The sequence below is a fragment of the Schistocerca gregaria genome, chromosome 1 (assembly GCF_023897955.1).
Source record: "Schistocerca gregaria isolate iqSchGreg1 chromosome 1, iqSchGreg1.2, whole genome shotgun sequence".
Lineage (NCBI taxonomy): Eukaryota > Metazoa > Arthropoda > Insecta > Orthoptera > Acrididae > Schistocerca > Schistocerca gregaria.
This window is the reverse complement of record NC_064920.1, coordinates 134,221,587-134,509,944: the sequence shown is the minus strand read 5'-3', so window position 1 is coordinate 134,509,944 and position 288,358 is coordinate 134,221,587.

The window sequence follows — 288,358 nt, the reverse complement described above, 5'->3', positions numbered from 1 at the left end:
AACTAAAGACTCTACCTCGACAGCACAATGGCTAGATTAGAGACATTTGAGCTCGCGCAGCCGCTTACCGATAGTCGTTTACCCTGCCAACATTCTCGACTGCAATAGGAAAGGGGAGGAGGTGATGATCGTAGATGAAGTACGCTCCGGTACGTACCGTTAGGTAGCTTACACAGAACGTAGCACACCGACACTGAGTTCAGGTTTATGCAAAATACTCATATAACATTTATCTGAAGCTTCAACATAGGACGCTTCTTCCTGCCTAGTACTGTCATTTATACATATGCAGTAATCTTTCAGCATAATACAAAGCTGGACACTGTTAGATTACGTATTATTATAGCGATTAAGATAGCACTGTTCTGGCAAAATTATCTCTATTCTGGTGCTACCTCTTCCTCAGGGCTGCACCAGTCAGACGCTATTGTTATACGTAAATCTGAGTCACTATCACACCTAAGCCACACAAGTGTATTGATCACTTTCTCGTTAGCATAATCACGATATTTCAGTTTCAATCAACGAGCGAACCGTCTTAAATTGTACACTGAAAGTTATCTTTTTTACTACTGCGCAGTCCACGCATACACGCACAACTAAATAACTGCCTTCTATCACTTCGATAAACCGTTCTAACTACGCCCCAATCCACGCTCCGAGCAGCGATCCAGGCTCCTACTACTCGCTTTGTCTACGGGAATATCAAAACTCTTTTCTCGACAATCGCCACCGATCGCGCGCTAAAGAAACAAAAGCGACGCCAACGGCGCGGTATCGGTAAACACAAAGATGAACATCTTCCAAATGCTTCAATTGCCACTCTTAGAAGTGCTGGAATTCTTTTGCGACTGTTGATTACATGTTTCTCTAAATCATACGTTCCGGTTGCTAATTATTTTAAAGCTTAATTCGCCAATACGTCTTTGCTGGGTGGAGTAAACATTGGCCGCCAGCCTTTACTGTAATGACAGCATGTCGCCCCAATTCGAATAATGTATTATATAACACAGCTCTTCTCTAAATAACACCTTGAGTCACTTTAAAATGCTCCGTAATTGAGCTGAAATGAATTGCGTGCATAAAATTGAATGTAATTGGCAACTGGACCCTTTGATTTTAAGAAAACTCAAACATGTGTTACGTACTGCATCCGCTGTCAATTGGATAATGGAGCAAAATTTGAAGCAGGCAGACAGAAGTGCATGTTATACAAAGATTACACATGCTGCAAAGAAATAAAATTACGGCTTTAAGGTCCTGTCGGCATAGGGAGCGTAAGTATGGAATGATTCGAGGATGAAGAAGAAAATTTGCCGGGGCCTTTCAGAACAACCGTCCCGTCGTTTCCCTGGAGTGATTTAGGGAAATCGTGGGAAAGCGAAATCAGGATCGTTGGTCGAGGATCTGAACCGTCGTCCTCTCGAATGCGAATTCAGTGTGTTAACCGTGCACCATATCACTGACTCCGTGTGGTCTGGCTGTACATATAGACACATTCGGAATTCTTTAATTCTACATAAATTTCTATATTTCTCTGATTTGTAGTGTGTATAACTGTAAATAACATGATTCTTAATAAAGCAATAACAATTATATGGAATTATGTATCTATGTTTTATGCTGTATGCAAGACGATACACCAGTCAACTGCCACCTGCTGAACGTACGTGGTGGTCGTTGTATTTACACCACTTCTCTGTCCATCGCCAGCCAGTGGTGAACATGAACTCTCGTAATCGGCGCAATACAGCTGTACGCACTAATTTCACACCTTAAATGCCGATTTTAAGTGATCTTCATGGCAGTGGGAAGTGTACATGCAACGTGAAACGACCTGCCACACCAAAGGTTAATATGTTGTAATATTTTGAAGAATATTATAATGCTTTAGGCTGTGTTACCACTTATCGAGTTATGGTATGATTACAAAAATATGTATCCTATCATATTGTGTTTATCTCTTTGTAGATCCTTTGATGACAGTGTAGTTCTGTCGAATTCAGTAAAATGCCTTTTCACCGATGCTGCCTCGTTTAAGTTTCTTCACTTACCATACCTTACAGGTCGAGTCCATACGGACAGTTTGAAGAACCCAGAATGAGATTTTCACTCTGCAGCGCAGTGTGCGCTGATATGAAACTTCCTGGCAGATTAAAACAGTGTGCCCGACCGAGACTCGAACTCGGGACCTTTGCCTTTCGCGGGCAAGTGCTCTACCATCTGAGTTACCGAAGCACGATTCAGGCCCGGTACTCACAGCTTTACTTCTGCCAGTATCTCGTCGCCTACCTTCTAAACTTTACAGAAGCTCTTCTGCGAACTTGCAGAACTAGCACTCCTGAAAGAAAGGATACTGCAGAGACATGGCTTAGCCACAGAAAGGGGGATGCTTCCAGAATGAGATTTTCACTCTGCAGCGGAGTGTGCGCTGATATGAAACTTTCTGGCAGATTAAAACTGTGTGCCCAACCGAGACTCGAACTCGGGACCTTTGCCTTTCGCGGGCAAGGAGAGCTTCTGTAAAGTTTGGAAGGTAGGAGACGAGATACTGGCAGAAGTAAAGCTGCGAGTACGGGGTGTGAGTAGTGCTTCGGTAGCTCAGATGGTAGAGCACTTGCCCGCGAAAGGCAAAGGTCCCGAGTTCGAGGCTCGGTCCGGCACACAGTTTTAATCTGCCAGGTAGTTTCAGTTTGAAGAACGTATAAAAAATGGTTCAAACGTCTCTGAGCACTATGGGACTTAACATCTGAGGTCATCAGTCCCCTAGAACTTAGAACTACTAAAACCTAACTAACCTAAGGACATCACACACATCCATGCCCGAGGCAGGATTCGAACCTGCGACCGTAGCGGTCGCGCATTTCCAGACTGAAGCGGCTAGAATTGGTCAGCCACAGTGGCCGGCGAAGAGCGTATAATCTTTTTTCTACTAGCGTAAGAGTTGCCAATGTAGCTAAAGTTGAAATCTACTAGATTCGAAGCAATAGCTGATGGAAATAAATAACGAAATTAGTTTAAAGCTTTCTGTTCCGGTGTAATGTCAAGCGCCGATACGTCGGGCAAGAACCGAAGAGCAGAGGGGGCTGTGAGACAACGTCAGCCAGTGGTACGCTGACGGACCACTCCCTAGGACGACTCCGAGACAGGAGCGGCCTCTACACGAAGTGAATGTAAGCGCCGCGCCGCCTGGCCGTGGCCCGAGTGGAAGACTATATTAGATGAGTCGGTAGAACACACCACTTTGAATAAAGACCATTATTTTTCCTCCACTATTTCTAACTCCTTCTCCTATTACTATAAAGGCTAACCAAAATAGTGGTGTAGCGTATATGCGACGTAACGTGACTCCGATGCTGGTATATAAGCACCGACATGTAAGCAGGTGTTTATTGCTGCTTTCGGTCTTTCCGACTTGTAGGTAGCAAATGCGGAAACGTAAACTACGGCAACGTCATTACCAAATGCGTCAAAACACGGCGTATGTGCTGATATTCTTTTCTTGGCTACCGGAGAACAAACACCGGTGGATGTCCATCGGAGAATGAAGAATGTGTGGGGGACATAACGTCTGTCGAAAACCACAGTTTAGGAATGGTGGGCCAAGTTCAGAGCTGTTCGATACAAGATGCCGGTCGAAATGGAAGGTTATCAGAAGTTACGGCAGCTCAACTGCGAGACAGTCCAGCAGCTTCCCTATAGTCCCCATGTGATTATAACGCCTTAAAAAAGCACTTGAAATGTCGTTGATTCCTCTCAGACGACGATTTGCAGCATGCAATCAAGGACTTCTTCATATGGCAGGTCACAGTGTTTTACCAGATGGGTTTCGTGAAAGTTGTGCGTCGGTGGGATGATAGCCATAATGTTACCGGAGATTTTGCTTGAGGGCTATACCGATTCTGGACTGCACGGTCTTCGAACAAAACTTTTTGATCGCCCCCTTGATCTTGAGCTCAAGTGGGAGGTAGAATATTCGAAGTATTTGGCGGTTATAAAACTATACAACCAGGTAGTGTTATGTTACAAGGGCGGATGGCCACTGTAATAAGCGTCAACGATCACTGAAGAGATAAATACGAACCATGGATTGAAAGCGGGTAAGTATCGTAGCAGGAGCAGTATTATGCTATGGTAGTCATTCACTGGTCTTCCTTAGGAATGAAATTTGTTCACCATGAATACGTGTGACAAACAAACACCCGAGCAATTATTGGTCGGCAGCCGTTGAACACGTATACTGGTGTTGTTACGCTCTTGAAAGTAGGTCCTGCTTATGTACACACATCAAAAAAAAGATTTGCGTCACCCAGGTTGTATTATACCAAGAACGTGGTCTCACACCGGCCAAAATGATGAGCGTCGTAGAAATACAGAAAACAATAATTTTCACGGCGTCGAGCACACCGTACAAATGCTGCAGTTTTACAATTACCACCGTGCTACCAAAGCCTCAACCAAATAAAAATTCATCTGCAGCCAAATTAACGAATTTCTCGCGAGATATAATAAGACATTTAACACTAGAACAGCAAAGTTTGTGGCATTCCTAGAACGGCGGAAAGGGCTAATATTGACCGGAAATAAAATATTTTCATGTTTGACTTAAACACGCCTGATGACTGGGTGTTGTGTGATGTCCTTAGGTTAGTTAGGTTTAAGTAGTTCTAAGTTCTAGGGGACTCATGATCATAGATGTTAAGTCCCATAGTGCTCAGAGCCATTTGAACCATTTGAACTTAAACACGTACGCTTTAGTGTTGGTTAATCCATACCTTTTTTCTAGTAATTAGAGTAATTATTTAACACGATAATTAATAATTGATAATTTTTTCAGCAATAAACTATCTTATAGATTTATTGTTGCAAATGTTAAAAAGTTTCCTAAACTGTAGTTTTTCATTTATTAACTATTCGTACAGCCTTCTAGTCACTTTTAGTGTATTTGTTCCACATTACTCTCGCGTGTGCTCGACGCATAATTTTATATTGCCTTTGATTCAAGACACTAGAATCTGCTGCACTCGATTAGCACAGGTTATTTCTGTTTGACGCACGCGTTTTCCTCACATAGCTCTGTGGTATTTTCCACAGCTTCCGCTGGTCTTATTGCCTTGGCACTTTCTTCACTTGCCGGGTGATTTTAATCCCGTATCGTCTTCCTTTGCCTGATGTTTTTTCTCTTTCGTTCCCTTGAATTCATTCGCCAGTTAAAGTATGAACTTCCTTTCCATTTTTTTGTTCGTCACTATGTTGTATATGAGTCATTTTGACCACTTTTACGGTTCTAGTGTTAAGCTGCCAGACGCACTGGAACTAACGCACGCTCTGACGCACGTCATTGCTGAATGTCGGTGGGATGCTGAATTCCATGTCATGAAAGAAGAAGAGAAAATGTGGTGCTTAGATGCCTCCGTGGATTCTCTTGTTGATCGCTTCGTTATCAACAATGCAGTTGACAGTTCCAGTACTGAAATGTATTCCTCGGATACGGATATGTAAGGAGTTCAAAAAATACCAGATGTTGCCTGCGATGTATTCAGTGGCTTCGTCCGCATCTAGTGGTCGTGCGGTAGCGTTCTCGCTTCCCACGCCAGCGTCCTCGGGTTCGCTTCCCGGCGGGGTCAGGGATTTTCTGTGCTTCGTGATGACTGAGTGTTGTGTGATGTCCTTAGCTCAGTTAGCTTTAAGTAGTTCTAAGTCCTAGGGGACTGATGACCATAGATGTCAAGTCCCATAGTGCTCAGAGCCATTTGAGCAATTTTTTTCAGTGGCTTCAATATTCAACTATACAGTGAATCCCTGCAATACAGTTTTATTTCAAACATAGCTCACTCAGAAAAATCTCCCAGGTTTCAAGTTAGGAATTTTCAACACTCTTGTTTTTAATTCCAATACAACGTTAGCTAAGAACGAGACCATGTTATCTTTGCGGTGTGGTCCCCTAAGAAGCGTACTGATAGAGTTTTGCGTATAAGCCATTCATTTCATTCTGTTTAAAATTAAACGACATTCGAAGCTATATTCTTTCTCTGCTTTTTACTTTGCAAGTCTTAACAGCAGCTGTTCAGATACTTCAGGTTAGCTGGGCGAACTGGTTGGCCAGTGCCATCAAAGTTAAATGAGCCGGAAAAACTGTTGTCCCGTATTATCGCTGAGCCGGTCTGCGCGTAACGCACAGCATAAACCATACCCTTATTATCGTACATGACTGTAATCGAGACAGCTTATCTTCCGCTTCACACTAAACGAAATCCAAAGAGATTCCAGCAAACGAGGAAGAATACATAATGTAATGTTTACACCATGTTTATTCTTATGATGAACACAGTATAGTGGTACTAATTAATGGTACCACGACAGCTGTAGACATGAACAATATTGCGTTCATCCCCTCATTCAGGTAATAAAAGTGATGTGAAATTATAAAAATGTTTATTACTTATTCATTCAAGCAAATGTTCTTTAGCCGTCGGGTGGCATCAGTCAGCATGATTTCTTTCATTGTAGCTTTGTTTTTACAAAGATACGAACGTCAGAATAACTTTTTTTAAAGTGGAACACTGCATTTCTTATTCGGCAATTCATTTCCTCTCCTAAAGACCTATTCAAAAATGTATCACAGAGTACCATTCACTGAAACACAACGTTATTAATTACGTAACGCAACAATGACGTTGACGCTTCCAGCGCTTAGTGCAGATACACACACGCGCAACGATGACATAAGTAGAATGCACACCCGTCATTCCGTCAACCATCGTCAGTTGAAGAGTTGTGTGAGAGAATGTACACCAACGAAGAGAAGATACAAATGTTACTGATCTATGTGGAATGTAAGTTAGGAGAAGAGTAATTCCAATACTGTTTTCTTACATACAGGTACATTAGTACAATAGTTTAGTCCTTTTAAATACTGTTGTGTATTGTGCATCGACATAACGTTTCTTTTATTGCTGTTGTTGTTACTGTTGTTGTTGAAGGTAGGCGAAACACTACGCAGGCAGCGGAACTGTACAGAGAGCGATATCCTGACAAGAACCCACCTTCCCGACGGACGTTTTCTCGTCTTGTTGCGACTTTTCAGGAAACGGGAAGTTTCAACCCAAGAGAACACAATCGTCATAGCACTCGCACAGACGATTCTGCCGAAGTTACAGTTCTCGCTTCCGTTGCTATGAATCCACATGTGAGCACACGACAGCTTGATCAGGAGATTGGCATTCCTAAAACCCGTGTACATCGTATTCTTACACGTCACCGGTTCCATCCTTACTATGTGCACCTACAACACGAATTGCATGCGAATGATTCCCAGAATCGTGTACAATTCTGTCACTGGGCACAGCAGCAAATCCTCGCCAACCCGTACTTCTTCTCCAATGTTCTATTTACCTATGAATTTTCCTCAAACAAAGGACACGTAAATGCAAGGGACATGCATTATTGGTCCAGTGACAACCCATGATGGTTTGGACAGGTGGAACATCTGCGTCATTGGAGAGTAAACGTCTGGTGTGGGATGCTTGGTACTACAATTACTGGCCCTTATTTTATCAATGGTAGTCTAAACGGCACAGCGTATGCCAACTTCGTCAGACGAATTATTCCTCCTCCTCTGGATGACGTGCCGCTAAGAACCAGAATGCTTATGTGGTATCAACACGATGGATGTCCAGCACATAATGCATTGCGTGCACGTCTTGTTCTAAACCGAAGGTATCATGCCAGAGGGATTGGTCGAGGAGAAACAGTTAGTTGGCCTGCTAGGTCTCCTGATACAAATCCTCTGAACTTTTTTCATTTGGGATGCATTAAACACATTGTCTGTCGCGATATTCCAACAACCAGAGGACATGCAGGAACGTATCGTGCTTGCTTGTAATTCTCTTCAGCAGGCAACACTGGAAGCAGTAAATAATTCTGTCATTCGACGAGTGCACCAGTGAATCGGTGTCCAGGATCATCACTTTGAGCGCCTTTGAGTGTTGTACTCCTGGGCAATGGTACAGGGGACTCAAAGTTAATTCTGTGCAACGTTTTTACTTTTCATTTGTTTTCTGGCAACTTCATTAACTGGACGAGTTTGCGATCCCGGGCTCAAAGTCAGTGTTTTGTTATGTAATTAATAAGGTTGTGTCTCAGTGAATGGTACGCTATGATACATTTTTAAATAGATCTTTAGGAGAGGAAATTAATTACCGAATAAAAAATACAGGGTGACATTTAAAAAAGTCATACTGATATATATATATATATATATATATATATATATATATATATATATATATATATATATATATATATATATGGTGAGTCACCTAACGTTACCGCTGGATATATTTATATATTTCGTAAACCACATCAAATACTGACGAACCGATCCCACAGATCGAACGTGAGGAGAGGGGCTAGTGTAACTGTTTAATACAAACCATACAAAAATGCACGGAAGTATGTTTTTTAACACAAACCTACGTTTTTTTGAATGGAACCACGTTAGTTTTGTTACCACATCTGAACATATAAACAAATACGTAATCAGTGCCGTTTGTTGCATTGTAAAATGTTAATTACATCCGGAGATATTGTAACCTAAAGTTGACGTTTGAAACCTCCGACGTTCAGTTGCGTGTTGTAACAAACACGGGCCACAGAATGATCTGTCAACATTTCTCGAAAATGTCCCACTGGAAAAGCTTCGACGTATGTGGTATCAGCATGATGGTGCACCTGCACATTCCGCAATTAACACTAGGCTGACCCTTGACAGGATGTTCGACGGGTGTTTCATAGGACGTGGAGGACGCATAAATTGGCCAGCCCGTTCTCCTGATCTTACACCTCTGGAGTTCTTTCTGTCAGGTATGTTAAAGGAGAATGTGTACCGTGATGTGCCTACAACCCCAGAGGATATGAAACAACGTATTGCGGCAGCCTGCGGCGACATTAATCCAGATGTTCTGCGGCGTGCACAACATTCATTACGTCAGAGATTGCAATTGTGTGCAGCAAATGATGGCCACCGCATTGAACATCTATTATCCTGACATGTCGGGACACACTCTATTCCACTCCGTAATTGAAAACGGAAACCACGTGTGTACGTGTACCTCACCCCTCATGGTAATATACATGTGCGTCAGTGAAAAAGACCAATAAAAAGGTGTTAGCATGTGGACGTAATGTGCTGTTCCAGTCTCTTCTGTACCTAAGGTCCATCACCGTTCCCTTTGGATCCCTGCGTAATTCGGTGCTCTCCGATACACACGATCGAACAGCGGAGGAGTGGTACTCAAGCGTCAACTAAATAGGTTACAATATCTCCGGATGTAATTAACATTTACAATGCAACAAACGGCACTTATTACGTATTTTTTTATATGTTCAGATGTGCTAACAAAACTAACGGGGTTCCATTAAAAAAACGTAGGTTTGTGTTAAAAACCATACGTCCATGCATTTTTTTATGATTTGTATTAACCAGTTACACTAGCCCCTCTCCTCACGTTCGGTCTGTGGAATCGATTCGTCAGTGTTTGATGTGGTTTACGAAATATATCCAGCGGTAATGTTAGGTGACTCACCCTGCATATACACTCCTGGAAATTGAAATAAGAACACCGTGAATTCATTGTCCCAGAAAGAGGAAACTTTATTGACACATTCCTGGGGTCAGATACATCACATGATCACACTGACAGAACCACAGGCACATAGACACAGGCAACAGAGCATTCACAATGTCGGCACTAGTACAGTGTATATCCACCTTTCAGAGCAATGCAGGCTGCTATTCTCCCATGGAGACGATCGTAGAGATGCTGGATGTAGTCCTGTGGAACGGCTTGCAATGCCATTTCCACCTGACGCCTCTGTTGGACCAGCGTTCGTGCTGGACGTGCAGACCGCGTGAGACGACACTGCATCCAGTCCCAAACATGCTCAATGGGGGACAGATCCGGAGATCTTGCTGGCCAGGGTAGTTGACTTACATCTTATAGAGCACGTTGGGTGGCACGGGATACATGTGGACGTGCATTGTCCTGTTGGAACAGCAAGTTCCCTTGCCGGTCTAGGAATGGTAGAACGATGGGTTCGATGACGGTTTGGATGTACCGTGCACTATTGAGTGTCCCCTCGACGGTCACCAGAGGTGTACGGACAGTGTAGGAGATCGCTCCCCACACCATGATGGCGGGTGTTGGCCCTGTGTGCCTCGGTCGTATGCAGTCCTGATTGTGGCGCTCACCTGCACGGCGCCAAACACGCATACGACCATCATTGGCACCAAGGCAGAAGCGACTCTCATCGCTGAAGACGACACGTCTCCATTCGTCCCTCCATTCACGCCTGTCGCGACACCACTGGAGGCGGGCTGCACGATGTTGGGGCGTGAGCGGAAGACGGCCTAACGGTGTGCGGGACCGTAGCCCAGCTTCATGGAGACGGTTGCGAATCGTCCTCGCCGATATCCCAGCAGCAACAGTGTCCCTAATTTGCTGGGAAGTGGCGGTGCGGTCCCCTACGGCACTGCGTAGGATCCTACGGTCTTGGCGTGCATCCGTGCGTCGCTGCGGTCCGGTCCCAGGTCGACGGACACGTGCACCTTCCGCCGATCACTGGCGACAACATCGATGTACTGTGGAGACCTCACGCCCCACGTGTTGAGCAATTCGGCGGTACATCCACCCGGCCTCCCGCATGCCCACTATACTCCCTTGCTCAAAGTCCGTCAACTGCACATACGGTTCACGTCCACGCTGTCGCGGCATGCTACCAGTGTTAAAGACTGCGATGGAGCTCCGTATGCCACGGCAAACTGGCTGACACTGACGGCAGCGGTGCACAAATGCTGCGCAGCTAGCGTCATTCGACGGCCAACACCGCGGTTCCTGGTATGTCCGCTGTGCCGTGCGTGTGATCATTGCTTGTACAGCCCTCTCGCAGTGTCCGGAGCAAGTATGGTGGGTCTGACACACCGGTGTCAATGTGTTCTTTTTTCCATTTCCAGGAGTGTATAGTGGGCATGCGGGAGGCTGGGTGGACGTACCGCCGAATTGCTCAACACGTGGGGCGTGAGGTCTCCACAGTACATCGATGTTGTCGCCAGTGGTCGGCGGAGGAGCATTTAAAAATATCCCACACTATTCTGGAGCGATTACCAGTTTGCATAGCGCCTTGTCGAAACATGGGTCCATGGCTTCGTGAAAACTGCACCACTATCGATCCCTACCATCAGCTCCAACCGATACGGTCCCGAGCCCAGGAGCAGCGCTGCAGGCGATGTCGAGCTATTAGCAAAGGCACTCCCGTCGATTGTTTGCTGCCGCAGCTCGTCAACGCCAAATTTCACCGCACTTTCCTAATGGATTCGTTCGTCGTACGTCCCAGATTTCACCGCACTTACGTAATTGACACGTTCGTGACACGTCTTACATTGATTTCTGCGGCTATTTCACGCCTTGTTTCTTGTCTGTTAGCACCGACAAATTTACCCAAACGCCGCTGCTCTCGATCGTTAAGTGAAGACCGTCTACGACTGCGTTGTTCGCTGTAAGAGGTGCTGCCACAGATCCGGTATTCTCAGAACACACTTGACATTGTCTATCTTTGTATATTGAATTCCCTAAAGATTTCCAAAGTGGAATGTCCCATTGTCTAACTCCAACCACCATACCGCATTCAAAGACTGCATTTTCTTGTCTTGCGCCATAATCATGTCGGTAACCTTTTCACATGAATTACCTGAGTGCAAATGACAGCTCCGTCAATTTGTAGCTTGTGTATGCGATTTTGGCGCCATCTGTAGATGTGCATATCACTATCCCATGACTTTTGTCGCCTCAGTGAATATTTTACAATGTAAATTAAATTAAATTTCGTTTTTTACGTTTTAGAACGTTCTTAGCACTATTGTGCTCTGTGGTGAAAATGGCTGTTGGTTACACAAAAGCGGGTAACTGGAGGAACATCTCTACTGTATTTTTGGTATTGAAAGAACGTTCGTTCTACTTGTTGCAATAGGAGCTCTGACGTTGCTCAGTCACAGCTGGTAAGAGAAAGATGGGAAAACCTGAGTCCCTAGTTAGTATTCAGATTACAGTTCTAATAAATGTCGCGTCCTCACCCCTGCAGCAAAAAATAGCTCTTATATCAGTAATTGTTCTTGTGCCACTAGTGTTCAATACATGGGGCTTTGTTCGGAGTTACAAGTTAGAATCTAGCCATAAATTACGATTCGTACTGAAAAGAATCGTACGGCAGTACAAAATTGTGGAAAGACAAGTAGAGACGTTTTTAAGCGTGCTGTAGAGCAGTACTGCACGTCTTACTACGACGGAATTAGACAGTCTTGGAGAGTACCTGGTGAACATCACGTGCAGGTGGTTATATTGAATATATTATGGTGTTCACAGATAATGCAGTTAAACTATAACCCAACTTCAGGTAAGGTAAGAGAGTTGTTAATGATAAACTTTCTCTACTTGAAAGAACCCCCACGACAAATGACTGATTTTTCCATAGTGAAAACTTTGTGGAAACATTTGTAAAGATATGCAGAAGGAAAATAACGAAACAATTGTTGAAAGAAACCCATCTTAATTTCACATGAGAGGGGTACTATGTTTATGTTCCAAGATACAAATGTTTTCGGCGGGGCGGGTTGCTCTTCTCACTATTCTTTAAACAGTCCGTCCACCTACATGGATAGTCTCAAGGTTGTCTGCCCCTTCACTTTGCGATGGTACGTACTGGTTTAGACGACAAAACCAGCAAAAGCAGCCAGAGGATATTTAGTCCGACCCTATGTTATAAACTCCCTAAAGAGTCAATGACCCGCGACTATTTGAGAGTTAACACATTCAGTTATTCAGTAGTCTTCTTCTACACACGAGCTCGCCAAAATGTCTCATAATTTGCACGAAACAGGCCATGTGGAGTTTATGTACGACTTGAAATGTTCAGACGCGAAATATCCTAAAATAAATCACTCTCACAGCTCAACCTTACTCAAATCATTCAGCACTGTAGTCGTTGTTTATCACCTACACGAGAACCGATCCAATGCGTAGATTTCTTCATTTTGATACTAACTTGATCAGCGCGATTTAACACATTTGTTTTCCAGAAGACGGCTCCCGATCGACTATATCGACTCATATATCTGAGGCACAATGCCCTACTCAAACGCTAGTATGTTAAGCAGCCATGTCGAGCACTTCTACACTTGCGGTGTCTCTAATGTGGGCCAATCACATTACGCCAAGTAATTTAGAATTTCTAAACCAGATAAAATTTAAGGAAAACAAAATACGATTCTCTCCACAAAACAAATTACTAATAAATTAATACTCAATGACCCTTCTGGCTGCCCTTTACAAAATCAAGCTCAGTCGGACATACATACGTCACAAATTCCCCTATTACACAACTACTTTCTTACGCTTACAATTTCATATTCCTAATAAAATATCACATTCTCACTTTACGTAAGCTCTGCATTCACTCTCTCAGTGTAACCAAAACACTCACACGAGCCAAACACAATGATATAATCAGTTTTCAAAGTACTTTTAATTACGTCAGAAATCTGTGGCAATGAAACTGAAGAAAATTACAAGAATCCATCCTCTCGTTTGTACATTCAGTTGATACTATAGATGAAGACATTGCATTACCTAACTCGGTTTTTATATCTCCAAAAATATTGAGGTTATTAATATGAAATTTTAGTAGTATGGTTCTATTATTCATAGAATTTGGTACACTAAGTATAGAAAACATCGTTTAATATTTAACAGTACTTCTGATTCATAGAGAGTATGTGTGGTTTACTACAAGCAGCGTCAAGCAAAGACACCGCTCGTGCGGCGTCAGCTGTGCGAGTGTGAGAACCATCTCCTCGCCTCCCGGCTCCACGGCAAGCTACCTTTTCAATGCAAGTTTAAAGCTCGTAACGATCAGCTATTTTACATGTTGCTGTATTTGACAACCATCTACTTCCTCGACAGTCTGCGACCTTACAAAGATTGCTCTACTGCTTCCCAAAACAACAGAGGACCATGGAGAGCTCATGTGCTGTGACCGTGTGCACTGCTCAAAGATCGCAGCCACGGCAAGGGTAACTTTATAAACCATTTGTCGAGAAAATGGCCGTCCGCCTCTTCCAGGAGGGATTGTCAACTCGACAGTTGACTCTGTCTCTCCAACCCCGGAGCAGAAAGAGAATCTCCCATTTGCTTTAAGGCGTCGATGTCCGTAAAGAGCAGCAGCACTGTTGCTGTTGTCTGGGTGAAAAAGTTGTAAGAGTAGAGCCGTGCTCACCTAGTCCAGAGCCATGCTAACTATCTGCAACAGCAATGCACACTGATGCTATTGTTCCAGACCTATGTCGCCGTGACAGTGCTGGCACCTAACGGCAAGTCATGAGATCAAAACTATTAAGAACGTAGATCCACGAGCACGTAGTCGGAAAACCATTCTTATGAAGTTGGGTACCCGTGCAGTAACAACTTTTCCATATACACTGGCTGAAGTACCGAACGTTTAATTACAACTACACTGTACGTGTGGCTTTTACTGTTATCTGTATTTAAGGGGGGGGGGGGGGGGGGAGGACGTCAAACGGGCCCGCTTGGAGCAGGAGAGGCACCACAGGACATTATAATTTCCACTGTCTATACTTTTACAAATAAATTCATAAAACTTTAACAACATGACGAGGAAGGATTTAGGACTCATACTCATAGCAGTGGAAGCTCAAAAACGTAACAAAACACATTTTTTTACATGTGAAATTTTATCATTTTTTCACTCACTACTGGCTGCATTTGTTGCAATACGTACACTTTTCTTCCTAAGTGAGAGAGGTTCTTCGATGACTTTTGCACAGCATACAAACTCTAGAAGATATTTAATTTATGAAAAAATGAATGAACTGTTACATTTTAAACTTCATGTTTAGAAAAAATTCAAGTTTTATATTTATTTATTTATTTAACCTGATCAGATTATGGCCATCAGGCCCTCTCTTACATCAGAACAGTGTTCCACACTTGCAGCATTTCACACATCACAGTTACATCATGACAATAGTTTAAATGAGAATGTTAGCTTACTCTAGTGACAATATGAATAAAGAGTAGTGACTAAGACTTAATTAAGTAAATGCGGCAGTATTTTTACAACAGGTGCTATACATACAGATTATGATAAAAGCAATAATAATCAATAATAACAACAGTTAAAAAAATCAAATAATAATGACAAACATGAGAAGGATTGGCAATAGTAACGAAAGTTTTGTGCAGATGTACATAATATCTTGGTGTGTAAAGTAGATGATTACTAGTTTAGCGTGTTTTGGGGAATGGGGATTTAAGGAGGGGGAAAGAGGGAAGTAATGAGGTGAAGTGCGTTCATGTACAGAGGAAGGCATTACTGTTGCTTAAGTAGATACGTCATTAACAGTTTTTTGAAGCTGGACATGTTTTTAAGTTCTCTAACATAACGAGGGAGGTTATTCCAGAGTCGGGTTCCCGCTACTGTAAAGGACTTGGAGAAGGTGACTGAGCGATGCAGTGGAACGGAGAGGATTTTATTATAATGGGAACGTATGTTTCTGTCATGTTGTTCCGACATATGAGGGACAGTTTACATTTATAAGGCAGTAGATGAGACAGAGTGTATGGAAATCTCTGTGTTTGTCTGCACGCAGCCAGGACAATTTTGCATATGCTGGTGAAATGTGATCAAAAAGTCGAACGTCACAGATATATCGGACGCAGGCATTCATGACCAGTTCTAGACGTCGGGAATTTTCCTGAGAGAGGCCTTGTAGGATAATATCGCTGTAGTCAATGATTGGGAGTATAAGCGTTTGTACTAATTTCTTTTTCAGATCGAAAGGGAAGAGTTTTTTATATTTTTGTAGGACATGAAGGGATGCTGATGCTTTTTTGCACATTGCAGTTACGTGCTCTGTCCAATTTAGATTTTCATCTATTATTACTCCCAAACTCTTTGCTGAGGGAGAGAAGTTAATATATGTTCCATTTAGGATAAGAGGTGGTAAGGATTCCCGATGTTTTGGGCTAATGAGCTTTGAGTGACCAACAAGTACCGCTTGTGTTTTAGATGGGTTTAGTTTTAGACCTATGTCCTGTGCCCATTTTGACAGTGCATCGAGGTCAGTATTGAAATTTTCAATAGCTTTCTTGAGATTGCTTGGTTTCGCACTTAGATACAACTGAAGGTCATCAGCATACTTATGGTATTTGCAATAGGTCAGAACCGATGACACATCGTTGACATAAAGAGAGAAGAGTATAGGACCTAATACTGAGCCTTGGGGAACGCCTGACACTACCTGCCGCCATTGTGATTTTATATTCCCAGATAGGACGCGTAGCTGACGAGACGTCATGTATGAGCGAAACCATTGCACTGCACTTGGTGAGAAATTTAGACCGCTAAGTTTGGCTAGTAAGATGTCGAAGTCGACAGTATCAAATGCTTTGCTGAAATCTAAGAAGCAAATGATAGTCGCTTCTTGTCTGTCCATGGCAAGTTTCAAGTCATCAGAGCAGATGTTGTGCTTCGATGTTTACGGAAACCTGATTGGTATTCGTCTAGTAGGTTGTTAGTAGTGAGGTAGTTGGTGAGCTGGTCATGAACTATATATTCTAAGGCCTTTGATAGTGCAGGAAGAAGGCAGATGGGGCGGTAGTCAGAGGGTGCTGTGGCTATGTCCTTTTTAGGCAGTGGCTTAATTTGTCCCAGTTTCCAGGCCTCAGGGAAAACACTTGTGATTAATGAATCGTTGAAAATGTCTGTTATCGAGGGCAGTAGTTGGTCAATAATAATTTTTACCATCTGGATAGTGATACCATCATGTCCAGTAGATGCTGATCTAATCCGCATTATGGCTTTCTTGACAGTACTGCAAGTGACGTGCTGTAGATAGAATTTCTCATTGCTACAGTCGTTCAACCCCATGAAGTAATCAATGACTCTCTGCTTTTTTTGCGGTACAATTTTGGCTGTAGGTAACGTGAAGAATCGGTTTAGTTCTTCAGCTGGGACCATGTGATTTTCCGCAACTTTTATTTTGCCTAAACCGAGACTACGAAGATTTTTCCACAGGATAGCTGGTCTACATCTATTGTCAGCTAATGTACGGGCATGTCTGAGCTTAGCGTTTCTCACCGCTTGACTGACTTTGTTTCGTTTCTGCTTGTATACAGCATGATTTTCAGGTGTAGGGTGTATCTTGTATGCTCGATGTGCAGCATCTCTGAGATTCATGAGCTGTTTTAGTTCATCAGTCAGCCAGGGTGCAGGTTGCCTTTTTACTTTTCTGGTCTTTATTGGAGCATATTTGTCATAGAGTCGAGTAATTTTGTTAGTGAAATCCTGGAGTTTGTCGTTATTTATCTGAATTTTTTCCACAGTTTTTTAATAGATTTGAAAACCTACTGTTTGTATGCTACGAAAAATTCATCGAAGAATCTCTCTTACTTAGGAGGAAAAGTGACCTATAGCAACAAATGCAGCCAGTAATAAGTGAAAAATTTATGAAATTTCACATGTAAAAAAAAAAGGTATTTTGTTACGTTGAGTGTGCTGCGATGAGTGTGAGTCCTCAATCCTTCCTGGTCATCGTGACAAAGTTTTATGAATGTATTTGCAAAAGTAAAGACAGTAGACATTAAAATGTCATGTGGTGACTCTCCTGCACCAAGTCGGCCCGTTTGACGTCCTACCCCCTTAAGTCAAAGTGTGACGTAACGGAGTTATTTTGAGTGCTTGGTAAATAGTGGCTACGAAATAAATTACAATCGTAAAGGTGAATATTCGTTTTTAATGCAACAGGGCCCTTATTACACCTGACTGCTGAAGATGGGCTCACGAAAAATTTTCGCTTGCAATTTCGTATTAGCATCTGGATACCGTTGATCACTTCACGCAGCATCTTCCTGTGAGCAATTTCCAAGAAACAGCGGCGGTCTTAGTTCCCATCTGGCCCGGTGTTTGCTGACTGGCCGCAGGCAGGAATGCGTTCCAGGAAAACAGGTCCTGCACGAGAATCAATTGTGACCACCGGCGAGGCGGCGCGAAGCGCCGATGAAAAATGTGGCCATCCCGGCTCCGGCTGCGGAGCCCTGTGTGGGCTGCGACACGCCATCCATCAATCAAGCGGCCGTCTCGCGGCGAATAACAAATACTGCGGAGCCTACTAATGGCGCATCGTCTGGCCGTAATTAACTTCAACTCGAGATTAAAGCTGCCGTAATTAAACGCAGGAGGAAGAAAAAAGGGCGCTTAATTTGAATTAATCCGCTCAGCGCCGGACATTGGGGTCGCGTGTGTCAAGGGAGCTTAAGACGGCCGCGAACCCACCGCGGCCCGCCGTGGCGGCGTCTGCTCGCCTGCTGCAGGCAGAAGACGCAGAGATACCAGGCAGGGCGGCGGGGCGGCGCGCCGCCCTCGCGCCGCTGACGCTGACACATGGCTGCTGCGGCTGCCGGCTTTCCAAAGCGATGCGCCGGGCCATTAGTCACGGCTGCGTCCAGGCGTCCATCTCCACCCAGCCGTGGCTCACGAACGGCATTCCGAGTCTCTGAACGTTTCATTCCGCAGGGCGTCGTGAACATGAGCTACGAATGATTCTTAATGTAGCCCAACCTAGCTGCGGGTTTAGATATTTGGTGGAGTCCATTGGATTTAGATGAATCGATCTGGATTAAATGGTAGATGATCATCTAAATATACGTAGACAGAGCTAGTTTACGGTAATTTCTTTGTGACTGCTGCATTCGTGAAAATCAAGAGACACCGTTTCTCTCGTAAGATCGGTCAGGAGTATTTTCTCCGGTGTTTTAGCAGATATTTGAAACTGTAAGTAGCCTGTTTACATTTTTATGTTGGTAACGTCACGTAGCGCTGTGTATGAAAATCACTGGCTGTGCTGTGTGCATTCTGTGGCTGGTTGGAATTGTTGGAATATTCGGTATTGTAGTGTTGGGCAGTTGGATGTGAACAGCGCATAGCGTTGCGCAGTTCGAGGTGAACCGCCAGCAGTGGTGGATGTGGGGGGAGAGATGGCAGAATTTTGAGAGCGGACGATCTGGACGTGTGTCCATCAAAAAGAGTAAATTTGTAATCTTTCATTTGCTACCTATGCCTACCAGTAGTTAGTGTCTTCATTACTTAGAATCTTGCCGGCCGCGGTGGTCTCGCGGTTCTAGGCGCGCCGTCCGGAACCGTGCGACTGCTACGGTCGCAGGTTCGAATCCTGCCTCGGGCATGGATGTGTGTGATGTCCTTAGGTTAGTTAGGTTTAAGTAGTTCTAAGTTCTAGGGGACTAATGACCACAGCAGTTGAGTCCCATAGCGCTCAGAGCCATTTGAACCATTTTGAACTTAGAATCTTTTATTTACCTGGCAGTATTGGCGTTCGCCGTATTGCAGTAGTTCGAGTAACGAAGATTTTTGTAAGGTAAGTGGTTCATGAAAGGTATAGGTTATTGTTAGTCATGGCCATTCTTTTGTAGGGATTACTGAATGTCAGATTGCGTTGCCCTAAAAATATTGTGTGTCAGTTTAGTGTCTTCAGAATAAGTAAAGAGAGAAATATCTGAGTACGTTCAGTTCTGCTCAGCTGTTTCAAAATCAAATAACTTAAGGGGTTTACCAGCACAGTAGTTCAACAAATTTCTAAGAAGGAAGTTTCAGAATTTACACTGATGAGCCATATGCTATGACCAACTGCAGAACAGCTTGTTTGTCCTTCTTTGGAACGAAATACATTATTGATTCAGGAATGCAACATATTGTACAAATTTGTAGAATTTTTTTTTTTTGTTTATTTATAGACGCAATCATATTCCGAAGAAATGAGGTTAAAAATTCACTTAGGACTTCCGATCATTTAAAAAGATTAGTGCGTCATAATTTGCCACGGAAAAGTAGTAAATATAGTAAAGTGGGCTCTTCAAAATATCATGTGATGAATGCGAAAAAAGCTATATCGGACAGACAGGTAGGTCCTTTGATGAAAGGTTTGAAGAACATACGTACCCCAGTAATAAGGCGGCGCTAGGCTTACATATGCAAGAGGGGGGTCATAGCCGCGCGGGATTAGCCGAGCGGTCCAAGAAGCTGCAGTCATGGACTGTGCGGCTGGTCCCGGCGGAGGTTCGAGTCCTCCCTCGGGCATGGGTGTGTGTGTGTTACTCCTTAGGATAACTTAGGTTAAGTAGTGTATAAGCTTAGGGACTGATGGCCTTAGCTGTTAAGTCTCATAAGGTTTCACACACATTTGCACATTTTTCGAGGGTCATAATATTGGCAACATCGACGAACAGCTTCAAATTCTACATGAAGTTAAAAAAACTAAGTGATTAGACATTTTAGAACAACTGGAGATTTATGTTATGAAACGCAGAGAACCTGAAAAACTCCACAATGAACAGAATGATTTGCAACAGACGCATTCTTCAACATTTACGACGCTCTGTTCACCTGAGCGAATCGTTTTCGCTTCGTACGTGCTTCAGCTGAGGATGGATCCTTCCAGCGATCGAGTATTGCACTGTCTAGTGCGGGCCGCAGCAGATGTCAACAACCTTTAAGGCGGAGGAGCGTGCCACCCCATGTGCTGCAGAGCACCACACTCGTCATCCTGCCCTTGTCGTCTCTGCCGTACCAATGGACAACGGCATAAACAGGCAACAGCCGGAAATACGGGGCCGCCGGGCGTCAGAAATACACTGTACTACAAGTGATGCACTATTTTCATCTATAGCAATGTGTTCTCCTTGTTCTGAATTGTTATTTCACTGATCGAACGATCTGTTCTGTAATTTTAAATTTTATGTACATTTGACCGATATATTAACAGCAAATTTATCATATATTAGGCTTCTGGAAAAATGAAGACTATATTATAGAGGACGCGCGCATCTAGCACGAAGAGGGGGAACAAAATCTAACAACATTTTTAGGTCTTTATAAGACCGGTGTTTTACATTTTATAGCTAATTTGGCATCGCATGAACCTGTGTTCAGTGTATGCCGCCTTTAGGTGTGAACTACATGTATTTCGCATACATTCACTTAGATTACTAGTAAGTATGGTTAAATATTGCACTTATTTTTAGGTTTTAATATAAATTTTCTGTTGTATTGTTATAGAATCTGAAGATGGTCATTGTATGGGCGAAACCGTTTATGACTGTGTCATAAGAATGTGATTGCGTCTCTAAATAAACAAAAATTTGCACAAGATAATCAGTCACTCACTGCATTGACAATATGTTGTTTTTTTCCAAAATACGACAGTCTGTTGGTAATTTTGTGGGAGTATGTGGCATTAGATACCTACCCACATGTCATTTAATTCGCGTCAGTAACGGCCGAAATTACAGGCCCGTATCATTAAAGTCGATATGCAGCAAGATTTTGGAACATACCGGGTGATCAAAAAGTCAGTAGAAATTTGAAAACTGAATAAATCACGGAATAATGTAGATAGAGAGTTACAAATTGACACACATGCTTGGAATGACATGGGATTTTATTAGAACCAAAAAATACAAAAGTTCAAAAAATGTCCGACAGATAGCGCTTCATCTGATCAGAATAGTAATAATTAGCATAACAAAGTAAGACAAAGCAAAGATGTCCACCATCATTCCTCAACAATAGCTGTATTCGAGGAATAATGTTGTGAACATCACTGTAAAGCATCTCCGGAGTTTTGGTGAGGCATTGGCGTCAGATGACGTCTTTCAACATCCCTAGAGATGTCGGTCGATCACGATACACTTGCGACTTCAGGTAACCCCAAAGCCAATAATCGCACGGACTGAGGACTGGGGACCTGGGAGGCCAAGTATGACGAATGTGGCGGCTGAGCACACGATCATCACCAAACGATGAGCGCAAGAGGTCGTTCACGCTTCTTGCAATATGGGGTGGTTCTAATAAAACCCCATGTCATTCCAAGCATGTCTGTCAATTTTTACCTCTCTATCTACACTATTCCGTGGTTTAGTAAATTTTCAAATTTATACTGACTTTTTGATCACCCGGTATATTGTGATTGAACATTATGAATTACCTCGACGAGAACGGCCTGTTGACACACAATGAACACGGATTTAGAAAACACCGTTTTTTATGAAACACAACTACCTCTTTACACAAACGAAGTGTTGAATGCTGTTGACGAGGGATTTCAAACTGATTGTATTCTTAGATTTCCAAAAGGCTTTCCACACAGGACCAGCCAAGCGGGTTGTAGTGAAACTGCATGGTTATGGAATAGCGTTTAAGTTATGTGACTGGATTTCTTGATTTCCTGTCAGACAGGTCACAGTTCGTAGTACTTGGCGGAAAGTCATCGTGTAAAACAGCTGATTTCTGGCTTTACCCAAGGTATTGTTATAAGCCCTCTGTTGTCCCTTATCTATATAAGTGCTTTAGCAGGTAATCTGAGCAGCCGTCTTAGGTTGCCTGCAGGTGATGCTGTCGTTTATTGTCTAGTAATGTCATCCGAAGAACAAAACAAATTGCATAACGATTTAGAAAAGATAACTGTCTGGTGCGAAAATAGGCATTTGAACGTAAATAACGAAAAGTGTGAGTGCTAAAAGGAATCTATTAAACATTGGTTACACGATAGATCAGTCAAATCTATTGGTCATGAATTCAACTAAATACTTAGGTTGTATAATTACGAACAACTCTAATTGGATGGAACACATAGAAAATGTGGGGAAGGCTAACCAAAGACTGCGTTTTATTGGCATGGCACTTACAAAATGTAACAGATCTAATAAAGACACAGCCTACACTACGCTTGTCCGTCGTCTTTAAGAATACTGTTGAATGGTGGGGGATCCTTTCCTTACATGGCTGACAGAGTATGTCGAGAAAGTATAAAGAAGGGCAGCGCTTTTTGTATTATCGCGAAATAGGGGAGAGAGTGTTGGCGAATTGAAAAAGGATTCGGGGCCTACATGATTAAAAGTATGGCTATTTTCGGTGCGGAGGGATATTCTCAGGAAATTTCAATCACTAGCTTTCTCCTCCGAATGCGAAACTATTTTGTTTGTCGGTGACCTACATAGGGAGAAACGCTCCTCAAATAAAATGAGCGAAATCAGAGACTGCACGGAAAGACATAGGTGTTGGTTTTTTCGCGCGCTGTCTGAGATTAGAATAACAGAGAATTATTGTGAAGGTGGTTCGTTGAACCCTCTGTCAGGCACTTAGATGTGATCTGCAGAGCACCCATGTTGATGAGATGTAGATGTATATGTGTATGCGATGAGTGCTCCCGATAGTGACCCAGATGGGTTCCATAGGATTTACATCAGGCGAATTTGTTAGCCGAGAGATCAGCGTGAATTCACTATAGTCCTCAAACCACTGTAGCACGGTTCTGGCTCCAAAACAAGGACTATCAAGCTGCTGAAAGATGACACCGCCGCCGGGGAAGATATCAAGCATGAAGGGATGCAGGCGGTTCGCAGCTGTTAGTATGTCTTCGATTACTGCTACAGGAGAATGTTTCCCACACTATAGTACTGTTTCCATCAGCTTGTGCAAGTGGCACGTTGCATGTTTCGAGCCGCCGTTCACCTTGATGACAGCGTTTGTGGAGACTACCATCGACCTAGCATAGCAAAAATGTGATTAACCCGAAGCGACGGCACTTTTCCATTGATAGATGGTCGCATCCCGATGGTCCCGCGTCCACTGCGATCGTAATTGACGATGTCGTTGGGGCAACATGTAAACACGTGGTGGTGGCCTGCTGCGGATCTCCATGTTCAACAACTATGAACAGTGCACTCCGAAAGACATGTTTGCGCACCGGCATTGTGCTCTTTCGCCAGAGATGCCACAGATTACCCTCCATCCTACTTTACAGAGCAGATAAGCCACCAAACTCCACGTTCTCTCAAAAGTCGTGGACGTCCAATTACTTAACGCCTAGTGATCATTTCACTGTCGTTCTACCCCTTTCAGTAGGTACTCACGACAGCAGCACATGAACATCCGACCAGCTTCGCTGTTTTCGAGATTCTCTTCCACTGGCTTGCGTAATAAAAATTTTCCCTTTGTCAAAGTCTCTTATCTCAAGGATTACCCTATCTGCAACCCATACCTTAGCTAGTGTGAATCCCCGTCCATTTCTGCTCCACTTACATACTTTTGTTACCGCGTCACGTGCCCGCACAGCCACCAGGCGGCATCAAATGTCGCGGTGGGGAGTGGTCATAATGATTTTGCTCATCAATGTATTTTTTGCATTGAGCAGCTGGAGTCCACCCAAATAAGAGTCAACCCAAATAACTAGTATTCATCACGTATTGCTTGCGACGCCCATTCTTGACGGGATGCGTTGTTTTCTGTTCTGTTACAGGCAAAACGATTTTTAAAGTATAATTTTATGTGTCATTCGATAGAAAGATGCTGTTGAATCTTCCTGTTTTATACTGTTCCTTTTAATACATATCAACAAATATATAGGGATAGGTTAATTTGTTTGCGCTCTGTCCAATGGACACCTAAAATTCCGATTTAAAAATCATTTTGTTTGTAATGGGAAACAGGTATTTCTGTTAACAATGGAATCCGGATGAAAGATGTGGTGTCACCGCCAGACACCACACTTGCTAGGTGGTAGCCTTTAAATCGGCCGCGGTCCGGTAGTATACGTCAGACCCGGGTGTCGCCACTATCAGTGATTGGAGACCGAGCGCTGCCACACGGCAGGTCCAGAGAGACTTCCTAGCACTCGCCCCAGTTGTACAGCAGACTTTGCTAGCGATGGTTCACTGACTTCTACGCTCTCATTTGCCGAGACGATGGTTAGCATAGCCTTCAGCTATGTTATTTGCTACGACCTAGCAAGGCGCCAGTATCCGTACTATTGATGTTGTGAATTATGTACCATAATAAGCGATGTTCTCCGTTAATGGATTGAAGTTAAGTATTGCACCAGCTGCGTCCGTTTTTCTCAATTCTAATTCCCTTGTCATGTTCCAGACCTCACGCCAGCCTGCGTGAGCTGAAACGCGTGCATTTCGGCCTCCTTTACTAACACAGTTGGCTCTCCTGCCATCACAACAAAAGATGTGAGGTGTAGTAATTCTTTAGGCTGACTCCAGTTACACAAAGCACAAATGAAATGCAAATATCTGCAGAAACACCAGAGAAAAAGCGCCTCTCGACCCTTAGGTGGGACATGCTATATGCCCAGAGAATACCAGAAATGTCGTGACAGACTTCGAGGCGTTACAGAGGGTATCTTAAGGATCAAATCAAGGAAAGAAACCTGTGTCTGGAAACGTCATCCAATGACGCTAGAGAACATCGAAGTTGCCGTCGTGTGACCTAGCGGTTCAAGGTGCTTCAGTCCGGTACCGCGCAGCTGCTCCAGTCGCAGGTTCGAATCCTGCGTCGGGCATGAATGTGTGTGATGTCCTTAGGTTAGTTAGGCATAAGTACTCTAGGGGACTGATGACCACAGATGTAAAGTCCCACAGTGCTTAGAGCCATTTGAACCATTTTGAACATCGAAGTTACAGCCGCTGGCACATGCCACTAGACTGCCCCTTTTGCAGCAAATATGATTTCGTACGCTAGCGAACCGTAAGCAGAGAGTCTCGCTTTGTTTGTTAGTTATTCAGTTATCGGGACTGATTACCACGATCGTCAATGGAGAAGATGGAGTTAGTTGCTGCGTGGATGGGCCTTGGTGCATGATTTAGGACATGGGTTCTCAGCTACGGTTCTAATTATATCCTGTGTACCGAAATATTATTGAAGATTTTAGATGGTTCGAGGAAAAAAAATAAAACAATTGTCCGAAACCGTCATCCATTCAGGCAATAGATCATCACATTCGTAGGAGAAAAGGCTTTTCTGTGCAGCAGCTTCGCCAATGGTGACCGTGGCAGTCAGTCACGATCGTACAGTAACAATCAACATGACGAGCGTTTCGCCTGCCGTCCATCGGTGCCCAACGTCACGTCTGCTGCCAAAGGGGTTGCATAGCCGCAGGCGCCTACGCCTATAAGCTCTGTATGGACGACGTTTTCGGACAGTGGTTCCTATCCTTGACTTGTTTCTCTGTCAATCTCTACAACCCGTCGAAGTTTGTCGCAACATTTCTGGGACTCCCAAGCATTATAATGAGTGCACTATCCGAAAATTACCTCGAGCAATTAAACAGAGAACCGACTTGTGGAGATAACATCTTGGACCTACTGATAACAAACAGACCCGAACTTTTAGGCTCTGAATGTGCAGAACAGGGAATCAGTGATCATAAGGCCGTTGCAGCATCCCTGAATATGGAAATTAATAGGAATATAAAAAAGGGAGGAAGGTTTATCTGTTTAACAAGAGTAATAGAAGGCAGATGTCAGACTACCAAACAGATCAAAATGAAAATTTTTGTTCCGACACTGACAATGTTGAGTGTTTATGCAAAAAGTTCAAGGCAATCGTAAAATGCGTTTTAGACAGGTACGTGCCGAGTAAAACTGTGAGGGGCGGGAAAAACCCACCGTGGTACAACAACAAAGTTAGGAAACTACTGTGAAAGCAAAGAGAACTTCACTCCAAGTTTAAACGCAGCCAAAACCTCTCAGACAAACAGTAGCTAAACTATGTCAAAGTTAGCGTAAGGAGGGCTAAGCGTGAAGCGTTCAGTGAATTCGAAAGTAAAATTCTATGTACCGACTTGACATAAAATCCTAGGAAGTTCTGGTCTTACGTTAAATCAGTAAGTGGCTCGAAACAGCATATCCAGACACTCCGGGATGACGATGGCATTGAAACAGAGGATGACACACCGTAAAGCTGAAATACTAAACACCTTTTTCGAAAGTTGTTTCACAGAGGAAGACCGCACTGCAATTCCTTCTCTAAATCCTCGCGCAAACGAAAAAACGGCTGACATCGAAATAAGTGTCCAAGGAATAGAAAAGCAACTGGAATCACATAACAGAGGAAAGTCCACTGGACCTGACGGGATACCAATTCGATTCTACACAGAGTACGGGAAAGAACTTGCCCCCCTTCTAACAGCCGGGTGCCGCAAGTCTCTAGAGGAACGGAAGGTTCCAAATGATTGGAAAAGAGCACAGGTAGTCCCAGTCTTCAAGAAGCGTCGTCGAGCAGATGCGCAAAACTATAGACCTATACCTCTGACGTCGATCTGTAGTAGAATTTTAGAACATGTTTTTTGCTCGAGTATCATGTCGTTTTTGGAAACCCAGAATCCACTCTGTAGGAATGAACATGGATCCCGGAAACAGCGATCGTGTGAGACCCAACTCGCTTTATTTGTTCATGAGACCCAGAAAATATTAGATACAGGCTCCCAGGTAGATGCTATTTTTCTTGACTTCCGGAAGCCGTTCGATACAGTTCCGCACTGTCGCCTGATAAACAAAGTAAGAGCCTACGGAATATCAGACCAGCTGTGTGGCTGGATTGAAGAGTTTTTAGCAAACAGAACGCAGCATGTTGTTATCAATGGAGAGACGTCTACAGACGTTAAAGTAACACCTCGCGTGCCACAGGGGAGTGTTATGGGACCACTGCTTTTCACAATATATATAAATGACCTAGTAGATAGTGTCGGATGTTCCATGCGGCTTTTCGCGAATGATGCTGTAGTATACAGAGAAGTTGCAGCATTAGAAAATTGTAGCGAAATGCAGGAAGATCTGCAGCGGATAGGCACTTGGTGCAGGGAGTGGCAACTGACCCTTAAAATAGACAAATGTAACGTATTGCGAATACATAGAAAGAAGGATCGTTTATTGTATGATTATATGAAAGCGGAACAAACACTGGTAGCAGTTACTTCTGTAAAATATCTGGGAGTATGCGTGCGGAACGATTTGAAGTGGAATGAACATATAAAATTAATTGTGGGTAAGGTGGGTACCAGGTTGAGATTCATTGGGAGAGCCCTTATTAAATGTAGTCCATCAACAAAGGAGGTGGCTTACAACTCGTTCGACCTATACTTGAGTATTGCTCATCAGTGTGGGATCCGTACCAGATCGGGTTGACGGAGGAGATAGAGAAGATCCAAAGAAGAGCGGCGCGTTTCGTCACAGGGTTATTTGGTAACTGTGGTAGCGTTACGGAGATGTTTAACAAACTTAAGTGACAGACTCTGCAAGAGAGGCGCTCTGCATCGCGGTGTAGCTTGCTCGCCATGTTTCGAGAGAGTGCGTTTCTGGATGAGGTATCGAATATATTGCTTCCCCCTACTTATATCTCCCGAGGAGATCACGAGTGTAAAATTAGAGAGATTCGAGCGCGCACGGAGGCTTTCAGACAGTCATTCTTCCCGCGAACCATACGTGACTGGAACAGAAAAGGGAGGTAATGGTAGTGGCATGTAAAGTGCCCTCCGCCACACACCGATGGGTGGCCTGCGGAGTATAAATGTAGATGTAGATGTAGACTTGGACGAAACAAGAATATTCGGTAGTGTGGTGGGTTCTTAGCTTTGCTCCCCAAAGGGCTTACTAGATACTTCATCACGGAAAACATCTCTTGTAACTACACTAATATACAACATTGTAGATGTTCCGGCGTAACCCCAAGCGCCGACACGAAGATGAAGAACCCAAGAGAAGAGAAGGCTGTGAGGCAACATCGGCCAATGGCACGCTGATAAGATCCGCACAACGACAGGAGAGGCCTCCAGCAGAAGAGGATATAAGCGGCCCTCCTGAAATCCTAGACTGGACAGTAAAGTAACACTTGTAGAAACCATGCCTTAGAAGAGAGCAGTACAGTAGTCGTTACTAGTAATCCACAAGCTCTGTAACAAACTTGCATGAACATTGTATATAGTGAAGGATACTGAGTGTTGCATGTCGCCCATCGCTTACAACAAAGTTAAGTATTGTCAGTCTTCTTTACTGTAATAAAAATTATTAATGTGAAATGATTGAGTTGTATAGCTATCCGAGAAGGGAACATTTTTAGGCACCCTGTGAGAGATGAGTCGGCAAGATCCAACAATATACATTATGCTCCAGTGACATACTTTTAATTATGTATGCTACCGTTGACGTCTGTGACTGGGAACTCCATTATTCTTAGTGATTTTATATCCAGTGTAGTGATTCAAATACACTACTGGCCATGGAGATTGCTACACCAAGAAGAAATGCAGATGATAAACAATTATTCATTGGACAAATACATTATACTGGAACTGATATGTGATTACATTTTCACGCAATCTGGATGCATAGATCCTGAGAAATCTGTACCCAGAACAACCATCTCTGGCAGTAATAACGGCCTTGATAGGCCTGGGCATTGAGCGCTTGGATGGCGTGTACAGGTACAGCTGCCCATGCAGCTTCAACACGATACCACAGTTCATCAAGAGTAGTGACTGGCGTAACGTGACGAGTCAGTTGCTCGGCCACCATTAATCAGACGTTTTCAATCGGTGAGAGATCTGGAGAATGTGCTGGCCAGTGCAGCAGTCGAACATTTTCTGTATCCAGAAAGCCCGTACAGGACCTCCAACATGCGGTCGTGCATTATCCTGGTGGAATGTAGGGTTTCGCAGGGATGGAATGGAGGGTAGAGCCACGGGTCGTAACACATCTGAAATGTAACGTCCACTGTTCAAAGTGCCGTCAATACGAACAAGAGGTGACCGAGACGTGTAACCAATGGCACCCCATACCATCACCCCGGGTGATACGCCAGTATGGCGATGACGAATACACGGTTACAATGTGCGTTCATCGCGATGTCCCCAATCACGAATGCAACCATCATGATGCTAACAGAACCTGGATTCATCCGAAAAAATTACGTTTTGACATTCGTGCACCCAGGTTCGTCGTTGAGTACACCATCGCAGGTGCTCCTGACTGTGATGCAGCGTCAAGGGTAACCGCAGCCATGGTCTCGGAGCTTATAGTCCATGCTGCTGCAAACGTCGTCGAACTGTTCGTGCAGATGGTGGTTGTCGTGCAAACGTCCCCATCTGTTGACTCAGGGATCGAGACGTGACTGCACGATCCGTTACAGTCATGCAAATAAGATGCCTGTCATCTCGACTGCTGGAGATATGAGGCCGTTGGGATCCAGCACGGGGTTCCGTATTACCCTCCTGAACCCACCGATTCCATATTCTGCTAACAGTCATTGGATCTAGACCAACGCGAGCAGCAGTGTCGCGATACGATAAATCGCAATCGCGATAGGCTACAATCTGACCTCTATCAAAGTCAGAAACGTGAAGGTACGCATTTCTCTTCCTTACACGAGGCATCATAACAACGCTCCAACAGGCAACGCCGGTCAACTGCTGTTTGTGTATGAGAAATCGGTTGGAAACTTTCCTCATGTCAGCACGTTGTAGGTGTCGCCACCGGCACCAACCCTGTGTGAATGCTCTGAAAAGCTAATCATTTGCATTTCACAGCATCTTATTCCTGTCGGTTAAATTTCGTTTCTGTAGCACGTCATCTTCGTGGTGTAGCAATTTTAATGACCAGTAGTGTATGTTCGTTAAGCAGGTTCTTCAACCCAGGCGAATGATTGCCTTCCGTGGTTAACCAACCTCTTGATCACATACGCCTGCAAATGTTCACGCTACTCTTGCGCAGTCAGCAATGGTACTGTATTTTTCTTAAAGGGGGTAATTTCTGGTATTATGACCCGGGGGGGGGGGGGGGGGTTGTATGGTGTATGGTGTTTATCAAACATTGCACCTTACCACTCCTTGGGAGAAAGTGCAGACACCACTCCATTTTCTGGAACTTGGTTGACGTAACTATTAAGCTTGTATCACAAATAAATTTCATTAGCTTTTGAGTGTCGAAGCTAGTGAACAGTGTAATTCTTTGCATCGCTTTATACCCTTGAAGGTAGGAAGTAATATTATTATACTAGCATTAAAAATTTCACTAGTATATTGCATCGTAGTGACGAAATTCCGCTCACTCAAACCAGATTATGTTTCGGCTATGGTTTAATGTGCAGTTGCAACTGGTTAGTGTAGGCCACGCCAAACTCAAGTGATATGGGAGGAATGGGTATCTTTTGTTTGAAGGTAAGACATTTTTATACTAAAGCTCCTGTTTATTCACTGGCTGACTAGTCTCAGGCTTTGCCCAGTTGGACAAGCAACCTGTAATCGAGAACATTTCTAATGACTGAATGTGTAGACTGTGGATAATAAAGGTATCTCTGATAAGACCATTCACGTGGTAACTGTGTAATTCTATTTAAGATATGGTAGATGTGAACACTTCTGCTTATGTCACCGCACGAAATTGTAGCTGATATCAGCGTTAAAAGATGTCACACCATAGTTTGTTACGTTAATGATGTGCATATACAGTGTGACTCGCCTAAAACGTGCATCGGAAATACTGCAGAAATGGAAAGTGCTATTGATGTGCGATTTTCACAGAATGTATGAGCAGTCATGGGCTCGTAGTGTCAGACAATCAATAGATTGTAATATTACTTAGGAAGTGTATGTTACGTGCAGATATAAACTTTTTTATACGGAACAATGCCTATTAACATTAGCTAACTAAAGTATGGTAAATTGGAATGTAAGTGATGTTTGTTGCAAGATTCAAGTGGTAGTCGCTCGTATTTTGTAAAGTTCCCCCACAGACATTTGTACAATATCTGTTGCAGCTAACACTAATGAACAACACAAGTGCATACATTAGTTACGTGGATTCTGACCAGTAACGAGGCTCCTGACCATCACAGGTTGTGTTCAGAATTACCACCGGCAGTAGCAATATACAAATCCAGTCTGATATGGAAAGCGGGTTAACATTTCAGCGGAGATATCCGAGCAGACTGCAGTAATACGTTGTTGCAAATCATCTGGTGTAGTTGGATGTCCTTATAGACAGTGTCTCTCAGCAGCTCTCCCCACAGGAAAATGTCTAGAGGCATCAAATCCGTTCCTCTGCGTCCGATTCAACGATTTGGAAACGTTTTTAAATGGAGAAATAACGCAGCGGACCGGTAGCAAATAACTGTTTAATACACTCCTGGAAATGGAAAAAAGAACACATTGACACCGGTGTGTCAGACCCACCATACTTGCTCCGGACACTGCGAGAGGGCTGCACAAGCAATGATCACACGCACGGCACAGCGGACACACCAGGAACCGCGGTGTTGGCCGTCGAATGGCGCTAGCTGCGCAGCATTTGTGCACCGCCGCCGTCAGTGTCAGCCAGTTTGCCGTGGCATACGGAGCTCCATCGCTGTCTTTAACACTGGTAGCATGCCGCGACAGCGTGGACGTGAACCGTTTGTGCAGTTGACGGACTTTGAGCGAGGGTGTATAGTGGGCATGCGGGAGGCCGGGTGGACGTACCGCCGAATTGCTCAACACGTGGGGCGTGAGGTCTCCACAGTACATCGATGTTGTCGCCAGTGGTCGGAGGAAGGTGCACGTGCCCGTCGACCTGGGACCGGACCGCAGCGACACACGGATGCACGCCAAGACCGTAGGATCCTACGCAGTGCCGTAGGGGACCGCACCGCCACTTCCCAGCAAATTAGGGATACTGTTGCTCCTGGGGTATCGGCGAGGACCATTCGCAACCGTCTCCGAGAAGCTGGGCTACGGTCCCGCACACCGTTAGGCCGTCTTCCGCTCACGCCCCAACATCGTGCAGCCCGCCTCCAGTGGTGTCGCGACAGGCGTAAATGGAGGGACGAATGGAAACGTGTCGTCTTCAGTGATGAGAGTCGCTTCTGCCTTGGTGCCAATGATGGTCGTATGCGTGTTTGGCGCCGTGCAGGTGAGCGCCACAATCAGGACTGCATACGACCGAGGCACACAGGGCCAACACCCGGCATAATGGTGTGGGGAGCGATCTCCTACACTGGCCGTACACCTCTGGTGATCGTCGAGGGGACACTGAATAGTGCACGGTACATCCAAACCGTCATCGAACCCATCGTTCTACCATTCCTAGACCGGCATGGGAACTTGCTGTTCCAACAGGACAATGCACGTTTACACTGCATGCGCGCTGATTTTCCACTTGACGAAGCCAACGGCGATTGACAAAAGACTAATAGTGCATATTTCGGCGCTTTTCCGGGCCTTGACTGATAAATGTAGCTTCATCACTAAACACGTATTCTGTCTTAATGCCCTTGTACAGAAGTTAATACTATTCTCTTACCCGTTTACAAGCAGCTATGTATGGAGAAAGATGTGATAAGGATGGATCCTATATGGGTGGAGAATCATAGGACACGTGCCTAAGTGATGACACTTCCTCATGCGATTGAGCGGGAGTTAACGTGTGGATGAACAGTTTATTATGTCAAGAGGCATTGGTCTATTTAACAAAGTGTATGTTTGCACAAAAAATAAGCTTTATAGTTAATATTGCAGTCTGTTGATTGATTAATAATGCGAGTCCCTGAGTACAAATCCATTCTGTGAAAACCGAACTTCAATACTACCGTCCATGTTAACCGGAAGGACTCCTGCCGGTCGTTTTAATGTTCCTAGAACTACACTGCAAACGAGATTAAAATCACTATACGGACTCAGTAGCCATATAACACCTTACGTACAGTTTCCGAACTTACATTAGAAGAAAATTACCAAGAAATGATTGTAGTGCACATGAGAGATTCGGATTCCATGTTAATGCCGCTACCTGATAATGAATTTCAAGATTTGGCTTACGATTTGGCAGAAAAGTTAAACCTGTCTCATAGATCTGGCAGAGAAAGGAAACTGGCAGTTAACAGTTTCTATTAAGATATTATGAAGAAGCACTTAGAACAGCCTTACAGAAAACGAAACAAACTTGTTTTCTTTTTCTTTTTCCACTGCTATAGAAACCGATTGCTTTTGCTTGTTAAGCACGAAAACACTTTTTAAAAGAAAAATAGAAACTTGTATTATGTTTTTGGCATGTATGTTGTCATCGACGACGAATGCACATCAGAGACAAGAGCACCGTCAGGAGTGCCCCGGGAAATTACGATAGGACCGCTATAATTCTCTATATACATAAACGATTTGGCAGACAGAGTGGGCAGCAATCTGCAGTTGTCTGCTGATGATGTTGTGGTGTACTTTGGGTATCGAGGATGAGTGACTGTTGGAGGAGACAAGTAAGACGAGTTAGACAAAATTTAAAGTTTTGTGTGATGAACAGCAGTTAGCTCTAAATGTGGAGAAATGTAAGTTAATGCAGGTGAGTATGAGAACCAAACTTGTAGCGTTCGAATGCCCCATTAGTAGTGTCCTGTTCGACACAATCACGTCGTTTAACGTAACGTAACGTTGTAAAGCGATATGAAGTGGAGCGAGCATGTGAAGACCTTGGTAGAAAAGGCGAATAGTCGACTGCGGATTACGGGGAGAACTTTAGGAAAGTGTGGTTCATTCGTGAAGGAGACCGCATATAGGTCCCTAGTGCGACCTATTCTTGAGTACTGCTCGACACGGTCTGCTATATCTGTTACTGGTAGGTTCTAACAACACCCAAGTGTTACGGACATGCTTTAGAAACTCTAATGAGAATCCCTGGAGGGAAGGAGACTTATTTCAAATTATAACTTATTTCAAAAAGCAACAGAATGCTTATACAAATTTTTACTTACCGGGACTCATAGAAGGTGCAGTTCCCCTGTGAATTGTAAAGCGTCGAATGAACAAGTCCACGAGATGCAGGGCACGAGCTCAGGGAACATTCATTGCGCAATATGACATGCAAGTGGACACAGTTTTGGGTTATAACTCAGTCATTCAGATTTTGTTGCAGTTTATGAGTTTCAGTAGACAGCGTTCATATATGTCATGTTTCCTTGGACAGCAGCATACAAATACACACATGGACTGAATCATTAGACAGTAACTCACCGTCGTACGAAGACCGCAACACAGATCAGGACTAATGTTGCACCAAAAGTGCCGTCTGTCACGATCACGAACTGTTTGCTGGAATCTGGGAAGTGAGTAAAGGCCCCACTCACATGGTCGGCGATGGTTGGGAGAAAGATACATAAAAAAGGATGAAAAAGTTTGGGAAATAAGGACAAAAGAAACTACACCTAATTTGTGGTTTTACATATTCATTAACGGTAGATACGAAATAATAATGATGGGACGTTTTTTCTTGCTGCTCAGGTTCTTTTGTCCTCCTTTTATTGGGTTGTTTTTGGGGAGGAGACCAGACTGCGAGGTCGTCCGTCTCATCGGATTAGGGAAGGATTGAGAAGGAGGTCAGCCGTGCTCTTTGAAAGGGAACATCCCGGCATTTGCCTGTAGCGATGTAGGGAAATCACTGAAAACCTAAATCAGGATGGCCGAACGAGGGATTGAACCGTCATCCTCCCGAATGCGGGTTCAGTGAGCTAACCACTGCACCACCTCGCTCGGTTGTCCTTGACGCGTCCGTCATGCGTTAGGTTGCTGCGTAAGTGACACACTTCCTTAACTTCGGTTATTTCGCGATCCCCAATTCTGTTGTTAAGTTTCTTGCTGCTCTCATTTCTGCCACTTCTCATTACTTTCGTGTTTCTTCATTTTACTCCTAATCCACTTTCTGTACTGATTACGACGCCGATGTGGCCGAGCGGTTGTAGGCGCTTCAGTCCGGATCCGCGCTGCTACTACGGTCGCAGGTTCGAATCCTGCCTGGGCCACGGATGTGTGTGATGTCCTTAGGGTAGTTAGGTTTAAGTAGTTCTAAGTTCTCGGGGACTGATGACCTTAGAAGTCCCATAGTGCTCAAAGCCATTTCAAAGCAAATGTTAACAGGTGTGAAAATTACCGAAATATCGGTTTAATAAGTCACAGCTGCGAAATACTAACACGAATTCTTTACAGACGAATGGAAAAACTGGTAGAAGCCGTCCTCGGGAAAGATCAGTTTGGATTCCGTAGAAATGGTGGAACATCTGAGGCAAAAGCGAACCTACGTTTCTAGCATTTGTTGACTTGGAGAAAGTTGTTGACAATGTTGACTGGAGTACTCTCTTTCATATTCCGAAGGTGGCAGGTGTCAAATACAGGGAGTGAAAGGATATTTACTATTTGTACAGAAACCAGATGGCAGTTATAAGAGCCGAGAGCCACGAAAGGGAAGCTGTGGTTGAGAAGGGAGCGAGACAGGTTGTAGCCTATCTCTGATGATATTCAACATGTATATTGAGCAAGCAGGAAACAAAATAAAAATGTGGAGTACGAATTAAAATCCGTGGAGAAGAAATAAAAGCTTTGAGGTTTGCCGACGACATTATAATCCTGCCAGAGACAGCAAAGGACCTGGAAGGGGAGTTAAACGAAATGGACAGTTTCAATTTTGTCATATGATGACATGATGGAGACCGTGGTTGCTGTTTGAAGACAAATGTTGATGGTGTTAGGACAGCAAAAAAAATGGCTCCGAGCACTATGCGACTTAACTTCTGAGGTCATCAGTCGCCTAGAACTTAGAACTAATTAAACCTAACAAACCTAAGGACATCACACACATCCATGCCCGAGGCAGGATTCGAACCTGCGACCGTAGCAGTCGCTCGGTTCCAGACTGTAGCGCCTAGAACCGTGGGCCCACTCCGGCCGGCGTTAGGACAGCAAATAGCCACAAATTTACTTTCAGTTCCTTTATTCAAAGGATACCGTTACCGGTTTCGAATCGTTGTGATTCATCCTCAGACGGTTTACACGCTTTCTGGACAGTGTCTTGAAAGGAGGATACAGGATGAACATCAACAACAAAACGAGAATAATGGAATGTAGTCAAATTAAATCAGGTGATGCTGAGGGAATTAGATTAAGAAATCAGGCATTTAAAGTAGTAAATGAGTTTTGCTATTTGGGGAGCAAAATAAATGATGATGGTCGAAGTAGAAAGAATATAAAATGTAGACTGGCAATGGCAAGGAAAGCGTTTCTGAAGAAGAGAAATTCCTTAACATCGAGTATAGCTTTTAGTGTCAGGAAGTCTTTTCTGAAAGTATTTGTATGGAGTGAAACATCGACGATAAGTAGTTTAGACAAGAATAGAATAGAAGCTTTCTAAATGTGATTCTACAGAAGAATGCTGAAGATTAAATGGGTAGATCACGTAACTAATGAGGAGGTATTTAATAGAATTGAGGAGAAGAAAAATTTGTGGCACCACTTGACTAGTTGAAGGGATTGGTTGGTAGGACATATTCTGAGGCATCAAGGGCTCATCTATTTAGTATTGGAGGGCAGCGCGGAGGATAAAATCGTAGAGGGACACCAAGGTATTAATACACTAAACAGTTTCAGAAGTTACTCGGAGATGAAGAAGCTTGCCCAGGTAGAGTAGTATAGAGAGCTGCATCAAACCAGTTACTATTCAGAAGACCCAACAACAACAACAACAACAACAACAACAACAACGACAACCCATGGTTTCTCCGCAATTTCCTTCCTTTTATCTATGTTTTTCTTCCCAACTTCTGTGATTACCCTTTTTAGATATATCCATTCTACTTCAACTGAACTGCTTTCTACGCTACTCGTTATCGGCACAATCTGTAGCCCCAAGAACTTCAAGCTTATCTCTTCATTCCTTGTGCGTTCTTACTACGCATTGTTTCTTCTGACTAACCGCTCAAATTCAGTTGAGCCTACTCTTCATCGTTGTTGACCTGTAATCTGAGTCTGTATCTGCTTTTGGGTACACCTTAAAATTAGTGTCTGATTCATGAATCTCTGCCTCCCTCTGGCTTAATCTAACTGGAATCTTCTCTTACCTCCGGGCTTTTCCCAAATATATGTTTTCATCTTGTGATTCTTGAACTCGGTATTTGTTATTAGCAGATGAAATTGTGCAACTCAATTACACTTTCTGCTCCATCATTTGCACTACCAATCCCTTATTCTCCCATGACACTTTTTTCTACTCCTTTCCCTACAAGCTCTATAGTTTCATTTCCCTTTACGTAGTGAGTTACCCGTCCAGTATCATCATATACTCTCTCTATCTCTTCGTCGCCGTGAAATGGCCCGTAGTCGGTTCCAGGGAATCATGCTGGCGGCCCGAGATGTATCGCTCACCGCCCGTTGGCGAACGCGCTGCCCTGAAGCTTACAAGGAGAGGCCATGACGTTGGGATCACTGACCTACTTCAAACTTACGGCTGTAAGACGACATTGTGGTCAAGCGGTTAGCGTTTATGTTTTGTAAGCGAGTCGTGGACGGGGCGACGTTGCAAATCCTGCCTTCATTTACTTTTTTATATTCATTTTTTTATGTCACTGGTCACATTATTTAGTTTATATGACTTTTGACAGTTAACATAACAGTAAAAAAAATGTTCATTCTTAGGAAGTTATAGTGAATTTCATATGTTATTTGACTGGTTAGTATTTATAATTACATTTGCAAAGACGAGGTACCTTCTTGGAAAGAACATGTCAAATCTCGATAAATAATGATGCGAATGACGTTATTCGCAATCAGTAATTCAGTAATTCACAATGTACCAGACCGCAAGTGTAACGTATAATTACTCGTCGGATGTGCTCTCGACATCACCGGTTGCAGGATGGTATTCATTATACAGACAAGCAAGACATAAATTGTAACTTCATGCAAATATACGTGTTTTTTAAAATTTATATTAACTCTCAATTGCCGTGCAGATCAAATGACCAATGAGGAAAAAACATAGATTAATAATTAAGTTCAAGTGGGAGTCGAACCCTGGCTTCATTCAAGTTCGTTTCACGAAGCTCGAATGCTAATTAGTTGCCCACCATGATCTTGACCGTCCGGCACCTACGCACAGATATACAAGCCACATAACAGACGTGTAAAAGTTCCCTTAAGGTTTGCTTGGAATTGCCAAAGTGGTGCACTTTACTACGTGCACATTACGTTCTTTTAATGGTCTACTAGAGGGGTACAAAGTTTAAAGTAAATCTATGATCCCAACGTCGTGGCCTCCCCTTGTTAGAGGAGGAAAACACGGAACTGTGGAAACAGTTATGGACAAGTGAAGGTGGTGGACTGCAGGGCTTCGTCGAAGCTGGGTTTACAGCAGTCTCTAAGTGGTGTTGTGCTGAATTATGGCTCAAAAATTGTGGTGGACTGCAGTGGAAACCGAGCAATGTCGTTACGTGTCATTAAGTCGCTGTCTACGGGCTTACACGGAGAGGCGGCGCTAGGCGTGGAGGAAATTCCTCGTTGCAGAGGGTGAGTTGGTTTTTATAACCGTACTACGGGCGGCATGTTTCTGGCTCGCTAAGGTGGAATACGATCAATGCTTAGCGCCTTCAGTTGCTGTTACATTATGAATGCGTTGTGGGTTGTTGGAAAGTTGGAAAGTTATTCTATGTGGTCGAACAGAATAGTGCTTTGCATAGCCATGATATGGGTGAGCATTTGGCAGACTGTAGAACTTTGACCATTGGCTGTGCTTTAATTATTTAGTGTGTTTCTCGCTGCTCTTAAAAGCTCAGAGCTTTATTAGCCTTATGTGAATTGGGTGTGGCAATGTGATGGTTACTTTTCAAAAAAATTGGCGTTCTATTTTGATTTGTGTCCTGAAGTTCCTTTTAAATCTTTTGTATGATTTACATTTTACTGCGCTATCTTAAGCGGGTCAAGTTTAACGAAACACACTCTCGTTTGATAACCTTAAATTCGCAACCATTCGCTCATTAACTTCTCACAGCAACGGTTCACTGATTCCTGGTTACTGGGCGGCTGTTGATAGATCGTATTGCCCTTTTGAAGTAAAGAATCTGCTGCGTAATTTCTCGCCCCTATTAACTTTCGCTCTGTATACTTTACTGAAAATTGAAATTTGAATTTTCTAATTTATGAAATTATTTTCATAATTACAATTATTGTCACTGTGTTGTACAATTCGGAGCACGGGGTGAGTCGTGGACTTCTGAAATCATTACATTTGTTGTTACATGTAACCTCGTTTTCTTGTTTTCGAAGTTTCCTCTAGCAATCTGGAATCAGTGGTGTTCATTGTACGAGAGGCAACTGCGTTGGCAGGATGTGAGTCCTGGAGTGGTGTTGCGCCGGTTTGTAACAGCCTTTGTCATTAACAATGTATTTTGCTTACCGCTATTTCTTTCATATAAAAATTGTAATAAAGTGTTGAGAATTTAAAATTGTAGCCTCTGAGTAATGTTCCTACGCACTCTTGTGTCTGAACGTAATTTGCCCTTTCTCTTGTGTTCACGATTATTCTTGGGCTGATATAATATTTCTTTAAATTTAATCACAAATTAATGTATAAGTAGATAGATATACTGAGGTGACAAATTGATGAGATACCTCCTAATATCGAGACGGACCTCCTTTTCCCCGAGGTGGTGCAGCAATTCGACGTGACATGGACTCAACTAATCGTTCGATGTCCCCTGTAGAAATACTGAGCCATGCTGCCTCTATAGCCGACCATAACTGGAAAAATGTGGCCGGTGCAGAATTTTGTGCGCGAATTGACCTTTCGGTTGTGTCCCATAAATGGTAGATGGGATTCATGTTGGGCGATATGGGTGGCCAAATCGTCAGCCTGAATTGTCCAAAATGTTATTCAAACAAATCGCAAACAAATGCGGCACGGCTACATCGTGCATTATCATCCATAAAATATAATATCCATCAGTAGCTGCTAATTGGTTCCAAGTAGCTAAACCTAATCATTTCCAGTCAATGATAGATTCAGTAGAACAAGAGAACCCAGTTCGTTTCATGTGAACAAAGCTCTCACTATTATGGAGCCACCAACAGCTTCCACAGTACCTTGTTGATGACTTGGGCCCATGGCTCCATGAGGTATGTGCCACATTCGATTGCTATCATCAGCTCTTACCGAATGAAATCTGGACTCATCTGACCAGCACGTGGTTTTCCAGGTGCCTAGTGTCCAACCGACCTGGTCGCAAGCCCAGGAGAGGCGCTGCAGGCGATGTGCTATCAGTGAAGGCACTCTCTTCTGTCGTCTACTGTCATACCCTATTAATGGCATGTTCCACCCAGTGAAGGCACTCTCTTCTGTCGTCTACTGCCATACCCTATTAATGGCATGTTCCACCCGAGTGTCCTAACGGATAAGTTCGTCGTACGTCCCACGTCGATTTCTGCGGGTATTTCAAGCAGTGTTGCTTGTCTGTTAGCACTGGCAGCTCTAGGCAAAACGGTGCTGCTCTCGGTAGTTCGGTGAAGGCTGTCCGCCAGAGCTTTGTCTGTGGTAAAAAGTAATGCCTGAAATTTGGTATTTCCGGCACAGTCTTGACACTGCTGATCCTGGAACTGTGAATTCCCTACCGATATCCAGAGTAGGATTTCCTATGCGTCTAGCTCCAAATACCATCCAGCATTCAAGGCCTGGTACTTCCCGTCGTTCGGCCATAATCACGTCGGAAATATTTTCACACGAATCAATTCAGTAAAAAGGACAGCTCCGCCAATTCCTTGTCCTTTTACACCGTGTTCAAGCGATACTACCACCGTATGTATATGTGCACATCGCTACGCCACGCCTTTTGTTATCTCAGCGTAGATACAGCTTGGTCTCAATGGAAATTTCGCATTTTCATGTTGTGTCTTGTAATGAACGAGAAGAATGGTTCGCGTATCAGAGTGAAAGTCGATAGTGCCTTGTGAGATAAACCCCAGACTTCGTAAGCGCGTGTACTGTGTAAAGATCGTTTGTTACAGAGAATGCGAGATGGAGGCTGCATCGAGACCTGTCAAGGGAATCGATCACCTTAAGAAAGCAAGTCTGGCTTAGAAGCTACAGATCCGCGGGTCTGCGTTTGAATGAAGTGCTGTGGAGTTAGCGCAGAAGTTGAAGCGCCTGTTACATCGGCCATTAAAGGTATAGGTGGATACGCTGGGTGAGGTGAGTACTGTCTGTACCTCTTGCATTAAATTGTGATGTGATGCGTAAGAGAAAGTTGAAGTTTCTGAACCGTTAGGAACATCGCTCTCGCAAATGTTAAGATATATTAGCAAAGCCTGTTTGGGAGGATGATAGATCTACTATCTGTGTTGAAAGAGGTTTGCAGATGCCAGCAGATATACACACTTTTCAACAGCGGGTTGGCCTTCTAAGTTGGTTAGGAGATATGAGTTCTGAAACACCGCAGGACGATCAGTTTATTTGTATTCAGGCGGGTGGTGGTCAGACAGAGTTTGGTCTAGTGGGTATAACGTCGCCAAATACTTTATTATCTGTTTTGAGTGAATATAAATCTGTGTTGCTGATAGTGGTTAAGCTACAATTACATTTTAAGATTAACTGTTTCATTGGAGGAACAGGCCATAGTGCTAGACCTGTCAGTGTTGTTTACGTTGCAACTTATTTTTCCGCTCGCGAAGGTCTTTTGCATAACTTAGTAGAGAAAGCTACACGGGATAAAATGTCACTGCGTGCATTTCGCGGGTTAGATCTCAAAGGGAGAGTAGGGATAAGGTTGGCCAACAAGGATTGCTTTAGAGTACAAGGAATGCCTGATAATACGAACCTGTGTGATGAAAGTACTCACATTTGTGGGAGAAGTATGTGGTACCCGTTATTTTAGAAGGGATGTGACCACAGCGTCGCATTTGCTTAGTACTTCCTGATAAGCCGATTTCCTTTGCAGAGATGCTTGCAGTTATTTCCAAAGATGAGAATATTATATTTGCGGATAGTGAACAGGTCATTGTAGTGGGTAGACAACAGGTCACAAGTGAAGTTTGGGTGCCCTCTCAAATAAGTCAGGGGCTCTGGCAGAAAATGTTGTGCTTCCGGTGTCACCAGCCAGGTCATCTGGTTGGGGATTGCGAACAGCTTCGTGAGTTTGTGGCGCTAAGGCGCGGTGACGCGTATACGGAGGAGATTAATGAACGTCCTGTTGACAACGAGGTCATTAGAGACGGAGTACTAGGGCGGGCTACGGAAGGAAATCAGCCGAGCCCTTTCGAAGGAACCATCCCGGCATTTGCCTAAGTGTATTTGAACCGTCATCCTCTCGAACAGCAATTCTAGGAGGTTATTAGACCCTCAGTATCAACTTATGCCTCAGCCATTTTTCTGCTGGTTAAGGCTGGGTATCGTCCGAGTGTTGATTACAGGTCTCTTAATCAGGAAGTTGTACTTGAGTCGACCCCCACACCAGATTTACATCATAGCTTTTCTTGGTTCTTTGGCGCTAAGTTTTTTACAGTCATTGATTTAAACCAGGCCTATTACCAGATCCCGATATCGAGGGATTGGCCAGTGTCATCGTCTTTTGCTGTCGATTGTGACGAGAAGAAACCTATCGCTTAACTTTTCACAGTAAGTAAATCTCTGTTTTACCTTCTCAAAAGTAACGAATCATACTCCCGTTATAGCATTTTATGCTGCTGTTCATATTACCTATACGCCTCCGATGATAAGTACTTGTCTTTCCATTTCATTTTACTGACCCCCACTATACCTAGATAGCCTCAGCATTTCTCATTTCAGATTTTCTAGTGTTCTTACCACGTTCAAATTTCTGCACTACCCTGACTTGCAGAATGTTACACCTTCATTGGCTATTCATTATTTTTTCTCACGTTCACGTCTTGCTTGGCAGTCCCCTCCCAGATATCCGAATGGGGGAGTACTTCACAATCTTTTGTCAATGGAGAGATCATCATGACCGTGTTTCAGTTACAGGTCACATGACCTATGAATAAAAGTTATGTGTCTTTAACTCAGTGGCTTCCATTGCCTTCTGCATCCTCATGGTGTTGATCACAGCAGATTTTTCCGCCTTTTAGAAGCAGTTCCCCACCGCAACGGCAAGAGAGAACTCTGATTTTCTGTTCGCTGCTCTATCCTCTTTCTTAAGCCCGTTAGCACACCTAGGGTGACTTCTTATGCAGGAGGCCTTCGGGCGCGATTCCAGACGACTTTTTTTTCGAACCCGGGACCGGGGACGTTTTGATCCACAAAGGGATGAATAATTGTGCACTTTCTAGCTAACGGTGGACTTACGAGTGTGGCTTCAACCATTAGAGAACACTGAAGACTTCCAGAACCAGCTCGAGGCATCGACGTCCGCTAAGCATGGCAAACAATGACCATAAACCGTTGATGTTTGAAGGGGGAAGATCTAACTGTACAGGACACATGTTTACCATCATACACTCCATTCAGCTGCAGTTCCTACAACAAGAGAATGAATCGTAAACTACTCCACCTACAAGGTAATCAGAATTCTTCTTCATTGCTCACATATGGAACGTGACAAGAACGCTTCCGGACAGTCTGTGTTCGTCTCTGAGCGGTCGCGTGGTTGCAGACTGAAGTGCCTAGAACCTCTCGGATACGGTAGATACTAGAATTGTTTTCCTAGATAAGCTCGTGATGGTCGTAGGAACATGTAGCTTTATTTGCATTATGACGTATTTTAAACAGACCTGAAGATGGTTGCTGACCGAAATCAAAAGTACATGCAGATGAATCTACATCTACATCTACGTGATTACTCTGCTTTTCACAATAAAGTGTCTGGCAGAGGGTTCAGTGATCGCCTTCAAGCTGTCTCTCTACTGTTCCACTCTCGAACGGCACGCGGGAAAAACGAGCACTTTCTGTTCAAGCCCTGATTTCTCTTATTTTATCGTGATGATCATTTCTCTCTATGTAGGTGGGTGCTAACAGAATGTTTTCGCAATCGGAGAAGAAAACTGGTGATTGAAATTTCATGAGAAGATCCCGCCTTTGTTTTAATGATTCCCGCTCCAATTCACGTATCGTGTGTTTGACACTATCTCCCCTATTTAGCGATAATACAAAACGAGCTGCCCTTCTTTGTACTTTTTCGATGTCTTCCGTCAGTCTCATTTGATGCGAATCCCACACCGCACAGCAATACTCTAGAATAGGGCATACAAGCGTTGTGTAAGCTGTCTCTTTAGTAGGCCTGTTGCATCTTCTAAGTGTTCCGCCAATGAATCGCTGTCTTTGGTTTGCTCTATCCAGAATATTATCTATGTGATCGTTCCAATGTAGGTTATTTGTAACCTTAACTCTGTAAATCCGAGGCGCGGGACAGGAACTGGAATTAATGGTATTGCCTCCTTATGATGGTGATTGAGAATCGAGGTCACCAGGAGATATTTTGGCAGAGATGGATTCCGAGGATTCATGACAGGAACTACGTTGATCCTAACGCCATCGTAATACCAATGGTATCTCCTCCGATGAGGTTTAAAGAATGTTAGGAGTCATGAAAATAACTGTAAGCCTTTCTAATCGCCAACAAGGGCAGCTATGTCTTTTTCGATCTTGCTTTCCTCAACACGAAGTCACCCTGCGTGAATAAGTGAGTCTGCAATAGGAAGGAAGGAATATAGGTTGAGGTTCTACATCTACATCTACATCCGTACTCCGCAAGCCACCTGACGGTGTGTGGCGGAGGGTACCCTGAGTACCTCTATCGGTTCTCCCTTCTATTCCAGTCTCGTATTGTACGTGGAAAGAAGGATTGTCGGTATGCTTCTGTGTGGGCTCTAATCTCTCTGATTTTATCCTCATGGTCTCTTCGCGAGATATACGTAGGAGGGAGCAATATACTGCTTGACTCTTCGGTGAAGGTATGTTCTCGAAACTTCAACAAAAGCCCGTACCGAGCTACTGAGCGTCTCTCCTGCAGAGTCTTCCACTGGAGTTTATTTATCATCTCCGTAACGCTTTCGCAATTACTAAATGATCCTGTAACGAAGCGCGCTGCTCTCCGTTGGATCTTCTCTATCTCTTCTATCAACCCTACCTGGTGCGGATCCCACACTGCTGAGCAGTATTCAAGCATTGGGCGAACAAGCGTACTGTAACCTACTTCCTTTGTTGTCGGATTGCATTTCCTTAGGATTCTTCCAATGAATCTCAGTCTGGCATCTGCTTTACCGACGATCAACTTTATATGATCATTCCATTTTAAATCACTCCTAATGCGTACTCCCAGATAATTTATGGAATTAACTGCTTCCAGTTGCTGACCTGCTATTTTGTAGCTAAATGATAAGGGACCTATCTTTCTATGTATTCGCATCACATTACACTTCGCTACATTGAGATTCAATTGCCATTCCGTGCACCATGCGTCAATTCGCTGCAGATCCTCCTGCATTTCAGTACAATTTTCCATTGTTGCAACCTCTCGATACACCACAGCATCATCTGCAAAAAGCCTCAGTGAACTTCCGATGTCATCCACCAGGTCATTTATGTATATTGTGAATAGCAACGGTCCTATGACACTCCCCTGCGGCACACCTGAAATCACTCTTACTTCGGAAGACTTCTCTCCATTGAGAATGACGTGCTGCGTTCTGTTATCTAGGAACTCCTCAATCCAATCACACAATTGATCTGATAGTCCGTATGCTCTTACTTTGTTCATTAAACGACTATGGGGAACTGTGTCAAACGCCTTGCGGAAGTCAAGAAACACGGCATCTACCTGTGAACCCGTGTCTAAGGCCCTCTGAGTCTCGTGGACGAATAGCGCGAGCTGGGTTTCACACGATCGTCTTTTTCGAAACCCATGCTGATTCCTACAGAGTAGATTTCTAGTCTCCAGAAAAGACATTATACTCGAACATAATACGTGTTCCAAAATTCTACAACTGATCGACGTTAGAGATATAGGTCTATAGTTCTGCACATCTGTTCGACGTCCCTTCTTGAGAACGGGGATGACCTGTGCCCTTTTCCAATCCTTTGGAACGCTTCGCTCTTCTAGAGACCTACGGTACACCGCTGCAAGAAGGGGGGCAAGTTCCTTCGCGTACTCTGTGTAAAATCGAACTGGTATCCCATCAGGACCAGCGGCCTTTCCTCTTTTGAGCGATTTTAATTGTTTCTCTATCCCTCTGTCGTCTACTTCGATATCTACCATTTTGTCAACTGTGCGACAATCTAGAGAAGGAAGCACAGTGCAGTCTTCCTCTGTGAAACAGCTTTGGAAGAAGACATTTAGTAATTCGGCCTTTAGTCTGTCATCCTCTGTTTCAGTACCATTTTGGTCACAGAGTGTCTGGACATTTTGTTTTGATCCACCTACCGCTTTGACATAGGACCAAAATTTCTTAGGATTTTCTGCCAAGTCAGTACATAGAACGTTACTTTCGAATTCATTGAAAGCCTCTCGCATAGCCCTCCTCACACTACATTTCGCTTCGCGTAATTTTTGTTTGTCTGCAAGGCTTTGGCTATGTTTATGTTTGCTGTGAAGTTCCCTTTGCTTCCGCAGCAGTTTTCTAACTCGGTTGTTGTACCACGGTGGCTCTTTTCCATCTCTTACGATCTTGCTTGGCACATACTCATCTAACGCATATTGTACCATGGTTTTGAACTTTGTCCACTGATCCTCAACACTATCTGCACTTGAGACAAAACTTTTGTGTTGAGCCGTCAGGTACTCTGTAATCTGCTTTTTGTCACTTTTGCTAAACAGAAAAATCTTCCTACCTTTTTTAATATTTCTATTTACGGCTGAAATCATCGACGCAGTAACCGCTTTATGATCGCTGATTCCCTGTTCTGCATTAACTGATTCAAATAGTTCGGGTCTGTTTGTCACCAGAAGGTCTAATATATTATCGCCACGAGTCGGTTTTCTGTTTAACTGCTCAAGGTAGTTTTCAGATAAAGCACTTAAAAATATTTCACTGGATTCTTTGTCCCTGCCACCCGTTATGAACGTTTGAGTCTCCCAGTCTATATCCGGCAAATTAAAATCTCCACCCAGAACTATAACATGGTGGGGAAATCTACTCGAAATATTTTCCAAATTATTCTTCAGGTGCTGAGCCACAACAGCTGCTGAGCCCGGGGGCCTATAGAGACATCCAATTACCATGTCTGAGCCTGCTTTAACCGTGACCTTCACCCAAATCATTTCACAATTCGAATCTCCGTCAATTTCCTTCGATACTATTGCACTTCTTATCGCTATAAACACGCCTCCCCCTTCACTGTCCAGCCTATCTCTGCGGTATACATTCCAATCAGAGTTTAGGATTTCATTACTGTTTACGTCTGGTTTCAGCCAACTTTCTGTTCCTAGTACTATATGGGCGTTGTGACCGTTTATTAATGAGAGCAGTTCTGGGACCTTTCTATAGACGCTTCTGCAGTTTACTATTAGCACATTAATATTGTTATTCCTTGTTGCATTTCGACAATAGAGAGACAATTATAGACGGGGAATCAACAAAACGGGAGAAGGAGAAAGGACGTTACTGTAGCAATATCAGAAAAAATACTGCCTTATTCGCTTTTTGTCATTTATGGAAAAGACGGATAACCTCGATGGGGAGACACTAATTTTAACTAAGTGCGGCCTAGAATTTTGGTCCATTGCCTTATCCATTCCAACGTGCAGATTGGTGCTACGTTAGAATTGTGTAGTGACCATATGTTTGCTTAAAATCATAATCAACTGAAGAGTTTCTCTGTTTGAGAAGAACATATACAGGTCTTTGCCACAACTAAGGCAAAAGCGGTCAGAATTTCTTGGTTAACTGATATTTATTCTCTTATATTTGGGATCACGCTATGTTTATAAGGTTGCCGTTTTAAATGAACAACGTATCCCAAGAATTTCATTCATAGATGTCCGTAATGATCACACTTTAGTATAAAATTACCACACAGAATATTTTAAATGATTTGATGATGCACTAAACTGAACCTGGCGATTGTGAATTTGGGTTAGCGCGTAAGATCTCAGTGTTTTCCCGTAAGTTGAATAAAAACAACAGATACACGTAACAGAGACTTTAGGCATCAATAAGATACGCTTTTTTACAATTACACATACGAGTACATTATATCACTCCCCTCTACATGCTGCAAACTATTTTCACCACACTCGTTGTATTACTTTTTTGTTGGCGTTTGCATTATACAAATGATATTCTCATCAATTAGGCAGAAACAAATTATATGGAACCATTTTAACAATTGTTAAGCATTCAATTCGCTTTAACTACAGACATATCTATATATATTATGTTCTTTATATTATTTAAGAAAAAGCATTAAGAACTGTATACCATTAGATTGTAACAATGAAATATCTTTGTTGTTAGATTTAGGAGCATCCGAGCAATCTTACATTTCAAGATGGTGGGTTACTCTGTACTGTTAATAAAATCTCCACCATTTACGACAGTTTGCCAACTCAAGCGTAACTTTTCGATTCCGTGACTGTATAATACATGATTCTGACGGGAAGACCTCATTGTCCTACGCGCGGAGCGCGTTTTTATCATGAAAGGAAGTTTCTTGAAGGTTCTTCGGTAGATACTAGAAACTGTGAAATTCTGAATAAGGTGGGTGCTGAATTACCTCCCAACCCAACTCTTGTACAGTGATTTTTGTTAATCTAGCAGAATGGGGGCGGAGCAGTGTCACATCTGACACACTTCCTCGTCGTTGTTCTTGGTTGGCGTCAGGAAGATGTCTCAGTTATTGATAACAAATGTCAGCAGTGATGGTTAAACCTCGGAGAAGCAATTCGTAGTACACCACACCGTCACTGTTCCACCAGATGCCTAACATTATCTTTTGTGAATGTGCGCAGGTCTTTTTACAGAAGTTGCTGCTTGTTTGGGCTCAACCGTTCCTTTATTTCCCTTAAGGTATCATAAAGACAGCAGTTCTCGTCAGCAGTAACGATACGAGGTAGGAATGGTAAGTGTTGCTCACGAGTCAGTTGATGACGATCAAACACAGACTCACATTTCGCCACGCACAGATTTTTGTGAGTTTGGCTTAGAGCATGCGGTACCCACACACACGATTTTTTAACCTTCCCCACTGGATGAAAACATCGCACGATAGCGGAATGGTCACAGTTCATCACATCTGCCAGTCCTCGAGTAAAATGACGTTGTTTCTTTGCAAACGATGTTCATCAAACCCCGAAGGTCTTCCTGACCGTCCAGAGTCACTTACGTCAAAAGGTTCCTCCTTAAAATGAAAAAACCATTTTCTTGCAGCGCTCTGTCCAAAGGCGTTACCCCCCTACACGTCCAAACGCTTCCGTTTTCCTCCGCTTATGTCACCCATTTGTTGACCTCAAACACCAGAATATGTTGAAAATGTTCCGATTTCCTCCATTTCATACCTCATTTTCTTGCGTCCACAACTCCACTCACTATCTCCAGATGTCAAAATGACAATACGTACATTCAAATAGCAACAATGAACTACAAAGAAAAATGACAATCGGTAAATCAACCCATAGCAACCGTAATGCCGACATGTTATACAAAAACGCTAAGAACATGCGCACCAAGCTAAGAATAACGTGCGATCGAAACCGACATTCACTAATAAAGGGTCAAAAAGATCGTGGGCTCATATATAGACTTGACCAATCTGTTTATCTCACTACGGAAGTTTTTTAATCCAAGCTGCTCAACGACCTTGTACAAGTCCTTCAATTGGACGCCACTTTTACTACTTAAGTGTCCCTACCTGCCCCATTAACCCAACCGGGGCAAGAGAACCTGCAGGACATTACGGTACCTGAACATCGTGTCGTTCATCATCGTTGGAGGTCTGTACAGTAATCTTCTTACCTTCCATCCTTCTTCTGCAGTCATCTCCACACACTTTACATCACCGATTGCACACTATGATAAAAACGGTTTCTAGATATGTGCACCCTTAGTTGCAGACTTGGGAAGTCATAGTACGTATCGATTTCTACCCTGGCTCGACTTCACTCACGCAATCAGTTTGTGAGGATATTGCTAATTATGGGGGATAATTGATTTCTTGGTCTTCTTTCTTTTCTTCTGGTCCATTTTGCACTGTACCTCTATCATAGATGGTCTAGAATATATTTTTTTTCTTTGTTGTGAAATGTTAGTGTGTTTCACTTTATTGACATTGCTACAGGAGACTCTTGAGTATGCGGAAGTGTCACTACATGTTTCATTTCCTTTCCACTACTTATGGGTAACGGCGCTGTGTACAACAAAATACAATATGTAGTACTATTGAATGAACTGTGTTGCGGGACCGATATCGGTAGCAGGAAAATTCATGCCAGCTCTTGTGTCTAGGAATCCCGCATATTCGGTTCGCTAGGCAAACAATCAGTTTTTTATAACAAGACAAATACAAACACTTAACTTGGTAAACGTGTCGCAATCAAAGGCCGACATACAGAATAATCAGTCTTCTTCAGAATATACAAACACAAGTCTGTGGTACGTAGGGAAGTTCTGATGATAGAGGTTATGATGCATCAGCTAATGAACTGGTTAACGTTGAAGCTGCTATCGAAGTGGGCTGCCACCATTTTTTTTTTTTTTTTTGAGTAGGTAGAAATACAGCTTCACCAGTGGCGCACGGTCTTTCTGTCTTGGTGTATACTAAAACTGTTGCATTCGACAATGAAGTCACTCCAAAGACCTCACTCGAGTACACGGCGAAGGAATGGCGGTGGGACTTTAGGTCCCCTACCACCCTCCAACAGTGGAAGTACAGGTTTCAGGCAAAAGGTACCATAACTACTAACTGTATTACGTATCAACATTGGTGGTTTACGATGTTCGACAAGCATTAAGCGGTCAAGCCAACACAAACGATTTATGAATAGCCGTAACAGGACTGTCGTTACTCATTGTCAGAATCGGAGTCTTTAAGGATGGTGAGAGGAACCGTGTGTCAGTGCCCATGCCAGGGAGTTGTGGTGCCAATGTATTGTATGACAGAGACCATGTCAAGTAGGGCTCACACTTTGGTATAGCGACACCTTGCCTTCTCTCGCATTGACGTCTTGAGTGTGTCCATCTCCGTTTCCTCTTGGAGGGTAGCTACCCTCGTAAGGAGAGGGGCATGCAGGTTCCACCGACCCACCTTATTCTTCAGGCACTGGAGAGTCAGCATATGGAAGGCACTAATCGTAGCCCTCGCAGTGGAGCCATAGGTGAGGGAAGGGTGGACAACCATCTAGTACAGCTGGAGCTTGGTGTCGCGGTTTATTTCCCTGCTGGTGAATGTTCAATACAATGCTTTTATCAGCTGGAGTCCTTTCAGGTTACGTATTCTGCATGACGATGGAAGAACAGTTTTTTATCCATTCGCACAGTTAGATATTTGATAACATGGGATCTGGACTCCTGCGATAGTGATGTTATGATGGAGGATGGGGTGCCGTTTAGTGAAGTAGACTGCTGCAGCATTGAGGGCAATCTTGTTATGGCACCAGATCACTGTCGCGTCCACCTGGTTCTGGAGGTGAGCAATGAGCTGGTTTGTGTTTCGCCCGGTGGTATAAAGCGCCGTATCATCGGCGTATTGCACCAGATGGCAATATGGGAGGACTGGCATATCGTTAACATAAATGTTAGAAAGGATGGGAGACAATACAGAGCCTTGCGGGGTACCCATTGACATGTGACATAAGCTGGAGCGTTGACCTTGCTGAATAACCAAGAACGATCTATCGTGGAGGAAATTATCCACGATCATCACATAGATGTCTGGGATGGTCGTCTGTGTCAGCATTTTGTACACAACATCGCCCTGCCAAATCTTGTCATATGAGTTTTGCAGGTCCAGGAAAACCACTGCTATCGACACGGTGGAGTTAAAACCCTTGCTGACATGTTCCATGATCCTCAGGACTTGTAATTCAGCTGACAGGTGGGAAGCGAATCCAAACTGTTCTGGACAAATTGTCCCAGCCAACGCCAGAGGCTAGGAAATGCGGTGGAGGATCAACGATTCTAGAACTTTGGCCATCGTATTCAGAAGGTTAATGGGTCTGTCGTTAGTAGGGCACGTAGGATCCTTTGAAGGCTTGGGGATGGCGATCGTTTTGGTCTGCTTCCACTGTGAGAGACAAAGGCCAGTTGTGAGTCAGTGGTTCAGGATGGTGGTATATAAGGCCTGTGGCTTGCACAGGCGCAAGCAGAGGTGTCTGATTAAGATGCCTTTGTCTGAAAGAGGCAATGGCCACTACAATATCACCTTCAACTTTGAGTTCATCAAGCGTGATGTACTCTATGAGAAATTGGTTCTGGGCCTCAAGCGCATTGGTTAGAGTTTCTACCACATGAAGGGCATAGTAAGTTAAGGCATCGACTGTGCAGATGGGATGGTTGGTCTTCACTGCCGCTGCTGGGCTCGTGCAAATGCACATTCGAATTTATATTGGAGGGGGAAGGCAGTCATCTTGTCGTCCCATTGTTTCATTTTCCAATCAGAGAGATGGTGGCAGAATTCGCTTTTGAGATGCTTCAAGTGATGGTTATCCAGAGGATCACAAATTTGCTTCCACCGTCTGCAGTAGCAGTTCTTCTGGATTTTGAGTTCGTGCAAGAGGGGTTAAGGCCCTTGGGACAATGGAAGTAGAGGCCTTCATTGCCTTTTGGATTTTTGTGGTTAGGTAATCAATAACACTAACCAGATTTGCAAAGCGTTTTCACGTCGAGATGTTGCTGAGTGCTGTTACTAAGGATCCTGTGAAATTGGTCCCAATCCATCATGGTGAAGGTAAAATGAACGTCTACAGACAGAGAGACGTCGATAAGGTGCAGGAACTTGGGATCATGGTCAGAGCCCAGTTCATGGAATGTTTCCCACGCGAACAGCACTGCAATGTTCTTGAAAATGGCGACATTCAGAACGTCCAGTTGGCAGTCAGAGCAGGTTGGTATATGGATGGGAGTTTGGGGCCATAGACCGACAGCACCAGGCCAAGAAGCAATCTGCCCTTGGGATGAGCAACATGAGAATACCAAGCCAGATGTTTGGCGTTGAAATCTGCTCCAACAATGAGTTTGTCAAATGCTGTCAATGTAAGGAGTTCAGCTTTAAGAGGTTGTAGGTTAGGACTCAAATACGCTGCAGAAAAAGTTATAGCACCAAGGCAGGTAGAAAAAGTGACTGTCATAGCTTCTGAGTGGTTGGACAAACTCATGATTATGGATGAGTGAGTTATGCAGAAAGACTGCTGTGCCCCCACCTTGGTGATGTAGTTGGTCAGTGCAATAGCAAGCCATGTTACGTAGACGAAAATTGTTGGTGGGTTTCAGGTTGGTTTCTGAGACAAGTAAAATGTCTGTATGGTGGTTTTAGAGGAAAATGCTCAGGTCACTCTTCACACCATTAAGGTCACTGCATTTTCAATGCTAGATAACTAGATCCTGAGGGGGCTGATGGTTGTGTGGTGAGTGATTTGCCATTATAACAAAATACGGCTGAGCCCTTCAACAAGGAGGATGATCTTAGTTTGCCCATCCCCTGACTGATGGATCTTTTGAGCTGTTTCACGAATGACAGACCTCATGTGGGGCCACTTGAACAGAGAGGTGACATGGAGGATCTCTCACACATCATCCCAGAAAGATGCACCTAGCTCCACCAGTGGAGGGGTATCCTGAGTGGGTTGCTTGACCATGTGACTTGCAGGGTTGAGCATAGTGGCTGGTGGAGAAGGCGCTGCTATGCAGGGTTGTGACACTTCAGCAGGTGTGCAGGAGGAGGTTGCAGACAGTCCTTCAGTTTGGTTGGCAGTGGTATGTGTCACAGATGAGCAGGCAGAGACTGCACAGCAGAAGCAAATGTGGTCGTAGGGGATGGAGTCGTCTCTCCTGTCACAGATGTGTCAAGTTCCTGAGAATCAGTGGTGCATGGTCGTTGGACGCACCCCATAAGATGGAAACTGGTGCCGTGGTGGGGGTGGCTGATTCCTTCTTGGAGGGCGGGAAGACTTCATAGCTTTCTGCTGTGTAGGACAACCCTTCAAGGAAGGTGGAGATTGCGAGAAGTGCCCAAAGAGCAGTCACATGTGGGTTTTTCTGAGGCTTGTAGTTTGCAGTCCTCTGTCGCATGGGAGCCAGCATGCTTGTCACCCCAACAAGGCAGTGAACAGTAATTGACAGTGTATCCCAAACTTTGACACCAATGGTAGGTGAAGCAGACTTTGTGGCTTTCATATGGTTCAACACGCACCTTGGTGCACGGGAGATACCGGATTTGGTAAATGCGTTCAGCGTCCTCTCTCGTAATAAGGGAGACAACATGGGTGGGCATAGGGATTAATTTCCAGGTCTCAGGGTTCTTCTTGTTTTATTAGTGGATCAAAGGGTCCATGAACTTGAGACGGAGTAAGGAAGGTATCTGATTATTTTATTCTTCTGTTGGCAAAAGCCTGATGAGTGTAATGGTTCACAGCCCTGGATTTCACAAAGTTGAGGACTTGGAGATAATCATGCACGGTGTCAAGCACTCACTCGATGTATACTGCCAGCAGTTGGCCCACAGTAAGGCGTTGCAGTTAAGTGTTCAGTTCAATGTAGTTCGTCGGATTGTAAAACACGATAGGAGGAATCTTCTTCTTCTTGGGCAGTGGTGGCGGTGGATTCTGAGAAGTGGAGTCGGGAGGGACTCATGTCCTGGTCCATGGCAGCATCAGGTGACGCTGCTCCAGGTACGAAGGCGTCGGAGTCCGAATCATGGCCGCTGCGACGGGCGCGAGCGAAAGACCGTCTAGATTGTCAACCACAGGGGGGGGGGGGGGGGGGGGGGAATCGACAGGGTCGAAATCCCCAGGAGGCTCGTTGGGCCGAGGAGACGGTGGAGACAAAGCAGCATCCGACGAGGCATCCACGTAGCGGTCGGTTGTATTTAAGCTGGGGGCCGACATCGCTTGACTGTCACTAGGCGAGAGGTTTAATACCAGGTGGCCATGGGAATCGCCGGAGGACGTAGAGGAAGATTGGTCCATCAAGCGAGGCTGTGTACGTGAGTCTCAGTGATTATGGGTGACTCGTGGCGGGAGGCTCGATGCGCTCAGTCTTTAGCCCGTTGGGTGCTGTCAACATCAGCGCAGCCGGCAGCTTGCCGAGACTACCGTCTGTCGGCCGGTGTCACATTGCCGCACGAAGGGGCGGCAGAACAGTCACCTAACCGCTGATCCCTGTCCTTGGCCCTATTCCTGCTTTGGCAGGTTATACAGGGTGGTCCATTCATGGTGACCGGGCCAAATATCTCACGAATTAAGCATAAAACGAAAAAACTACAAAGGACTCGTCTAGCTTGAAGAGTGAAATCAGATGGTTGGCCCGCTAGATAGCGCTGCCATAGGTCAAAAGGATATCAACTGCGTTTTTTAAAATAGGAAGCATCATTTTTTATTACGTATTCGTGTAGTACGTAATGAAATATGAATGTTTAGTTGGACCACTTTTTTCGCTTTGTGATAGATGGCACTGTAATAGTCACAAACGTATAAGTACGTCGTATCACGTAACCATCCGTCAGTGCGAACGGTATTTGCTTCGTGATACATTACCCGTGTTAAAATGGACCGTTTAGCAATCGTGGAAAAGGTCGATATCGTGTTAATGTCTCATGGCTATTGTGGTCAAAATGCCCAACGGGCATGTGCTATGTATGCTGCTCGGTATCCTGGACGACATCATCCAAGTGCCAGTCCGTTCGCCTGGTAGTTACGTTATTTAAGGAAACAGGAAGCACGCAGCCACATGTGAAACGTCAACCACGACCTGCAACAAATGATGATGCTCAAGTAGGTGTTTTAGCTGCTGTCGCGGCTGATACCCACATCAGTAGCAGACAAATTGCGCAAGAATCAGGAATCTCAAAAACGTCGGTGTTGAAAATGTTACATCAACATCGATTACACCCGTATACTATATCTCTATGCACCAGGAATTGCATGGCGACGACTTTGAACGTCGTGTACAGTTCTGCCACTTGGCTCAAGAGAAATTACGGGATGATGACAGATTTCTTGCACGCGTTCTATTTAGCGACGAAGCGTCATTCACCAACAGTGGTAACGTAAACTGGCATAATATGCACTATTGGGCAACGTAAAATGCACGATGGCTACGACAACTGGATCATCGGCGATCTTGGCGGGTTAATGTATATTGCTGCATTATGGGACGAAGGATAACTGCCCCCATTTTATCGATGGCAATCTAATTGGTGAAATGTGTGCTGATTTCCTACGTAATGTTCTACCAATGTTACTACAAGATGTTCAATTGCATGTCAGAATGGCGATGTACTTCCAACATGATGGATGTCCGGCACATAGTTCGCGCGCGGTTGAAGCGGTATTGAATAGCATATTTCATGAGACGTGAATTGGTCGTCGAAGCACATACCATGGCCCGCACATTCTCCGGGTCTGACGTCCCCGATTCCTTTCTGTGGGGGAAGTTGAAGGATATTTGCTATCGTGATTTGCCGAAAACGCCTGACGACATGCGTCAGCAAATTGTCAACGCATGTGCGAACATTACGGAAGGCTGTTGAGAGGAATGTCGTTACACATATTGTCAAATGCATTGAGGTTGACGGAGATCATTTTGAGTATTTATTGGATTAATTTGTCATTTACAGTTAATCATCACGCTGTAACAGCATGCGTTTTGAGAAATGATAAGTTCACAAAGGTACATGTATCACATTGGAACAACCGAAATAAACTGTTCACGAATATATAATAAAAATGGGGGTTTCTATTTTAAAAAACGCAGTTGATATCCGTTTGACCTATGGCAGCGCCATCTAGTGGGACAACCATAGCGCTATCTGGTTTCCCTCTTCAAGCTATACAAGTTTCGTTCTTTGTAGTTTTTTCGTTTGACGCTTATTCCGTGAGATATTTGGCCCGGTCACGATCACTGTACCACCCTGTATACACTAACTCCTGATGCCTATATATACCCGGGATAACGGGACACGTACGGAATAACAACGGTGCCTTAAAAGGCGGGCAACAACGTCGACTCAGACACTACGACTACATAACGCTGAGCAACACACGTGACCATAACGAACAACGCGCACGTACTCACTAGTAAACACTGTCAGGGCTCCGACCTGACTGAGGGGCTGCTACCACTCGGGAGTGCCGCTTACTTCCTTTGCACCTAGAGGGCGCTGCTGCTGTAATGTCGTTCTGGAGGGAGGTCGGTCAAAGTGCGATTGGCTGACCTCTCCTCACAGCCGTCTCTTCTCTGTCGTTCCCGACTGGTGTTGCTGGCGCTGACTTTACGCCATAACACCCGCGTTCTAATTTTTTTCCGTCGCTTTATAAACTATATATCTAAGTTGACGTCACGAAACAAAACATTAGACTGAGTACCGAGTTTCATTGAGTACTATAAACAGCAGCTACAATGGTTCCGCGAATGGGCTGTGTCATTGTGAGAATAGAACTGTTTGCAAATAACCGAACTGCAGGAAATAATGTACTTTGAATTTACTGGTTCAAAAAATGGCTCTGCGCGCTATGGGACTTAACATCTCAGGTCATCAGTCCCCTAGAACATGTAACTACTTAAACCTAACCAAACTAAGAACATCACACACATCCATGCCTGAGGCATGATCCTAACCTGCGACCGTAGTGGTCGCACGGTTCCAGACTGAAGCGCCTAGAACTTCTCGGCCACAACGGCCGGCCTTTGAATTTATTATCTCGATTGAAACTTAATGAGTTATCACGCAAGGTAAAATATTAACTATCAACGGTGGAGACCTGCAACCTGATCGTGATGTGTTGCACTGTTTCCGCAAGAACTGTAAATTCGCGATAGTGATGGCTAAAAGCTTACGGACTGTAATATCGTGATAAGTGGTTGACATTGAGTACTATACTGTTTCTAAACTATTTACGGAATGTTAGAAACAGAAACTTGTGTGTATGGAACGTCGTAATCGCACAAATACGAATGTTAAGTTATGCGTAAAGAACTACGTCCTACCAGCCTGTGACATAACGAATGCAACAAAGACAGTAATAACGCCTGGGATAACACATTACAAGCAACAGGCTGTTTCCATGGCAGTTCCATGACTGATGAAGCAGCATTAATTACGCCGCCAGCACCAAAAAACTACAGCTGACGTCACGACGCATCACACCCAAACAGATAATGCAACGTCAAGCACTCTTCCCTTATATAGACTCTAAGCGTTTCAAACTGTTGCAGCCGCAATTTCTTTTTCTTTTGTAACAAACTTTTCTCAATATTAGTTTCCTTCTTTTGGATTGTGTATTTTCATGTACGTGTACATTGTTTTATCACACGAGTTTTGGTTGTGGTATGTGGCAATCCGCACAAGTTGGAGCTTCCAACATTAAAATCCGGACGCCAATTGATCATATCAAAGTTACTTGCTCGCTAATGGTGCAAGTCATTCTATCGGCGGAATGTTTGATTTTGACAGCTGTCAACTGCAGAAACTGGGTCTTCATTGAATACAACGTCTTATTACGGCATTCTTGTGATTAAATGCGAGCGTATTCACTTCTCTCAGTTATAACTGAGCAAAATAACAATCATTTCCTTAATCCAAAATTTGTTAACAAATTTTGGGAAGCAGCGATCTTGTAAGCTATATAAAATCAGTGGAAAAAAAAACAGTCTAAATCGCATTTTATTAAAATGATCCGTTTCGGATCAGCGCTTTCAACTAAAAGTGACGATGTCTAGAAAAGTAAGTATAAATGAGTAACTGAAATCGCTTATGGAGCAGTTTCAGTGACTGAGGGTTACTGACTGTTCTAGAAACCGTCAGCTTCAGCTGGTGCTGTTCTGAAGAGGGCCTAAGACTAGGCCGAAACCAGTCGTTTTAATAAAATAACAGTCGCGATTTAGACTGGTTGTTTTTTCGCTGAAGTTTGCTTAATTATTCTCGAATTAATTTGCGGGAGGCTTCGCATTATACATTCTTTTGATGTTTGTTGCCAAACTCTGGCGTGATTACTTTCATTAAGTCTGGGAAGTAAGACGGGTTTATTTTAAGTTTAAATAATCGAAATTCACGGTCAAAGTTACGCAAGTCGATCTCTGAGAACCGTTTTCTTCACGAGTTACACGTCCTGCTCGTAGCGAGACGGCACGCTCCGCGGTCTGGAGATTAAAAGGCACAGTGGCTTACTGCTAAAGGATACCATCATCCAAGGTCACCTGCTGCATCCCAGGAAGATCATCCCACAAGTCATAGTAAATAAAATTATTAACACGTTAGGGAGGTCATTAGTAGCTTATCACTGAATTTCCTGTATGGAGTGGGCGCTACTGATAAGGATTTCCAGTGTCAGGTGTGGTCAGGGTACACATACGACTGTTGCTGAAGGTCCCCCACCCCCCACCCCCCTCACTTCCCATCCTCTGAGGAACAAACCGAACCTGATTGCTCAGGGGAATACAAACCCCCTCCACTCCTCCCAGTCTCCTCCACCCCTTAAATCCTACTGGACCAATGACACTTAAGCTACACCTCTTGATCTTCATCGTTTATCTGGCTCTGAGCACTATGGGACTTAACATCTGAGGTCATCAGTCCCCTAGAACTTAGAACTACTTAAACCTAACTAACCTAAGGACATCACACACATCCATGCCCGTGGCAGGATTCGAACCTGCGACCGTAGCGGTCGCGCGGTTCCAGACTGAAGCGCCTAGAACCGCTCGGCCACTCGTGCCGACCTATCGTTTATCTGGGACACTTGACCGGCAACAAGTGACGTAGCATAACGTAATTTATTATTAACAAACAGGCACATCCTGATCATTTCACTATCCCTTCCATCTCCAGAGAGTACGCCACTCACTCAAGGTTCCAAGCTATAAAAGATGAATTTGAGGAGGGGGTGCGACAGTACAACTGATAAATAATTCAGGAGCATCCTAGACTGTATTTGGCTGAGAGCGTCATGAAGTCGACACGATGTCCAGAACAGCAGGATGGAGTTCTCATAATTTGATAAAGTATAAAAAAACATGTTGTAAATAAGTAAAATTTTGGAAAATACAGAAAGAAATCCTGAAATGCGTGAAAAACGCGTAATATTAGTGAAAATACGAAAAAATTGGAAAAAAAACAATACACACGAATGAGTGTACTTACATTTGTGGCACAGTGCGGTCCTTTTTCCTGGTTCCACCAATAATGAAAATCGCGTAATATTGTTAGTAACAAACACACCCTGAGTGATGCCATAATGTAATGTGTTGTTGACAAGTTGACGAAGTCTGATCATCAGCAACGCCCACTATTTAGAATATACACTTCTTGCCAATTGGATGTAAGGGTGCAGAGTCTTCTTAAAATTTCACCAAATATTCATGCAATCCCATTGTTGCTAAATCGCCCAAAACCACGAAGTTAAGGACGAACAAAGACACCAGTACACCGTTCTAACGGAACATGTACAACACTGTCGCTCTAAACAGCCTTAAAATTTATTTCGAGTATCAGCTTACTCGCTGTGCATAATTTGCCACACAAACAAGAGCAAAACAGCATGATATCAACGCAATATCTATGCTACGTATTGAACTTTTCATCTTAAGAATGAATGGTTAGAAACTGTAGTCGGAAAGGTACGAAAACATCGTATCCAACGCGGTAGCAGTCCGTCATCAAAGCGTCCAAAGACTGAGGCTGCTTGAGGGTAAGAAATTGAGAGACAGTGAACAAGATTTTGATGTGAATTATCGATGTAGCTATAGGATTATAAATTTTCCTCCCGAGTTCTGTTATTTTTCAACTCGTAAAATGTAAAACGTGAATTGTAGACATCAGATACGAAATCATCCGTCGAATCGTCGTAGCTGTCCGCCTGCTTGGAGTAGAGCTGAACGGATCTGTACAGTTTTTACGCTCATGGAATTGTCACAATCCATATTTTATTTGTTCTATGATAAACTAGTGGATACGATTTCGATCGCAATGGCAGCAGGACGATAGGCCAGTCCTGGGATAGCAGAGTAGTGGGACGTGTATTTAGAAAGAGAATTTTTATTTGTTAATGTCTGTAACTCGTTTCAAAACTTCAGATGAGTTTTGCTCGGGGTTTATAACTTTTCAAAACGGCATGCAACGTGACTCTAACATTTTTCAATCTTTTCACTTGAAAATTTAACTACTACTTCAAAATAACATTTCTAAGAGAACCATGCAAGGGATTTTCGATTAGTTTGTTTAAATAATGTTTATTATCGTCGACTTTACTTTTTCGGTGAAAAGTGAAATATATCCTCAGTAAGTGCCCCAAGTATTATTCTTCTAACACCTTTCCTTCAGATCAAAATAAAAATTTTAAAAAATGAAATAAAAAAATTAAGCCAATGAAACGCTGTTGGAGGCCGTTACAATGGAGTTACTCCTTAATAGATGAAGATATGCTTTTTTTGAGTAATTAATTACGGACAACATGGAATTGTCTCTTCGAACTGAGGTCCTCAGCCTGTACAAAATTGTTAAAGAGCGTAATTTTTCCATTATTTTACACTGTTTATTAGACCAAAGAGAATTCATGTCATACACACAGCTGATGTCGATCTCTATGGCCACATTCAAGTGCTTGATACGCACAGTTACCTCGAAAGAATGCACTTTAGGTACTAATTACATATTAGATCGCCTTGAAAATTTCCATATGCGCAGAGATCAACTAACTGTGTCAGATGAAAAAATAGATTTGAGTAATAACTGCAACAAAACAAGTTATGTAGGTGGTCACTTAACAGCCTAGTCACCACTTTCCCATTTCTAAGATAGTAATAAACTATAATGTGAGCCACGGAAACCTCTGTGAATCAAGAGACTAGCAAATTAATGCTCTAGGAAGGACTTGCACGTTTAGGCATGGCAACGATAACTTCAGTAGCGTTCCACTTTTCTTTCTTGAGTCGTGACTAGTGGACTTCTTTGAGGAGCCAACCTGGCATTCCGCTGAAATTTAGGACAACCACAGGAAACTTAAGAAAGGAATGACCGGACGGCGATCGGAACATCACAGTGGCACGTGCGAGTACTACGGCTTAATAACTGCGTTAACTCGCTCGATTGTTACACAAGTAGCCTTAAATACTCGTCTAGCTTTCCTGTTACGTATGAGCATTCATCTTAATAAAATGTCACGCTATTCTGCAGAACATAGTTGAGTGAACGAATTATTGTAGATAATCAGAAAACAATATCAAAATATTTTATTATGTAATGAGATGGGAATCCAAATGCGAAGCTACATGTTGTAGCAAGAGGATCCCAAGACCAGAAAAGACGTGAATACCAGTGCGCTGGTCGAGGCGAATGCTGGCCTGTCCCAGTCTCGGCTTCTCTCGGAAATAATTGCTCTAAAAAGACAAGAGCAACACGTCATACCCACCGCGGCCAATGGCCCATTGATTATTACCTACGTAATGATTTCTCGTAATGTATCACAGCACATGCCAGGAAACTACCCAAGAGTCGCCGTAATAAAGCAGGGGGATTGTACCTTCCAATAAATGAACGGCAGTGAAATTAATGACGGGTTGCAAAAGCGACCACGTACGAGGGTTAATTACTTGATTCATGAAATTCCAATTTTCCGCTTCACGCCAATTCTTGCTCTATATTTTGTAGTTGAAAGGAACGAATGACTTTCCGTTCTCATCTGCTATTACAGACTGGACTATTCGGCCTTTCGCCAATCTGGAGCGACTGAAATGATCGCGATAGTATTAGGAAATTAAAGAAAGACATAGTCAACTGTAATAGTGGAGGAATCTACTACCCCGCTATGACAACGTTTCATCAGTGTAATTCCATCAAGAAGTGCAGTTTCAGTGAAGCCAAACGTTGTTCATTATGTTTCGAAACAGGTCTATTAACAATTTACAGCTTCATAATGGGTGCCGGACCGGACTCTAACCCAGATCTCTGGTTTCCGCTGTTGTCATTACGGCAACCCATAGTCCAACACTGATAGTTCATTTTTTACTCCTTAGTCCAGGTACTTTTCAAGATCCAGATATGCTACGACGGCGCAAATCTTAGAGCACTGCCCACTCAAGCCATAAGTCCACTCCACTAACGAATAATAATCTTTTATCTCAGAATACCATTACTTATTAACATCTGGAGAATCAGAATTCACAAAAAAACTTAAAATTCCTTTCACCATAGCTTTCGACGTCTATCTTCCTCCTTAACGGGAAATAGTTTTGTCAAACCGAAATTGTGAGTGGGTGGCAAAGGCAAAAGGATTTCGGTTTTCATCACTGAAGACACAATGTCAACAGGGCACCATGACCACTTCCAATGTATGGAATAGCAAACAAATTCTGGGTGACTTCTGTTCGTCAAGAAAATATAGCAACGAGAAAAATATGTTACGAAAATGCTGGAGACCTAACAACTAACTGCGACCAGATGTTTATAACATTAAAACTGTTAGGTCTATTAGCCACGAAGAGCTGCAAGTAATAACACTATAGTGGAAACTCTAATCGTTGTTGAATATGTGGTGTCACCGCAAGGCATCACACTTGCTAGGGTGTGGGCTTCAAATCGGCCACGGCCCGTCAGTACACATCGGACCAGCAACTCGCCACTGTCGACGCTAGCAGACCGAGAGCCGCCACTAGGCTGGTCTTTCGAGGCAAGCTAGTGCAATGGCCACTTCTACAGCCGACTTTAATAGGAATGGTTCACTTGTTATAGTTTCAGAGATCTCATTTGCAGAGACGCTAGTTAGCATAGCCTTCAGCTAAGTCAGTAGCTACGACCTAGCCAGGCGCCACATACAGTTTATGCGTTGACAACTGATTTATATGTGTGAAGCAATCAGAACTGTAAAGAAGTATTCGCAATTCAGTCTATAGCTGCACTTCTGAATATTATTGTTCAAAGTCGAGATCGACGTTCATCTCTGAAGCTGAATTAAAGCTAAGTATTTAACATTATTCCTGTCTACAAACTTTCCAATCACCTAAGATCTTCCAGATACCTCCCGTCAAGTATAGTCATTGATAGTCACGTCAGCCTACGTGAACAACGACTGCAATTAATGGCCACACCTGGTGATCAGACTAAGAGTCAAACTGCGTGACTCAGCCGGGTCACACTCTTTCCATGAGGCCCATAGTTCCGCCTCAAACATAACAGAATATGCTACAACTGCCTAATGAGGAGGGCACCACGAGTGCCACAATCAGATTTCTCTGAAACTTCGCTCAGTGGAAGAGGAGTCACGTTAAGCGTACACTTACTTGTCTCGGCTTATCCGTAGGTACTCGACCGTTTCTGGGAAAACGACCGTGAAAGAGACGTAACTTAGATGCCTTCTAGCGAGCGATAAGTTCAGCCTAATTGGTCTCACAGTTGCCAGTGTCGCACTTTCTCACTTTTGCGTCCCCGTGTTCGAAAACTGATTATTGTTTTTATATATTTCATTTCATTGTAACCTGATTATTGTTTTTATATATTTCAGTTTCTTTTATTTTTGTGTATTACAATGAATGTCACGCATTTATTTAATAATGTTTGTGTTACGGTATTTTCACGAGTTACAATCTATTTACATTCTCATATTATTATATTCCAGTCTCATATCCGGCGTTAATTACTACATTTTATTTTCAGGAAGATTTTGTGCATTCCCTTGAATAATACCGATCGCAGAAACATTCGATCATAGAAATTTGGAACAATACAAGTTCTTCGTACGAATCTCATTTGGCATAGAAACGTTGTCAACACTGCTAATGATATCACGTGTTGGCAATAATTTCCTATCGAACCATGGGTAACGAATCACTTTTACGGAAACCGCAACTGATTGTTAACCACGATACAGTACAGGAATTTCATCGGAAACCATAAATATCAAATATTTTTTCCATTCGTTTACTGTCTTTCTTTTTGTTTCATTCACCATATCATTAGTAGACGAATAAGGAAAACGGTGTATCAGTATACATTGTAGAGCATTCGCATAGTAATTTTCTATGGACATTGGTAGATAAATGAAAAAAAAACAGAGTTCCTAATAATTGAAATTGGGAACGACGAAGTAGACTGACTGAAAGAGTTCAGCATTGTTGGAAGCAAATAACTCATAATGTACGATGCAAGGAGGATACGAGAAAGAGATTAGAATATGTAATGACGACATTCTTGGATAAAATAGTTCTGCTAATATAAAACACAGGTTTTAATTTGAGGAAGAAATTTCTGATAATGTACTTGTGGAGCACAGTATTATAAGGAAACGGATCATGACCTGTAGAAAAAAACGGGAAAGAATACACTAGAAGGATCTGAGATGTAGTGTCATGGAAGAATAGAAAACTGAGCGATCTGATGAAATAAGAAATGCGGAGACTGTCGGCAGAATATACAACGAAAAAAATAGAATATAAGAAGGCATAGTGTGATATGATATGTGTTAAGACATAATGAAATAGCTGAAAAGGAGAAGGAGGTTGGAATACATCCAACAAATAATCGAGAACGCTGGTTTTAGAAGCAAGGCCTGTTCAAATTAAGCAGAATAGTGATGAATAGTGGAAATACAACCTATGCCTTCTTGTAAGATAAATCTGTTGAACACACAGCCACAAATTTATCTTTGACTACGTAATGCATAACATATGAACTTGCCTCAAAACAAATATTGAATTACTAAATTGTTTACGACTTTAAAGTTGCTTGTTCATAAATCAGTTTTTATCGTTATTCCTGTAGATCTCATTCAGATTATGTTGGTATATCTGAAAAATGTCTGAATATTAGTCTGTTATATTTGGATACATGCATTCAGAAATGGTGCATCTCTTCGTAATTGGAACATTTAAAGCTCAAATAACCTACAGTGTTTAGCGCTTCTAAGCTCTCCAACTAACAATTGAATTAAGTAGTAGTTATGTAACAGTACTAGCGAGCCTGCGATTAGTTTTTGTTATTCAAACTAACGTAAGTTTGCTGACAAGCAGGTCAATGTAAGGATAGTAATGATTTATAGGAAAACTGCCTACGCCACAAAATACGATAGGAACTGCTTTATGAACCCCCTACCCTTGAACTTTTTATAGTTAATACGTAGTACATATACACAGTATCCAAAAAGGCACTTTTTAAATAATTTTTTATTATGTAATAAATACTTTCCTCTTCTACTTTAAGTTTTAATTGCTTGTAAAGCACAATGCTTTAAATATGAAAGGTATGTTGGCAGCTACTTGTTACTTCCGATACTATTGTAAGTAGGCTGTTTAGGTTATTTTATTGGTAACGCCGCCACCATGTAGCGCTCTGTATAAAAATCACTGGCTGTGCCGTGTGCAGTCTGTGACTGGTTTGCATTGTTGTCTGCCATTGCAGTGTGGGGCAGCGGCAGCTGGATGCTAACAGCGCGTAGCGTTGTGCAGTTGGAGGTGAGCCGCCAGCAGTGGTGGACGTGGGGAGAGAGATGGCGGAGTTTTGACATTTGTAAGACTGGATGTTATGAACTGCTGTATATAATATGACTATTAAGGTAAATACATTGTTTGTTCTGTATTAAAATCTTTCATTTGCTAACTATGCCTATCAGTAGTTAGTGCCTTCCGTAGTTTGAGTCTTTTATTTAGCTGGCAGTAGTGGCGCTCGCTGTATTGCAGTAGCTTGAGTAACGAAGATTTTTGTGAGGTAAGTGATTTGTGAAACGTATAGGTTAATGTTACTCAGGGCCATTCTTTTGTAGGGATTTTTGAAAGTCAGACTGCGTTGCGCAAAAATATTGTGTGTCAGTTTAAGCACAGTCTTGTACAATTGTTCTCAGGGGACTTTTCATATGTCGACCCTTAGCCTAGGATACCTCACTAGAATCTTCTGATTTTTTTCTTGTAGTTTGTGTAATAAGTGTAGACTTTGTTTATTGCTAGCGTGTAATTGTAGAGAGAATCTCCTTTGTAGTTGTAGTCTTTCATTGTTGTGCAGTAAAACAGTTGTGGCATTCATGTAAATTTGCACCAAGTATTTCGCAGCTGCGCTTGCTATTAACTAGATATTATTTTCAGTGCTATGTTAATGTGTTCTATTATTTTGCTCTTCAAATTCGGTTTTTCTGTGTTGTCGTGTGAAATATTGTGACAATAATGGCGTGTGAAAAACGTAACACTAGGCTCCAAAGTAAACTGAGAAATGACAGTGAAAACGAAAGCAGTATGTTAGCGCCACCATGTAATGAATTAACTAATGTTCAAAGTAGTAATTTGGTAATTGTACATAGGGAAATGGAGCGGGCTGCAAACAATGGTGTAGACAGTGAAACAAGTAGTGAACAGGGAACAATTATCGATCGATCAGTCGGCAAGAGTTCGCCTCAGGATTCCGAAATGACAGGACACATTTTCGCAAATATTGTAGATTCAGGTTTTGCGTCCTCACCGTTTTCTCAAATAAGACAAATTTTCTGTTTTTCAAACTGCGAATATTGCCGGTTCAAATGCATTGCCGAATAGCACTAAGGAACATGTTTCAGACACCAGTGCATTGTTATTACAATTAATGCAACAAATGGGACAAAAGCTTCAAAAGTTAGACACAATGGAACAAAATCAGAGACAAACAGAGCAAAAGCTTCAAAACTTAGACACAATGGAACAAAAACTTCAAAAGTTAGACGCAATAGAACAAAAGCTTCAAAAGTTGGACTCAGTGGAAAATACGCTTGAACAAACATGTGAAGATTTAACTACTGAATTACATAAAATCGAATCGAAATGTCAAAAAGTCTGTAATGAATTTGTGAGCATTTCCAACCTATTTTTTCGCGACATGAAAATGCATTACAGAATCACGAAGCAGCCATAAAAGAACTGCAAACTATTGTTCATGAAAATCATGAGACCTTGCAAGCTAAAATTGACTCAGTTGCATCTACCGATTCGGTTATGCAACTTGCAAAAACTCAAGCGAACTTAAAGGACACAGTAGATACTCTGAAAATTGGTTCAGAAAGACACATGGAGGACATTAGTTCATTATCAGAGAAAGTAGTTGAACTTTCGGATCAACTAAATAATTTATCTACAAAGGTAGATGATAATCTGAATGACACAAAGCCGGCAGTCTTTAATGACACAGAAGAGTTCGAACAAATTAGCAAATTCAAACAAAATCAGAATCAAATTAATACGCAACACTAAAGAGAAATCCGGGAAGTACAAGATCAGCTGACACAGGTAATACAAGAATTACGTATTTCAGAGGACACTCGCACTCCAATACGGGAACAGGGACATAAAAATACGGAACTGCCACAAAATAATAACACAGGGCACTTTGTAGATTATGAAAGAAATTGGCAAAGTACACCGAATTTTGAGATGGAACCGCCGAAACGACGTAACAATGACCGACATGCGACCCGCCGACACGATGATTTTGACTATAAGCTGTTCATTACTACACGTAAATTCAAAACATTTAAGAATTCTGGCAACGAAATTCATCCACAAGCGTGGCTTCGTCAATTCTCTCATTTTTTTCCTCCCAACTGGTCATTAGAGCACAGATTAGAATTTATGTGTGGCTACTTAGAGAATGAACCAGCTGTAAGAATGCGATCCGTCATTCACGATTGCCACAGTGAAGGAGAATTTTACCATGCCTTCCTCTCAGCATATTGGTCTCAAGCCACACAAGACCGAGTAAAACATGGCATCATAATGATGAAAAATTTCGAACAATCTGAATTTTCAAGTCTTGTGAAATATTTTGAAGACATGTTACTTAAGAATCAGTATCTTCCAAACCCATACAGCCCGTCAGAACTCATCCGCATTTGCTTAATCAAATTGCCTGAACATTTACGGCATATTATTTTGGCAGGCCGTTGCAAAGACGACATTGAAGCTTTTCAGGGACTCTTACAAGAATTAGAAACTTACACTGACAATCGCGGAACGCGAAAACAGGAACACAACAATTACAGGTCACATCCGTCGCAATTTCGCGATGAAAGAAATAATAACTGGACACGTCAAGGCTATTCTCACAACACAAATCGTGACCAAAACAGACACCACCAGTATGACAACCGTTGGCAGAGTAGTAATAATTACAGGGAAAGATCAACTCTACGCAGTAGTGACTATCACAGAGACAATAAGAGAAACAGACAATATGGGAACCAAAATAATTATTACCAAGGGAGACAGAATAACTTAAGACGCAACGGTCTAGCGCGCAGTTACGATTCAGAGAGAAATTCTCCACCACGTGACCGACGAGAAATAAACTATGGAATCTACCGACATGACGACAGACGATATGATCGTAACGACAGACCTGAATTGCAGCAGAACTGGTGGGATTCAAACAGAGCAGGGCCCTCTAGACAAGGTGAATTTGTAGACGTTAGGTCTCCTAATCCCAATAACGGCGCGCGCCAACAAAGAGGCAGACAATGACTCACACCGCAGGCAGCCGCGTGCGCCGGCTGGCTCAGAGAAAAATAACATAGGCGCTAACCTTAAGAAAAACTCCAGTATTCTTTACCGACGTTTACCGCATGACAAATGCGTTCAAGCTGAAACTCTGAGTACTATGAATAGTAAAGGATTGCACCATATTTCACATCTAAAACACTTTATCTCGATAATCTGCTTTTTAACTTTGTCTTTGCCATATAACCTTTCACTTCACATTTCTAGTAGGCTTTGTCAGACTTAGGAAATTGTTAACATGCAACAATGTTTTGAAGTTAACTATCCAGTCTAGAACCTAGGGAACATTTTTAAACAGAAATTACGAATGCATTGTTACAGTGAACAGACGACACAGTGTTGCTATTTGTATATTCTTGCTTATTAGTTGCACGATTACGTAACGACTATAAGGCTTACATACTTAGAACATATACTACCAATGAGATTTTAATGCAACATTTTGGTTTACTTGAAAAAAAATACTCTTTATTTGAAGTACAATCGGTGAGATTAAAGATGACTTAGCATTTGGTTTATTTGACAGCTACACGATTTTATCACGACGCTACTAATGAGTGACAATTTACAGTGTTGCTTTTGTGGTGTATCTGTTTTATATCTGCACAGTTTTTCTGTATTATTCTGGAAAGTAAAACATATTTTAGTAGTAACTTTTGTGGTATAGCTACAATGAGACAGCCTTTTCTGTAGCACAACAATATGTTACAATACAGTACTTACTTCACGGCAATAAGCGTAGTAACTACGATATCTATACGCAAAGCATTTCACTTTTGTTTATCATGAGGTAAGTACATTGACTTCTGCGGAACTTAGCTTTCGGAGGACGATAACAACGACACTTCCACAGAGATTATCTTACACCAAGACGCACAGTTTAGCGCTATAGTACACGTATTTGAGTGATTAATTTTGTACTTAAAACATTTATTTTTAAAGATATTTGAAGTACAATGATACAAAGGTTTTCCGTGATACATTTCATTCAATTGCTGTAATCTGTAACACCTGACGATATAATTACATTAATCCTCAGGGGGGTAGACGCTTACTTTGTGTACCGTGTGGCAAGCACAAGGAGCCCTAGCTAATATAGTATTTACTTATACAACTTTACACATCGGTACCATATTTCTCTAAAACATATATTACACAGCTATCTGGTCATTTAACTGAGAGAGACAAACATTTATTTTACTTCATCAGTGACAGATGTTTACGTAATTACACCGTTGGATAACGTCACACTTATGGAATTGTATTTGTCTGTACTTTGTTAACTGTTCATATTTTTTCGGAACCATTGTTATACTATGAGAGCTTTGAATGATGTATTTGGTATGGGATCATGAATTTTAAAGTACGTTTCAGGTAGTTGACACTTTTGACATAAGCAGAAAATTTTTTTTGGTTTTGAAATTATTGGAGGAAGCTACGACGATTTAGAGAGTTGACTGAGGTGTTATGATGTTATTATTACGATTACTATGTGTATTATGCTGTTGTGGTATGTTTATGATCAATAAGCTGATGCTATATGAGTTATTTGATTATGCTACTTATCTGTTATGATGGAATATTGAAGAAGTATCGACGAATAAGGTAAGAAATAATGACTAGATGTTAGGGAGTCTGGTTTCTGAAAAAGGTTGTTGGAAACCAAGAATCGCACTTTAAGAGTTATGAAATGTATGTAAATGCGTGAATGTATTGCAATGCCGACGAAAATTTTTTGGACACTCTTATATCAATAGGATTTTGTTTCTACTGATGTGTAACGCAAATTCTTGACCTGTGAATTTTTTTTATATGAGACTGCCACTGTAGCGGAAACTGGTGTCGTAATATTTCGATAAGACAGTTAAGTGACCACCTGCACGTAATGCGTCGTGGGCACCCAGCTGCGCGACAACCACCTGACAAAAAGAAAGCCATTAGTGTGTGCCTTTCAGAGACACAGGTAAAAAGAAAAAAAAAGCGAGGCCATTATCCTCGCTATTGACATTCATTCCTTTGTAGAAAGCATCGCAAATATGACACGCCCAAACTTGAAAACATATGATTACACTGTGGAGCTATTAATTTATGATATTTACTGAAATGAAATGATGAGAAACATTTCATGTCTATTATCTTGCTAGTTGGAGGATTGTTTAGTGCATTATGAAATGCCTTATGGCTAGCGAATGACATTTCAGCTTTTGCTTTGATCTCTTCAATTTAAGTTCCTTTCTCATTCATTATGGACTGAACACTAATTGTTGTGCCACTAACAGCCTTTACATATGACCAGAATTTGTGTTCTTTGAAAGATCACTTGCCAGTATTCTGAATGACGTTTCACGCTTGCTTTGCCTATTTTGTTGAATATCTAGTTTCTAGCTGCACTGCAGCATTGGTTAAAATAAAATTTTATAGATGTACTAATATAAATATTTTCTGTCTACAGATCCAGTATATAATAATAATGTGATATACTTCCAAAAAATGAGGGTGCACAAAAAGATATTTCCCTTCACAGGAACTGCATACATAATTTTCTTTTCAAGTACTTGGTAATTTAGTTCATAGAATAAGTTGTGGTGCACCACTTTAATTATATAGACATTAAGATGTGAATATATATTTCCCTTATCTGCGTTGTTGTCTTTAGTGTACTATTTTTTCTGCTTGTGGGTTTGTCATGTTTAGGTATAAGTTATTACATTTATTGCTGTTTGCTTTGCTTACTTGGATTTTTTTGCTGTTTGTATTAATTGTTTTGTGCTGCTACATTGCCTCGTCCCTTAGTTAAGCATCTGAGCTCATTAGATTTAAGTTAGCTTAAGAGGGGGTAGCCTATATAAGAGAATGAATTGCGATGGATTTGAAGAAATGCACTGAGAGGTTATATGAGAAAAGTACAGAAAGCAGGTATAGATAGGACTTTTTCGAAATAATGAAGAACGAAGGGAGATCTCTGAGAAGTAGAGAAAGTTTTGTTTGCAAAATACTGCAGTAAAACAAACCCAGCCCTTTCCTTGTGTTATCCCACTATGTGTTTGTGTACCCTTGTGTATTTATGTTCTTCCTGTCTTTATATGTTTATCTGATAAGACATATGTTGCAGAATTTTTCTATTACTAAGCTACATTCACTATGATGAAGAATACTGTTATCCTCAAATATAATTTGCATTAATAATATGTTATTTACTTTGTAAAGATGTTTACACATGATTTATTCTGTTTTGTTCTAATGCTCATGTGTGAAGTTGATGTTTCAAAAATTATTCTGATCTTTTATGTATGTACTTATGTCGTAATTTTTGTAACACTGATGTATTTGCTATTTCGATTCTTTTGTAAAGCCTGTACTACTACAAATGTTATCTGTATTGTTATGTTCTTTAATGATATATTTTGTACCTTTGTTATTGTATTCTTATGTAATAAAATTGTAATTGACACCATTTCATCAAATTAAGTAATTTGTAAATTACATTTCACTGCACACGTTTCTGTTGGTCATAGTATATGGACAATATGTGAGAAGTAGGGACTGATAGTGTTTGCATGTGTGTTAATAACTCAGTAAGGGACTGGATAACAGCATTGCTGGTTCTAAGGACATTTCAAAAACAATTTTTGTGAGTGCACAAGTGGTGGTTATGGACTTGCTATATTATCTGCAAGACTCTTCAATGGTGATTGTGCGCCTGCACAGTCGCAACAGATGGCTGCTGGCTATCTCTACAAGGACTACAGTGGGTCTACACCTTTGATGACCCACCAATACCATTAATTCTACAAGGACTGCAGTGGGTCTGCACCTCTGGTGGCCCACCAATACCGTAATCTCTACCAGGACTACAATGGGTCTTCTCTGTGACGACCTACCTACCAATATTCTTTAAAACTTCGACTGACTCTGCTGTGGCTTTGCTCTGTTGTGGCCCATTACCTGTCAGCATGTCAAGAGTCAGCACTGTCTTTCCGTTGAAAGGACAACACTACTTCTTCAAGACTGCATGGAAATCCACTACTTCCGTGTGCATTTTCTTTTACTACTCAGACTTAGAGAAAAACACTGCAATTTTACTTTGATGAATGATCAGGACTGTCTTTATGGACTGTGAGAAAATTTTAGCTTTTGACCAACATTGTATCGATAAGTGTGTGAATTTCATTTCTTTGTCATTGTAATTATGAAAAAAATTTTGAAATCTATATTGGCCACTGCCCAAAACAATTTGTAAATTTTTTGTGGGGACCATGGGGGCTATGTAAGTAAGCTGTTTAGGTTTTTTTATTGGTAACGCCGCCGCCACGTAGCGCTCTGTATAAAAATCACTGGCTGTGCCGTGTGCAGTCTGTGGCTGGTCTGCATTGTTGTCTGCCATTGTAGTGTTGGGCAGCGGCAGCTGGATGCTAACAGCGCGTAGCATTGTGCAGTTGGAGGTGAGCCGCCAGCAGTGGTGGACGTGGAGAGAGAGATGGCGGAGTTTTGACATTTGTAAGACTGGATGTCATGAAGTGCTATATATAGTATGACTATTAAGGTAAATACATTGTCTGTTCTGTAATAAAATCTTTCATTTACTAACTATGCCTATCAGTAGTTAGTGCCTTCCGTAGTTTGAATCTTTTATTTAGCTGGCAGTAGGGGTGCTCGCTGTATTGCAGTAGTTTGGGTAACGAAGATTTTTGTGAGGTAAGTGATTTGTGAAACTTATAGGTTAATGTTAGTCAGGGCCATTCTTTTGTAGGGATTTTTGAAAGTCAGATTGCGTTGCGCAAAAAATATTGTGTGTCAGTTTAAGCAAAGTCTTGTACATTTTTTCTAAGGGGACGTTTCATACTATAAATATGACTTAACGAATGACAAACAAAGCTCAAGTTTCGTCACTATGACTCGCATGAAATATCACAGCCATTATTTTGCATTCACATTCCAGTCCGTGGTTTCATCAACACATCCGAACTATGAGTTTCAAAGATAACCTGGTCCACTAAATACGTCGCAGATCAACGGAGAGCCCCAACCAAACCTACCTGAAAGTACTTATTTGGTTTGACATTGAGGTTCACTAAGAGAAGAGAGTAACACATCTGCTCCAAAATAAGGTTTTGTCTTCGAATCTGCTGCTAAGAGATATTTTATTCCATACTACGAGGCAATTATCTTGAGTCCATCACATAAAACAAATGAACTCCGTAACTGAAACTCAGTGTCGTGTTTTATAACCTCGTACACTTGCCTAGTGTTGTGATATCTTTTTGGTAGTGAAATGTTGCGATTTTCTCTCGCATGTCATGTCATCACAGACTAATAAAATGAAAATTTAGTGATATTTTGCTTTCAACATGAATGAAAGAATACAGTTACCTACAATCGGTGAAGATCTTCTCTGTGAAGGCACTGCGTCAGCACAAATTATTTAAATGTTATGAATACTGCAAATACAAACGAGGAAATCAAAGATTGTGCTTAGCAACACAGATATTACTCGTCTAACGCTCATTTCACAGCTCTTCCCGCAAATGTGACGCCCGCATGTCGGCTATCGCTTTTGTGACAAGGAAGTATATTAATTCTCTTGCTCCTCGATTCACTCGCAGCAATTTAAGTTGTCCTCGTAGGTTTCTGCGCAACCGTACTCTAAAGGCGGCCCATACTCGGAAATAAAAAGTAAAATATTTGTGAGAAGAAAGAATATGAATGTTATTGTTCCTTGTTTCAAGCTGCGCGGGATTAGCCGAGCGGTCTCAGGCGCTGCAGTCATGGACTGTGTGGCTGGTCCCAGCGGAGGTACGAGGCCTCCCTTGGGCATGGGTGTGTGTGTTTGTCATTAGGATAATTTAGGTTATGTAGTGTGCAAGCTTTCGGACTGATGACCTTAGCAGTTAAGTACCATAAGACTTCACACACATTTGAACATTTTCTTGTTTCAATAGCAGAGATTTAGGTAGTCCTCTTAGGCATCTGCCTAAACATGCAGTCGGAAATCGCTATACATTTATTTACCTATATTTCTGAAATCAGACGGAATGTAAATAACGTTGTTTGTTGCACAACATACTTATATTACATTCTTGAGGAAGTCCCAAAAGGTGTTAACAACGCTTACACAAGAAAAATTATTTCTGCATGTGAAATTTTGCTGTAGCAATAACTATAATAAATCATTCCAATAATGACGGTTTTTTTTAAATCTCCGATACGCGCTCATGAAGTCTTGTGGGGGCCCGTATCGGACGTTAACAAAGTCGATGGCTGATACGCAGTTGTTGATACTGCGTGTGACGTCAAAATGACGTCACATTTGCGGGAAGTGATCTCAAACGAGCATTGCTCATAATACTCCTACACAGAACACATATCTTTGCCGATGCATTGGTCGCTCAAATATTACGCAATCGCTTAGTATTGCAGTACTAGGTGCTAGGTTGTAGCGCCATAGAATGAATTTTAAAAAGAGCTTATACAGTTATCAGATTTGGAAGAAGAATATCAGCTGATCCATGTAATGAGAATAGTTTTGGCACTGGAAACATGTTCAGGCACTTGTTCGATTAGGAAGAAACACGGTTGCAACATGGGACGCTGAATGAACAAAATACGAAGTACAGGAAGAAAAACGATATATTCTTTTTTCACGATTATGAAAAATGGTTTCTAGTTATATTACAAATAAGAAGAAATGCAATACTGTTGCACCACGCTACTTGTCACAGTTTACTGTCCACTCTTGACGATTAAAGGAGAGTTTCACATGTCGTTTTCGTATTTAGATTCTATAGTTCTTTCATGTTTGCAGTGAGTTATGCCCACGGAACCTTTCGCATATCTAGGTAGAAGTGTCCAGTTCTGCCACTGTTTTGTAGTCATATTAACGAGGCTTTCGAGAACACTACAGACAGAAAAGTCGAGAGGACTGAGGCCATATGAGCTCGGAGAGCTGGAGAAGAAGGATAAGACCCTATTCGGCCTGTCGATCTTGGACCACATCTGCGCTTTAGGTGTTGTCTTGCATTATCAGCAAAATGTGCCAGCTTCCCACCATGTGCGGAATACTTTCCTTATCCATGGGTCATTGGTGACATTTTAGTCAAGTTACATTAAGGCTTCTTTAAAGGATTTCGTTTGAAATACGTTAGAAGTAACTATATTAATGATTAATACTGGAGTGAGTGGTGTATTGCAACCATATTTTAGCAATAATATCGCAGATGGTGAACGTGTGGGTGAAACGGATCCTTAAGCTCATACTATCACGTACTTCCACACGCGTCATCATTTCCTGTTAATTATGATATATACTGTACACAGGGTGTCTTGTTTATGTCGACCTCCTCAAATAACTTCTGGTTCATAAGCAAAATAAAGAAGCACCTGGTGGTTACAATTAAAGTTCAGCTTCTGACAGATGTCCAGTATGGGCGGGCTATAATTGTCGTATGCAGCTAAACTTGATGGATATTCTAATGCGTTTCTGTGAACCCGATTTACGCTGGAAAAAATTAGTTCCAATTTTGGCCACTGGATGCAAATCCTGCAGTGTGAATGCAAGAAAGATGTATAGAAATGTTTCCATATGTAATGGACAAGGAGTAGGATGTGGGCAGGGAAGGTCAAACAAATGAGAAGTACTTAACGTTGATTTTATTATTAGCCGCCGCTTACAAGTTTGTTCAATATGAGCGCCGGAGACGTCGACAAAATACTATAAGCTGCTAGATTTGCACCTGGTGGCCAAAATTAGAACTAATTTTTAGGACATAAATCTGTTGCTCATCAACGCATTCGTATATCTACAAAGTTTCCCAGCGAGACGATAATTTATGACCACCAAGTATCAAGGAAACATTGTTTAACTAACAGTGGGACGTTATCGAAAACGATTGTGTTTCTGGCCATTTGGTTCATTGCGAAGATATCAAAAGCATTTCGTATATCTCAATAGCTGTCCGTTTTTGTTTTCTTTTTTTCTTTGGTTTTTTTTTTTTTTTTTTTTTTTTTTAAATCGGTCAATCACCCACTCTCCTCAAGGGCTAGTCAGTAGCGTATCACAATGCACCAGTCACGTAAAAATGGCCTTATTATAAAGATAGCATAAAATTTTCTTTTACTATCCTGCACTAACACAGTGCATGTACCGGGGAAAAAGTAACTTGTCCACTTTCTGGAGCTGACAGTAAATAATTGAAAAAAAAAGAGGAAAATACACATCAGTCATTCAATTAAACGCCTTCAGCTGAAGGTTTGTGAGAGTACAGCGTACGCAAACAAGGAGAAGGTACAAATACCTCTCGTATAAAAAGAATGTAAGTTTCGGCAGTAATTGCAGTAATGTTTGCGTATTTACAACACACGGTTGAAATGGCTCTGAGCACAATGGGACTTAACATCTATGGTTATCAGTGCCCTAGAACTTAGAACTACTTAAACCTAACTAACCTAAGGACAACACACAACACCCAGCCGTGATGGGCAGAGAAAGTCCCTCACCCCGCCGGGAATCGAACCCGGGAACCCAGGCGAGGGAAGAACGCTACCACACGACCACGAAATGCGGGCACAACACACGGTACATGTGCTACAGTAGTGCAGTACTTTTAAGGGCTGTGTTGAGTATAACAGTTCCTGATTAAGAAGTGGATCACCATCACCTAACTTAATTCTGGTTGAAGGTACTCGTAATATTGATTTGATTTTGCAGCTTTAGTCTAACCAGCCACTGCTCACACCGAAACCGAGTTTATTGTGCGGTATCGCTCCCTGTATACCTAGTAAAGGTAACCAATGCCCTTAAATTGAGAAAGTACTTCAGTTTTTTTAGACACAATTTCTTCAGGTCTAGTTGTGCCGAAAATTTTATGTCCCTCGCTCTCCAGCGGCGTGATCTTGAAGATTAGGTGTGATGCAGTTTCTTCACTCTCATCACAGATCCTACATTTAGGGTATTCTTCCGTTATACCCATTGTATGTAGGTGTTATTTGAAATCACCTTGGCCGGTCATCAGTCCAACCCTGAGCCTAATCTCTTTCCTGTTCAAGCCCAGGATTACAGAGCTTTTAAAACACGGATTTGGCATCGTTACGTTACCATGTTTTTTTTTTTTTTTTTTTTTTTTTTTTTTTTTTTTTTTTTTTTAACAGACCTTGGTCCAGTACGCTAAGTTCCAGTTCCGTAGTTCAAGTTTGATCATAGCCTTCATGATTGTCAGAACAGGTTCCGGTCCCATGAATGGAGTCTTTGCCCCCGTATGACCAGTCTGTAGGCTGGTTCATTGCCACCGATCCATGAGTGGCCAAGGACTCACACTTTTTTTTTTGTTGATGCGTCTTCTGACTGGTTTGATGCGGTCCGCCACGAATTCCTCTCCAGTGCTAACCTCTTCATCTTAGAGTAGCACGTGAAACCTACTTCCTCAATTATTTGCTGTATGTATTCCAATCGTTGTCTTCCCGTACAGTTTTTATCCTCTACAGCTCCCTCTAGTAACTTGGAAGTCATTCCCTTATGTCTTAACAGATGTCCTATCATCGTGTCCCTATTTCTTGTCAGTGTTATCCACATACTCCTTTCCTCTCAGATTCTGCGCAGAACCTCCTCAGTCCTTGCCTTGTCAGCCCACCTAATTTTCAACATTCGTCTGCAGCACCACATTTCAAATGTTTCGATTCTTTTCTGTTTCGGTTTTCCCACATCCATGTACCACTACCACATAACGCTGTACTCAAGACGTACATTCTCAGAAATTTCGTTTTCAAACTAAGGTCGATAATTGATATTAACAGATTTCTCTTAGCCAGGAATGCGCTTTTTGCCATTGCTAGTCTGCCTTTAATGTCCTCCTTGCTGCATCCGTCATTGGTTATTTTACTACCTAGGTAGCAGAATTCCCTAAATTCATCTACTTCGTGACCAGCAATACTGATGTTAAGTTTCTCGTTGTTCTCATTTCTACTACTTCTCATTACCTTCGTCTTTTTTTCGATTTACTCTCAGTCCATACTGTATACTCGTTAGACTGATCATTCCGTTCAGCATACCATGTAATTCTTCTACACTGTCACTCAGGACAGCAATGTCATCAGCGAATCGTATCATTGTTGTCGTTTCACCTCGAATTTTTATTCCACTCCTGAACCTTTCATTCATTTCCATCATTACTTCCTCGCTGTACAAATTGAAAAGCAGGGGTGAAAGTCCACCTCCTTGTCTTACACCCTTTTTAATACGAGTACTTCGTTCTTGGTTATCAACTCTTATTATTCCCTCTTGGCTGTTGTGTATATTGTACATGGCCCGTCTCTCCCTATGGTGTACCCCTACTTCCTTCAGAATTTCGATCATCCTGCACCATTTTAGATTGTCGAACGCTTTTTCCGGATCGACAAATCCTATGAACTTGTCTTGATTTTTCTTTAGTCTTGTTTCCATTATTAACTGCAACGTCAGAAATGCCTCTCTCGTGCCTTTACCTTTTCTAATCGTCATCTAGCGCATCTTCCATTTTATTTTCCATTCCTCTGTATACATGGTGTATCAAAACTAATGGCGTAAACGCATACAGTCGAAAGTACACGATACTGGAAGCAAAAAAGTCTCAGTAAACATAGGGTCGAAAATGCATACCTTAAAAGTTACAAACAATTCTTCATCTTCTATACTGTGAAGCAAATCTCTTCTACTGGAAGCTTATTATCCACATTTTGGGAGGTAGCAATATGGACCAAAACAAGAAAAAATGTCCATTTAACATTTGCTCTAAAATCCACTTGTCTTGCCGACCGCAGCGCCGTATTCTGCCTGTTTACATATCTCTGTGTTTGAATACGCATGCCTACAACAGTTTCTTTGGCCCTTCAGTGTATTATACTGTGATACGTTTTTAAATGTGCTTTGAAGAGAGAAAGTGGGTTACATAACGAATAAATTTAGTGTGCTACTAAAAACAGATGTACTGCTGCGCGTACCTTCGTAATGAACAAACTTACAAGAAAGGCGAACTTGATGCAAGATGTCCGAAAAAATATTCCGCTGTACTTTTTAATATCATAGTCTCTGCTATTTTGTATTTACTGATCAATACCAGGTCCTAGAATCTGGAGAAATATCTTCTTTCTGGGCAAGAATCTACATAACGTACAATTGTAGGTTGTGACATGTTGACGACGACATAAGAGCATGGCCGTTATTTGTGCACGGACAGCTGGGGCGGTGAAGGCGACCGCTCGCGAAAAACGGGAAATCAGGTTTCAAATCTCTGTCCGGCACAAAATTTCTTTGTTTTATTCCATTATAAAGTCGATGGTGGTACAGATTCACTACTGCGAATAGTCCGCAGTTCGTGGTCCAATGGCTGACGTTGCTTCCACTGGATCACGGGGTCCCCGGTTCGCTTCCCATCAGGGTCGGGGATTTTCTCCACCCAGAGACTGGGTGCTTGTGTCACTCTTATCATGTCATCATCATTCTGGAAGTGGCGAGATTGGAACTGGAAAGATTGGGAACTTGCACGGGCACTGATGACCTCTATGTTGAGCGTCCGACAAACTAAATCATCATCGTCACCATCATCATCACTACTGCGAATACATTTCCTGTATTTGCTTTCGCACGAAGAGGTGACAAAATTCATGGGATAGTGACGTCTACTAATATCAAATACCGGCCTTAATTTGAGGAAGAAATTTCTGAGGATGTACGTCTGGAGTACAGCATTGTATGGTAGTGAAACATGGACTGTGGGAAAACTGGAACTAACCATTTGAGATGTGGTGCTACAGACGAATGTTGAAAATTAGGTGGACTGATAAGGTAAGGAATGAGGAGGCTCTACGCAGAATCGGAGAGGAAAGGAATATGCGGAAAACATTGATAAGGAGAAGGGACTGGATGATAGGACATCTGCTTAGACATGAGGGAATGACTTCCATTGTACTAGAGGGAGCTGTAGAGGGCAAAAACTGTAGAGGAAGACAGAGATTGGAATACGTCAACCAAATAATTGAGGATGTAGGTTGAAAGTGCTACTGTGAGGTAAAGAGGTTAGCACAGGAAAGGAATTCGTGGCGGGCCGCATCAAACCAGTCAGTAGACTGATGATCAAAAAAAAAAAGAAAAAAAAACAGAAGATAGGCATTCAGTCGATTCATGTGAAAATGTTTCCGACTTGATTATGGTCGCACGACGGAATTAAGAGACTTTGAACGCGGAGCGGTAGTCGGAGCTAGACGCATGGGACACTTCAATTCGGAAATCGTTAGAAAATTCAATATCCGAGAATCCACAGTATCAAGAGTGCGCCAAGAATACTGCATTTCAGACATTATCCCTAGCCATGAACAGCACAGCGGCCACGGGTTTCACTTCGCGACTGAGAAGTGGTTCAAACGGCTCTGAGCACTATGGGACTTAACATCTGTGGTGATCAGTCCCCTAGAACTTAGAACTACTTAAACCTAACTAACCTAAGGACATCACACACATCCATGCCCGAGGCAGGATTCGAACCTGCGACCGTAGCTGTCACGCGGTTTCGGACTGAGCACCTAGAACCGCTCGACCACCGCGGCCGGCTCACTACTGAGAGCAGCAGCGTTTGAGTAGAGATATCAGTGCTAACAGACAATCAACAGTGCGTGAAATGATGCAGGAATCAATGTGGGACGTACGACGAACGTATGATGATTAGTGAGATGGGGTTCTGGCTGCAATTTCGATATCAAAGTAATTATATTTATCACTTAATTATCTCCCGCAGCCTCACCCCAGCCCTCCCCCACCTACTGTACTGGCGAGGATGTCGAATTTTGGAGGGAATTTCGAATTTTGGAGGGAATTTCGAATTTTGGAGGGAACAAAAATAGAGGAAGTTCTTTATTCCAGGGCAATGCTGGCGTTTATTCCCCCCTCCTTCTCCCCCAGCATACCGGAAGTGGCGGGAAATTAAAAATGGTGATGCCTTTTCCGGGTATCGAACCCAGCTCCTTCTGGACATAAAGCCAATGTGCAGCCCCCAACACACTGAAACTGTCCAGATGTGGGAGAAGAAGGTTAAGTTAGGGTGTTACATTTATTTTGGTTGGGAAACTGAAGTATAGATCGGTTCTAATTACATAATAAATTTTAAATATCGCTCCTAATAACATAACTATGTTCATAGAGCTACACAGGGTGCGTTTAAAATCGTAATACAGTTAAAAAATTGACGATGCCATACAACTTGTATTATCCTGCAGGGAAAACATTTCACAGTACCACTTGAAACTAACGACAAACATCTCAAACTCTATCCTTCACCTGTCAGCTGGCGGAAAAGAGGTTGAAATAGAAGGCAATGCCTTAATTTTCTGGAGGGAAATATGTTTTGGATGGTTTCCATGACCCAGGGTAGACCTGAGTTAGTGTTAGAATCAGGATCCAACCCGCTTTATATCCGGAATGGCGTCTAGATGTGTATCCACGAAGCGCTACGCTCCGAACAGAATTCGGTGGATCCACCAAGTATTATATCCCGAATGATGTGTAAGGATGATCTACAATACGGCACGTCTGGGATAGGGTTAGAAGTCGCACAGGATTAGCCGAGCGGTCTCAGGCTTTGCAGTCATGGACTGTGCGGATGGTCCGGGCGGAGGTTCGAGTCCTCCCTGGTGCATGGGCGTGTGCGTTTGTCCTTAGGATAATTTAGGTTAAGTAGTGTGTAAGCTTAGGGACTGATGACCTTAGCAGTTAAGTCCGATCCACCTGCTAGAGGACTAGGTCAGGTTTGTTGGGATCATGTACGACACACGCATAGACTTAGACATACTGAAAGTAGAGCAAATACACTGCAGCTGTAGAGTATTTGGTTGTGAGTGATTAGATGCATTCGAGTACACTGTCGGACTAATGTCGTGGTATATCCTTTACATGGTGACAATTTTTAAACTATGAGAAATAAAATCATGATAACTTCTAACGATTTGCGTTAGGACAGTCGAGTTGCACGTTTGGCCGCGGGTCGTGGTGAGAATAAGTATACGAATCATGGTTTGGTTTAGCGACGGAGCCCGCTTTCATTTGGATAAGTTCGTTAGTAAACAAAATTGGCGCATTTGCAGATTGAGAATCCGCATTTCGCGATCTAGAAGTCTCTTTCTTCACACTCAACAGGTGACTGTGTGGTGTGCAGTGTCCAGTCACAGAATAATCGGTGCGGTATTCCTTGATGGCACGGTGACTACCGCAGGGTACGTGATGGTTCTGGAAGATGACTTCATCCCATTATCCAAAGTGACTTTGATTTCGACAAGATGTGGCTCATGCAAGACGGATCTCGATACTATCGGAGCAGGCGACTGTTTGATGTCCTGTAGGAGAACTTTTGGACATAGGCCTCGATTGGCCGCCATATTCTCCGGATCTGAGCGCATGCGACTCCTTTTTGTTGGTCTATATTAATGACAAGGTATACAGCAATTATCTTGTGGCGTGCGTACTGTAAGACCTTCGGTACACACACCATCAGACTGTTTGACTTGTCGCTCTAACGAAGTAGGCGAGTGTCAGCAATATGTCTTGTGGTCTTATCGTGGTGTGTTTATCTTCTGCCATTAAGTCCGACGATAGAAATGCCACTTGCACACTTAGAGTAGCAGATTGACGGTGACCAACTTTAAACAGAACTTGATGAATTTTCACAAACATTTATTATAATAGTAACTAGCGTAAACCTTATGTAACTTGATTCTGGATGCTATTTACAATTGACAATCTGACGTTCCTTTGGTCTTGGTATGGTAATCGTATTCTCATATATCTCTGATACTTGACAAAGTGTCTATACATTTCTCTTCATGGCTATGTACAAGGAATGTGGTAATCTTCTTAGGTGCAGACTGAAACTTGAGTATAGACTGGTACAGACTAACGCAGATTGGTACAGACTGGTGCAGACAAATGCAGACTGACTAATCGGAGGTCTGTACACTCATTATAATACCCCGTGCGTTCAGGTATCACTGCACGAGTGTGATCCACGAGGTGGAAAGGTTCTACGTTAGCAGCAATCTCATTGGCTGCATTACATATTAATACGCAGAACGGCGGATGCAGAATTTGCCCTGTCTCTAAGGCACCGCGACGCTGCGCCTGCGCTGTTGTGCTTAGTGGGGCGCGCTCTAGTGGGAAAGTTGTGTACACGCTGAAAACGTGGAACTATGTACACAACAAACCTCAAAACCATTGCTGAGCTGAAAGCAGCCATTAAGGTCATCGACAGCACCGATTTTCCGACACTTCAACGGGTCATGCAGAATTTTGCTATTCGTCTGCGTCACATCACCGCCAATGATGGCTGGCATACCAAATATTTCATAACCCAGTTCCAAATATCGGTAGTGACGTTTACATGTTGAATAAAGTGTTTGCACGCCATAGTTTGTAACTAATTTACGTTCCTTTTCATATAGTTCAATAATTGTCATCCTATACGTACCAATAATACTCACAAAAACTCTCTCTGTCCTTCCAACGGACATCTATCATACAAATAGCGGAACTGGGATGATCATGTGCTGTCATCGTGGATGAGGTGTGATAGGCGTAGCTGGAGGCCTTGGTTTGCTGTTATTACTGGAGATTCTAGACAATATTGTTACGAAATATCCTCAATATTACTTGCATCGAAGACGTTATGCCCTGTAGAAGGATGAATTTAAAAGTGCTTACATCCCATACAGAATCGTCTTGCGAAGAGTTTTTCGCTATTTGCAGGGCTGTAGCACTGTCGAAAATATCGTATAAGTAGTTCAAATGGAGACTTAGTGACTGGTAATATGCATGCACAGCCTCTACACGTGTGTGTTTACTGCTGTCATGGGCGGAGGTTGCGGTTCGAATGCGTCACTTGCTAACTGTTAGTCTATAAATTACGCTGCAGGGGATGTACACTCTGTAGGTACAGGAAAGGAAAACTCACATTCCAGGATGGTAAGTGCAGTCGACACACTGTCAACTACGATAAAAAATACCCGAAATCAACGGTTTGTAGATTTCCTGACAGGGTTGTGGGAACGTGTCACAGTTGGAAGGTATAAACAAAAGTAGCGCATATCATCCGGTAAGCAATAAGAGCGTGTACTTAAGAGAAAAATATAAGAGCAGCATCAGAAATCCACTCTGGACATATGTCAGCTCCCTGCTGCAGATCGCTACACCGTAGAGCGGAAGTCAAATGAGTTTCCTTCAAGTGCATCACTACATGAGTGTCCAGACAAGATCTCTGATGTACACGGAATTGATTCCAAACTTTGAGTTTCCAGTCTGCACCACTCAATAAGCCTCATCTAGGTACGAGGCAAGTGCTACTATACTTTTTCGTGATCTTCCTACCAAAAATGCATCCATGTAGATCATCGGGAAGAGTGTAATTCTTGGGACTGTTTAGCAGGCTTTTGTCTAGGACGCGCAAATATTCTCGTATAAAATCAAACAACGCAGGGTTATGCTAGTAATATAACAATATATATACACAGAAAACTATAAAAATGGATGAAGAAAACGACATAAAATAGATAAAAATCGAAGAAAGCCTGGTATAATAAGGACAAGTTGATTGGATATAAAAAAGTTGTATGAAATGCGAAAATTGAGGTTCGTTGGGGTACCCTGGCAGTCAAGATCGAGAAAAAAGCTTAAGAATTAGGCTGTGTCGACATTCAGTTTACCCCTCCACCTCTCCCCACGATCTACGTGGGTTTTCGTAACATATACTTTTAGAAAGCCGATATAAGTATTCCACAAAGGCGCTATATTAAAGTAGAAAAACGTATGTGTCCCAATCCAGAACGGATTTCTCACATCTACAGTCGAATACAGACATTACCGAACTGCTGTTGATTCACACAAGCAGTGTTATTCCTTAAGTGTTAAGGAGAAGAATCAACACGTTAATCATACTTAAGCCATTGCTTGAGCGTTCTTTAGGAGAGGGGGCTCGTGCCACGTACGGTATATAAGTTATAATAAGGTGAGGAAGATGTACTTTAGAAACGTGGTTTTAAGACGAAATTGTTTTATTATTCTACACGTGAGAAAAACTACGTAACATAAGTCCAGGACTCATATGTGCAAGAGGAATGCTGCCAGGGGTGTGGTCATGTTATTGTAAAGAACATAAGACTTACATCTTCATTGGCTACTGATCGTAGTGCATACACCATCGTAATAAATGGCTACTTCTTTTGCGTATTTTCGTGCAGCAGTTCGTGGGTGGTAGCTGAATGTATTAGCTATCGAAAATATTCATGTCATTTTTCCCTCACTTGATTTTCTAGTCCGGCAAACCGCATCCATCACAACTACTACTACTAATACTAAGTTCAACCGACACAGGAAGTGTGGTTGAGGGTACTTACATTTCCGACTTAAGAGAGACATATAAAATCCGTCCATTTTGTAAGGGACAGAATACCAGTCTCCCGACCTTGTTGCTTTATAAGCAGTTCGAACAGCTGATATACACCAATGATGACTTTGTAGTGAGTAACAGCTCGGTCACTTCCCAGGACACCAGAATAGTGTAGAAGGAAGTAGTTTTATAACTTTAAAGTTTTTCACCGTAGTGGTTGGGGTGGTAAACTTGAAGTGTGGTTTTGTGTCTGATGTTGGACAAATATATAGTGCATTAAAGTATTAAGAGCGTTGCATTCCACATGACCAATACTTCAGAAAACATATGGCTGTAACAGTATAGCATTTTTAGGTGCAGAACCGCGTAGCCAAAGGAGTGTGTGTTTATGATCTATAATGATTTCTTGGTACTGCAGCAACACTTCAGATTTGATAGCACAGCTGATTTTCGTGAAATGTTTCAAACTACATCCATCTGGAATTCCATGTTGTGTATAACTATTAGTTATATTACTGCAACATTCTTACGTCTGCTTTACACCAACAAAAGGCGCTACCCTCATGGACATGCAAGCTCCTGGACAGAGCTTGTGCACTTCGCTGGGTGCTGTGTGTAATAATGGTATGGGACAGTCTTCACCGAACACCAGTTGTGGACACAGCTCTCCCTGCTCGATCACGAGACATGGAATGTAACGAGTATGCTATCCTTATACAATGAAGAGCCAAAGAAACTGGTACAAGTGCCTAATATTGTACAGAGCCCCCGTGAGCATGCAGAAGTGCCACGAGCATGACGTGGCATGGACTCGACCAATATATGAAGTAGTGCTGCAGGGGACTGACACCATGAATCCTGCAGAGATACACATAAATCCAAAAGAGTACGGGGTGGTGAAGATCTCTTCTGAACAGCACACTGAAGGCATCCCAGATATGATCAATAATGTTCACATGTGGGGAAGTGGTGGCCAGTGGAAGTGTTTAAACTCAGAAGAGTGTTCCTGGAGCCATTCTGAAAATGTGGGGAGTCGCTTTGTCCTGCTGAAATTGACCAAGTCCATTGGAATCAACAATGAATATGAATGGATGCAGGCGATAAAACGGGATTCGTATGTACGTGTCACCTGTCAGTCATATCTAGGCATGGCAGGGGTCCAGGGGTTCCATATCGCTTGGACAATTTCAGCAGGACAAAGCGACACCCCACATGTCTGTTAGCACAGAGCCACTGCCGGAACCCTGGAGCCCGCATTGCTGCAAGGTGGCTCATGGCAGCCGGTTGGGTATGGATGGCGAGTGCCTGCTTGTCTGTGGGCGGAATTCTCGTAAGCCGCAAACAGGGCGCTGCACATGGAAGTGTAAGTAGCTGCTTGTCTGGAAAAGCCTTTATACCCAGTTACAGTGGAGAGAGGGAAGAAGAGGGCGGGATGAGGGGAGGTAACAGTGGTTGGAAGTACGGTAGTGACCAACCATCGAAGGAAAGAAGTGCAACTTCCGCTCCCCCTCTCATGGTGCAATCTTTCCGTAGTCCCCAGTACATGTGCTGCTTTACGACCCATTGATTACAAGTGCTGTTTCTTTTTTTTTTCATGACAATCCTGATGTGTAGTTAGAAGAGTGAAGTATCTTCTGTCAGTTACGATAGTGTGTATTGGATTTCCTGAATTTCAATTTCGTGAGGTGCGGGGTGATGTCGAGCAATGAAGTAGGAGGCGTCTGTTGGTAACTGTGGTACAGTCCATCGATGTATGCTTAAAGGCAATAGAGTTATTAAACTCATCTCTGTCCAATACTAGGATCTCGTCAGTGGAATATATTTCCTGACAAAAATTAAGATTGCACCTGGCACTTCAGGCTCTTTCCCGCCAAAGTATAGATGAAGAGTAGAGTTTCAGTATGTCTGCCACTGGTTTCGAGTGGTATTGTGAAATTTTTTCCAGCAGGATAACACTAGTTGTATGGCATCGTCAATCTTTGAGCTGTATTGAGATTTTAGGGGCTGCTTGTGTAGCTCTGTGCATATAGTTGTGTAACTAGGAGCGATCTTCATGATTAATTACTTAATTAGAAAGGCTTTTACCTCAGTTTCCCAACCAAAATAAATAAAATACACTAACCTAACCCTCCTCTCCTTCATTTGGACAGTTTCCATGTGTTAGGAGTGCACTTGAGATTTCCATCCAGACTAACTAGGGTTCGAGTCCTGGAAAGGGCAGCATAATTTTTATTTCCAGCCAATTACCAGGTGGTGGGAGGCATCGTGGCAGAATTAGAAGTGGGATTCATCAGTGAAGACAATTCCACTCTACTCAATGAGACTCCAGAATGAATGTGCCTTCAGACATATTATATTTTATTGTATTGAACCGTGGACCTAGAAGCGATCTAGAGGCCTCGTCCCACTGTAGCCCTCATTGGTTCACAACCACACAACAGGCCACAGCAGTCCAACCACCCTACCGCCGCCTCACACCACACCCAATGTTATTGTGCAATTTGCCTCCGCCGCCCGCCCCCCCCCCCCCCCCCCCGTCCCTGTCCCAGGGAACGTCTTATACCACATGAGTGTAACCCAAAACTTTTGCGTGTACGCAATTATGGTGTACGCGTAAAGGGTGTTTGTACAGTAATCGCCAACATAGTGTAGCTGAGGCGGAATAAAGGGAACCAGCACACATTCGCCGAGGTGGGTTGAAAACCGCCTGAAAAACCACCCACAGGTTCATCGACACATCGGATCTCGACACTAACCTGCCGGGCGGATTCGTGCCAGGAACCGCTCGGGAAGAGCGCGTTAGACTGCATGGCTACCCAGATGGATCCACTTTGGTGTACAGAAATCAATGGTGGTAGACGCAAGGGGCTTCTTGAGCCAGCCTATTTTCTGTGAGCCGTCTATTAACGTTCCTTGTGGTCACTGAAGCATCTGTTGCGCGTCGGATATGTTGTTGTTGTTGTCTTCAGTCCAGAGACTGGTTTGATGCAGCTCTCCATGATACTCTATCCTGTGCAAGCTTCTTCATCTCCCAGTACCTACTGCAACCTACATCCTTCTGAATCTGTTTAGTGTATTCATCTCTTGGTCTCCCTCTACGATTTTTACCCTCCACGCTGCCCTGCAATGCTAAATTGGTGATCTCTTGATGCCTCAGAATATGTCCTACCAACCAAACCCTTCTTCTAGTCAAGTTGTGCCACAAATTTCTCTTCTCCCAAATTCTATTCAATACCTCCTCATTAGTTATGTGATCTACCCATCTAATCTTCAGCATTCTCCCGTATCACCACATTTCGAAAGCTTCTATTCTCTTCTTGTCTAAACTATTTATCATCGTCATTTCACTTCCAAACATGGTTATACTTCATACAAATACTTTCAGAAACGACTTTCTGATACTTAAATCTATACTCCATGATAACAAATTTCTCTTCTTCAGAAACGCTTTCTTTGCTATTGCCAGTCTACATTTTATATCCTCTCTAATATGACCATCTACAGTTACTTTGCTGCTCAAATAGCAAAACTCATTTACTACTTTAAGAGTCTCATTTACTAACGTAATTCCCTCAGCTTCACCTGATTTAATTTGACAAGATTCCATTACCCTCGTTTTGCTTTTGTTAATGTTCATCTTATGTCTTCCTTTCAAGACGCTGTCCATTCCGTTCTGCTGCCCTTCCAGGTCGTTTGCTGTCTCTGATAGAGTTACAATACAATCGGCGAACCTCAAAGTTTTTATTTCTTCTCCATGGTTTTTAATCCCCACTCCGAATTTTTCTTTTGCTTCCTTTACTGCTTACTCAATATACAGATTGAAAAACATCGGAGATAGGCTACAACCCTTTCTCACTCCCTTCCCAAACACTGCTTCCCTTTTATGCCCTTCGACTCTTATAACTGCCTTCTGGCTTCTACACAAATTATAAGTAGCCTTTGGCTCCCAGTATTTTACACCTGCCACCTTTAGAATTTGAAAGAGAGTATTCCAGTCAACATTGTCAAAAGCTTTCTCTGTGTCTAAAAATGCTAGAAACGTAGGTTTGCATTTCCTTACTCTATCTTCTAAGATAAGCCGTAGGGTCAGTATGGCCTCACCTGTGCCAGCATTTCTACGGAATCCAAACTGATCTTCCCCGAGGTCGGATACATGATGACTATAAATCCGGATCTCCTAGTGCCTCTCTGATGATTTTGTCGTCCCTAGGCCGAGCGCTTTCTCCTTGACGCTGTATTCACTCATTCTTGCCAATGTTTTCGAATATTAGTATCGCTCCTACTAAACCGTCGAGAGTCCAACAATCCATGACTTAGAATACAACTCCACATCTCTTTCAATTGTTGACATCTCCCTATGTTGTTCACGCCACAGTCTGCGAGGCATTATTGCTGTCCAACTGGGTACACAAAATGAAATTTGCAGAGACTTTAAGCCTCAATACGGGACACACATTCATCCATCTGCTTCCAAAGATTACAGTTTTGCATTTTCCGTCGATACCTGTATAAATGTAAATTTATGACCACTTTGAATAACCAAATAACCAATTCGTGGTACTTTTTCTTGTTTTTACGTGTATTTTGTCCGTAAAATCATAGATCAGTATAAAACCTGGGCACCACAGGTCGTCTGCAATACTTATGCCACCCGTCTCAGAAATTGCATTAATGGCAAAATGAATTAAATACGCTTAGCAGTTGCTGTGGTGTGGAAGGGGCACACTAATTACATGACAGTTTGTTATTTCTGCATAGTTTCTCTTGATAAGCATAGAACATAAAAAATCTGGTAGTGACTTACACCACAAATCCTAAATGTATAATTAAAAGTACCCTAAAATACACTGCACGGAGAAGTCCCAGATTTACCTGCACCACGAAATAGCATTGTCAAAATAAGAGGGCGTGCTGAAAAGAAATGCCTGAAATTATTTATACTGTTCTCTACATTACATGTCATGCATTATACTCAGTCGACTTCCGTGCTTCGTAGACGCTAGCTGTGACAGTCTGCCCCAAGAGGGCTCTGAATTGTAACGTGTACACGGAAGCGTGTCACGGAGCTACACTATGTGATCAAAAGGAATCCGGACACCTCCCGAAACACAAGTTTTTCATGTCAGTTGCATTGTGCTGCCACCTACTGCCAGATACTCCATATCAGCGACCTCAGTAGTCATTAGACATCGTGAGACAGCAGAATGGGGGCGCAACGCGGAACTCACGGACTTCGAACGTGGTCAGGTGATTAGGTGTCACTTTTCATACGCGATATTTCCACACTCCTAAACATCCCTAGGTACACTGTTTCCCGTGTGATAGTGAAGTGGAAACGTGATGGGACACGTACGGCACAAAAGCGTTCAGGCCGACCTCGTCTGTTGACTGACAGAGGCCGCCGACATTTGGAGAGGGTCGTAGTGTGTAATAGGCAGACATCTACCAGACCATCACACAGGAATTCCTAACTGCATCAGGTTCCACTGCAAGTACAATAGCAGTTAGGTGGGAGTTGAGAAAACTTGGATTTCATGGCCGAGCGGCTGCTCATAAGCCACACATAACCCTGGTAAATGCTAAACAACGCCTCGCTTGGTGTGAGGAGCTCAAACATTGAACGATTGTACAGTGGAGAAACGTTGTGGAGTGACGAATCACGGTACACAATGTGGCGATCCTATGGCAGGGTGTGGGTATGGTGATTGCCCGGTGAACGTCATCTGCCAGTGTGTGTAGTACCAAAAGTAAAATTCGGAGGCGGTGGTGTTATGATGTGGTCGTGCTTTTCATGGAAGGGGCTTGCACCACTTGTTGTTTTGCGTCGCACTATCACAGCACCTTCTTGCTTCCCGCTGTTCAAGAGCAATTCGGGGATGGCGATTGCGTCTTTCAACACGCTCGAGTATCTGCTCGAAATGCATGGCCTGTGGTGGAGTGGTTACACGACAATAACATCACTGTAGTGGACTAGCCTGCGAGGAGTCCTGACCTGAATCCTGTAGAATAGCTTTGAGATGTTTTGGAACGCCGACTTCGTGCCAGGCCTCACCGACCGACATCGATACCTCTCATCAGTGCAGCACTCGGTGAAGTATGGGCTGCCATTCCCCAAGAAACTTTCCAGCAACTGATTGAACGTATGCTTGGCGAGAGTGGAAACTGCTATCAAGGCTAAGGGTGGGCCAACACCATATTGAATTCCAGAATTACCAATGGAGGGCGCCACGGGCTAGTGAGTCATTTTCAGCCAGGTGTCCGGATGCTTTTGATCACATAGTGTACGTCGCTGCGTGAGTAACAGCGTGCGGTAATCGAGTTTCTAGCCTAGAAAACGTGACTACTACAGAAATCCATAGAAGGATGAAAACTATGTACGGTGATGATTGTATCGCGATCACTTATGAGCGACGTTGGGTTGCTCGTGCTCACGATGATGGCCCCAACGTTTGTGACAAAGGTTGCAGTCTTTGAAAAAGTTAAATAGCACCTTCAAGGAGTTCACGTTGATAATGATGAAATGGTGAAAGCATAGGTGAGGTTATGGCTCCGTCAGTAGAGTCAAACAGTCTGCAGAGACAGTGTCAACAAACTGGTCTCTCGTTGAGAGACAGACTTTTGTCGGCAGGTTAACTGTATTAAGAAAGAAATAAGTAGCTAGGAAGATTAAACATAAAAAGCCTTCAGAGTTTCCACATAAAATATTCGGTGGATCACTTTTCAGCACATCCTCGTGGCAATGAAGACGCGCACTCTGTTGACTCTAGTACTTCGAAAGACCGAGATTTCAAAACCGCTGTGCCTTATGGTAAGAGACACCGAGTACTCCAAAGAGTAACCTAAGTGAAATCATAATGGATACGAATTTTTCGAAACCGAAACTTAGGTTTTAGCATGACACCTATTGGAATGGTTTGTCCTTGCACGAAATTTTAATGTTCCAGTTTATCGGAATGGTGAAAAAAAATTCACGATTTCTTTTACTGTAACGTCCAGTCTTGAAGCATGCGTTGATGGGAAATTCTTTATGGAAACTGTTGATGTTACTTACAATCCTAAAGTGTGTAATTTGTTCACTGACACAGCTTCGCACAATTCTTCTTATTCCTTCAGTTCCAACTGGGTATTCTGTTCACCTGCAAGACTCTGATGTAAGTACGATATGCTTACATGAAGTCATCAGTTACAGTGAAAGTCGGCTGCACATTTGTGATGACCTTAAAGCTATTGCACTTTTAACAAACATGTGATTAGGCTACGTAAGTACTGTTAATTCATTTGCGAATCGGACAGTATGACTCGTGCATTTCGCTATACCAGAATTTATGTGGCCTAGAAGATTTTCACTAGATTAAAAAATTATCTATTATGAGCCACTAGTTCATCCTATTAATGTGTTACTTCCACGTTTACACATGAATTAAAAAAGACGAGGCCTATAAACACTTGACGTAAAGGTTACCACGAGTGAATAAATCTAAATTCTAATTGGGTATCCACTTTGGTCCACATATTGAAGAGTTTTTCAGGGAATGTTCCACATATTCAAGAAGTTTTCAGAGACGAGTCATTTAATGAAATGTCACATTACAAAGAGAAGACTGCCTGATAGAGTTTTAAAATGTTCATCACAATTTCTTAAGAAACAAGAGAGGACAACGATGTAACGAGCTTCTGGATGAATTTTGGTGCCGTTACGGAAAAGCTTCGCTGTAGACATGTCTCTGAAAATACACTTTCTTAATAGCCAAGTCGACTTCTTCTATGGAAATGGCGGAGCTGTTTCTGACTAACATGGAGAGCAGTTTCATGAGGATATGGGAAAAGATATGCAGGGAAGTGAAGAGCTATTTTGTCAGACTACTGTTGAGCTGTTGTCCTTATATCCTTACATGATTTTGTACTGGGCGATATTAATTAAGATGCAGCTATTCACAAAGGTCCAGTGAGAGCTGTAATTATCGTATGGCAGCTAAACTTGGTAGATATCCTTAAGTGTTATTGCAGAACCTATTGACGCAAGAAAAACAAATGTTCCAAATATGGGCAAGTTTGGCTCTGTGAATGTTTCCAATTGTAACGGATTAGGAACTGGATGTGGGCAGAAACGATGAAACAAGTGGAGAGGTATTAACCGCCACTTACGCAATTTGTTAAATATGACCACCGAAGACGATGATGAAACGCTGCATCCGTAAAATGGCATGATCAACAGTTGCTCGCAGCAGTTCCGGTGGAATCGGAGCAACGTGTTTGTGCATACTGGCCTTCAGATCAGATAGAGACCGAACGTGCACAATGTTTTAGCAGTAATCTCTGTCCTGGACATCATCTTGTCTTCCATCTTTAAGCTCATCGGTTTACAATTAATATTATTCAAGACATCTGTTTTTTAAATTCTTTATTCAATGTCAATTAAAGAATTACTTGTGTAGGTAAGTTTGGCTTAATTTAATAATTAATAGGCAGATGAATTCAGACCAGGTGATCTTGATCTGGAAAAACTTTGGAGGTAACACGTTCATGGAAGGTTGCATTAAGCAAATTTTTCATTGGACGTTGTGTTGTCCCATCCTGTATGAGAACTGTGGTTTCCACATAGTTGCTCGCTTCCAAAGTGTGCAGACGTCACGGTATATCTGACAGGCCCTTTGGATGACTTCTCTTCAAAGAAGAACGGACCCAGAGTAAAGGTGCTCATGAAACAACATCATAAATCACATACGGCAAATGCACTGGAACCTAGTGCACAAAACGCCGTTTAACAATACCCAAATTTCTGCAGTTCTCAGTGTTCATTGTACCCTGTAGTTCCTTACAACGGAACTGCGCGATCTCGAACTCTCACAGTCTAACGGATATATGCTCACAATATAAATAACTTGTCTCAGAACTGTGGTACGAGCCATTCCCATGTAAAATAGCGCGTCTCACCAAGACAATTATTTGAATGGCCACATATTCACGGTGTAAGAGACGAAACAAAATACTTACGTGACTACTGAATCAGGCAATGCTTCGTAATTGCTAAATTGCTCTCTCTTCCCATCTCCTCCTCCGTTTCTCTCCATCTCCTAATTCCCAATTCTCTGTCCACCTCCTCTTTCCCGTTTTCCATGTCCACTTCCTCCTCCCGTTCAATTTCATATCTCACTGAACAGGCACAGCTCAAACATACAGGGCATTTCCGTAACAGCGTGCAAATATTGAACAGGGCATAGAGGATGCTACAGTAAACAATTTGAGCTAGGGAACCTGGGGTCGGAGAAGCCAGCGTAAGGAGACAAGTACGAGAGTCACTCCAAAAGAAATGCACACTATTTTTGTAAAAATACAGTTTTCATTCTGCATGTGTGAAAGTTTTACAGTGTGTAGATACATCCTTCCCGCTTGGTTTCAAACTCAGTTCAACAGGTATCCGTGAGTGGCGCCGTCACGGCATGTCTTCAAGAGGGCTGCTACACTTAACGTTGTTTAGAAACAACGTGCTGTCATAGAATTCCTGTACTGTGAAAACGAGACAGTAGGAAACATACACAAGAGGTTGAAAAAGGTGTATGGAGATGATGCTGTGGATTACAGTACAGTTAGTCGGTGGGAAAGCAGGTAACGTGATGAAATCGGGGACGGCAATATTGAGGATTGTCCTCGCAGCGGCAGGCCTCGTGCTGCACACTCTCCAGACAATGGGCAGAGAGTTAACGACTGCTGACAGACGCATCACAGTGAAAGAATTGTCATGATACGTTGGGATAGATGAAGGAAGTGTTTGCAGAATACTGAAAGTGTTACCGTTAAGAAAGGTTTGTGCCAGGTGGGTTCCCAGGATGTTGACAGTGGCTCACAAAGAAACAAGGAAAACGTTATGCATCGAACTTTTGGAACAGTACAAGAATGGTGGAGATGAATTTCTCGGAAGAATTGTGACAAGTGATGAAAAATGGCTCCATCATTTTTCACCAGAGACCAAGAGGCAATCAGTGGAGTGGCATCATGGAAATTCACCCCCAAAAAAATTTCCAAACCACGCCTTCTGCTGGAAAAGTTATGGCAACGGTATTTTTCGATTCCGAAGGACTCTTGATTGTGGACATCACTCCAAGTGGAACTACGATAAATTCTGACTCATATGTGACGACACTGAAGAACCTTCAAGCTCGACTGACTCTTGTTCGACCACATCGGCAAAACCAGGATGTTTTGCTGTTGCGCGACAATGCGCGGCGACATGTCAGTGAAAAACTCATGGGAGCGAGCACAAAACTCGGATGGACAACATTGAAACACCCCCCTTACAGTCCTGACCTGGCTCCATGTGACTTTAATCTCCTTGGGAAACTGAAAGGCTCTCTTCGTGGAACATGGTTTGAAGATGATGACTACCTTGTGAATGCTGCCAAAAAGTGGCTCCAACAGGTTGGTCCAGAGTTTTACTGTGCGGGTATACAGGCGCTGGTTCCAAGATGGCGTAAGGCAGTTTAGAGGGATGGAAATTATGTGGAGAAATGAAAATATTGTTCGTAAAGGATGTATCTACACACTGCAAAGCTTTCAAACATGTAGAATAAAAGATGGATTTTTTAAAAAAAGTTGTGGGCATTTCTTTTGGAGTGACCAGCGTAGGAATATCTACTTTTTTAAATTACATTAGTTGCCGTTAACTGCAAACGCCATCATTGAAAATGGAAGTACCATTTTTACTATATCTTACAAAATGTACTGAAGCTGATGGCCCTCAGCTTCGATGCAAGAATGATATCGGCGAAAAAGATTCCGACCGACCCTGAGAGATATTCCTAGTGTGTTTCGAATTACATGAAAGCCAGCTACAATTTTGGCATCTAGTTCTATCTCCTTTTCCACTGGGGTCTCGTACACAAGTGACTTTAGGCATCCCCACAGGAAATAATCGAGGCTACTCAGGTCAGGTGATCTCGCAGGCCGTGGACTAGGACCTCCCATTGCAATCCGGCGACCAGGAAATACAGCACTGAGATGGTTGCTGACATCCACACTGAAGTGAGGCGTTGCAGCGTCCTGTTGTATCCACATCCCCTCACGGACAGCTAAGTGTACGTTCTCCAACAGTTTAGTTACAACTCTTTGCTCGTATCTCAACTACACGTTGGCATTCAGATGGCCAGGTAGAAGATAGCCCAACGTGACAATCGCCTATAATACCGGCCCAGATATTTACAGGTAAACATACATCAGGGTGTGACTCTACTACAGCGAAAGGGTTTTCCTCATCCCATACACGGCTAATCCTGCTGTTCGAAATACGTACTATCAGGATCAACTGGGGCCTCGTCAGTAAACAGCGTGTTAGAGGAAGTCCAATCTATCAGTCCGATGTTGGATCAACCAGTGTCACAATGCGACCCTTGGTGCAAAGTCAGTTACAAGGATTGCAATGCCTGCACTCGTTGTGGGTGATATGGGTGTAATTGCTATTCGTTGAGTACTCGCTACACGCTAGCACGAGCAGCGCCCATTTCACTTGCAATACGACTCGTATTTGTTGTGGGGTCCGCTGCAACATGTTCCAACACCTCCACGTCATTGGGTGTGAGAGTTCGCCTCATGTGGCCAGGTCGCTCCTTTCTTCTTTCCAATGAACACGTTTCCCTAGTTCGTCGGTCGAGAGAAATAATCACTTGTCGTGAAGGATTACGCCTGTTAGAAAATAGCTTCCTGCACGGCCTTTCGCCAGTGAGAGCATAGCAGCGTACTTCTCCATACACAAGGTGCATGCCAGTGAGTTCTGCAAAACTGTACCAGCACTGCTCCATCGTACTGTACTGCACGTTTGTGAATAGCACTAAGTAATGAATGGGTCTGCCGCTGATTCATCACATGTTCTGTAACGGGAGGCCGGCCGCGGTGGCCAAGCGGTTCTAGGCGCTTCAGTCCGGAACAGCGCGACTGCTACGGTCGCAGGTTCGAATCCTGCTTCGGACATGGATGTTTGTGATGTCCTTAGGTTAGTTGGGTTTAAGTAGTTCTAAGTTCTAGGGGACTGCTGACCTCAGATGTTAAGTCCCATAGTGCTCAGAGCCATTTCAACCGTTTTTTTGGTAACGGGACAGTGTAAATACGGTACAACAGAGCCATCTTATAGACAAGTAAAGTAAATAAAATCTGCATCATCACTTACTGGTAATCATCGTCCAGGTTTCCTGTCAGGAAATAAAGAATGTACATTAAATAAACAGCACTGGCACTCATGTCAGTTGTAAATAAGCTGGAAAGCAGGAATGCTATACAAAGTGTTAAACAAGTTTACTTCCGCATCTCCCTAAGCTAGCTTCTCCGACCCCAGGTTCCCTATCTCAGATTGTTCAGTGAAGCATTCTCTATGTCCTGTTAGATTTTTCCACGCTCTTACGGGAACATCCTGGATGCATGACAACCCATCACAAACTTCGTTTCACTCTGGGCTCCTTAGCCTCCAGTGAAGATTTGCGAAATTATGACAAAGTAAATATGAGGCCCTTCTTCCCAAACACTGACGCTGTTTGTCTCTACATCTACAACATAGAGTTGAGGAAGAACATGGACTATCTTCTTCTACACACAACGCGCGACCCTCTCTGTGCAACGAACATGTTGCAGACACAATAATGAACGTTTCTGAGCCACACACCTGTACCTTTTTTGGGACAAGCGTCTGTACACACATCTAGCAGGAGAAAAAAGCGGGGCACAACATACCATTAGCGAACAGAAGTAATTTACGGTCACAAACCCGGGCAGACACAACCGGCTGCGAACCGCGGAGGCCCTCGGGGTGAGACCTGGTAAACAGCTTACGTTAGAGCCGGGGCTTAATAACTCAGGCGATTAAGCACATCTGGAGAAAAAGTAAATCAGTGCTGCCTGGAATGAATTTACTGTGCGGCAGCCGGCGGCCGCTCGCGTAATAAATGCTGTACGGAGCGCTCAGCGCCGGGCAAGAAACCAGCGGCAGGTGGTCGCAGCTTCTTCTGGGACCTGGGAGCGGTCCGCCGAGGGCCGAAATTAATGGACCGCATCGGCCCATCTGCACTCGCATCCCACAGCCCGATTAACAAAGTGTGTTCAATTAGCTGATTGTAAGTAGAGCGGTGTGCCGGAAGATTTTCGTGCCTCTTTGTTGCATTGCTACCACCCAAAAGACTCATTCTTGAACCGAATTCGTTCGAATTAATCGGCAATCTTTTCTTAATTTCGCTGATACTCAGTTCCTAATCACCTGCATGTCTAGAGGGCGTTATAATTTCCTCTACCTTGCTTTATTCTTTTGCTTTGCCGTCGATCTTCTGTAGTGGAGGTACAGTGGTGTGTGGTTATTTTATTTATCTTACTTCACCAGGTCCTTTATTACTTTGTACCACGACTTCACTAATGCAATACACTTTACACTGTAGTTACTGAAAGAATAGCGCGGTGTGCGGGTAGATTTTCGTGCCTCATCGTTGCACAGCTAGCCCAAAGCAGACAAATATGACAATTATTATACATCTTCAGAAAAGTTTCAATGGCATTTGAGACTGCCCGAGATGAGAAACGAACAACAGCTGCCAAATGAACACTGTGTTAAACGCAGTGTGTCGACGAAAAACATCTACTTATATGAAGACATGTACTGACAGCTTCTCGTTGTCCTTTGATAGCTGTCTAATGAATTTAATGAATAAATAAGAAATGGTGGTAAAATCTCTGGGGTTATCAAAAAGACCCCTTTTGAGGGTGTTACTACAGAGTATATGCATTGTATCCCGACTCCGATGGGGCTATATAAGCATCAACACGTAGGCACAGTAGTACTGTGGCATCCGTGTGTTTCTGGCATGCGTGCGGTAAACGCGGGAACGTTTACTGTGAAGACCTAATTACCAGATACATCCACACAGGACCAGCGTGCCACTATTCTTTTCTTGGTTGACGAAAGAAAAACACCGGTAGACATGCACCAGAGAATTGAGGATGCACATGAGGCAAAATGTCTCTCGGGAATCACTCTTTTGTATCGGGGCACCTAATTCGGTGCTGGCTGCTGCTGCTGCTTCGTGGCAACGCACTTCCTCAAACTGGAAATGTCGTAGCCCCGAAGATACTCCAACTCAAATGGGAGGCCCTCGAGTACCCGTCCTGTAATTGTCATATCTCTTCGTGCGATTATTACTTCTTCCGTCCCTTAGAAAAGGCTTTGCGTGATTGACGATTTCTGCCGAACGGGGCTGTGCAGCAGGCAGTTACGATCTACAATGAAATGAATACCCTTGGCTACATACAGGCGTTGATATGTCAACACGGACAGTTGAAAATGTGTGCCCCCACCGGGACTCCAACTCGGTATCTCTTGCTCTGCGTCCTCGGTGGCTCAGATGGATAGAGTGTCTGCCATGTAAGCAGGAAATCGCGGGTTCGAGTCCCGGTCGGGGCATACATTATCAACTGTCCTCGTTGACTTATATCGACGTCTGTATGCAGCCAGGGGTATTCATTTCGTTGTAATTTCATTCTAACGAGCTGCGTGGTCACCGATGGTATCTGTTCTTACGGACATAACCGAAAGAACAGATACCATCTTCGCACACACACAGACACACACACACACACACACACACACACACATATATATATATATATATATATATATATATATATATATATATATATATATATATATATATATATATATATAGTTACAATCTACATCACACAGCAGGACACGGTGTCGAACCAAACGGGTGACATAAACATGGTGTATCGGGATGTTTGATTGTCGCAATGTTCACGGCGATTTTTCTCGATAGGCATAATGATTTTGGACCGTACGGTCTTCCAACGGAAGCTTTTTTTCGCTCCTTATAGTAATATAATGAAGGGATGATTTGAATTAAGAATTGTGACATCTGGATTAAACACACTGACTAGGAATTAATATCAATGATACTGGCGGTTCTACTTCTACTGACGTTACTACTACTACAAGTAATAATAATTAAACAAAAATATTATCAGTAGGAAAGTATCAGTATTTTTGAATGTACAAAAGACAGGTACCAGCAATCGGGCGAGTCATAAGCAGCAACACAGAAGTGAACGATTTTAGGACATTCTTCGAGTTTCTAACCAGGAAACATTTATATGGTTTCATCTGTGTGCTTTGGTAGTTTAGTTTGTTAAATTTCTGTGTCTTAATTTACTTTTTAACAGACACAGATCTCGCATTTTCGTTTCTGTCGAAAAGTGAAACTATTTTATGACATTACAAGTTCCTGATCAGGAGCGAATTCTTTAGTCTCGCCTGAGTGCTTTGGTAGTTAAGTTTTTGAATCGCTGTGTGTTAATCTAATTTATTAGACTCAGTTCTTGTGTTTTTGTCAGTGTCTACAATAGTGTTCCGTACCGCGTGTCGATAGTCCTTTGTTTGTCTGTGTAAAGGGGAGTTTACTACACTCTTCAGTACGGATAGGTACTGTGAATGCTGTGCGTGGATGCGAGCCGAGTTGCTGACACTTCGCTCTCAGCTTCAGGCTGTGATGGCTTCGGTCACACAGCCTGTAGCTGCAGTGGATGTGCATCGCTGTTGTGGACCGGTAGAGGGCAGCCACGAGTCTTCCGATCGGTCCGCATTGGTTGCCAGCCCAGTTACTGCTCGAACTGAGGTTAACTCCTCACCTGTGGTCGAGTGGGAGGTCGCCACGTGGCGTTGCAGACGGGGAAAAGCTTACGGGGGTTGCACGTAAGTCCTCCCTGGTTAGTATGACAAACATGTTCCAGGTGACTGACACTGTCCCTCAGCCGGATCCACTCTTGTCCTGTTTCAGAGGAAACAGCCTGCAAGATCCGGGCAATCACTGAAGGTGGGTGAGCCGTGCTGGCCCCGGCTTATCTGTTCGTTTCAACCATGACTGTTAGTCTGCGTTTGGTTTCCCGCAGTTATTGCGGTTATGCCGTGGTTCTTCCTCTTTTTACGTGTGGCAGCAGCGGTGCGTATCGATATTCGCACCTTGTACTGTCTTTGGTCTCGTGCTTTTAGTTCCCGGCTAGCCGGTGTGTGGCAGTCAGTCGGTTGGTGTGGATCAGCCAGGAAATCTGGCGGAGCAGTGGGCCGGGCCCGCTGGCAGTCTCTACGCAGTGTCGGAGTGTGTGGGAGCTGTTCCGATTAGTACGAGGTCGTGGCTCACCGACCCAGGACATCAAATTTGAGTTGTGATTTAATTACAGAAGTCAGTCATGGTTCGCTGTTCGGGGTATTCCCGTGAGCAGCAGCGTGTGTTCGAGTTGACGATAGTTTAGCCACCATCCGGTGAAGTTTAACTGTATTTCGGTTATTGGAAGTCCAAGCGGAATTTTCTGCCTTGTGGCCGTTAGGGTTCCGGTTCCCTGCCCTGGCAGCTGACGTAAAATTCAGGCAGTGTCCTTTCCTCACCGTGTTGTCACTGTCCACCACGTGTGTGTAGCTATGACAGCTTATGCATACTTGGTTGTGGGCGGCTACGCCGTTTACGTTTTGACATTGGAGTTCCTTGTGTACCGGTCGGGTCGAAAGCAAGTCGTTTTGTCGGTGGGTCCGTTGACTGTCTCTTGGCTGGGTTGCCGGCGGATCGGATATAGCTGGGCCGACTACCTGCCTCCCCTAAACGAACGTTAATATTTCAAGTTCAGGCCGGTCCCAGGAAACTTACGTGCGCCGCTGGTTGTACTGCCTTTTCTTATTGGTGTTTGACTGTGTATTTTAATGGCTCATAGCCCTAGTTTGAATTTGTATGTTTATAGTTGGGCTTTAAATAATGGGTCTTTAACCGTTTTAAAATTAAAAGTTATTTACTTGTCAAGTATTTCATTATTTGGGCCTTCAGCCTCATTTAAAATATTTTTTTGGGTAAAGCTTTGGGCCTTCTGCCTTCTAAAAATTCTTTGTAGTCGTGTTTCCAGCCGTCTTAAAATTAAATTTTTTTTCTTTTTAAGTTTTAGATTGTTTCGGCTTTCAGCCTCATTTGAAATATTATTTAAAGACAAAACCTTGCGCTTTCTGCCTTTTGAAAATTTATTGCAGTTGTGTACTAAATCTTGGGCCTCCAGCCGTTTTAAAAATTAGGTTGCGCCCTTAAGCCATAAGATTGGGTGACATATTCTGTCGATAGTTAAGGTCGGAAATTTGCGCTGTAATATTTGGCCAACTAAACAAAGTTATTTGTGTTCGAGTGTAACTGACAGCCGCTCATTTTTGCCCCCTTTCCTCAATCCCAACTACCTGTACCGTCCTGCGGATTTAAGCAGGCGTTTCATTGGGATTATTGGTTGGTAGGGAGCCCCAATACCAGGCGCGTTATGGGGCCCCTCAGAGAACAGATGCTATGAAGAGCACAGGATCCAGCAAACTGCAGGTGGTGGCTCACGACTGTACCAATAATGCCTGTCACTTTGGACACGAAGATATTCTCTCTGTCTTCGAGCAGCTATGAGAAGTGGAAAAGGCTGCCAGTCTTGCCTACGAGATGAAAGCAGAACTCACCATTTGCAGCACAGTCGACAGAACCAATTGAGAACCTCTGGTGCAGAGCCGAGTGGAGGGTCTGAATCAGGCACTTCTGCGGCCGTAGAGACTGCAGATTCTTCGGCTTGCACCACAGGGTGGTGAGGTTTCGGGTTCTGCTAAATAGGTCAGGAGGTCATTACACGCAGGAGGTTGCTACACGGATAGTAGGAGCTATGTGGTGTGGACTGGGCGGTTTTTTAGGTTAGAGGGTCTCGTGAAAACACAAAAAGGGCTTTAGTCTAAAATGGTGCACTTCGAACACAGGAGGGACGTAGTTCTAAGAACCATCAGTATAACAGTTATAAATTGTTGTAGTTGTGTTGGGAAAGTACCACAGCTCCAAGCGTTAACAGGAAGTACTGATGCTCAACTCGTTTTAGGCACTGGAAGCTGTATAAGGCCGGAGATAAGTTCAGCCGAGATTTTTGGACAGGACGTATCGGTGTTCAGAAATGATAGGCTAAGTACAGTTGGCGATAGCGTGTTTCTTGTTGTTAGAAGTAGTATATATTGAAGCGAAATTGAAATAGATAGTTCCTGTGAGTTAGTATGGATGGAAGTAATTCTCGGCAAATGAAATAATAATTGGATTCTTTTACCGACCTCCCAACTCAGATGATACAATTGCTGAAATGTTCATAGAAAACAAGAGGCTAATTTAAAACACCCGAGTCACACATTTATAGCTGGTGTTGACTGCAATTTACCCTCAGAATGTTGGCAAAATACATGTTTAAATCCGGACGTACGCATAAAACATCAGCCGAAATTGTACTAAACGCAGTCTGAAAATTATTTCGAGTCGTTATTTCCTAAGCCCACTGGAATAGTAAGCGGTTGTGAAAACATACTTGACCTCCCAGCAACAAATAATCCTCCGCTAATAAGGGGTATCAAAACAAATACTGGGGTTAGAGGACGCAGGTCTGTTGTAGCGAGACTGAATGTACCAAAAATATTCGAAAAATATACCTATTCATGAAAGCAGATAAAGTTTGGGATAAAATGTCGCTTGACGCCTTCCTGAGAGACAGTCTCCACTCCTCTGAAATTAACGAAATAAGTGTGGACCAGATGTGGCTTGCATTCAGAAAAGTGCTATCGACAGCTATTCAGAGATTTATACCAAATAAAATAGCTAACGATGGAATGCATCCCCATTAGTACACAAAAGGGGTCAGAACACTGTAGCAGAAAGAACGAATAAAGCATGCCAAATTTAAACGAAGCCAAAATGTCCAAGAGTGGCGACCTTTTAAGGAAGCTCGAAATTTAGCGCGCACTTCAATGCGAGGTGCTTACAATAGTTTTCACAACGAAACTATGTCGCAAAAATTGGTAGAAAATTCAGAGAGATTATGGTCGTATGTAAAGTACGCTAACGGCAAGGCACAGTCAACGCTTTCTCTGCGTAACAGCAATGGGAATACTGTCAATGACAGTGCTGCTAAAGCAGAGTTACAAAACGCAGCCTTCCAAAATTCCTTCACCAAATAAGACGAAATAATATTCCATAATTTGAATAGAGGACAACTACCAACATGAGTAACTTAGAAGTATATATATATCCTCGGAGTAGTGAAGTGACTTAAATCGTTTCATGAAAACAAGTCTTCCGGTCCAGACTGTACACAAATTAGGTTACTTTCAGGATATTCTAAAGCAATTGCCCCATACTTCGATGACCTCATGGACTGCAAAGACAACAAGAGTAATCCACTACATTACAGGCCCACATGATTAACGTCCATATGCAGCAGGATTTTGGAACATATATTGTGTTCAAACATTATGAATTAGCTCGAAGAGAACAGTCTATCGACACACAGTCAACATGGACTTAGAAAACACGGTTCTTGTGAAACAAAACTAGCTCTCTACTCATACGAAGCGTTGAGTGCTATCGTCAAGGCATTTCGGATTGATTCCGTAGTTCTAAATTTACAGAAAGCTGTCGACACTTTGTCTCAAAAGCGGCTTGTCATCAAATTTCGTGCTTATGGAATATTGTCGCAGTTATGAGACTGGATTTGTGATTTCCTGACAGAGAAGCCACACTTCGTAGTTTATATAAGCAATTTATGAGACAATTTGAGCAGCCGTCATTGATTGATTGTAGATGTCGCTGTAATTTATCGTCTATTACTGTCATCAGAAGATCAAAGCAAGTTGCAAAACGATTTAGAGAAGATATCTGTATGGTGCGAAAATTTGCAACTAACCCTTAATAAAAAAAAATGTGAGGTGATTCACATGAAGGCTAAAAGGAATCCTTCAAACTTCGGCTACACGATAAAGCAGTCAAATATAAAAGCCATAAACTCAATTAAATACCTCGGAATTACAATTACGGACAACTTAAACTGGAAAGAACACACAGTTTTTGGTAAGGTGAACGAAAGACTGCAGAGCGCTGGCAGAATGCTTAGAACATGGAACAGATCTACTAAAGAGACTGCCTAGTCTTCTTGTCCATCCTCTTTTGGAGTACTACTGCGCGGTGTGGGATTCTTATCAGATAGGATTAACGGAGTACATCGATAAAGTTCAGTGAGAAGCAGCACGTTTTGTGTTATCGAGAAATGGGAGAGAGAACGTCACTGACATGATGAAGGATTTAGGCTGGACAACATTAAAACACAGGGGTTTGCCGCTGCGGCGGAATTTTCTCATGAAATTTCAAACACATATTCTCTCCTCAGAATGTGCAAATACTTTGTTAACGCCGACCTCCATAGGGAGAGGGGAATTATTGTGCAGGTGGTTCAATCAACCCCTTGCCAGGCGCTTGAGTGTGATTTTTAGTGTGTCTAGTAGATGTAGATGAACAGTAAGACTTTGTGACTTCTGAGGACGACAAATTTACATAGATGGCACCATACTGAGTAAGAACCCGTGATAACCTTGCAAGATATTATGGAATTCCTTACTGCGATAAGTACGCCACCACCATTGGCGTCTAACCTATCTTAAGATCAATATTCCAATCAGACATGGAGATTTCGCTACTATTCACTTTCAGTTTTAGCCAACATCGTGCTCCTAATACGATGTGGGCATAATAATCTCTAATAAGCGATACAAATTATGGTAACTTTCGTTGGCTGCTCCAGCAGTTTACTAATATCATATTAACCTTATCTACCTCCAATGTGCGAGGACGAACATTCTGTGATAACATTTGTGTCATGTATTTTCAAATTTCGCAGGTAATTTGTCTGTGATCCCAAGGGGAAGGAGAGAAGGGGCGGTTCCTCTAACCCAAAAATTTACCTGACACAAACAAATAAGTAATTGCCTAATTTATAAGGTGATAATTGAAACTTTACAATTGTCCCTCGGACGTTTTTAAACCATTTTGAACACATAAGAGTAATAAACATAATGATAATATTGACAATAATTTCACAATACTGAAAATTGAAAGCCGGCCGGAGTGGCCGTGCGGTTCTAGGCGCTACAGTCTAGAGCCGAGCGACCGCTGCGGTCGCAGGTTCGAATCCTGCCTCGGCCATGGATGTGTGTGATGTCCTTAGGTTAGTAAGGATTAATTAGTTCTAAGTTCTAGGCGACTGATGACCTCAGAAGTTAAGTCGCATAGTGCTCAGAGCCATTTGGACCATTTTTTTGAAAACTGAAAACTTCGAATAACTCTAGGCTATGCTCATGAATGTTTATAGTGACACTTATTCTTTTAAACGTGCAATGTTAATAAAACTAAGCAACGAAATAATGAAATTGTGGGTGTTGACGGCTATTGTAAGTATTAATATATACAATTGATGCTTAATCGTACAGAAAATAGTACACGAAACATGATAGAAAACGGATGACAAAAATAAAGTTGCTTCTTTCACTTTCAAAGTAATCCGTAGTGGGAACATCTTTCTTATGACTGCATTTGATGAAACCTGCTAACGAATGTATATTTTGGAGCAATTCGATCTAACTACTGCCACAAACATTTAGAAATACGTCATTGTGTTAGAATGAATTGCTATATAACATGACCATTGCAGAGGTCTGCCGCACACCGTATAGGATTGATGGAACTAACGCTCTATGCACAAACATTGCGGTACATATTTGACTTAGAGTTAAATTTACCAAATTGGAAGAGTGGAGAGAAGATTAGTGTTATGTTATCGCCGGTACATATACTACAACCGGAGCAATAAAGGCGATATTAACATTGTCCTAGAGCATGGAGGCAAATAAACTAGTAAAAATGAGAGAGTTACGAAGCAGGTTGTACGTGTGTGTGTGCGCGAGCGACTGTGTGTGTGTGTGTGTGTGTGTGTGTGTGTGTATGTGTGTGTGGTTTAGGGGCGCTCAACAACGAGATTATCAGAGCCCATACAAAGATCAGTAGAAATGAATGTACTTGAACTGCAGAAAAAGCGATAAAAGAAATAAAACTGTCTGAGATAAAATTGCACTCAGCCCATTCTAGTCTCACTCAACGATCATCTGCACAAACGCAGTAGCTGACACCATGTAAGAAGCGTTGATAGGTATAAATGCAGAAGTATATCACTGGATTTCCGGTGATCACCTCAGCATTTTTCTGGGGTTTGACATTGTGGAACAGGTTTAGGTGGTGAAATGGAAAGCTGATTCAATAAATAAACATATAAGTTCGCGGGAAAGCAATGTAAGATTAATTACGGAAGGAATCTACAATTATCGCGTTTTTGCTTGCTCAAGCTGTAGAATCACTTTGTGCACATTCAAACAAGAACAGCTTTTTAACCTGTGCGTGTTAGCAGATATCTTGTTACGTCGACTGTAGCAATCCAACTGCGCTATAATCACGCCTGTGTTAAATATTGTCTTGTGGCGGGATATCTTCTTCTTCTTCTTCTCCTGTCTCTCCTCAGTCGTTTGTGATTCTTGCCAAGGACTGGAAGGGCAGATACGTAAATGTGGCTCAGTGATTAACCACCTTGAAAATCTCTTCGGGTTTGCTGCCGGATCCTAAAATCAACTTGACTCGATATTTCGGCGATCCAACTGGTCGCCATCTTCAGGAGAATGCTGCTTGCTGATAAGTCCCGCTGAGAACTAACGCCTCTCAGCGGGACTCATCAGCAAGCAGCATTCTCCTGAAGATGGCGACCAGTTGGATCGCCGAAATATCGAGTCAAGTTGATTTTAGGATCCGGCAGCAAACCCGAAGAGATTTTCAAGACTTATTACGCCGGGAAAGCCTACGAAGTCAGATTAACCATCTTCATCATTTATATCAGGTCAGAAAGTCGACCTTTATGTAGTTCTATCGTTCTATGAGCAACGAGTAAATTTTCCGGTGTTGCACTCTATTTGAACCAAAATTCTGTAAAGGATAGTTCATATAAGTATTGGATACATAAAACAAGTGTAGCTATCGTAAAATATCTCTACTCAGAATTCACCACACGAGTCATTAGCGCTCTTAGTCAACGACGGTAGTCGCCATCATCGTTCTTCACAGTGCACATTTCAAATTATGAATGAAACATACGTACACTCATACGAATCACAGATTTTCTCATCACTTCGTTTCCGCAAACCCATAATATTTATCGTAAATATCTTCTGCTAGCTTGTTTAGGGCATCAGATTACCAATTACTGCCGGTGTCTCATATGCTGTGACCATTTTGAACCGCCACATCTTCGTAAATCCTTTTACTATTCATACGCAGTTTACAACTGAATCACGTGGCCTACATCCCTAGTTATTTTTGGCTTGATTCGGGTTCTGGATGAAAAGCTCACTGCAGGTTGGAAGAATTCATAAATGGAGCATAACTGGTGCAGCCTTTCCGCATGCGTCATCGTAATATCCCTACGTTTTGCATTAAGACTGTCCCAAATTTAAAGGGCTCATGCGGTTTCATAAATTCACTTCTACCCGCGATTCATTTGCTTAGAGTATTACCATGAAACAATGATTCAGAAAATTCTTGCTTAGTACACATCGACAGTTTGAGTGCTGTACTCTATTTTCTTGATGGAAGCTACATCCGTGTTGCATTTCTTTTTAGTTTTACATACTTTACATATTTACAGATTGTCCCAACTGCAACTAGTCTTCATATACCTTACGTTGGGTCATTAAGTAAATTATTTGCTTATTAAAAGGGATGTGCATGTCTCCTCAAGCAGTATTTTTCTAGAGGCTTGTACTTCGTCTTGTGAATCGCTCCTTCTTAAGCACGACTTTTCTTGATCTTTACCTCATTTTCTTGGTTAGTGTCCTTCGCAGTCTACTTAATAGATCAAATAATTCTTACACAATTCGAGTCAAGAAAAGAGATTTGCTTTTCTAGAAACTTGACATTTCGGAAGCCAAGCTAATCCTTGCACAGAACCTCGACATTATTTACGTCTTTTCTTTTATATATTCTCCTAATCAGAAAATTTACAACCATGGAATATGAAATTGATCCTGCAGTGGTTTGCGAGGCGGCTGAGGACATCTACATAATACCTTCAGTTTCACATAAAGAATACTCACTGAATAACAATCTGCAAACGAATACGCTAGTGTATTTTGTAAGCTTCGTGAAATCCAACTGCTATCTATGAAGACTATATACGATTTTCCTTTTGAAACCCTTTTTATTTGTGTTTGTATCCCGTTATCAAATTAAGAGCTGCGACTCTACACTCAGATCTACTGCTAATATCAATAAAAGATCAACAATCGATACAAAGTTAAACAGGAAATCCTACCAGCGAACTCAATCTCAAATTTGTTAATTGATGTGTAGGTACGAGTGACTTCTATGGAGCTATTGTGGACATTAAGATGTTAAGGAAGTAGGGAATTATGCAATGAGTAAAGCTACTGCATGCGTTCGAGTACAAGTTATTTTAATGTATTATGGCACTATGTATTTTATAGATACCTCGCATATCAATTTCGAGGAAGTTAAGAAAATAATAATCAGAGTGTAAGAACCCTAAACTGCTTATGCAACGAACAAATGAGATGTTTAGGAACTATGTGAGACTATTTGAAGCTTGGGATTGCTACAATTAGCTATCACTTTCAAGAGGCCTATGATTACGTGCCATTGCTGACATTGGATACTGGGAGGGCCGGAATTTCGATAACTGGCTGTAATTAAAAGAGGCAAACGTTAATATTACGTTATTAATTGAGTCATTAAGCCGCTGGATAAAACAACTGACCACGTAATAGCGGTGACTACTTTTTAATGATAGCCTTCATATCTAAAGATTTCAAAGGGAGAGTTTCGTTATTAGACATTAATCAATGTTGGAGTAGTTAACATCCACCCTGAACTATAATCCGTATCATTTTGCTGTCTCAGTTTTAATATTCACGCTGGAAGCCCCTCAGACTTGTATTGAAATGGATAGCTGTGTCTGCATCAATTACTGGTGCAAATTGCGGACGTCGTGAAATGTCACCTGTTGACAGAACTGCATGTCCTCAAACAGCTGTTCCTCTGATCACTGCCTCCTCTATGTCTTCTTTTAGCAAATCTGCCCTTAAGTATCGGCGGTGGTACAGGAATGCGTAACGTATCTACAAAAAAAGTGCTTTTATTTTCTTCATTAAAGACGCATTGTTTTCCAGTCACAATACTAAGACCTACATTTGGAAATACGGAAGTACCGAAATCAAAGTGCGAATAGAGAAACACAGCATTAAGTAAGAACATGTTTACAGCAAGTATGCCATCTTATCAGTATCATTATATACTGAGGCGACAAAAGTCGTGGAATAGCGATATGGCGGCAGTATGGCGTACACATAGTAACAAAAGCCAGTGTACTGGCGGAGCTGTAATTTGACTCAGGTGATTCATGTGGAGAGGATTCCGACGTGATTACGGCTGCACAACGGGAATTAACTGACTTTGAAAGTGGTAATTGAAGCTGGAAGCAAGGGACATTCAATTTCGGAAACCATTATGAAATTCAATATTCCGATATATACAGTGTCAAGAGAGAGCCCAGAATACTAAATTTCTGGCATTACTTCTCACCACGGACAATGCAGTGGCTGACGGTGTTCACTGACAACTCTACGCAAACGTCGCTACTGTCGGACGTTGTCAGTGTTAACAGACGCGCAACACTGTGTGAAACAGTTATAGAAATCAATGTGGGACGTACCACGAACTTATCCGTTAGGACGGTGCGATGAAATCTGGCGTCACTGGTATACGGCAGCAGACAAACGACGCGAGTGCCTTTCCTGACAGCACGACATCAGCTACAGTGCTTCTCATGTACTCGCGACCATATCGTTTGGAACCTAGACGACTGTAAAACTGTGGCCTGATGAGGTGAGTCCCTGCTTCGGTTGGCACAGACCCCACAAAGCCCTGGACCCAAGTTGTCAAAAAGGCACTACGAAAACTGGTGGTGGCTCCATAATGGTTTGAGCTGTGTTTGCATGGAACGGACTGGGTGCTCTGGTCCAACTAAAACGATCACTGACTGGGACTGATCATGTTCGGCTACTTGGCGACCATTTGCAACCATTCATGGACTTCACGTTGCCAAGCAACGATGTCATGTCACGTGGCCACAATTGTTCGCGATTGATTTGAAGGACATTCTGGATTATTCGAATGGATAATTTGGATAGCCAGATCACCCGAAGTGAATCCCACCGACCATTTGTGGTACATAATCGAGACATCAGTTCGTGCACAAAATTCAGCATCGGAAACATTTTCGCAATTGTAGACGGCTACACAAGAAGCGTGGCTCAATATTCCTGCGAAGCGCTCCATATGATTTCTTGAGCCCATGTCGAGTTTCTGCACTGTGCCTGGAAAAAGGACGTCTGACACAGTTTTAGGAGGTATCCTATGGCTTTTGTTACCTCATTGAACAAGTAAATTAGCGCACAGCATTCTACCTTGCGTGGTAGAAATGGGAGCCAGAAACGGATCAAGTTCGTGCAACATATTAAGATTGTCGGTCTGATACACTGGGCAACATGAGTATGGTTTTCACGTCGTTTTCCACGCTCGTTTAGACAAGTGCTGGGCTTGTCCCCAATCTCAGCCTCAGCGACTCAGCTAGATCTCTTCTCTCCAACGTCGTCCTAATAGGGCATTCACACTTAGTAGAATCATTGAAATCAACAATTAATCGGATAGTACTTTCAGAAATCCTTAACAAACGGATTCTGGGACTGACAATAAAGTTTGTTATTGAAATTGATGCAATTACGAACAACAAAATGGATAATTTATTGTTCTTACTGTACTGTCCTGAAAAAATTCAGACTACACTTTAAGTCAACAAAACGTTAACGTCACGAAACGTAAATAACAGCGTAACACTGAAAGTTGCGTGCTTTGAACAATGGTTAAACTTAATCGAATCTCAATAGATGACATTTTGTTGTTCCCGTTGTACCGAATCACACACCCCACTGTGTGTGAATCTTTTGACCGCTGCCGAGCAGCTGTGCCATTATTCACTTATTACGTCCAGCGCGCTCACACTGCGAAGGACTTCGCTCACTAAATGTGTGTGAAATCTTATGGGAATTGACTGCTAAGGTCATCAATCCCTAAGCTTACACACTACTTAACCTAAATTACCTTAACCACAAACACACACACCCATGCCCGAGGGAGGACTCTATCCTCCGCCGGGACCGATCACTAAGTCATAAAGCTTTCTCAGCAGGAAAATAATATCTTGCTATTGTTAGATATAGTATAAGCAGCTTAAGAAATGTACAGGATAGTAACCAGTTGAAACGTCTGAGGCTGTAGGTTTCTCACAACCTGCCTGACTAATACCAGGACATAAACTGAGTAACTACAGCTCTGCCAGAGGATGGTTCAAATGGCTCTGAGCACTATGGTACTTAACATCTGAGGTCTTCAGTCCCCTAGAACTTAGAACTACTTAAACCTTACTAACCTAAGGACAGCACACACATCCATGCCCGAGGCAGGATTCGAAGACTGCGACCGTAGCGGTCGCACGGTTCCAGACTGAAGCGCCTAGAACCGCTCGGCCACTCCGGCCTGCCTGCCAGAGGAGTGCGGTAAACACGTCTTCCACAGGCAGAGGGATATGTTTTGGCAACCACGGAGAAGAATTTACATAGCGAGATGTACTCAGGTTACACACGAACCTCGACAACACAGAAACTGCTGAATCCAAGATAGCACGTCGGTGCTATGCCAACTACCCTTACAACCTTACTGGTTCACCTCCTTCCACTGAATACATTCATTTCTCACTGAACCAACCTTCATAACGCTCTATCTGGGTTGTCTATTCATTTCTCCTTCCGACCACTTTCTCACAACCGGTCACGACGCGTAAACCAATCCGCACGGGATAAAATCCATTGTAGTCCAGAAAAAACATCACGGCCCCACAACGACCCTCTGACATGATTAGGACATCATTTTATCTTATCAGGGCTGAGATTTGTGAAAAATTTTCTGCTTGGAGTAAATAAGGACCATCAATGTCTGCAAAGAAACACGGAATGCAGCAGGATAAAAATCTCATCCTGCGAATGTTCTGACGGCCTGAAAAAGTTGCTGTGACCTTCGTTAATGCTACCGAACAGCCCGCTCACAGCTATTTCTCAATCCAAAGACGGCTTAAAAGCAATTTACTAGATTCTTTTTTACTTATTTCAGGCAGGTGTCCGTAAGTAAAAACCGCCTTCTCAAATCAAATGGCTCTGAGCACTTTGGGACTTAACATCTAAGGTCATCAGTCACCTAGAACATAGAACTACTTATACCTAACTAACCTAAGGACATCACACACATCCATGCCCGAGGCAGGATTCGAACCAGCGACCATAACGGTCGCGCGGTTCCAGACTGAAGCACCTATAACCAGTCGCCCACACCGGCCAGCACCGCCTTCCCCTTTTGCGAAAATACATTGTACCTGTTGTAACTGTCTAATTTGTCGTTAGCTTAGTAGACCTACAGTCTGCGATATCACTATGGAATTTCTGCTGCCTTTGAACTCGAAAGGGGGAAGTTAGTAATTTCCTTGTCTCGTGCGTATCACTCTCGTCTATCGTGTGTGCGTCCGTTCTTGGAAACGGACATTGCGCGTCGGGGTATGCTATTGATGAGGTATGAACAAATACAGACGACAGACACATCAAGTGTTTTACCAGTGGTGAGATATATCTGAGAATCTATTACTTTGTCTCTTGAAAAGCATGAACTATTGGGCATTCGGGGGATTTCTTAGGATACGAAAATGTGTTACGGGCTCGAACACTTATAAGTCAGTTACGATCAAACTTGGGCTTTATTACAATCGTCTTAGTACTCTCACAAAGCACATCAAAAATTATTGATTCAGTATTAAGAGAAAAATGGTTCCATAACATATGTTATGATTAAACTCTGCCAGGACACGCTGGAAGACCGAGCACAAATGATTTGTGAGGATGTGGATATGATGAAAGATGGGTGTCTAAGGTAACTTTCACTTTTATTGCATGCCTGATCTGGTAAACTCGTTTATGATGGTTGAAACATTAATATACAAGAAACAGTTACAAAATGCAATGCATAATTGAGGGAAGCACACACGAGAACCATGGGTAGATCACTGAAGGTGACTGCCCAACTAAACGGTTACTAACCTTATACGATGCAGGTGTGGCACTGATATTCATCGCTGAAGATGACATACTAACTTTATACGATGCAGGTGTGGCACTGATATTCTTCGCTGAAGATGACAACAAACTTAGCCCAAAATTTTTATTTAAAATACTTGAGACAACAGAAAACAAAGCTGAGACATATTTGTGGTGTCACCGCCCGACACCACACTTGCTTGGTGGTAGCCTTTAAATCGGCCGCGGTCCGGTAGTATACATCGGACCCGCGTGTCGCCACTATCAGTGATTGCAGAACGAGCGCCGCCACCACGCAGGTCTAGAGAGACTTCCTAGCATTCGCCCCAGTTGTACAGCCGACTTTGCTAGCCATGGTTCACTGCCTACTTACGTTCTCATTTGCCGCGACGATAGTTTAGCATAGCCTTCAGCTACGTCATTTGCTACGACCTAGCAAAGCGCCATATTCATTTACTATTGATATTGTGAATCATGTACCATGAAGAGCGACGTTCATCATTAGTGGATTAAAGTTAAGTATTCCACCAGCTACGTTTTTCTAAATTCTAATTTCCTTGTCCTGTTCCAGACCTCACGCGAGCTTCTGTGAGCTAAAACGCCTTCATTTCGGCCTCCTCTAGTAACACGGTGTTGGCTCTCCTGCCAACCACAACAATATTAATTTCTGGCAACGCACAAGGATATTCAAGTTAACAGGCACTTGGCCGTGTCCGATCAGAAAAGAGTGTAGAGGAATTACTACGTGAATAAATTCAAAAAGTATCCGAACGTGTTATAAAATAGCTGAATGACTCCCTAACAGAAAACATTCATTAAACAAAACTCCAATGAACTCATAGCAGTCCCTGTCCCGAAGAACTAACTGATACTCCTAGCCTCTCGGAGAAACCCACAGAATGTTAAAAAAAAAAAAAAAAAAAAAGCACTGCCCAGCGGTTGTTGCTACGATGACCAGTCACTTTCAGCTCAGTGAGGGCCAGTCTTGTATGGACGAAAGAGCGAGAAACCTCACAGTGGATGAATAACGACTTTGCCAGACGTCTTTGGAGGAGCTCGAAAAGATTGGCATTACTTTATACGACAAGAAAGTATCTTCCTGTCCCACAAAAGGGATGTCTGAAACTTGTTCACTCACAGATTCAAACTTACAGGTACCATTCAGGGTACCTCAACTCATTAACTCTGTCTTACTAGAGACAAAGTTCTCGTAAATTGTGATGCTACCATATCGAATGAAGAAGGAAACACCGACAGTGATGATGGTTAAGTACGGAAGAAGTCACAAAAATGAACATAATGTTCGTACTTCATAAAAATGTGAATAAAGAAGAAAGGTTATTGTAATCTCATATTACTTTTCTTATGCTAAGAAGTACTGAATATCTTCTGTGTAGATCCACCGTAAACTAGTGAAGAGCTGCATTAGATTCAAAGAATGTACATCATGTTGTGGCTGCAGTAATATTTTTTTATAAAAACCGATCGGTACAAAATAAACAATACATTACAGTTTTTAGTCTCGTTTTCTTTCACAAGTTTTTATCTCTGCAAACTTAGCTATGACTTTTTTACTGCTAAAAATACACATTAAGATAAAAAGGGAGTGGCTTAGTAGGGTACAGGTGGCTCGAAACACCGAAATCCTCAACGTGTACGTTATCAGTGCTTTTCCTTGGACTTCTAAAAATGAAATTTGATATTTTACAGCTCTTTTCTATGACTCTGTTCGTATGACGTTTTACTTCAAAATGTCATAGCATTGTGGAGGCAAAATGGGCTTTCCAGTGAACGTTGGAAGCTCCCCTTTTCCTCACATAGTGTTTCTGTAATGCCCCGTCATCTAACTGAACGTATTTAGTACTTAGTCAGTTCCGGATTTAATGCCAAATATTTTATTTATAGGTGAGCTTTTCAATTAAAAGCACCGTATGTGATAAACTGGTAGAAAACTGAAAAGAACAAACTCCTATTATAAATAAAAGAGCCCATGCTCCAGAGATTAAACTAGTTTTCATACCCCTCAAATTTTTTAAAGGCACACCTATATTATGACAAAAATAAATCACGTAGTGGCAGCCGTGCCGATCCCTAACCCCGTTGCTGAAAGTATTAAATCTTTGACGTCATGATTAATTTGAAACTGCAATACTTTCAATATGTTAGCATCTATATTAATAGTAGTAGTTTATGGACAACACAATTAGATGCTTTCCTTAAGTTTAATAGCAATGATTAGTTTGCTAAGACACTGTTAGAAGCAAGTTGTCGTCATCAGGAGCCCATCAATGAATTATACATTTCTTTGTGTGACTTCATACACCGCAGGTGCGATTTACTTGTTCTTGTGCAAGTGAGATTCCGCGGCGAAGTTGTCTTATGGGAATATATACATTGAAATCTGTGTAACTCAGAATACCTTCCGTATGATTATATTTGATTCTTGTGTAATATGACTCTATGGAACTGCAACGTGTTTTTACACCACGCAACCTCGTATCCAAACGCCACTTTTGTATGTAACACCACCATCAGCACTACCATCAGCAGCAGTACCACCACCACCACCCCCATCACCAACACCGCCACCACCAACACCAACAACAACAACAACAACAGCAGCAGCAATGACGACGACGACAATAGCGCATCTAGACGTAATTACGAGGTCATATAAAGTAGAGTATAGTTAAATAAGGGCACTTAATGATTCCTTCTTATTGCCTATACGTGTCATACAACACTAGATATTGCTATAAAATCTTACTGAAGCAGCAATATGTGATGTTTACAAAATTCACAAGGCAGTCTTCGGTTCATATAGTACGCATAAATTTAAGAAGTGTTAGGTTCAGTCGTCCGTGTATCATTTTTATACTGGGCGTGTCGTGGTGTTTATTGTCGCTATTGTTAACTCCTTTAACTCTTTATGTGGAGCATAGGGTTGCAAAACAGCATCGTCGTCTTGTTCTGTCTTCTGCTAGTATTTTTACTTCTTCCCATCCTATTCCTTTCTGTTGACCTTCTGCTTCAGCTGACCGTCTCCACGTCATGTTGGGCCTGGCTCGCCTCTGTCGTCCCTGCAGGATCCAGTAAGGTGCTTCCTTCACACTGAGTTCCTTTCGTCTCCTAAGTGTATGTCCCAAGCATCTACACTTTCATATTTGCAGCTCAGTTGGCTTCTGGCTGGCTCTTTCGGAGAGTGTTTCGTTAGAGATGAAGTTTGGCCACCATATCCTCACGACGTTCCTCAGACACCTGTTGCTGAATGTCTGCAGCTTGTGTATTAGCTGCTTTGTCATTTTGCATGTTTCACATCCACATAGAAGCACAGATTTTGAATTACTTTCAAATATACGCGATTTCGTCCTCAAAGTTATTTCCTTCCATCTCCAGATAGAACGGAAAAAGTAAAAGCGCCTTTGGCTTTGTTGATGCGGCTGTTAATGTCCTCTGTTACACCACCATATGGCGTAATTATGCTTCCAAGGCAGTAAAAGTTGCCCTCATTTAATTTTTGGGCATTACTTTCCAAACCGACTTTTTTCCCAGCAGATTTCAGATCTTCTAGTTTCTCTTTTATGTCTTTGAGGCTGTGGGATAGAAGGCAAAGGTCATCTGAAAAATCTAGGTCTACTAGATGTGTTCCATTACTTCATTTTATTCGTCCTCACTTTATCGATTGCTTGCGTCATTACCATATTCAGTACTATGTTAAATATTATCAGTGCGAGCAGGCAGTCTCCTGCTTTCACTGCTAATGGGTCTGAAAGCAGACTTTGATGTTGAACATGGCACGTGTAGTTTTAGTACATGCACTTGAAAAGAAGAATTATTGTCTTGGGAAATCCAAAAGTTGGCAGTGAGTTCCATATTTTTGTTCTATTTAGTTCGTCGAAGGTTCGAAAACGGTTCAAATGGCTCTGAGCACTATGGGACTTAACTTCTGAGGTCATCAGTCACCTAGAACTTAGAACTACCTAAAACCTAACTAACCTAAGGACAACACACGCCCATACTCGAGGCAGGATTCGAACCTGCGACCGTACCGGTCGCGGGGTGCCAGACTGTAGTGCCTAGAACCGCTCGGCCACTTCAGCCGCCTTTGTCGAAGGCCTTTTCAAAGTGTATAAATGGCATGTTAAGTGACTGGTATTCACATGAATGTTCAGTTGTTATTCTCAAGGCGTTTATCTGGTCAATGCAAGAGCGACCTTTCCAGAATCCTGGTTGTTCTTATTTTCTTGTTCACAAACTCTTTTATCCTATTTAGGGTTATGCATGAAAGGATCTTGCCTGGGGCTGATAGCAGGATGATGCCTCTCCAATTATCACAACCCGGTAGGTCTCCTTTCTTGGGGAGCTTGATGAGCATGCCTGTGTTCCAATCATTCGGTACTCTTCCATTCATCCATATGGCTGTCAGGAATCGATTTAAGATTTCTGGTGTTATAGAGGGACGTACTCTGTGTAGCAGGGGACTTATGTTGTCCAGGCCCAGAGATTTTCCATTTTCTACTTGTGGGGCTGCCTTAGGGATTTCTTCCTTGGATGGCGCCACATTCAGTTGAATTACATTGTCATCTGTAGTTACACGGTTCAGAACGTTCTCAAAATGTTGTTTCCATCTCCGAACCTGGTCTTAACGATTTGTGAGCAGTTTTCCTTGCCTGTCCATGATTGGCATATCACCCCAAAGTTCTCATTCGTCAGTTTCCTTATGATGTTACATAGGGTCTTGTTATCACCTATTTTAGCTCCTGCCTCTGCCTTAGCTGCAAGGTTATTGACGAAGGTTCTCTTATCTTTCCTGAAACTCCTCTTCACAACCCTATATAATAAGCAGAGTTCCTGTCGGTTTTCATCTTTTGTTTCCTTTGCCTGTGTGCAGTTTAGCCGGAGTTTTGCTTTCCTCCTCTGCTCTGTTGCCTCCCAAGTATGATCAGGGATGGAGTCTTGTCTGCTGTGGTCCTTTGTTCCAAGAAATTCTGCAGCACTGTGTCTATAGGTCGTTTTCACTACATCCCATTGATCCTCAATGTTGTTCTCTTCGATTCCTCTGCTGAGCATTCAGTTGGGTCGAGAACTCCTCTCGGACTTAGGTGTTGTCCAACTTTCCAAAATTAAACTTAACTCTATTCTGCCCACAACGTCTCTTGTGTGCAGCTATTTTAGACGGACTGTTGCTAGTACAAGGTGGTGGTTGCTACTGACAACTGCTCCTCTTTTATTCCTCACATCTAGAAACGATCTTTTCGAGGTCGTCGTAATTGCAAAGTGGTCTATCTGGTTCTCTGTTCTGCCGTCTGGTGAGACCTAAACATTTTGTAACACTGTTTATGGCTGTAAATGGAGCCTCCATTGATGAGTTTAAACATGCAGCACAAGTCTACTATCTTCGCCGCAGATTTCAGCTCTTCTAGTTCCTATGTCGTTGAGGCTGTGGGATAGAAGGCAAAATCTAGGTCTTCTATATGTGTTCCATTACTCCATTTTATTCCTCCTCACTTTATCCATTGCTTGCGTCATTACGATATTTAGTACTGTGTTAAATAGTGTCGGTGAGAGCATGCAGCCTTGCTTAACTCTTGTCTTCACTGTTACTGGGTGTGAATCCAGACACTGATGTTGAACCTTGTACCTGTAATTATCATACCTGCACTTGTAAAGAAGAATTATCACAGCATTAAACAGCAAGAAAAAAACAATTCATAAATTCATCCCCATTTTCTATGCTTGCAACTGTAATTAGACAATGATGGTTTAGGTAGCTGGCCGTGACTCCAGAACAGGAAACATCCTGTCATTTACTTGACGTAACATTGAGAAACAACGGAAATTTTAATAAGGTTGGCCGAATGTATAAGACTGACAGAATGTGAATTACAGCCCTAGTTACTCCGAAGAGAGGGCCACTAAAGTGCAGCTTCGTACGATGTTTGCATAGTGTTTTGTTCGTACTTTCGTGCAAAGCATTTCATTTACAAGTCCTCACACGGAATGCTTGGGTTCAATACAGGCAGGACCCAGGTTTGGAAAAGCATTCAATGTCCAGTCTTGGCCCGAAAAGTGAAAACTTTTTGGTTTGACGTGCTTACAGAGACTTTCCCGGCACCTGAAAGAAAATACATACTGCAACAGATGTGGAGCTTCTTCTCCAATCTTTTACAGTCTTGAGGAAACAGTTGCACACTGATATTTATGGAAGGTGATACCACCTTTCCACGTGACGTGAAAATACGGAAGTTGGTAAACTAGGACTAAAGATCCTGGAGTGAGAGCCACTGGACGTCTACCATTTATTCACAAACGAGGTTACAAACAATTTGTCACTGAGAAACCGTTGTTTTAGAAAGTTTTATCAGTATCAAACATACGGGGACTGCCCCACTGCAGCAGTTACGTTTGTTGAAATTAACGTATACTGATTAATAAATAAAGTTACAGGCAGTAGCTCACATGCTTGGAAAGTGCTATTTGCAGGGCCATAATTACCAACCACACACAGCTTTTGTTAAACAATGTTTATTACGTTGCACCATTGAAATACAATAAAAAGGTAAATTTAACAACCTCACAGGAGCACAAAGAAAATTTTTCTTAAACCTCTGTTAAAATCTGCATAGCAAATGCATGAAAGGCTTTGAATGCCGTCAGAGAGGGTCCCTTTAGTCAGCCGTAGTGCCAGTACTGTCAGTGTCGTCGTAACTGCCGTCTGCTTCTCATCTGCTGTGCAGCAAGCTACGTAAATTTAAGTATTAACTGTGTTTTTCTTAGTTTCACTATTTTTTTGCTTTCTGGAAGCTTTAATTTTCGAATACTAGTAATAGTGTTCCATAGATTTCGTGTTTGTTTTGGATACAGTCCAGAGGCAGGTAGTACTATTGTCATTGTTTCCAACAAGCAGTGTCCAGTAACCACAGTTTAGTCAGATATCAGCCGTCTTAGGGAATTAGCAGTCTAGTTAAAAGTTGATTAACTCTCTACAGTAAATTTATTTCTTAGGATGTGTGACTGCTGTGTACGGATGCAGGAGGAGCTGGCCACTGTTCGCGAGGAGCTGAGCGTGTTGATGGTCGTGGTCAGCCGTCTTCAGGCTACTGTCTCTGATTGTAGCGGCAGTGGGGAGGTTGGTGTGTCGCATGGTACACCCCAGTTGTTACATGCTTCGCCCACTGTCCCTGCTGTCGAGACATCTTCGCGGGTACCGGGCGCGGTTGGGCCACCCTCTCCCCAAGGGGAGTGGCGGGTTCAGCGGCGTTCGCGTCGCACGAGGCGGAGGGTCAATGTGGGGGCTGGCCGTGTGGCATCGCCCGCTGTGCCTGTGAGTGGACATGTGGCCTCTCCTTCAGCAAGGTCCGAGCAGGCACACGGTGGGGAGGGGTTTATTACTGACTGGGAGCTCCAATGTTAGGCGGGTGATGGAGGCGGTTAGGGAAACAGCGCAAAGGTCGGAGGGTCTCATCCGAGATGTGGAGGAGGCCCTGCCGGCGGAGATATAGAGCAGTGGGTGCACCCGACTGCTAATTGTTGCTCATGTTGGCACCAATGACTCCTGCCGTCTGGGTTCAGAGGATATCCTCAGTTCATACAGGCGGTTGGCGCAGTTGGTGAAGGCGGAAAGCCTGGCTGGCGGGGTGGAATCTGAGATAACTATTTGTAGTATCTTTCCCAGAACCGACCGCGGTCCTCTGGTTTGGAGCCGATTGGAAGACTTAAAACAGAGGCTAAGACGATTTTGCGGAGATTTTGGGTGCAAATTTCTCGACCTCCACTATTGGGTGGAGAAATGTAGGGTCCCCCTGAATAGGTTAGGCGTGCACTATACGCAGGAAGCGGCTACAAGGGTAGTAGAATACATGTGGAATGCACATTTGGGTTTTTTAGGTTAGAGAATTCCCTCCCTAGGCCCGAATAGACGCCTCCTGAGACACGACAAGGTAGCAGTAGGCAAAAGGCAACAGGGAATGACAATATCAATGTGGTAATAGTGAACCGCAGGAGCGTCTATAGAAGGGTCCCAGAACTGCTCTCACTAATAAACGGTCACAATGCCCATATAGTACTAGGGACAGAAAGTTGGCTGAATCAAGCGTAAATAGTAATGAAATTCTAAACTCAGATTAGAATGTATACCGCAGAGTCAGGTTGTATAGCGAAGGGGGAAGTGTTTATAGCGATAAAAAGTGCAATAGTATCGAAGGAAATTGACGGAGATCCGAAATGTGAAATAATTTGGGTGAAGGTCACTGTTAAAACAGGCTCAAACATGGTAATTGGATGTGTCTATAGGCCCCCTGGCTCAGCAGCTGTTGTACTCAGCACTGTGGGATCCGTGCCAGATAGGGTTGATAGAAGAGATAGAAAAGATTCAACAGAGAGCAGCGCGCTTCGTTACAGGGTCGTTTAGTATTCGCGAAAGCGTTATGGAGATGACAGATAAACTCCAGTGGAAAACTCTGCAGGAGAGACGGTCAGTAGCTCGGTACAGGCTTTTGTTGAAGTTTTGAGAAGATACCTTCACTGACGAGTCAACCAGTATTTTGCTCCCTCCTATGTATATCTCGCGAAGAGACCATGAGGACAAGATCAGAGCCCACAAAGAGGCATATAGACAATCTTTCTTTCCACGTACACTACGAGGCTGGAATTGAAGGGAGAACCGATAGAAGTACACAAGGTACCCTCCGCCACACACCGTCAGGTGGATTGCGGAGTATGAATGTAGATAAAAGAGCCAAACTCTGAACCCAAAAGATTGTCCTGTATCATGAATTCTCCTTTTCATTATAAATTCACACCAAGGTATAACATTAAGGCGTAACATAAGGCACACAAGTAATAATAAAAGCAACTTCTAAAACATCAGCGCTTGGCAATGAAGACACGGGGCACACTAACTTCTGAGTAAGGAATAATCCAGTTGATGCCAATAGAGGGAGAGGCACTAATTAAATAACAAACAGTTAATAAAAAGCAGCGCCTCAGCATTTAAACGTTCCTTGTGAACATATGCACATGAAACCTTCCGTTATAAAGATTAAAAACTCCACAACTAGCACACAAGGTACCCATACAATAAACAAATGGCTGATAAGTGTATACAGAATTAATGAGGCGGAGCACTACTTACAGAGTGAAACCCATTCTTACAGGTTTAAATTCATATTTAGAGCGAAAGGTACATTCGCCAAAGCTGACGAGTAACGAGCTATGAAGCTTAAGAACCTGACAGAGCCAGGAACCAAGAGAACAGCAATACTCAACTAAAGGGCGAGATCGAGACAGAAGGCTAAACACAAGGAGCCCGGTCTAAAGAATCACAGTTCTATTGGCAGCGGCCAGGTCGTCCAGTTCCGGTGCCATTCCCCACCGTACCGGACGAAATACACTGCGTTCCGCACAACTGAAACATAAATCAGCTACAACAGCACACTTGCAATTGCACATTCATATTACATAAAAGAATAAAACATAATATTAAAACAAGATTTTTTTAAACTCGACACTTAAGAATTCCTTTAAACAGCACAATACGACTGTTGCTTGAGAAGTGATAGTAACAGCTGAGTATTACCTTAAACGGACAAGAGACCACCAGAACTACACTTTCATAGAATCTGATGTAGTTTTACGAGACAGCGTAGTATTTCGTTCCTCGTAAACTAAGGCACAAATTTTGGTACTTAATGAGCAAGGTTATAACAACACTGGATACAATCGCTCAATAATGAACAGCTCACCGGGCTTCCTCACATAACGCTGCAGATCCTTCTTTAAGTGGTAGGAAACTAAGATGGAAAGTCCAAGGCCGCTTGTGACATAATTTTGACACAGTCATCACCAAATTCACACTGACGACCACATTAGTTAACCGTTACCAAACATGGATAAGCACACAATTGCACCTGTTCAAATCACACACCATATGCCCAGGTGAACGGTTATTGCCAGGCGACGTTCCGGCAAGCTCTTCTTCTCAGCATGCACTGTGTGGCGAGAAAAGCCAAAACAACACGCATCGTGCCGTCTCCGGCCGCAGCACCTAAGTACTAAACGCGCAGTCAGCTTGCGCACCGAGTAAGCGGCAACCTCCCGACCCCGTTGTAACCGCAACCGACAGACCACACCGTGAGAGCTGCTGCCTCGACACTGCAGACTTACATAGCCGCACCCGCTATGAACAACTGACTCGCGGCTGGCCAAAGGAAAATCGAAAGCAAAGATGACACTAGCGAGACAGGAGTACTGGCGCCAGGCGCGCGACATATCAGTAATACAAAAAATCATCCGCTGAGAAGTAAGCGGACTAACACCCTGCAACAAAAAAAAAAAAAAAAACGTTCAAACGGCTCTGAGCACTATGCGACGTAACTTCTGAGGTCATCAGTCGCCTAGAACTTAGAACTTCTTAAACCCAACCAACCTAAGGACATCACACACATCCATGTCCGAGGCAGCATTCCAACCTGTGACCGTAGCAGTCGCTCGGCTCCAGACTGTACCGCCTAGAACCGCACGGCCACTCCGGCCGGCACCCTACAACAATTACTTTTTTTTGAACAACATAGCTGGATATTGAACACTCTAAAATATGAAGACTTCCTTCAACATGAAGTTTACGGGCACTAAACCACAGCAACAATTACTCTTTATTGAGAAGAAAGTGCTGAATTTTCTTGCCTTCAAGGAACGAATCTCTGTGTGCACCCCATGCAAACTTTCAGACCATTGACGGTTTATGACATACTTTGACAAGAAGGAAAAATGAACTCTATTTACTGCCTGGGGAAGTCACTATCAAAGTAGTAACAGTTTTCCACAGTTCTTATCAATTGTGTTAACCACTCCTAGCAGACAGTTATACGTATTCTCCAATTAGAGACACACACGTCAAATTCATTTGCGTGCGTTAACAGCCTGCGACAACTGCTGTGAAATAGAAACGGTTTGAGCTAGCGATTCCAATGAACTTTTCCGCCATTAACACACTGTAACATCTGTAATTTAACATGAAACAAATGTTCAAATGCAGTGACGTGAGCTAACACACTGTGGCAGTTACTTTCAGAACATAGACAGTATTATAATGGCTATTCGAATGAAAATTTCAGCTATTAACACCCTGTGACGTCTACTCCTTAATTTGGAAGAAACGTTGAAATATAACTACGTGCACTAACACTTTGTGGCAGTTACAAAAGAGATACATTCTTATACTTGAAACGTCCCCTTAGAACAATTATACACGACTGTACTTAAGCTGACACGCAATATTTTTAGCGCAACGGAATCTGACTTTCAAAAATCCCTACGAAGGAATGGCTCTGACTAACAATAACCTATACGTTTCACAAATCACTTACCTCACAAAAATCTTCGTTACTCAAGCTACTGCAATAAAGCGAGCGCCACTACTGCCAGCTAAATAAAAGATTCAAACTACTGAATGCACTAACTACTGATAGGCATAGTTAGCAAATGAAAGATTTTAATACAGAACAAACAATGCATTTACCTTAATAGTCACAATATAAATATATCAGTTCGTGACACCAATTCTTACAAATTTGAAAACTCCGCCATCTCTCTCCCCACATCCACCACTGCTGGCGGCTCACCTCCAACTGCCCAACGCTACGCGCTGTTAGCATCCAGCTGCCGCTGCCCGACACTACAATGGCAGACAACGATGCAAACTAGCCACAGACTGCGCACAGCACAGCCAGTGATTTTTCATACAAAACGCTATGTGGCGTTACCAATAAGAAAACCTAAACAGCCTACTTACATACTGGCTGCTCAGGTGAAATTTTCAGCCACTAATACACTGTGACATCCATTCTTTAACGTGCAAGAAATATTCAAATAGATATACTTGCGCCAGCACACTGCGGCAGTTACCCACAAACCGATAGGGTTTTGAACTGCTTGTTCAAATAAAATTTTTTGATACTAAACACTGAGACAGTTTCTAAACCAAAATCAAATAGACAGGCCAACGAAGAACCATGGGAAGCCTCCTCACCTTGTGGTCAGCTTTCAACTGGACAGTGAAAGACACATAACTTAGTTCTGGGTTCGCAGCAGCTTGTGCCCGGGTCCAGCGGCATCACCAAACATCGCTTCGCAACTATGACTACCACCGCCGCTTCCTGTGTGTCGCTTCTCACACGAGGGCCCAGTGGACAGAGTGCCGTACTTCAAACTTTCCGGTCCACCAGCCTTTCGCTGGCATACACGACTACTTCCACTGTTCGTTCCCAACCAACTACTGCTCGCGCCACTTACTGACGTCATCACCACGGCCACAGTCGCCGCGTGCAAACCTCTGACACGTGTCGATATTACGGCCGTAGCTACGAGTAAAACCAAATTTGGACAAAAGTACTCGTGTTACTAATTATCTGTGCAGTGCCTCAAGAGAGGGACTCATGGATATCCTGAAACCGGAATCGAGGTTTTTCCACACCAACAGACAAAATAACTACATTTGGCAGGGACTGTGAGAAATTACCAGCATTATTTCCTCCTATAGCACAGAATGTTAGTGCGTCAAATGCACCCAAAATATAAAGAGACCTTTCAGAATTACCTGCACATAAAACTGACAATGGAGTAAAGATTTACTTTTTATTTACTTAATTTGACTACCGCTAGGCCTTGTACAAGAGGTTTTCACCAGTTAGCTTTTCCGAAATATCAAGAGTGATTAACTTTAATTTGAATTGCTAAGGGTGAATATTTTCAGTTTAATCTTATGATCGAACAACTTTAATAGAAATTTTTTAGAACGAAGTACTTTACCCTACTTTTAAAGGAATGATTTTTCTTTTAGATCTAATCTGAAATTTCAGCAGTAAATATTTTTTATTTTGTTCTCATGATACAAATTTAATTGTAGTTTAATTGTTAGTTATCTTTTAGATTTGAATAGAGGAGAACTCAACTTGTGATGACCAAAGAGTCTAAGGGTGCCAATTTTGAGTTGCATTTCCGGTGGCATCTGAGATTTTTATGTAGTGGAAAATGTCTGAAACGGAACGCAACCAGTTAGCCTCGTGAGGCTAAATGAAAAGCTCCTCGATAAAACTATTTGAAAAACTGATATGGAACACGCCGAAGTGGCGCCACATCGAAGCACTAGATCCATACAGAAAGTCAAGTGACGTTTATTTATTTATTTAATCTCAATTTACTATCGAGAAGGATGCGTCCTTTGCTCTTCTCTCGACACCTTAACACTACAGTTGTGTTTGTTCTTGATCCAACACATGAAGAGAAAGTATCGAAGGCTTTTAAAAATACCCCCCCCCCCTTTTTGTTGTTGTCGAAACCGTGAAGGTTGGACACGAAATGCAACGTACTATCTGTATTGAAGGGAAAATATGCTATTTTTCTTTTAGAATCTTACGTGGATCTATATGTGGCGCCTTTCATACAGTACCAGTTTTCAGATCTTTTCCGTTTGTTGCGAGGCCACTCTCACTGTTTGACGACTGTTTACATTTTGTTAGTTAGGGTCTTACAGTTCCTTTTACTATCAGTTACACCACAACTATTTTTACGTGATAGAGACCTTAACAAAAACACGTTCAGTATTGCAAGCCGACTATTTTACAATTTTCCGTATCGACAACAATGTTATAGTCTTCGATAACTTCGCTTGGACGTCTCGTGGTCATACCGCTCAGAGTAAATACTTTTCAGGGTTTTTGTTATCGTTTTTAAAGAAGAGCGCGCACTGGAATCAGTCCACCACTGTAGGTTTGATGTGACAGCAGACCAGAACCGAAACCGAAGAGTTCAATGTAGATCTTTCAGTCTGTGACTTTAAAAGAAAAATCCTGGGACGTATCATGATTCCTGTAAGTTTTCCACCCTGAGGCGAAGTGAAAGGCACAAGATTATTAAGACATCACAGTTACGACATAAAACGTATAAGAGCACATTACGGATAATTAAGAGGGAATACGTAGGAGAAAATAGCCATGCAATCAGCACTTTATTGTGTCTGGTCCCTATAAATTAATAGCCAGGTCATTTCCTTATCGGCAAGTTATAACAGCTCGAGCCGAGCAAGTCTCGCGGGAAACTGAATACTTCAATCTTCTCACCAGTTGTGTCAGTAACTTTGGATTCTAAATAGCCAAGTGTTCGTAAACTGAAATATAGAACTGCGCAACAATATTGGAAGTCTTCAGTCTTTATAATAACCATATAAATTTCTCTTTATATTATTTTTTTATATGACTTTATGGAATAACATGAATGTTTGACGCAGCAGATCCATACGGTAACAATTGATAAAAACTGCAATGGTACTGATAACCAAAAGTTCCCTGAGATAAATTTGCAGTGAACTTAGACAGTTTCATGTTGATTCGAATGATGCGATACGATTATATCACAGTGTGTTACTTGAGGCGGTAATAACTGGCCAATAATACCTGACTGATTACGCGATCCTTATTTTTGCTGTACGTAAGCCATACTCTACAATTCTATGGGAAAAAGAATTCAGAGGAATTTTTCTAAATTACGCTTCAAGTACATTAAAGTTTGACTGATTTGGCACATTGTACAGTCTATAAACTTTTGTAAGGTGCTGACGAGAGTCTATAATATGTAACTTTAACCTTTAGATACAAAAATCGTTGGCGTCGAGGGGATATGAATATCTGTGTTCTAATCGCCACATGCTTCGCCCACACACAGTTCTGAGCGTAGTATTTTAATTTGTGGATAACTGAAAAGCAAGCAGTACTTAGTTGTAATAACAGTATGGAGAGCTGACCAGTTATTTGAATGATACGTATGTATCGACATCAGTTACCTTATTTTCGTGTGAGATTAGACTTGGAAATAAATAGTGAAGGCTTGTCATTCTGTTTATAGTAGTCAGATGTATAGGGAGAAGCCTATTGCGTCCATATTTCTGCATTGCTACAATATTTTCTACTGCAGTTTGGAAGCGGTCGACACCCTCTGTGTACACTACCTGGTGAAAAAAGTGAAGCACTCAGAAAAGGAGGAGAAAACGAAGTGAACCTTCACAATTTGAGAGGGCACGTGACACTACTTGGATGATTACAAACTCAAGTCACGTTTAGAAAGACGTTGGCAGTATGAAGTCTTTTATAAGTGTGGCGTTGCACCCCATCTGGCCTGGATTCATGCACTGGTTCCCTGGGGAAGGTGTCATAAAGCCGCTGTATCCTCTCTTGAAGGAAGTTGGCCAACAGCTGTTGTAACTGGTGCCTGATATCGTGGATACTGACAATGAGGCCGTCCGGTGTGGCCGAGTGGTTCTAGGCGCCTCAGTCTGGAACCGCGCGACCGCTATGGTCGCAGGTTCGAATCCTGCCTCGGCCATGGATGTGTGTGATGTCCTTAGGTTAGTTAGGTTTAAGTAGTTCTCCGTTCTAGGGCACTGATGACCACAGATGTTAAGTCTCATAGTGCTCACAGCCATTTGGATACTGACAATGAGACGGAGTGCCCGATGATGTTCCCACACAAGTTCTATCGTGAACAAATCCGGGGGTCATGCCAGACACGGAAGTGTCTCAGCATAACGCAGACACTTCTTAGAGACTACTGCCAGTAACTATAAGCCGTGGGCCCACTCGCCGACAATGGTCATAAACGGTTCCCCCTCAAGGTTCAAGTGGTTCAAATGTCTCTGGGCACTATGGAACTTAACATCTGAGGTCATCAGTACCCTAGAACATAGAACTATTTAAACCTAACTAACATAAAGCCATCACAAACATCCATGCCTGAGGCATGATTCGAACATGCGACCCTACCAGTTGCGCGGTTCCGCACTGACGCGCCTGGAACCGCTCTTCCGCTGACGGATCATTTCGTACGCTATAGTTTGTGTTGTGCTGTTAACGGCAGTTCGCGTACGGACGGTAATTCTCTAATCTGGGTGCTTTCTAATATCCGATCAATGACGCAGGATGACACAGAAGTTGCAAGGAGACTATGACGCGTCCTCAGGTGGCAGGCGCCGATGTGAGGGATTTAAGTTCTACTTGGTGCAGCACATCGCGATCTTCATTTTGGAGAACAGACGTGATCGACCGCAACCTTGACGACAATATTACGCCTGCCTCAGGCTGACACGCAGTCCAATGCCACGCCACTGCAACGATTTTCGACCAGCAGGCCAAATGAGGACCCCCCCACTGAGGCCCTTGTCAAACTGTGCCAGCTGCTGATAACGCTGTCTCACAATATTACAATAGAATACAGTCACTCAAACAGGCTACCTCAATGATATCAGACATTAATCGTTGAAACATGTGTGACTTTATTGTTGTTTAAACATTCAGTGTATATTAAAAGATATTTAATTTGTCTTGATGATGACATTGGCATTGTCAGTAGGTTGCGTATTCCGGGCAGCCCATGACATCTTCAGCTGCAGGCATCAAGATGTAAACCCGCGTGCCCAGCCATAGACGCCGCCCGTTCACCTCCAATGAACGGTACGTCGACTGTACGCTACCTCCCCCTCCTGGCACCTGTGCCAAAATAAAACAGTGCGGACGGGCGCCTGTTTCCCATACCACGATCATCCACTGCTGAGACGATTTTCGTAGTGGGCCAGGATACCTACTAAAATATGCTGATACACTACAACTACCACAAGTTTAGAAATTTTTTCCTAAAACCAGAATAATTTTAAACTAATAAGTTTTGATTGTTATTGGTGTTTATCTTGTCCGAACCGTTAGTAGGACCTGTCTGCGCATATCTACTACACCCAAAGTTCCCGGCAGCCGACTTTCCGTCTCTTTTCCACCGTTTCACCACTCTTCCTTCATTCTTTTTCAAAAGGTAGATGTACTGCTCATGAATGTCTTGACAGATTTCACTCAAAGGTGTCTTGTACCTCTGTAGGATATACAGAACTTTCCCTTGTCTGCTCATCACAGTACTCTTTTACTTACTTCAAGAATCATCTTGATGTTAAAGCACAAATGGACGACCTTCAGTAACAAAAAGTACAATTTAGGACTTGCAACAAGTCGTCAGACGTAATTTTATTCTAAACTATCACAAGAGGTAATGGGTGCAGTATGTAGCAAGTCTCTGGTGGTGACGTGACTCACTTCCTTTACAACTTACCTCCGGAAAAATATAGGGCATTGGCCCTCTAGCACTTTTATTACATTTGTACCACGCAGTGTGGCGGAGGAAGTTGTATAACTCGGAAACAAGTAGCACAGATTTCTCCGCATAACCGAGCCAGGTGGCGCAGTGGTTAGCACACTCGCGTTCGGGAGGACGACGGTTTAATCCCGCGTCCGGCCATCCAGATTTAGGTTTTCCATGATTTCCCTAAATCGCTCGAGGCTAATGCCGCGATGGTTTCTTTGAAAGGGCAAGGGCAACTTGTTTCCCCATCCTTCCGTAATCCGATGAGATCGATATATTCGCTGTTTGGCCTCTTCCCCCAAACAATTCAACCCTCTCTCCGCCTCCATGTAAGCTTCTCACCAACCTCGTCGGTATACTGGGTGTTTTGCAATTGCTACAAGACTTTCGAGAGCATATCTCAAACACGATCAGACAAATGTGGTCTACGGGTCTGTGGGTGTCCATGGCTTGAGCAGTGTTTCGAGTACTCGTCTTAGGGCTCTCCTTGTGATGAAGTAGTCCTCTTCATATTCGAATGTGCGGCGCGTTCTTGGAGCACCACAGTCAACGTTCCTTGGTAATGATACGTTTTCTGGCACATTCAGTGGTCAATGTAAATACTGTTTGCAAAATGTATCACGCACAGAGTTACTGGTAAAGAAGTAATAAACTAAAACGTCATGGTTGATGCGGCACTTTTACTGCATGACCAGCCGAAACGTGCAAAGAGATACATTTTTTTTTTCTTTTCATCGTTTTGTAGGAGCTGTCATGAAAAAAAGTTTCTTAAGCGTTGGAAATTATGTGCAATGTTAGATTAACGACCATCAATATATCAAAATAAGTTTTTGAAGAATGCCGATAAGAAGAAATAGCACATTAGTTGCGTTAAGAATTCTTTATAACGCAGCTGGTGTGCTGCTTCTTTACACGAGAAATCTTGTGATTCCATTCACACCGCTCCGGGACCTCGCTCCCCGCTCTCCACCGTGCAATCGGACGTCTTCTTTGTGCACCTATGCTTCCTTCACACAGTCAATGGGAAAGACTTGACGAGCTGAAAGATCAGAAACTAGTAACATTCCTTCACATAGTGATACTAATATTACGTTCTCCTACAGTTTGAAAAGAATGTTCTCAAATTTGTATCGGAAATGCAAAAACATAAAACAAAAATATCTGCGCTCGACTTCGTTGATTCGTCATCGATATATCGATCTATCGGTTGCAACTCTATCATTGACTAATATCGAAATTTTTAAGAAATATATTTGTTGTTGTTGTTGTGGTCTTCAGTCCTGAGACTGGTTTGATGCAGCTCTCCATGTTACTCTATCCTGTACAAGCTTCTTGATCTCCCAGTACCCACTGCAACCCACATCCTTCTGAATATGCTTAGTGTAGTCATTTCTTGGTCTCCCTCTACGATTTTTACCCTCCACGCTGCCCTCCAATACTAAATTGGTGATCCCTTGATGCCTCAGAACATGTTCTACCAACCGATCCCTTCTTCTGGTCAAGTTGTGCCCAAAACTTCTCTTCTCCCCAATGCTATTCAATACTTCCTCATTAGTTATGTGATCTACCCATCTAATCTTCAGCATTTTTCTGTAGCACCACATTTCGAAAGCTTCTATTCTCATCTTGTCCAGACTATTTATCGTCCATGTTTCACTTCCATACATGGCTACACTCCATACAAATACTTTCAGAAATGACTTACTGACACTTAAATCTATACTCGATGTTAACAAATTTCTCCTCTTCAGAAACGCTTTCCTTGCCATTGCTAGTCTACCTTTACTACTTTAAGTGTCTCATTTCCTAATCTAATTCCTTCAGCATCACCCGATTTAATTCGACTACATTCCATTATCCTCGTTTTACTTTTGTTGATGTTCATTTTATAATCTCCTTTCAAGACACTATCCATTCCGTTCAACTGCTCTTTCAACTCCTTTGCTGTCTCTGACAGAATTACGATGTCGTCGGCGAACCTCAAAGTTTTTATTTCTTCTCTATGGATTTTAATACCTACTCCAAGTTTTTCTTTTGTTTCCTTTACTGCTTGCTCAATATACAGATTGAATAACATTGGGGAGAGACTACAACCCTTTCTCACTCCCTTCCCAACCACTGCTTCCCTTTTCATGTCCCTCGACTCTTATAACTGCCACCTGGTTTCTGTAGAAATTGTAAATAGCCTTTCGCTCCCTGTATTTTACCCCCGCCACCTTCAGAATTTGAAAGAGAGTATTCCAGTCAACATTGTTAAAAGCTTTCTCTAAGTCTACAAATGCTAGAAACGTAGGGATGCCCTTCCTTAATCTAGTTTCTAAGATAAGTCGTAGGGTCAGTATTGCCTCACGTGTCCCAACATTTCTACGGAATCCAAACTGATCTTCCCCGAAGTCGGCTTCTACTGGTTTTTCCATTCGTCTGTAAAGAATTCGCGTTAGTATTTTGCAGCTGTGACTTATTAAACTGATAGTTCGGTAATTTTCACATCTCTCAACACCTGCTTTCTTTCGGATTGGAATTATTATATTCTTCTTGAAGTCTGAGGGTATTTCGCCTGTCTCATACATCTTGCTCACCAGATGGTAGAGTTTTGTCAGGACTGGCTCTCCCAAGGCCGTCAGTAGTTCCAATGGAATGTTGTCTACTCCGGGGTCCTTGTTTCGACTCAGATCTTTCAGTGCTCTGTCAAACTCTACACGCAGTATCCTATCTCCCATTTCATCTTCATCTACATCCTCTTCCAATTCCATAATATTGTCCTCAAGTTCATCGCCCTTCTATAGACCCTCTATATACTCATTTCATCTTCGTGCTTTCTCTTCCTTGCTTAGAACTGGCTTTCCATCTGAGCTCTTGATGTTCTTACAAGTGGCTTTCTTTTCTCCAAAGGTCTCTTTAATTTTCCTGTAGGCAGTATCTATCTTACCTCTAGTGACATAAGCCTCTACATCCTTACATTTGTCCTCTAGCCATCCCTGCTTAGCCATTTTGCACTTCCTGTCGATCTCATTTTTGAGACGTCTGTATTACTTTGTGCCTGCTTCATTTACTGCATTTTTATCAATTAAGTTCAATATTTCTTCTGTTACCCAAGGAGTTCAACTAGCCCTCATCTTTTTACCTAATTGATCCTCTGCTGCCTTCACTACTTCATCCCTCAAAGCTACCCATTCTTCTTCTACTGTATTTCTTCCCTCCATTCCTGTCAATTGCTCCCTTATGCTCTTCCTGCAGCTCTGCACGACCTCTGGGTCTTTTAGTTTATCCATGTTCCATCTCCTTAAATTTCCACCTTTTTCCAGTTTCTTAATTTTAATCTACAGGTCATAATCAATAGATTGTGGTCAGAGTCCACATCTGCCCCTGGAAATGTCTTACAATTTAAAACGTGGTTCTTAAATCTCAGTCTTACCATTATATAATCTATCTGATACATTTTAGTGTCTCCAGGCTTCTTCCATGTATACAGCCTTCTTTTATGATTCTTGAACCAAGTGTTACCTTTGATTAAGTTGTGCTCTGTGCAAAATTCATTTCTTTGCCCCATCCACATTCACCTACTACGTTTCCTTCTCTCCCTTTTCCTACTACCGAATTCCAGTCACCCATGACTATTAAATTTTCATCTCCCTTCACTATCTGAATAATTTATTTTATTTGATCATACATTTCTTCAATTTCTTCATCATCTGCAGAGCTAGTTGGCATATAAACTTGTACTACTGTAGTAGGTGTGGGCTTCGTATCTATCTTGGCTACAATAATGCGTTCACTATGCTGTTTGTAGTAGCTTACCCGCATTCCTATTTTCCTATTCATTATTAAACCTAATCCTGCATTACCCCTATTTGATTTTGTGTTTATAACCCTGTAGTCACCTGGCCAGAAGTCTTGTTCCTTCTGCCACCGAACTTCACTAATTCCCACTATATCTAACTTTAACCTACCCATTTCCCTTTTTAAATTTTCTAACCTACCTGCCCGATTAAGGGATCTGACATTCCACGCTCCGATCCGTAGAACGTCAGTTTTCTTTCTCCTGATAACGACTTCCTCTTGAGTAGTCCCCGCCCGGAGATCCGAATGGGGGACTATTTTATCTCCGGGATATTTTACCCAAGAGGACGCCATCATCATTTAATCATACAGTAAATCTGCATGCCCTCGGGAAAAATTACGGCCGTAGTTTCCCCTTGCTTTCAGCCGTCCGCAGTACCAGCACAGCAAGGCCGTTTTGGCTATTGTTACAGGGCCAGATCAGTCAATCATCCAGACTGTTGCCCCTGCAACTACTGAAAAGGCTGCTGCCCCTCTTCAGGAACCACACGTCTGTCTGGCCTCTCAACAGATACCCACCCCTCCGTTATGATAGCACCTACGGTACGGCTATCTGTATCGTTGAGGCACGCAAGCCTCCCCACCAACGGCAAGGTCCATGGGAAATATATTTATTTGGCGATATTTTATCAGCAGTACTAGAGTCAACGTATCAGTTTTTCGTAGCCACTGTTATAGTCGAACGAAAATGGTATTTTACGTAATAATTCCATAATTACAACAGGAACTAACGACGTTAACCTGTTTTCAATTTTTATGGGGACCGTGAAGTGGCAGATTTTGAAGTGATCCGATCTTCAAACTCTATTCTATACAAATGGAAGATTTCCATGTACAGATTCCTTACCAAAACTTTATCTGCCAGGTGGTTATAATTAAATTGCAGCTACCCACGGGCGTCCCGTGAGGGCTGTAACTGTCATATAGCTGAGAAACATGATAAATATGATGCTGCATTACTGCGGAACCTATTTACGCTGGGAAAAAAATTACTTCCGATTTTGGCCACCGGGTGTAGATCTGGCGCTGTACACTTTTTGTATGACAGTATGACGTCCAAGCAGTCATTTTACAAGCCGTAACGTGAGCGAAAAGTATGGTTGTAGAGACTAGAGACCAGTTTTTTGTGAACGGCAGCAATTACAGTAGTGCAGTGAGAGTGTATCGCCTACTGAAATGTTTAAGGAAAGGCCCGATGTGACGATGTTAATGATATTGGAAAACACGGGTGTTCTCAATGTGGCACCTGGATCAGGAAGGCGTCCTATTCCAGTGGAAGTTAGTGACGAGGTTGCTGTTCCTGTTACCAACCATGCAGCAACTGTTCCAGGCAGTGTTAGTACTCGTGCACTGTCACGAGCGATGTCCATCCCGTACGGAAGATTTTGCTGTCTATATTACAGTGGTATCTCTGCAAGACCCAGAAAGTGCAGCAACTGAAACGTTATAATCCACAGTAACGTAATCCACAGTAACGTTCTGCTCTGTTTTCTGGCGTGGATCGAAGATGATGGTATGTGGAAGGGCAATGTTCTATGAGGTGACGAGGCACATTTTACAGTGAAGAGCGCAGTGAATACGCAGAACTACCTAACTGGTGGTACTGTTAACCGAGCGTTGTGCTTGAAGAGACATTGCACTCGCCGTATGTGAATGTGCTGCGTGGATTCACAAGCACCTTTACTCACGGCTGTTCTTTTTAGAAGTGAATACACACGGAGAACATTTCAGGTGTACCATGACATCTGCATCTTATCGAGACCATTTACAGCATGTGAACCCTGTTTTGGAAAAACGTAACTGCTTGGAAACCACTGTTTTCATGCAGGATGGGGCAAAACCTCATGTTGCTCGTCCAACCTTCCACGGAAGTGTCATCTCCAGACGTTTTCCAGATGCTATGGCTGCAACATATATCTGGTCTGAATAAATTAGACATTTGGCTCTGGGAATAATGAAAAGAATACGTTTACCAGGGACACGTTGTACCTAATCTGAAGGCCAGTTTACAGGAACTCGTTGCTCAGACTCCAGCCGCTTTGCTGTGAGCCACTGTTGGTCGCGTCGTTTTACAGACGCAGCATCTCATCGACGTCTCCGGCGCTCGTACTGAACAAACTGTGCAAGCGGCAGTTAACGATAAAATCAACATTAAGCCTGTTCCACTTGTCTGAATTTCCATGGCCATGTCCCGTTTCTGACGTATTACACATGGAAATATTTCTATACGTCTTTCTTGCATTCATAGAGCCGTTTTGCACCTGGTGTTCTAAATTGAAAACAGTTTTTTTTTTTCAGGGTAAATTGGTTACGCATTAACACTTTAGCATATCACCAAGTTTAGCACTGCTACGATAATTAACGCCCACAATGGACCGCTTTAGGTAGTTGCACATTAATTGTAACCACCTAGTAAAGCACCTCTACAAACCGTAGAAGACTGGAGTAGGAATTGTGAAGTATCCTGAATAGGTTTGCGTCAATGCACAGAAATCATTTTCTGCGATTGCAGAAAGGTTTAAATATGGCAGTCTCGTGCCCCCCATTTCACTGTGCGCTCTATTCAGCTATAAACTCCAGGCGACATTCCACTTGAATTTTGAAGATATTGCATTTGACTCGACGAAAGTTGCATACTTGCATTTTCATTTGGAAAGATAGTTGTATGGGCCAATTATTAAGTTTCGTAGCCACGTTTTTTCATTTGCAGGCTAACCTTCGTTTTGACACAACATTTTCATGAAGGTACTTTTCACATCTCGCTCCTGTTCACTCACTAGAGCACTTGCTTGGTTTTGCGAAGAACTGAGCAGAAAACACCTAGTATCACCTCTCTTAAGAACTGTGTAGGAAATATATACTGAGGTAACAAAAGTCATGAGATACAACCTAATATCGTCTCGGACCTTCTTATGTCCGGCGTAGAATAGCATCTCGACGTGGCATGGACGAAACAGGTCACTGGAAGCCACTGCAGAAATATTAAGCCATGCTGCCTCTAAGGCCGTCCATTATTCTGAAACTGTTTCAGGTGCAGGATTTTGTGAACCAACTCACCTTTCCATTATGTCCCATAAAAGTCCGAGTCAATTCACGTCGGGTGTCCTGGGTGACCAAATCTTTCGCCAATCAAAGACCAGAGGGTCCAGTTCATTCCATGTAAACGCAGTCTACACCATTATGGATGCACCGCCAGATTGCACAGTACCTTGGCTCTGAGCACTATGCGAGTTAACGTCTGAGGTCATCAGTCACCTAGAACTTAGAACTACTTAAACCTAACTAACCTAAGGACATCACACACATCCATACCCGAGGCAGGATTCGAACCTGCGACCGTAACGGGCGCTCGGTTCCAGACTGTAGCGTCTAGAACCGCCCGGCCACTCCGGCCGGCCGCACAGTACCTTGATGGCATCTTGGGTCCGTGGCTTCGTGGGATCTGCGCCACACTCGAACCCTACCATCAGCTCTTACCAACTGAAATCGGAACTAATTTGATCAGGATATGATTTTCCAGTCACCTACTGCCCAGAAGAGTCGCTGCAGGTGATGTCGCGATGTTAGCAAAGGCAGTAGCGTCGGATGCCTGCTGCCATAGCCTCCAACGCACTGCTCTTGGTCGTTAAGTGAAGTCCGTCAGGTACTGAAATTTGGTATGCTCGGCACACTCTTGACTCTATGTGTCTATGAATATTTAATTCCCTAACGATATCCTACATGGAATGTCACACGCATCTAGCTCCAACTACAATTCCACATTCATCATCATCGTCATCAGCCAATTCAATCATTAATTGCTGTGGCCTCTTCGAGTCGTGGATTCAGGTAGGCTTTCAGCAGTCTTCTCCAAGTGGGACGGTCTTGGGCAGTTCTGTGCCAGGTGTTACCAGCGACCTTCTTGATGTCTTTGTCCCATGTGTCTGGTGGTCTTCCTCTAGGCCTCCGGTGCTCTCTCGGACTCCACTCCAGTACTAGCTTCGTCCATCTGTTGTATTTTCTTCTTGCGACGTGGCCAGCCCACTGCCATTTCAAGGAACCTACTGTCTCTAAGATGTCATTAACCTTCGCCACAGACCGGATGTCATCTGCCCTTTTCCTGTCCTTTTTTGTATAGCCCAGCATTGATCTCTCCATGGCTCTCTGTGCTGTCCTAAGTTTCTCTTTTGTAAATGAGTTCAGTGTCCATATCTCGCAGCCATACGTCATCACAGGAAGAATGCATTGATCAAATACTGTTTTCTTCAAATTTACTGGTATTTTTTATCTGAATACTTTTGTGTTCTTCCCAAATGCTTGCCAGCCAAGCTTGATGCGTCGCTAGATTTCTGGCCTTATGTCTCCGTTCATATTTATAATCTGACCAAGGTAGACATATTCACTGACCTCTTCTAGTAGACTGTCCTTGACCTACACATCTCCAGTAAGGACCCACTTGTTGGACATTACTTTTGTTTTGGAAAGGTTCATGTTCAAGCCAACCAGCTGACATTCCGATGCAAGATCTGTAACTAAGGTTTTTCGCTCTGCGAAGTCTTTGGCCAGTAAGGCAATATGATCAGCAAATCTCAAGTTGGTAACCCTTCTTCCATTAACTCTAATTCCCTTACCTTCCCACCTCAGCTTTGACATAGCCATTTCCAATACAGCGGAGAACAGTTTTGTGGAGATGCGATCGCCTTGCTTGACACCCCTCATGATGCGGAATTTCTGAGTTGATTTGCCGATGTTAACATAAGCTGAAGAATTCTCTTAGATTTTCCTGAGAACTTCAATGCATGCTGCTCCCACTCCTTGCTCACTCAAAGCTTGGAGGACAGCTACATGGCTAACGGAGTCAAATGTCTTTTCAAAGTCAACAGAGACAATGCAGAGAGGCAGTTGGTAATCATTCGCTCTGCTTATCACTTCACTAACGGTCAGAATGTGGTCAATAGTGCTAAAATTGCTTCGGAATCCTGCTTGTTCTATAGGTTGGGCTGAGTCTAGAGTGGAACTAATTCGGTTTAATAAGATCTTTGCGACAATTTTGTACAAAATTGAGAGCAAGCTGATAGGACGGTAGTTTTTAATATTGTGAATACTTCCTTTCTTGTGTATCAATATAATCTTAGCCTTGTTCCACGATAATGGGATTGAAGCATAGTGCAGGCAGGAAGTAAATACTTTTGCCAAGTGATATATTGTTACCTCTCCTGCCAGTTTGAGGATGTCAACGCTGAGCTCATCGTCACCCGGCACTGTTCCCTTCTTCATTCCGCATACATAGTCTATAAATTAATGTTGAAAGGCCACAGTCGCATCGGACACCTTTTCCCATGAACCACCTCAGTATAAATGACAGCTCAGTCCCTTTATACATTGTGTATGTACACATGTATATATGCATATCGGTACCCCATGACTTTCGTCATCTTAGTCTAAATGTAGTGCTGTAACAAAAAAAAGAAGACTTAGCGGCATTTGAATGTGTCCTACTTTAAAGGCAACTACCAATAAATGAACATTATTGGCAAACATAGAAATTTCTATACATGAATCTTTTCTTTCGTATCACCCCTTGCACAATTAAAGACACATTATATCATGTCTGTAAAAACATTCTCGTTCACTACCATTTAGTTGCTAGACTTTGGCGAAATGTTGTTCTTCCCATGATTAATATTTCAGTTTTTGCAATATATCAAACTTCAAGTAGTATATGATTTGAATTATCCGTTACGTGTCGCAAATTTAGTTACATGGTACATTATTTACTTACTAATGTTTGACAGTATATTTGCGTCTATTTCACTATTGCACGATTAGGTTCAAGTTTATTGCAAACCGACAGTCATTTAGAGACTATGAAAACACCGCTATCGTAGCTACGAGACTATCTCATCTATGGCAGAAAAATGAAGTAAAGCAAGCAGCTCGCGCAATATTTAAGAGCACCAACTGACTTTTGACTATCCCGAGATTATTATATGAGGTCCTACAACTAGGGGTGGATGTTGTTCAGTATGCGGTAGATTTCTGTTAATCTCATGTGATCTTATAGGTCATTTCTCTTCATCTCGTATGTTAATATCCTTGCAGACATTATTAATAGTAACCTCAAACGCTTTTCAGATAATGTAATTATCAATAATGAAGTACTGTCTGACAAAAGCTGTACCAATATTCACTGAAGGATTAATAAGACTTCGGAGTGTGGGGGTAGACTGTCCACTTGCATTAAATGTTCAGAAATGTCATATTAAGCATCTCAAAAAAATGGTTCAAATGGCTCTGATCACTATGGGACTCAACTGCTGTGGTCATCAGTCCCCTAGAACGTAGAACTACTTAAACCTAACTAACCTAAGGACATAACACACATCCATGCCCGGGGCGGGATTCCAACCTGCGACCGTAGCAGCAGCGCGGCTCCGGACTGGAGCGCCTAGAACCGCACGACCACCACGGCCGGCTTTGAGCATCTCAAAAAACGAAAAAAGAATATATAGTATTGTGAAACTACAGTATCAGTGGGTCACAAATAGGATTCGGTAATTCCTACAAATACGTGGGTGGAACAAATTTTAGGGTGGAATGTTTAGACAGGCAGAGCTTTAAGTAACAATGGTGACAATCTACTGATTATTCGGAGAATATGGCTCTTAGCACTATGGGACTTAATATCTATGGTCATCAGTCCCGTAGAACTTAGAACTACTTAAACCTAACTAACCTAAGGACATCACACAACACCCAGCCATCACGAGGCACAAAATATCCCTGACCCCGCCGGAAATCGAACCCAGGAACCCTGGCGTGGGATTCGAAGAATACTAGTGAAACGCAATGTTTCTACAAAGAGAATTGCTTATAATTCTCTCGTCCAGCACAGCCTAGAATACTTTTAAAGTGTTTCGGAATTATGCTAAATAGAATTAATAAGTGATAACCGAAGGACAACATTAAAGCTTTCTAGCTTATTTTGACCAGTGGGATAGTGTAACTGACGTAATGGAAAAAATTAACTGACAGACGCTCGAATATAGCCGCAGACGATCCCGTGAAAGCGTCGCAAAGTTTCAAGAACTAGTTTTAAATGAATAATCTGGAATTATACTACTACCAGGTACTTACCTCTGCCTTAGGGATTGTGATTTTGCTAAGGATTTAATTGGGAAACCATTAGAGGGTAAACAAAAATTTTGTAAGCTGACGGTTGGGCGCCTGCGCAGTGGCAGAGAGTTTCACGGTTTGGTGTATCCCGATGGGAGGGCGCGAATCAGTCATCGGCTCCTTGACACCTGTGGGACGTAGACAAGTTGGCACCGGCTCCATTATGCTCTTCGGAACATTGAAGCGAGCATCAATAGGGCCAGTGCGTCTCGTGCAAGGCACCATTACGGCCATGGAGTATCATAAACAGGTTGCAGGCTACGTACGGCCCTTCATGGGGATCATATTTCCCGAAGGCAGTGGTATTTTACAACAAGATAATACGCCATGTCAAAAGGTCAGGACTGTGATGGAGTGGATCGAGGAACACAGTGACGTGTTCTAGTTGATGACCTGACCTTCCAATTCGTCAGATCTGCACCCAATCTAACACATCTGGGATGATTTCGGGGAATGAATCAAGCAGCGAGGCCATCGGTCTCATTGGGTTAGGGAAGGATCGGAAAGGAAGCTGGCCTTGCCCTTTCAAATGAACCATCCCAGAATTTGCTCAAAGCGATTTAAGGAAATCACGGGAAACTTAAATCAGGATGGCCGGACGCGGTTTTAACCGTCGTCCTCCCGACTGAGCGTCCAGTGCACAGCACAACCTCGCTCGGTACAAATCTGGAATGTGATTGAACGTATCGTCAAAGCTCATTGCCCCCTCCCCGGAATTTATTGGAATTAGATTACTGGAGTGTGCAGATGTGGTGCCAACTATCTCCAGCGACGTACCAAGGCCTTCATGCTTGTATTTCACGAAACGTCGCTGCTGTTATTCGTGCCATAGTTTGACATGCCAGCTATTAGATAGGTAGTCATAATGTTTTCGCAAATCAGTGTGGATGTAAGCACGGAGTCCCCGAATCGTACAAACTAGATTACTCAAATTAATACCAGAGCATTGTAAATAATGAAATGTGAAAAAATCATTGCGTTGCCAAGCTCTTCAAAGTCGGTGCTACATAATTTCATTGGTGTCACAGATGTGAAAAAGAATTGTATAGACAGTAACGCGTGAGCTTACGATTAGTAAGGAACTGTACGACTATGAGTTCGTCTAGGATAAAGTAGATAATTCCACTAAAATGCCGCACGAAGTTCATTTATGCCTCAGCGACTCTTTCAAGAAACGATAAATCTGACGGTAGACCGATGACGTGAAGCGAAAGATAATGCTCGTAACAACACTGGCGCACGGTCTACTCGCACGTCCATTAAGAATACTCAATCTTCCATAGATTTTTGGAGGATTATACAGCTGTTAAAACTGTCTTGCTTCCTTGCGCTTCTTACGCTACAGATTAGGTTAATGTTCAACGTGTCTGTTACCAGGAATATTTGCATTTCCAGTGCTCATGTATGTGATTGCTCGCAAAAGTAACGAAGTATAAACTCAGACAAGACAACGGATAATCATTAACCATTGCAGTTGTAGAACGTAACTGTAGACAGAATTTAAGTTATTAGCTATAAAAAAATCTGTAAAACTTTTTTATTTACAAATTGAAAGTCTGCTTTGTTAAGTTAACATGAAGTCTCGTACGATGTTACGATGCAGGTTTTCCCTTCAGATACATTTTACACATGTCGAGTTGAGTCGATTACAAAACAAAGATATATAACAGTGAACTAATGATTTTTATTTACTTGCCTTATCAGAGGACTATCAGTATAATATAAACATTACAGTACTACACCAATCGATATAATACGCGAATGGGAGGAATACTTACAATGACGACAATTAGCAGTGGGATACCGCTTGATGATGGAGAGAGCACACCAGTAATTTCTATAATAGTAACATTAAATTTACGAATTGTCAACATTTTCACCATATGACTGTCTGAAATATGATGACTTATTCCGCCACAGATTTCAGCCTACAGATATTTTTAAGTGGTATCAAGTGGTTTGGAAAGTAGGAGACGAAGTACTGGCGGAAGTACAGCTGTGAGAAGGGCTCATGAGTTGTGCCTGGGTAGCCCAGATGGTAGAGAACCTGCCCGCGAAAAGCAACGGTCCCGGGTTCGAGTCCCAGTCCGGCACACAGTTTTAATCTGCCAGGAAATTTCATTTTCAAATGGTGTCGCTGTGCTGGAGCACATGCCACAGTTAAAACGGAAAAGCGCTTAAGCACTTCAAAATCATTTGAAAACCGCTACAGTACGAAATGATGATATAGTAGATTGACGATCACACCTCAAACAGTCGCCCAAAGAGAATATTGTAGTTTCATAAATACAGTGTCTTTGGGGCTTCAGCCAAATTGAAAATAAGATTAACAGTCACAAGGCTGTTTGACGACTTCCGTGATAACAATAATTTAATAAAATTGTATTTTTATTGTTACTCAATAAAAAATTTAATAATTTCAATTTCATTACGTTGAATCGTATTACTTAGGATATATTAAACAATGAAAGCTTTTTTGCAAATACGATACAAATCAAAAGTCAAAACGTAAATAGCTTTTTCTAGAAGTAATTATTGTTCCAAATTTCGCACTTTATTCTTCAAATCAACAAAGATCTTGTACTAGACACTTTTAAAAGTGGACTGTCAGTTAATTCAGTGTATAAGCTAATTTCATTCCAAGTTCTTCAAAATCCGTCCAGCCGTTTCAACATTGATGCGTAACAGTCATACTTACACACCAACTCTCGTATTTTTAAAATACATGGGATGATGCAGTTGTTAGAGTGGACTAGTAATGGAAATATTTAGGTGGTGATATAATTTATACCGTATAGTGCATTTACTTAAACATGGGAGGGGCATCAATTCGTTACAGCTTCGTAATAGCCTGTAGACGCCCTACGGGCTCAGTTGGTAACAGCACATATTACAGAGCAGTTCGCCGGCCAAGTCGATGACACGACGGGTACCCCGCTATCTGCCTTCCTCGCTCTGCAGTATTTCTTTATTACTCTCCAGCGAAAGAAATCGTCTGCGTTATTCTCTCGCAACTCACCACCTTTAACAAAGAAGACCAGTCCACGTAATGAGGGTACTTAATGTCGCCCGCGACATCTGAAAACGAACAAAACCGCGGACGGAACAAAGTGCGTCCGCGAACAATAAATTTGTGAGGAGTCGATTTGGAAAATAATTTTCGCTTCGCGCAGCTGTAAAAGCGCCGGGCAGCCTCGGGCTGTGTCCGTCCGCGAAGCGCCGCCGAAGCGCATCCGGTGACGGTGAGATGTTGGGGAGGGGGGGGGGGGGGTCGAAGTCGGGTAGGAGGGGGGGGGGGGTTAGAAGAAGGCGATGACAGCAGCCAGATAGCAGACGGAGCAGCGGCCTGTTGTTAATGGCGGCTAGTGTGGCCGTATTTCCCGCATCCGCGCCGCGGACGGCTGCCATTTCTCTGGCCAGCAGATAGGCCGTTGTTCATCCGGGCCCGCGCCGCTAATGACCGGATAGACCGCCGGGGGCCACGGCGCGCGCGGACCGGTGGCTGCAGTCGCGCCACTTCCAAACCCAGGCGGCGAGCCGAGCAGTCTCGTCGGACAATAATCGTCCCCCGTGTCACAGAAGTGGGGAAGAGGCTGCCAGATTCACGGTGACCGCATCGGAAATTGATCTCCGTGACCAGAGGGCATGCTCATTCGTACTTGCCGCACTCATGGAACCAAATGGGATGGGTAGGGGTTGGGGAGAAGAGGAGTTGAATTGGGCTCGTGACACCCCTCCATCACTCTTCAACATTTAACTAAAAGCATTTTCATCAGGTCGCCCTCCATGGGTTGGGTGCACGCAAAGACTGGTTATATTGGGTTAGATAGAGCAGCAATCAGTCGTAGAATTAAGTTCATTTCCAAGCTTCTCAGATCCAAGACGTGTTCAACAAGTAATGCAGCACCTTTTACGTAAAAGCAGGTTGGTGTTATTTACGATTCCAATACACCATATTCTTCCCCCAAAAAATGGTTCAAATGGCTCTCAGCACTATGGGACTTAACATCTTAGGTCATCAGTCCCCTAGAACCTAGAACTACTTAAACCTAACTAACCTAAGGCCATCACAAAACACCCAGCCATCACGAGGCAGAGAAAATCGCTGACCCCGCCGGGAATCGGACACGGGAACCCGGGCGTGGGAAGCGAGAACGCTACCGCATATTCTTCCCCGCTCATACAATGTCCTACTTTACACGGTAATCTCCGTTTGATGCGACGGCATTACACCACCTTCTGGGGTGTGCCTCTATACCCACGTTGTATCATTCAGGTGGACGACGTCGGAACCAACCTCTTGCTGATTGTTCAAATGGCTCTGAGCACTATGGGACTTAACTACTGTGGTCATCAGTCCCCTAGAACTTAGAACTACTTAAACCTAACTAACCTAAGGACATCACATACATCCATGCCCGAGGCAGGATTCGAACCTGCGACCGTAACAGTCGCGCGGTTCCGGACTGCACGCCTAGAACCGCGAGACCACCGCGGCCGGCTCTTGCTGATTCAGTAACCCCATCAGCCACGTACTACTTCCCGCGGAGTGCATCCTTCACTGGGTCAAACAGATGGAAGTCGGAAGGTGTGAGGTCCGGGCTGCAGGGTGGGTGAGGAAGAACAGTCCAACAGCTGCTCTAGGGTGCGAAGGCTTGTGTGAGGCCCGCGTTGTCGCGGAGGATGAGAAGGGGGGGGGGGGGGGGGGAGGAGGGGAACGCGAGAGAGGACCAGAAACAGAATGACCCCTTCAGTGTCTCAGAAGGTCGTCGCCATGACGTTACCGGCTGTGGGTGCGGCTTTCAAACTTTTCGTCAGAAGAGAGGTTGTGTGCCACCACTCCATGGTCTGCCGTTCGTAGTGATGAACTCTTGTTTCATCACCTCTGATGCTGGCCGGAGTGGCCGAGCTGTTCTAGGCGCTACAGTCTGGAATCGCGCGACTGCTACGGTCTCAGGTTCGAATCCTGCCTCGGGCATGGATGTGTGTAATGTCCTTAGCTTAGTTAGGTTTATGTAGTACTAAGTTCTAGGGGACTGATGACCATCTGTCAGTCAACAGACGAGGTCGGCCTTTACGCTTTTGTGCTGTACGCATCCCTCCATGTTTCCACTTCACTATCATATCGGAAGCAGTGGACCTAGGGATTTTTAGGAGTGTGGAAATCTCGCGTAAAGACGTATGACACAAGTGACACCTACATCACCTGACCACGTTCTATCCCGAGAGTTCCGCGCTGGGCCCCATTTTGCTCTCTCACGATGTCTAATGACTGGTGAATTCGCTGATTTGGAGTACCATGCAGTAGGTTTCAGCACAATGCGCCTAATATGAAAAACGTATATTTTTGGGTGTGTCCGGATACTTTTGATCACATAGTGTATCTGGTACAATACAGTTTTTATGGAATGCAGGACACCTTCCTATTTGCCGTCTCTGTGGAGACAGGACACAATGCCTTCACTGTTCGCTACGGGGTGGCCTTCAGTGCCAATCAAGACACCAGTCCTAAGTTAACTTCCCTGTTGTGAGCATGCTAAAGAAAGCCCTAGGGCATAACAGTTTTCTATCAGCGTATTGACAGTAATGGAGTACAAGTACGTGTAATTAGCTGTACAAGCGCTGAAAGTAGTGAATATTCATGCATTGGTTAGGAATTAATATTACTGACTATTTTGATGTGAATATTACATTACAAAAATGGAATGTGTGGCAACTTGAGCATGAACCGCCGTGTAACAAGTGCTGCGCAAGACTTAAAGGCAAAAAGAACTTTCGCATGGTGTGACACTGGCAAGCAACGTAGCTCGATGAAACTTGGACCATACATAGAAAGCAATGATACAGTGTAGTACAGAACGTACCTAAAATATATACACAATGAGGCGAACCGAAGTGACACTTTTATTGAATGACAATAATTAGATTGAAGTCTCTGGGATTCATTGTCGTGGTCTTGGACATTATAAATGGTGGGAAATGGTTTACAGTAGGATGTGTGATCCCCACGGACAGTACCGTCTGGTCAGCAGCGTGCTCCCATGCTGGCCACAGCGTTGCTAATGGGTTCTTGTGGCAGCGCGTTCCATTTCTCCATCAGCGCTGGTGCTATAGATGTGCTGCTATACGTCTCCCCAACGGTTGCCACGCATGCTCAGTGGAATTTAAGACACAGAAATGGTCAGGCCATCCATTCGCTGAATATCTTCTCGCTTCAAGTGCTTCTCCAGGTTACTGGGCAGCGACATGTATAAAAATGAAGTCAACGCTTTATGCATCCCTGAATTGAAATTAAATGTCGTGGTGGCTAGGGCCTCCCGTCGGGTAGACCGGTCACCTGGTGCAAGTCTTTTGAGTTGACGCCACTTTGACGACTTGCGCGTCGGTGGGGATGAGATGATGATAATCATGACAACACAGCACCCAGACCCTGAGTGGAGAAAATCTCCCAGCCGGGAATCAAACCCGGTCCCCTTTATACGGCATTCCGTCGTGCTGACCACTCAACTATCAGGGCGGACAGTGCATCCCTGAGAGACTCACATAGGGAAGAATGACAGAGTGCCAATAAAGCTGACGAGCGAGTGTACCGCGTTCAAAGGTTTGGAGGTCAATAAGCCCATGCAACATTATGCCTCGGCGCAACATAATGCCTGGACAAACAAAATGATCAAGTCGACATTGTTCCTGCGTACACTAATTGGCCACCTCTTGACATATGAAAGTACGACCAGCATTGTCGAACATGATCACTTTGGTTCATTAAACTATGTTATACGGCAGTGACACATGCGAAAGTTACTTTCATCCTTAAGTATTGCACATGAATGCAGTATAAGCGAAAGTACAGTCGTCTGATGTTGTTGACTGGAAGACCATGAAGGTAGAGTGAGGCGCCAAACTGGATTGGTTTCCTTGTCCTCCGCCCACAGTGGCACTTTTCTTCCACAAAGTGTGAGAATTGTATGTTTAAGAGTATCTGGTACGTGCAGGTGAGCGTAAGGTGTGTGTTTAGTGTGGAGCATTTTTGTGTTGGAGGATGATGAGTGAAGGGACAGAGTGAAGGATGGTGCAGGCACGTGACCTATCCTTCACAAATAGCACCAACGGAGCCGCCGGGCTTAGCATCCCCATCTCATGGAGAGATCACCACCAATCGTGCCACATACTCTCACTTGAAGAGTCACTTAAAGGATGTTTCAAATGTAATGCGCCACAGTGGCCACTGCGTGGAGAGCAGGAGCTTTAAGCCACTATCCTTTCTCCTCTTTGCCAAAAGGCAACGGGAAACCAACCCAGCCAACTAACGGCCACGCCCAACATCGGTTAACTTTGGCGATCTGAAGAGAACATCCGTACTCAGCAGAGCCGTTGACATGAAGTATGAGGGACAGTCAAACGAAAACCGGACACCCGGAACAACAGGTGCATGGAACGGTTCCATTCAAAAAAAATTACCACACGCGTTAAGACATTTATCCCACCGTGAGACGAGATGATCAGTTCCTGTTTCGTAGAACGATGTCACCCGCTGACCGACCCACAATCGCACCCTATCTTGCACTTCCTCGTCCGACTGAAACTGTCGTCTATGGATATCTTTTTTCAGGTATACAAATCAGTCAATGCGATGTCTAACGCAAAAGCCCAAAATCAGCAGAATTTCACGCAGTTTTAACAAGCTTACATTTGAAGGGCTGTACATGTAATCGGATCACAGTCGAAATGAAGGAAATGTGTGCACTGATACTGAAGACAAATTATCCCTATTTTTATGAGTGTAAATATAGTGACACAAGATGCGCTGTGTCGCTTACCACGTACAAAATCACTAAAAATGTTCGCAATTCGTTAACGGAATATCGCAGAATGGGTCTTGTATCTGCTGGATCCGCAGTCACAATCGAGAGCCTTGCCAATAGTTGAGCAATTGAAAGAAGACGTGTACACAACTCACCGACAATATCGACGATCCCTTTTCTGACTAAATAGGTGATGGATACTCTCGTGAGAATTGCCTAAGACATAAGCGAGGTCCAGTACGATTAATTTAGGTCACAATTAATTTTAACTTGAGTTTTATGTGATTGCTACATAATTCACTGTAGCGGAAGAATCGTCTAATGGTATACGGAAACGGTTCTTAACTGAAATTCTTTACGCTAATATCTGCCAGTTTTTTCATGCTTTTCGTACCCGTCTAAAATATTTTGGTTATGTGGTCTTCGTAACTTTGTTTCTCATCCAGCATAACGACGAGAATTGTATGGTTCAAATGGCTCTAAGCACTGTGTGACTTAACATCTGTGGTCATCAGTCCCCTAGAACTTAGAACTACTTAAACCTAACTAACTTAAGGATATCATACACATCAATGCCCGAGGCAGGATTAGAACCTGCGACCGTAGCAGTCCCTCGGTTCCGGACTGAGCGCCTAGAACCGCTAGACCACCGCGGCCCGCGCCGAGAATTGTACTGACATATCTCGTAGTATAGTTGGGTTGTTACTTGTTTACTCCCTGAAGTTGAGGAGGATGTAAAACTCATCACATGTATGTACAGGATGTTCAGAGGGATGCTACTGCCGCTCACTACAACAAAGAGATCGATAATGGCGGAAACTCTTCCGACAATTGTAACCTTCTGGCCCAACGCCTTAGATGTGAGCAAGTAACTAGCGGATTGCTGGTCAAATAAATAAGTATATCATTGGAGATCCTGCACAGAACAATCTGTTTTACACGTGGCATTAGAATAGCAACAGGAAGAGAGCGCATAACTTCCGCCGAATGACAAACGGGGACTTACATTGACCTCGGTAATACGTGTGATTCACTTTCCGCCCTACCTCGGATTATGAATGGGAACAGATATAGCATCCTATAAATATAGAGAAGCGAGAGCTACCACAAGTCAAAGATGGGGTATACAATCATTGGCGGGGCATTAATGACGAACATTTTTAGTGATTTTGTATGTGGTAAGCGGCAAAGCTCACCTTCTGTCACTATATTTAAACCCATAAAAATAGGGGTAATTTGTCTTCGGTATCAGTGCACACATTTCCTTCAGTTCCAATGTGATCCGATTACATGTGCAACCCTTAAAACGTAGGCTTGTTAAAACTGCATGAAATTTGGCTGTCCCTAAGGACAGTTAACTGAAATTGTAGACTGGTATTTTTGCTCGTAGTTGGAGGTACTCAGGGCAACGAGACAGGGCAATTATGTTTGGCCAAGAACTGCTATTCATGCAAACGAGGATATTTTTATGGTATTGGTTGCTGCAACAACTGACAGAAGGAGAGGAGGCAGCTTAACACGTGCCAGCCGGCAGCAGGCACTAAATCAGAAAGACAGACAGTCTGACAAGTGGAAGTTGCTGCTGTGGTAGGAGAGACAGGCAGGTTTACACTGCCACCGTGAAGACGCAAGGTAACGCAAAATGGTACATGTGATTCAGCGGTCGTTGCCTCAGTACAAGTGTCGTAGCCATAAAACTGTAATTTTAACCTTGAAGAAATCTAGATGCGACCGTCAGACACGGTATTGGTGTTAGTCATTCTCTGGTGTCTTTCCTCCAATTCATCACATTCTTCCCAAAGACTGCTGTTTTAGCGGAGCTGTGGTTGTAGAAATCTGAATTTTGGCTTTTCAGTGTAACTTCTACCTCGAAAGTCCCACTGTCCGTATTCTGCAGATGGTTACTACGTTATTGTTTCTTCCTTTAAGAGAAGAGGAAGACGTCGCTAGGTGCCACGTTAGGAGAGTACTGTGGAGAGACGTAGAATTTGATAGCCCAGAGAAGCAACATGTGTATCTGTGTTCTATGTGGAGTGAGACTGGGTGTTGTGGTGGAGCAAGATACTGCCTTCGCGTTTCCTGCTTAACATGGTCTCGGAAGCCTCCTGTAGCCTCACCACCAGATTTCGGTAGTATACCCCTGAGACTGTTTGTCCCTGCGAGAACAGTATGTTAACACTGCACGACGGTAGTCCCTAAAAACGCTTAGCGTCAACTTACCCGGTGATGGATATGTCTTCATCTTTTCCTGTGATGCCGAATCCATATGTTACCACCGTTACCATTGCTCCTTTGTCACGAAGTCGTAGTGACATAGGCAGCAGTCTTCCACAAGGATTAGACAGCTAAAGAGATAATGTGGAGTGACCTGATGCAGCTGCAGCATTTCCGCCAGTCCGTCGATTTTTTTGAATGGATGCGCGTTCATGGAGCCTAGCCTGCTGCGACGTTTGTCCCTTAGAACTGTCGTTGATGTTGTGGACAACTGATTCTTGAACGATTTTCTCTTTTCTCACTATCGCCTCGACTGTGGCGCGACGGTCTTCATTCACCCAAAGCCAACATTTCTGTAACGATTCGCGGTTACACACAGAGAGATGGTCTGACGCTTCGTTCTTCGCCATTTAAACTTGTTTGGCTACACTAGAAGCAATCGCACCACTTAAAATCTACGTCACGTTTTTGCTGCACGTTTCCTACGACTCAGCATGGACTTTTGCAGCACTGTTCTCCTTCAAACACAGAAAACAAACTACCACACGATAGTCTATGTGCTCAGTGTTCCCCATTTTGCTTTTCCCCGTCTAGCGATGTGCCACGGTTCGGTGGTACGAACAATCCGACGTTTACCTGGAGTGCAGACATATACTCACAAACCACCAAAAAAATAATAACGTACCTTTGTTTTTTCGTATTGATAATCGTAAGTTCGTGACTACCCCTCACATTGGGTACAAATATATAATTGGAACCAACAGGACTAGTTCGTTAAAACGGACAAATATAAAATTTTACATCTGTTGTTACGTATTTTAATTTCTAATTACTTACTCTTATATAAACTTTAACTTCAGCTAGGTAGTGTATTTCATTAGACGAAAAGTGGTTGATTCTCTTTTCCGAACTGACTGCAAAAACATAACTTGATTTTAAATAATGCAATTTACAATACGAAACGGTTATCAAAATCACCTTGCTTAGTGCATAGATGGGAAGTTAATGTAACAGTCACCAAACGTATAAATCAATAAAAAATTATTCCCTCTGTGACTAAATATTGATGACTAAACTAACACGACTTGCAAATACGAATTTGCTCTTTCATCATGACTATGGCCCGTCTCACACAGAATCATTAAATATGGTGAAAGTGCAACAGTTTGGTACCTAGTGAAAATAACTGTACTGTTTGCCATTTTTTGTTCCATGAGTTTAAAATTGTGATTGAAAGTGTGAAGTTTACTCCAGCCCTTGAAATGCTCGCCTGTGTAACAAAATGTTTTGCAGTATTTGACAAAAGGTTTTTTACGATTAAAATTACAAAAATGGCGACTAGCTTGAAAGAGACTTTACCCTCTAAGAAACAAAAGATAAGTGGCAGACAGAGTTCCTAAAATATTCACTTTTCGCTTTTGGGCCAGGCTAATCGTGTTTCCTTCACAGACTGAGCCTGACTTCAGTATTGCGAGTTTCACGCTCTTTGTCAGCGACTTTCCCAGGTATAATATCATTTATAGTTTTTTCACCGTATACTGCAACTCTAAATATCACTCTCATACAAGCACTTACACATAAGTATAGCTCCTCTGCATCCCAGCAGTCCAAGAAACGAAGAAAAGAAAGGAAACCTATGCAGCATGGACAAGAGTACATGTCGAAGGTATCAGCGGCCAAACTCATTCGATGTACTAGTAGTTCACATCAACAATACGATTAACCTGTCTTGTTAGACATCGGTTCGTCGCAGCAGTAACACAAAATTATTACGAATCCCCAGTACCAATCCGGAGGTTTAGAAGTTACTGTAAGATAATTTCAATAACTGGAAATTATGTTTTACATACTCCCTCGACGTAATGTGTTAGCTTTCTTATGCCTTTTTAAACTAGCTACTAGCTGACAGTATCCACAATTTGGCAATATTGTCTTTACAACGGCATAGTGTTTCATCATATATTGCTTCACTGGAGATGGAAATTTCCGCTCTCGTGATCTGATAACCTATTCACTCAATCAAGATGTGAAATCGCATACTACAGCTAAAGAATTTTCCACTTAGCAGAACACTGCCAGAAACCAAAGTCATGCTAGGTACCCGAATAAATGGTAGGAGTAGTCAGTTACTTACACTTCACTCCATGCCACACTAGTCACTAAATGGCCGGCTTATAACTACGGCGTTTGCTCATCACACATCAAAACTGAAGGCAGAGAAAGGTATTCTTCAGCAATGGGTAAAAGTGTACGAATTTGAGTTGATAGTACAGTTTGGCTTTCACTCAAAATTAATACTTCTGTTCAACAAGGATTTTATAGCAGGATCAAAGTCCAGACTTTAACAGCCACTCAAGCGATCGGCCTACGTCTGAAGCTGAAAATAAACAGCCACCATGAAAACGGAAAGTCTCTGCTTTTGTTAGTTACACAGATGTTCACTCTGGCAAGTCACAGTTCGAGATTATCATTTCGGATGGGCTGGAGCGCAAGCTCCTGGCTGGAAACACTGGTTTAGGTTTCTATTTGTCAGTTTTTCTCATTGTTACTGATTGGTGGGACATGAAGGCAGCCAAGGTTCAAATAGACAAAAGTCCATGCCTGGTGTAACTCCTTGGATAACATAGAGCATAATATATTTAATTGATGGAAGGAGAAAATATATAAGTGCAGCAAATGAAGCAGACAGAATGAAATATAGACGTCTCAGAAATGAGACCGACAGAAAGTGCAAGCAGGAATAGCTAAAAGACAAATGCAAGGCTACAGAACCATATACAGCTAGGAGAAAGACGGTATCGCTTACAGGAAAACTGAAGAGGCCTTTGATCAAACGAGAAGCAGACACATAATTATCGACATCTGTCAAGGGGGACCAACACTAAGACAGAAAGGAAATTTTAATGAAATAAATATATTTATTGCAGACAAGATATTTATTTATGATGCCGGAAGGCACAGTCATCAGCTTCTGTCATACGCTAAAGCTCCACTCACCGTCGACGCGGGTAACAGGTAGCGATTCACTGTGGTCTGAAGATGATCTTTCAGTACTGAAGTAAAAATCTGTTTTGTGATCAAGACTGGTTATGTCCTTACAGCCAAATTTAAATCCAAATATGTTGCCAAAAATTATTAAAGAACGATGAGCTAATGGGTAGGATGAGTATATACAAGGGCTGTACAAGGGAAATGAACCTGGAGGACATATTATAGAAAGGGAAGAGGATGTGGGAGAAGATGAGATGGGAGATATGGTAATGCGAGAAGAATTTGACACCCACTGAAAGACCTGAGTCAAGGCAAGGCCCACGGAATAGACGACTTGCCGTGACAGCTAATAATATCTTTTGGAGAGCCAGCCATGAGAGAACTATTTCACCTGGTGTGCAAAATGTATGAGACTGTTGAATATGTCATGGTTGCAAAATAGTGATACGGATTATTTACAGGAGAGTGGAAGATCTGATGGGTTGGATTTAAAATCCCGTCGACGTTGAGGTCATTAGAGAACACTAATGGAATACGACCTCATGGAAGATCAGTTTGAATTCTAGAAAAATGTAGGAAATTGCCATGATCCTAACACTTCTCTCAGAAGATAATTTCAGGGAAGACAAATCTATGCTTGGAGCATTTGTGTAGAGAAAACGTTTGACAGTGTTGACTGGAGTGAAACTCTTTGAAGGTAGCGCGGGTTAAGTACACGGCAGAAAAGGTTATTTATAACTTGTACAGAAACCAGGCAGCTGTTATCAAGTCGAAGGTCGTGAAAGGGAAGAAGTGCTTGAGGAAGCAGTGAAACATGATTGTAGCCTACCCTCGATGTATAATCCGTACGTTAAGTAAGCAGTGGAGGAACGCGAAAAAAAATTAGGAGAAGGAATTGAAGTTTAGGGAGAAGAAACAAAAATTTCGAGATTTGCCGATAACATGGTACAATGGCAAATCTGAAAGGATTTCCCCAACCCCTTTTCTATTTTCTTTTAATTTTTCTTTTTTAAAGCCAAATTAGTGCTGTAAATTCGAATCAATATATCCACTCCCAGCTTAGGACCTTTCCTGGTTCGTGCCGCTACCGGTAGCTGTGCCGCACGGTGCTGCTGTCAGTTGGGCTTTACACGTCCATGGCGTTAGAACAACTAAATATGATTCGTTTTTTACGGAGCAAGTAACGGACGCCAATCGACATCTACAAGGAGATGCAGCCCATGTATGGACGAAACTGTCTCACATTGAGAACTATGTGGAGGTGGTGGTGTTGTGAGTTCGACGGCCGCGAAGTCTTGACAATGAGCGGTCGGGAAGGCCGCATTCATCTCTGACTAACACCAAGAGTTGCCGCGAGGATGCAATGGTGAAATCATATCGGCGTGTACTCATGAGGCCCTTACCCAGAAGCTTGCATATCGTATGGGAATGCTACGACATCATTCACGGGTCATTCGGATGGCGGGAGGTTTCATGTCAGTGGGTGCCTAAGCAGTTGGATGATATGATGAAAGCCAAGCGAATGATATCTTCACTGGATCATCTGGAACGGCACTCCAAGGAGGGCGAAGGTTTCCTGGACCGCATTGTTACTGGTGATGTAAAGTGGATACTGCGTTTGACGTCAGAATGCTTCAAATGGCTCTGAGCACTATGGGACTTAACATCTATGGTCATCAGTCCCCTAGAACTTACAGAACTACTTAAACCTAACTAACCTAAGGACAACACACAACACCCAGCCATTACGAGGCAGAGAAAATCCCTGACCCCGCTGGGAATCTAACCCGGGAACCTGGGCGCGGGAAGCGAGGACGCTACCGCACGACCACGAGATGCGTCGTCAGAATACAAGCAGCAGAGCATGGTATGGAAACATGGCAGTTAACCTGTGTCATCTGTTGGAAATGATGTTAACTGTCTTCTGGGATTTCTGTGGGCCGCTCCTACTGGATTTCATGGCACAAAGTGCAGGTGTCAATGCCAACAGCTATTGTTCCACACTGTCAAGTGAGATGGCTGCAATCAGGCGAAGGCACTACGGGATTCCCAACGTGGATAACGTGATTCTTGTACCACGACAATGCGAGACCACATGTGGCAATCAGAACTGCTGGAAAGCTACAGCCAATTAACCGGGAGATTCTGGAACACCCACTGTACGATCCAGACTTCGCCCCTAGTGATTTAGAGTTTTTGGATCGCTGAAGAAATTCGTGGTAGGTCAGTGATTCACAAGTAACGATGAAACCAGGACAGCAGTTCGACGGTGATTCCACAGCCGGACGAATTCTTCCGCAGGGGCATCTCAAGTATAGTGCTGCGATGGGACAAATGTGTGAACCGATGAGGGGACAAAGTAAAGGATGTGGATTTGTTTTTACTTGTATGTACATTACATTGGTTAATAGAAAACAGGACGAAATAATTCCTGATTTTCCCTCACAACCCTGTCAGGGACAGCACAGGACTTGGCAGAACAGTTCAAACGAATGGACAGTGTCTTGATACGAAGAAATAGGATGAACATAAATAAAAACCGAAACAAGGGCAATGTAATGTAGTCGAATTAAATGCATAATACTGCAACGTAAATGACACATTAATGTTGATACAGTCTTTACAATACAGATACTTAATCTTATTCATTTGTTTCAGTGTCTACTGACATGACAAGTTTAATGTAGTTATGATATTAGGTATTGAATTAATTTACTCTTCACCCTTTTAAATTAGGTATGATATTAACAAATAATTTTTCTCCTTGGCAGCACATCAAAATTTCGAGAGTGAGACCAATACAAGTCAAATGAACTAAACAGTCGAGTAATCACTTGGCGGAAAAATGACCTCCGGTAAACTATATTTAAATGTGATATTGATGGTTTAAAGGGAAAGTGGCGTAAAAAGAAAATCGTGTGGAATGATAGCATTTTCATTTTATTTTGTTGTGGTGTTTAAGGGAAGATGAGAGTAACTATAAACACACAAAACATAAAAAGTAATGAGAGGTTGTCTCACGTAACGTGATTCGCGTTCTGGTCCTTGCCATTTGCAGCCAATCCTTTGAAAGACTCATATATTATTATGCTATGAAGAATTCTACTCCTTGTACAGCAAACGTACTGTTACACGACAAATTACATTGCCGTTTATGAAAAGCGCAACACCGAGAAGGAATTACCCGAGTAGCGCCATACTTGGTAGAAGTGGCGACGGGTGTGCAAGCAATACGTGATACGTTTTTCAGCGACGCCGAGCACAGCCCCTTCGTATCGGCCCGACAGAGTCGGCGTTGCGCCTAGTGTAGTCGGTGCAGAGCTGTCACACAAGGTGGAAACAATACAGTGACTGCCACTATGCATCGTTGACGTCAAAGGGAGCTATATCGGCACATGAGCGAGTTCTAACGGGGCAGGATGATCGGCCTCCGGGAAACGGGGTTGTCATACCGTGACATTTCGGCTCGCACGGGGCATGCTGCTACGACCGTGATGTGTGTGTGGAAGCACTGGATAGAGGAAGGTTGAACGCAGCGATGAGCGGGAACTGCACCACGGAACATGACCACAGCGCGTGATGACCGCCATCTTGTCCGCATGGCCACTATGGACCCTACAGCGTCATCCACAGTGTAGGCTCGTTGCTGGAGCACTGCAACAGGTGTGGATCTGTCTGCATCGACGGCTCGTCGCCGTCTGCAGCAGGTTGGCGTGGTTGCATGCTGGCTATTACGTCGGGTTCCATTGTCCAGGAACCACAAGCTCCTCCGACTACAATGGGAACGTGAGCACCGTATTTGGATTGATGAGTAGCAACATGTAATCTTTTCGGATGAGTCCGGCTTCAACGTGTCGTACAGTGATGCCCGCATATGTGTCCAGAGGTACCGTGATGAGCGCAACCTGGAGGGATCGATTGTGGAGCAGCATAGCGGACAGACAGCAGGTGTAATAGTTTGAGGCGCCATTAGTTGCAACAATCGATCTCGCCTCGTACGAATCGGAAGCACTTTGAACAGCAACCGGTATCTAACGGAGGTTGCGGAGCCTGACGTACTCCGCCCGCTTGAGGCATCTCCGCAGGCTACATTTCAACAGGACAATGCCCGGTCACATACTGCGAGGAATGTAGAGGCCTTCTTCGAAGAGCGACGGTTGCCATTGCTTCCCTGGCCTGCACGTTCGCTAGACATTTCGCCTATCGTCTGGGATATGGTTGGTGAGCGCAACCTGGAGGGATCGATTGTGGAGCAGCATAGCGGACAGACACCAGGTGTAATAGTTTGAGGCGCCATTGGTTGCAACAGTCGATCTCGCCTCGTACGAATTGCAAGCACTTTGAACAGCAACCGGTATCTAACGGAGGTTGCGGAGCCTGAGGTACTCCGCCCGCTTGAGGCATCTCCGCAGGCCACATTTCAACAGGACAATGCCCGGTCACATACTGCGAGGAATGTAGAGGCCTTCTTCGAAGAGCGACGGTTGCCATTGCTTCCCTGGCCTGCACGTTCGCCAGACACGTCGCCTATCGTCTGGGATATGGTTGGTCGGCGCCTTGTGCGTCACGGTCCTCCAGTAACTGGTGTTACGGATTTGTTTGCTCGGATACAAACTGCGTTGAGGAAAATTCCTCAGGAACATATTCAGAACCTTATTGATTCAATGCCACGGCGTACAGCTGTTCTAATTAAAGCGCATGGTCGCCACATGACATTCTGAATAGTAGGGCTCAAAGGACATGTACAATTTGAAAAGGAAATCAGTTTTTACTTGTCATGCACGTAACCGGTAACGGCCTTGCCGCAGTGGATACACCGGTTCCCGTCAGATCACCCAAGTTAAGCGCTGTCGGGCGTGGCAGGCACTTGGATGAGTGCCCATCCTGGCCGTCATGCAGTCAGCCTCGTGATGCCAAGTGAGGAGCTACTAGACCGAATAGTAGTGGCTTCGGTCAAAGAAAACCAGCATAACGACCGGAAGACCGGTGTGCTGAACACTCGCCCCTCCTATCCGCATCCTCAGCAGCGGATGACACGGCGGTTGGACGGTCCCGATGGGCCACTAATGGCCTGAAGATGGAGTGCATGTACCTAACCCGTGGTATTAAGTTTATCGAATTCCTGCGTTTACCCTGTGGCTCCTGCAAGTCAGACAGACGCTCCTAACGTTCCAAAGAGAAATGCCTGAAAAACTTTCAGCAATAAATATCTTCTGGAGTCGTCCACTGTAAGGAAATGACACAAAAATTGACAAAATTTCTTACGTAACTAGTGGGATACTTGGGTTCTGGAGTAGTGCTAGTTTGTGTAAGAAAAACATGAAACTATCGAAAATTATTATTTATTTTGCAAAAATTCTGAGAAATCACAATGGCACTTTTAGTTATGAACTGAACAAGTTATTTCCGGGTTCTTTTCGGAAGTTATTTCCGGGTTCTTTTCGGAATGTGAAGTTACCTCTTAAGAGTAAGATACGCTGATGAAATTTCTATACAGAGTCTAAGATTGTTATTGACTTGGCAGAATGGCTCAGAGCCGCGCCTGCTCAACTTGAATAATTATCCGTTAGAATGTTGCTAGGTATGGTCGAGGTTGTCGCGTGTGAAATGCAGTGAAGTGTACTGTTGTGGAATAAATATGGCGCTTGCAAGACGTGTAGCGCACAATACCGTAAGCTGCAATGACTGCTGTCTGCGCCGCTCGCTGCTGACAAATAAGATAACTCTCGTTCTGTCTGGATTGACCTTCGCCAATCTAACTCTCCCTTCTCCTTGATGAAGTCAAGGACTCCTATTCGCCCCTAGTGTAACTATTGGCGTGGTACACTGATCACATAACCATTCCACCGCGATGCCACTCAAAAACTCGCTCGCAGGCGTTTAACTATCAGCATTGCTCTTCTAAAACGGGAAATGACGTTTCGTTTAAGGCGACCAATCCATAAATCTGTATAATCGGCGTTTGGCGTTTGTCTGAAATTGCGTGCTATGTTTGAAAAGAATGCGTAGGCTGGGCAATCCCACACAATGTTGCGGAATTTTCATTTAAGCCGAACACGGGGTCATTCTGCCTTTCACTCGGCAAACGCTGTCTGCTCTACGGGCGATCGAGGTTGATTCGTGCTCTGAAGGGACCGGCCTCCCAGCATGCGGTCTGTCTCTCCCGAACTAAAGGCTTCTGTGACCATCATGTCTGGGATGTATGTGTGTACACCAGCCTCGAGTATTTCAATCTCGGTGCACATATGCGATTTACTAGTTATTTGCGTATCATTTACATGAATTCATACAACATTGACTTTATCTTATCGAGCTTGGGTTCGAATGAAGCGTCTTGATGTGCGGATATGATTGTGAGGTCGGAATATGTAAGCAATTAAGGTCAGGAGACCACAACATCCTACACTTTGATAGACAGTTTTCCTTCTTTAGGACTCAAGTCCCTTCATACCAGTTTAAACGTTTCTCCTGATGTGCAGAAACTGGGCTGTAGTTGACGTTACTTCGATGTTAGTTCTCTTATGTGCGGAATTTTGTTTCCGTTACTTAGAAGCATGCGGAAACACATCCGTGAGAAATGGAGCCGACATTTTGATAAACTCCACAAATCTTGAAGGATACCAAGAGACCGCATACCTTTTCAAGCGTGAAATGACTTAGTACAAAGTAATGGCTCACCAACTTTGGAAGAGATGAAACTGCTTTGAAGAAATTCAAGAACAACAGATCACAGTGAAACTGTTGCAGGCCAGTCAATTACAATGGATTTTCCTCAAAGTGCTCATCTCGGTATGAGATGAGGAGAAAATACCACAGCATTGGACAAAAGTAATTATATGCCTCCTAAACAAGATGGGAGATATATTGGAATATGACCACTATTCGAGAATTATGGTGCTAAACCTCGGATATGAAGCATTCTTTGACATACTCTTCGTTCGTGTTCTCCCAGTTGTTCAGACAGAAAGATGATCATACCAGTGTGGATTTCTCCCTCTGAAATCAACAATGGATCAGTCATTCATGCTAACGAAAATTTCGTAAAAGACCGTTCAATTTGGGCGTGACAATTATTGCCATTCCATCGACTACAGCTCAGCATGTAAGAGCGCAGACAGGGAGCAACTGTACCGCGCCTTGACTGAGCCAGGAACTCCTGCAGTATTGTTAATGCCTGTGAGAATGATAACGAACGAGTCACGGGGTGACTGATGCACTACGTTATAATATGCTGTAAGGGAAGAGGTGCGCTAGCGTGTCTCCTCTTAATCGAAGCCCTGGAGACTGTCCTGACGGACGCTGACCTTCTGTGCAGGGGAACGATCTGAATATGAATTGCTGCAGTACTGAATTACGACAATGCATAGATACAGTCACAAGAACAGTGAATACAGGGAAGGAGACATTCATTTCACTTGAGCAGGGCAGTTGCGGTGTGGGACTGAATATCAAACAAGGGAAAACATAATATATGGCTGTGGGAACGGATTCAAGGAGAACATGCCATCCGCAATAACTTCAATAACTTTGAGTGATTACGTTTCTGAGAAAGTAGAGCAATTTAAATATCTGCGATCGACTGCCACCTCTTAAGAAATCAGAGATTAACAGCAGCCAGCAGATCCTATGCCATTAAAAAACTGTTTTCCTGGAGCCTTGTAGCTCGTATCACCAAATTAACGATTTATGAAATATAAGAACAGTACTTACGTAGGGTGGTTGAAAAAGACTGTACAACTTTGAAAATTCATATAAATTAATTCAAAGTATCTACTAAGGTGACTGCATTGTCAATGTGTAGGGAAATAGGTCAAGTTTTGTCTCGGGTAGTTCGCTAGCGCCGAATCGCACCGTAACGAGCGCTAGCGGTAGTTGCGTTAGAGATGGCTGCCTTCACTGGACCCGAGCGTGCTAGCTGTGTAGGAAGAATCGAAGTCCACGACAACAATTGAGCGCAATTTCCGTACCAAGTACGCTCACTATACTCCTAGTAGGCCTAGAACTTATGAGTGGCATAAATGTTTTGTAGACTCGGGGTGCTCGGTAATATATGGGAATTCGTCAAGTCGTCCAAGCACATTTGATGACATCGTTGAGTGAATGAGACGGCGTTTTGACAACAGCCCTACGAAATCGACCCGATGTGCATCTTGCGAACTGCAAAACGACTGTTTGGCGTGTGTTGACAAATCGTTTGCATTTCAAATCGTACAGATTGATGTTCGTACAAGCAATAAAAGACACTCTTAAAGTAGCTCGCAACAACTGTGCACACATGTTAAATCGATTACATGAGGATGAACATTTCTTGGACAAAATCATCTTCTCTATGACGAGTCGATTTTTCTCGTAAGTGGCAAGGTTAATACACACAGCTATAGAATTTGGGGCAGTCAAAATCCACATGAAACATTGTAACATGTTCGTGATAGCCCTAAACTAAACGTTTTTTTGTGCATTGACCAAGAACAAAATGTACAGCAGCTTTTTTTCGTTAGAGAACCATCAGCTGGATAGTATACCTGGATATGTTACAACATTTTTTTGATACCATAGATTGATGATGACCATGAACGAAATGTTTACTTCACGCAAGATGATGCACCATCCGCTACCTGGCTCACATCCGGGATTTTCTCAGTGATCGCTTTCCAGGTGAATGGATTGGCTGTGATGCACCAATGACATGGCCCTCACGTTTCCCAGACCTGACAGCACTCGATTTTTTTGATGGGGATTCGTCAAGGATATCGTGTTTGTACCTCGTGGGGCGGTTTCTCTGTCTGAACTTAGAGCAAGAACTTAAGCCGCCACTGAGCAAGCTACACCTACAGTGTTACAGCGAGTCTTGGAAGAATTTGACTTCTGAAGGATAACCAACGGAAGCCACATACAACATTTTTAGTCTAAAGTAAAAAAAAAACTCATTGTGTTTCCCTACATCAATGAATTGTTGAGCGACAGAAGAAAAAGGTTTATATTTTAAAATTAACACTGAAATCAGTGAATTAAATGAAACTAACGTATGAAAATAGTTGTAATAAAATTAATATTTAATCAAATATATCGTCTGCACTGATATGATTAAAACGCAGCAACAAATGCGCGAAGTTTATGTATTTACCTGTTTTTGCAATATCACCTAAGTGCTCTGGTTTTTATGCGTCTTATTCCGTAACAATTTGTGGGGTACGGCTATCGTATAATCCCAGTAATGTTAGAAGCAAGTTTCTGTTCTGTGCTTGGTCAATCATTACACGTACTTGGTTGTCAAGACAATTGCAATAGTTTTCAGTTTCTGACAAAATGGGTGACTGTGCCGTCCCGACATAGTACCCGAGCCAACTAAATGTGTCCGTTTTTCACCATCTCTCTGTCATACACTTACGTTTAGTAAGCTCCTATAAATGTCAAAGTAATTAAAAAGGTGGAATGTAATGACGAAAGAAGACCGGTATTTTGCGTTCATGTTTAAGTGATATTCATTTTTTTCAGGCCGAATACAGTCTGAATGTACTCCTTCGGAAGGGTCAATATTTCCATATTAAAAATATTTCACATTACGCTGTAAAATTAATGCAGTATTTATATTAATTGAGGAATAAATTAAATTACTTTTATATGAAAGGAAGCAGTCGCACCTTAGCATTAGGAGATCATAAAACCCAGCTGTAATTGAAAATCGTTTAAAACAGAAATAAACTGTACCGAACTAAACGAAACGCCAGATAGCGTGAAATTAATTTCAGCTTTGGCGAGTTTCGTATTAAATACATAAATCTCCCCCCTCCCTTCCGCACCCAACCCTCCGTCTCCCTCCCTCTCTCCGCCGAGAAGCAATCGACATCTACGATTTGAAACTCACTTCGCTTATCTCGCGTCCGTGTTAAATGGCCGATCCTCTCTAAACTGGTATATGCAAATTTCCCAATTGGCCTATTCACATATAAATCATAATGAACTCTGGGGTTCCAAACCGAGTTTACTGACATCATCACAAACTGTTGGGAGATGGCCCACGGGGCGTTACGAAAGGGTCGAAAGATGGCCGGGCCTCCATTAGCGCGTTAAGAGAGTATTAAGAAACGAAGCTTACGATAGAATGGTGATAAATCCTCGGGCCCTTCCCGGTTGACAACTGAGATTCGAAACGGTCTTCCACACCTGTGGTGGCGGCTGTTCCGTTTCCTTCTCGTGCCGAGAGAAGGAACAGCAAATTGCGGCCCAGCTCTGCGTCCTCGTGGAGATTTATGGACCGCGCGTCTTCACCGTTAATGTCGTCCCTCCGGATATTGTATTCGCACTCCTCATCTCGCCTGGAATCCCATCTCGCGTCTTACGACACGGCTGGTGACGCTCCCCCGTCCAAACTCATTTCCGATGCGTGTTCCAGTGATGTGGGCGAACCTCACCAGGTAGTGGTCCTCTTCCGAGTCTTTTGTTTCCCGAACTGTGTCTTTAAGGCTCCTTCCTCCTGGAACAAAGAAGTGTGGAGAAGCGTAGTTCCGCGGCAGTGGCTTATTACGAACCGGAAATTAGTACGACTCCGATGGCACGTAGAGGGACTCCCATACTTATTCGATCCTGTCTTCTGGACAGGAAGCAACGTGCAGTTTGGCAAGGAAATCAAAGAAGCTACCGAGCTAACAAAGAAGAGACAGAATCTACCACTCTCCGTTTTCCTATGGTCTCCAGAGTACAAGTGGGATGTCACTCGAAAATAACTCATTCGAAAGAAATAGCGGAATTATGATTTCGTTTTCGAAAAAATTTACGTCAGGTTTCATGAGGCGGGATATTTTGCGGCCAACTAGAACCTTCGGTACACTTAAAACAACGAAACGTTGTTTATAAGTGTGAGACCTGAAACATCATAATTTTGAGAAACAGAAGAATTCACGATTACGATCCTTTCCAGACGTAAAATAAGAAACAAAATGCTTGTAATGCTGCTCCTTTGGTAGCCATTTGGTTAGATGTCATTACGGAAGCCTGTCCGACCTTTGCTAGGAAAAATAAAACTAAGTTTCATAGCATTCTGTTAAATGTGTTTCGTTATAGGGAGTCTGGCCACAACGCGACGACTGTTTGAAATTGGATGTGAAAGAAACAGTGCACCATCAAGACAACAGGGCAACATTAGAAGCAAGAGACATACATTCATAAAAATGTCACCGATGAGGTCATTGATGACATCAATGATAAGGTCATCGATGAGTTATGAGACTTCCTCAACCACACCTCCTTCTGTCGAAGGTCAATTTCCCTATGTATAGTCCTATAATGGCGGGAAATTCAAATTATAGCGGAAAATTCAAAAAATCAACCAATCACGCTAGTGTGTTTCCAGTCGAAGTAGGATTGTTGTTCTAAGCATGAAATGATGTTAATTCAAAATCGTACTTTGTCATGCTGGCTGAGTTGCAATATTGGCCCTGGGTTTGTGGCGCCACAGCCCCATATTTGGAACATGTGCACTTGACTGATTATGACATCAGAATGCAAGATGGCTAACCTGGAATGCAAGACGGCCATCGAACATGGCCACTACGGCACATTAGAACCGCCCTATGATGTCACAATCCAGCTGAGAGCTTTTTGGCTATTTACAACAGTGTACAATTCCGGTACACTGGCACGGAGCTGGTATACTACCCTGGCTCTATGACATCAGATTCCAACTCGAACCTGTCGGGCTATTTATAAAAGTATGCATTTCCAGCATGCTGGCCCAGACTTAAGATACTAGGAGAGGCTCTATCACATGACTTGGAATACTGTTATCACCTTGGTATGACATCAGAATCCAGCCTGGATCAGTCGGGCTGTAAATGTGTTAAAGACCGACATACTGGCGCAGCCTTGTATTACTTGCACATTTTCTATGATGTCATAATCCAAGACCCATAATAGTGATACTGCGATGTCTGAGACAAAAGATGTTTGTGAAAGTCCAGGCTTGTCTGCTGACATACTCGGCATTTCTTCCCCAGCTGTTACCTAGTCAGAGTTGTATGGTCACTGCTTCACGTAACTCTAAGTTTTAGTCTCGCTACATGCGTTTTTATTCAAACAAGTACCTCTTCACATGGGGCTCACTTTCCATGGTTGAGAAGTCTGCCAGCACGCACAACTGACGCTCTCTGGAAGTTGAGCACGGCTGTCAACCACTGGAGCCCCTGTGTCACCTAACACGTAAGAGTGTTTACATATTTATTCATTTTTTTTTATTTACAGATCTAGTTCCGTAGAACCAATTTGAGGAGAAATCTCCAAGGACTTGGAACATGTTAGTATATAAAATTACAACATAAAAGTAATAACAGATAAAAATAAATGTTTCTGAACCCGAAAAAAGTCAGCCCATAAGTTCAAGTAAACGCAATCAACAATACAACAAGAATCCACTTAAATTTTCAAGGAAGTCCTCAACAGAATAGAAGGAGAGACCCATGAGTTTCAATTTGAAAGCGCGTGGATTACTGCTATGATTTTTGAATTAGAGTTATAGCTTATCGAAAATGGAAGCAGCAATATACTCCACACCCTTCTGCACGAGAGTTAAGGAAGTCCGATCCAAATGCAGGTTTGAGTTCTGCCGAGTATTAACGGAGTGAAAGCTGCTTATTCTTGGGAATAAGCTAACGTTGTTAACAAGAAATGACTGTAAGCAATAAATATATTGAGAGGCCAACGTCAAAATATCCAGACTCGTGAACAGGGGTCGACAAGATGTTAGTGAACTTACACAACTTACTGCTCGAACCGCCCGTTTCTGAACGAAAAATATCCTTTTGGAATGCGAAGAGTTACCTCAGAATATAATACCACACGACATAAGCGTAAGAAAATAAGCAAAATAGCCCAATTTTCGTGTCGAACCATCACTCACTTCAGATACCGTTCTAATAGTAAAAATGGCAGTATTAAGTCTTTGAACAAAATCCTGAACGTGGGCTTTCCACGACAACTTCCTATGTATCTGAACGCCTATAAATTTGAAAGTTCAGTTTCACTCATCATATGCCCGTTCTGTGAAATCAGATATTGTTGAATTGTGAGTTCGGAACTGAAAAAACCAAGTCTTACTGTGATTTAGCGTTAGTTTAGCTTCTACAAGCCTTCAGCCTATGCCATGTACTGCACTATTTGGAACCGAGACAATGTTCCACACACCATCCTTTACTACCAGCAAACATAAATATATTAGAATTACCCATAAGACTAGAGGCCATATCATTTATATAAATAAGGAACAGGAGTGGTCCCAACACTGATCCCTGAGGCACCCCCTCCCCCCCGCCACACTTGACTGTACCCCACTCAGACCCCACATCACAGCCATTATCAACATTGTGAATAATGACATTTTGCTGTCTGTTGCTAACGTAAAAGGTGGGCCAATTGTGAGCTACTTCCCACATTCTGTAATGGTCCTACATCTGGAGCAATATTTGGTGATCAACACAATCAAATGCCTTAGTTAAATCAAAAAATATGCCAAGCGTTCGAAACCTTTTGTTTAACTAATCCAGTACGTCACAGAGAAAAGATAATATGACTTTTTCAGTTGTTAAACGACTTATAAAACCAAACTATACATTTGATAGCAAATGGTGTGATATAAAATGATCAGTTATCCTTACATACACAGCCTTTTCAATAACTGTAGAAATCACTGATGGCATAGAAATAGGTCTAAAATTATCTTCATTATACCTTTCTCCCTTTATATTGTTGCTTTACTACTGAGTACTTTAATAATTCAGGAAACCGACCATTCCTAAAGGAAAAATTACAAATATTGCTAAACAAAGTGCTAAAATGTGCAGCACAGTACTTTAATAATCTACTAGACACTCCATCATAACCATTAGAGTCCTTAGTCTTCAGTGATTTAATCATTGACTCAATCTCCCTCTTGTTAGCATCACAGAGGAGTATTTTACACATCAGTCTTGGAAAGGCATTTGCCAAGAAAGTTATTTGATTCCCTGTAGAAACAAAATTTTTATTTAATTCACCAGCAATGCTCAGAAAATGATTGTTAAATAACGTACATATATCTAATTTATCAGTAAGAGAAATATTTTACTGTGAACTGTCTTTATATCATCAACGTTGTGGTCTGTCCAGACACATCACTCACAATTCACCATACTGATTTGATTTTATCCGGTGAATTACCTATTGTATTTGCATATCACATACTCTGCCTTCCTAATAACATTTTTAAGCACCTTACAATACTGTTTGTAATGGGCTACAGTAGCTTCATTGTGACTACTTCTAACATTTTGATATACATTCCTGGAAATGGAAAAAAGAACACATTGACACCGGTGTGTCAGACCCACCATACTTGCTCCAGACACTGCGAGAGGGCTGTACAAGCAACGATCACACACACGGCACAGCGGACACACCAGGAACCGCGGTGTTGGCCGTCGAATAGCGCTAGCTGCGCAGCTTTTGTGCACCGTCGCCGTCAGTGTCAGCCAGTTTGCCGTGGCATACGGAGCTCCATCGCAGTCTTTAACACTGGCAGCATGCCCCGACAGCGTGGACGTGAACCGTATGTGCAGTTGACGGACTTTGAGCGAGGGCGTATAGTGGGCATGCGGGAGGCCGGGTGGACGTACCGTCAAATTGCTCAACACGTGGGGCGTAAGGTCTCCACAGTACATCGATGTTGTCGCCAGTGGTCGGCGGAAGGTGCACGTGCCCTTCGACCTGGGACCGGACCGCAGCGACGCACGGATGCACGCCAAGACCGTAGGATCCTACGCAGTGCCGTAGGGGACCGCATCGCCACTTCCCAGCAAATTAGGGACACTGTTGCTCCTGGGGTATCGGCGAGAACCATTCGCAACCGTCTCCATTAAGCTGGGTTACGGTCCCGCACACCGTTAGGCCGTCTTCCGCTCACGCCCCAACATCGTGCAGCCCGCCTCCAGAGGTGTCGCGACTGGCGTGAATGGAGGGACGAATGGAGACGTGTCGTCTTCAGCGATGAGAGTCGCTTCTACCTTGGTGCCAATGATGGTCGTATGCGTGTTTGGCCCCGTGTATGTGAGCGCCACAATCAGGACTGCATACGACCCAGGCACACAGGACCAACACCCGGCATCATGGTGTGGGGAGCCATCTCCTACACTGGCCGTACACCTCTGGTGATCGTCGAGGGGACACTGAATAGTGCACGGTACATCCAAACCGTCATCGAACCCATCGTTCTACCATTCCTAGACCGGCAAGGGAACTTGCTGTTCCTACAGGACAACGCACGTCCGCATGTATCCCGTGCCACCCAATGTACTCTAGAAGGTGTAAGTCAACTACCCTGGCCAGCAAGATCTCCGGATCTGTCCCCCATTGAGCATGTTTGGGACTGGAGAAGCGTCGTCTCACGCGGTCTGCACGTCCAGCACGAACGCTGGTCCAACTGAGGCGCCAGGTGGAAATGGCATCGCACGCCGTTCCACAGGACTACATCCAGCATCTCTACGATCGTCTCCATGGGAGAATAGCAGCCTGCATTGCTGCGAAAGGTGGATATACACTGTACTAGTGCCGACATTGTGCATGCTCTGTTGCCTGTGTCTATGTGCCTGTGGTTCTGTCGGTGTGATCATGTGATGTACCTGACCCCAGGAATGTATCAATAAAGTTTCCTCTTCCTGGGACAATGAATTCACGGTGTTCTTATTTCAATTTCCAGGAGTGTAATTCCCAGCCATCCAGGCAGCCTATTACTACTAGTACCCCGTTTAGAACGTTCTAATCGAAAGCAACACTCAAAGAGTATGAGAAATATGTAAAGAAAGCGTTATATTGATCATCTATGTTATCAGCACTACAAACATCATGCCAATCATGTTCCTTGACAAGTTTTAAAAAACACTCTATTGCTGTTGGATTAACTTCCCTATTTAGTTTGTAATTAAATATAACATTTCTTTGAGTACTACAGCCTTTTAATGTTAAAATTTGTGCATCATGGTCTGAAACGCCATTCACCCTTTTACTAACAGAATGCCCATCTAGTAATGAAGAATGAATAAAGGCCCCACGTTTGAGTCTCGGTTTGGCACACAGTTTTAATCTGCTGCAGAGTGAAAATCTCATTCAATAAAAATATTATCTATGGCTGTGCTACTGTTTGCCTGCACTCTAGTTGGAAAAAACACAGTCTGCATCAGATCAAACGAATTTATGATATCTACTAACATCCTTTTTCTTGCACCATCATATACAAAATTTATAATTAGATCAGCACATATAACCTATTCTGGTAGTTTTACAAAGTAAATTAAGAACCCTCTCTAGCTTGAGCAGAAATGCTGTAAAGTCGGTGTTGGGGGACCTATAAACAACAACAATTAGAAGTTTCGTTTCACTGAATTAACTGACACTGCACAACAGTCAAATATCTTTTCCGTTCAGTGTCGTGATACGTCTATGGACTCAAATGGAATACTGTTTCTACGTACATAAAAAAAGGTTCAAATGGCTCTGAGCACTATGGGACTTAACTTCTGAGGTCATCAGTCCCTTAGAACTTAGAAATCTTAAACCTAACTAACCTAAGGACATCACACACGTCCATGCCCGAGACAGGATTCGAACCTGCGACCGTAGCGGTCGCGTGGTTCCAGACTATAGCGCCTAGAACCGCTCGGACATCCTGGCCAGCTTACGTACATAGCCACTCCCCCACCCTGCAAGGAACGCTCTGAAAAACAGCCAGCTAATCTATACCCTGGTAAAGGAAGCCTTTGAATTGTCATGTTATTTAAGTGGTGCTCTGATATACTGATAATTTCACAGTCAACATCTATAAGCATTTCACCAACTTTATCTCTAGTACCTCTTATATTTTGATGAAATATGCTGATTCCTTCTCTACTTGGAAACATTACACCCTCTCAAGGTGAGCCCTTAGTTAGAGGGACTTCCTTTAAGCAGGTATACCTATCAGCAGACTTCAGTCTAAAAAAGGTGCAGCTCTTACTATTACAGTAATTTTTCCATGAGTGGTCCCACCACCACCACAACCTACTGCACTGTCACCTACAAGCTTTACCAGCCGCCCCTTCCGTGCCTATTGACGTGCAGCCTAAGCATAATGAATCTACTGATACTCAGCTGGCACCACTGAGAAGTGACCCATGTCCTCTGTTATCAGCGCCCTCCCCAGCCCAATGTTAACGCGCCAAAGGCTTCTTTAAGGTGAGGCCGATCATGACGCTGAAACAGTTGCACGAAATACACATTACTGCCACCAGTTTGAGTAGCTGTCTTTAACAGGACACCATCTGCATCATATTCCCCGTCCTTATCAAGACTGTTCCCTGCTCCAACCACTATCACTACCTGATCGTCGTCAGTAAAATTCCTACATAACTCCACTATGCTGTGAGTCACTTGAGCCAACCCTTCACTCGGCTTCACAGTGCTGTAGTCCTGGTACTCACTCCCAAACACTTCCTGCAACTGCTGGCCCACACCTCTACCATGAAAACTACCTAGCAGCAGAACCTTCTTCATTATGTTAGACTTCGCAACTGACCCAGGCCTCCTAATTGCTGAGGACTGCTTCATATTCCGTATATCTACAGCTACAGGACCTCCTCTCCACTCAACTCTGACAGCTGGTCAAATCTAGTTCGTACAAACAAAATATAATTGTCTGAAAAACCTCCTAGGTGCCTTCTTGCTATCTGCCAGTTCCCTTTCCCCACCACCCTTCACCTTCCTCAACCTAACTGGGTTCTCCTTTGCGCGTTGCAACAGCATCTGAAGGGCACAGATCTTACGGTCCTGCTACTCTGTCAACCTATTCTGCATTACCAGGAGAGAATCTCGCTAGAATGCCCACTGGCTTCCCCACTGCATTCCCACCAATGAAAATAAATGGTTCAAATGGCTCTGAGCGCTATGGGACTCAACGTCTGAGGTCATCAGTCCCCTATAACTTAGAACTACTTAAACCTAACTAACCTAGGGACATCACACGCATCCATCCCCGAGGCAGGATTCGAACCTGCGACCGTAGCGGTCTCGCGGCTCCAGACTGTAGCGCCTAGAACCGCACGGCCACTCCTGCCGGCCCAATGAAAATACTTCGAACAAATCCCACACCGTAACCCAGTACTCACAAACCTACCACAGAGCCCACATTTCTCACTCATGGAAAAATTTCACAGTTACCGAAAAAAACTATACGTTTACATTACCAATGTTTAGTTACACCTGTAGATCTATTTATAGAACCAACAATAGCGGTCCCGAAATTCTCTCCCGACTAACAAAGCAACTACTTGTATTAATACTACTACAGCATTGCTAATACAATACCAACAAAACTTTTCAAAGTTATTAGCTAAAGCCAGATATCTCAAATGGCCACTGGGACACTCAACTAAGTTAAAACGCTGAATGAAAACTTTACCGAAATATTTCACTAGAAACAATAACAAAAGTCAGTTGAAAACTGACTTTTGTTATTGTTTACACAGTTATTAAATATAATAGTTTGCAGTTGAAAACTAAAGGTCGAAATTTACTGAACGACTTCAACGCACAGAAAACTATAAAAAAAGAAAAAAAGAAAAGAACAGGGTGCGAACGTTACCAAAAGTTTATTAAGTCGTCTTTTTGTCCCAAACGGCATGAAACACCACTGAAAAATATTATATTTAATAACTGTGTAACAGAGCAGAAATAAGTTTGTCAGTACATTGCTTTATAGCCGCTACAGCTGCAGTGCACGCCGCAAAATGTTTGGCAGTCGGTAGCTAGCCCACCGTGGATTAGTGACAGTTCCAGGGCGGTGGGCACATGGGCGGTGACTCTGAAGCAAAAACAGTTCATGGGTTAAGGTGCTATGTTTATGAAATTTAACGCCAAAACAAATTTTGCGTGGAATGGACAATTGCTGCTAAAGTGTCACTAACACAGCCGCCATCAGAGAGTCATGAGGCGTGTGAACTCACATTTACCAGGCATAAAGAAAGTGCATTTGAGAAGGAAACACGTTTTTACATATTTAAGAGTTGACTCATAGTCATAACAATGCGGCAAGTATATAATACGAGAAAGTAAGATACACTCCTGGAAATTGAAATAAGAACACCGTGAATTCATTGCCCCAGGAAGGGGAAACTTTATTGACACATTCCTGGGGTCAGATACATCACATGATCACACTGACAGAACCACAGGCACATCGACACAGGCAACAGAGCTTGCACAATGTCGGCACTAGTACAGTGTATATCCACCTTTCGCAGCAATGCAGGCTGCTATTCTCCGATGGAGACGATCGTAGAGATGCTGGATGTAGTCCTGTGGAACGGCTTGCCATGCCATTTCCACCTGGCGCCTCAGTTGGACCAGCGTTCGTGCTGGACGTGCAGACCGCGTGATACAACGCTTCATCCAGTCCCAAACATGCTCAATGGAGGACAGATCCGGATATCTTGCTGGCCAGGGTAGTTGACTTACACCTTCTAGAGCACGTTGGGTGGCACGGGATACATGCGGACGTGCGTTGTCCTGTTGGAACAGCAAGTTCCCTTGCCGGTCTAGGAATGGTAGAACGATGGGTTCGATGACGGTTTGGATGTACCGTGCACTATTCAGTGTCCCCTCGACGATCACCAGAGGTGTACGGCCAGTGTAGGAGATCGCTCCCCACACCATGATGCCGGGTGTTGGCCCTGTGTGCCTCGGTCGTATGCAGTCCTGATTGTGGCGCTCACCTGCACGGCGCCAAACACGCATACGACCATCATTGCCACCAAGCAGAAGCGACTCACATCGCTGAAGACGACACGTCTCCATTCGTCCCTCCATTCACGCCTGTCGCGACACCACTGGAGGCAGGCTGCACGATGTTGGGGCGTGAGCGGAAGACGGCCTAACGGTGTGCGGGACCGTAGCCCAGCTTCATGGAGACGGTTGCGAATGGTCCTCGCCGATACCCCAGGAGCAACAGTGTCCCTAATTTGCTGGGAAGTGGCGGTGCGGTCCCTTATGGCACTGCGTAGGATCCTACGGTCTTGGCGTGCATCCGTGCGTCGCTGCGGTCCGGTCCCAGGTCGACGGGCACGTGCACCTTCCGCCGACCACTGGCGACAACATCGATGTACTGTGGAGACCTCACGCCCCAAGTGTTGAGCAATTCGGCGGTACGTCCACCCGGCCTCCCGCATGCCCACTATACGCCCTCGCTCAAAGTCCGTCAACTGCACATACGGTTGACGTCCACGCTGTCGCGGCATGCTACCAGTGTTAAAGACTGCGATGGAGCTCCGTATGCCACGGCAAACTGGCTGACACTGACGGCGGCGGTGCACAAATGCTGCGCAGCTAGCGCCATTCGACGGCCAACACCGCGGTTCCTGGTGTGTCCGCTGTGCCGTGCGTGTGATCATTGCTTGTACAGCCCTCTTGCAGTGTCCAGAGCAAGTATGGTGGGTCTGACACACCGGTGTCAATGTGTTCTTTTTTCCATTTCCAGGAGTGTATTTCCTATGAGATAAGTGGTCATTACCAAACTCGTAAACGACATTTTAAGCTGTAAAACTGATCTACATTCACCCATCGGCCGTAATATGCGGTCTAATTTTTTAAATTAAAATACAGATCGTAGGTACGTGTGAACATTTTATGTCGCACCAAACATTAACACGCCATGTTCCACTTGTCGCAGCCATCGTGGATTTTCCGTTGCCCAATAGTGCATGTTACGCCGGTTTACGTTACCGCTGTTGGTGGATGATGCTTCGTCGCTTAATCGAACGCGTGCAAAAAATCTCTCGTCGTCCCGTGCCCAGTGGCAGAAATGTACACGACGTTCAAAGTCGTCGCCATGCAATTCCTGGTGCATAGAAATATTGTACGGGTGCAATCGATGTTGATGTAGCATTCTCAACACCGACGTTTTGAGATTCCCGATTCTCACGCAATTTATCTGCTACAGATGTGCGGATTAGCCGCGACAGTAGCTAAAACACCTACTTGGGCATCGTCATTTGTTGCAGGTCATGGTTGACGTTTCACATGTGGCTGAACACTTTTTGTTTTTTCTTAAATAACGTAACTCTCCGGTGAACGGTCCAGACACTTGGATGATGTCGTCCAGGATACCGAGTAACATACACAACACACGCCCGTTGGGCATTTTGACCACAATAGCCATACATCAACACGATATCGACCTTTTCCGCAATTGGTAAACTGGCACATTTTATCACAGGTGATGTATCACGAAACAAATACCGTCCGCATTGGCGCAATGTTACGTGATACCACGTACTTATACGACTGTGACTATTACAGCGCGAAAAAAGTGGTCCAACATAAACATTCATGTTTCTTTACGTACAACACGTATATGTAATAAAAAATGTGTGTTCGTATTTAAAATAACGCAGTTGACATCCATTTGAGCTATGGCAGCGCCATCTAGAGGGCCAACCATAGCGTCATCTGGTTTCCCCCTTCAAGCTAGACGAGTTTCGTTCTTTGTAGCTCTTTCGTTTGAAGCTTATTTCGTGAGATATTTGGCCCGGTCACTATCAGTGGACCACCCTGTCTGACCAACTAAATACAAGGTAAGGTTACTCCACATGAAAAGAAAGTAAATGACATACCTGTAAAGATGGGTAGCACTGGACAAAATGTATGTAAGTTGCACCGTGTAAAGGAGTCCTCTTAGTATATAACAGAATGTCGACTAAGCATAAGGTCATCATGGCACAGAAGGCTGTTTGGGAGAAGTTACGAGTGCTACGGTTATGATTTGTGAATCGAGAACAGCCACTTAGGGACACCCTCAAACCAGTTACTGAATATCTCAATGAATTAACACAGTCAGGTAACAGATCAATTATCACTGCTCATGGCATCAGCTTGTCCTGGTAAAACCTTTACTTCGAATGAGATTGTTTTAGTAATTCCGGAGCTTAGAGAAAGAGGTATAATCGAATAAATACAGAAACAGTATTTTGAGAATTGCACAAATCAGTCCACAAGAGGTACCCTCACAGGTACGTTATGATTAAAGGTTGGGATAATTTACGGCAGGCTGATCTTGTAGACATACGGGGACATTCACGTGCAAATACTGGATTCAGATATTTTTTAATGGTTACTGATACATGCTCAAAATTTACTTGGGCATTATCTGTTAAAACAAAAATAAGGTGAAAAATTGCGGAGGTGATCGAGAGTTTATTGCAGACAGGCACGTGTTGGTGCCCAGCCAACTACAAACCATTTGCATGGGAGGGTTTTACAACAGATATTTCAAGACCATGATGCAGTGGTGTGAAATATATCACTACTCATCATTCAACCATGTGAAGGAGAGTATCGTGGAACATCTGAACAGAACACTAAAAGCTGAGATGTAGATGCATTTTAGTTTTAGAAGTTCGTTCAAATGAATGGATATCCTCCCAGAAGTAGATGCACAGTATAATCGTACCAAACAAAGCGCAATAAAAATAAGACCAGCCACTGGTTATGATAACAGACTGATGGATATGGTATATTATTTTATGGAAATGGTAGATAAGCGTAAACAGAAATTTAATATGCTTATTTGCCTCCAAACACAAGACAACAATTGAAGAATCATACCTCCCAAATTGGTCTAATGAGATTTTCACAGTTTCCGGAGGTCAGAGAACAAATCCCAGAACCTACATCTTAAAGGAAAGCTATGACCTAAAATTTCAGGATGCCTATACACAGAAGAATTGCAGAAGAGCTCACAACAACATGTGTCTGTAGAGTGCGTCATAAGATGTCAGCTGAATAGATCACTAGTTAAATGACTGACACTGACGACTTGCTGTATAAAAGGATGCACAGACCACAACCAACACTGTAACATCACATCCATGATAGGAGACACACCATAAGAGGTGGTGGTATTCTCAACAAACATCCAACCGAATTGCACATTCTGGGATGTAATTACTATGGACCTGGTACAAAGCTTCACAAACATTTCGCTTGTGATGCTAACGGGATTAATCTACTTGACGAGATATGTTTGGAACGCAACATTGTATGCGCAAAATACACTCCTGGAAATGGAAAAAAGAACACATTGACACCGGTGTGTCAGACCCACCATACTTGCTCCGGACACTGCGAGAGGGCTGTACAAGCAATGATCACACGCACGGCACAGCGGACACACCAGGAACCGCGGTGTTGGCCGTCGAATGGCGCTAGCTGCGCAGCATTTGTGCACCGCCGCCGTCAGTGTCAGCCAGTTTGCCGTGGCATACGGAGCTCCATCGCAGTCTTTAACAATGGTAGCATGCCGCGACAGCGTGGACGTCAACCGTATGTGCAGTTGACGGACTTTAAGCGAGGGTGTATAGTGGGCATGCGGGAGGCCGGGTGGACGTACCGCCGAATTGCTCAACACGTGGGGTGTGAGGTCTCCACAGACATCGATGTTGTCGCCAGTGGTCGGCGGAAGGTGCACGTGCCCGTCGACCTGGGACTGGACCGCAACGACGCACGGATGCACGCCAAGACCGTAGGATCCTACGCAGTGACGTAGGGGACCGCACCGCCACTTCCCAGCAAATTAGGGACACTGTTGCTCCTGGGGTATCGGCGAGGACCATTCGCAACCGTCTCCATGAAGCTGGGTTACGGTCCCGCACACCGTTAGGCCGTCTTCCGCTCACGCCCCAACATCGTGCAGCCCGCCTCCAGTGGTGTCGCGACAGGCGTGAATGGAGGGACGAATGGAGACGTGTCGTCTTCAGCGATGAGAGTCGCTTCTACCTTGGTGCAAATGATGGTCGTATGCGTGTTTGGCGCTGTGCAGGTGAGCGCCACAATCAGGACTGCATACGACCGAGGCACACAGGGCCAACACCCGGCATCATGGTGTGGGGAGCGATCTCCTACACTGGCCGTACACCTCTGGTGATCGTCGAGGGGACACTGAATAGTGCACGGTACATCCAAACCGTCATCGAACCCATCGATCTACCATTCCTAGACCGGCAAGGGAACTTGCTGTTCCAACAGGACAATGCACGTCCGCAGGTATCCCGTGCCACCCAACGTGCTCTAGAAGGTGTAAGTCAACTACCCTGGCCAGCAAGATCTCCGGATCTGTCCCCCATTGAGCATGTTAGGGACTGGATGACGCGTCGTCTCACGCGGTCTGCACGTCCAGCACGAAAGCTGGTCCAACTGAGGCGCCAGGTGGAAATGGCATGGCAAGCCGTTCCACAGGACTACATCCAGCATCTCTACGATCGTCTCCATGGCAGAATAGCAGCCTGCATTGCTGCGAAAGGTGGATATGCACTGTACTAGTGCCGACAATGTGCATGCTCTGTTGACTGTGTCTATGTGCCTGTGGTTCTGTCAGTGTGATCTTGTGATGTATCTGACCCCAGGAATGTGTCAATAAAGTTTCCCCTTCCTGGGACAATGAATTCACGGTGTTCTTATTTCAATTTCCAGGAGTGTATAAAGACTTCCCAGGACAACACGCTGCAGATCGATTTTTAGCTGATAAATCGAAAGCAATAAATATGAAAAAGGAAAGTGGTATAGTGCAGTGCATCGTAGCATTTGTACTTGATAACACCATGCAAGGTAAAATTAAGTTGGGCTTATGTGTGAAGAAGACAATGATAATGAAGAAGACGCTAGGGCAGGGGTATTTAAAAAACTATCCTGGCAACGATGTATGCAGCTGAAGGCGCCATGAAGCATAAAGGACTAATTAGAGAACCCCGCGTTCTTCCGATGGGAAAGACATCAGGTGGAATTGTCCTGTTCTTCATTCCTTTCTTAGCAATGAGTTCACTGGCTTGTGGTGCTGCCGCTATTACCAGAACAGTCAAGAAAACAAAGAACTCCCAGTAGCAGCTAGAGGAGGTAAGGAGACATAATCACATGATGGAAGCAGCAGCCATTGGGAAATGACATTACCGGAAACCATACAAGAATGGACAGGGTCTCTTCATTAAAAAAAGGCCTGTTTTAGTACCCTAGCGGACAGACTGCTCATAAATAGAGATCGGCTCAAATTTGTCAGGAAAAAATTCAGCATTCCAAGATTCCATGGTGTATATATGTGGGATGCATTACCAAAGACTGTGTGGAAATCTAGAGAACGTGGAATTGTGAATTTAGATATTACTTGGGGGACCATATATCCACTACGTGGTGTTTGTGAAAAAAAAATACAACTAACTTCTGTTATATCGACTCAATTTGAGATCTGCATCCACCAGAAGAGTTACAACGACCCCTCACCGACAGAAGACTTGTGTTCTATAATTTTGGTCGCTACCTAGACACCAATACTTACTTGTGTGGATATCAATGCATCATGTTCCTCCTAAAGTTTTCGAAGAAGCGTACATAAGAATAGAGATTAAGCATCTGCTCATTTGAGGTTCAAATGCGGAGTCATGTACTGTGACTTTAAAATAACGATCTCCATTGTTATGCTCGAATTACTTCCCACCGAATGATTTAATCAACAAAGAGTGAACTATTGCACTGACTGGACTGGAGACATATAACGCCACTCTGTATATCTCAGAGGCTAACAATATATTTCATCTTAAATAAAGTTATCTTCACCGATGAGTGTTTCACATGCCTTCAGTCAGACAATCGTCGTAGACGTGTTTGGAGGCAACCCAGTCAGGCTGAACGCCTTAGACACACAGTCTAGCGCGAGCAGCAAAGTGGAGGTTCCCTGCAGGTTTGGGTGGCGTTATGTGGGGCCGACGTACTCCGTTGGTGGTCATGGAGGCGCAATAACGGCTGTACGAGAAGTGAATGCCATCCACCGATCGATAGTGCAACCGCATCGGCAGCATATTGGCAATGCAGTCGTCTTCATGGACGACAGTTCACACCCTCATCGTGCACATCTTGTAAATGACTTCCTTGATGATAGCGACATAGCTCGACTAGAGCGGCCAGCATGTTCTCCAGACATTAACTCAATCGAACATGCCTTGGATGGATTGAAAAGAGCCGGCCGGAGTGGCCGAGCGTTTCTAGGCGCTACAGTCTGGAACCGCGCGACCACTATGGTCGCAGATTCGAATCCTGCCACGGGCATGGATGAGTGTGATGTGCGTAGGTTAGTTAGGTTTGAGTAGTTCTAGGTTCTAGGGGACTTATGACCTCAGCAGTTGAGTCCCATAGTGCTCAGAGCCATTTGAACAAATTGATTGAGGTATCTACGCCCAATCGACTTTGAGGTGTGAGACAATCTAGACTAAAAGTGTCTTGATGAACTTGTGGATAGTATACCATTACAATAGGATGTGCTACTGGGTGTTAGAGGTACTAGTGTGTACATCAGTCTGGACCACCACATCTGAAGGCCTCGCTGTATGGTGGTACAACATGCAATGTGTAGTTTTCATGAGCAATAAAAAGGGTGGGAATGATGTTTATGTAGATCTCTATTCCACTTTTCTGTACAGGTTCCAGAACTCTCGAAACCGACGGGATGAAAAAAATTTTTATGTGTGTATATGGTGGAATTTCCGCTGGACACTGTTCAGAATCTTTGACCTGCCTACGTACAAGCTTCAGCAATCAGTCGATCTAATAGAGATCGTGTACTGTAATAAGAGGAAAGAACTGCAAATTTCCTGTAATGTGAATATATGGTACGAAATTTTAAAAGTAAGTTATGTACCTACAAGGATGATATGCTGATGGAATCGCACCTCGAGGCTGTTCCACGATATAAGGGACCCTCTTTCAGCCTTCAGTTCCTGAATTAATTCATCCTAAATCAGATATATGAACATTGTTACAAAACAAATTGGGAAAACATACTACGAATCTGAACACAAACGAAAACATAGCCTGAAATCTGACCATAAACTACGAAAGTGTATTAAGAAGTATGATCTCACACTCACACACACACACACACACACACACACACACACACACACACACTGAGGATCTCGTACACGGAAACATGGTATAAAGGGATGTGATAGCAAACCAATTTAGAGGTGTAAAGCTGCTGAAGAAGTTGTACAGACACATACATACATGATATGAAGGGACAGACAGCAGACTACTACTGAAGTGTAGGAAGTGTACCAATCTACAGTTGTATAGCTCATAAGGAACTTGCACGCAGACATACACATATGTGGTTTTAACGAGTTGTTGAACATATGTACTTACATGGCTATTCTTCTTCATCTGGTCTCAGGAGTTTGTCACTGGCGCTGCCACCGGATGAGGTGTGCTTCATGGTGTTCATGGAGAGGCAAACAATCACAGATGCGGGCTAAGGCAGGATGAAGATGACTGTAGAGGAGGTAGGGTCTATGTAATCTCAAGCTTCCCCTCTAATTTGGTGGAAGCCAATAAGATTTTAGGAATTCTGAGAATGAAGTTGAAGCAAATCCACTTGTCTACCTTTCTCAACATGTTAGGCCGAGAGCCATTGTCCTCTAAGACCTGATGGCTTCTACTCGATGGCCTCGAACTAGAAGGAGCAGTAGATCACTAGGGAGACAAATTGCCATGTTTCAGGCAAAACGGTAAGTTTCCACAGAGGAAGTAACTGCCTACTTTTTCTCCTAGGGTGGTCCAGACTCCTATGTGAGGGGAAAAAAATTTACTTACTGTAACGAGTCAGTAACCTTTGACAGTGAAATACTTTGTTCTGTTTCAGAGAAAGCTACGGTCCCAATTTTCCTGGTATACCACAACTTTCTAACTTGGTCTAAATTTTTAATTCCAATACCACCACTGTTCCGCGTTCAGATCCAGTTACTGTTCCTATCAAGCAATGAGGTTGAGCCACCGACTGTCACACATTAACACAGCATAGACAATTTGAGATACAACTACTTGCAGCTCACACTGGCCCAATTACTCAAATAACTGCCGCTCATCGGTTTCACGTCGACAGTCACTGCTTGTCTTCCCATCGGCCACAAGCCGTTATTAGCTAGTCACAGTCGACCTTACGAACTACCTTAATGCTAATTTTTAACACGGTACTGAACCATCAGACAAATTCAAAGGGCCCCAAACAGCACCGATAACATGCACCTGGTCCCTGCTCCACCGAGGTCTCTCCGAACGACCTCCATTTCCGAAGCGATGTTTCCAAGTCGTTGGCACTAAGCTACAGGCGACAAGCGACTATGGTGCAGGTCACACCACAGCACAACACCTCCTCCCCCCTCCTCAGCGATTATGGCTGCTCAGGCGTTAGCTACAACGTTCGCTCTCCAGACAGACTCGGCGACTAGAGAGGACAATTACAATTTTACACGCACGTGCTGATTTTGTGTCCTCACAGGGTTGTCTCCAACAGATTTCTTTAAAATTTGCTTCGTTTCTGTATGACTGTTCGCAAGTCTCAAAGAAAATTTTATACAAGCATTCTCCTCTCTCAGGTTAGTAATCACAAAACCCACGAACTACAGCAGTGGATGATGATCTACATCTACATCTACATGACTACTCCGCAATTCACATTTAAGTGCTTGGCAGAGGCTTCATCGAACCACAATCATACTATCTCTCTACTATTCCACTCCCGAACAGCGAGCGCGAAAAACGAACACCTAAACCTTTCTGTTCGAGCTCTGATTTCTCTTATTTTATTTTGATGATCATTCCTACCTATGTAGGTTGGGCTCAACAAAATATTTTCGCATTCGGAAGAGAAAGTTGGTGACTGAAATTTCGGAAAAAGGTCTCGCCGCGACGAAAAACGTCTTTGCTGTAATGACTTCCATCCCAACTCGTGTATCATATCTGCCACACTCTCTCCCCTACTACGTGATAATACAAAACGAGCTGCCCTTTTTTGCACCCTTTCGATGTCCTCCGTCAATCCCACCTGCTAAGGATCCCACACCGCGCAGCAATATTCTAACAGAGAACGAACGAGTGTAGTGTAAGCTGTCTCTGTAGTGGACTTGTTGCATCTTCTAAGTGTCCTGCCAATGAAACGCAACCTTTGGCTCGCCTTCTCCACAATATTATCTATGTGGTCCTTCCAACTGAAGTTGTCCGTAATTTTAACACCCAGGTACTTAGTTGAATTGACAGCCTTGACAATTGTACTATTTATCGAGTAATCGAATTCCAACGGATTTCTTTTGGAACTCATGTGGATCATCTCACACTTTTCGTTATTTAGCGTCAACTGCCACCTGACACACCATACAGCAATCTTTTCTAAATCGCTTTACAACTGATACTGGTCTTCAGATGACCTTACTAGACGGTGAATTACAGCATCATCTGAGAACAGTCTAAGAGAACTGCTCAGATTGTCACCCAGGTCATTTATATAGATCAGGAACAGCAGAGGTCCCAGGACGCTTCCCTGGGGAACACATGATATCACTTCAGTTTTACTCGATGATTTGCCGTCTATTACTACGAACTGCGACCTTCCTGACAGGAAATCACGAATCCAGTCGCACAACTGAGACGATACCCCATAGGTCCGCAGCTTGATTAGAAGTCGCTTGTGAGGAACGGTGTGAAAAGCTTTCCGGAAATCTAGAAATACGGAATCAACTTGACATCCCCTGTCGATAGCGGCCATTACTTCGTGCAAATAAAAAGCTAGCTGCGTTGCACAAGAGCGATGTTTTCTGAAGCCATGGTGATTGCGTGTCAATGGATCGTTCCCTTCAAGGTGATTCATAATGTTTGAATACAGCATATGCTCGAAAACCCTACTGCAAACCGACGTCAATGATATAGGTCTGAAGTTAAATGGATTACTCCTACTACCCTTCTTAAACAATGGTGCGACCTGCGCAATTTTCCAATCTGTATGTGCAGATCTATCGGTGAGCGAGCGGTTGTATATGAGTGCTAAGTAGGGAGCTATAGTATCAGCGTAATCTGAAAGGAACCTAATCGGTATACAATCTGGACCTGGAGACTTGCCCGTATCAAGTGATTTGAGTTGCTTCGCAACCCCTAAGGTATCTACTTCTAAGAAACTCATGCTAGCAGATGTTCGTGTTTCAAATTCTGGAATATTCCATTCGTCTTCCCTGGTGAAGGAATTTCGGAAAACTGCGTTCAATAACTCCGCTTTAGCGGCACAGTCGTCGGTAACAGTACCATCGGCACTGCGCAGCGAAGGTATTGACTGCGTCTTGCCGCTTGTGTACTTTACATACGACCAGAATTTCTTCGGATTTTCTACCAAATTTCGAGACAATGTTTCGTTGTGGAACCTATTAAAGGCATCTCGCATCGAAGTCCGTGCCAAATTTCGCGCGTGTGTATATTTTAGAACATCTTCGGGATTTCTCGTTCTTCTGAACTTCACATGCTTTTTCCGTTGCCTCTGCAACAGCGTTCGGACGTTTTTTGTGTACCACGGGGGATCCGTTCCATCTCTTACCAATTTATGAGGTATGAATCTCTCAATTGCTGTTGCTAATATATCTTTGAATTTGAGCTACATCTCGTCTACATTTGCATAGTCAGTTCGGAAGGAATGGAAATTGTCTTTTACGAAGGCTTCTAGTGACACTTTATCTGATTTTTTAAATAAAATTATTTTGCGTTTGTTTCTGATGGATTTGGAAGAAACTGTATTGAACCTAGCTACAACTACCTTGTGATCACTAATCCCTGTATCAGTCATGATGCTCTCTATCAGCTCTGGATTGTTTGTGGCTAAGAGGTCAAGTGTGTTTTCGCAACCATTTACAATTCGCGTGGGTTCGTGGACTAACTACTCGAAATAATTTTCGGAGAAAGCATTTAGGACAATCTCGGAAGATGTTTTCTGTCTACCACCGCTTTTGAACAAGTATTTTTGCCAACATACCGAGGGTAGGTTGAAGTCCCCACCAACTATAACCGTATGAGTGGGGTATAACGATATACTGTAGACCCAAAGAAACTGGTACACGTGCCTAATATCGTGTAGGGCCCCCTAGAGGATGCAGGACTATCGCAGCGCGAGGTGGAGTGGAGTCGACTAATGTCTGACGTAGTGCTGGAGGGAACTGACACCATGAATCCTGCAGAACTGTCCATAAGTCCGTAAGATTACCAGGGGGCGGAGATGTCTTCTGGACAGCAGGTTGCAAGGCATCCCTGATATGCTCAATAATGTTCATGGCTGGGGAGTTTGGTGGTGTCAGAGTCGTATCTAGACGTATCACGGGTCGTATATCACTCCAACTGCATATGCCCAACACCATTACAGAACCTCCACCAGCTTCAATGGCCCCTTCCGACAAGCACGATCCATGGACTCATACACGTACGCGTCCATCCCTCGATACAATTTGAAACGAGACTCGTCCGACCAGAACACATGTTTCCAGTCATCAACAGTTACATGCGGTGTTGACAGGGCCAGGCGAGGCGTAAAGCATTGCGTCGTGCAGTCATCAAGGGTACACTAGTGGGCCATCGGGTGCGAAAGCCCACATCGATAATTTACGTTGAACAGTACGTACGTTGACGCTTGTTGATGGCACAGCTCTGAAATATGCAGCAATTTAAGGAAGGCTTGCACTTCTGTCACGCTGAACGATTCTCCGATTCTCTCCAGTCGTCCTTGTCCCGTTCCTGTAATAACTTTTTCCGGCCGCAGCAATGTCAAGGATTTAATATTTTACCGGATTCCTGATCGCCACGGTACACTCGTGAAATGGTAGTACTGGAAAATCACCGCTTCATCGCTGCGTCGGAGATGCTGTTTCCCATCGCTCGTACGCCGACTATAACACCACGTTCAAACTCACTCAAATCATTATGACCTACCATTGTAGCAGCAGTAACCGGTCTAATAACTGCGCCAGACACTTGTTTTTGACGTTGCCGACGGCAGCGCAGTGCTCTGCCTGTTTACGTATCTCTGTATTTGAATACGCATGCCTGTACTAGTTTCTTTGGCGCTTCAATGTATTTGGTTTGTGGGGCGCTCAACTGCGTGATTATCAGCACCCGTACAAAGTCCCAAGGTGTACACAGTCCAGTCTTGCCTCTTTCGTGAATAATGATGATGTGATGATGACAACACAAACATCCAGCCCCTGGGGGAAGAAAATCTCCCACCCAGCCTGGAATGGAACCCAGCCCCCCGTTATTCAGAGACAACCACGCTAGCCACTAGACCACGGGTGAAATACGGCAGTGGCGGTACCCTCATTGGCAACTAGTCTGACTACTCAGCTCGGGGCCTTTTTCCATACTTACTGAGAAACAATACGTGGAGAGAAACATTTCGGCATCTGAGTACAGTGCAAAAATTTCGGGATTTTGAGCCCACCTCGCGCATTAGGGCGCACAGTGCCGTCCAGGACTTGGATGCTACTGTTATCGACCGTGTCCTCGTAATTGGAACAAGAGACTCACACGTTCCTACTCCGGGTCTCGCAAAAACAGCAGCCCCGCCGCCTCTGGTTTCGGGCCCGCTGGCGCAGCCGCGAGCTGCCTCTACCCAAGGCACTCATTAGCACGGCGGCCGGGCTACGTGTAATCGTTTACGGGGCGCGCTCGCTACTCACGTTCCCCCCTCGCTCCGAAAAAGTCCGCTGGGAAATTGCGACCCTATCGACCAGATATTATTTATAATTATCGTTAGACTAAACAGTCGGCGATCGCATCGCGCCCTTTAATGACATCTGATAAATATCGTGTACGCGGACGGCGCACAGCTGGCTCGTCCTGCTGTTGCGGACACCGGGTTTTTCGGGACGTTGCTCTCTCCTGCGGAATTCGGTTCCATTCCACCGTGTTGATTGCTCTCGAAACGGGTTGCCCGTTCAGACCGCAGTCGATGTGTGTTGTCAGTTACTGCTTCGTAGCACCACTGATGGCTAACACTAAGTGTTTGTTAACTGCAGGAGTCGTTCCAGGCTTAACCACTTCGGGAGGCAAAACATCATCTCATTTCTTGTGAGAATCAACAGCTGTCTTTTTAAATTTAACCACTCAAACAAAAATTTATGAATTATGAGGAATTGGTCTGAGGTGCGAATCGGAATTTGGACTGAGGAGGGAACCGCACTACGACAGTTCGTGGAGTTGTGTGAAGCCTCTGTGCTGAGGAGGGCTTAAGTCACCTGCAAGACTGTTCCGGGACAGAGAAATTCATCGAGGATGCGATATGTCGCTCAATGAGTATTATGAACGCATCAGCCGTATGTTTTAGGCATAATGTTTAGCATAGTTCGGGTGTTTGGTAGTTTATGGTGGGGTACTCTGTTGAAAAGACTGAAACAAGACGACTGTGTCACAGGTGTACCTACGGCATCACTGCATAGACCTGTAGGTGCAATTGGAATGTCACAAAAATAAAAATTTGGTAAAACGTCCCAAAGACTGCCGGCAGGGCTCTGTTTCTTATTCAAATTTTCGGTAGAGCCATCTCTGAACCATCTTCGCAATATAAAACACACTAGAAGATATATCACCAACGCAGATGGTCTGCTAACTATACTAGCATCCGAAATAAATGCTAAAGTAGACTAAAGTAGTTGGGTAGTTCTAGAAAGCCTCAGCAACTGTTGCGTGGGAAACAAAAAGATAGAAGAACGCAAAACAGTTTATATGTTGCTTAAACGAACATTATCAAGATGGAGAAACCCGGCAATGAAAATAAATGGCCAACCTGTGAAAAGAAAGGGAGTATGGTACAAGGGTATAAACATCGACAAAAAGCAAAACATTCATGTGCATGTAGAAACAGTCTTCCGAGAGGAATTAAAATCCTAAACAAAATAGAAACATTAAGTTTTCCCTGAAACATTTAAATCTCTAATTTATCTACGATAACTTTTGAAGCTGAAGAAGTGAATTAATATTTGTAATGAGACCAGGACTCGAACCTGGGTCTTCTTGCTTACTAGGTAGATATGCTGACCATATTTTTTTTATAAAACATTTATTAAAGAAACAATGCTACGCATTGCAAATACATTCTAAGTTCATGTATTAACCATGGACACATGTTATACATGAAGTTATTTAAACAAAAACAGTTTGATCATTTCAATTATGCTGATGTTAAAGAAAGACAACAGAAGATTGTTTTACTCACTAAATTACCAGAAAGAATTAAGTTAGACATTAAGAATTTTTTTTTAAAGACATACAAACTTCAACATGAAGAAATAAAATCTGCACTTTGAATTACATGAGCTACAATCTTGACAGAAGCATAAATAGTTCTTTATGATGGATATCAACAAGTTGTTGGGATAATTTTAAATATAAACAATTTAATAATCATATTAAACAATTTATGAAATACTTGAGAGTGGCGGAAAGGAGATATATAATAAAGTTTACTAACCGTCCAACTGCACTTTCTGGACATTAATTGAATGTTAAGTATCTGAAGTGATCAGACCTATATAATAAGTCTTTCACTGCCAAACTGACTTAGAGATCACAGTACAAAAATGAATAGGGCAATGTGCCAGCCATTGAATATTACATTATCAGATAGAATCTTATGGTTTTAACCAATCGATAAAGACCTTTCCATACAAACTGTCTATTTCCAGATTTGTAATATAAGTCAATAATGCACCCTCAATGTTTTGTGTTTCGACACTATTAGACCCACAATCTCACTGTCACATAATTTCTTTACATTAGCTTATAAATTTCAAAAACTACTCTCTGAAGTAGGAAAACCACACACCAAAAATATACTGTAAATTTTTAAATAACATCCTTAAGGTAACTACAATACATCACTGTCAACACAGTCTTCTTTTTTATATTCAAATACAATTTTAGCATATTACCGAACTGTTTCTTGTAATTCGAATACCTTCTAATTTTGTGGAATTCACACAGCATGTGTACCTTGTAGTCTATGATGCTATCGGATCGTAATTTGTTAAGGACGTACTAACAAAGTCTCCCAGCAACCAGTACACAGCGTTATTTTTTGCTTCTGGGAAATAGCGTGCTTCAGGCCTGTGTATCAATGACAGCGATATATACTCAGGGGATGTTCTTGTAATCAGAGCTATTTGCTCCCTGATCCACTTCCAATTATTCATGTGACCACTGCAAGTATATCTATGAATTATTGTGTCAACTGGATGACATTGTTGACATACATTTGTTTCACAGAGTTTGATTGCGCGCAGTCTTTCATTGGTGCCAACTATGTTGTTAACTGTCTTGTATCATGACGTTTTGGTATTAGACGTGAGCACATTAGAACCATTGCTTTCCCAAATCTCAGTCCTCTCAATTTTAGGAAACGGTCGTTCTATTTTGTACCTTCCTTCGCTTTTCTTTCGTGCCCGCATTATGGCTCTTGATATTAAGTGTCGTGACTGCCTGAGTTCGACATTGACATAACTAATCTCAACATAGAAAATCCTGACATGCTGTAAGCGACTGTTGATATTCTGCGCGTCAATCAGGGGAAGCAGGCTTCGAGGTTTAAAGATCTCGAAAAGTTGGCTGGTTATGGTTTCTCGTGAGTTTGTTATTAAATTAACTTGCCTTTTGATAAAAAGTGCAGAGGCTTTATCTGTTATATCAGTTAATCCTAGTCCACCATTTCTAGGATCTAAAGTGGCCACTTTAGCAGGTACTCTGAACACTTCACCTCTCCACAAAAAGTTGGTGATTTTGGACATTATTCTCCTCGCCATCATTCTCGGTATTGGAAACAGCTGGGCGGTATGATAAGCATTAGCAAGGGTGCATGAGTTGATATACTGTGTTCTTTGAACTTGGTTCATATATCGAGATAAATTCTCTGTAATAGCTCCTTGCACTTTATCTGCTGAAACTTTCCAATTTAAAGCCGTCATTTTCATAGGGCGTGCTGTCAGAGTGATCCCAAGTGTTTTATGTTGTACTAATTTTGCCCACTCGGCGTTGTTATTATCAAAACCTCTGAGATTTAAGATCTTACTTTTTTTTCGTTTGCATTGGCTCCAGATGCTCTGCAGTACGAATCAGTCACCGTTGCTAGCGTGGTTCCCTCGTCATTATTCCTTATAATGACCATTACATCGTCAGCAAAGGCTGTTATAACTGTTCTATTTCCTGATAATATTAAGCCTTTTAAACTAGCGTGGACATGTCGGAGGAAAGGTTCCAGCGAAACGGCAAAGAGCGACATGGACAGAGGACTCCCTTGAGGAACTCCCCGTTGTATTTGCATCGGCCTGGATTGTTCACAGTTCACCGCTATTTTAGCGTTTATTCCAGTTGCTATTTTCTTAATCAACTGTATGACCCTATCGTTGAAACCTATTTTTTCAATGTCTGTAGAAGATGTTCATGATTTACTACATCGAACGCTTTATAAAAATCTAAAAACAATAAAGCGCACTTTATGTTTGTTACAGAAGTTATTGCAATGATATCCCTGAATTCTGCTAGATTTTGAAAAATGGTTCTGCCTTGCGCATAGTTCTGATGTTGACTAATAATTTTATCCGTAAGGCATGAAATTCTCTTGTTTACTATTCTAGCTATTAATTTATAATCAGAATTCAGCAGTAAAATTGGACGAAAATTATTTAAATCTTCGTTTCCATTATTTTTTGGCACCAGAACAATTTTACTCTCCTTAATAACCTGAATAACCTCATTTACAATGTCCGTAATTTTCGCACCTACCATTGGCCAGTAACGGATGTAAAACTCTGCTGGCACATGATCCGGTCCTGGGGATTTTTTTGATGGTGAGGCGCACAAAGTCTCATACACGTCTTCTTCACTGACAGCCTCGAGAAAATTTTCGTTGTTATCTTCTGTCAGCTGCGGGGCTAGGATGTCAAGGAATTCTTCCAAGGAAGCATCACACCTTTGATGTACAGAATATAGATCGCAATAATAGCAATAAATCTCGTCCATGATACCCTGCTGGGTTCTGAGAAACGTACCGTGTTTTGTTCGAATTTCATCAATAAAGGTCCTTCTCCTGTTCTTCGTATGCTTCACTAAATGATATAGGGAACCCTTCCATTTGACTTCTCTTGATATTAAGTAACTTGGCTTTGACTTTTTTGATGTCTGCTATCCGAAGTGAGGAACCTGCAGAGACTTGATCATATAGATATCTCAAAACGGAATAGTAATATTCTACACTGCATTTAATTTTCAATGCGCTCTGGGCATTTTATTGAATAAGAACTTTCCTCAACTTTGGCTTTGCCATTTTAACCCACCAGTCAATAGCAGTGGCATATCTACTACGAGCACGCAGGCCTATTGACCATGTTTCTTTAATCAGGTCTACTAAATCATGATTTACTAGCAAGGAAGTGTTCAGATTTCACTGATTCTTAAACCAGCGAACCGGCTGTCTTGTTAGATTTATGCAAGCTAAGACGCTTGAATGGTCTGAAAAATACGTAGGAAAGCTTTCTAATTTTGTCACGGAAGTATCAAGATTTTTAGAAATATATAGTCTACAATCCTGCTGCGTGATGCTGCCGTGACATAAGTGAACTCAACAATGCAGGTGTATTTGATTTCCTATATATCCTTCAAGGCTAAACCAGTAACTAGTTGTTTTAGATCACTTGAGAAATTAAAATTAGGTAACTGATCTTTTCGATTTAGAACACAGTTAAAATCACCTCCAAGTAATAACTGTCTTGGAGTTTTCCCTAACAAGTATATCAGGTACTCTTTGAAGAAACGTACCCTGTCAGCTCAGTGAGTCCTATTCCCCTTCCGGATTCCAGTCGTTCCAACGCACTTATTGTAATCCCTTCCCTCACCAAAACCGCCGTTCCAACACTTGTTTCGGGAGAAAAATGTATGTAACTGACAAAACCGGGAATTACTAAATCCGAAATTAGAACTCCTTGTAACAGGGCAATATCAGTCGCGGATTCGTACAAAAATTCCTTAAGGGAGGATAATTTCAAACCGGTCGTAATTTCATTTATGTTTATAGTGGTGACAAAATAAGACTGCGTCATTGTGCTGTCACTATGTAGTAGTTTTGATGAACTAATTTAGTTTACTGTGGATCAGAGTTCAGTTAAGCTGCAAGAGTTTTCTCGGAACGCTGAACATGGAATAACACTTCAATCATTTTATTAGTTATTGTCCCGCTTTTTTCTACTTCTGATGTTTTCTCTTGTACCGCAAGCAGACTTATTTCCTAGTCACCTTTCTGATTTTTCCTCCAGTGATTCGTGTAAGACCGTTTCGGACCGAACATTCTTTGGGCTTGGGTCAGCCCTCCCTTCTCTTGGTTACGAGCTACATTCTCATTTGGTTGCGTCGGTATTTTACTTCGCGGCTTATCTGGAGCAGCAGCAGACGCTTTCGCAATTTCGGTTGCCGGCGCCTGCCCTGAGGTGTTGACCGTGATTTCAGTTTGGCCACCACTTCCTCGTTCTTTATTAATTTCACTCGCTTCCTGATCGAGGGAAACAAATGAAGACTGCAGTTTTGCTTCCTTTCCCTGAATTTGTTTATCAGCACACAGCTGCTGATCTTTGCAATCGGCTACTGCACCTGTTGTTTCTTGCAAACTAATGCTGATTACATCCCCTTCATTTTCTGGTACCGTATGTGTATTATCTTTCTGTTCATCAGTTTCTATTCGCATTTTGCCTTTAGGTTCCTTTGCCTCGTCATCGCACTGTTTTTGCTTGTGAAGTGAGGGAGTGGGACAAGACAGCTCGTACTCTGAACAATTATCAGTTATCTCGAAAGGTCTTTTTTCGGTAGCATTTCAGCTTCAAGAGTAGTGGCAACACGGTTTCCTTTTGTTGTTAATTGGGAAAATTGATTGTTATCGTGAAGGGAGACATCAGCTTGGCCCCTCTGAGTTAACATCCTCAACCACTTGATCCAGGCTATTCTTTGGTAACAGATGGTTTAAGGTAAGCTTCTGACGCTGTATCAAATTACTTTTAAGAACAACACTTCGCCCCGGACATTCCTGTCTGAAGTACCTGGTTTCGTTACATATTTGACATGTAACTTCCTGATCCGCATAAACAATTTGTGCCTCATACCCACAAACAGTTATGTGGGACGGAATATTTGTCTTAAAGTCCATCTCTACACAGCGGATCCAGTTCAAACACAGCAGTTTAAAGCGAGGCGACCATCTTTCATTTGCAATTCATTTAACGTCTCCGTAGTTTGAAAGAGCTTCCTTAATCTCATCTTTTCAATTTCAGTGGGAAGATTCAAGACATTAACGGATTTGTAATGAATGTCCGCTCTATAGATGGAAACCATACTTTTATAACCATATCTATCCACAAAGTCTACTTCATAGCGCCACTATCGTAACACTTTATCAACAGTCGCAGCACTGACTAACTTGACAAAAACGCATTATTTTTCCTGATCCAGTTGCCAGGTATGGACGGTTTCAGAATCGAGACCAATTACCTGCGTAATCCAGTCATCTATTTCCAGGGATGTCGGCTGAACAGGACGGGACTCCTTGTCAAAAGCAAATACCAGAGTATTCTTCCTGAGGTTTGTAGCCATGGTTAATCCAGCGAAGCAATTTCGGTTAAACAACCGAAATTCCAATTAGCAGCAGCAAGACCAGAAAGAGAATATGAACACGGAGATTAACGGACGGACGGTACTCTACAAAGCAAAAGTACAGCGATGTAAACCACGGATGAGCAGCGCAGCAGTTAACAGCGGCCACTCGCGAGCGCGGCTGAAGCGGAACTGAACAGAGCTGCACGAACTATCCAAATCAAATACCCTCGCGAACACAAACTCCAGTTCACATCTCCCCTTATATTGTCACTATTACCAGGGCTTTCTGACATTGAAATAGCACCACAGCATTGGACGTAGTGGGAAAGAAATTAGAATTACGTATTAATACCTGTAGCTGCTAACGGGCGTTGATATATATCAACAGGGATAGGTGAAAATGTGTGCCCCGACAGGGACTCGAACCCGGGATCTCATGCTCACATTTCAAACGCTCTACCGACCTTTTTTTTTTCTTTTTTTTCCCGTCTCCTGACATGATAAATAAGGGAGAGGCAACAGGAAGGAAACATTGTTCATTGTAATTTTTTGTTAGTAACAATAATGTTTTATTTACTCATTTAATTTTAATGCCCCAAAAGAAAAATCATATATAAAAAAGAAATATAGGGCTGAAGTGACATCCTCGTCACTTCACTAGGAGTACATCATATCCCTCGAAACAACGTAAACCTGGGACTCTCCACCGCTTCGGGGGGTTATGAAACATGCTGCCTAGAAAGTTCGCAAAATGCGTTTTATATTTAGAGTGGCGTCGGATGATTTCGTGTTGTTCTAGTACATAATGTCAATAGTCCATGCCCGATATCAACGTCCGCGAGAGGACGTAGTGCGATGCGTGTCCTCCAATCCATCGGATTGCCGAAGCTTTTTGTGAGGGGAAAAATACAGCGTCAGGGAAAAATAAAGCGTCCGTCGTGATCGTTGATTCGTCGGTGCGTGGGAGGAGGGCCATGATGCGTTGCATCAGCCGCCAAACATCCTTTGCCTCGCCGCACTGCTGAGAATGTTCGTCGGTGTCCTGCATGCCACATACAAGGCAGAGCGGGGAATCTACCATGCGAATGTCGTACAAACGTTGGCGGTTGACTTTGATTAGTGTATACCATGACGATCGCGCTGCTGCGGTGAGGAGAGGTGTATGGACAGCTCGCCAAATTTGTCGCCAGTTTCGTGTTGGGTACTTACGTTCGACAACATTGCTGCTATGATGACGCCGCAAGTATCGATATATCTCACATTAGTGGGGATTCTTTTAGAAGGTATCTGTAACTGAACTAAAATCAACAAAAAATCGCGCGATGTGAGAAAAAGAGGGCGAGATTGTGCCTACCGCCACCGGTGGTTCAAAGGACGTGGGAAGAAGCACATACACGATGGCCGACGTGATGGTGTGTTGCCGTTGGTTCCAAGTGCATAGCGTCGCTCGCAGGTATAGAGCTAGAGCCTTGTTTCGCACATCCGTCAGGTTAAGTCCTCCAGAGTGGTGTGGGAGAGTTAAAGTCTCGTATTTGATCTTAAACAACATTCCTTGGCTGACATATTATCCAAAGGCCGCCATTAATCTGTCATAAATACCATGTGGCATTGGCAGTATCTGTGCCAGGTGCGGCAGTCGCGAAGCGAGGTGAACATTACTGTAGTCCACCCTTTGGAGCAGGTCGTGCGTTCGATGTGAATTGTTGCGTATGTGCAGTCGGACGTTCTGGAGGAGACGTCAATAGCTCGCCGCCGCTGATTGCCGTAGCGATCGGTTGAACAATACACCTAAGCATAGCAAGATGCCCACCGTCGTAAACGGACAGCGCAAAGCGTCCAGCCCTCGACCGATGTGCATGATCTTGGTTTTATTCATGTTGACCCTGCTTCCCGCAGCTACTCCGTACGTAGTAAGAAGGGTAACCACCTGACTTACTTCGTTCTCCGACCGGACGAGTATCATCAAGTCGTCGGCATATGCACGACACATGAAGGAACTCGCACGGAGTCGGACGCCTGTTAGAGTCCGTCTAAGAGTCTGCATCAATGGTTCCAGCGCTATTGCAAACAGTATCATCGACAAGGGACATCCTTGCCTAACTGAGCTGCAAACAGGAATCGTTCCTACCTCCCTGCCATTGACTCTCACCGTCGAAGGAGCGCCGCGAAGGAGGCGCATGAGGACGGTAATAAAATCCTGTGGTATCGCCATGCGTCGCATGGTCGAGTCAAGGAAATCATGGTTGATCCTCTGAAAGGCACGATTAAAATCCACCGATAGGAACGCCGCTCGCATGCGACAAGCTTCCGTCAGGGAAATTATGTCACGGTATTCGCCGAGGATAGAATGTATGTTGCTCCGAACCCCTAGACAAGCCTGGTCTGGTGGTATTGGCTTTGATATTACAGTCTTGAACCTTGCCACCAACATTCGCGCAAAGCTCTTATAGTCAGTATTGAGCATCGTGAGAGGTCAAAATTGATGGGCGCTGACACTCGCTGTCGATTTCGGTATTGGTATCAGTCCCGCCATGAACTGCGACGGAACGTCCGTGTCACGGCTCAGAAACTCATTATACATCAATACCAACTGGGACATAATTAAATCCGCAAATGCGCGGTAAAATTAGAGTGTCAACCCATCTGGCCCAGGGGATTTATGCACCGCACCCTTCGCGAGTGCGCCCCGGATGTCATCTTCCAATAGCGCCTCTGCATCCGGACCATCCACCTCCGTTTGCATCTGTCGCAAAATTTCTTCTCCTGTCCGATTGTCCGTCGGCGTCCCAGTGAAAAGGAGGCGGTAATGCTCCAGAAACTCAGCAGCAATTTCCTGTTGTGACGTCAAGGACCGACCATCGTCATCATGGAGGACTGTGATTAGGGATCGGTGATTCCGCGCATGTCCCTTGGACACATGATGCATGCCAATACGTTCTCCATCGACGTTGTCCAAGCACCGAGCAGGGATCTGAAGTCCCTCCCGTCGACGTCTCGTGATCGATAAAATGCAGGCCTGAATGCGATGGACTTTCGCTTGACGCTCGGGCGATGGGGCCCTGGAGGACAGGTCGCGGAGCACCATGTAGTAGTATTCAAGTGTATCTCGGAGCCATTTCGCTTTTTCCTTGCCATACGTTATGAGAGCTCTTCGTATCGCCGGTTTTGCACACTGCAGCCACCACGAAAGAACCGTACGGTGCAGCGGCAGACGGCGAGTGCAAGTCTACCATGTTCCTTCGATCCGCTGGCGACGTTCGAGATCCACCAATAAGGATGAATTAAGTTTCAAGGAACTACGACTCCGCCAGACCCGCTGCCGTGGGAGGGTTAACGTGCATAAATATGCAAGGGGATCCGTAAAAGCTGTGGGCCAACGTACAGCACCTAACACGTGATCTCTTAATCCATCAGAAACATAAATCCGATCCAGCCTGCTCGCCGAGTGGCTAGTAAAATACGTGTAGCCCTCTCGCTGCCCCTTGATCTTTTCCCACGTGTCCATAAGGGCCATGTCCCGGCAGATCGTGTTCAATGCGTGGCAGGAGCTGAAATTAGGAGTTTGATCCCTAGGTGTGAGTACACAGTTAAAATCCCCCCCCCCCCCCCTGCCATGATGTGATCATACCTCCCATGGAATAGGGGAGCAATCTCCTCCGAGTAGAATCGTGCACTCGCCTGTCGATTGTCAGATTCGGAGGGTGCATATATGTTGACGATACGAATGCCGTTCACGGTCATAGCCAAACCCCGAGCCGAAGGAAGGTAATTGAGGTCACACATCGAAATCCCTTCCCGGACTAGTATCGCTGTGCCACGTCCTCCATCTGGAGGCGGCGCTAGGTAAGTGTTGTATCCATGCACGTTGGGAAAAGCTACATTGCAGGTTTCCTGCACCATGAGAATATCAACGTCTGTGGCGTAAATCATGTCCCGGAGAAGTTGCATCTTTGCAAGCGAACGTGCGGTGTTAATGTTCAATGTGCCCACCTAATATGCTTGGTACGTTGTCGTTGTCATGCTCGTGTCATGTCATAGAGAACTCCAAGGGCTTTAGTCCACTATTCGTGCTCAGAGGGGTTCCCGCCAACGGGCTGCCCTCCTTTGTTGTCGTTCAGTGGTGTGCATCCTGTAGGTGAGTGGTCATCATTTGGGGGTGGCAATTCCTGTATGTCTTCGACTGGTTTCGCCCAGTCGCGGCAGTCATCCATCCGAGAAACGTCCTCTGATGTATTTCGACGTGGCTGCCGGGACATTGGTGTCTCTGACTCCTTCGTCGGCAGCGCTGGGTCAATCGGTGTCAATGAAGAGGGACCGTCTGAAAGGCAAGACATCCGGTCACCATCTGACGGAATCGTGTCAGCGTCCTCTAAAGGCACGCGGTCTGTGTCAGACAGTTTTTCGGCTAGGATACCTTCCGTGTCCCCTAGGCTTGGGGAGGACGTGTCACACGAACTATGGCGACGCTTTTTGCGACGCTTCGGCGATCGCTGTTTGCGTGCCCTGCCCTCTGCTGCCTCACTGTGTTCGTCGATCGTTCGTTGGTCCGTTCCCGGCGCAACTGTCTCGACATCTACTTCCACGCCGCGTGCTACATGTGAGTTTTCGGAAGGTTCCTCCTTCAACTGACGTGACGTCGGTGTAGGGACATTCTTCGAGTCATCTCCATGCTCCCGTAACTCGGTCTGCTCTTGCATAAACACGTCCTTGTCACGCTCCGAACTTGGCAACACCTCACGGCGGGCCACCGACACGTACGTCATCGGCAGTTGCGTGGGAACTTTTTGGTGTGACGCTTCTCCATGTGGTGTGGCAGTTGTACGACACGGCGTTGTATGCACTTCTAGCGGATGTGTCCTTCTCCACCACACCCAGAACAGGTGCGTGGCTGGCCATCGTAGATCACAATAGCTCGACATCCGTCAATGTATAAATAAGACGGGATATGTTTAGTAAGGACGATCCGCACCTGTCGTACGCCGTTTAGCACAGGATAGGTACTAAAACTTGCCCAGCGTTCAGGCGTATGAGTAAGTACCGTTCCATATGGTCGCAGCGATTCAGTAACCATCGATTCTGTCACTTCAAACGGCAATTCAAAGATCCGAATGACCCTCACACCCAATCCTGAAGGAACTACTGTTACATCTTTGATATGCCCATCAGAGTGTCGAAATTTAAATCCTCTTTGAGCAGCGGAGAGAGTTCTTTCACACGCACCTTCAACGGTCATCTTTACATACATTGTACTGCTTACAATGGACAGGTGTATTCCAATTATGTCTGCAGCATGTAGGATAGTGAGACTGCAGGGACTATCACGCCCGCCCCCGTGAGACCAATATTCTCAATTTATATGTCCATACACTACATTCGCAGTGTCCCTACCCAACACACTTATTACTCGCGGAAGACATTCTTACCAAGTCCCGTAAGAGTTCGGGTAATGTGTGTGCGTCCGCAGCACAAATTTTAATTCACTTCTTCAGCTTTTAACGTTATCGTAGATAAATTAGAGACTTAAATGTCTTAGGGAGAATTTAATTTAAGATCGATACAATCACATGTAGGACAGCACTGCCCCATTACGTCAAATGCTGGGTTGCTATTCCAATGCCGGAAAGCTTTGTTAATAGTGACAATATAAGGGAGAGATGTGAAATGGAGTGTTAGGGAGGTCATTTGACTTCAGTAGTTCGTGTAGCTATGTTGACCATAATGCTGTGGTCGTGTTATGGACAGCATATTTGCCTACTAAGCAAGAAAACGCGGTTTCGAGGTCCGGCCGCTCCACAAACTTTAATTCACTTCTTCAGCTTCCAACGTTATCGTTGGCAAAAGAAGTTTTCAGCTGCTACTAAGGTAATAAGACAGTATCACAAAACAATCTTAATCGCAATTGCGGACTAAGGATCGAGCGAATGGGCTCTTGCATAAAGTCAGCTCAGGCTCTTCGGAGAACACAAAGATTTATATGTATCGAAGAAGACCGAGTGAAGCGCTGCTGGTGATTCGCGGTATACTGGGTGGTACTGTTCCTCATATGTCATGCCCAGCGCCATCTCCTGCTGTACTAATTGGTAACGTTGTGTCCGATGCACTTTACTCGCTGACACACTTTGTGGTCGATGTGATACAGCGCTGTACACAATGGTCCCGTATTCGAGTCGAGAGCTTGCCGATATGGTGTTTACTTACGAAAAGGCAAATGGCAACGGGCAAGGGCACCAAGACTATATCATTCAGGAGACATATCCCCGCCGACAACAAAAGCAGCATTCTGTGTTTGCAACTGTGTTTCACCGTTTGTCTGAGGCAGCGTTGTTTCAGGAAGCCGGAAATGTTGGGGAAAATGTGGTTAACACTTTGGAAGGCCACCGCTGTGTCAGTACCAAGTAGTTGACCAGCCAGTATAGGTCAGATCAGGCATTCTCCACGGCAGTTGCTACTGTCCTTACGACATACAACGAGTGCAGGGCTAACTAGCGACAGACTTCCCACATCGGAAGCAGTTTCGTCACCGGTTTCTTCACCAGGCAACCACGATTCCGTGATTTGAACAATCTATACGATTCATAGATGAGGCCACCTTTACACCGAGTAGCGTCTTCTACTCTCATAATAGTCGTCTGTCGGATAGTATGCAAAACCCCCTTGGTATTGTGACAGCAAATCATCAGTGTCGGTGCAGCCGGAATGCGTGGGACGGGATAATTGGCGACCGTATTTTTGAGACTAGACTTCCTGCCACGTCACCCAAAAGGACGAAACTCTCGGCATTTCTTGCGGCTGACATTGTCTTCTCTGTTGGGTCAAGTACCATTGATGATTCTAAGGGTTACGTGGCTGCTATATGATGTGCTCCAGTCCACTTCTCCCTTAACGTCCGGACGCATCTCAGTCATGTCTTCCCTGGTCGATGGATCGGACGAGGGGTCCAGTTGCATGGTCTACTCGTTCACCAGATCTGAACCTGTGAGATTTCTGGTTATGGGGCCATCTCAAAAGTATCGTGTATGCAGAGCCCATTTCAGAAGTGGACATACTGGAGCAGTGAATTCATACTGCCTTTGACACTGTTCGGATGCAGCCTGGCCGATGTGAACGTGAAAGGCATAACATGCTACGGCGCGTACACGCCTCCGTTGATGCACATGGAAACCATTTTCAACACATACTGTAACAGTGGCTGTATGGTACAGCGAGTATTAGACCGCAGTCTCTGTTAGAATGTATCAATGAATAAATGGCATCTAGCATGGAAACTATTTATTTCCGGATAGAAGATCATCAGACCTTTTTGGTTCCATATCCTCTCATCGCTCAATCCCCAGAGTTTGTACACGGTGGAAAAAATCACCCTGTATAAAAATACCGGACAACTGCGAGTAGGAGTCGCACTCTGAGAGCCCCATAAAAACGCAATTGTTTAAGTAGACAATAAAATAATGTAGATTGGCATACTGGCCTGGTGCAATTGGTTGGTTTTGAGGAAGGAGACCAGACAGCGAGGTCATCGGTCTTATAGGATTAGGGAAGGACGGGGAAGGAAGTCGGCCATGCCCTTTACAAGGAACCCTCCCGGCATTTGCTTGGAGCGATTTAGGGAAATCACGGACAACCTAAATCAAGATGGCCGGACACGGGATTGAACCGTCGTCCTCCCGAATACGAGTCCAGTGTCTAACCACTGCGCCACCTCGCCCGGTCCTTGGTGCAATTCCATTGTCTAGTTGGGAGAAGGGGACCTACAATATTTAACGAGAAACCCGAACCACGTTGGGTCTCTGGCAACTCCTCAAAAAGTTGAGGTTGCAGTTTCGGTTATAACAAAGAGTGAACAATTCGATCCCCCGATCTCTCGGTTTGCAGATATGCACTTTACCGCTCAAGCACTAAGTCCGAAGTATCTGCAGATCATCTGTAGATTTTGCTGACTGATTTATGAGCATTAAAATATGTCACATATATGACCGTATCTTTTGACAGTATTGACTTAGAAGCTTAAATTCTTCACACTGCTATGGGATTGTACACCTTATTTCAACTTAATATATCTATCCGTTCCAGAGAAAAAAAGGGTTCTTAACAGACAGAGAGGTTTACAACAAAGTTGTTCTATAACGGCTCCGTTTTCACTAATGGAGATACTGGACTTTAAACATGATTTTCAATTACTGGTAAAAATATTGCGTAGTTAGAAGGCCATCCACCACATGATTAAAAAGAATGTTACAGAATCACGAATACATCGGTCGTGCGAATTAAGAAAGAGGGAGAAGGCTGCATGCTCAAGGTGCGATTTAGACCGAAATCAGATTTTTTTGGCCCATGATTGTTCTGACTGGTTTGTTGTTATTGTGGTCGGCCACGAATTCCTTTTCTGTGCTAGCCTCTTCATCTTGGAGCAGCACTTGCAACCAACGTCCTGCATTATTTACTGGATGTATTCCAATCTCTGTCTTCTTCTACAGTTTTTGCCCTCTACAACGTCCTCTAGTACCATGGGAGTCATTCCCTTATGTCTTAACAGAAATCCTATCATCCTATCCATTCTCCTTATCAGGGTTTTCCATATATTCCTTTCCTCTCAGATTCTGCGTAGAACCTGCTCATTCCTTATCAGTCCATCTAATTTTCAACATTCGTGTGTAGCTCCAAATCTCAAATGCTTCTCTTCTGTGCCGGTTTTCCCACAGTCCACGTTTCACTACCATACAATACTGTACTCCAGACGTACATTCTAAGAAATTTTTTCTTTAAATTAAAGCCTGTGTTTTATATTAGTAGACTCCTGTTGGCCAGGAGTGCCTCTTTTGCCATAGCTAATCTCCTTGCCCCGTCCGTCACTGGTTATTTTACTGCCTAGGTAGCAGAATTCCTCAACTTGATCTACTTCGCGACCATCAATCCTGATGTTAAGTTTCTCGCTGTTCTCATTTCTACTGCTTTCCATTACCTTCGTCTTTCTTCGATTTACTCTCAATCCATACTGCGTACTCGTTAGGGTATAAATTCCGTGCAGCTGATCATGTAATACTTCTTCACTTTCACTCAGGATAACAATGTCATCAGCGAATCATATCATTGATAATCTTTCACCTTAAATTTTCATTCCGCTCCTGAACCTTTCTTTTATTTCCATCAATGCTTCCTCAATGTACAGATTGAACAGTAGGGTCGAAAGGCTACGTCCCTTGTCTTACACCCAGTTACTACGAGCAGTTTGTTCTTGGTGGTCCACTCTGATTTATCCCTCTTGGCTATTGTGCATATTACATATGACCCGTTTCTCCCTATAGCTTACACCTACTTTTTCAGAATTTCGAACATCTTGCACCATTTTACATTGTCGAACGCCTTTCCCAGATCGGCAAATACTATGACCATGTCTTGATTTTTCTTTAGTCTTGCTTCCATTAATAAAAGAAACGTCAGAATTGCCTTTCTCGTGCCTTTACTTTTCCTAAAGCAAAACTGATGGTCATCTAGCTCATCCTCAATTTTCTTTTCCATTCTTCTGTATATGATTCTTGTAAGCAACCTGGATGCATGAGCTGTTAAGCTGAATGTACGATAAATCTCTCACTTCTCAGCTCTTGCCGTCTTCGGAATTGTGTGTATGATGCTTTTCCGAAAGTCACACGATATGCCGCTAGACTCATACATTATACACACCAACATGAATAGTCGTTTTGTTCCCACTTCCCCCATCATTTTAGAAATTCTGATGGAATACTATGTATCCCTTCTGCCTTATTTGACCTTAAGTCCTCCAAAGCTCTTTGAAGTTCTAATACTGGACCTCCTATCTCTTCTAAATCGACTCCTGCTTTTTCTTCTATCACATCAGACATATCTTCCCCCTCATAGGGGCTTTCATTGTATTCTTTTCACCTATACGATATCTTCTTTCTATTTAACAGTAGTATTCCCGTATGTCTCTTAATGTTACCACACTTGCTTTTAATTTCACCGAAGGTTGTTTTGAGTTTCCTGTATGCTGAGTCTGTTCTTCCCACAATTCGTCTTAGCTTCCCTGCACTTCCTATTTATTTCATTCCTCAGCGACTTGTATCTATCTATTCCTGAGTTTTCCGGAACATTTTTGTACTTCCTCCTTTCAGCAACCAACTGTAGTATTTTTTCTGTTATCCATGGTTTCTTCGCAGTTACCTTTGCTTTACCTGTGTTTTCCTTCCCAATTTCTATGATGGCGCTTTTTGAGATGTCCATTCCTCTTCAGCTGTACTGCCTACTGAGCTATTCCAGATTGCTGTATTTATTGCCTTAGAGAACTTCAAGAGTATCTCGTCATTCCTTAGTACTTCCGTATCCCCTCTCTTTGGTTATTTATTCTTCCTGAGCCATGTCATAAACTTCAGCATACTCTTTATCACTACTACATTGTGATCTGAGTCTATGTCTGCTCCTGGGTACGACCAACAGTCCAGTATCTGATTTCGGAATCTCTGTCTGACCATGATGTAATGTAACTGAAATCTTCCCGTATCTCCCGACCTTTTCCAAGTACACCTTCTCCTCTTGTGATTCCTGAATAGAGTATTCGCTATTACTACCTGAAACTTGTTACAGAACTCAATTAGTCTTTCTCCTCTCTCCGTTCTTGTTCTAAGCCCATATTCTCCAGTAAACGTTTCTTCTACTCCTTCCTCTACAACAGCATTCCAGTCCCCCATAACTATTAGATTTTCATTCCCCTTTACATACTGTATTACCTTTCAATATCCTCCCACCCTTTCTCTATCTCTTCATCTTCAGCTTGCGACGTCGGCATGTATACCTGAACTATCGTTGTCGATGATGGTTTCCTGTCGATTCCGACAAGAAGAACCCTGTCACTGAGCTGTTCACAGTCACACACTCTCTGCCCTAGCTTCCTATTCATAACGAATGCTATTCCTGTTATACCATTTTCTGCTGCTGTTGATATTGACCAGAAATTCTTGTGTTGTTTCCACTTCGCTTCTCTGATCCCTACTATATCTAGATTGAGCCTTTGCATTACTCTTTTCAGATTTCCTAGTTTCCCTATCACGTTCAAGCGTCTGAAAGTCCGCGCCAAGACTCGTAGAACGTTATCCTCCCGTTGATGTGCTTTATTTTTCTCATGGTAACCTCTCCCTTGGCAGTCCCCTCCGGTAAATCCGAATGGGGGACTATTCCGGGATCTTCTATCAACGGAGAGATCATGACACTTCTTCAATTATAGGCCACATCTCCTGTGGATAATACGTTAAGTGTTTTTAATGCAGTGGTTTACCTTGTTTTCTGCATCCTCATGCCATGATCGTTGCTGATTCTACCGCATTTAGGTGCAGTTTCCCACCTCTAGGACAAGAGAGTGCCCTGAACCTCTGTCCGCTCCTCCGCCCTCTGCGACAAGGCCATTGGCACAATGAGGGTGACTTCTTATGCCGGAAGTCTTCGGTCGCCAATGCTGATTATTAATCAAGATTTAAGCAGCGGTGGGATTCGAACCCAAGGCCGAAGACGTTTTGATTGTGAATCAAGGACGCTACCCTTCTTTTTTATCTCATTTTGTTCGATATTGTTCGTTGGATTTGTTCAGTGCGGACGTCCTTTGACGCCCGTTCAAAATCATCGATCTATTCACTCAGTTTTATTATTATTATTATTATTGCAGGGGACAGCTATTCCTCTGACTGTACACGCTGAGATACCATACCGGCAACCCTAGGCCACGGGTACAGCCTGATAGGGCGGATTAATGTAGCTTTAAGACACTGAACTTGTATTGGCAGGAGCGGGGTCTCAGAATCCCGTCCATCTATCCAGATTTAGATTACTCATGGTTTCCTTTAATCGATTAAAATAAGTATCAAAGTGACTGCCTTGGGAAGAAAGCAACCGATTCCCATACTCATTTTCTTCCTCTTCTTCCTCGGCTTTTTAGTTGCCGTTTTCCTAAGGGGTCGGCTTTAATACACAGGTTTTGGTAAATTTAGTGACATTTTACGGTCGGATGTGAAAAGTGAATTAAAAAACAGTAATTATATACTTCAAAGTCTCACTGATCGTTGTACATTCAAAAGCGATTACATCCAGCGCCACCTCGCGGACTCTCTGTTGAATGATTTATTTTTTAATTTTATTAATTTTTTGCTGTGGTGTTCGTTACAAGGGAAGCCCCTATCTTCGTGTTGCCGAGTTTTCTGTTAGTATATTTAGTACCACTTTTTACACCTTTTACTCTGATTTTAGTTATGTGTTTTACTTCAACGTAGTATATTTATTTTACTTTTTATTGTTAGACAAACAGTTTGGCCATTTGGGACCATTTTAATTAAAGACTGTAAATAACCTCTTTATGCTATTGAATCTGTGGCCCTCATTTCTTATGTTTTCTTAGATTGTATCTTTTTTGTGTACCCTTAGATTTCCTGTACATTGGCTTTCAACCACGTGTACTTAGTTTTGTAACATTAGTATTTTTTCTATTTTTAACAGATGTGGTTATGGCAGAAAGCCGAGCCCGGTCACTGTAAACTCTATAGCTGTAGTCTATGTGATCGAGACAAACATTTATGAATAAAGACGTTACATCCTCGAGTAATATATTTTTCGTCACACCTCTTGTGTTGGAGGTTAAACAGTATCTCAATTCCGAAAATCTCGCACTTCGAAATCCATACGTTTTAGAGATACGAAACACATTTATATAATTGCAGCAGGGGCAAGTTATGATACTGATACTGGGGAAAAAGTATTTTCTTGGCTTCCCCACAATCTTTCTTAAGATAGTGGTTGCACTTTTCAACATTCCATAACACATATCTACTTCTTTTATCTAAAGCTTTCTTGCTGGCAGTCTGTGCATTGTGAGTTATAAACTCCATCACAAGACCAAATTAGAAAACGTATCGGCGCGAGCGGAGTTCTTTTAGTTAACGCTAGACGCCACGTCTTTCCAAATGAGGACCGAATTAATTTGCCCCACTTAAAAACTTGCGCCATGAGTCTGTGACTAATTACGGACTCACTATTAAATTACGCCGGCCGGTTACCGAACAATCGTGATACGCAGCGCGCGCCTCTCGCTAATCGAGGAAAGGGGAGCGCATGCGCGTGGCTATCGCTGTGGCCATCGGACGATTGGTTGCTTCTCTGTCTGTCGCTGCCGACAGGTTTCCCCGGTGGAATGAGGCCGGCGCGCGTCGCGGGGCGATTAATTGCTTTAAATCTGTCTAATAACTGCACCCCGATCGGAATCGGGGCGTTCTTGATGACTAGCTACTTCATTTAGCCTTCTCTCACTGCCGGAGCAGACCGCGCGCGATGTTTATCACGTAATCGCCGCGTGTAATCCCCGAGAGCGGTGTTGTGTTTTCGCCGAAGTGTTTTAGGCTGTTCACCACGAACGTGTCGAACGGTAGGCCTTAGGCCGCTGACCTTTAATGGGAAAGCCGCCGGATCGATACTGGGCAGTGTCTGAATTATCGCGCACATAAACGCACCCCGTACAGCTCTTAACTCACTCTTTACGCCTTAAAAATGTGTCTAATAGGTTTCTCTCTCGGGAATGGTCACTACTGAACGCACAGGGAAGTTACCAACGATATCCTCATCTTCTCTATAGGTGCAGAAGTACTAAACCACACTTTTTCTCGCTCTTAAGCCATATTAGACAGTGCACTACAATTTCATCCATTCCATTACGTCGAGAATGCTTTCTCTCTCACACTCCCTCTTGATATATCCTCATGGCTATAGCTAATTACTTATTTCATGGAACATAAATCTCAGTGCAATGGTGAATTACGTACAGCTATCTCGATTTTTCTTGCATTTAATTCCTATGCCTCCTTTTAAACCTACTTCTGTACCAGAGGTCACCAACTCTCGCCTGTTCAGTGACCTTGGACTTTGAGGTACAATCCTACTGCTGGACAAAATTTTCATCACCAGCACTCGGCCGGCAACGGGAGGACGACCATCAGCAATGCTCTCTGACGGTCAATGCATGAGGTCTGGCTGGTCTTGAGATTGTTCCTTCGCGTTTTCACTTCATAGTCACGCCACTAGGAATCCAGTTGGTTAGCTTTCTTGGCGTTGAGACGTTCCTAATGGATTTGTGACTCAAGTGAAATCAGACGACTAGTCCACATTCGAAGCACTGAGCTCTAACCACTCAGTTTTGCTGTTACTGCTTCTCTGCTGATAACACTAAAATCCACACCTCTTTTTATTGGTGGGTTCGCCTTCATGATATCTTGTGGTAGTCAATTTCACCTTGCCTACGGCAGCCCTAATAATTTTCATCAGATGGTGTAGACTTTAATATACACTGGTGTAAAAAATTTGCAACAGGAAAAAATAATTAACGTAGAGTAAGGAAATTTCGGGAAGACATTTGTCTAGGTAACTGTGTGCATGTGGGTGCTATTCTGACAGTCTGCGAAAAACATTAATCTGAGATGTACCCTATACCGTGTGGCTCCTGCAAGATGCAATTTCCATCCCCACACTTCTACAGAAGACAGACATACGCTCCTAACGTTCTAAAGAGAAATGCAATAAATATCTTCTTGAGTCGCCTGCTGTAAGGAAATGACACAAAAATTCACAAAATTTCTTACGTAACTAGTGGGATACTTGGGTACTGGAGTAGTGCCAGTTAGTATGAGAAAAACATGAAACTAATGAAAATTATTATATATTTTTCTAAAATTATGAGAAATCACAATGCCACTCTTAGCTATCAACTCAAAAAGTTATTTCTGGGTTCTTTTCGGAATGTGAAGTTACCTCTTAAGGATAAAATTCGCTAATGAAATTTCTATACAAAGTTTAAGATTGTTATTGACTTGGCAGAATGGCTGAGAGCCGCGCCTACTCGAATAATTCTCGGTTAGAATGTTGCTAGGTACGGTCGAGGCTGTCGTGTGTGAAATGCAGGGAAGTGTATTGCTGTGGAGGAAATATGGAACTCGCAAGAGCTGTAGCGCACAATATCGTAAGCTGCGATGACTGCTGTCTGCGCCGCCCGCTGCTGACAAATAAGATAACTCTCGTTCTATCTGGATTGATCTTTGCCAATCAAACTCTCCCTACACCTTGATGAAGTCAAGGATTCCTATTCGCCCCTAGTCTAACTATTGGCGTAGTACACCAGTGAGATAACCAGTCTACCGCGATGATACTCGAAAATTCGCTCGAAGGCGTTTAACTATTACTCTGTCCGTTCACACCGCACAATAAGTGTGGTGGCCAACACAGTGAACAACGCTTAATCGCAAGGACTCAATATAGAGTCGCACTCCGATTCGCTTTCGACAGAGGTGCTCTCCCAGTGAAATACTGAGGGGAGACTTGTTCCTGGCTCTTTGAGTACACGTACGAGCGCTCACGCTCTCGTAACGTGTTCTCGCTCCAAGAGTGACAATGGAACGGCCCCTCTTCACGCCAGACGTGAAGGGGTATATCTTTCGGTCTCTTCCATTACTCCTTCAGCTCAAGGCATCAGGCATATCGTCTGCAAATCAGCATTGCTCTTCTCAAACGACAGAATGACGTTTCGTTTAAGGCGACCAATCCGGAAATCTGTAGCATCGGCGTTTGGCGTTTGCTGCCTCCCTGTGAAAACCTCTGAAACTGTGTGCTATGTTTGTAAAGAATGCCTAGACATGGTTTTAAGACAAACACGGGGTCGTTTTCCCGTTTCACTTGGGCAAACGCTGTCCATAGGCAGTCGCCGTTCTACGTAGATAGGCTGAATCGTCCTCTGAAGGGACTGGCCTCCTGCGGTCCGCCTCTCCCGAACTAAAACCTTCTGTGACTGTCGTGTCTTGAATGTGTGTGTGTACGCCAGCCTCGAGTATCTCAACCCCGGTGCGCAGTTGTTATTTGTGTTTCGTTTACATCAATTCTTACAACATTGACTTTATTTTATCGAGTTTGGGTTCGAATGAAGCGACTTGATGTGCGGAATATGATTGTGAGGGCGGTATATGTAAGCAATGAAGGTCAGGAGACCACAACATCTTACATAACTTGACTAAGAGATTAACATCGCAAGATCACAGGTTAATGTAATCGCGAGACAAGCCACGGTAAATGTGAAATGCTGGTACATTAATAACTGGTAGAATTGCGAAAATGTTGAATGCAAGTGTGCAGGCGTGCATGCATAATTCTGTACCAGACCCGGACGTCAGTTTGAGTGATGATGTCCCATACGTGCTGTGGTTGGTCTGTTGACCCACAGACGGTTAATTCCGTTTCTGTATAGTCTGCATGTAGGTCCAGTGTGCTAGCATACGGACAGGTTGGCTTCAAACACTCAACTGGCCTAGTTTCAGCCAACACACGGCCATCATTGGCACTGAGGCACAACCAGTTTTCATCAGAAAACACAACAGACCTTCACCCTGCCCTCCGATGAACTAAGAAAGTTGCAAGTGGCAGTGGTATGGGGTCAACGGAATGCACACCAGTGAGCGTCTGGCTCGGAGCTCTCCTAGAAACCCTTGAGCTAGCAGGACAAAGCGGATGAGGTTATATTTGTGGAAAGAGGCCAAAATAAGTTACTGTCAGTTGCACTCAACATATAACATTTATTTCTTAAAACACACAGTCACACAAGAAAGAATCAAAAACTCTCAAAGTTTTAACGAAAGACCTCCTTTGATTATTTTAGATCGGCTGAAGGCCACATCGAAAATCCAAGGCACAAGGCCTAAGCAAGGAATTGAGGTGTAGGAGTTCTTCTGGCAGAGTCACTTCTTCAAAAAACTTTTTTTTCAATCTTCAATATAAATAGGCTGAAGGCTTTAGCTTCAATTTTTCCATAAAACTCTGCTTAAGGCCACACATTAATCAAGAACAGTGTTACAGCTTAAGGCCGAGACAAAGACTTTCAGTGTTTAATCTAAATAGGCTGAAAACTCGCCTGAAGGCCGCATATCAACAAAAGAATTTAACAGCTTAAGGCCCAGGTATAAGAGCTTTCAGTTTTAAAAGGCTGAAGGATTTACCTTAAAATCAACTTTAGTGCCCAGGATCGGTGAGCAACGAATTTCGTTACCCTAGAATGAAGCGCCTAACATCTCCAACCGCGGATGTATGCCGCCAGAAGCTCTGGCCTGATTATGCGCCACGGAGACTTGCTCGCCGGTCTCCCCCAACCGACCGACTCTCCAACCGGAAATGGTCGAAAGATTAAATACACATCGGCTATTAGATGACTGCCCGAGCGACCAGCCAACGGTCGTTTCCGCTCCAGTCTTTATGAGTTGGACAGTACATGTGTGTCGCCAGCGGTCGGCAAGTACTGGTTGTCCGCACCTCACTGGCGCTCCGTGCCTGACGCTCCGTCGTCCCCCACTGCTGCTCCGTGCCCGACTGCACTGCGGATCCGTCTCCAACTGTCTTCCCGACACACGACCACCAAGAAATACTATCGGTCGCTCCAGAGATGCTACGACAGCGCACTATCGATACGCGCTGCAGCTGCCACTCACGGACAAGTAAGGCAGGAAGTTAGTGACTCCAGTGAATGGAATAAGAAAACAAGGCGGCAGTACCGTAATCGAAGATGACAAACAATAAAGGACATGCACGGCTCACTCCTTGATGTAATCGATTCGTAATAATTCGTTGTGCCACTGCCGTGTCTGTGCTGCTCAGATTGCTGCTGCAGATGTAATACGGTGCGCCAGAGCCATACACTAAACACGATGGTCTTCCCTCTGGGTAGTGCCACGTGGCCATCTGGAGACAGCTCTTCTTTCAACCATACATATTCATCACCACCGCTGCCAGCAATCATATACATCTACATCTACATGACTACTCTGCAATTCACATTTAAGTGCTTGGCAGAGGCTTCATCGAACCACAATCATACTATCTCTCTACTATTCCACTCCCGAACAGCGAGCGGGAAAAACGAACACCTAAACCTTTCTGTTCGAGCTCTGATTTCTCTTATTTTATTTTGATGATCATTCCTACCTATGTAGGTTGGGCTCAACAAAATATTTTCGCATTCGGAAGAGAAAGTTGGTGACTGAAATTTCGTAAAAAGGTCTCGCCACGACGAAAAACGTCTATGCTGTAATGACTTCCATCCCAACTCGTGTATCATATCTGCCACATTCTCTCCCCTATAACGTGATAATACAAAACGAGCTGCCCTTTTTTGCACCCTTTCGATGTCCTCCGTCAATCCCACCTGGTAAGGATCCCACACCGCGCAGCAATATTCTAACAGAGAACGAACGAGTGTAGTGTAAGCTGTCTCTTTAGTGGACTTGTTGCATCTTCTAAGTGTCCTGCCAATGAAACGCAACCTTTGGCTCGCCTTCCCGACAATATTATCTATGTGGTCCTTCCAACTGAAGTTGTTCGTAATTTTAACAACCAGGTACTTAGTTGAATTGACAGCCTTGAGAATTGTACTATTTATCGAGTAATCGAATTCCAACGGATTTCTTTTGGAACTCATGTGGATCATCTCACACTTTTCGTTATTTAGCGTCAACTGCCACCTGACACACCATACAGAAATCTTTTCTAAATCGCTTTGCAACTGATACTGGTCTTCGGATGACCTTACTAGACGGTAAATTACAGCATCGTCTGCGAACAATCTAAGAGAACTGCTCAGATTGTCACCCAGGTCATTTATATAGATCAGGAACGGCAGAGGTCCCAGGACGCTTCCCTGGGGAACACCTGATATCACTTTAGTTTTTTTGCCGTCTATTACTACGAACTGCGACCTTCCTGACAGGAAATCACGAATCCAGTCTCACAACTGAGACGATACCCCATAGCTCCGCAGCTTGATTAGAAGTCGCTTGTGAGGAACGGTGTCAAAAGCTTTCCGGAAATCTAGAAATACGGAATCAACTGGAGATCCCCTGTCGATAGCGGCCATTACTTCGTGCGAATAAAGAGCTAGCTGCGTTGCACAAGAGCGATGTTTTCTGAAGCCCTGCTGATTATAAGGGCTACATTCTAGATAAGTTTTCTGTAATATCACACAAGGAACATGCAGCTTTAGCATGGCCTCGTTCAAACTCAGCGGGGTGTTGACAATGGCTTCTTTTTCTAGTTTATGGCATTCTAGGCTAACATCAACTTACCACGTCCATTCTCAGACGTCACTAACGCTGACGACCGCTACAGCATGTATTTAAAACAAACCTGATTTTCATCCTCATAGGAGCGCCACTCGTACCCAACCGGCGCGAAATTTGAATTGACAGCGTCACGCCCACCAATTTTCGTTTATGTCGCACAACTCCTACTTGGTGTCGCCATTTTCTTCCCTTACTGTGCGTTCAGCTAAACGTGCTACGCAAAAAAGGAGTACAGCAACGACGCTGAGATGCGGAAGTACCAGAGTGTTGTTTCGTAGCTGTGGGAATAGCTCAATATAGGTTCTTGTGCCATTCTTCTACTGCACTCAGTGAACCCATACACGAGGTCTATATTGGCCAACATTTCATCGGTAATCCTATCCTTATTGATATCTACCGCAATTAAGGTACAATCAACACTACGAGAGAAAGAAACCCAGCACTGAACAGGGCAGTGCTAAACGCTAGTTTGAAGGCGAAGAATAGAATGGGCATTGCTCATGTTAACAGCAACTACGGCGAAGTAATAAAGAAAGTATGTTTCCAAACAAGACAAAAAGTGACACAAGTGGAATGGATCCTGTAATAGTGTAAGTAGGCTGTTTAGGTTTTTATATTGGTAACGCCACGTAGCGCTCTGTATGATAATCACTGGCTGTACTGTGTGCAGTCTGTGGCTGCACTGTTGATTACAAGCTATGGGTACTTTGCATTTCTGACGATTTTGTTAATAAGATCATTTGGTACATTCATTTCAGCTATGCAAATTTTGGTCCACGAAAATGTTATCATATTCTTCGGACGACTTGTTATTTTAACAAAATGGAAAAGAGAATTCGAAGAGTCTTGTCTGTTTGTAAACTTTGTCAAAAGGCGAAACCATCTACTATCTCACATCGTGCTCCGTTGTTTCCTATCATTCCTTCTAAATTAAAAGAATTTGCTGCTGTTGATCTCTTGGGACCCCTTGTCAGAACATCGAATGGATTTTCGGACGTTCTAGTAGTCGCTGTTGAACTTACTTCAAAATTTGTTTCTTTCACTCCGTTACGTAAAGCCTATGGACTGTCTGTATCTAACGCCTTTATTAAAAATTTCTTACGTGAAGTTGGCCACGTTGCTACAGTCATTTCAGATAGCGGACCGCAATTCAGATCTGCTGTTTGGTCACGCATGCTTCGGAAAAATAAAATCAAACCTGTTTTTATTTCATTGTACTCACCATATTGTAACGCATCCGAACGGATTATGAAAGACATCAAGAAGCTTTGCAGACTTTATTGTCACGGAAAGCATCAGCATTGGGACAGATATTTACACTTACTTCAAAATGTGCTGAATGAAATGCCTCATGACTCCACTGCTTTACCACCTACTCTTGTACTGAAGAATGAAGAACCACCGAACAGAATCAGAGAGCTTGTACCTTTCCCGAATACACGTAAACTTCGACACAAAGACATAATTGATTTGGCTGTTAAAAATATAAAATCTGCAGGACACAAAAGGAGAAAAGTACACGGTAAAGCAAATGCAAAGAAATTATATATTGGTCAGAAAGTTCTCATTAAAGCTCATTCATTGTCACATAAGAAAAACCACTTGAGTCACAAATTCTTTCTAGTTTACAATGGACTTTACAGAATCCGACGTATACCAAATGATAATTGCGTTGACGTTGAAACTCTGCGTACTTGGAAGAGTAAAGGTTTACACCACATTTCACATGTAAAACCGTTTATTGAAAGATAGTCTGCTTTTTAACTTTGTCTTTGCCATATAACTTTTCACTTTACATCACTAGTATGCTTTGTCAGACTTAGAATCTGTTAACATGCAATAATGTTTGAAGTTAAACATCCAGTCAAGAACCAAGAGAAGTTATTTAAACAGAAATTACCAATGCATTGTTATAGTGAACAGACGTCACAGTGTTATTGTGTGTGTACATTCTTGCTTGTTAGTTGCACGATTACGTAACAACTGTAAGGCTTACATTCTTAGAACATATACTGGTACTGCTAATGAGATTTTAATGCTACATTTTGGTTTACTTGAAAATACATTCTGGATTAAAAAGTACTTTCTGTGAGATACCAGATGACACAGTCGTTAGTTTATGTGACAGCTACACGATTTTATCACGACGCTACCAATGAGTAACAATTTAAAATGTTGCTTTTGCGGTGTTTCTGTTTTATATCTGCACAGTTTTTCTGTATTATTCTGAAAAGTAAAACATGTTTTAGTAGTAACATTTGTGGTATAACTACAATGAGACTGCCTTTTCCGTAGCACAACAATACGTTACAGCACAGTACTTTCTTCATCACGGCAATAAGCGTAAGAACTAATATATCTATATGCAAAGTATTTCACTTTTGTTTATCATGGGATAAGTACATTGACTTCTGCAGAATTTAGCTTTCGGAGGACGATAACTACGACACTTCCACGTAGATTATCTTACAACAAGACGCACAGTTTAGCGCTACAGTAAACATATTTGAGTGATTAATTTTGTACTTAAAACATTAATTTTTAAAGATATTTGAAGTACAATGATACAAAGGTTTCCCGTGATACATTTCATTCCATTGCTGTAATCTGTAACACCTGAGGGTATAATTACATTAATCCTCAGAGGGTGCACGCCTACATTGTGTACTATGTGTCTGGCAAACACAAGGAGCCCTAGCTAATATAGTATTTGCTTATACAACTTTACACATCGGTACCATATTACTCTAACACATAAATTACACAGCTATCTGATCATTTAACTGAGAGAGAAAAACATTTTTTGTACTACATCAGTGACAGATGTTTACGCAATTACATAGTTGGATAACATCACACTTACGAAATTGAATTTTGTCTGTACTTTGTGAACTGTTCATATTTTTTCGGAACCATTGTGATACTATGAAAGCTTTGAATGATGTATTTGGTAAGGGATCATGATTTTTGAAGTACATTTGAGGTAGATGACTTCACTGAAGGTCTTGAAATTACTGAAAGAAGCTGCGACGATTCTGAGATGTGATTGATCTGTTATGGTGTTCTTATTACGATGACGATGTGCTTATGATCAATAAGCTGAGAATCGTACGTTAAGAGTTATGAAATGTGTGTAAATGTGTGAATGTATCACAATGCAGGCGAAAATTTTCTGCACACTGTTATATTCATAGGATTTTGTTTCTACACATTTGCAATGCAAATTCTCGACCTGTCAAATTTTTTATATAAGTCTGTCACTGGGGTGCAAACTGGTGTCGTAAATATTTCGGTAAGAAAGTTACCTTCACGTAATGCGTCGTGGGCACCCAGCTGCGTGACAGTCGCCTGGGAAAAAAGCCATTAGTGTGGACCTTTCAGAGACACAGGTGAAGAATAGGGGAGGCCATTATCCTCGCTATTGACATTTCTTTGTACAAAGCATCGCAAATACAGTACGCTCGAACTTGAAAACATATGATTATACTGTGGAGCTCTAAATTTATGATCTTTACTATAATGCCTAATGAAATGATGATAAACGTTTTACTTCTTGTGTCGTTCTAGTTGAGAGATTGCTCATTTTGTTTAATATCTAGTTTCCAGCTGCACTGCAACATTGGTTAAAATAAAATTTAATTAATGTACTAATATCACTATTTTTGTCGATAGACCCAGTAAAGAATAATTTTATGATTTACTTCCAAAAAAAAAAGAAGGAGTGCAAAAAGAGATTTCCACTTCATAGGAATTGCATACATAATTTTTGTCAGTGACTTGGTAACTTGTGTGCTAGAGTAAGTTACAGTGATGCATCACTCTAGTGTTAAGATGTGATATATGTATTAAACATGGCCATTTGTAATGTAATATTTTTTCTGCTTGAGCTTTGTCATATTTATACATAAGTTACTGCATTTGCTGCTGCTGTTTGCCAGGCATAATGTTACTGAATTTGACTTTTTTGTGTTACTCTGTTAAGCCAGTTTCACTATGGATTTATGTTTCTTGTTTGCTGCACATTGCCTTATATTAGTTGTAATATTGCATTTGCTTTGCTAATTTATGCTTCTTGCTTCGCCAAATTGGATTTTTTATCATTGCTGTTTGTGTTAATTGTTTTGCACTGCTGCATTACCTCGTCCCTTAGTTTAGCATCTGAGCTCAGTAGGTTTAAGTTAGCTTAATATGTGGTAGGCTATACAAGAGAACAAGTTGTGGTGAATGGAAAGAAATGCATTGAGAAGCATAAGAAAATGGTTTGGCCAAAAAAGTATTTTGAAAGAGGATATGAACAAAAAAGTTAGGCTTAGGGACAATAGGTTTAGGTAGGATTTTCTTGGAAATAAATGATGAGGTAAGATAATGGAAATAAATAATGAGGTAAGAAATATAAATACAGAAAGCATGCTTGGATAGGATTTTTTTGGTGGAAACAAATGTTGAAATAAGATAAAAGATCTATGGAATGAAGTTAAGGGGTTGGACTGCAGTACCAAATGTTACACTCAAAACAAACCCTGTCCTGTATTTTTGTGTTATTACACTAAGTGAATTTGTGTTTTTCCTGTCTGTATTTGTTTAGCTAATAAGATTTATGTTGTAGAATTTTTCTGATAATATGTTATTTACCTTGTAAAGATGCTTAGACATTATTTATTCTGTTTTGTTTTAATGCTCATGTGTGAAGTTGATATTTCAAAAGTTATTCTGATCTTTTATGTATTTACTTATGTCATAATTCCTGTAACACTGATGTATATGTTTATTTCTATTGTTCTGTAAAGCCTGTATTACTACAAATGTTATCTCTATTATTATGTTTATAATGATGTATTTTGTACCTTTGTTATTGTATTATTATGTTATAAAGTTGTAATTCACACCAGTTCATCAAATTAAGTAACTTGTAAGTAACATTTCACTGCACATGTTTCTGTTGGTCATAGTATATGGACAATATGTGAGAAGTAGGGACTGATAGTGTTTGCAGGTGTGTTAATAATTCAGCAAGGGACTGGGTAACAGCATTGCTGGTTCTAAGGACATTTTTTTAAAAAAATTTGTGAGTGCACAAGTGGTGGTTCATGGACTTGCTATATTGTCCACAAGGCTCTTCTATGGTGATTGTGCACCTGCACAATCGCAACAGATGGCTGCTAGGCATCTCTACAAGGACTACAGTGGGTCTACACCTTTGATGACTCACCAACACCATTATTTTTACAACGACTGCAGTGGATCTGCACCTCTGATGGCCCACCAATACCGTAACCTGTAACAATACTACAGTGGTCTGTCCTGTGATGACCTACCTACCAATATTCTTCAAAACTTCGACTGACTCTGCTGCGGATTTGCTCTTGTGTGGCCCACTACCTGTCTGTCAAGAGTCAGCACTGTCTTTCCGTTGGCAGGACAACACTACTTCTTCAAGATTGCATGGAAATCCACTACCACTGTGTGCATATTCTTTTACTGCTCAGACTTCGTGAATAAAATTGTAATTAATACTGTCATGAATAATCAGGACTGTCTTCATAGGCTGTGAGAAAATTTTAGCTTTTGACCAACCCCCCTCCCAACATTGTATCAATAAGTGTGTGCCTTTGATGTCTTTGTTATTGTAATTATGAAAAATTTTATCAAATCATTTTTGGCCACTGCCCAAAACAATTGTGCTAATTGTTCGAAATTCTGGGGAAAATAGGGGTTGGCTGTAGCGAAAAGTGGGTAACAAACTATATGTACAAGAGCCAAGAGAGAGCAATAAGAGCGGAAGACCAGGAACAAAGTTCTAGGATTAAAAAGCATGTATGACAGATACGCCATCGTTCGCCCCTACCTTTCGGTCTATATATCAAAGAAACAATGATGGAAAGAAAGTAAAGGTTCAAGAGTGGAATTAAAATTCCAAGTGAAAGGATATAAATGGTAAGATTCGCTGATGCCAATTCTACCCTCAGTGAAAGTGAATTACAGGATCTGCTGATTGGAATGAACAGTGTAATGAATACAGAATTTGGATTGATCATAATTCTCAGAAAGAGAAAAGTAATGAGAAGTAGGAAAAATGAGAACAGCTAGAAGCTTCACTTCAAAATTCGGGATTGTGAAGTAGTTGACGCTAAGGAGTTTTGCTATCTAGTCAGCGAAATAACCCTGACGGACGGTACATGGAGACATAGAAAACAGACCAGCATGGCAAAAACTTGCATTCGTGGCCAAGAAACATAGTCCTTCATTTCACGAAGAAACTTTTGAAAATGTACGTTTGAAGTACAGCTTTGTTTGGTAGTGAAACATGGATTGTGGGAAAACCGGATGAGAAGGAAATCGAAGCGTTAGGACAAGGTGCTACAGAGGAATGTTGAAAATTAGGTGGACTAATGTGGTAAGGAATGAGGAGATTCTCCGCAGAAACGGCGAGGTAAGTAATGTATGAAAAACAATACAAAGGAGGACATGGTGATAGGACATCTGTTAAGATATCACGGTGTAGCTTCCGTGGCTCTACAGGGAGCTGTAGAGGGTAAAAACTGTAGGGGAAAACAGTGATTGGAATATATCCATCCAATCAATAATCGAGGAGGTAGGTTGCCGTGTAACTCGGAGAGTTTGGCACAGGAAGAGAATTTCTGCAGGGCCACATCAAACTGGTTAGAAGACTTTCCTCTGATACTATCTGATAACCTACGTCTATATCTAAGAAAGGCTGACTTCAATCGTAGATATGGGACAGAAGCACATTTCAGTCACATACAAAATAAACACTTAAAAGTGATACATATAGACAGAAAAAGACCTACATACTTTATTTAGCAACATAAGGGATGAACTGCCTTGAAATGCTGTACCTATAAACAGTTACGAATTCAAGTCTTTGTTAATGGATTATAAATACTTCTATTGTTTCTTTAATAATGTGGTTTCAGAGCATCAGTAGAACAAAACTGTTCAATTGTATCCCTAACGTCTTCTCAGTATCGTTAGTTAAATTATAATCGTTAGGTCAACACACTTTATGTGACAAACACGTAAAACTCTGACAGATATTGCTCCTAACACTGCAAATGTAATTTTAATTTGAGGTGTTAGGAAAAGAGGACTGTTGAAAGGCAAATTCAAAACTGACATGAATCTATGTAACTTACTTCGCAAATATTTATCGACAGCAGTTATTCGTACTGATTCTCTGCAACATTGGAATTTCGGTTGACAGTTGACAGAATGGTTGCAGAGATGTGCATTCCGCAGCTTCTTACCCGAGACGACTGCTGCAGGATCTCTGGTGTCGACGCTCCGGTGTCTCGCCGATAGCCGGTCCGTCAGCGTGCGCCATAAATAAAAGTTCACTGGTCCAAAAGCGGGACGGGAAAACGCCAATCGAGTTAATGTAAGATCAAGAATGCAGATTTCCAGAAGCAACAGTAGGCGGCGAGCAGAACACCACGATCGAAGTGCAGACGTTTCATTTATTTTGCACTTCACCAAAGTTAAACCGTTCGGGAGGTCGGCTCTCTCACAGATTCCATCGCAGTTTTGAGCATACTAAATTATACCATAAACAGCTGGATGCTCAAAGAGAAGATAGTTCGTTTCACTCGCAATTTTCAACGTAGCTCCTAGTAGCAGCTCAACACAGCTCACCATCGCTCGTCAACTGTCCCTTCGTAATATTATTCACAGATATTAATTTTCGTAACTGGTCGAAGTTCCTAAAATTGCAACGAAATTACATACGCACACAGAGTTAACACTGCATAATTAATAACAATACTGTTTCTACGTAATTAATTTCATTGCCTCTTTGCATAGGAAATCGTTACAATCTAAGATAAGCAACGTTAACAGCGAAAAGGTAAAGAGAAACGCAAAAAGCAAAAATACCCACTGGCTTACATCAATGTTTTACGGAACTCTGAATGATTAGTAGTGGAAGACTATTACACTGGTGCATAAGTTTATAGCGATTTTGTTTTGCATGTTGATATTCCTGTTGCTATAGGTTTATTTATAGATTGTTATTTTTAACTTGTACATCACGGTTGCTATTTGGATTAACATATTGTCATTTTTGACATTTGGAGGTAGTGAGTGGAGCTGTGGACGCAAGAAAATGAAGTGCTATGTTGAGAAATCTCAACATTTCCTACATATTCTCCTGTTTTGAGTTCAATAGAGGGGTGACAGCAGCAGAGGCAGCCAGAGACACTTGTACCGCGTGCAGAGATAATGCCACTGGACAGAGCATGGTAGGAAAATTGTTTTCTCGTTTTAAGGCGAATCGTTTTAACATTAGGGACCCTCCACGTTCAGGAAGACTTCAGGTTTTGATGAAGATTATTTAGGAGCATTAATGTACAGTGATCCATGTCAGCGTAGTTGAGAAATGTCAAATGTGATGAACTGTGATCATTGCACTATTTCACGACGTTTGCATTCAGTGGGCAAGGTTTAAAAACCGGATGTTTAAGTACCTCATGCTTTAAGCCAAAATCATAAAAAGCAACGGGTAGCGATATGTGCATTTGCTGACATTTGTTGTCAACAGCAGAGGTCTTTCGGAAGCACTCCAGGAACTGTAACCAGGAAGACTCCGCGAAGTAACGCTACTCCACCATAATGTTCGCCCAGATTATGCTAACCTGACAAAAAGCAACATAAAGAATTTAGGTTGAGAAATCATTCCGCATCCATCTTATTCACCTGATCTCGTGCCCTCAAATGTTCGCCTTTCCCTCTCTCTATCGAAGAACCTTCACGGAACTTCCGTTCTGGACGAAAATGCGCAACAAACTTGGCTCGACGAGTTCTTCGCCTGCAAACCTTGTGATTTTTTCAGTCGCGGAATCTAAAAGTTTCTCCATCGTTGACAAACTGCTGTAAATAGTGAAAAAGAATATATTATTGACGGTTAAAATCTTTATTATTGTCTATTTGTGTGTTTGTTGAACTTATGAAAAAACGCTACGAATTTATACATCAGCCCATTACAGTACAATAAAATAAGCCGAATAAACCCGTTACCATATTCCGACGATCTCAGAGCGACGATTCCGTTGACAGTTCCTGTTTAGAAATTAAAAACAAAAAGAGGGAACAATTTAGCGTACTGGAAGAGACGTCAGTTTACACGGCTATACCCCTAGCAATTGAAAGGGCACTTGGATGCGGCACAACCATCACGGCTACAGATATCCTAATAATCTTGGACTCGCAGTCGGCCGTTCAAACACTGGTACCAAAGGTAGTCGGTATTTAACATTCCAGATAGCTACTGCCTTATTAGAGATACATAGTAACAGTACGGAGGTATAATTTGTATTGACCAACAAGCGTGCTGGGCTTGTAGGGTATAAGATAGTCGACCAGTTAGGAAATAACGCAACAAAGAATGTTATATAATGGCGATATGTTCCAGCCCATTATCTCATACTACAAACAAAGATGTGAATAAACGCGAATAATAAAAGGTATGGAAAACAAAAGATCTGCGCAGGCATCCCTAGTACAATGAAATCCACCCACATTTACCATGTTACTCTAAAAGTGGGAAAAGAGACCTTATTTAGTTGGACCACGGAACAAGAGGCAGTTTGTAATGACAACTGCCAGGCTGAAATCCATTCACAGCTGTTGCCGTCAAGACTTCCATAGAATCCACGTCGATCTTGGCTGCCCTCGATACAGAGGACAATCAGAGGACTACTTAAGAAGCCGATTCACATGAATTAACCACTTCCACATCTACATCTACATGATTACTCTGCAGCTCGAAGTTAAATGCCTGACAGATGTTTCATCGAACCACCTTCGAGGTGCTTGCTTCTCTACCTTTCGACTGTCATCTGGCGCGCTCGAAAAACCAGTACTTAACAGCAATGAATGTAGACCTTTATAAATTACTTGCGGAATTTGTGTTTCAACTTTGGGTTAAACTACAATCGCTCACTTTGTATTGACATGTAACTTTTTACTGGCTGTATTGGTGTACAAACAGGCCTAAAATATAAGCAAAGTAAATGGACGAGTGAGACGGAGCGCAAATTTTCAGTGCGATACGGATATAAAGCTCCCCACCAGGGACCATGGGTCCTTTATACCAAAATAAGCAGGAAATATCCCTGAACATTTCCCGAATTTTTCTTTATAGAATCCGATTGCTCAATATTTAACATGTGCGCTGGAGAGGAACTTCACCTGAGCAAACTACGTACGTAATTGAAAGAGGCAGTGGCAGTAAATCATGTCCACAGTTTAGACAGATTAGTCCATTTGAATAACCACCCACAGAAAAGACCTCCAGTACCGTTTCTCATAATCATGTTTTAAAACATTCTTCTTTTGTTTGTACTGTTGCAACTGGCGGCTGGACAAAACACAATCACCCAATAAAAAATGTCATTTGACGAGGTCCTCCATCCGGGTAGACCGATGGCCGGGTGTAAGTCTTTTGAATTGAGGCCACTTCGGCGGCTTGCGCGTCAACGGGGATGCAATGATGATGATTACAACACAACACGCAGTCCTTGAGCGGAGAAAATCTCCGGGCCAGCCGGGAGTCGAATCCGTGCCTTTAGGATTGACGTTTTGTCACGCTGATCACTCAGCTACCGGAGGCGGACACTCACTCCATTAGCTGACGACATTAATGCAGCGCTTCCGGGACACGGGGAGGCGAGGCAGCCCATATCAAATCCGATAGTCATCCGGCCAGTCCCGATGTGATTCTTAAGAGGTTTCCACACATCCCAAGAGTTGACTACATGGTTGGTACTGTGATCTCCCCCACCCCCCTCCCTTCCCACCTTCCCAGTTCCAGTTATTTTCCACAATAAGCAAAGTCTCTTGTGAAATATTTGAGTGGAGCGAAGAGTACAATAAACGTTCTAGTTTAATTAGCTTTTCGTGCAGAATTGGCTCCAGTTCTTCTTGTCTAGGGTTCTGATTCTTGGAGCTGAAATTCTCATACTTTAGGTCCACATGGTTGAACTGACCTAAACAAATTTGTAGATAATGCAGAATTTTTGTTATTCGGTCAATATATTTTAGTATATCATATAGTATTTGAATTTTCAGGTGAACAAAGCCGAAATTACGATGTTCGATCACATAAAAGCGTGCTTACTACTACTTCCATTTACGGTAGTAGCTATATTCCAAAGAGTCTACAATTTTTCTTCAGAAATGAATTTCTATTAATTTCGATTATTATCTCATAAATGAATGCAGATGTAAACGTAGTGCCAGGCGGTGTGGCCGAGCGGTTCTAGGCGCTACAGTCTGGACCCGCGCGACTCCTACGGTCGCAGGTTCGAATCCTGCTTCAGGCATGCATGTGTGTGATGTCCTTAGGTTAGTTAGCCTTAAGTAGTTCTAAGTTGTAGGGGACTGATGACCTCAGCAGTTAAGTCCCATAGTGATCGGAGCAACTTTTTGTGAACGTAGTGTCCTGCCTCGGGCATGGATGTGTGTGATGTCCTTAGGTTAGTTAGGTTTAAGCAGTTCTAAGTTCTAGGGGGCCGATGACTTCAAAGTTAAGTCCCATAGTGCTCTGAGACATTTGAACAATTTTTTTTAAACGTACTATATTGCGTAATTAATAAACGAAGTTTTAAGTGTGCCTAATTATTAGTAATTTCAAATGTTTCTATGAAAAAAAATATTTTAACTGTACATTCAGAGCTAGTACTTATGATTGTAACATCGGAATAAAGTAGTTCCTTTTCATACTCATTAGCTTGAAATATATCGTATTGTGTTTAAAATTATACGAAAGTTTTCAGAAATGCAGCTGAGACAATACTGACCTCTCCAAAATTCCAAAAATAGTACTGGTATTGACAACTACTGTTGAGGAAAAGTAATGCTAGAGGAGGAGGATGTCGCATTACAGTACCAATTATTGTGTTTTTTATACCTTATTGGATACAGTCGAAGTTACTGAATCCACTGTTAGATTTAATTGCGCCATGGACCAAACTAACTACTCCTTCACGTCTGTAAGAAGTTTATGTTACGTCTTTAAGTTTAAATAAAGGTAACAGTGACATAAATAAATACACAAGACACCGCATTGAGGAGGTGGAGTTGTATATTGGATGCAGTTTGATGCTTTAACTGAAGAAAAATGTTGGTCCCGAACGCCTCTGGAACATCGACGAGTCTTCGTAACCGTCCCCCAGGGTACTTAAACTTCTCATTGACCTAATGGGACAGCACGGGCACAGTGCAAAGTTGTACTACCTGTTCTTGGCCACGCTGTCCGCATTACAGCGTTGCCAGAGCCTCGTTTACTAAATCACGTTTCGATTGCACATATTTCCGGGACTACGCGATAAGGACTAGCATGCCGATGCCAATTGCGGCAAATTTTTTCGTCATATATATCGAGGAGCGGTTTTCGCTAAACAATATGCCGAATTTTTGTCATACGCAAGTAATTTCAAACGTTATTATATTTGCCGATTTTTTTTTTCTTTTTCAGAGGAACTATACACTTTCCACTCTGCCATGGGGAATAGTCTACGAAGAGAGTTCGACGAATAGTAACAAAATAACAAAGCTTCAAACTACTGTCCCTGTGTCGGCAGAAGACTCAAGTTTGCAGATCAGGTAGCTCTGCGGCTCGCATGTTGGCTTTATGTTGCTCATAAGTCAACCTGAATATTGTTACACACTGTGAAACGATTTCAGATCGTCAATACTGCAAACTGAACTTCATCTGAACCTGTCACAGTACAGACCAGTGTTTCACGGGAAGTCATGTCTCGAGAAGTCATCAGGATTCCGTTTTAGGCTTCTTGTTCTAACTTTCATCTCAAATAAAACTACAGGTGGTGTGAAAACTGATGAGCATGTAGGTCATTTTAAGTTTCCCGAAAGACTGATCCAACGACCTCCAAATATTTGTTAAAAAGGTCTGTAATTGTCTATGGGCCATGGGGTGGAGACGTTGGAGGCCTCCATCATGTCGTACAGCACACATTGTCTTTTACATCCACTGGGATGTCTTCAAACAAAAGCGGCAGTATACATCTTAGGAACTGTAGACACTGTAAATATATGTGCTTATCTAGATTATTAGATTAGAGCCCGAGCAATATAAACAATGTGATCAACAGTATCAGGACACCTGGCTTAAAATGACTTACAAGTTAGTGGGGCCCTCCATCGGTAGTGGTGGAATTCAGTACTGTGTTGGCCCACCTGTAGCCTTGAAACAGTACCCACTCTCGCACGCATTCGTTCAGTCTGGTGCTATAAGGTTTTTTGGGGAATGTCAGCCTATTGTTTATCGAGTGCTGCTCTGAAGGGAGGTATCGATGTCGGTCGATGAGACCTGGCATGAAGCAGGCCTGTAATTACCTGTGGGCCATGAGGTGAAGACGTTGGAGGCCTCCGTCAAGTCGTCATCAATGTTGGTCGGTGAGACTTGGTACGAAGCTGGCCTGTAATTATCTGTGGACCATGAGGTGAAGACGTTGGAGGCCTCCGTCAAGTCGTACAGGACACATTGCCTTTTACGTCCACTGGGATGCCTTCAAATAAAAGCCGCAGTATACATGTTAGGAGCTGTGGACACTGTTAATATGGTCGGCGCCTCGATGGATCTCCAAGGTCAGTATGGCGACAGAGCTGTCCCGCTGAGATAACAGTCCGGTTAGAACATGATCTGGGCAAACGTCCCATATGTGTTCTATAGGATTCAGGTCAGGACTCTGCGCAGGCCAGACCATTACAGGGATGTTATTCTCGTGCAACCACACCGCCTAAGGACGTGGTGCTCGATCGTGATGAAAGATGCAGTCGTCATCCCAGAATTGCTCTTCATCAGTGGGAAGCAAGAAGGTGATTAAAACATCAGTGTGGGCCTGTGCTGTGACAGTTCCACGCAAAAGAACAAGGGGCCCAAGGCCCTCCTTGCAATACACGACCACACCATAACACCACCACCTCCGAATTTTATTGTTGGCACTACACAGATTGGCAGATGACGTTGATCGGCCATTCGCCGTATCCACACCCGCCATCGGATCGCCACATTGTGTACCGTGATTCGTCACTCAACACAATGTTTTTCCACTGTTCAATCGTCCAGTGTTTACGGTTCTTACACCAAGCGAGGCGTCGTTTGGCATTTAGTGGTGTGATGTGCGGCTTATGAGCGGCCGCTCGACCATGAAATCCAAGTTTTCTCACCTCCCGCCTAACTGTCACAGTACTTGCAGTGGACCCTGATGTAGTTTGGAATCCCTCTGTGATGGTCTGGATAGCTGTCTGCCTATTACGCATGACGACCCTCTTCAACTGTCGGCGGTCTCTGTCAGTCAACAGACGACGTCGACCGGTACGCTTGTGTGCTGTACGTGTCCCTTCACGTTTCCACTTCACTATCACATCGGAAACAATGCATATAGCGATGTTTAGAAGTGTGGAAATCACGCGTACAGACGTATGACACAAGTGACACCCAATCACCTGACCACATTAGAAGTCCGTGAGTTCCGCGGAGCGAACGATTCGCCTCTCTCACGATTTCTAATGACTACTGATGCCGCTGATACGGAGTACCTGGCAGTAGGTGGCAGCACAATGCACCTAATATGAAAAATGTATGTTTTTGTGTGTTTCCGGGCACTTTTGATTACATAGTGTACCAGCCCGTCGTGCAAGCCGCGACCTTTCCTTAAATAGGTTGCCTTCGTCGATTTGGAAAAAGCGTTCGACAAGTTAGACAGGAGATGCTGTGGGAAGTTTTAGAAAGACATTGATATTCTAAAAATCTTATCTCAGCAATAAACAGCTTGTAAAAAAAACTTTAATAAAAATCTCAGCTATTTCTTCAAAAAGGAAGGGAGCAGAGATATTAATTATATATCAAGGGGTAAGACAAGGTTGTCCACTGTTTAATATATGAGACATGAGTTTCTCCCAGTGTATACAATGTTCAAATAACTAATGGAAATGCAGCTGGGTGACGTCGTGGACATTGCCGACATTTCGACTGGATAAAACCCTGCTATTTTCAGTTATGGCAGAATGTGTTCCTATCGAAATATCGGCTGTTGCGACGATGTCAATCCGCTGCGTCGCCGTAAGTTAGTTGAAAGTGTAATATATATTTACACTTCTCGTATGTGGCAAAGGACACTTCCAACGCAGGACAAAGTGAATTTATTAATACGATCCTTTTGCAGGAGACTTGCTGCTTGCAGATAGAACAGAATATGCATCGCAAAGAGTATTACGTAATCTGCAGTCGTGCTGATCCAAATACTTCCTTAAACAAGAAATAGTGATGGCAACAAGCTCCCCAGAATGTAAAAACAGTGATCAATAACCAGCTAACTGATTAAGTATGTAGCTACCTTGGAATTGATACAACGCTTCCAAGCTGTTTGAAATACAGAGATTTATGAACAGGCTGCACGAACAATCACAGTTCGGGTTGGGTGGGGTGTCTGGGTGTTCGATTCGAACTAGTAACATAGGGTAAAAAGTTTTTGGTTTGTTCCGGCCAGAGACCGTTCGCTGAACCATTCGAATATCTGTCTTACGTAACTGTTATAGTATATTGAGCAAGGTTCAAACAACGAACCAAAGCTGGAACACAGGCGAATTGTACGAATCGATTAATTTCTTTTGCTAAGTTAGTGCCGCCATTTGTATTTGCTCCGTTCAGATTTTACGTCCAAAAAGAGCTATCCTCGTTCGTATTTCGCGTGCAAAAACAGCCACCGTCAAATAACTCCCGACAAGAGCGAGATTGATGGTTCATCTTTCGCCTACCGATGTATCGGACCTAGATCTAATATAGGTTTTAACTGATTGAAATAAAAAAAAAATCTTGCTTCGTTTGGATTTTACTTTCAAAAAATACGTTTCCTGGGAGATTTTAGAAGTGCGCCACTTCCATTCTTTAAATCTTCATGTATCACTTCAAATTTTGCACAAAGGTAGATAAATAGATAAAGTCTGAATGATTTTTTGTATCCAATAAATTTTATCCGTTGTCGATATACGATGAATAAAAATCAAGCGAAATCTGGCACGTATAACTCGTTGTTATGTTAATTGTATGCACGGAAACGGTTTAAAGTGAATCAGATAAATAAAATAGTACTCTTGCGATAAAATTGACAACTTGTTTTCCAAAATGTAGCTACACTGGGGTTTTGGTGACAAACACGGTTTTGTGACATTTTTTACGCGTGCCAGTTCTATTTTTCTCACCTGAACGAATTGACTAAGGGAACCAGGAACCTAAAAATGATGAAATATTGAGTTTTCAGTTTATTGTGAAATAAAATACTACAGATCTTCCTCTTTAAAGTATTGAAAATATTATTTCCAGTAATGTGCTGTAGAGGGTATGTCGTTTTTCAAAACTTCCGGTCTTTTCAAAGACTTTATATTATGTTGGCAACACAATTTGATAGGCAATTGTTTTGCTTGCGTATTGTAGTCTTTGGATACTGTTGTTTACCTTGGGCATTCGGTGGTTATTGCACGATTTCTTTTGTATTTCTATTGCGTAACTGGAACTTATCAAATATGCCTCGATTTAGTAAGAGAGTTTACAAGAGGAAGAAGTCTCCTCCGAAGTACACTAGTGGAACTGTGACAATTTCTCCGGCCTTAGGAAATGATTCCGAAAATAGTGAAGTTATTCATGAAGTGAAATCTACTCCTGTCTGTAGCAGAAGCAAGAAGTTGCATGGATCAACTGAAAAATACTGCAGTTTATTGGAGAAGTGTAGTGAGGATAATGTTAACGAAATAACTAACATTTCATTTCTCTCAAAGGTGATTGAGAGTTGAGTACTGTGTAAGGAATGTTGCAAATTGAGTATGTCAGTGAATGTCAAGTGACACATAGGACTTGCAGCAGAAATCTGTCTCCATTGTACTAGTTGTCATTACAGTTTTTCATTTTGGAACTCAGAATATGTCGAAATAGGCTAAAGTGAAACTGATAGCGAGAAAAGCAAGTAGTATGGTGTAAATATTAGATGTGTTTATGCTCTAAGGTCAATCGGTAAGGGATACTCTGCTGGTCAAACGTTTTGTGGTGTAATGAATCTACCACCACCACCAACGAAATTCTCAAAATATAACTCGGTTGTTGGATCCTGTGTTGAAGATATTGCCCAAGAATCCATGACAGAAGCAGTGGAGGAGGCTGTCGCGGTGAATGAAGAAATTCCAGATGTTCAGAATCCTCGTGACCTGACTGTCGCACTAGTTGGTACGTGGCAGAAGCGCGGGCACACTTCACATAATGGGGTAATAACGGCAACAAGTGAGGATGCTACAAAAGTTACAGATGTTGTAATTAAATCCAAGCATTGTAGGTGTCCTAAAAGAGTGAAGGATGAGCATGCAGGAAACTGTCGAAGGAATTACAGTGGGTCTAGTGGGGCCATGGAAGTTTCCGGTGTGAAAGACATTTTCAGTCGCTCTCTTCTATGGTACAAGGTCAGATACCTACAGTTCCTGGGGGGTGTTGATTCGAAGTCTTTTGCTGCTGTATATGAGCTGAAACCTTATGGAAATGGTGTTACCATTACTAAACAGGAGTGCATAGGTCACGTTCAGAAACGTATGGGAACAATTCTGCGTCGACTGAAGACCACAATGAAAGGCAAAGTACTCAGTGATGGAAAATCTTTGGGTGGAGCTAAAAGATTGACAGACGAGGTAATTAACAGATTGAAGAGAGACTATGGACTGGCAATAAGACAAAACACTCACTGTGTTTATGCAATGGGAAAGGCTGTAATGGCACTATACTACCACACCTTATCGATTGACGAGGAACCACTACATGGATTATGCCCACATGGACCCAATTCCCGGTGCAAGTACAACAAATATCAGTGATCTGAACGTGTATACAAGCACCATCACAGTCTACCAGAAACAGTCATGAAGGCTATAAAACCAATTTTCAGAGATCTTTCTGCAACTGAACTTTTGAAGAAATGTCTCCATGGACGTACACAAAATCAAAATGAGAGTGTGAATAATGTAATTTGGACCAGAATCCCAAAAAAATGTGTTTGTGGAAATTTATACTCATCATTTTGGAGTATATGATGCCATTGCTACGCACAACAAAGGTAACATTATAAAGTGCAATGTGATGCAGAAGCTGGATGTGATGCCCGGAAAGTACATGGTGAGTTCAATGACAATGAGAGGAAACGGGATGCTGAAAGGAAAAAAAAAAGGAGTGTGAGAGGCAAGCCTGACAAAGAATGAAAGGGATGAAAAGAAGGCTAGATGGGGAGATGTCTAGTAATAGTGGAAACCCCTTTTATGGTGCTAGACTCCACTAAAATGTTAGTGAAACTTTGAAACTCGTTTTCCACTAGTTCGCTTTCTTCCCATATAAAGAACATTTTCTGCTAAACTATTGGAGATAAAGACTTAAACTTTTCAAGGAATGTAAACAGTGCCAATATACGCCTTGTATCATAGCCTTTTTGTGATACATAATTGATTTTATTTCAAAGGCAATAAGCCAAGAAATATGTCAATTATTTTCAGTAACAAAATAATTAATATCTTCCCAAAACGACCAATGAATTAAAATCCATATGGTACATGGTATTAAATATATGTAAAATTATACTGTAAAAGTTTCATCATTCTGCTGTTAATAGTTCATAAGAAAATGTTGCTTACATTTAACATTGGAGGTGTAGGACGTTCCGGGTCCCCTTAAACTTTTGCAAGGAGGTTGGCAAATATATGTAACAAATGATCGTGCCGTTGTTTCGTAGAAGTTTTATCCATTGCCACGACGTAGCGGTTGAAACTTGTACGTAAAATGCACGTAAAACCCAGTTTTACGCGAATCGCAACGTGCTGAGACAGTTTAAAGTTATACGGATAATTATAAGAAATATATTCTTACGGTAATTAGAAGAAGAGTTTCTCTTTCAAAGAAATTCATTAAGTTTTAAGCACTTCATTTGGATATAATTAAAAAATCTGGTTATTACAGATGAGCATTGTTTCGCTGTTTATACGTTAAAGGTTTTATTCATCAGTGGCTTAAAAACATCGGAAAATCATTGGACGAGAAAGCAGTGCAAGTACCAATCCACAATTATACCCAGACGTGTACATAACGAGAAACTGTTTGATCGAGCTTTTAAAGCTTTATCTGTCATCATGAAACTAACCAGAAAATTTCTGTAAAACAATTGTCAGAAGAAAGCTCCCTTTATTGCTACCCAATAGAAAATGTTTTACTGTGTTTACACCAGAAACTGCTTTCCTCTTTTGTAGAAAATGGACTTTTGGATAAAAAAAGCTTAAGTTCGTCCATTTTCGTACTAGCCTGAAAAGTTGTCGTCCATACATTTTCGTAGTTGTTCTGCTTCTTTCAGCCAATCATGCTCATACTAAATTCGTATCGATTGTTCCGACATTTCGCGCCATAATTGTTAACCTGAGTATTCACAGCGGCAGTTGCTTAATTTTTAAATTTTATTATTGCATAGTTTAAATTAACAAAGACAAGACATAATAACAAAATGTACGTTTTTCAATAGTTTGTTATTTGTTGCGCCATTCGTAAAGCTTGAAATATAGTAAGATTTTGAGTACGTCTATCTACGTAATATAAACTATTTTTACATTATTATCATAAAATTCGCACAGTATTTAATATTTCGTTCAGTATCATATTTGTGTTTGCTGTTACATTGTGTACCGTATTAACTTCTTATGATTATTTTACATATTTTGTGTATATAGTCCCATGTCTATGTGAATAGAATGCGTGTAACGGCAAAACACAAAATTTTAAAAAAATATAATAAAAGTATTAAACAAAAGCAAAAATTGCGAAATATAAAACAAAACAACAAAATAATAAAAGATAATAAATATGGAAAATTAAAAGTCAAATGAAAAACCTCCTGTGGGCATGTGATTTCGATATGGTGGTGAGGATTGTGTGCTTTGGGGACACAGTAAGCTACACTACACGCGTTCAATCATACCAGGTAGATAATTGCAGAGCCGCCAGACTAATGATGTCCAACTCGAGGAACACGATTCGAACCTGTGCCGAATCAGTCGTCGCCCAAATCAATAAAAATCTAAACTGATGTCCGAGCTATGACGCCCTACCATAAACATTATGGTAGAGTAAAAGCTGGTAACCAGAATGAGAAACTCTCCTGTTATAGTACAGAAAAAGGAGAGTATGTCCTGAGCATACATCTCAAATTCTACAATGTAATGGCTGTCCCTATGTTGATTTATGGGAGTCAGTCATGGATAATAAGAGAGAGTGAGTAGAAATCCATGTACAAACAAAGTAAATGGTATTTCTAAGGTCTGTAAAAGTGTGTGGAAGTGAGATTGATTCAGATATGTAGAGATCAGAGAATAGTAGCAAGTATGTAGCCTAAAAAGTAAAGTAGAACTACACAGAAAATTTAGACCGTCTAGGACGTATGAGTGAAAGATGACTACTAAAAGCAAGCAGATAGAAGCTAGTTGGAAGAAGAAGTGTGACAAGACCAGAGAAAAGGGTAACAAATCTTATAATGCCAGAAAATCCATGGTGAACGGAGGAGAGGGCAAGTAGAAGAAAGTGTAAGCAGCTTTACAACAAATGAGTGTTCATTTAAGTCGGCCGAGGTGGCCGAGCGGTTTTAGGCGCTACAGTCTGGAACCGCGAGACCCCTAAAGTCGCAGGTTAGAATCCTGCCTCGGGCATAGATGTGTGTGATATCCTTAGGTTAGTTAGGTTTAAGTAGTTCTAAGTTCTACTGGACTGATGACCACAGCAGTTGAGTCCCATAGTGCTCAGAGCTATTTGAACCATTTGATCATTTCAACAGTGGAACACAGACTTTCAGGCCTCAAGCGTCCGGTAAACACACAAACCGTGCTCGAGTTTGTTTACTTTTGGCACAGCAGGACAGACGGTTCACGGCTGCTCTTCTCCTGACTTCGATGCAATCGTTTGCTTGATGGAGTCCACGCCGTAAACTATGGCCGGTGGGCAGTGGCCAATTTTCCTCTGAAGCGCTGGGCGAATTAATTCGTTTTCCAGAAGGGAAGGCCTACATTGTTTACAAACCTTTGGCCGGTCCTGCTATGACAGAATCGAGGCACATATCTTGCAATCTTTTGCAAACTTCACAAAAACTATTTCGTAAAAAAATACTTTTCTGTGTTACTTATAACTTTATATGTCAGGTTCATGATGAAGTGCCTATCTTTTATTAATGGTCGCAGTTAGTATGATTATATGTATCTAAGTAGGACACTGTCCCAAATCCGAAAAAAGTTTTCAGTGAAAAATATGGATCACTATGATTTTTCATTTGTTGCATATTATATAATATGCGTATTTGTATGAAATTTAGCACTCGTACTGAATTTTTCGTTAGATTCGGCTGGAGGACTTCATCTGTTACCACTCTCGAGAAAATTGATCTTATGTAGCTGACTCATCTGCTGTTGCGATAAATGGAGAATCAAATACCCACAACATCCTCATCTCTTATAAACGGTTTGAGTTACTGAAACGAGATTTTGCCAAATGATAGCACACGCAGACGGGTACTACGCAAAACGTCATTGTTTACTGCGTTATTTCATTGACTACTGACTTTTTCATTGAAGGAATGTAATTTGTAAAGTCGGCCATAACTCGTCATAAGAGAAATGGTGTGATCTTTGGAACAGCAACAGTGAAGACATTACACATTTATTTTCGTAGCGAGAATGTGTTTTTTTCATAAGCTATTGACCTTACTTGTCCTCATTTCTTCAGTTAACAAAGCAATGCTCCCGAACTCTCTTGCTACTGTGACTGCAAAACATGTTAGTGAGGTGATTTTGTGCAAACTCCGCTGCGTCTTGGCAAAAGATGACAATTTGAACATAACAACAAGAGAAATGTAGGTTTTACACGCAATTCGCCACTCATGACACTTCTCTGGAAGTTGGAGACTATTAACAAGTCAGGCGAGCATAAACCGATGCATTTGTTGTATTTTCAGCTGAATTCTTCTTATGTTCGTTCCAAAGCAAAGGTTACAGTAGATCTTTTAGGATGGGTGCAAGGGTTGGCGTGGAAATGCTCCACCTAATGTTTACAAAAAACATGTGCGTGGGCTTCAGTTTAATTTAGAACGGCACTTCCAGTCCCGCTCCCGGCGTTTCCCCTATAGTGTGCTGACTGCCTGTCAGCAGCCCCCACCACTACTGCTCTCCCCATACATGTCCTGCTGACAGTGCATCCAGCAGTCACATTATTCTGTGCGTCCTCTACCTTGTTATTATTTGATCAGTTACGCACATATTCGGTGAATGCGAATTCTTTGACACCAGCTGTATTAGTTACTGATATATTGTGTATTCGCAATACAGGAAAATTTGTGCAAGGACTCGTATACAGACCTCCCACGTACCGCGAGCGGTGGTCTTAAAACATTTCAGTCACCTATGCTTGCACGCCGAACTAATTGAACCCTCCATATGTCTCAGTGTCTGCATCCCCTAATTGTATGATTCCCACAACAGGAAGAATGAGACACAAAGGTATCGAAGCTGATGTTACTTTCGTAATTTATTTTTTTTATTTTGCAATGTCTATTAATTCAGACTAGCATGAATATCTGAAGGAACAGATATTATAAAATAGAAAGTTATTCTGATAGTAGGCAGCTGCGACCTTATTGTACAGTTTTTAAACTTCCGCGCGCACCTGGTGTCACTTGCTCCACCCCGCTGAATCCGTTTAATACTCGAGAGCCAAGTACTGTACAAGGAAATGAGCATCATAGCTCTCATGTTCGGGGGATACTCAACACGAGGGAAAGTGAGGGGACAGGTCATCACCTCCACCCAACGGGTTTTGAAATCTTTTTCGAAAACACATGTTATTCTACAGGAAGAATAAGTAAGTAATACCAGTACGTAACACGTCTCTGTTACACACATGCAGGGTGCAGAAAGTTCGTGCACTCTGACTTCTCAGCGCAGTTCCTCATATACTGACAATGGAAAAACGACTGTCACAAATTTTCATCCTGCATACATTTCGGGCAGGAAATACACATTAAAGACCGGCAATCTGGTTACGCTGTAATCACGTGGAAGGTAACTACCTCTGTAAGGATACAGCAGTGGTGCTGGGCAGTTAGTGTAGTGGATAGCGTTTTGGGTTAACATACAGGAGGTCGTGGGTGCGAGTCTGGGTTGTGGATTAGTTGTTTTATTTCCTAAAAGTAGTCTGGTTGGTACTGTTTCTGGCGTCTTAATCCTCATACAGCGATTACAGTGGTTCTTCTACAAAACATTTGCAATCACGTATTGCAAACACAGAAATGAAAATACAATCGTTTTCATTGGTCAGCTTTTAAACTTACCTTTTGCATGTCGTGGACGCGAATTATTTCGCAGCACTGCATCTACTAGATTCCATCCCTGCTTTCTGTGTACCTTCCCACAATAGTCTCAACGATTAACACCAGATATCATTTTTGACACGTTCAACTCCATTACAATCCGTTAGGACCTTACGTCCCAAGTAGGGCTAGCAACGTACTTTGCAAACAATATCGATGGGATCATTGGCGGAGCGTACACAGAAATCAGTTAAGAAATTTTGTCACAGACCTTTTCTTATCGCTGGCACGTGAGGAACCGTGCTGCGAAGTCTGAGTAAGCGAATTTTTCTTCATGCTGTGTATATTCAGTCTTATTTTAACCATATTCTCGTATTCATATACAGCGTTAAGCTAAATTTGCGCACTCGGGCTTCACAACACGACTCGACATATGCCAGCGATTAGAAAAGGTCTGTAATAAACTTCCGTCCGGCGAGTACATACGGCAGAAAAACGACTTTAAGAAGTGGAAATATGGCAACAGTGTAAGCGCATGTATGGAAACTACCTCTCTCAGCACATATTAATCGTGCTGTGCAATTTGTGCAGTAGATAGAGTTTTTGTGCTTGCATGCAGGAGTTCGATAGTTCGAACCTGAGGCATATGGTTTTTTATTTGATAAATGCAGTCCAGGTGGTACGGTATCTGGCATCTTAATCTTCAAACAGCAATTACAGCGGGTCCTCGGGAGGAAATTTGCACTCAGGAGGAGGGTACAAAGAAAAAAGGTTTCGCATCTAGTAGATGAAGTGGTGTGAATAAATTCAAGCCCACCTGGACTGCTTCTTTCAAAGATGTACTAATCTTCCATTTCTACGATGACAGTAGAAATGGAAGATTAGTCCAACTTTGAAAGAAGTCCTACCCACGTCGTGGGCTTGAATTTATTCACACAACTTCATCCACTAGATGCGAAACCTTTTTTCTTTGTACCCTCCGTCCTCCATCTACTGAGGAAGCTATTCTGGATGTCATACGTCGAAAACCAGAGTGAAGTACACGTAGCGTAGCACGACAGCTGTGTGTCTCGCAGCGCACGGTCGTTAACGTGCTGTACGAGCATTGGTTGCACCCCTGCCAAAGCTTTTACCCAACACCTGCATCCTGAAGATAGCTACTAGCGGATGCACTTCTGTGAATGATTCCAACAACAGGAAGCCAAAGATGACGTCGTGAACACCGTAATATGGTCGGATGAAGCAGCATTCACTCGTGATGTTATCTTCAATATGCACACTGCCCACCACTGTTTTTATGTTAACCCACACGTCACCCGCGATCGAGGATATCAAGTTCACTTTGGTATCAACGTCTGGGCCGGAATATTGAGAGGCAGGTGTTTGAGACCCTACATATTGCCTGACTGGTTGACTGCACGAAAATATCTTGCATCATGCATTCCTCTCAAACTACCTTCCTGAAGCGCTGGAAGATGTTCCACCACTGTTCAGCAGAGGATATGGTTCCAACATGATGGTGCACCTCCATACTCTGAAATCAATGTATTTCAACAAAAAATTTCCAGGGAACTGGAGGTCCAGTTGTGTGACCACTGCGTTCACCTGACGTAAAGCCTCTGCATTTCTTCCTGTTTAGACATCGGAAGGAGCACGTGTTCTCTACTCCCGCGACAAATGTGGAAGAACTGCTAGCGCGTGTTCGTGCTGCTCTTGTTACTGTGGACGCAGCTTTCCTGCGAAGGGTCCAGAGCTGTATGATCCAGCAGGTTGAGCAATGTTTGGACGTGCAAGGACATCGATTTGATCATCTGTTGTTCTGAGGACAACGTATTCTGTTGTGAAGGTCATGCTGTCATTAATATGGACATTATTATTGTCACTGGTTGCTAATGTGCCACGTCTCTTATATTAAATGTAGTATAAATGGCAAGTAGATATTGTGTTACTGTACTGTGTTGTTATCTTTAGCATCTCGAATTGATATTGCTTTTGTAGTTATTCTGTCCTACGACAGGTCATTTGTTTAAAATGTATATTTCTTATTTTTCTGACAACGTATTTGTTACGTTCAGTGGCTACGCGAAGTGGCCGCGCGGTCTTAGGCACCATGTAAAGGATTGCACGGCCCTTCCCGCAAGAGGTTCGAGTCCTCCCTCGGTCATGGGTGCTTGTGTTGTTCTTAGCATAAGTTGGTTTAAGGTAGAATAGGTAGTGTGTAAGTCTAGGGACCGATGACCTCAGCAGTTTGGTCCCTTAGGAGTTCACATACATTTGCACATTTCAGAGTTACAAAGTGTTGTAACTTTAGGATACATATGACCTAAGAAATGAGCCCTATTACAGTATGAAATTTAACAATGAAATTATCAAATAAAAGAAATGCGACCCAACCCAGGACCGAACCCACGACTTCCTGCACGCTAATCCAAAACTCTATCCCCTGCATCCGCAACACAGCATAACTAACATGTGCTGATAGAGATGTTACCGTAAATGTGGTTACAGTGTTGCCAGGTTGCCACTCTTCAACGTCCTTTCTCTGACAGAGTTACTCGCCAGGCGAAATTTTGTAATGGACTTCTTTTGTCGCTGGCATGTGAGGAATCGCGCTGCGAAGCCCAAGTGCGCGAATTTCGCTTCACCTTATATATACGTCTCAAAGTAAAAATGAATAAACCTACGCAGCTGAAGAAATATTGTGAAATGAAGTTAACCATCTTCCATTTACAATTAAATAACGCTGATCACTTTGAAGAACGGGACATCTCCTGCAAATGTACCTTACTTTCATCGTGCCATATTATAACCCAAGGAAAATAATGCACAAGAGCGATGTTAGTAATTAAACATTGGTATGATACTCTTTTAATCACACAATGATTCGTTTAGACTCTATTTGTACATCGCAAAATAAAAATTTTAAAAGACGAGAGGTTCCTGGAACCAAGTATTGCTCAGAAGTCGCAAACTTTGACACAATGAATAAAGCACGTTACCAATGTCATAAAAAAATATTGCGGGTGTGTGCGGGGAGGGGGGGGATGGGGGGGGGGGGCGCACGAGGGTGCTGGAAAATGAGAGACAATTCGTGCGCGCAAAAGTGTAAAGACAGTAGCACTACATTCGTACTATCAGAATTATAGCCCACAATTTCGCTTGGGATCCACTGGTTCAGTTGATGTCTTGCAAGTTTCCTGACGTTTCGTTGTTAGAATGTGCCATCCATCGTTTTACTGTCGCACTGATGACGTTCACATTAAATATTATGATAGCGGATGTGTCATTTGAATATATGTTGCATAATTTCTTTTATGAAAAGTTTCATGCTGATAGTTGATAGGTTTCCAACAGATAAATTACAATTTTTCAAGTATTTATCTGTGCAACAGAATGCATTTCCAACGAAGAAGCTTAGAATTTGTTTTAAAAGCAGTATTACTGCATTTGAGAAATTTGATTTTCCCACAGTATCAGGATATTTTACATCTTACTGTTCCTAAGTCAGGAGGTAGTGTAGATGCTTTTCACTCATACAATCTAGGACAGAAAACGACGCACCACGCTGAAATTATGCCAATGGAACGGATACCGGTAGATGTCATGTACATGTATACGCAAACAAATTCTGTCCAACTGGTGCACTAGATCGTCAAACTCCTGAGATGGTTGGAGAGCTCTGCCCACAATGTTCCGGCCGTGCGGTTCTAGGCGCTTCAGTATGGAACCGCGTGACCACTACGGTCGCTGGTTCGAATCCTGCCTCGGGCATTGATATGTGTGATGTCCTTAAGTTAGTTAGGTTTAAGTAGTTCTAAGCTCTAGGGGACTGATGACCACAGATGTTAAGTCCCATAGTGCTCAGAGCCATTTGAACCATTTGAACCACAATGCTCCAAATGTTCTCAGTTGGGGAGAGATCCGGCGATCTTGGTGATGTATGGTTTTGCAGGTACGAAGACAAACAGTATATCCTCTCGCCGTGTGCGGACGGGCATTATCTTGCCAAAATGTAAGCCCAGGATAGCTTGCCGTGAAAGTTGGTTTGTAGAATGCCGTCAATGTACTGACTTGCTGTCAGTGTGCACCGGATAACAACCAAGAAGGCTGGCACCCCAGATCATTACTCCTGTTTGTCGGGCCATACGGCGAGGGACCACAGGTTGGTTTCCCATCGCTATCCCGGGCGTCTCCAGACGTCTATTCGACCTTGAATATCATTGAATGGATTAGAAATGCCTTAATTGATGGGTCTGATCGCTAGCAAAGATCAGTCTGGAGACGCCCCAGACAGTATAGGGATACCAATCCGACTGTCGCTCGCCATACGTTCCGACAACCAGGAGTGATGGTCTGGGGTTCATTTCACAGCAGGACCCTTTGAATGTCATCCGCGGTATCCTTACAGCACACTAGTACGTTGAAGATATTCTCGGTCCGTTTCGTTGCCCTTTGTGGCAAGTATTCCTGGGCTTCCACTTTATCAAAATAATGCCCGCCCGCAGACTGTTCCTCTCCATCTTTAACAAAGCCTATCTTGGCCAGGAAAGTCCCTCAATGTCTTCCCACTTGAGAGTTTTGGAGCAATTTGGGCAGGGCCCTTTACCCACGTTGTAGTTTTGACGTCCTAATACGCCCTTTGGACATAATTTGACACGATGTCTCTGTAGGGGACATCCGACAACTCTGTCAACCAGTGTTAAGCAGAATAACCGCTTTCATAAGGAAGAAAGGTGGACCAAAGCAATACTGACTTCTTCCATTTGTGACGCTTTTTCTCTTGAATAAATCGTTCAGGTTTTTTTCTGAAATTGCCATTTGTTTGTCTGTACATGATAATCGCATCTACCGATTTCTATCACATTCAGATATTTTGTTAGTGGTTGGCCCCTTTCTTTTCCTTTCTAGAACTTATTTCTGGCAACCATGACACCTCAGACACTTGCATGTTTCATCATTCAATAAATGTACTATCACGCTGCAGTTAATTTTTGCAACTGCCCAAGAAGATATCAGCGAGATATAAATAAGAGTGAAATCCACTCGTGCTCCTATTAACTTTCTTTTGTGCAATAATTACTTTTTGTCTTCGTGACAAGTTACTTCATGACAGTATCCCGCTGGACAAGAATAAATGAGCATATACGAGACAAATGAAACACGTTGTTATGATGTCATTTTCCTCTTAGTGTATATTCTACGATATTATCGCCGTTCTGATAATTATTTGCTACAATTGCCACACTGGTACTGACGTCAGGATATTGTTACCTCAGGGAAATAAAACTGATCATACTCGCCAAGGAGCTTATACTGAGAAGGTGAGATCATTTTTTAATTTAATAAATCTTTCTAAGGTGTGTTGGAAAAAAACTTGTCATCCAAACAAATGAGACGCACGGCATGTGAACACAAAACTAAGTTTGCAAGTAATGCTTCTAAAAATCTTGGCCCCTCTACGCGAAAAATGTATATGGCTGGTACACCATTAAAGAATTTCGTCAGTTCAGAATTACGCGTATTATTAAGCAGTGCTGGCCTGGGCGGAATGTCTAATTAAGTATCGCCTACCTCACAGCAAAGCGGGGACGCAGGAATGCGGCAGATTTTCGCCACGGGCAGGCTTTGTTCTGGCGACTCACGCTGTCTGCGCTTCTTCGCCCGGGGCTGCCGTGCAGACATTCCACGAAGCCGTCCCTAATTACCGATTCCGTGAATTGGTCCACCATCGACGTAAGTGTGGCGCTCGCTAATTACGCCGGCGCTATCCGCGAGCTGCGACGGATATTTACAGCGACGTAAAATTTTATTAGTCGGCGTAAAGATTTCCAGCTCCCTAAGTACTAGTGTTCCGTAAAACCAGAGGCAGGACGTAATTTCTTCGCTGCCAATCGGACGCTCTCGTTTCCTTTTATTTTGACACGTGCCGGTAGAATCCCTACGGAGCTGCTGCCCCGAAATAATTTTCTGTCTCGGCGGCTGGATCCTGCCCTGCTGATAAACATGGCAACGGCCTCCCAGTTATGGGTCGTGCTAAAAGCTGCGGGAGAGAGCGGCACGCTGGAGAAGGAAGGGCCCTGTTATGCTGAAAGTTCCAGTTAAGAAAGAAATCTAATGTCAGCACGTCCAAAAAAGGAAGGTTTTTGTTATTTCTCTGCCCTCGTAGTTGTAAAATCGTCGTCTCCCGCTGATAGTTGCTGTCTATACAAGACGGATAAAAATTTGCTCACTGAGACACTGCAGCGCCATTCCTTGCATACTAACAGTACAAATACTCTGATGATCTAAAACATTGTGACTACTTAATAGCTTGTTCGTCCCACTTTGTGACGAAATACATCACTGATTCTGCGTATCAGGGATCTGAGAGTTTGTTGGTAGGATTGTGGAGGTGTATGGCGATACATGTCTACTCCCAGGTCATTAACGGGCGGCTGATTTGCGTATTCGGTGACGGCCCCCTGATAATGACTGAGATTTGTTCCATAGGATTTAACATCGATAAAATTTGTTCGTCGAGATATCAACGTGAGCTGAATACAGTGGTCCTCAAACCACTGTTGCACGGTTATGGCTTCGAGACACGAACAGTTATCCTACTGAAAGATGACACGCCATCAAGCACGAAAGGATTCAGGTGTTTCGCAGCTGGTTGTGTCTTCGGTTACTACCACAAGTGCGATGCAAAAGCCAGAGATTGTCTCTCATCGCATATTATTGCTCTCATTAGCCTGTGTCCGTGGCGCGCTGCACATTTCGAGCCGCCGTTAATATCGATAACGGCGTTTGTTGAGACGACCAGCGACCTAGTGTAGCAATTCACCGACACTTATCAATTGATCGACGGTCGAATCCCGATGGTCTCGGGCCCATTGCATTCGTAATTGACGATATCGTTGGGTCAACATGGGAACAGACAGGAGTATGATGCGGAGCTCCATATTCAACAATATACGATGACAGGTGTACTCCGAAACACTTGTGCGTGCACCAGCATTGTGTTCTCTCGGCAGAGATGTCACAGATCACCATATGTCTAAAGAGCATCCAAGCCTTCGAATTCCACACTCTGGCCTGCCGAAGTGGCCGTGCGATTCAGTCTGGAACCGAGTGACCGCTAAGGTCGCAGGTTCGAATCCTGCCTCGGGTGTGGATGTGTGTGATGTCCTTAGGTTAGTTAGGTTTAATTAGTTCTACGTTCTAGGTGACTGATGACCTCAGACGTAAAGTCGCTTAGTGCTCAGAGCCATTTGAACCATTTGAACCATCCACTCTCTGTGAAGAGTCATGGACGTCCAATCGTTTAAAGCCTAGTAGTAGTTTAACTGTCCTTCCGCCTCTTTCCGTAGATGCTCACGACAGTAACACCTGAACATCGACCAGCTTCTCCGTTTTCGAGACACTCTTCACAGGCTCTGCGTGATAACAGTCTGCTCTTTGTGAAAGTCGCTTGTCTCAATGGATTTCATCGTTTTCAACCAATATCTTCGCTGGGATGATTCCTCGTTCGTGTCCGCTCCACTTACATACTTTTGTTATCGCGTCACGTGCCTGTGACGTCACTAGGCTCGTCGTGGTGGGCAGTGGTGATAATGTTTTTGCTTGTCGTTCTATTTATGCAACAAAATTTCGTCGCTTGCAAATTATCAGTAGAAAGTGGAAATCAAAGAAAGGCATTGAAGTAACACTGATCACACGTACCTCAAGTATCTTTATCAAATGCGTGTAACTCTGACGATCAGTACGTGCAGTGTCTATAGTATTGTGTTAAGATAAACGAGGACGAGTGTTAGATTCCGGTTTTTTGTGCACTCTTTTATTTATTTTTTAACTAGCTGACGAACCCGGCATTGCCCAGGTATTTATTTTGCCAGTTTTCTTGTACAAACGAAAACAAAAAGTCTGTTGTGTCCGTAGGAAAGCACAGAAAAAATTTCATTTCCTTATCTTCGTTAAAACGCCAATTAATTATGAAACAGTCGAACAATGGAATAAGCATAATGCACAAATGTGTAAGTACGCTATCCACGTTAAGAAATGTGATCCCGGACAATTTCAGTACGCTGGGCGCAGTTGCTTCGCGTGTCTACAACGCCAGTCTGTAATGGTCTCTATGGCAACGCCTCTTCGTAGCTCTATAGACGGCTTCTGTTTTCGACTAAAGACGTTAGCGCTTCTCAGTCGACAGCTGTGAAAATCAGTACCGGGTATCAGGGATTTCCTTAATTTGACTACGAGTGTCATAGCAGTAAGGGATAAATGTATTAAAGCTTGGGCATGAAGTGGTAATTTTATCACGCAGCTTATTGTTTATAACCTCATATGTCCTGAACTATGTTAGATAGGTCATTCGTACCCCCACAGTGCCAATAGTGGATATGTGTACCAAGTTTCGTCAACATCGGTCAAGTGGTTTACGAGACGTGCAACACGTGTGTGTGTTTGTGTATGTTTTTTTCCACGTCTCCTAAATACACACACAATAAATATATATATATATATATATATATATATATATATACGTGTTGCACGTCTCGTAAACCACTGGACCGATGTCGACGAAACTTGGTACATACACTCCTGTAAATGGAAAAAAGAACACATTGACACCGGTGTGTCAGACCCACCATACTTGCTCCGGACACTGCGAGAGGGCTGTACAAGCAATGATCACACGCACGGCACAGCGGACACACCAGGAACCGCGGTGTTGGCCGTCGAATGGCGCTAGCTGCGCAGCATTTGTGCATCGCCGCCGTCAGTGTCAGCCAGTTTGCCGTGGCATACAGAGCTCCATCGCAGTCTTTAACACTGGTAGCATGCCGCGACAGCGTGGACGCGAACCGTATGTGCAGTTGACGAACTTTGAGCGAGAGCGTATAGTGGGCATGCGGGAGGCCGGGTGGACGTACCGCCGAATTGCTCAACACGTGGGGCGTGAGGTCTCCACAGTACATCGATGTTGTCGCCAGTGGTCGGCGGAAGGTGCACGTGCCCGTCGACCTGGGACCGGACCGCAGCGACGCACAGATGCACGCCAAGACCGTAGGATCCTACGCAGTGCCGTAGGGGACCGCACCGCCACTTCCCAGCAAATTAGGGACACTGTTGCTCCTGGGGTATCGGCGAGGACCATTCGCAACCGTCTCCATGAAGCTGGGCTACGGTCCCGCACACCGTTAGGCCGTCTTCCGCTCACGCCCCAACATCGTGCAGCCCGCCTCCAGTGGTGTCGCGACAGGCGTGAACGGAGGGACGAATGGAAACGTGTCGTCTTCAGCGATGAGAGTCGCTTCTGCCTTGGTGCCAATGATGGTTGTATGCGTGTTTGGCGCCGTGCAGGTGAGCGCCACAATCAGGACTGCATACGACCGAGGCACACAGAGCCAACACCCGGCATCATGGTGTGGGGAGCGATCTCCTACACTGGCCGTACACCTCTGGTGATCGTCGAGGGGACACTGAATAGTGCACGGTACATCCAAAGCATCATCGAACCCATTGTTCTACCATTCCGAGACCGGCAAGGAAACTTGCTGTTCCAACAGGACAATGCACGTCTGCATGTATCCCGTGCCACGCAACGTGCTCTAGAAGGTGTAAGTCAACTACCCTGGCCAGCAAGATCTCCGGATCTGTCCCCCATTGAGCATGTTTGGGACTGGATGAAGCGTCGTGTCACGCGGTCTGCACGTCCAGCACGAACGCTGGTCCAACTGAGGCGCCAGGTGGAAATGGTATGGCAAGCCGTTTCACAGGACTACATCCAGCATCTCTACGATCGTCTCCATGGGAGAATAGCAGCCTGCATTGCTGCGAAAGGTACTAGTACACTGTACTAGTGCCGATATTGTGCATGCTCTGTTGCCTGTGTCTATGTGCCTGTGGTTCTGTCAGTGTGATCATGTGATGTATCTGACCCTAGGAATGTGTCAATAAAGTTTCCCCTTTCTGGGACAATGAATTCACGGTGTTCTTATTTCAATTTCCAGGAGTGTATATCCACTATTGTCAGGCAACAATCACTGTGGGGGTAAGAATGACCTATCGAACATAGTTCAGTCTTCGAAGACTGGATACTACGGAGAGATAGATTAGCTGATTGTAACATTGATATTAAAGAATGTCTCAGACCGTCAGCCTGGAAACAACAACAACGTGGCGTTTTGAAATGTGGAATCTCTAGTGTTCCATGAAATGGAGGTTCGAAGATACCAGCTGCAAACGTGGCATGGCGTCAGTCATCTGGGAACAACGTACTGGCTAGCGTTTAGGTAAATAAACATAAATGACGTCCGACTAGGGTGTCCTGTTGGGTAGACCTTTCGCCGGGTGCAAGTCTTCCGTTTTGGCGCCACTTCAGCGACTTGCTCGTCGAGGGATGAGATGATGACGATTAGGACAACACAACACCCAGTCCCTGAGCGGAGAAAATCTCCGACCCAGCCGGAAATCGAACCCGGGCCCTTTGGATTGACATTCTGTCGCCCTGACCATTCATCTACCGGGGGAGGACAGCGTTTAGGTAATAGCAACCGAAACATACTGTATATGGGACTAAGAAGAATTGAAGACCCTACTTGAATGAACACATTTCAGGCCAGGAACGCCAGCGTCCTAACTCGAAGAGTCTAGCGGCGTCGGCCGCAACAGACGGTCGCGTGTCGATAACTGGTCAAATAGACTGCCGCCTAAGAACTTAACTGTTGTGAGTCAAAGTAAAAATTATTATTAAAAAGTAACGTGAACGGTGGCGAAATTGAAGACTATAGGCATTATGAAATAATCGAGAAGGTGATGAACGAGGATCACGCATATCATAAATCCCGCGTCGGTATTGTTGGATTAATGAGATGTGTATTATTAGTGAGGTTAAAATGTATTCATATTATTCTGCAGCGGGGCTTGCAGAAAGAGATTAAAAGTTACATCCATATAAACATGTTTGAAGTTGCCATTAGTGTAGAAAGCTTTCTATTATCCTATACTCTTCACTTAATTACTCTGATACTTAGACGAGTCGACGAGCCCACGACCTGTTTCCACCAACTGCTGCTAAAGGAGCATCATATGTAGAGAACGCTAGGTATTCATGGCGAGATCTGACGGATCTGCACCTCTCCAAACACAAGTTTCACATTTGTGGTCGGTTTAGTAGAAACAGCCGCCGGGAACGTACTTGCTAACAATATGGGAACATTGAATAATGCCTTGGGTATTATTTCCACAATCAAAAATTAAACTGTTTAAACTTGTTATCCACTTCACAAATCATTGTATACAAACATAACTGCTGGAGCTTGATATTGTAATTTCCACGTCACTTAAGATCATGTGTAAAACTCTCCAGAACTTATAGAACTATTTTACAATAAAACGTTCAGTTGATTGTCAAATTTTCAGCTGTAGTTGTAGTGATTCCAACTTTGGTGGCTCTCACAGTATAATCCTAGGTAATTTTACCATACTCATGCCAGTTCTGTAGAGATCTTCCTGCCGTACGACCCATTGTAACGTTTACTCATTCCCAGACCGCTGAAGCTGACTCAGACGTAATTTATACGACTGGAAACAGATTATGCGAAAGAAAAACAACAAACAGGAAAGTACATGTATAAAAACAAACAAATGCTAAGATCACATTGAAATCTTTCTGGATGTGCTGCGGCATCCATTTGTAAAAGTACCTTATCCGCTGTTCATGACATCACAGCAGTCGCGGAAGCCTACATACGGGTGGTCAGAAACTGTCTATAAGGGCGGCAGTGGAACGTGGAGATATTATTTTATACAGCTAAAACAACCAACTGATGGTACATACATTAGGTTATTTTCCGACATAGTCTCCATATAGATTCAGAACCTGTCAACTATGGGACTTAACATCTGAGGTCATCAGTCACCTAGCACATTTTTTTGAAAATTCTTTATTCATCAATACAAGATACATGAGCAACCCAACACCTGATACATTAGTGGGTCCTACTTGTTGTTAATACAATTATTACTACTGTAGGTTTTAATTCTGAGAATGTTAGTTCTATTACTCTTTCACTATGGGCACTACTGCCATGTCCTAAGGTTACCAATATTTAGCTATATCTACTACTTATACTAGCCTACTCTACCTGCAGCGCATATACAAAACTATATTGGTTGGCCGTGCTCACCGAGTTAATCCCGATGACCATTCACCTGGAAACGGGCTGGCCCAGAGTGGTTGATTGCTGCAGTACTACTCTACTGCTGCTATAGTAGCTTATCCTAAAATCTAACCTCATACATAGTCCTATGTCAAGTCCGATCATTGTCGGAATCGGGTGAAAGGTGCACCCTCCCCTAATCCCAGAGGTATCGAATACCAGAAGTGAAGCGGCTGGCCAAGTCTACTCCTCGGTGGAACAGGACAGGTGCACGGAGTCTAGTCAGGTGATCAGATATGATCTGTTAGTTACTGTTCCGCAGAAAATCCTTTATGACTTTGTGTGCTATTTCATTAGCTAACTTATTCAGGATTTGGAAGTGGTCCTCATGGCTGAGCAGGTAATACGTGTCATGGTTCGGTAATTCTTGTCGTAATTGTGCTGTGCCGCTACGTCGTCTAAGAGATGGCACTCATACACACATGTTCTGGGGTGCCTGGCGCGGCCCCATAGTCACAAGTTCGTGTAGCCCTTTTTCCAAACCGGCATAGATGTGCCTGGTAGGGTCCATGTCCAGTAAGGAAGAGCAACAGTCCTCTTGATGGCTTGAAGTGTTTTAAGTGTAGTCGCTCCCTTATGTTGGGCACTAATTCATACGTTCTGCGACGTGCGTCTTCATTATCCCACTGTTCCTGCCAAAGCTCCTTTTCCCTGAGTCTAATTTCTAATTTGTTCCCCACGTGAATCCTCATTAATTCAGTTATTTCGTCCCTGTTTCCTTTTTGACCCAATACCACACCGCTTGTTCCCTAATCTTCATATCGAGAGGACAAAGCCACATTCATACTGTTGGTGCTCCCCCTGGACTTGTTCTATATGCCCCTACTGATTGCAGGACCATATTTAGCGGCTCTCTTCTTACGGCCATGGCAGGCATGACTCTCGTGAGCCTGTGAGCCCAGACTCCTGACTTGTATCCTACGTCAGAATACTATTGTGATATAGTTTTATTAGTTCTGGTGGCTGGTGGAATCTTTTATGTCCAATCGCTATCAGATTGTTGAGTGTTTCTAAGGATCTTTGCGTTACGGTGTCAATGTGCTTTATATAACTCCACCTCTCGTCGACGGCTACACCCAGGTATCGTGCCTCGTGGCGCCGAAGAATTGGTGAGCCGTTTATTCTTACTGTCGGATTCATAATTAGTTGTCCCTTCAATAGTAAGTATGTGTACTTCCTTGGTGAGAACTTGGAACTATTTAAACCTAAACCGCCTAAGGACATCATACACATCCATGCCCGCAGCAGGATTCGAACTTGCGACGGTAGCGGTCGCGCTGTTCCAGATTGAAGCGCCTATAACCGCTCAGCCACTGCGGCAGGCCTCAGAACCTGCCACTTCGTAGGATGAATTTTCATGTACTCCCGTGGAAAAATATTGTCCTTGTGTGTTCAGCCACGTTGAAGAGGTTTCGTCTTCTCTTCTGTAGCGAATCAGTTGCCTTCTACATACTTCGTCATGTGAGGAAAATAGTGGAAGTCGCTTGGAGCGAGGTCCGCGCCGTAGAGAGGCTCGTCGATGATGTCCCAGCGAAATTGCTTCAACAGCATCGTGGCCTTTAAGACTGTATGAGGTCGTGCTTCGTCGTCAACGAAGATAATACCCTCGGTGAGAAGTCCTCGCCGTTTCCTCACGACTCCTTCACAAAGTCATGTCAAGGTCTCGCAATATTGGTCAGCGCTTACTCTCTTTCCCTCTTTTCAAAAACTCGACGAGTATGACATCCACGGTGTCCCAAAACATTGTGGTCGTCACCATCTCATCAGAGGGCATCACCTTTAGCTTCCTCGTCTTTGGAGAGGAGGGGAGTTTCCACTCCAGTGACGACCGCTTACTGCTGGAGCCGTAGTGGTGGAGCCATGTTTTCTCATCCGTGAAGAAAACTGCTCCCCTCCATAGAGAATCGTTGCAGAAGTTGCAGTCTTGCCACTGTGCATTTCTGTTTGTGTCTCTTGGACATATTTCGTTGAACCCATCGGGCACAATTCATCCAGCATTGTGCATTGTCGTGAATGGTGTCAAGATTCCTAATGACACTCCCAATTATACCCTCATAAGCCGTAACGTGATCCACCTGCTGTCCTAAATCAGCTGCTCCACGCGAGCTGTGTTCAGATCTGCTGATGACGGCTGCTGCGATGCTCGTCGGTGACGCTTTTTCTAGAAGCCGCAAACTTTCGACAACATTCAGTGACAATCTGACGAAACATTACAGTTTCTTCATAAACCTCTATCATCTTTCGGTGAACTTCGGCCGTTGGCATATGGATCGCCCAGAGAAATCGAATAATTAAACAGATTTATTCCCGATACCACTTTTGCAAAGGAGTCGCCATTCGTGTGCGCTGCAAGTGGCAGGTGGCAGGTTGCTGAAACTCTACACAGTTGCCAACGGCATGTTTTAGAATATAACAGACGAAACTCCTGGAATAACGGCCGCTTAACCTTAGTTTATGATAACTCCTTATTAATGCAGGGTAATCCTGAATTAAATTTTCACGCAGTAGCGGAGTTTGCTTCGATGAAACTTCGTGGCTGATTGAAATTGTGTGCCGTACCGAGAGTCGAACTCGGGACCTTTGCCTTTCGCGGGCAAGTGCTATACTATCTGAGCCACCCAACTACGACTAACGACACGTCCTTACAGCCTTAATTCCGCCAGTACCTCGTCTCCTACCTTTCAAACTACGCAGAAGCTCTCCTGCGAACCTGTAGAACTAGCACTCCTGGAAGAAAGGATATTGCAGAGACATGGCTTAGCCACAGCCTTTCCCGCGAAAGCCAAAGGTCCCGAGTTCGAGTCTCGATCCAGCACACACTTTTAATCTGCCAGCAAGTTTCAGGATAATCCTTATTATCGTTTAATAACCCCAAAACGACTTAGATGTCGGTGAGAAACTTAATTTAATATAAGACACACTGGGCTGTAAATGTCGGAAAATATAACAAAAGTGGTGAGAAATGTTGAACATATGGCGTCACCAGATTACTACCTCGCCACAAGGACAGAGATTGGGCTTTTTGAACTTACCTTCGTCTGTAGAGGCAGTGCTACATATTGCTCTAGTAGGCTAATCTGTTTTCAAACACCTTTTGTAAATGAGATCTGCTATAAACATAGAAGTTAAATATTATTGTCCTCGCTGTAAATAAAGAAAAGCTGTTTTTATTTCCTTTTGTCCCTTTGTTTTTCGTATTCACAGTCTTTATTTAATTGCTCGTGACGCAACATGGAAGCTCATGTTACCTTAGATGTGACGCAGCACGGTAGATTTTTCTTTGTCCTGTTCTTTCTAATTAACCAGTGAAGACCGCGAGACAGATAAATAAAATAATAAATCTTGCCTCAGTCTAAACACGTAATTGTCTAAAGAAAAGAAAACAATTACTGCTTGCCAGACGCGAGACCCTGTGCCCCAAAATTCGCACACATAGGAACGGAACCACAACGACGAGTATTCTTTATTTTGCTTGGAATTATCCGGTGCGACACACCGATAGCCTCTACTGCTGCATGTGCGGCGAGCTACTTCATCTGGTGGTGTTACATTTTGAACATGGTCATCTACTTTTGGGGGTTTTTCCCAACATTTCCGGTCCCAAGTGTCTGATATTAAATTTCTTATATTAGCGTCTTCTACGTCACTTCGTGACTATTTAAACGTCAGTAAGAATCACCCTGTATATATGCTGAAGTGTTGCCTCATAAGAGAAAGCTTGCATCACATATTAGACCTTCTTACGGTGCTTCTGAAGCAGTTGTACGATGGTGCTTTCTGGTATGAGTTCAGCCCTCATAGCAGTGACGCTATGATTATTCACTGCTCTGCAAAACTTAAGGACGAGTGAGATAAAGCAACATAACACATTAACTACTCGGTGGAAATCAATGAAACTGCTGGAACATGTTGCCAGAGGTCTGTCAATGATGCACAAAAGCTGGATGTCGTTTGACGTGAGAGTGAGTCTAGCGCGAAATGTGGCTGGTTCCGCAACACGATGCAATTGAAGGAACGGGAAAAACCAGTGTGTGACAATCAGAGAGCTTTTACGGTGTCTGCAGCAATTGAGAGATTTATACGAAATAAATTAACAAACGACGGAGCTGATCCTCCTTGGTGCACAAAACGGGTTAGAACACTGCTGCAGAAACAACGAAACAAACATGCCAAATTCAAACATACGCAAAATCCCCAAGATTGGCCATCTTTTAGAGAAGCTCAAAATTTAGAGCGGACTTCAATGCGAGATGCTCATAGCAGGTTCCACAACGAAACTTCGTCTCGAAACCTGGTAGAAAATTCAAGGAGAATCTGGTCGTATGTGAAGTATGTTAACGGAAGAAACAATCAGTGCCTTCTCTCCGCGATAGCAATGGAGAATCTATCGAAGACAGTGCTGCCAAAGCAGAGTTACTAAACACAGCCTTCCGAAATGCCTTCACTAAAGAAGACGAAGTAAATATTCTAGAATGTGAATCGAGAACAGTTGTCAACATGAGTAACGTAGAAGTAAATATCCTCGGACTGGTGAAGCAACTTAAATCACTTAATAAAAGCAAGTCTACTGGTCCAGACTGAATACCAATTAGGTTCCTTTCGGAGTATGCTGATGCATTAGCTCCATACTTAACAATCATATACAAAGGTCCGCTCGACGAAAGATCCATACCCTAAGACGGGAAAGTTGCACAGGCCACACCAATATTCAAGTAAGGTAGTAGGAATAATCATCTAAATTACAGACCCATATCGTTAACGTCGATATGCAGCAGGATTTTAGAACATAGACTGTGTTCAAACATTAGCAATTACCTCTAAGAAAACGGTCTATTGACACACATTCAAAATGGGTTTAGAAAACATCGTTCCTGTGCAACACAACTAGCTCTTTATTCACATTAAGTGCTGAGTGCTATTCACAAGGGATTTCAAATCGACTCCGTATTCCTGGATTTCTGGAAGGCTTTGGACACTGTACCACATAAGCGGCTCGTAGTGAAATTGCGTGCTTAGGGAACATAGTCTCAGTTATTGAACTGGATTTGGGGTTTCCTGTCAGAGAGGTCACAGTTCGTAGTAACTGACGGAAAGTCATCGAGTAAAACAGAAGTGATTTCTGGCTTTCCCCAAGGTAGTGTTATAGGCTCTTTGCTGTTCATTATCTACATAAACGAATTGGGAGACATTAATTAAAATTATCAGGCTGAATTGCCGTGGTCCATATAGAAAACTGCTTTCCTTCATGACGTTTCGTTGCCTACTGTGCGCGATATCTTCTCAGAAGATGCAGTAGGCAACGAAGGTCAAGAAGGATAAGCAGTTTTATATATGGACCACGGTACTTCAGCACGGATATATTAATTAATGAAGACGCCGGCCGTGAATCAAACTGCTAAACGATTTAGAAAAGATATCTGAATGGTACGAAAAGTGGCAGTTGACCCTAAATAACGAAAAGTGTGAGGTCATCCACACGAGTGCTAAAAGGAGCTCGTTGAACTTCGGTTACACGAGAAATCAATCTAAAAGCCATACATTCAACTAAATACCTGGGTATTACGATTACGAACAAATTAAATTGGAAGGAACACATAGAAAATGTTGTGGGGAAGGCTAACCAAAGACTACGTTTTATTGGCAGGACACTTAGAGAATGTTACAGACCTACTAAGAAGACTGCCTACGCTACGCTTGTCCGTCCTCTTTTACAATACTGCTGCGCGGTGTGGGATCCTTACCAGATAGGACAGACGGAGTACAACGAAAAAGTACAAAGAAAGGCAGCACGTTTTGTATTATCGCGAAATATGGAAGACAGTGTCTCAGAAATGATACAGGATTTGGGCTGGACAACATTAAAAGAAAGACGTTTTGACGTTGCGACGGAATCTTCTCAAGACATCCCAATCATCAACTTTCTCCTCCGAATGCGAAAATAGTTTGTTGACACCGACCTACATAGGGAGAAGCGACCACCACGTCAGAGCTCGTACGGAAAGATATAGGTCTTCATTCTTTCCGTGCGAATATGAAATTTGAATAATAGAGAATTATGAAGATGGGTCAATGAACCCTCTGCCAGGCACTTAAATGTGATTTGCAGAGTATCCATATAGATGTAGATGTAGATGTACTGTAGTGGTCTGCTTCACTACAAATTGGCGTGGAGACAACATCTGGGTGACTTCAGATGGGGAAGAGTCATTGGGCCGGCCGAGGTGGTCTAGCGGTTCTAGGCGCGCAGTCCGGAACCGCGCGACTGCTACGGTGGCAGGTTCGAATCCTGCCTAGGGCATGGATGTTTGTTATGTCCTTAGGTTAGTTAGGTTTAATTAGTTCTAAGTTCTAGGAGACTGATGACCTGAGAAGTTTAGTCGCATAGTGCTCAGAGCCATTTGAACCAAGAGTCATTGGGAAACAGGAAGGATGATATGTGACGCTGACAAACGGAATGCTGAGAGACCCTTATCAACTAGAGCAGCAGATGACCGCACATTTTGCAGCAGGGAAGAAGGGACCTACGTTAAACAGCAGATGCAATTGCAACTACGTTTAACAGGACGGCAAGGCACACAACCACACGCTAGAAAGTGACGACGATTGCGTTGGTCTTGTCTCTTAATATTACGTTGACACCCCCCACATTCGCGGCGCCGTTTGTGATGGTGCCAAGGGCATAGGGACTGGACCAACGAGAAGCGTGGTCGTGTGCTCTTCGCGAATCAGAGCAGATGTGGGACGCACCCTGATTCGGCGAGAGATTCTTTCTTCTTTCGGTGCCCATCTGGTTCGGATGATGCCGATCATGACGGCTATTCTCCCCTTGTTGGCAGCAACACGGAATACTGATGAAGACATACTGAACTAGCATCTAAGGTTATCAAACCAAGATATTCGTCTTCCCAAGCTGCGACATTGTGGCGAATAAAACAGTGACCAGGCCGGCCGCGGTGGTCTCGCGGTTCTAGGCGCTCAGTCAGGAACCGCGCGACTGCTACGGTCGCAGGTTCGAATCCTGCCTCGGGCATGGATGTGTGTGATGTCCTTAGGTTAGTTAGGTTTAAGTAGTTCTAAGTTCTAGGGGACTTATGACCACAGATGTTAAGTCCCATAGTGCTCAGAGCCATTTCATTTCATTTTCAAAACAGTGACCCGTATATACAATAAGTTTCCATTGATTTACGTCTATGGTCACAAACGTTTTGTTAACAGACTAACGGTTTCGGTCTATAATGACCATCATCAGATCTGTTTCATAAAACCTAAATCAGAAACAAAGTACTTTAGGACCCTGTTTTTATAAAACATATCTGATGATGGTCAATATAGACCGAACCCGGTAATCTGTTAACAAAACGTTTGTGACCATAGACGTAAATTGAAGAAAACATATTCGCCTCCTCCCTGGACGTATTTTGTAGTTGATTTCCCCTTGAAGTATCACGCATGATATGTCCTAGACATTGAAACTTGCGGCATTTCACTATCTTGATTAATTTAGGTGTAGTTCTCATTCTCCTCAAAACTTCTACGTCTGTCCCTGTCTGGGTCCAATGTATTTTCACGATCCGCCTGTAATGCCACAACTCAAAGGCCACCAGCTTCTTCTCCATACTTTTATCTGATGTCCGTGTCTCAACCCCCACACAGGAGGACAGAATATACATATCAGTGCAAAAGTCTGATTTTTTTTCTTAAAGTTACGTTATGGCTTTTGAAGACAGCACACATTTTCTGCAACACACTTCTTGCTTTCACGAAGTGAATCTTGACACCTTGTGAGCAGTCCCAATTTTCATTTACACATTTAAAAAAAAATGACATCACCTCGGTTCGGGGAGTTCCGGAACCTGCTCAGAAAAGTGGAATAGAGATAAACATTAACATAATTTCCGCCCTTTTTACTGCTCACGAAAACCCCACATTGCATGTTGTGCCACCATATAGCGAGAATTTCAGAGGTGGTGGTCCAGACTGTTGTGCACACTGGTACCTCTAATACCCAGTAGCACTTCCTATTGCATTCATGCATGCCTGTATTCGACGTGGCATACTATCCACTAGCTCATCAAGGCACGGTGATTCGGTGTAGATCCCTCAGAGTGGTTGGTGGGTCACGTCGTCCATGAATAGCCCCTTTCAGTCTGTCCCAGGAATGTTCGATGGGGTTCATGTCTGAAGAACATGCTGGCCACTCAAGTTGAGCGATGTCGTTATTCTGAAGGAAGTCATTCACAAGATGTGCACGATGAGGACGCGAATTTTCGTCCATGAATATGAATGCCTCGCCAATATGCTGCCGATATGGTTGCACTATCGGTCGGAGGATGGCATTCATGTGTCGTACAGCCGCTATGGCTCCTTCCATGACCACCAGCGGTGTACGTAGGCCCCACGTAGTGCCACCCCGAAACATCACGGAATCTCCACCTCGCATTACTCGTTGGACACTGTGTCTAAGGCGTTCAGCCTGACCGGGTTGCCTCCAAACACGTCTGCGACGACTGTCTGGTTGAAGGCATATGCGACACTCATCGGTGAAGAGAACGTGATCCCAATCCTGAGCGTTCCATTCGGCATGTTGTTGAGCTGAACTGTGTCGCGCTACGTGGTGTCATGGTTATAAAGATGGACCTCGCCATGGACGTCGGGAGAGAAGTTGCTCATCATGCCGCCTATTGCACAGTTTGGTCGTAACACGACATCCCATGGTTGCACGAATAGCATTATTCAACACTGTGGCGTTGCTGTCACGGTTCCTCCGAGCAATAATTTGTTGGTAGCGGTCATTCACTGCAGTAGCAGCCATTGGGTGGCCTGAGCGAGGAATGTAATCGGCAGTTGCGGTCTCTCTGTATCTCCTCCATGTCCGAACAACATTGCTTTGTTTCACTCCGAGACGCCTGGACACTTCCCTTCTTGAGAGCCCTTCCTGGCATAAAGTAACAAACCGCGATCAAACCGCGGTATTGACCCTATAGGTATGGCTGACTTACAGACAACACGAGCCGTGTACCTCCTTCGTTTTGGAATGACTGGAGCTGATCGGCTGTCGGACCCCCTGCGTCTAATAGGCGCTGCTCATGCGTGGTTGTTTACATCTCTGGGCGGGTTCAGTGACATCTCTGAACAGTCAAAGGGACTGTGTCTGTGATACAATATGCACAGTCGGCGTCTATCTTCAGAAGTTCTGTGTACCGGAGTGAAGCAAAACTTTTTTTGATGTTTGTATTATGGTTCTAAGGTACGTGTATTGTTTTACCCTTTATTTAGTTACTCCTGTAATATTTTCCTTAATTACGTCCATGACTATGGTCTTTGTGGTGTTTATTTTAAGCTCATACTGACTACTGACTCTTGCAGTTCTATCCATTAACAATTGTAACACTAGGATAGTGTCAGAAAATACAATAGTATCATCAGCATATCGAATGTTGTTTAATCTTATTCCATTTATCACTATTCCTTCTTCAACTTCTTCCAGAGATCCTCTGTAATGAATTCTGATTATATATTAAATAGTATGGGTCACAAGATGCAGCCCTGTCTTACTCTCTCGATAATGTTGACTGCTTCGGTGTGTTCTCCAACAATTCGAAACACCACTCTTTGATTCCGGTACAGGTTCTTGATGATCCGCAGATCTCTTTCCTCCTTTCCAATGTTTCTCAAAATCTCCATCAACTGGTCGTGTTTTACTCTGTAAAACTCCTTCACATAATCCATTAGGCAAACAAATAAATTTTTATTTACGTCTGCACATCTCTGAAACAATGTTTGTACACCGCACAAGGCTTCTCTCGTACCCACGGCATTAACTAACCCAAACTGATTAGGTGCTATCTGTTGCTCACAGAGACGAGAGATAGTAACAAGTAATGCACCGAGGCACATTGTCGAACATAATCGTTTTAGTGGGTCGGGTGTTATTGTGTGAGGAGAAATACTGGTGCATGGGTGTACTGAATTTTGAATCTTTGAACACGGTACACTCAGCACTCGACGTTATTGTGACACTGCACGTCTTCCACTTGTGCGTGAAGTGGGTCATAACTTCATTTTTTGGATGACAACGGGCGACCGCATCGAACTGTGCAGTTGGAGAAGCTCTTGCAACGTTAGGGTGTTCTTCGAATGGACTGGCCTGCTCGCTTCGGTACCACTGAGCACGTGTAGATGCATTGGGCAAACGTATTGCATGAGGTCCACATGTATAGCAATGACCATCTAGCCATCGTCAACCCCGCTCGTGGAGGAATGTAAAGTCTTACAACAAGAACTCCTTGTTAACCTTGTGGCCAGCATAGGAGCACGTTGTAGACAATGTGCTGCGGTCCGCTCTCAGTTCTGATAACACACCCCATTGAGAACCACGTCCTGCCTTTGGTAATGCTCAGGGGACCATCGTAAAATACGGTGCCTTCCATCTAATAATTGGCTTTGAATAAAAATGTCATTTTTGTTCGTCTCTCTGTGTATTTATTTCAGTTTCACGCTTTTCGAATCCATAGCACATTGTAAAGGTTCTGTATTCCGTTCCACAGGTACACAAACACAACATTAAGGAGAAGGTATTAACATTTTGGCTCATCAATGTTTGCAACTACGGTGTACTCTTCTTTCGTAGTTCATATGGATCAGGGCTGTACATGATCAATAATAACAACCGATATAATGTGGCTTGACTGATGAATGAGTCCCTGCATTGTAAAAATATGACACCCCCGAAGTGAGCAGCTCTTTACTCTTATTCAAATGGTGCTGAACAGGCATGAGACACTCTGTACTAAAATAGTGTAACTATGATACCAATAGGACGGGCCTTTACTGACGTCGACAAGGCGTTTGTCCGACCTAGGGAGGCGACGTCACGAGCCATCTTAGATGAGTCGACCCACAGTGTAGGAAAGCGTTCTGCGTCCTGTACTGCCACGAGAGGAATTCAAGCGCCGTATGGACTATCTGTACGCAATTGGCGGATGGGCATCTGTCGAAGTAAGTGCCGTCAATGACACAAAACCAGCTTTCTGGCCTACGCTAAATCCGTATGATTGTGACACATCGCCCAATGTTGTCAGAGAGTCTTTTACCACACGTTAAAGCATGTCTCGTTCCGCTTCGCGGATATCTATGACCCCGTAGAAACGGGACATTAAGCTAATCGAAACATTATTGTCTTTAACGCTCTGCACAGTACTTAATCTTTAAGCAGAATATTCAAGCAAATCTAGAACTATCACAACGGACGTAGCTGTTTATCCTTGTAAGACATTCGGCTAATATGCAGGGTCAATCAGCTGGCGTTCCCCATGGGTTTTATGCAGTCCGCAGTTATTTCCGATACCACGTGCTGCACTGTTAGTCTGGATAAGTTTTCCTGGAGACTACGGTTTTCAAGTTGTTCAAGAAAAATGCTATTGTACGTTTTTATTGAGTGATTCGAAAACTTTGTCCTCTAGTGAAAACGTATGCCAGCATTAAATATACATTAAATTTCCTACGGAAGGATTATGTTAATTTTTTCTGTAGGACTAATAGTGTGTGAATAACAAGCGAGAGAATGTGAAAACCATGCACGTGGTTTTTGAAGGTATTGTTGGTTGTATAAAACACTTAGGTAGGGACAGCTGAATTATTGGGAGTATGGTTGTTAAGAGACAGGAATGCATTGAAGAAATCATATAGGCGAGTGATAGCTGCTAGTGGGATATGTACTTACCTGTGCCGTTAATATACAACGAAAAAAGTATTTTTTCCTAAATGGAACTATGTTCTTTTTTTTTTAATGATGATCGGAAGCTAGCTGTCTGTGCAATACCTGGAAATGGCATTTCTCAAAAATTTTCGGTTGATGGGCTTAGCACTGAGGACGAGGTGCACATAATAATATGAATGTCACATAATATGGAAAAGAAACAGACGTACAGATTCACATCCCGTCGATGTCGAGGTCCTTACGCGCGGAAGAAGCAGGTACAATCGAGCACTTTACAGTCAACCATCTAAAATTTTCCTGAACGCATCGAACTCGAATACGAGTCCAGTGTATTAATAATATGCGTAGGATTCAGCGTCTGGTGACTGCAGACTAACTTGTTTTACGAAAATCATTTTACTCAGTGCCACACCAACATTTATTAACGAAAGAACAATCATATGGTAGTGAAACAAAATGTGTGACTGGACGGAGGAGTTCTTGGTGGGGAGGTTGCAGTATATTATTTTGTGTTACAACAGACAGGCCTGTGGAAATAATTTCATTTGCCCTAGGGATTGTGTGTTGGGGAGAGGTGTTCATCTTCTGTATTATTTACCTGGCTGAAGATAGTAATAACATCATCTTCAGGCATTCTTGCAGATAACAATGGTATCTGCAGTGAGTAATGTCTGGGAAAAACGTTGCTCAAATGTTGTCACATTTCGATAAGATTTCACAAGATAGGCAAGTTCCTTCAAATTTTGAGGAAATTAAAATTGTAAATCTCACAAAACTCAAAAACATAGTGTCCTCACGCGGAATATCAATGAAACGCAATACGAAACATTGACCCATACAAATAAGGGGCTGCAAAAATTTGCACGGATATGTAGTGGAACGACCACGTAGGCAAAGTTGTAAGTAAAGCAGGTGGAAAACTTCAGTTCATTGGTAGGATATTAGAAAAATGCAACCAGTCTGCAAAGAAGAATCCTAGAAAACACTCATGTGATCTATCTTAGAAAACTGCAAAGTTATGTGAGCCGCATACGAAGTAGGTCTGGATGAGCAGCATTAAGGTGCACAGATTAGATTCACCTATGAAAGAGCATCAGAGAGATATGAAAAGTCTGGTCTGGCAAACGCTTTAAGCGGACGCCGATTTTCCGAAAGCCTACTTTAAAATAATAAAAAAATAAAATAAAAATTGCTACGCACCACGAGGGAATTATCGGCATGGGTTGGTAATCTGTAGATGTGGTGTAAATGTACATAAAGACAAATGACTACGGTTCCAGAAGAACAGGATGATTTATTCAAGAGAAAGAGCTTCCCAAATCGAGCAAGTCAATAACGTGCTGGTTCACCTCTGGCCCTTAATCAAGCAGTTTTTCGGCGTGGAACTGGTTAAACGGGTTTCCAGATGTCCTCCTGCCAAATTAATTATGTCCAATTGGTATGTTAGATCGTCAAAATACCGAACTGGTTGGAAGGATCCGCCCGTAATGATCTAAATCTTTCCTGTTGCGGAGACATCCAGTGACCTTGCTGGCTGAATTTGGGTTTGGCTGGTACGGAAAGAAGCAGTAGAGACTCTCGCTGGAATTATCTTGCTGAAATGTAAGCTCTGGATGGCTAGCTACGAAGTGCAACGAAACGGAGCGTAGAATATCGTCGACGTACTGCTGTGGTGTGAGGGTGCCGCTGACGACTACCAAAGAGATGCCGCTATGAAATATAATGGCACCCCAGACCATCAGACCTAGTTTTCGGCCATATGGTGGGATACGTTGGGCGACAGTCAGGATGGTATCCTAACAGTGTGCGGGGCGTCTCTACACACGTCTTCGGCCTGGAATCACATTGACTGGAGTAGAACAGCCTTCAGTGATGAGTCTTGCTTCGAAGTGAGCCCCGATGATCAGGGAAGGTGTGTCTGAAGACGGCCCAGACATCGGCGGGATACCAAACTGAATGTCGCCCGCCATACCTGGTATAATGGTGTAAGGTGACATTTTATTTCATAGCAGAATCCCTTTGGTTGTCATCCGCTAATTTACACAGGCTGTTTGTATAAAATCAGGAAACCATTATCATAGGAGATTAATAAAACCGCTTCAGACCTTAAAATGTATACACGACAGCGAAAAGTGGTTTCCGAAATTTCATTTTCGTCTTCTGGAAGTTGCGTATCATGTATATGAAACAAATTCGTAATACATCCTTGCTGAGTGGTTTTCAGAACGTAGATGTAGATGTAGATGTCACTTTCACTACCTGCCCCTCGTCATAGTCCCTAGTTCACACTAAAAGTTGTAGTTTCTGTATCAACGATATTCGGTCTAATATAGCTGACATTATCACTATCGTCGTGGTTTTCATATATTCGTCTTGTAGTTGTATTGTTCAACGCTGTGGCCAGACTCAGCGGGGTAAAATTATAAGCCGGTGCTCTCAAAGGCTGTTCGATTGGTTCAGATAGCTCTGAGCACTATGGGACTTAACATCTGAGGTCATCAGTCCCCTAGAACGTAGAACTACTTAAACCTAACTAACCTAAGGACATCACACACACCCATGCCCGAGGCAGGATTCGAACTTGAGACCGTAACAGCACTGCTGTTCCAGACTGAAGCGCCTAGAACCTCTCGACCACAGCAGCCGGCCAAAGGCTGTCATGCCGCCGAATCACACTGATGGACTCCTAAATTAGACACCGCTTTTCTCTTCGACATTTTGAAGTACGTGATAGGTATAACATCTTTCTTCTACGTGTGAAAATGTACCAACAGATCTCAGCGATTTAAATGAAACTCCGCGTTCATGCAGCGTAATGTCGCAACATAGGTCTTGGATTACTCTTTCGTATTTCGTACATATTGAAAAGAGGTAGACTTTGTTACAATTCACTCATGAACTGCCAGCCATCGCCAGAATTTCTAGAAGCCAAACAATAAGCTGCAGTTTTTATTTGTCCGACAGAAGTCTGGAATATTTCTTCAGAAATTTTCGCAAGACGTGACGGGGAAAAACGTGCAGTTACTAAGAGCTGCGATTTAGATAGCAATCTCTCTTGACTACCTTATGGCTCCCTCAGACGGTGCTTATATCTTTTACCTGAATGAAAGTCTCCAGTGTGCAAAGTCGCAAACTGAATGCAAATGAAAGGGACAGAAATGTTATTCACAGTGTTTATCATTCCTTCACAGTCTCTGCGTTCCACCAAAAAAAGGTAAACACAGAGGGAGGAACAGAGGGTGTCAGCAGAAAAGGCACATGTCTGCTTCTAAGCAATTCATTGCATTTCTCCAGCTTTTGTGGTTTATGACGTTAAGTCCTCTTAATGAAGATTGATCACAGTCCACGATTATAGCCCCCACATAGTACATTTACAGTATGTGACAAGGAACGGTAAACCATAAATAAGTTATTGTGTGCCGTCGCGATTTCAGCTGACACAGAAAACAACGAAGGGAGTATTAAAACGTCGAGAAACAATGGCTGTCGCTCTCATACATGATTAATTGAGCCTGCTCGCGTGGAAAAAGCTGTCGCTTTGCGGCACGCGCGTTGCCAAACTGCATCCCGTGTGTGCATCTGCTCTCGGTTCAGCAGTACGCACTCGAGTGTAACATCGGTATTCCCCTTTCGTTTCAGGACCAATTTAAATCGGGTGTACCTCATAATAATTATACTCTTTAGTTTTGATACAATTTAATATTATGTTTTACAACATCATTAAAAAATTATTTACTACACGTTGTAGATGCGAAACTGTCAGTCTGTCAGTGATAATAAATATATAGATTTTTAATATGTTAATTATTGATAAATACTCTCGTATTTTCTAGATGTTTCTCCTCCGCAATCTGTTATTTTTGCAAGCGTTTTATTTCAGATAAGGTCTCTAGTAATTGTATGACAAAATAATTTCGTGGTGTCAGAGGAATGGAAGAGCTTGTACTGAATATCTGGATTACATGATACATGTCACACCACTGCAGAGTGGATACGCCGAAAATGATGTAGTACAGCCAAAGGTTGCCGTTGTAATGTGTGCATACTGTTCCAGTCCACTGTGTTTTAATCATTTTATTGAAGTTGCACCTTTGAGGTCTTTCATGAATCTTATGGACCTGCTGCTATAATTAAGTGTTACAAGATACTGTTTACTCACCTTTCACGGATTATGTATCAGACTACAACCTTTAAACTTAGATTGTACGTCAATTGAAATCTTTAGTAGGAAACAGTTCACTACATTCGCAGCCCTTCTCAATTGGAGAGAAAACACTGGCTCTGAGAGACATCAACCCACGGAAAGCCCCAGGTTTTGATGGAATTCATCCAGAGTTTCCGATTCACTGCGGTAAATTTGCAAAATTATGGCTTGCACAGTTCTACTCCAGTATGATGGAAACTGGAAGAATACCAAATATCCTTAAGAATACAAAAATCATAGCGATACTGAAAACAGGTAAACCGAATGACCAACCAAACATCTACCCCCCAATTGCCCTTCTTAGCATGATCTACAAACTACTGGAGAGACTTATAAATAACAGAATAGGTCCAGATATGCTGAAGCGTATCCCTGTGGAACAAGCAGGCTTCCGGCCAAACAGGAGCTGCACAGATCAAGTCGTCTCACTAACTTCCTACATCGAGGCAGGCTTCCAAAGACAAGAAAAAACGTCCGTGGTATTTATAGACCTGACAGCGGCTTATGATGCTCTATGGAGGCAAGGCCTGATTTACAAACTACTCCGCATAGTGCTATGTTTGAAAAAGGCTAACCTTACCAACGAGATGCTCTGCAACAGACCATTCCGGGTGATACTTGAAAATTATAGGAGCAAAACAATGAAGCTCAATAATGGCTTGCCCCAAGGATCAGTCCTGGCACCGCTACTTTTCAGCATGTATACAGCCGATACGCCTAATACTAAATCTGAAAAGTTTGGATATGCAGATGAGTGGGCCATAGCTACACAACATCGAGATATGGGGCATACTGAGACTGTCCTGACAAGCGACTTGTCCTTGCTGGGAACGTAATTTCGTGAATGGGGACTACAACCTAGTCCAACTAAAACTGAGAACCTGAATAATAAATTGGCTAACAGACGCCTTAAGATATATTTTGATAACAATATTCTGCCTTATAATAAAAATCCAAAATACCTGGGAGTGACATTAGATAGAACCCTGTGCTACAAAGAACACCCCATCAACACTGCTGCAAAATTCGGTACTAGGAACAATATCATTCAGAAACTATGTGGTACCAGCTGGGGCTCCTCCGCCTCTACCTAGCGATGCTCTGTTTCGGGACTTGTCTACTCTGCGGAAGAGTACTGTTCCTCTGTTCGGCTAAAGGGCGCTCACACCAAGATGGTGGACACCGTACTGAACCAAACTATGAGGATTATTTCAGGTACAACAAAATCAACACCCGTTCACTGGCTACCTGTACTGAGCCACATACGCCACATCACTTACGAAGAGAACATGCGCTTCTCCGAGAATTTAAAAAAATACAAGACAACCTGCAACTTCCAATTCACGCTTTGAGCAATGGCATTGACAGAGGTAGATTGCGCTCTAGACATCCACCTCTTGTAAGGGCCAAAGATCTGGAGGAAAATGGTTTCTGTCTTGAAGAACGCTGGAAAATCGAATGGGAAGATTCAGCACCGCCACAGGTAAACACCTTACTGAAACCGTCGAACAGACCTCCAGGCTTACCACGTAAAACCTCGACCATCATCAACAGGATCAGGACGGGCCACGGTCGATGTACGGACTCTCTACGCAAATGGGGAAGAGCACCATCCCCAGAGTGCGACTGCGGTGCTGAGAAGCAGACGATCGGGCACATCATTGCAGAGTGCCCCCTGAGGGCCTACTCAGGTCAAACAACGGACTTCCTGGATGCGACTCGAAGTGCAGTTCAATATATTAAAAACCTAAATGTTGATTTGCAATTATATATATGTTGTCCATGACATAACTGTATTTAATCCATTGTGTCTTGTTGTTAGTGCCAAATTTATAAGGTTATTGTAGCAGCTTATTTCTCTATAAACGTGATTTGTATTTGCCATACGCTAAATAAATAAATTGATACATGAATACACTGGAGAGCCAAGGAGACTGGTATACCTGCCTAATGTCGTGTAGGGCCCCCCGACCCGCAATACTACGTGGCATGGACTCGACTAATGTCTGAAGTAGTGTTATAGGGAAATGACATCATGAATCCTGCAGGGCTGTCCATAAATTGGTAAGAATACGAGGGGGTGGAGATCTGAACAGCATGTTGTAAGGCATCCCAGATATGCTCAATAATGTTCTTGTCTGGGGAGTGTCTAAACTCAGAAGAATGTTCCTGGACCGACTTTGTAGAAATTATGGACATGTAGGGTGTTGCATTGTTCTCCTGTAATTGCCAAAGTCCTTAGGAATGCACAACGTACGTGATCAGACAGGATGCTTACGTTCGTGTCACCTTTCAGAAACGAATCTAGACGTATCAGGGGTCCCATATACCTCCAACTGCACACGATCCACAACATTACAGAGCCTCCACCACCTTGAGCAGCCCCTACTGACATGTAGGGTCCACGGATTTATGAGGTTGTCTTCCATACCTCTACACGTCCATCCGCTCGATACGATTTAAATCGAGACTCGTCCGATCAGACATGTTTCCAGTCATCAACAGTCCAGTGTCGGTGTTGACTGGTACAGGCAAGGCGTAAAGCTTTGGTCGTGCAGTCATCGATGGTACACGAATGAACATTCGGCTCCGATAGCCCTCATCGATGATGTTTGGTTGAATGGTTCGCACGCTGTCTAGGCCTAGCATTGAAATGTCCAGGAATTTGCGGAAAGGTTAAACTTCCGTCACATTGAACGAGTCTCTTAAGTTGAAGGTTCTTTTTCCGGCAGCAGCAATGTCGGAGATTTGATGGTTTACCGGATTCCAGATATTTACGGTAGACTTGTGAAATTGTCATACGGGAAAATCCTCACTTCATCGCTATCTCGGAGATGCTGTATCCCAGCGCTCGTGCGCCGACTATAAAATCACGTTGCAACTCACTTACAATCTTGATAACCTGCCATTGTAGCAGCAGTAATCGATTTAACAACTGGGACAGACACTTGTTGTCTTCTATAGGCGTTGCCGACTGCAGAGCCGTGTTCAGCCTGTTTATACACTCCTGGAAATTGAAATAAGAACACCGTGAATTCATTGTCCCAGGAAGGGGAAACCTTATTGACACATTTCTGGGGTCAGATACATCACATGATCACACTGACAGAACCACAGGCACATAGACACAGGCAACAGAGCATGCACAATGTCGGCACTAGTACAGTGTATATCCACCTTTCGCAGCAATGCAGGCTGCTATTCTCCCATGGAGACGATCGTAGAGATGCTGGATGTAGCCCTGTGGAACGGCTTGCCATGCCATTTCCACCTGGCACCTCAGTTGGACCAGCGTTCGTGCTGGACGTGCAGACCGCGTGAGACGACGCTTCATACAGTCCCAAACATGCTCAATGGGGGACAGATCCGGAGATCTTGCTGGCCAGGGTAGTTGACTTACACCTTCTAGAGCACGTTGGGTGGCACGGGATACATGCGGACATGCATTGTCCTGTTGTAACAGCAAGTTCCCTTGCCGGTCTAGGAATGGTAGAACGATGGGTTCGATGACGGTTTGGATGTACCATGCAATATTCAGTGTAACCTCGACGATCACCAGAGGTGTACGGCCAGTGTAGGAGATCTCTCCCCACACCATGATGCCGGGTGTTGGCCCTGTGTGCCTCGGTCGTATGCAGTCCTGATTGTGGCGCTTACCTGCACGGCGCCAAACACGCATACGACCATCATTGGCACCAAGGCAGAAGCGACTCTCATCGCTGAAGATGACACGTCTCCATTCGTCCCTCCATTCACGCCTGTCGCGACACCACTGGAGGCGGGCTGTACGATGTTGGGGCGTGAACGGAAGACGGCCTAACGGTGTGCGGGACCGTAGCCCAGCTTCATGGAGACGGTTGCGAATGGTCCTCGCCGATACCCCAGGAGCAACAGTGTCCCTAATTTGCTGGGAAGTGGCGGTGCGGTCCCCTACGGCACTGCGTAGGATCCTATGGTCTTGGCGTGCATCCGTGCGTCGCTGCGGTCCGGTCCCAGGTCGACGGGCACGTGCACCTTCCGCCGACCACTGGCGACAACATCGATGTACTGTGGAGACCTCACGCCCCACGTGTTGAGCAATTTGGCGGTACGTCCACCCGGCCTCCCGCATGCCCACTATACGCCCTCACTCAAAGTCCGTCAACTGCACATACGGTTCACGTCCACGCTGTCGCAGCATGCTACCAGTGTTAAAGACTGCGATGGAGCTCCGTATGCCACGGCAAACTGGCTGACACTGACGGCGGCGGTGCACAAATGCTGCGCAGCTAGCGCCATTTGACGGCCAACACCGCGGTTCCTGGTGTGTCCGCTGTGCCGTGCGTGTGATCATTGCTTGTACAGCCCTCTCGCAGTGTCCGGAGCAAGTATGGTGGGTCTGACACACCGGTGTCAATGTGTTCTTTTTTCCATTTCCAGGAGCGTATATCTCTGTATTTGAATACGCATGCTTATACCTGTTTCTTTGGCACTTCAGTGCGCGTGATCTTTGCTACAACAGACACATATTTACAGTTTAAAATACATTTTATTTGGGTTCAGTCGTTCGAGTTGTGCTACTTCCTTTATCATAGCCATCAAATGTCAGGTTTTCTAATTTTATGCATTGGGTATGTATGGAGCCATATTGGCGCACGTGTAGCTCATGCAGCATAGCGATCAGAGTCGTTAGCGGTCGTGATGCGGTTTGACTGATGAAAGCTGACAATCAGCAGTTGTATTCCACTTACTATTTATTATTTCCGGATGGTTCTTAAAATTAAAGCAACAAGCCGATCTTATCTGTCTAATTGACAATATAATTATACAAACTGTCAACAGATGTACGTACAATCGTGTTCTGCACGGAAGACGGTATTTCGCTCAAGGGAAAACCACGCCAAAGATAACGTTAGTGCATCTATAAAACGCGGTAGTGTCTTTCGGGTAGTCCCACATCTACAATCTCTGCAGTATGGCACAGAGAATACGCCCAAATGACTCTGTAGTGGAGTGCCGTAGGAAGAATGGAAGCAGAACAGTCTTAAAGGTGATGTGGCATGATGGTTTAATGTGAATCGTTCTGGTATATCTCAAACGTGGCGACAATTTGTAGAGACCGAAACTGTATCCTGAGGTACAGTGTAGGGACGACCACGTGTGACATCAGAAGAGAGAACCGTTATCTGGCTTTAAGAGCACGACGGTACCGCCTTAGTGTTGCACGGCAACTGGCGTTGACATCGCAGCATCCAATGAATGTGTTACATCGAGGCAAACGGTGTGCAGAAGGCTTCGGCAGAGTGGCCTTTACTGTCGGAGATCTGCTGTATGTGTACCTCTGACGCGTCTTTACAGAATGTAACGTCTAGAGTGAAATCGTGAACATGACACCTAGACACTCGAACAGGGAGCCAATGTACTTTTCACAAGTGAGCCGCGATTTGGTCCGGAGAGCGATTCTCGGCGGATTCACATTTGGAGGGAACGTGAAACATTTTGCGAACCAAACATTGTGGAAAGAGACCGACTTGGAAGAAGATCCCTAATGGTGTGGGCAGGGATTGTGTTGACCACTGAAACACCTCTTCAGGAAACTTCACGAGTGAATCGGCAAGGTTTAACTGCTTTCTGTTGAGAGGTGCTGTTGGCCCAGAGGTCGTAATGATTGACTATAATACTCAACCTCTTAGAGCATAAGTGGTGGACGTTTCCTGGGTAGCGGAAAATACTGCACGCATGGCGTGGCCTGCTTAGTCTCCCAATTTGGATCCCATAGAGCGTGTCTGGGGTGCACTAGGGAAACTGGTTGCAGAGATGGGTAAAGTCGTTCATCCTTGGGAACTAGTTCATTGGTGATCGCTCTTTTTGGGAACCGTTCATTTTTACTCGTTCACCGTTCATTGTGCTTGGTATATGGTTCTATAAAAAACTGAAAATTAGTAGCATACGTGACTGAAGATTGAAGGCACCAAGACGGGGCACTTGCCTAAGCCTGGAGTACAGAGTTTTTATTCATAACAGAATTCTGAAAAACTTGTAATTTTCGTGATTCTGCAAAACATCTCGTTTAACCAACTGTAGCGTTATGTGGCTTATAGCAGTGAAATAATATAAGGTGGCGCAAGAAAAACCGGCCCCGAGTACAGACTGCTCGCCCATTACGCACGATTTGTTGACCGCTGCGAGCAGAATAGATAAACATGTAGTAGTTAGGCAGTGAAGAAATAATAAATAAGCTAAAGTAAAAAACTTCGAAGCAATGAATGGCGATTGGTAAGCAACAATGTACAGTGTAGTACGGGGAAAGATTTTTCGTGCGCCACCATGTACCACTGAAATAATATTGTAGAAGTTATCATATTCTCTTTACAAAATGCGACATCTTACAATCTTTTACGAAGCGCGGGTTTCATTCGGTTGTATGCCGGTCTGCATTCCATAACAATGAACATACTCTTTTACATTGGATCAAAAATAGACGGAAAATGGTCACTCGTGTGTGCCGTGCCGACAATGCTTTGCATGTGTGATAGTAAAAAAAAATCTTGCCATTTTACAAGTATTTATTCTGCTGTTTATCGAAATAGTGAAGTAAGCTGATACTTCGCTTTGTTACCTATAAAGATGTCTGTATTACATACGTCGTAATTTTTATGTAGTTCACGTAATTATAAAATACATTTTAATTACCGGTCGTGGACGTTGAATAGAATACGAAATGAATCAGAAGCTCAGAGTTCAAAAAAGGTTTGAAGCGGATGTAGAATGCGCGTGCGAAGCGAACGAAACGAACAACAACAATAACTCGATACTGAACTAACTATGAACGTCGGCAGTGAAACTGCGACGAGTGGCCACCCGAAGAGTGACGAGTCCGGCCGAGCCAGACCGAGACCGAGACAGACGGGAACGGGACCGAGGCTGGAACGAGACCGGCCGACGTGCAGCTGCGGGAACGACACTGACCGTTTCCCGTTCCCTGGAACTATAAGTAGAAAGCCGCGATCTAAGATAACTGTGAAAGACCGTTCGTTAGAATTCGTTCGTCGTTTTTTCCGGTCATCTTGGTGAATTGTTCCTTTGGACCCGTTATTTCGCGAACGACCCATCTCTAACTGGTTGCCTCACGTCATCCATCAACCACTCTCCAAGTGTAGTGAGTAACTCTGCAGGAAGAGCGATCGTTATTGCCTCAACATGGGACTGGTGACATCATTCACAGCATACCCCGTCGTTGTCAGGTCTGTATTGCTGCCAGAGGTGGTCACACTCCATACTGAACACATTAACCATTGTCAGAATGTGTGTGCAGATCCGTTAAGTGGAAAAAACGAATAACATTCGCTGTTTACCACTAAGCACGATGCGATTGTTTACGTTTTGTATTCATTACATTATTTCTACTTTATTATCACCTGTTTATACTGGTTTGCGGCAAAATACACGCAACCTTGAAAAATTTCCGCTTGTTGTTCAGTTTTGGACACCAGTGTATAAACTCTAACATTCTGGAGTACTTGATGTTTGCATAAATAACTGCACTCTCCGTCGTTTCGGTTCCAGCTGTGCGATGGTGTCAGGTAACAAACGTTCTTTCACAGCTTAAGTGTCATGCTTCCTTGACGAATCTCCCCTCGAGTTTGCACTTGATTACTGTTTCTACATAACACTGTGTCCTGGAGACGCCGGACTACTTCAGAACATCTACATCACCATGGCACCAATTAGGCAACGTAAAAGCATTCACGTAAACTGACAGGAATCGGATTAAAAGCAGTACATTGTTCCTAGGATACGTATATTGAGGTGACCCCAAACCTCACTAACAAGGAAGCATCACCAACGTCACTTAATATGTTGTGAAGAGAAAAACACTCTAGCAAGACATCGACCCACGCGAAAGTTTGTGCCACAATTCTAATGGTGCGCAGTTGCGATCTTTAGGATGTACAGCTTTTAACTTTCACGTGCGCCGATTTACGCTCTCTCCTCTCAGCTCCAGCCGCTTCATTGTCCGACTGCGAAGAACTGTGCAGGGTACTGAGTACGAAGTACATGTCCAAACGTCGGCCAAGCAACATGCGATCGTTCTTTGTTCACCGTGTCAAAGTGCTGGTTTCCATACGTTAACTAATCCCAGAGATCTCTTTGCTTTGAACTCACTCAAGTTTCGAATCGCAAATGCTGTGTAAGTTAACGAAATGAATGAGTGTGTTATTAACCCTAGAACCATAAGCCTCAGCTGCACCGTTTACCTACAATTTACCTACTTTCCAGTCGTGACAACCCAACGTTCTTCAGAATAACAGTGGCTACCGTTTGTCCATAGCTTGACGATGTCCACAATGGACAAACTGTAGATAATGTTGTTCTGAAGAAGGTTGGGTTATACGGACTGAAACCTAGGTAAATTCACGGTAAATGATGGAACTGAGGCTGTTGATTATTAAAATTAAAATTAATAAATGTTACAATGCCAATAAACCTTCGTAAACTGTACTACTTCAAATTTATCCAAAAGAAGTCATCATTTATAGGTTTTACATTAGTTAGTTACAATTATTAGCTTTCTAATCGTATATTATACTCCAAATTAACTTAAAAATATCATGTTTTATACCCTAATGCGTTAGTAAATTCTAAATTGGGAATATAAGCTTAAAGAAGTATCGTAACCGTATTTTATTAACATTGCTTTTGTGAGTTATTAAACGTGATTAAACTGTAAGTCGAAAATAATTAACTCCATTTAATAACAATTCCTCAGTTTCTCAAGTTTTATTCATTTTGATTCTGAGGCATAGTATTGAACATATATGTCACACGTTGTATTTACTGGTATTAATGAAAACTTGGAAGGGTTCGCCCATCACTGTAACTTTCATTTCGCACAGCCTGTTTATTTAACAATACATAATCATAAATTTGTTTTCCTTACAAATTAACGAATTTATGAAATGAATAAGCTTTTAAAGGGAAATCAAAACAAGAAAAACATGAAAATAATTACAAAACAACCGGACCTGCAACTCGCCCGTTATCGTGTGAAGTAGCGGTGTTCGCTACCGCGCTGGACACAGTTTCTCTTATCCAATGCCCTTCTGCAATACATGAAAATATGTAAGAAAGATTGATGGCGAGAGTGTTTTAGTTACTCAAACAAAGGATGTACTTTATTTATTTATTTTTTTATTTATTTATTTATTTATTTTTTATTTTTTTTAAACTGTGTATCGAAACGTTCCGGGTTAAGATGCCCACCGATCCTTAAAGAAATTAGGAAACAATTATGACATTGATAAGGCTTTCTTCAAAGCGAGCAACCTTTACATTTCAATCAGCAACCAAGATGCGACTGGATCCCAAAGCGTGCATTTCGATAATCTCATTTTGACTGAAGCCCTGGTGACAGTTGGTTGTTAATGTGTCAAAAGCTAAATTGCCTTTCAGTTATGAAGGCCACTCTGAAGGAACGTTTTAAAACATTACGTATGAGCTCTTATTACAACAGAACTCATTCGGTAGAACCACAAGATCCAGCTACAAATACACTATAACCTGGTCTGTCAAAGACAAGAACGCACAGCTTAGTTCAGATTGTCTCAAATAGAATTACAATCAAGGAACTGAATCGGTTAACATCTAAATCTAACCATAGGACACCTGTTTGCTTAACGGTAACTTGTGCCTTGGTACAATTGTTCCGACTGTATTTCTGACAAGGAGCTGATTCACCGAAAAATTAATGATCGGGTATAAACTAGAAAGGTAGGACAATATAATACAAGAAAAAAATTTTCAAACGGCATCTAGTGTCTAGTAGGATTCTGCGGCCTGTATTTACGACCAAAGAGCCGACTGAGTACTACTCTCGAGGGTCGGGTGCAAACCAGAAAATAAAAATTAAAGGCAGTACAGTAACGGGACAAATTTTTAAACGCAAACCAATGTTTTAGTACAATACTGCCACCTATATCTCCGACCAAAGAGCGGAGCGCGTAAAACCCTGAGGGTCGGGTGCAAACCAGAAAATAATTGGGAAATCGGGTAGACAATCACACCAATCACCTCGAGGATTACAAAATGTTACTCCTGTTTATCAGCAAGCCGTTCCTTGGATCGACAATGCGTCGCGGTGGTTACTGCGTGGAACCGGTGACAGCCAGGTAGAAGGGGGCAGCCAGTCCACGAACGGGCGTCCGACACGAATGTTGCCAACCGACCGACGGGATGTCGGCCTGCTGCTGCCTATAGTCGACGCTCATCCCGGTGAAGTACTCCATATCTTCTACTCTGCGCAGGCCCTCCTCGCGTAGCTCATGGTTTCGGGCGCTCGGAACTCATGACCGACTCTTGTCGCGACGCTACTGCCAATCCCCAAAGTTGGTGCCTCCCTTTCTCGGGACAGGTATCCCGTAATACATCGGCAAGCAAAGAGCTTGTGAGGACAGAACCCACAGATACTAACTCTTCCTCATAGATATTGACAACGTGGCCGCCAGACGGCTAGTCGATACTACCCTTGAGATAGTCGCGACAGACAGAACATCCTACTAACTTACTGGCGTCACGGCTCAATGTGGTAAGTAAGGTTGACTTATTATATACCCTGTCTCCTAAAACTATATTTTCTCGTGTGAGGTTCCGAAATACTTTCGCCTTGAGTTTTCCCTTCTACCTTAATTTTCTCTCGCCTTCACCATCTCGCGATTAGGTTAGCGCTGATCGCTGCTCAAGTATACAGTACTTCACGTTCTGGCATCTGGTGGCTATGGTGAGGCGGAACGAGTGAAAAATGGAACGTGCGAAGTTTAAAAGTACATATCTGATTTCACTGTCGACTTCAGTTATTCTCACACTCACTTCCTCGAACCAAAGATTTCTACTCCACACTGCTTTGTTTCATATCCAGCAATAACGTCGAACTCAGACATACATGGACGCGGAGGCCAAACGTTTGACATCATGTCCACCAGCGTTTACTTCCCTCCAACGTCCGGGCAACATGGTACCACACCGCATGTTGAAAAATCGCCACAAATCAACGCCTTCACGCAATCCAATTGGCGGCCACTCCACTTTGTTCAATTTGCCACCTCGTGGCGTACCACGTAACTTGTGCTGCCACCAGTGACGACTGGAAGCTTGGTCAACAGTTGGTTGCCTGCCATCTTCCAGCGTTCCATCGGACTCTTATCCATTGTGAGGATACTTATTTCCCCGCCATAAAAAATCATGCGATTGTATGGGTCAAGCAGTGTACGATCACTTACAGGTGTAATGATGGCGATAAATAACGCCTTTACTTGTGACAGTACTTACGAACCGCCCACAATGAAGACGAGGACCGACGGTTCTATCGTGCCTTCTCCGCCAATTACCTTAAGCCCATCATTCGTCATCCCCGCTCAGCTGGATTGTGCCACATTCGGAGATACTACACCCCCACCCCACGCCCACCTGCTGACATCTGAGACTGCCCACGCTGCATTTCTGTATCGTACCCCAAAGCGAAATAGGCGCATAGACACGCGCCCCTTTCTTCTGTGCGCTATACCAGAGCACGCTGATCCTTCCTCCAAATCTACTGTCCCGTCCTCTTTGGCTTCTGCCCTCCTTACGGTAGTGCCGAAGGCATCGTGGACAGGCCTCGCATGTTGATCCCTGCCCACTGTGCCTCCACGCTCCATCTGCTGAGCAGGGGGCACCTGCAATTCTTATCATGCACTGGGCATTTGTATGAGTTGACTGATTCCAATTCTGACATACTGTCATTGTTGTCATCATATACTACTGATTTGCCGTGCTAAACCCGCAGGACAGGACAGGTACTTGGAATTGTGGAAAGGAGCCAAAATGAGCAGCTGTCAGTTACACTCGAACACATATAACTCTATTATTTGACCAAACATTACAGCACAAATTTTGAACTTAGTTATCGGCTGAATAGACCATACTACCTTATGACTTAAGGGCACAACCGCGGAAATTTAAAAACGGCTAAATGCCCTTAACTTAAGATTCAGACCCAAAACTGAAAATTTAAAAGGCAGAAGGCTTCACGAAAGTAAGTTCTATAACTTAGCTGGAGGCCCAAAAAATCTAACACTGGAAAAGCAAACAAGTTTAATTTAAAGATGGCTGAAGGCCCATCATTTACGACTCAAGGTAAAATTAAATTAAAAAAAAAACACAGCACAAAGCCTTATTTTCAATTAGGCTGAAGGCTCAAACAGTCTGATGGTCGAAAGACAAGAACTATAATCTAAAAACGGCTCAAAGCCCCATGACTTAAAACTCAACGCAAATAAACTTATACAACAAGCCTTATCTTAAATTAGGTTCAAGGCCCCAAGCAATATAAAACTTGACAAGCAAGAAACTTTAATTTCCAAACCGCGAAGGCCCTTGACTGCAAACACAACTAAAATAAATTTTAGTAAGCAGAAGGGCCCAAACAATCCAACACTTCACAAGTAAGGAAACTTAATTTTAAAACGTCTGAAGGCCCATGACTTAAAACACAGCTAAAAACAATTCAACTTTAATTCAAAATCATCGGCTATGAGCCATACTAATACACAAAACAGTAAATAAGGGAAGGCAGTGCAGCTAACGGCGCTCAGAAGTTTCGGTGGGTTGGCCAGCACTTGAAATGCTAACGTTTACTTAGGTCAGACAGGCAGTCGGCGCAACCATCCTCAATCCGACGGCAACCCAACCGACAGATCGTCAACAGGCCAATGCTCAAGGTGAGTTCCGCTCCACACTTGCACCAAGGTTCCGTGCCGCATTTTCATCAAAATTCCAATTATGCTGACAGCAGAGACCGTAGAACCAAACAAGAACGGCTCCCAGGGTGGTACGACGATAAAACCCACGTCGTTTAATCAAACGACCGGCCAACTCAGAGGCAGTTCTCCGACAATACTTGAATAAACTTCTCAGTGAAAGTCACATAACTACACACAGCCCCATGAACATCTGGACGAGGACTAGACGATGCTCACGGCAGTACCTGTGCAATAACAAGGACGAAACACGAGTCGGCGCACACAGCCAACCCATAAGCAATCGCCGGCCAAATACACGTCGTCTAACACGACGATCGACCCACTGTCACCCAAGAACCCCCCGTGCAAAACATGTGTGTCGGCAATCGTCGGGCAAGTGATGGCTATCCTCACCTTCCTGACGCTGCACGCCCCACTAGAGATACAACGTAACTGTGCCAACCGACCAACTGCACACATCAGCACGGAAACAGCACTAAAATAACTGGGCAGTCGACATCACAAGCTACACACTATATCACAAATACTTGGACGAAGAGCGCGACCAATGGTAAAAGCAGTGATTATGCAGTGACGAGGACGAATCACGAGGGGAGACACAAACATCTCCAACCCATAATGGTCGGCGAGCAATCACGTCGTCCAGTAAGACCACCAACCAGCGATCAACCAAGACCGTCCCTATTGAAACCATGTGTGCCGGCAACTGACGGGCGAGTCATGGCCATCCGAACCTCACTGGCGCTCTATCCCGACCGACTCCTGCCGCGTCCCAACCGTCCGACTGCCAGGTCAGAACTCCACTCCCGGCGCGTTGCAACCCAGGCCAACTACGAACTCACGACACACCAACCAGGAAGTAATAGCAGTCAGCCAAGATAATACAGCAGGGCACATATCGATAAGCGGTGCTGCTGCTGCTCACAGGCAAGCAAGGCAGCAACTCCACCGGTAATGGAATTAACAAAATGAAGTGGCAGGACAGTATAAAAAGAATGTAAAAGGAGAGAGATGTGGTAAGAACGCGAGCCACGAGCGGCTCAACTACTTTTATCTCGTTTGTGAAGTGCACAATTTCAGATTGATGAGCAATTAAAGGAACTGAAGGAATTCACCAGTCTCTGCACCATTTCGAAGACTTACTGAACTGTATTCCAGGATACTCTAAGATCACTAATTATATAGTCTGCGAAGTCATTAATATACAACATAAACAGCACCGAGTGCCACATACTTCCCTGGGAAATTCTGGAAATTCCCTGTTACCTGTCGTTGACTCTCCATGCACGACATGTTGCGTTTCTTCCCACCGTCCCCACTACCAGCCAATAAACCCGGAATCTCATCAGGAATTGATACCCAATATGATCGTTCTTGCTACAGTAGGCGTGGGTGTGTTACTGATAAAAATGTTTTCAGAATTCAAGAAATACTCCTTCTACTTCACTGTTTTGATGCACGGCTTTCAAGATGTAATGTGAGAAAATCGTAAATTGGGCATTACATTATCAGTGTTTTGGGGTAAGGACAAAAATGACGACAAAACAAATCGATGATTACCAAGTCTATCACTATCCTACTGTGAAAGCGATAACGAAATCCCAGCTGTCTTCGCATATATGCCGAGATGGTCTGACGATAGCAGCCGTACACCAGTCGTTTTTTAAAATTCCTTCTGCAAGGCTGGGCAAGTTTGGAATAATAATTGCTGAGAAATGAATTAAATCTGTAATTGGGGTAATCGTTGCATTAATTTGTTTGAAAAACTGTTGTAGCAAGTTATGGGGAAACGGGTCGCCACACAGAAATTCAACTTGTCAGGAAACGAAATACTTGGTCGTATGAAACATGAATGGTGATGCCAATTTGACAATTGTTCAACCAAAGGGCGTTCGGAGGCCATGACAGATCAGTGAAGGAATGAAATATATTGCAATGCGTCTGTCATAGCACTGTATTCTGTAGAGCCGAACTTAATGCTGTTGTTTGCATCAGTTCAGAGTCGTTGACGGAATTCATGATTAATTCTGAACGAATTACTCAAAAAGTAGCCAGCGAGTACGAAGAGCATTGCACTTATGTTTGTTATTTCGGAATATTTGTTTCAACTTTTCTTACACGACAGGACTGTAGTTTCATGACGGTATTAGGGTAATAATGTGGAAATGTAATGATTAACTTACTAATGTAGAGTGCAGTGCACCTTTTCATTCCATTAAAGAATATTATTTTTTAAATTTCGGAATAGCTTTTTAGTCTTCAACTTTTGAACACTTACAAGAGTGTTTGATGGACGTCTTACCAGAGCCAGAACTGTCTGTGAACCCCTCTGGGACCAGAGGTTGGTATACGAACCCGACCACAAAATGCATATAATACCCATGAAATAAATAAATAAATAAAAGAATTGCCGCAGTACTACACTAGTGCAAATGAAAAGAGACTGCTTGCATTATAAGGATCTGTTTGTCGTGGTTATTAGTGCTCCGCTGTTTTCCGACCAAAAACTGTGTCCTTACGCTATGGCAAGTCACGTGAAAACTGTTCATCTCAGTGGAAGTTAATCACAGGCGTGATCGTACTTTGTCCTGAAGTGTCTAAAGCATAAGGAGGGAGACTGAGGCAGCAAGTCTGTGCGCTTACTTATTATGCCCAGTTAGTTTGTCACGAATCAAAACAGGCCGACGCCACTAGGGAGGCATTATGCATCACGTAGAGTTTCGCTTTTGAAATTCTGAGAGATTACAACCCAGGACGAGCCGGAAAACATCGGAGGAGAGAATTGATTATGGTATCCCCTCCCCTCTCCTTCTCTGTAGGATTTGCGCGTCTGTTGGTACCGCTCCATATGAGTCCGAATTTACCTTAGATTCGCCGCTTGGTCTTTACTTGAAATCCACATTGGTAATTCGAAAACTAAGTCACATAGCGTCCCACGTTAGGATCATTGCGCAGCAAGATTAGAACGTTGTGAAGAGGCCGTACATGTTAAATATTTTTCTGTGGTAAGGACAACAGGTGCACCACGGTATGTGACTGAAGTTGTGCAAGAACAGGTAACACATTTCAAAGCTGAAGTACGGCGGACATTACGATTCTTGTGGGAAAAGCGCCCAAAGTACACACTGTCTCATAGTCAAAGTCTGGCGCTATATGTACCAAATGCTGTGTCTCGTCTAGCCGTAATGAAATGGTAGCAACAGTTTTACTAAGGCCTCACAGAAGTAAACGATGTTGATAGAGGTACAGGTTTTGCACAGTGTGTTTTCCATATTTTCATCATAACATGTGGAGGGAAGAGATGTTCCAACGATGAGGGCGTTCACACAGCGTATCTCGAATATCTCCCTGGTATACTGCAGTGGCGCAACGATTGATAATGTTGGTTTTCAAATTCCTTGCAAGAGCTTCCAAGAAATATGCTACAGTTCAAAGACAACGCAGCAGAAATCTTCTGAAGCTGTGTAAGCACCGTTACTGCGGATCTCATTCAGGGCATATCTCTGTGTAAAGTTTTTGCAGTTCACCTGTTTGCACAGAGGTTGTTCATTTAAACAAAAATAGTTTCTCCCTTTACACATACGAAGTAATTTTTCTGTGCCCTTTCTGATACGCCAGATGTACCGTGGAAGGACAAAAACGTGGAGAACCACAAACAAAAACATTATCATCTATATGCGATGCAGGAAAACCGTTGGCGTTCAAACCAGCTTCTAGTCATCTCGGCAAGAATAAATAGAGGTTCCGTATAGTTTTCAATGGAACCTTACACAATTGTTCCAGTAAAACTGTGCCAAGTGCAGGTAACATTGCAGAAGTGGACAACAATCAACAACCTTCTCTCTAAAGGCGATTATAGATGTTCAGTAATACTGAGATCTTGCGACTCTGGTCGTCAAGGGAGATGTGATAATTCTTCCTCGTGCCCACAAAACAAGTGTTGGACGGTGCAAATTCTGTGACTGAGGCCTGTCATCTTGCAATACAGAATCTCCGTTGGGGAACAAACATTATACCCTGAGATGTACTGCACATGATCAGGAAAAATGATCACTTAATCATAGGAAGTACTGTGAGTTCGTATAGTAACCGTGGGCCGATGGACTACCTCTATATCACCGCCCGAATCCCCGCCATGTTTCACTCGTAAACTCGGCCGGAAGTTGAAAACAGGGTGAAACAAGACTAACCCGATTAAATGACTCTCTTCTACTGCTCCAAAGTCTAGGTTTAAGGGATTCGGCACCAAGTACTCTTTTTGCGGGAATTGCATCACTGATGAATGGTTTTGGAATTTCGGCTCTCTGTACCATTCGCTGATTATGGAGCTCCTGCTTTGTCACTGACAGGACGGTTGTCGGGCGCAGTGATTTTTGCAGCTGTTATCCTCTCATTTTTCGTCACAATCCTCTTCAATGAACGTCCGTCACAATCACTCAACGCCCACCTTTCCCACGCTGTGACTTAACGGATGATGTTCCGCCTTCCCTATATTTATCTTAACACACCAAACATTTCCGCCCCCACGGTTACTGAGGCACCCACCATAGGAAAGCCAACAACTTGTACACATTCGAATTCACTTAGCTCCGAGATAACGCCATGACAACTACACAGAATCTTTTTTGAGCGCGACTGATACTTCCAACGTACTGAGTATATAGCATAGGCGCACTTTATGGTCGAATGCACAGGTTTGGTGTGGAAGGCATCTGCTTTTATGTTGAAAGATGTATGTCTCCCGTTGTTGTCTCCATACTTTTGTCCAGCCGTTGTTTACTTACATTACATGTTCAACAATCAAAGTGAAATCTGTATGTAAGTCGAATAAAGTAGAGAGCTAAGAGGAAATAAAGTTTTATCTTAGCAGCGAATGCCTGTTTTATTGTGCCATTCCTTATGACGACTGAGGTTGGTATGAGAACGAGCGCACGTGGCAGTGTGTGCACCACGACAGCCGATTCAGGTCACCTTGCTCTATAGTTCAGTACTTTTCCCTTTTACTTAAGCTACAACGTCTACATTACCAAGCATTACTTTACTCTTCTCATCTCTCTAAGAACTTACAACTGCCACTAAAGAAGCATATATTCATTATAATAACTCGGTTGGTGTAAGAGTTCACACTACGCACCACAAGTAAATTCTTATCTGCGTACCAGCGTTTGCCTAAAACTTCGTTCATGTGTTATCAGCCGTCCGTGAAGTAAAATGGGCGTGCGTTACTTCTCACGTGAGTCACTATACATACACCTTGAACAGAAGCTAGCCTACCATCCTATTTTTGAAGTACCTGGGACATTACGTTTGCTCTTGATGATGGTTCCCAACGGAAACTCTGTTCGCTAGGAAGTCTTCAATCCAAGCACCTACCAAGCATCTACCGGAGATAGTACTGGTCAAAATTAAAAGGAAAAGTCCTGTAATGATATGTCCGGAAGCCAATATCTGTTGAGATATTGGCCAAGTTTTTCTCGCATTCCTATCTGTCCCCTACATAGACTCTATAGGCCATGCCGCATAAGATTACTTTGCATTCTGACAAATTCTTCAGTCCTTCTCGACAGTGAATCACGCAGCAGTTTCAAATATAACCGGCTCCATTCGGATTACGTCAAATGCATTGGCCACACGTTCCCGTAACGCATGCTCGGTACTGATGGCTTTGTTCGTACACCAATGCGATTAAATGCCCCCACAGCCACAAATCCAGTGGACTGCGGTCCGATTAAGGGAAAGCTATGCTACAGCAATTCATCGACAAAGCCATCGACCATGAAACTTTAAGGGGACGTTACTGACGCACAGTCCTCTGAAAATGGGATGGTGTCTCGTAGTGCGTAAGGCACATTCGTCTGCAAGGGTTACGTTCTCCAATAGTGCTGGCAATTCGTCGCGCTGAAATCGGTGCTACAGAACTCTTGTTTATCTGTTTGGTAAAATGTGTGGCCCTCTGAAAGCGTCATCGACAACTGCTGGTAATACGTTGATACTCAAGCGATCCTGATGCCTCTCCTGCATAATTTTTCGAAGATTTGAATCTCTAAGCAGGTGATAATTGTGGTAATTTATTATATCTTTTCTGAATCCTGCCAATGGACGCCATCCCTTACGCGTCAATGTGAAACGGCCGATATCTCAACAGAAATTAATTTCGTGATGCATCGTTATACGAACTTCCTTTAACATTTGGCCTCTACTATCTTCTGTAGCAAACACCGTGTATCTTCTGTAGCAAACACCGTGTATCTGTTCGTATCTACCTCTTGCAAATAATTACTTTGTACAGGGCTAAAATGCAGAAGGAGATGGGGAAAGGTTCAACAATTTGTTTTTTGCTAATAACTTATTTCAACCAATTAACAGTTCTTCTCTCAAGCCATAAACTGCACAACTTGACGACCGTTACGAAGAATGAACATAAATAATCGTGGTTATTATCATTGTCACCTCCAGGTTTGTTGAAAGAAGTTGAGAGATTATCGTGGAAGATGCGGTGAGGCCTTAAACAAGCGTTAAGACGGTTTTCGGGAACGACTGCTCAGAGGTCTACGCTATGCCAGTTTTCCCAGCGAAGGCATAAAATCAAACAAATTTCGTTTCGCAGAGTTCAGAGAGCCGCCAGAGAGCAAATGGCGTCTTCGCGATTGCTCATCTGCGCAACGCACGAGGAACTCGTCTAAGAAATTACATAAAACAAAATTACTTCCGCCAGCGTACAGAAAGCGCTGCTGCAAGCACGAATCCAGAAACATGTCTGAGCGTATTTGCTTTGCCGCACCGCTCCCAACAGTAAACGGTCGTAAATGTTCGCGGAGGTTCGGTTTCGTCCGCAATCGCCTCATTCATGCGCGGCGCGTTTCACTGCAGGTTTTGTTCCGGGAGGGGAATCCGATTTCGCCGCTATGTGCGGCTTCTGGCGAAAATAAAGGAGCGGTCGGACACACCGTACGTGCCGCCTCAGCGCGGCCATCAACTGACGCCTCGTCGGATTGGAACACGCGGGGATTCTGTAGCGCCACCGCAGTGGGATTGTGCTTGTGGTCGGCTAACACGCACACGCCGCTGCCTTGTTATATGTTCGCCCGCTGGGGAGCTCCCGCTCTGCGGAGTTTATTTTTGATGGTGCTATCGCCACCTAACTTCCGTGTCGGATTACGGTCACGTGCAGCACACTCTGCGGTAGAGAGCTTCAGCATTGGATATCCTGCACTGTTCTGTTTTGTGGAAACAGTTGGTCAGCATCTCGTGGATTAGGTCAGACACTTTGTAGCAAATCGTTCCCTGCCGCACCTGCGCGCTCGCCTAGTATCTACTGCCTACGCTAGAGGTAGTTTCCGGTATCCA